The 288358-nt window shown below is 38.2% G+C and overlaps 1 long non-coding RNA gene across 1 annotated transcript; it reads left to right on the forward strand.

The window, feature by feature from the left end:
- The first annotated feature begins 155465 nt into the window (after positions 1-155465).
- LOC117679048 (uncharacterized) lies at positions 155466-159455 on the forward strand. The gene is made up of 2 exons (XR_004595238.3): positions 155466-155552; positions 156933-159455. It is a non-coding gene; the product is annotated as an uncharacterized LOC117679048 (long non-coding RNA).
- The last annotated feature ends 128903 nt before the right edge of the window (positions 159456-288358 follow it).

The following is a 288358-nucleotide window of genomic DNA, read 5'->3' on the forward strand; positions in this document are numbered from 1 at the left end:
AAAATGCACAGTAATGGATACAGCTCAGGGGTGGGTTCTACTTACCTTTACTACTGGTTCACAACAGAAGCTTGCGTGCGTGCGCAGTCTCTTCGCTCATGCATGCTTCTGCACATGCATTTCTGTGCATGCACAGATCACCCTTGATGATGTCAGGGTGGGTGGGTGGAGCCTCCCGCTGATTTTACTACTGGTTCTATAGAACCAGACAGAACCGGGAACAACCCACCACTGATACAGCTCAAACCACTGTATGGACTCTAGTTTTCAAATGTTACCACTCATGGTAGCTGGATTCACACATTTTATTATGCAATACATATTGACTTAGCATTATACATGGTCCAGGCCAATATGGTTTATCCAAGCAGACCATGGGCCAAATAAGCCTGGTTTATGAACTGATCCATAGGCAAGAGATCCACAGCTTTCACATATACAAGCATAAATTTCAGATTGAATATATCTCTACTGGACTGTACAGGGCAATCCAGTACAGATTCCCAAACTGCTTTTGCTGTCATAAATATAACTCCCTATCTTACTACCTCGTCACAGCTGTCATGGATCTCTAGAAAAAAACTGCACACCAGGAGCATCATCCCGTTTCTCCCTGCCTGTACACTGTCACATTCTTGACAGCCTGGTAATGAATATTTAGTACATTACAAGAATGCTATTTTAGAGAAGCTTTAGAGGAACATAGTTTGCCCATAAAATTATAATGGCAGGAACAATGGGAAAGACAAATTTAAACTGTCTTCCCAACTGCTTAGAAGGCTATTAAAAGAGCAATTTAATTGGAAAACATGGAACACAGGGAGAATTCATTCTTCATTCAGCCATACCCACCTTCCAGTTTGTACCTGTCTGTCAAAAGAGGCAATGGAACGTGAAGTGATACCAGCATGCAGAGGAATATGTAAATCAGTGTTTTTCAACCTTGGCAACTTCCCCAGGCTAGCTGGGGAATTCTGGGAGTTGAAGTCCACAGATCTTAAAGCAACTGAGGTTGAAAAATATTGGTACAAACCAGGGGTGGGTTCCACTTATCTTTACTACCAGTTCGCAATGGGAGTGTGCATGCGCACACACAGATCGCCCATGATGACGTTGGGTGAGTGGGCGGAGCCTTCCACCGGTTTTACTATCGGTTCTATAGAACCGGACTGAACAGGGAGCAACCACTGGTACAAACCTGTTGTCACTAGTAGCTGAATGTATTTTGTGCAGAAGGGTCAATGTGTTCAGAAGTGCCTAAGTCAATATGAGGAGAGATATACTTATCTAGATGTAAAGATAATTGTTTGAAAACCATATTTGGGGATTATTTATTTTATTCTGTGTTGTGGGCACAATTATTTATTAATGAGGGCAGGAATATTATCTGTCGGGATGGATGTGTTTGTATGTCTAGTGTTATGAATGGGGGAGGGAGGGAGGGAGAGGAATGTATGGTTTTTGTTGTTATGTATAATCAATGTTTTTTTCTTATGTTGATTTTAACTTGGAAAATTTAATAAAATTTATTTTTTTAAAAAAGAAGTGTGCAGAAGTATGTGCACTTGCAGCATTGTGCAAATGTGTTGAAGAAGGGAGACAAAGAACATTCAGTTGCTTGGATGTGGTTGCTATTACATACATACATGCATACATGTGTACATACATCACACATACATGTGTGTATGTGGCCTCTGATTCAGTGATGAAATTCAATTTTTTTTTTACTATTAGTTCTGTGGGCATGGCTTGGGGGTGTGGTGCGGCTTGGTGGGCATGGTAGGGGAAGGATACTGCAAAATCTCCATTCCCACCATACTCCAGGGGAAGGATGCTGCAAAATCCCCATTCCCTCCCCACTCCTGGGGGAAGGATATTGCAAAAACTCCATTCCCACCCCACTCTGGGGCCAGCCAGAGGCGGCATTTGCCAGTTCTCCGAACTACTCAAAATTTCTGCTACCAGTTCTCCAGAACCTGTCAGAACCTGCTGGATTTCATCCCAGCTCTGATTACCATTGTATTTGACCTTGGGAGAAAAACGATTAGCTGATGTGCAAAAGTAGACCTGTATATGAAATTATACAGATTATGCACAATTGCACACAATTTTCTTTCTAAAATAATCTTTCTGCCCTTGCAGTCAAATCTCTTTAGAGACAGAGCACACATTATTTCTCATTTTTGTTCTTGGCTATATAGCCTTATGCAAGACAATAAGCTAAATAAATCATGGGAGGGGGACAACATTCCTGCTGCTTTAATTTTTATCCGACTGTAAATTATTTTAACAACCAATTAAAAAAAAATCAGCCTTCCATAGTGTGTTTAACATCCATTATCCCCAGTCAAAATGTTACTGATTTGCATTATGGGAGATTATGCAAATTTGTAAATAATCAATCAAAATCATACTTCTGCCGTGCCCTTCATGCAGTATATCCCAAGGCACTAAAAGGGAGTCATAAAATTAGCAGCTGAGTAAATAAGACGGTCAAAAGAAAGGCGCCTTTAGACTGCAATTAAACAGTGAAAACATGGGTGACAGGGAACCGCAAGACTGAAGTGGTGTTTAGCAAAGACTGCATTAATTCAAAAGCACCACTTTAAATATTTTTTAATCAAGCAAATAAAACCAAGCCTTGGGGGAAAAGAAGAAATTACAATGACAGCAATGACCCGAACACAATAAGTGGCAATATAATTCAAGGTAAACAACTCAACAAGGTGTACATTCAAGACCTATTTTATTGCAGATGCCGCATCTTTTAGTGTGGCAATGGAAAAGCAAGGATTTCCACTTTTCGATGATTCATTAAAAGAGTCTCAATTTGGGAAGATTGTGTGTGTGTAAAGTTTGCATCTATGTGTTACATTGCTCAGTTTATTGATGGTATACCTTAGCTTTAGGGGTATTTTTGGATAAAGTATGAAAAAAATGCCCTTGAAGCAGTAGTTGGTTTCAAATCCCGGTGCTACCGGTTCGCTATTGATAGCGCACATGCTCGCTTTGTGAGCACACGGCGCTTCTGTCCATGCACGGAGCGTTTTTGATTATGTCTGGGCAGGTGGGTGGAGCCTCCCGCCACCACCACTGCTACCGGTTTGCCCAAAATGGTGGTAGAAACCCACCATTGCCTTGAATCCTCTCACTTATGATGTGCCTGAGAATCAGTTTGGTGTAATGGTTAAGGTACCAGGCTGGAAACTAGGAGCCTGTGAGTTCTAGTTCTACCTTAGGTATGAGGCCAGCTGGGCGATCTTGGACCAATCTCTCTCTCTTTCTCTCTCTCCCTCCCTCCCTCCCTCTCTCTCCCCTCTCTCCCTCCCTCTCTTCTTCCCCCTCCCCCCCTTCCTCCTCCCTCCCTCCCTCCCTCCCTCCCTCCCTCCCTCTCTCTCTCTCTCTCTCTGTCTCTCTCTGGAAGAAGACAAGGGCAAACCTCTTCAAAAATCTTGCCAAGTAGATTGCAGAGATTTGTTCAGGCAGTTACCAGGAATGAACAATGGCTCAAAGTTAAGGGGGGAAAAAACCCCTCCCTTCAGCAGGTAGCAAAGTTCCTTTGAACTGCCCATGTTTAATACAACTAATTAGTATCACTAATATGACTGATTATGCCATTGTAAACTCTTGTTTCATCTAAACATTATTAAATCTTAACAAAAGGATAAAAATGTGAATTAGAATCCAGATGATAAAGTCCAATTACGCTGTCTAGAATTAAGTAATTAAATAAGTAGGGACCACTTACTCTGTAGATAGTTATTACTTTGCATGATTCACAGTTCATTCACAACTGGATAAAAATTCTCTATTAAAATGATGAAAACGATGTTAAATGAATTGTGCCTTTATTTTATTTCTACTCAGAATAGAACCACACGCCAGCAAAGGACCTAGAGGGATTATAGCTAATAGAATGAAACATATGTGAAGTTCTGCTTGCACACTTGCTCTTCAAATAGTAAGGATAGCCACTTGAAGTTGTAGTAGTGATAACCCAAAAAGCCACCAAGTGATTTTAACAAACTTAACATGAATCTGATCTGTCATTAGAAAAAAGCAATTGCTTTATTTTATTATTTCATAATAGGAATAATGGAAGAGTCCAATATTCTCTTCTGGTGTGTAGTATTTTAGGCATAGCTGCACAAGTTTTTAGTTGCTTATTTTATTTATCTTTGAAGAAATTAACTGATATAACTGAGTTAGATTATGAGTTTTTTTAGTCCTCTATTCCAAATGACAAAGAATCTCCTAAATTTCAAGCAGAGGTTGCACTCTTTCCTGCCAGCGGAAGTCTTTTCATGAAGTTGAATACTAGACTACCCACACGCAAAAGACTTACTGTGCCAGGAAATTATGATTCTAAAAGATTTATCTGATGAATAAAAATATTTCTGTGTAAGAACACAACTAATCACAATTATGCCTATGTTCACTGTTTATCCATCTCATGATTCTTTGTGCTGTCACACTATAAAGGCAGGAAGCAAGAGACTTATGTTAAAGATGAGCTACTGGAAGTAACTGCAGCTGACAATCTGATCTATATATGAACAAATATGAATAGATTTACAAGAGGAACAATCAATGATGATGACCTCCAAATCTTTTGAATGATAATTTCCATATTTGAGTTTTACTTATGGAAGCTGGAAGCATCTGAAGCAGGGGTGAAATCCAGTAGGTTCTGACCGGTTCTGGAAAACCAGTAGCGGAAATTTTGAGTAGTTCGGAGAACTGGTAGCTGAAATTTTGAGCAGTTCAGAGCTGACAAATGCCACCTCTGGCTGGCCCCAGAATGGGGTGGGAATGGAGATTTTGCAGTATCCTTCCCCTGTCATGCCCACCAAGCCACACCACACCCACCAAGCCACGCCCACAGAACCAGTAGTAAAAAAAATTGGATTTCACCTTTGATCTTAAGTAAACACGGGCTTATCAGTTTTTAGAATAAGTGGATGAACAGGTGAGAGAGATGTTGAGGCTTACATTATCTGCCCAATCTTCAGGTGAGATTTGAGAGCCACAAATTGCAGCATTACCTGTAGTGAAGCTCTGTGAGTGAGGGGTTGTCCAGCATTGACAGCTAGTCTGGGAGATGAATCCAGGCAGGCTTTAATCAGCCTGCTTTAGGCTATCCCCATCTGTTCCTAGATGCACTTTTTGATTGTTGGCTCTCATTCTATAATTCATAAATATTTCAAGACAGAAAACTCACATTTCATTACCAAAGCAGCCTTCAAACTGAAGACGTTATTAAGAGGTGTTTACATCAAAAGATCAGTGTGGCATATTGAATTCATGGTAAACCACAGGGTCAAGAAAAACAAGACTTTTTTTTTCTTCAAATTATAGACTATGATGTTGAATGGAGCAGCTGAGGGAGACTTCCATCCTCCAGATGAATTCTCTCACTGGGTGGGGCCAAAACTCTCTCATAAACTACATTACTATCTCTTAACCTTTACCTTTCAAGAAAAGTTTGGACTGCCATTTGTCAGAAATGGTGTAGGACCTCCTGCTTGAACAGCAGGGTTGGATTAGATGACCTATAAGGTCCTTTCCAATTCTGTTAATCTGTTAGTACCTTCATATTTAGTCATATTCAAAGTAATTTGCTATTCAGTCAGGGACCATATCTGAGAGCTGACTGTGTTGCCTCTTTCAACATAAAGACTGTGGAGAATATTCTCAAAGAACAGAAGGAACAATAAGATAAGCATGGCTTGAGCCCAGAGCAACAAAAGGGTTTATAAACACATATCAGAACATTCCCCCACCCTTGGTAGAAAGCTAGGTACACACACACACACACACACACACACACACACACACACACACACACAAACCTTTGTATTATAATGTTAATATCAATGTTTTGATATTGCAGATGATGTATAGTATTTGGAATTCTAATACTATTCAGTCAAAGCAAGGTTTTAAACATTAGGAAGCATTCCTATGTTTTAAAACAATAAAATGGCCCTTAAGGAATATGCCTTTCTGATTGAAGTGCCTTCTATTACATTCAGATTTTTCCCCCTGCTTTTTTCTTAGGCTTAACTAAAGAGGAAGTCTACCTTTGTATAAGGTAAAATTATGTTATGAGAAACATTTTCAAGACTTCCATTCTGTGTCAGGATGATATGTAGAAACAAATCAAAGAACAATATTACAAGGTCACAAGAGAATACTGTGCGTTATTTTTAAGCTGGCTGAACAGAAAAGAATGGAAATTCTTAAATAAAAGAACTTCATAAAGTATAGCTTCAATGCCTTTCAGTTGGTATGTAAATAAGGACAGGGTGGAAGTAACTGATAACAGCAATATTTACGTCCCACAGAATCATAACAGACACATAAATATCCAAAAATGGAAGGTACTAGAATGAGAAATATTGAGTAACAAACGGTATCTCCAAATGTCTATCTTTTATCATTTCTTTCCTCAGTTTTTTCCCCACATTTTAAGGGTTAATCAAAAGAGGCTTTATTATATTGTTATTTCCTTACATATTTTGGGGAAAAAAGTATTTTTCAGCACCAATGTTAAATTCTTGTGTTTTTGCATTTGTTCAAGTTATCTTATCTCCATCCAATGCAATGTTATTCTTTCTTCTCCATCCCATTTTCAGGGAAAAAAAAATGAACTGATGCTTAGGTCCAAATCAAATGTTCATTAGACCCCACTGATAAGTGTTTGATCAAGTCCACAAGTGGATTCTAATTTCCATATGAGCTGTATCCTGTCAACCATTCCTGCTGTTCATACACATCTGTGAAAAACAATAATGGGTCATCTTCTAAGAAGCCTCTCTTATTTAATTATGCTCCTTACACATATACATATAAAACACACACATACACACCCACAAAGGGAGAGCTGGATGCACACTTCCATACATTGTGTTTCACAGTTTCAATTTCTTGTCCTTAGTATCACAGCTCTTGGCTGTGATTCAATTTAATTCAATTTATATGCCGCCCCTCTCCGAAGACTCAGGGCGGGTCTGGGTGATGAAACTTTTTAATAAAACTTGGGGACAAGAGGCTTACTGATAAAGCAGAAGGAAGAGAGTTTATTGAATATACTGCAGCCCATATATATCCCCTAGTATCCCATTTGCTGCCTCTCTACATGGTGAATGGGGCTGAAACCTAAGGACTCTCATTCAGAGAGTGCAGTACTGCAGGCTACTTGCTGACTGCTATCTGCAGTTCCTCAGTTAAAATCTCACCAGGCTCAAGGTTGACTCAGCCTTCCATCCTTCCGAGGTGGGTAAAATGAGGATTCAGATTGTTGGGGGCAATATACTGACTCTGTAAACCGCTTAGAGAGGGCTGTAAAGCACTATGAAGCAGTATATAAGTCTAAATCTATTGCTATTTGCTATCTTTGGAGAAATGTGGAAAAATTTTAACTGCAAAACTCTTATGCCTTGCATTCTTTAGCCACCCTGAATCTTCGGAGAAAGGTGGCATATAAGTTGAACAAACAAACAAACAAACAAACAAACAAACAAACAAACAAATAAATATTACCGTGATGTCTACAGTTGAGGGAGGGTCTTTAGTTTTTGGTATACAATAAAGCTTGTATTTATAAGGCTTCCAAATCAAAAGACTCAAAACTAAAAGTGTACAGAACTAAAAATGTAGAGATACAAAACCAGATGTCCATTATGGTGATATCACAAGGTAACCAGTTATACCCTCTTTAGCACACAAACAGGCCGACAAAGCAGAAAAATGCAATCTCATAACAAGACAATAGACAGAAGGAGCTAACGTGGGGACAGAAACAGCTTCACTTCGGCTTCCCTTGTATGACACAGCATATAATACATTCTGCCAAGTGTGGAAGTAGAGATTTATTTATAACAATTTCATTCAAAATGTAGTGCCTTCATTTATTCATTTTTTAAAAAACAATATTTAAAATATGTATATACAGTATCTGCCCATTTTATAACCAAATATAGGCAGCTTCCAATCAAAATTAAAATATCATGACAGCCATATTAAAATTATAACACTAAACAAATAAAAGTGTTGCACACCAGCTTAGTCTGGGAAAATGCTACTCTTCCAGAGTCAAAGATGAAGCATCAATTGGACATGGAGGACCAAAACTCTATAGACATTCTGCTTTGCCCAGGGTTGAATTGAAGCTGGTTCCCGGCCTCTGCCCCCACTCCCATTCAGACCCTGACAGCTCTCATTTATGAATGGGAATTTGGATAAAAGCAGATCCACAATTTTTTTTCTTCTTATTTGCTCGTTATGGGAAACGTTGGAATGAAAGGGGAGAAAAACAAGAAATCAGGAGTTTTCTTATGATTACTCTTACAACACTAACCCGTGCTGTAGTGTCATGTTTGAATCCGGCAATACTATATGCAAAGAGACAATATTGCTTAAAGAGAGAAGAGTCATCTAATTCTGTAACACTAAGAAAGCAAGGAGGTGTATGCCCATAATCTTTAAAGGCATTTAACTGTGGTTAAAACAGAACACCCTGGTTCATTAGCATATCATTTGCTCGTGAGATTCTCAAGTGTCATATTAATCAAGAACAAATTAGTCAAGGCTAAGGGCAGAAAAATGAATTAGATTCAAATTTAACTATCTGATGAAATTATGGAAAAGACATAAAAGATTAGCTAAGAAAGCATTCTTTTTGGCTTTGAAGAAATTTTCATTTTGCAAGCTGGGCGTATCTTAAAGATTTGATCTCAGGCTATGCAAAAAGTGGTAGACCATAATATTCATATTGCAGAACGCCCTATATTAACTTCCAAGTGGGAATTAAGACTGAGCTCTGTTCAATCCATAATGACTACTACCATATTGCTCGTGGATTTGAAACAGACTGCTCTCTACGTCTTTGACCATTGTAGTTTATTTTTTAAAAAAATAATGACTCCAGCTCAGAAAAACAAAGCAGACGTTATGATTTTGTGGCCATTCCTGTCTGTCTTTACAGGTACTTTTATTGCATTACATTTGGGGGAAATAAAAATAGAGGTGCTAGACAGCAATAATATATTTATAAGTTTAGATTAAATGTACAGTATAATCTATGCATTTAAAGTTCAGTGCTTTAGCCTTAGGCCACTAGCCTATGTATTTTTTAATTTCCTCTTATTTCTTTTCCAAATGCTGTACCTCCTTCTAGGTTAATGCCTGTCCTGTCCTGTCCTGTCCTGTCCTATCCTATCCTATCCTATCCTATCCTATCCTATCCTATCCTATCCTATCCTATCCTATCCTATCCCAACCCAACTCATCCTTCCCTCCTACTCTTTTACATAAACCATTATTTCAGGGAATCCATGGTGCTTTGTAGCAAAAGCACAAATATTCATGGTAAGAAAAAATAGCCATGGTAACAAGACTGAAGCACGTATAGTACGGCATTAAAGTGTCCATGATAGGTTCTGAAGCTTGAATACCATGGGCATTGACAAAGTCACCTGCAGTAAATGGCAATTTTACTTGAAACAACTTACATCCTGCAACAATACCTTTATCACCATGAAACAACAATATCTGCCTATCCCAGAGAAGGACTCAGTAGGTAGATAAAAATGCCAAATCCAGTCTAAAGGTCTAACTGAGTAGGGAATCAACCATAATAATGGTAGACATTATTCAACAAAAGCCATTCATTCTTAGAAAAGCAGTAACAGATTGTTGCCAATGGATATGTCAGAAGTGGCTACGTCACTAGGATAAATTTCACCTATAACAGTGATAAAGAGGAAAAGTGATAGCATTTGCTTATGTGTAGATTGTGTAGACAGCCAAAGAAGTCTATTGTGACTGAAAATAGTTATGTTTCAAGAGTTACTAGAGAGATGGGATGGGGGATAAGTTTTTTAACTTTGGTTTAGATAGCAAAGTCCATCAAGTTATGCCATGTGAAGCCTGCAGAAATCTTACAGAATATATTATTTAAGCAAGTTATTTTGGTTTTACAAGTGTCTCTTATGGGCATACATCAGCACTTAGTACTTTTCAAACAATAATGCCCATTATTCCAAAAATAAAAAAGAAGGGCAGCAAAATTCAAATGCTATAGTGCTGTTTGGGAGATTAGAAAAGGATCATGGAAATAATTTGAGGTCACTTTTGGATTTATTAAATCCACAGGGTTAAGACTTCATTTTAAAAAATGTAGCAGGAGGCAAATAGTACCTTGCTTTTAGGGGACATACAATTTCAATATATAGATTGAAATCTAATTCTGATCATGTAGCTGCAATTTTGGAAGAAAATTTCTCCAAGAGATATCCATCTGTTATGCTTTTTCTTTGCTTTGGTCTTTAGTCTTACATCTTGGTATGAAAAATGTATTCCACATTATGCATTTGTGTCCGAGCAAGTTATTAAGGGGAATTAAAATTTGGAAATGGACAATGGCTGCATATAAAAGTTTTGACACCTGACATGATATAACACACAAATTACCAGCAGAAATGTTGTGTAGAAGAAAGATATATATTAATTCCTTAGCATATGGACCTACCATATTAGTGGTTTCTTATTTTTTATAATATAAATGTTTTAAAAGTTTTTATGGTTATTATTGTGGTTGGATGCTCCAGATGATTTGGGATTGCATCCCAAATACCTCTAGCTACTGAATTCTTTTGCCACAGTCATTCTACTCCTATTTTTAATAGTTACTCCAATTCATCATATTGCTACTTGTCATGGAGTTGTTTGTAGTCAGTCTGTGCAATCTTCTTGCAGCAGCTAATCAGATTGTCCACTGTTTCTTCAGCTTCTTTGCAAAGGCAGCATTTCCTATCTATTGCTCCCTTAATATGCATTTGTTCTTAAAACTTGGTCTTCTGCAGCCAGAATTAGCCACTACAATGGAATTCTTTGACTCTCAAAACAATCTACACATAAGCAAATGTTATAATCTTTCCACTTTGTCACTGTTGTGGGTGAAATTTAGCCTAGTGATGCAGCCTGTTCTGTCACGCCCATTGGCAACAATCCGTTAAGTTCCTCAGATACTGCTTTTCTAAGAATGAATGGCTTTTGTTAAATAATAAATCCTGGTAAGATCACATCTGGAATACTGCATCCAGTTTTGGTCACCACATTACAAAAAATATGTTTAGACTTTGGAAAAAGTGCAGAGAAGAGCAAGTAAGATAATTAAAGGCTTGGAGACTAAAACATATGAAGAATGGTTGTAGGAATAGAGTATGGCTAGTCTAGAGGAAAGAAGGACTAGGGGTGACATTATAACAGTATTGAAGTATTTGACAGGCTTCCACAAAGAAAAGGGGATCAACTTATTTTCTAAAGCACAGAAGGCAAAACAAGAAAAAATGGATGGAAACTAATCAAGGAAAGAAGCAACCTGGAATTAAGGAAAAACTTCCTAACAGTGAGAACAAGTAACGAGTGGAACAGCTTGCCTTCAGAAATTGTAGGTGCTTCATCACGGGAAGGTTTTAAGAAAAAACTGGACAGCTGCCTCTCTAGAATAGTATAGGGTCTCCTGCTTGAGCAGGAAGTTGGACTAGAAGACCTCCAAGGTTCCTTCTAGCTCTATTCTGATTAACTGAATAGGTTCTTTTTTCAGTTAAAGACAACTTGCTGAGCACAACTTACCTTATTGTTATGCTGCTTTTCAATTTTTGATGTATCTGATATTTCCATTGCAGCAGTTTTTTTATAGGGGATGGCTTACTCATTTATCCAATCTTCTGGAGTATCCACTACTCATTTATCCAGTATCCTTCAGGTTAATGCAACACACACACACACACACACACACACACACACACACACACACACACACACACATATATATATATATATATATATATATATATATATATATATATATGCAAAAAATTAAAATCTCGGGTGTTTTCCCGCGTCATTATAAATAAGTTGGTTAAAATATTTTAACCAACTTATTTATAATGACGCGGGAAAACACCCGAGATTTTAATTTTTTGCACATGCACACCCGCGAAAACTTAAGAAGACATATATATATATAATTTCATAATAACAAGAATTCCACCATGTATATTATAAAATTCTACTGTTGTAGTGCATCACTTCAAGGCTACTTTTACAGATACATGGCCCTGCATTGGAATTTGATTTGTCAAATGACATACTAAATATAGACTGGGTTTGATAAATGGTACATCCCGAAAGTATATAGAAACTGACTGTGGCAATATAAAAACAGCTGATACAACATCAATTCCACCTCTTTTCATATCACCCCAGCTGCAACATTTATGCTGCTTATAATTTTCTCTGCAAAGGGAATAGTCACATCTGGTACTGCAGGTATAAGTACCTGCCAGTTAAATTGATTACTTCAAGACACTTTAACAAAATGTTTGATATTTTTTGCACTGTTTATCATAGTGCAGCCTCCTTTATAAATTGGCATAAGGAGAAGTGACCCACATTGAAAACAAACTCATCCCATTTCTTACCTTTGTTAAATCAATAGAGTTCCTTTTTCATCACAATTTTCATGTGATCTTGATATAAAACTTTCATGAGTAAGATTTGTAGGTTGTATTTCATTCTGTTTTCCAGCCTACCATGTTTATTTATTTATTTATTAGTTCAATTTATATGCCGCCCTTTTCTGGAGACTGAGCGCGGCTTACAATGCATTAAGGAATAGCCTTCATACTTTTGTATATACCTGCTTAGTAGGCCCCCCCAAGCAGTGTTCCTTTTTATACAAAGTCAGCTTATTGCCCCCACAATCCAGATCCTCATTTTACCTACCTCAAAAGGATGGAAGGCTGAGTCAACCTTGAGCCTGGTGAGATTTGAACTTGCAGTAATTGCAGGCAGCTGGCAGCTAAGTACTACTTTAACAGCACTTAGTCCACTGCGCTACCAAGTGTTTCCTGGAAAATAAGACCAAACAGAAAATAAGTCCTAGCATGATTTTTTCAGGATGCTTGTAATATAAGCCCTACCCCCAAAATAAGCCCCAGTAAAGATCATTAGCCAGACGGATGCATTTAGCATCGTATTTTCCAAAAAATAACACCTAACCAGAAAAATAAACCCTAATGTGTGTTTTGGAACAAAAATTAATATAAAACCCGGTCTTATTTTCAGGGAAACACAGTAACACTTGGTGTCTGCCCCAGCTGTTGTAATTTTGTTGCAGTTAGCATAACCTTCTCAAAAGTAAGTGCTGCCTCTAACAATAGGCATTTCCATATGCAAACATTATATATTTTCTCACACTATTAGTCTTTAATCATTATTCCAAAATTACATGGTCCCATCCAGTCTCTCAAGGCTGAAACATGCCTTTCTGTTTCTGTTGATAGAACTTATAACTTATAACAATTAGTTGCCAAATTTATTTAGTTTATTCATTTATTATCTATTTATTTATTCAATTTGTATAGCTGCCCATCTCAAGCCAGTGATTCTGCAGGGGCACATTTATTCTTGGCACATCTTTTTAAAGTCTGCCAATAGAGTTTCATATTTATTCTCTCAAAGGCAAGGAATGAATGAACATTTTTTTATTATGATTCTTGGCTAATCAAATACAAGGTATAAAGTACACATTTCTTTCTGTTCCCAAACAACAGAATAAAGCAAATTTTCCTGCTTGTGAAATCTCTTTACTGTTACCTGCCAGTAAGTAGTTCTTGGAATTGTTCTGAACAGAATAAACAATTAATGGTTCTCCTGGGATCTGAAAAAAAGGAGCAAGTAAATTCATTGAAATACAAGTCATCCTTCCTTCCTTGTCAATATGCTGCATCCTCAGACTATAATAATAAATATTTCACTCAACTATTTATTAAAAGTATTTTCCTTATTGTACATAATGTGCAATCCAACTTAAGTCCCTTTCATTTTAGCTACTTGCTTCTCACTGGCTTTCACTGGTGGCCCAGTTGTTAGCATGTAGTACTGCAGGCTAACTGATTGCTCACTCCAGGAGTTTGATTCTGAGTGGCTCAAGGTTGACTCAGCCTTCCATCCTTCTGAGGTTGGTAAAATGAGAACCCAAATTGTTGGGGGCAATATACTGACTTTGAAAAACTGCTCAGAGCGGGCTGTAAAGCACTGTGAAACAGTATATAAATCTAAGTGCTATTGCTAAGTGCTATTCCCTTCCAAACCCCTGATCTGGGCTAGGATTTCCTTATTATAGTAACTCATGTCTTAATCATCTATTACACTCTGCTCTACATGGAGCTTCTCTTGAAAACCATTTGGATTGAGCAATTGGTCTAAAATGTGGTCATATGACCAGTTATTTATCTGTGTAACATCTCCGCTATGTTAGGCACACTTTTTACCATTGAGATTGCTAATGCAATTGAAGGTGCTGGTTGCAATCATATAGGGATTGATTGTTGGAGATACTGCACTTCTCCAATTGTTTTTGCCCATGCAATAAGATCCAACAGAGTGGACATGGTCTGGGTCTCATCCTCAAAATAGTTACCTAAAGAGTCCTAGGAAGCATATTCTTTTTCCATCTGCCCTCCAAAATGGTTTAACTCCAGAGAATTGTGTTGCTCAAGTTTTCTATCCTTTAAGCAAGTCTTGAAGACCTGGCTGTTTTGCCCTGTGATGGGGCATGGCTTTCTTTGGTATATTTTATTATCAGGTTTTGTTCTTTGGGGGTTTAATTAGTGTCATCAGATCAGGTCACCTTACTGGGGAGTTTTTAACTTGTTTTTTTCTAAGTCACCCAGAATCAATTGAAATGGGTAGCTATATAAATTGGCTGTGAAAGTTGGACCATAAGAAAGGTCCAACTGAATGCCAAAGAATTGAGGCCTTTGAACTATGGTGCTGGAGAAGACTCCTGTGAGTCCCTTGGACTGCAAGGTGATCAAACTGGTCAATCCTAGAGGAGATCAACTCTGACTGCTCTTTAGAAGGCCAGATCCTGAAGATGAAACTCAGATACTTTGGCCACCTAATGAGAAGGAAGGACTCACTGGAGAAGAACCTAATGCTGGGAAAGATTGAGGGCCAAAGAAGGAGAGGACAACAGAGAATGAGGTGGCTGGATGGAGTCACTGAAGCAGTAGGCATGAGCTTAAATGGACTGCAGAGGATGGTAGAGAACAGGAAGGCCTGGAAGAACGTTGTCCATGGGGTCACGATGGATCAGACATTTTGTGAGTTTGCAACTAACAACAACAACAAAAGCTATATAAATTATAAGATTAGAACATGATTCACAGTTAAAACCCTAAAATTTTATTCTAGGCTGAAGAAAAACACATTATACAGCACACAGGATTACAAACTGAAGATAATCCTTCTTTTAAGGTTCAATTATAATTTGATGCTTTAATGCTTTTATACACACTTTTGAAAACAAGTTATAGTTTACTGTATATTGGAAGCCAATATTTTTTTTTAAATATTCTATGTTAGTTCAAGAGAAACCTGCATTTTTTATTTCTCTTAAAAATACTTCTTATTAAATATTTTTACAATATTACAAGATGAAAACAGAAATCAGAAAGAAAAAACAATGGAAAAGAAATGCAAAGTGCAAAAGAAAAGAACCGGAAGGGAAAGAAAGGGGAGGAGAGGAGAGGAGATGAGAGGAGAGGAGAGGAGAGGAGAGGAGAGGAGAGGAGAGGAGAGGAGAGGAGAGGAGAGGATATTTAAAGAAGAATCCTGATCTTCCTTGTAACATGTAACAAGTACTGGCAAGTTAATATTTCCCCAGCCTCTATGAAATTCCCATAACCATTATCTTTTCACAAATTCAAAAATCATTGTGATTTCTACTTAACTGTCAGGAAAAAGTACAGACAGCATTTCCAGAATTTTATTTAAAAAATCTTTCTCATTTCAATCCTGATGAAAGACTTTTTATTCCTTTCTTTTGCTTCTCACATTTTTAATCTTTAATGCATCACATTGCAGTCATAGGATTGAATTAACCATTACATTTTTTTTCCATCTCAAAAATTTCTTCAAGGTTTTATAAACCTTTGAAACACACGCCTCACCTCTGCAGCCGGTCCAAAAGGATATTGTCATCAACAGTAATGAAAGCCGCTTTCTGCACCCACCAGAGTCCCTGCAGCCCCAGTTAACCACTAATGCCCCGTCAACTCAGGAGAGTAATCAAAACCCAGCCTTCCAGATGCGACATAAGGCAGTCCTCTTGATAATAAGCCTTAGTTGGCCAGGCCATTGCTATGTCAGTTTCTCCATCTTCTTCAGCATCCACAGCACTCTACCTGATCTCAGATGGCATCAAGCAGCTGATTCATGGTATCCACAGCCCTGCTAATATTGCAGCACTCTGATCACAAACTGAGGTCTGCTGGCGCACCACACTCCTGCACAGCTGAAACTGCTGTAGGAACTTTGCCTCCTATGACTCAAGACTTTCTGGTCCTCCAACATCCACATCTCTGGAGGGTGTCCAGATGACTTCAATGGCCCTTAGGACTTCAGCCTAGCCTCTACTGAAGTGCCCACCTAGCACTACCAATGTGATCATGCCATCCTGCTACCATCGCTATGATCCATCCAGAGGTGGTATTCAGCCAGTTCGGACCGGTTTACCCAAACCGGTAGTGGAAATCGTGGGTGGGCCTGCCCTGGATGTATTCTATCCTATTTAGGCACATTTTTGAGGCTGGGTGCATGCCTGGAAGGTGCATGCACCAGCAAAGCATATGCGCAGAAGGCTGGGCGCATGCATGGATGGGGCGCATGTGCACATTTGCGAACCGGTAGGGAAAGTAAGTGAATACCACCCCTGGATCCATCACCCAACTCATAATCAGAAGTAAAAATACTCAAGAGTAGCTCTACAGCATTTTTTTTTTTTTTGCTTTAATTGTAAGACTCAGGGCAGCTTACAATGCGTTAAGCAATAGCCTCCATACTTTTGTATATTCATACAAAGTCATCTTATTGCCCCCACAATCTGGGTCCTCACTCCAAGGAGCTCCCAGGTACTATGTGCAGTTTCATAGCAACGGAGCAAATAAACATAATAGAGCAACTAAAACCATCATCCCCAATGACATTGGAGTAACACAATATATAAAACAGCCTAAAAAACAACACCTAAACCTCTAAAATATAATAAATGTAGCAAGCCCCTCCTGAACTTCCAGTCTACCATCTTACCATGTTACATGTGTGTAAGATAATAATAAGAATAAGATCCCTTCTAAAGACTTTACAGAAATATTTGCTCAGTGTCATAACTGATGACAACTAGCTTTAGACCTATGGCCAATTCTTGCCAGAGGCTCTGCCTGGGTAGGAAATGATATGGCAGTCAAGATGAAGCTTCTGAGAACCTCCAGAATAATTCCCAGGAGAACGAACAAAAACTTCTCATTTTTACTTAGTGATAGTGCCCGGTGAAATAAGAACAGAAAGACCAAAATACAGTTCTCCAATCCCCAGCTTTCTGAAATGCTCCGAAGGGATTCTGTGTTAAACAACAAGAAAAATGTTTATGAGCTGCAATAACATTTTATTTCTCTAGTCTATCTCCTAGTATAGGTCATTCTTCAGAATGGCCAAACCAGTTTGTAAATCCAGAATGAAAAGGATCAAGTTAAATTTTTACACTTAAGACCTCCTGGAACTGACATTTTATCTGCTCTGCTATGTGGTACTTAGTGTAGGTTCATTGTCAAAATTGGTCCTTCCCCTCCCTTCCTTTCCCTTCTCCTCCCTTCCCTTGCTTTCGGGAGATCTGTTGGTAACTTCAGCTATGGAGCAAATGGAATCAAGGTTAGAAGAGCTGAGAAGAAAAGCAGAATGGATTCAGATGCTCAGATTATTCTTGCTTCTGATTTATGAAATATCTTCCATCAAAGTGAGATTGGCTTCATCCTTATTTTCCAGACATCCCTCAAGACTTGGCTTTGGTTTCTCAGATCTGAGATCTTGAGATGTTCCATTGTAATCTCTTGTATGTCCTTTTTTTTTAAAAAAAAAAATGACTGTGCTTGTTTTTCTACTATTATTTCACGTATGCTTCCCTGAGTCACTTGTGAGACTGGTGGGCATAATAATCAATCAATCAATCAATCAATCAATCAATCAATCAATCTCTCCACAAGAATAGATATCAATGCAAAACATTCACAATTTACAACTGGAATATTCTTGTCTTTATTAGAAGCCAGGAAAAGAAGGAAAATAATCCATTAGCGCTCCTGTCTACTGGAAGATATGGCAGGTTGTTCAAAGTGAATTGGAGAGGAGATGAATTGGATCCTGCTAGATTATTTCCATGGAGATATTCAGTTGCCACCTTCAGGACCAGCTTCTGCACAGCAAATACCTGTACAAAGGTATTTAGAAAATCTAGAAAATCATTGGCATGCAACAGTATTTGCACATTCATCTGCCCCACAAAAAGATTTATAACATCACTGCACATATCCTTCTCATCATTCCTATTGCCTTCTCCCATTGGTATCTTATGATTGTATTACTTTGTTGTTTGCATGTACACTGAGAGCTTTTGCACTAGAGACAAATTCCTTGTGTGTCCAATCACACTTGGCCAATAAAGAATATTCTAGTCTATATTCATATTCCACATACCTTTTAATCTACAAACACATTAAACAACCAAGGGAACATCACACATTTAAATGTTTCACACTGCATAATATTCAACCACTTTACTAAGCATTCCATTTATTCTCACATGCTTTACTTCCATCCTATGCTTCTGTTATCACATTCAGCAACCAACCTGCACTCCCTATTCACACAAAACATTCCATAATTCAAACCTATTCAAGTTACAATATGCTTTAAACAACATATGCCCAATATAAAGTTTGCAATGCAATTTGAACCTAGGAAATGTAACCTGAATGAAATATTTATAATGAAACACACTAAGAATGTGTATGTTTGAACTTCCCATATTCATGCGTGTGTGTTTGTGTGTGTGTGTGTGTGTGTGTGTATGTGTGTGAGAGAGAGAGAGAGAGAGAGAGAGAGAGAGAGAGAGAGAGAGAGAGAGAGAGAGAGAGAGAGAGAATGAGGCAGATGTGTGAATATAGCATTATAGTTATTTCCAGCTGGAGCCTCCCATGCAGCCAGATGGCCACATACCACCCAATGCCCCATGGGAAGGATTCCACAAAAAAGAAGATGGCAAGCAAAGATGCCAAGACATCTCTTCTAATCATACACCCCCATCAGTTGTCTTGAGCAAAGGGTCTTGTCTCGATCACATTTATTTGTGGGACTTGTTTGGAAGCCAACATCTGTGCTGAAATATGGGTTGTAAATAATATAAATAAATAATAAATATGAAGGATTTAGAGACTGCCTTATGTGCAGTTTATCGTTCAAAAAAGTTAGGGGCACAGCTGGCCTGGTGATAGATGCCCATAAAGAATACTGTTCATGTGGTTAAAAGAGATATTCAGATTCATTTAAAAATGCAGAAAAATAACTATTTGGCTGTGTTTGGCTTCTTAGTGTAACATAATAGTATTGCTTGTCCTAATTCTCCATCTTATGCTATCTGCTTCTGGTTGTGAGATTATATTGTGCATGCAACTGTAACAGACCTCTATAAATGTCGTTAATCTACAAGAGCTATTTCCTGCAGTGATCTCTGCCTTTAGTAAAAAGCACTGTTTTCCATAAAGAAAGAAAAAGAAGATGAGTGACCAAAACAATACTTTCTTCATTTTTCCCCTGCTTGCAGTCATCCAAAACTCTGCAATATCAGACTAGTAAATTTCAGCAATTTTTTAAAAAAAATATTAAAAGGAGGGGACTATGGGTGACATGATAGCAGTGTTCCGATATCTCAGGTGGTTGCCACAAAGAAGAGGAACTCAAGCTATTATCCAAAACACTTGAGGGTAGGACAAGAAGCAATGGATGGAAACTAATCAAGGAGAGAAGCAACCTAGAACAGTTAGAACAACTAATCAGTGGCACAACTTGCCTCCAGAAGTTGTGAATGCTCCAACACTGGAAGTTTTTAAGAAGAGATTGAGAGCCTTGGTAGTACAGAGGTTTAAGGCACCCTGTTATTAAGCTGGTTATTAAGACCAGCTGCCTGCAATTACTGCAGGGTTCGAATCTCGCCAAGGCTCAAGGTTGACTCAGCCTTCCATCCTTTCTAAGGTAGGTGAAATGAGGACCCAGTTTGTGGGGGCAATAAGCTGACTTTGTATAAATATACAAAAGGATGAAGGCTATTGCTGAGCACATTGTAAGCCGCCCTGAGTCTTCGGAGAAGGGCGGCATATAAATCAAATTAAAAAAAAACAAACAATTTGTTTGAAATGGTATAGGGCAGTGATGGCTAACCTTTTTTTCCTTGCGTGCCGAAAGCGCATCTCGTGCATGCCCACACCTACAATGCAATGCCCCCCTATACGCCCCACCCCCGCGCATGCGCGTATGACCCTCCACTACTGCCCCCCCACACATGTGCGCACAATCCCCCTTGTGCCCTGTTTTGGGCCTAGCAGTCCTTTCTGAAGCCTCCAGAGGCCAGAAACGGCCCGTTTCTGGACTTCCGGTAGGTCCATTTTTCGCCCTCCTAGAGCCTCCACACAAACCCTGTACTTACCTGGCATCCAAAACAGGCCGCGTGGAGACTCCTGCAAGGGGAGCGGAGGCATGGGTGGGGCCAGCCCAAAATCAGCTGGCCGGTGCGCGCATACATGCCGGAGCTGACCTAGGGCAATGGCTCATGTGCCCGCAAATATGGCTCCCCATGCCACCTGTGGCACACGGTTCACAGTTATCGGGTTTTCTGCCTAAGCGGGGGTTGGACTAGAAGACCTATTCTATTCTATTCTATTCTGTTCTGTTCTGTTCTGTTCTGTTCTGTTCTGTTCTGTTCTATTCTATTCTATTCTATTCTATTCTATTCTATTCTATTCTATTCTATTCTATTCTATTCATTTATATTTCCATCAATTAATTGCTATTTTGAATTTCTAGTGTTACTAAGAATAGTCAAATCCTGAAAACTGTACTTTTCCACTACAGTTAGCAGCAATATCTTCTGAATCGCTGCACCTTTTTGATTTAGATCTTGATTTCATGATGGTCCAGTTGGATATAATTAGATATGGTTATATATCAAAAGAACAAATATTTTTAAATATGATACACAAATAAATAAAAATAAAAGAATGAACCTTGTATTAATAAATCTGCTCACTAAGATTCTGCAGGGGAAGGGGGAACCCAAAAGGCTGCACACCTCTTAACTTGGATAAGAAGTGGATATTAAAATTTATTACAAATTTTGAAAAAAAAATGATTCATGAAACAAGCTGTAAGCCTCATTTGTCATCAGTCTGGTGTTCCCAGATAGTTAAAAAAAATGAGTAGGTTAGAGACATTCAATATAGATATTAGAAATTTAAATGGGTTTTGCCAGAATACATTATGGCCATTAAAATAAATCACACTATTAAACAAGGAGGGGGAAAAAAAAGGCTGAGCCTAGAAAGGAATGTAATTCCATATAACTTCATGACAAAATCAATTATCATCTAACTAAAATTTGAAGCTCCTGCTATAAAACCCACAAAAGAGAGACAGCATTTCACTGAATATTTTGTCATTTGACAATATATGGAAAATAAATTCTGCACAAAAATTCACTTGCTCAAAAATTGTGCACATCAAGCATCTACTGGAGAATTGGGAAGTGGGGAAATTTTTTGTTTGTTTGTTTCTGTGGTCACTTCCAATTGATTGTAAAGGAGAGATTTAACAGCTAGAGATTACTCCCTTGCGATAAAGCCCCTATCAGATACTGTATGGCCAAATGTTCACCTTTAATACGAATTTTGGAGTACACTGGCTCAAGCTGTATTCTCAATATAAATGTTTTCAGTGTCTAACAGAAGCTTTATGTCCTTTTCTTCCTTTGCCTTTGTCTTTTCTAATTAAGATCTCACAAGTTGTGATGCAACACACAGCACATCCAAAGGCACGTGTGTCTTTTTGTTTTGTGTATTTTGTTAATACAGCAAAGCAATTAAAGCAAGCTTTTACTTTTACTTTGAGTCAGCATTTGTTTGCAAGTATCATTTACATCTAAATTTGCCCAAAGTCATTTTTTCTGGTCTTTCGCTGACTGATAATAGCAATAAACTGCAGCTAGAATTGGCAGCAACTGCCCAGACTTTTTTCTTTTCTTTCTTTCTTTCTTTCTTTTTTTTCTTTTGGGAAACAATTTTCCTCTATAGAACAAGAAATTAACCTAGTGGTGACCAAGCACTGCTAAGATTTTACTTCTCTATCGGAAAAATAAAAATTTAAATTAATAATTTATATTTTTATTTATTTATATAGTTAATGTATCTGCTAAGTACAAGGGTTACTACTTCTGTATCTAGATGTCCTTCTGACTTCAGATCTGGAGATAAACAAGGGACTAATTTCTCTGGCTGGCTTTCTTTCTTTCTTTTTCAGGCTGATGTTGGCTTTTCTTCAGTTAAATGAGTCCAGCCTCCTCTACAGAGACTTTATCTGCTAGGCAGATTTTATCCCACACTGCTTTTCTTTGATAAGCATTTTCTGATAAGACTTCTTTGATAAGGATTCTCTGACTCTTTCTCCTGCTGGAGGCTTCACACACACACAAACTAACAATCAAAAACGGTTCCAAAACTCTCCCATTCATTTTGATCTGTGACTTTAATTTCTTTCCTAAATTTAAGACGTTTACCAGCTGAAACTGTTTAGGCTCCATGTTTACTTCCCCCAATAGTTTTATAAGATAGCATGTGTGTGTGCACGTGCAAAATTTATATATATGCAAGTTTTGGTGTATTCAGGTCTTTTCCCATGTAAGATTGAGAGTATCTTGTCGATGTTTCGACGAGGTCTCACTCGTCATCTTCAGGCTGGTGTCTTCAGCTTCATGCTTGTGCGAGGAAAGCGTGATTGGAGCTGCCGTCTCTCTATAAATACTGGTGGGGAGGTGTGGGGTGCTGGCTTTGTTGCTGTGAGTGGGTTGGTTGCCTGTGTTGTTACATCTTGATTGGTTGATGGAGTTAATGTTTGCAAATTAGTCAGCTGTTTCATAACATCTGACTAATATAAATATATATATTATATATATATATATATATTATATTACAGAGATCTCTGTAATGGTAGTTTAATACCCTGACGATATCAGCAGATGGCTGATGAGAGCTTAGTAGAATAAAATTATTATTTTAGTTCCGAGCTCGCAGAATGTCTGTTACTTTCTTTACAAATATACCTGGAACTCGTATTTTTAGAATAGTTTGTAACACACACACACACACACACACACACACACACCGTGTGCACAATTATTAGGCAATTGAGTATTTCAACCATATCATCCTTTGTATGCATATTTTCCACCTCCAAGCTGTATAAACTTAAATGCTTAGTGGATATAAGCTGATCAGGTGATGTGCATTTGTGTCATGAGGGAGGGTGGGGCCTAAGGAGATCAACACGCTATCTCAAGGTATGCATAATTATTAGTTAGCTTCTTTACCTCAGACAAAATGGGCTAAAAAAGAGATTTAACTGTCTCTGAAAAGTCAAAAATTGTAAAAAGACTTTCAGAGGGATGCAGCACTCTTGAAATTCACCATGATTTTTATGCAGGACAATGCTCTATTGCATGCATCAAAGTACTCCATGGCATGGCTAGCCAGTAAAGGCCTTAAAGATGAAAGAATAATGACAAGGTCCCTGTTGCAATATTTTTAGGATCAGACTCAATAAGTTATAAGAGAGTTCAGAGTTCAAATATATTTTCTTTTATTTACATAAGGCATTCTATATTCACTGAATATTCACAGATAGAAGCAGAAAGAGAGAGTGTGCAGCTCCTTATATATACAATGGGTGGAGCTAGGTATGGGAGTGGTGAAGTATGAATACATTAAGAAGTGAAGAATAAACTAACCCCTGATATCCCTTTCATATACTATTTACACATTAGAGAATAAGGCATTTACTTGTGACAAATCCCCCTCTAAATGCCGATTCGATATGCTACATTTATTACATTCAGATTCAGAACAATATAATACATATAATTTGGAAGTCAAATATTTATGCTGTTTAGATGGCAAAGGCTTTGTCAATATGTCAGCTAACTGTTCTGATGTTTCACAATGCACCGCCTTAATAAATCCATCTTGAGATAATTGTCTCACATGTTTAAATTTTATGTCTATATGTCTAGATCTCTGTCCAATGGCGTCAGATCTAGATATTTCAATGGCTGCTTTATTGTCTTCGTGCATGACAAAAGGTAGGGCAGGTTTTTTCCAAACATCAGAAATTAGATCATTAAACCATACAAGGTTATTTGCTGCTTTAGATAAACAAACATATTCCGCTTCTGTTGTTGAAGTGGCCACTAAATCTTGTTTGCCAGTGTACCAGTAAACTGGACAATTGTTTAGGAGAAATAAGTAACCAGATGTACTTTTTCTGCATGAAGTGTCTCCAGCCCAATCTGCATCTGCGTAACATGTGAGTTTCGGTTCCTTGATATTATTAGGTTCTAACATTAAGCAAAAGTCTAATGTATTTTTTAAATATCTTAATATTCTTTTGACAGCTTCCCAGTGATACATAGTTGGTTTGCTGACATGTCTGGACAATAAATTGAGGGGTAAAGCGATGTCAGGTCTTGTCCAATTAGAAATGTAAAGAAGTGAACCTATGATTGATATATAGAACGTGTTATCTTTGAATTCAGGGGATGATTCATCAGCATTTCTTAGGAAATCAGTTTGCATTGGAGTGTCACAGGGTTTTGCATCATTTAGGTTACATTTGTTCAAAAGTTCTGTGATCTTATCTTTCTGAGAAAGCTTGAATCCCCTTTTAGTTTTACTAATTTGAACACCAAGATACTTATTTACTTTACCTAAGGATTTCAATGAGAAATGTTCATTTAACTTTGTTACAAATGTTTTTCTTCTTTCTGTGTGATTACCTATATATAAAATGTCGTCCACATAGATCAATACAAATTCTATGTAATCATTACCCTTTTTAACAAAGAAACAATTATCAGCAGTAGTAGCATTGAATTCCATAGTTCTAAGTACTTTTACTAAACAATCATACCATCGTTTACCAGATTGTTTTAGCCCATATAGACTTTTGTTTAATAACCAAATCTCATTCTTATTTGTATATTGACTGTGAGGTGCCCTTACATATATTTCCTTATCTAATTTTGCGTGTAAATACGCAGTCTGTATGTCATACTGGAATACATCGAGATTGAGTGCTGATGCTACAACTAGAGCCGTTTTTACACTTTCAGTTCTTACTGTGGGGGAGTAAGTGTCAGTATAGTTCTCTGGATATTTCTGTGCATAACCTTGTGCAACTAATCTAGCCTTGTATAGAGTATTACCTCCCTCTAAATTTTTAATTTTATATATCCACCTAGTGCCAATAATTGTTTTGTCCTTTGGTGCAATAGCAGGTGTAAATACATTTAATCCTTGTAAACTTTCCATCTCTTTTGTCATTGCTAATTCCCACTTTTCTTTTTCTTTAGGAGGAAGTTTTAACACTTCCTCATATGTGCTAGGTGTCATAGTTTCTCCATCCATATGCATTATATAATCTTTATATTTGTTTGGCATTTGGTTTCTAGTGTTTCTAATTGGCTTCTCGGGTTTACTATTATTGTCATGCAAATATCTTGCTTCCTTTTTTGTTAATGTATCTGTCTTTATTTTGTGTTGACTGTTTGTCCATGTTTTGGTTTTGTTTTTATATTTATTGTCATTTTGTTTTTCTATAGTTCTTTTCTCTTGGGATTTTGTATCTGTGTTGTTGTTTGGGAATATTTCATTAAGATGTATTCTAGACCAGTTGGCCTGTTCATGAAACACAGCTGTTCTGGAAACTATAAATTTGTTATTATTATCAATGAATCTGTATCCTTTTGTACCTGTCTCATATCCCATAAATCTAAGTCTTCTAGACACATTTTCTCCCTTTCTTCTTAATTGTTTAGGTATGTGTACGTCTGCGGTGACTCCAAAAATGTGCATGTGTGCTAGTTTTGGTTTTCTATTATACATCACTTCATATGGTGTCTTATTCACAATGCTGGACCAAGTTCTATTTTGTGTGTAATTGGAATATTGTAGGGCTTCTGACCAGAATTGCTTGCTTAAGCCAGCATCTTCCAATGTGCATCTAATCATGGTTTGTAATGTTGAGTTCTTCCTCTCTACAATTCCATTCTGGAACGCGGAAAATGGGCTAGATGTATAATGTAACATTCCTCTGTCCTTCAACCATTGGGAGAATTCCTTAGACATGAATTCACATCCCCTATCTGTCATTATTTGTTTTATTTTGATATTGTGTTGTGTTTCTACGCGTTTGTAAAACTCTTTAAATTTCTGAAAGGTTTCATCTTTGTGTTTTAATGTGTAAACAAATCCATAGCGACTATAGTCATCCACAATAGTTAAGAAGTAACGTTTTTTATAAACGATTGATGGGGTCAGTGGACCAACCAGGTCCATGTGTACTAAATCAAAAATCTTGTTAGTTGACCTTGTAGATTTTCTAGGCCTGGGGCTAGTTTTTAGTTTTGTAGATCTACATACTGAGCATTCCAAATAGTTTTCACAATTTTTTATTTTGACACCTTCTGCGTGTTCAGTCATTTTCTGTACTACAGGAAAACTGGCATGTCCTAACTTCCTATGTAAGACATGAGCACACTCATCATGAATTGGCTTACCTATTTTTGGTTTTTTCTCATTATGTGCATCCTTGTTATCATGAGCTATTTTACATTCATCATTGTCACTGTTGCTAATGTTTTCATTATCTGGTTCAATACAATCTTCCATATTTGAATCAATGTTGTGTAACCATTTCTCCTTAGTTATTAAATAAGGTAGGCCTCCTTTAATCATTACTGTACCTACATCTGTTTTATTTTTCTCCAAAGTTGCCTTTCCTTTTGAAAACACAATATTGATATCAGAATCTCTGCTTAATTTTATGGCACTTAATATGTTATGAGGTATCTCAGGTATCAGTAATACCCCCTCTATTTTTCCTATACCAGGCAAGGTTACATTTCCTCTTCCTAATACTTGGACCTTTTCTTGGTTGGCTACCTTTATTACAAATTTATCTTCTATAAATGAAGATAGTATGTTTTTATTATTAGTGGTATGATTGGTTGCTCCAGAATCAATAAGCCAATTATTATCCTCAGTTTGCTGTATGTTAGTATTGTCTTGCTTGTTTAGTCCATTTAGTGAACCAGATTTTCTGTCCTTTGAATTATCTCTACCCCCTCTATATTCTTTGTAATTAGGTGGGCTTCTATATCTATGTCTATCAATGGAAGACTGTCTATGGATGTATTTGTTTCTGTGTTCTGACCTATGTCTTTCTTTTGTAATCTTGGGACAATCTCTTCTATTGTGTTCCCTGGATCCACAATTGTGGCATCTGAATGTTTCATTATATCTTTCTTGGAAAACTACTTTTCTATATGGTTTGTGTTCTATGTGATTGTTAGAGCGGCTCTTCCTTGAATTGTCTTCAGCTATTAACTTATTGGATAGACTTTCTATGGACAAATAACCAAGATTGATTGTGTCTAAATGTGACATATAATTGTCCCATGATGGGTCAAGTGAGTTGATGATAACACTTTTCATTGTTTGGTCTGAAATCACCTCCCCCCTTAAATGCAGCTCAGCTCTTATTTTGTTTAAAGATATTAAATGTTCACTTATGGAAACCCCTGGTTTTATCCTAGAAGAAAAGAAATCTTTAGACATTCTTGTGGTGGTAGCTACGCTATCACTGTGAAACAAATTGAACATGCATTGAATAATTTCTGAGACAGTCAGATTTTGCTTAATACTGTGATACATGGCAGGAGACACACTAGAAATTAATAAGAAAAATGCTCTATGGTGTAAGCAGTCTAACTTTAAAGTCCAAGGTCTTTTTGGGGGATTAGTGATGAAAAATAGTAAGTTTTCTTTCATAAAGACCACCTGGAGCTGCTGATACCATTCTTGTAAATTAATGCCATCTATTCTCAGCTTTGGGAAGTCACTGGGCAAGTTTCCGACATTATTAGGTCCATTACTTACAACCGGAGGTAGTCCGTGGTCTTGTAGATGGTGAAAATTACAAAACGGCGTGGGAATGCTCGCGACGAGTTTGCAGGGTCCTTTCGGCAACTCATGTCTTCCCGGGCTGTCTGCGTAGTCTCGCGCATGCGCGTTGTTCATTTCGTTCCTGGAGCCGTCGTGAGAGGTTCTCGTTGTTGCGGCTCGCTCGTTCAGCTCCTCCTCAGATGAATCGGTCTCCGGCTCGATCTTAGGGGTTCTGACGATGGCGCTTGTTCTTTTTCTTCTCTTGAGAGCGTTGATGCTTTCATCGGTCTGCGGTGTGGGACGGTATTTGCAGGGCTCTCTTGGTTCAGGCGTCTGTGCTCTCGTCGTCAGGATGGGAGCGGGTAGATTTTGAGACGTTGGCTTGCTCGTTCGATTTCTGGTTGACTTTTTGTTAATTTTTAGTTTTGGTCCAAATGCAGCAAAAAGTGTCTTCATTGCTGACTTTATTTGAGTATCTGTTGAATCACCTTCACTTTCTGATTCTGATTCTTCTGAGGTGTTTGGTTTTTCTTTTTCGTTTTCGTTAACCAGTAGTGCCTTTCGCGCCAGAAATTTTGAATCAAGTTTTCTGATTGGCTCTGCTTCGCTCACTCTGGAGGTCTGTTGGAACCAAGATGGCTGCCATTCAAAATTTTGCACGGGATTACCGTTTTTCTTCTTTATAGCGTTCTTTTCTTTAGTCGTATCACTTACTATTTTGGAGTCTTGATTTCTCGGTGGTGATGTGCTTCTCTCTCGCTGCTCCGCTGTTTTTCAACATGTCTTGGAGGTTCGCGATGAGGCTTTCATCGTTTTTCTGGCTCTTTAACAGTTTTAATATTTCTGACCTGAGTTCGTTGTTTTCTATTTTAATTTCCTCTCGGTCATCATCTTCATCTATTATTTCTTTGTCTTCAGTCGTGTATTCTTCGGATTCTCTCGAAATTGCATTTGTGGGCTCATCTATTATTTCTTGATCCGTTTCCATTTCTTTGCTGTATGCCCTGGTGTTGGGCCTATCTCTCTTAGACATATTTAAGTTTTTATTGAGTCAATTCAACCATCCTCTGCTACCAGCTTGTTGCAATATTTTTAGGATCAGACTCAATAAGTTATAAGAGAGTTCAGAGTTCAAATATATTTTCTTTTATTTACATAAGGCATTCTATATTCACTGAATATTCACAGATAGAAGCAGAAAGAGAGAGTGTGCAGCTCCTTATATATACAATGGGTGGAGCTAGGTATGGGAGTGGTGAAGTATGAATACATTAAGAAGTGAAGAATAAATTAACCCCTGATATCCCTTTCATATACTATTTACACATTAGAGAATAAGGCATTTACTTGTGACAGTCCCCTTCCTCACCTCACCCTATTGAGAACTTGTGGGCCCTTCTTAAACGGGAGTTTTATGGTGGAGGAAAACATTACACCTCTCTGAACAGTGTCTGGGAGGCTGTGGTTGCTGCTGCACAAAAAGTTAATTGTCAGCAGATCAAGAAACTGACAGACTCCATGAATGGAAGGCTATATAAAAAAAAAGGATAGCTATATTGGTCACTGATTATTTTTTTTTGAACAATCAGAAATGTTTATTTGTAAATTTTGAGTTGTTTGTTTATTATTCTCACTTTAACAGATGAAAATAAATGAGTGAGATGGGAAAATTTTCATTTTTTATTTAGTTGCATAATAATTCTGCACACAAATAGTTGCCCAATAATTGTGCATACATAGATATTCTCCTAAAAAAGCCATAACCTCACTTACTTTCTTAAATATTCAGGTTTGAGGTTTATTAACATTCTGGATTGACCGAGAGCACTGTTGTTATTCAATAATAAAATTAATCCTCCAAAATATAGCTTGCCTAATAATTGTGCACACAGTGTATGTAGATAGATAGATAGATAGATAGATAGATAGATAGATAGATAGATAGATATACAGACACACACACACACACACAAAATATACATATGTAAAATGTATTTGCCACCCATCTCCTTTCGGAGTGACTCTGGGCAGTTTGCAGCATAAAAGCATTAACATCAAATATAAATATACAATCAATAAAATCACAATACAAGCAGAATAAAATCACTGACAAAAGATGGAGAAGGAGGGAGTTGGTTATATTGGGGAAAAGAGATGGGGTTAGTTCTTACTTAATCAACCAGCTCCAGTTTGAAGCTCCCTCATTGGGTCCCCAAGCCATCTGTCAGAGTCGGATCTTAAAGCTCTTGTGGAAAATCAGAAGAGTGGAAGCCAATCTCACCTCAAGGGGTAAAATATTCCAAGGGGCAGAAGCCATGGCAAAGAAGATTCTTCTCCTGGACACAGAAGAGGCTGAAATTCCTTAACTAATGGGATCTGCAGAATACGCCCTCTGCCGGCATGGGTTGGGTGCAGGGGTAGGTTCTAAATGTTTTTACTACCGGTTCTGTGGGCGTGGCTTATTTTGTGGGCATGGCTTATTTATTTATTTATTTGTTATATTTCTATACCGCCTTTCTCCCGTAGGACTCAAGGCGGTGTACAGTCAAGAAAAATATAGACACACAAACATCATAAAATTGCTAATTAAAATTATTACTTAGTTTGGTCAATTAAATAAAACCCAGAATTAGATAACATTTAAAAAATCATTCACATGTTCGTATGTTTAGCCCCGCCTGTTGGAACATCAGGGTCTTGAGGGCACGGCGGAAAGCACGGAGATCAGGGATATTCCGTATCTCCGGGGGCAGTTCATTCCAAAGGGTTGGAACCCCCACAGAGAAGGCCCTCCCCCTGGGAGTTGCCAGTCGACATAATTTGACTGATGGTACCCTGAGTAGTCCCTCCCTGTGAGAACGAACTGGTCGGTGGGAGGCTATTGGTGGCAAAAGACGGTCTCGTAGGCTTGATGGTCATGTTTAGGATTTAGCAGAGGTACTGGTCTACCAGGCTTTTAACTGGTTCGGTGATTTGATATCATTACCACTACTGGTTCGGCGGAACCAGACCGAACCGGGAGGAACCCACCACTGGTTGGGTGGGCCAGTCCCATTGGGGTGAGATGGTTCCTCAAGTAACCTGGACTCATGCCATGCACGGTGTTTTGTTTTGCTTTTTATAAAAGGTTTTTTTTAAAAAAACAAACAAACACATAATGCATCAATCCTTCCGTGTGTCTTCTTGGTGTTTCTTCCTTCTTTTTATTACTCCTCCTATCTTCAATTCTTCTTGATAATTTCCATTTCCCTGTTGCGATACTTTCCCCAAATTACAATACATTTAATTCTCCTTATTTAATTATCACAATCTTTATCTGTATCTCTTTTTTAACCAATCATAAAATTTCCCCCATATCTTATAATAGTTCGTATCTTCTCTCTCTTTAATCATCAAAGTTAATCTGTTCATTTCTGCACAATTTAATTTTTTTTTAATTACTTCCCCTTCCAAAGGGATTTTCTCTGCTTTACATCTTTGCGCAAATACTATCCTTGCTGCAGTTACTATATGTATAATCAAGTTTATATTTTCTTTACTAATTTTCTCTGGTAGTATACCCAATAGAAACAGCTCAGGTTTGAAATCAATATGTTGTTGGATCATTTCTTCTAATCATGTCTTAATTCTGCTCCAATAGTCTCTAGCTTCTGGGCATGTCCACCACATATAATAATAAGATCCTAGTATTTGATGGCATTTCCAACATTTAGCTAATTTGTCTTTAAACATTGTTGCCAATTTTTCTGGAGGCATATGCCATCTATAAAATCTTTTATATTGATTCTCTTTATATGCAGTGGAGCCATGCACGGTGTTAAAGATAATAACCAACAGCTTGAAATTGCACCCAGAAACAAATCAGCCACCAGCAACCAGGAGCAGTGGTGTAAGATGGACCACTCTAGGGGGCCTAAGAAATGCCCATGCTGTGCACTCTGTGTGATCTATAGCTTTCGAATGCTCTTCAATGGTAGACCCATGAAGAGTGCACTGCAGTAGTCTAAATGTGAGATGATTAAAGCTTGAATGACTATGTGCAGGGACTCTTGATCCAGAAAATGTGTTATTTAGCCTATTCTCTGTCTTGGAACCTTAACTTAAATAACAGTGTGTCTACTTAGACTTAGACTTGGTTATAAGCAAGATACTAAAGAGGCATGACCAATAGCAGACTGTCACATGCAGCAATACAGATTTTGCTGTCCTACTAATGAACTATGAATATGTTTAATATGACACACATCTGATTAAGGTAACATAAGAAAATTTCATAGATTTTACAAATGTCTTCAGTAAGAAATATGCATGTAAGACAACGGTTGGTTGGGTACAATTGATGGCTTGAAAGCCAAGATTAAATTTGCAGAGAGTCAAGGGTACAACATAGTAATAAATTCAGGTTATCCCTAATGCATAACATGCCAAGTAGTCTTTAGTTTATTGGCACACCTGTGATTGTTGTATAGCGAAGTACTTCAAGCCAATTCACCAATAGCTCTGATAATGAATGTTTGATCTCTGTGGAACAGTTGTACGAGCTAAGAATATAATTAATTTTAAAACTGTATTAAATTTATGAAGATATTACATCAGCAGTTTTAGTCTGAAGCTTCTGTTGCATCTTACTATGAAATTAGATGTTCAGATTGAATTTTCTCTCTAGCTATGAGATCTTTTCCATACATTTACAAGATTCCTAAAGAGAATGAAATTTATTTATTTATTTATTTATTTTATTTTATTTTATTTGTATACCGCCCTTCTCCAACAGGACTCAGGGTGGTGAACAGCCGAGATAAAACAGAGCATACAAAATTTAAAAAACAATTTAAAAGGTAATTAAATAATTTTGGCCCACAATTTAAAACAACCCAATTAAAACCAATTTCAAATTAAAACCGAAATGGATGGGATCAAGCCAGCCTGGCTAGGTGAAATAAATGAGTTTTCAGGGCCCAACGAAAAGTCCAGAGGTCTGGTATCGTGCGTATCTCTAGGGGGAGGTCGTTCCAGAGGGCGGGTGCCGCCACAGAGAAGGCTCTCACTCTGGGGGTCGCCAGCTAACATTGTCTGGCGGACGGCACCCTGAGGAGGCCCTCTCTGTGCGAACGTACTGGCCAGTGGGAGGCTATTTGCGGCAGAAGGTGGTCTCGTAGATACCCCGGCCCTAAATTATTTATTTATTGGACCTAAAAAAGTCTTTGGGCAGACTACAATATTTAAAATACAGGATTCAAAAAGGAAGGTGACCACTATTACAGAGGCTCTGGCTAGTTGCCAGAAAGAAAATCCTGAATACAAAACCCAACATTCCCTCCTCCTCTCCTACCACGCCAGTTACAACAGTCAGACAAACTGCTTGATGGGCTCCATATCAGCCTGGGATCTCCAAGCCCTCTGGCAAAACTATGTCTTCAGTGTGGGAGCCAATCTTATCTTTGTGGGGATGATGTTCCATAAGGAGAGAGTCACTAAGGAAAACACTACTTTTCTTTGTCTCACTAGGTCAGGGGTCAGCAACCTTAAACACTCAAAGAGCCATTTGGATCTGTTTCCCACAGAAAAGAAAACACCGGGAGCCACAAAACCCTTTTGAACATCTAAAATGAAGGTAACACTGCATATATCATTTTTTACATTTATGCTATGTAAAAAAAAAAAAAAACTATAGTGTGTTGCATTAATGAAATCAATGAACAGCTACAGAGAAAACATTTTTTTATTTCTGTATGCAACAAAAACATTTTGAACTCTGAAAAAAAAGATGGGTCAAAAAGATGGGTCTAAATCACGTGCCAGTGGGTGTCAGACATTGGTGGTTGTGATGCATATTTTGAGTGACAGGGACCTGCAGCAGAGGGATGAAAGAGCCACATGCGGCTCCAGAGCCACAGATTGCAAACCCCTGCACTAGGTGGACCTCCTTGATGGAGGGGACCTGTAACATAACCTACGTCTTGATCTGGTGGGTTGGGTAGATATAATTGAGAAAAAAGGTCTTTCATATAAATTGAGCCTAAGCAACTTAGGGCTTTAAAAGTGATAGCTAGCATCTGGAATTGGACGTGGAAGTCTAATGCTGCACCTGCAAAAGAAGTGACACCTGACAAGCAGCTGCATTTTTAACCAAATGAAATTTCCAGATACTTTTCAAAGGTAGCTCCATGCACAGCGTTTAACAGTGGTCAAGAGAGAAAGTAACTAGGGCATGGGTGTCTATGAGCAGAACCTGTTGGTCCACAAAAGGGTGTAATTAATGCACAACCTGCAGTTGTACAAAGGTCTTCCAAGCCACAACTACCACCTACTCTATCGAAATCACAAATCCAGATAAACCCACAGATTATGCACTGTGTTCATCTGAGGTAGTGCAACTCCATCAAAGGCTAGGGGTGGCAATCCTCCATGAACCAAAGAGCTCCAAACTCAGAGCCATTCCTTCTGGCCAGGATAAGAAACATAGAATTTCTTATACAATTGTAAGAGACAAAAAAAACAACAACAATCCTATATCACTCTAAAGCTGGTTTATGAAATAGCCTGAATAAAATTTCTCTCTCCCTTTAAAAGAGAAAAAATCCTTTGAGGAATCTCAAAACATAGGTTTATGGATCTGGTGGAAGTGGAACCTTAGCCAGATAAGGAATAAGATTTGAACTAAAGATTTTGAAATACAATGTTTATCTTCAGTGTTGGGTGACGCCTTAAATCTCCCAATACCACATCATTTGGGGCTTGTGAATGGGATGTGAAATGGAATAAGGGCTGTTTCAGGTTAGAAGCCTTGCAGACTAGATTTATGAGATTATATATGGGACTGGAGATTATATTCTAGGAGTTCATTATAAGCTATATTATGTAACTGTCCCTTGCCTGATGGTCTATCTGGAAAGAATCCAGAGCAGTCAGTCGTTCTTATTAAAATGGATGGTTTCATTTTTGATATGCAAATCATTCTCAAGTGCTTTTTAGTGTCAAGTGGCTGCACAGGTCAATTTTGTCTGCATTGCAGTTCTTTGTAAAAACATGCCTTCAGCCAACCTGAGCGGAGACCTACAATTTTGCTATGAATTACGTTGCCACTTAATGCAAGAGGGGTTTTCAGTTATCCTGGTAACAGTGCATTCCATTTCTTCCCTGAACAGCTTCCTGCTGTTTTCTAAACTCAAGCGGATGAGAGCAATGGTAGCAGCAGATTGAAAAGGGGGAAAGCACAGGAATGATAAATGAGGTTTAAGATGCTTAAGGTCTTTGTAAGGTTTAATGAAAGATTTCTCTCTAGAGGGAAATGTTCCTCTTTCATTTACTGAAGCAATAGTTTGATAAATTGCACTTTAAGATAATAACTAATAGCTAAGTACTTCTTTTTTTAAAAAAAAAGAAATCAAAACTAGGCCTAAAGAAAGAGATAATTATTTCAGAGAGAAGAGATCATAAGTATACCTGACTAGAACAGAGAAACAATAATTTAGCCTAACTTGAAGGCAAAGATGATCCTCAACTATTAGTCTCCAAGGTCTGGTGGTCAGAGAGATTCTTCATCCAAAGCAATCTTACATTTTGTAAGTATGCTTGCTTTAGTGAATCACTAAACCACTCATGCCCCACTGTGTCATAGTTTCAGCAATAGTTCCTTACCTAGACAGAGAAACAGAATGACCATGGGTGGGAAAAGAAAGGAAGGAAGGAAGGAAGGAAGGAAGGAAGGAAGGAAGGAAGGAAGGAAGGAAGGAAGGAAGACTTAAATAACTTTCCATTTTTAAGTTAGTCCATTTGAAGAACCTTGATCCAAAAATTATCACCCTACAAGGTAGTGTTTTGTCCAGTTGAAAGTCACAAATAGACAAACAGGACAGGTTTATGCAGTTTATGCACAGTGATGCAGTGGTTAGAATGTAGTACTGCAGGCTACTTCTGCTGACTGCCGGCTGACTGCCATTTGGCAGTTCGAATCTCATTAGGGTCAAGTTGACTCAGCCTTCCATTCTTCCAAGGTCAGTAAAATGAGGACCCAGATTGTTGGGGGAAATATGCTGTCTCTGCAATCTCTGCAATTAGAGAGGGCTGTAAAGCCCTGTGAAACAGTATATAAATCTAAGTGCTATTGCTATTTAGTGGTAAACTAGGTTATTTCCTGTCTAAATCATAGGATTTAGGCCTTTCTCTGCCTACAGAATGCATTGATGAAACCATTATCCAAAGTGTATTCAAAACTGGCACTCTACCTGCCAAGCCTTCCTCGAATGCAAGATGCCCTCTCCTTTCCCCAAAACAATTGGAGATATAGATGTTTGATTTCTTACGGACAAGAGAGGGAAGAATCAGGAGGTTAAAGAAGGAAGTAAGTTTTAAAGAGTCAAAGCATTTGTAATTATTTTAAGGCTAAAATGAACCAGTTGCAATTCCCAGTTGCAATGTATGGCTGTGAAAGGTGGACCATAAGAAAGGCTAAGTGCCAAAGAATTGAGGCTTTTGAACTATGGTGCTGGAGAAGACTCCTGCGAGTCCCTTGGACTGCAAGGTGATCAAACCGGTCAATCCTAGAGGAGATCAACCTGGACTGCTCTTTAGAAGGCCAGATTCTGAAGATGAAACTCAGATACTTTGGCCATCTAATGAAAAGGAAGGTCTCACTGGAGAAAAGTCTAATGCTGGAAAAGATTGAGGGCAAAAGAACAAAGGGACGACAGAGAATGAGGTGGCTGGATGGAGTCACTGAGGCAGTAGGCATGAGATTAAATGGACTCCAGAGGATGGTAGAGGACAGGAAGGCCTGGAGGAATGTTGTCCATGGGGTTGCGAAGGGTTGGACATGACTTTGCAACTAACAATAACAAAAATGAACCAATCAAACAATGGATATTGATTTCTTTTCATGTATCATTGTTTTCCTCCATATTTTGCCATATTTTGGCAAAAGTAAAATCTTACTGGATGCAAAGATGAGTTCACTTGACTATCTGGACATATCAATGTGTAGCCCCTGTATTAAAGCTAAGTTTTATCCTGAGCTTGGGAAATCATTTTGGGACAATTTCTAGTCCGTTTTAATTTTTCTTTTCTTTCCTCTAATTCTGCTACAATATACCTCTCTAGCATGTAATATTAAAAGTTGTCTATCCCCTCTTCCTTTTTAATCGAGATTTTTTTTTAAAGAAAGACTGGATTGTGAACAATTTTATTTCCACAATAATAATCAAACAACTATAAAAGTATACTGGTTATTAAACTTTACCCCATAAAAATAATATCAAATAACACTACTGAATCTACTAACTGATTTCCCTCTTGTCCTACAAAGATTTGTATTGGGAACTAGAAAATTGTATTCACTCTTACTCACTTATATATTCCAGGTCATTCCCTTCCCAGAGTTGCCTTAATATTTATAAAACAGACTGAACTCTGCTCCTCAACTGTAGAATAACCATTTGCCACTTGACTCATCTGTCTGGTTGAATCTCCTTTATACTGGTTCATATGGCGCAGTCTCTTTTTCTACTCCATACTCCTTTGGCTAGCCTTGAGTTCCACTTTGTGCAAACATGCCAGTTCTTTCTCCCTTTCGCTTCTTCAATCATCTGGGTATTGCTAAATGAAATGCTTATTTCCTTGCACTCCATGATAATTTTCTACAGGTGATGTCAGGGTCTTTATCTTTTAGAAAAAAAATCTAAATCAAAACTGGTCAGAGCATCCAGTCCAGTTTGGATTAGAAGGGAGTACAATTCTTTGTAGAATCCATACTTTATAACCATGATGGCAAACCTATGGCACATGTACCACAGGTGGCATGCGTAGCGATATCAGTGGGCATGTGAGCTCAGCTCCGGCATGCATGTGCGTGCCGGCCAGCTGATTTTCAGGCCTTCTGGGCCCACTGGAAGTAAGGAAACAGGCTGTTTCCTGCCTCCAGAAGGCCTCAGGGGGTGGTGGGAGGAGCCTCCCCAGGCTCCTAGAAAGGCTCTGTAGCTTGGGGAAGAGCAAAAAACAAGCCTTCCAGTCTCACCGGAAGTTGGCAAACGAGCCATTTCCGGCATCTGGAGGTCCTCCGGAGGGGTGGTGGGGAAGGCCCGTTTTTCTCTCCCCAGGCTCCTAGAAAAGCTCTGGAGCCTGGGGAGAGAGAAAACTGTGCCATTGCGTGCCAGGAGTGGGGGTGGGGGGAACGGGGTGGGGTGGGGCATGCATGTGCAAGGGCGGGGCGCATAGAATTATGGGTGTGCACACAACCCCCCCCCCCCGCTCCTGGCACACAGTGGCAAAGAGGTTAGCCATCACTGCTTTATAACAAAATCTTTTAAAGCTTCAATTTAACCAGAGGTATATGGGCATCTTCTGTGCATAAAGGGTATCTAGTTAAATCAATAAACCATAATTACCAAGGGTAGGGTATTGGAAAATATTGTAGAGAATACTCATGATGTACATGGAAAAGGGACAAAGCTAGTATTTTGATGCTGCTTTCATCTATGCTCTGTATGCTCTATCCTCTGTATTCTGCATTGATGCCATGGTGCCTTTCTATTGATTTTTATAGCTTAGTTTTATGACTTTATGAGGCTATCATTTCTACAGTTTTCAAAAAAATTTTCAAAGGAGGAATAGACGGTAGAGATCTTGGCACTATCTGAGCTTAGTTGTTTGCTCACAGACATTACCAACTAGATAATATCCTCAGTGCTAATGAATATGGGTTTGCTCCCCATTTATATACAGTAGCTCACCATGTATTAGATTCAGGGATGGGTTCTACTTACTTTTACTATCAGTTTGCATCGTGTCCGCCCGCGCACACAGTTGTTTCGCTCGCTCACTCGCACGCTCTTCTGCGCATGTGCAGATCACTTCTGATGACATCCGGGTCAGTGGGCAGAGCCTCCCGCCAGTTTTACTACGGTTCTATAGAACCGGTCCAAAGCGTGGGCAACCCACCACTGATTGGATTGATGTTTACTGGAATCTTTGTAAGAACACAGTTCTAAATTCTAGAAATTCTAAAGTCCTAGAAGGTCCAAATGGATGAACATTTGTCTTCTATTTTGTGCTTGTTTTTAATTATGGTGAAACAAGCCATATTTATATGGAGTCTGGGAGTGTTAATTCAGAAATAATCACAATCTTTTTCCTTATTGAAATTATTTCTAAAATATTTCCATAATTATTCAATTTAAAGGAATGAGCTGAAACTAGCTATATGTTCCCCCAATACATAATGAAGATTTCTGAGCATTTTCAACACTTCCCTCCCCATTGGTGGATGGTATAATGGAATGTGTACTTGTAGAATAGAATAGAATTTTATTGTTTGTTTGCAGTTGGTGAAAACTTCAGAAAGAATAGCACCAATGCTATTAAACTCTAATATATTAGACTTTAAAAGAGCCATGGTGGTGCAGTGGTTAGATTGCAGTACTGCAGACTGCTTCTGCTGATTACCGGCTCTCAGCAGCTTGCCAGATCGAATCTCACCAGGCTCAAGGTTGACTCAGCCTTCCATCCTTCCGAGGTTGGTAAAATGAGGACAAAATGAGAGCAATATGCCGACTCTGTAACACCGCTTAGAGAGAGCTGTGAAAAGCACTGTGAAGCGGTATATAAGTCTAAGTGCTATTGCTATGTTAAAAACAAAGTTAAAAACTTTGAGAAAAATTGTAGAGGCTTAGAAGCAGTTTGAATCAGTGGTGGGTTGCTCCCGGTTCAGTCCGGTTCTATAGACCTGGTAGTAAAACCGGTGGGAGGCTCCTCTCACCCACCATGACGTCATCACTGGTGATCTGCGCATGCACACTCCCATTGCAAACCGGTAGTGAAGGTAAGTAAGACCCACCCCTGGTTTGAATCTTTTTAGTAGGATCTGGTATATTAGTCATTTTGATTAATTTTTTTAAAATGGGTTTTTATTAAGAACTACTCTTTTGCATTTCAAAGCTGTGTGAATTTTGTATTCATGATATTTAACAAGGTTTCTAGTTTTGTTGCTGCCTTCTATAATATGGGGTATTTTCCCTTAGTCTTTTCTTATTGTTACTGTTTCTTTGGGGCCTCAAAAAGAATTGGAAAAATTTGACTCCTTCTAGGAAACGTCTTTTTTTTATATGCAGTGGGCTTCCAGGGTGTATAAAGGGAAGGATGAGATCTGCCTTCACTCTGAACCAGATAGTTAATTTCTCCTGATAAGGAATGTGACATTTTAAAAAAGATAAAGACAGTTCCCACTTTTTTGCCAATTAGAAAAGACAGCAGAAGCTCAGAGGTTGAATTATAGGTGTATGCAAAATGGATAGGCCTTTATGAGGAACAAGGTGGCCTGTGGGATTTGGTGAGATCACTACATTCTGCAAACACTGTAGTTTTATATACTTCGTGTAGTGCACTTTTAATTAGATGATTATGAAAAGGGCACACTGCTTTATGATGCATTAACCTTCTTGACAATTAGATACACGAGAGGAGCAAAGATCTCAAGGATAATCTTGATGAAGCCATGCCACTGCAGAGAGAAAGGAGGCAGTCATTAGTGCCATTCTGCCTTAAGCGAGCATTTATTGTCAGGCAGAAGATGAGTCAAGCATGGAGTCTTTAAAGCTAACAAACACATTTCAGCATATTTTATGTAGTCTCCGGAGTAATTTCACACCAAGTTTCTTCATGCTATATCTAAGTACCAGAAAAACAGTGGCATCAATTTAGTATTAAAAGAGAGAATATGAGCCACAACAGTTGCAGCATTTAACTAGTTCAGAGGAAGGTTAGCAGTGGGAAAATCCACACTCCAATGTTTCCATCTCAGCCTCATAATCGGATATTCCTACATTGTTCAGAGTTTGGAGAACTTCAGAAAATGTGTGCTTTGAGTCAGGGGCGAAATGCTCCTGCTTCGGACCGGATCGCTAGATCCGGTAGTGATGGCGGCGGGTGGTTCGGAGAACTGGTACCAAAAATCCCTGCCCCCCCCCATGCCCAGCTGAGCCGTGCAATCATCAGAGGCTTTTTTATTATTTTTAAAAGCATTTTTTCTACAACCTTTTTGGCGGAAAAAATGCTTTTAAAAGTAAAAAAAAAAAAGGTGGTCATGCCCACCCAGTCACATTACCCCCACCCCCACCCCCAAGCCATGGCCACAGAACCGGTAGTAACAAATTTTACATTTCACCACTGGTTTGAGTAGAAGCAGAAGTGGGTTTCACATATTTTTATCACTGGTTTACCCATGCACACACTTTCTGCACATGTGCCTGGCCTTCTGTGCATGCACTTTGCTTGTGCACATGCCTTCCGTGCATGTCCGGCCTCGAAAATGTGGCTACATAGGACAGCACAGTGCCAGGGCGGGTGGGCGGCCAAACCCGTGATTGCCGCTAACGGTTCGCCTGAACCTGTCCAAACTGGCTGAATAGCACCATTGAGTAGAACTCTATCATTAAGTAAAAAGGTAAGGAATTATCAAATTGAGCTTACTTCCTAATGAGTACATGGATATAACAAAAAAATTGTCTTATCAATAAATAAGTGGTTTGCCATTGCCTTCTTTGCTTTTCTTATTTTTAAAAAAATCCTTCTCTGTTAGTACTTACCAGGTCCAATCATATTTAATACTTCAAGATCAGCCAAGCTATTAAATAGTTGGATTTATTATAACTACTTTTGTTTGTTTGTGCTACTCTCATTAAGGAATCAGTGCTTTTTTCATACTTGTACACTGGAAATATATAATAAAGGAAGTTCATCCCTTTTTATATAAAAAGTATGATTTTATTAAATTTCAATAACATGAATTAAAAGTAAACAAGCAAGAAAAAAGAAACTCAAAAAAGAAAGATAAATGTGCAAAAAATGAGGGAAAGTATATAAATAAAAAATACAACCCACTCTCATTCTAAAATTAACAATAGTCTATATTACTTCTATAATCCCACATAATTCTAATCATCAAATCCCAAAATCAAAATATATTTCTCTTAGTTTCTTGCAAAAAAAAGCCCAAGTAGTTTCATTAACAGCTCATCAGTGTGCCTTAAAATAGAACATAATACCTCTCATTCCACACTTCATCCCATTTTCCAAAACCCCAACTTTAAATCTTCAAAAACAAATTTATTAATCAGCAAAGATCTAGTAAAAATTACCAAAATACCTAATCACATAAATACATAGACCCACTTCCATTTAGTCAATATTCCCTTCATCCTTCCTTTAACAATTAGACATTATAAAAAGAAATGAAAAACTATTAAACTTTACCAAAAATAATAATTCCTTATATAGATATCAAAAATTAATCCATTGCAGGTACTCTTTGACCAACGACCATAATTGACCCCATAATTATGATCATAAATCAGGATGGTAGTGAAGTGAATCATCACATAACCAGACCCAATTTTACAACCTGTTTTGTGATGGTCATTAAGTGAATGCAACAACTGTCAAGCAAGCCCATTGTTTGGTATCAATAGGTTTTTGCCCTGTACAGGTTCTTCACAAGAACCCTAAAAGATACATATAGTTGATTATGGTTAGCACAAAATCATCTGGCAGAGAAGACATTCAAATTTCTTCCAACTAAATCACCTGTTATACTACCCCAACCATATCATGATCAATGAATCAGATCAAAGAAAAAGCATAACCATGAAAGTAGAAGCAAATACAAACAGCCTTTGTAATGTAGATACAGTTTAATTGATTGATAACATGCCATCAAATTGGTGTCAACTCTTAGCAACCAAAAATTAGAAAGTATTTTTTTTTAATGCCTCATTTGGTCTGAATTTAATGAGGGCCTTAATGTGCATAAAAGTTCACTGAGTTTATTTAAGCCATAGGTGTCAAACTTGTGCCGTCACATGATGTTTTGTGATTTTTTTCCCCTTTGCGGAGCTGGAGTGGGTGTGGCCAGCGCATGATGTGTCCGGCGCACAGGCCACCAGTTTGACACCAGTTTGATTTAAGCTCACACAAACCTCCAAACGGAAGTATCATAGTTATTGGAGAGGTGGGGGCGGTCCCTCACTCAAATGAATTGCAATAGCCTGCACTTATTCTCATGTCTTGTTTCCTCTCTGAAAAATCCACATTTATTTTATTTTCCCTTCCATTTGGCTACGGTGGCACCTGAACTGAGATAAATGTATATAACTATCTTAGCATAAGCATAGTCAGAGGATAGAAAGATTTATGGGGATATAGAAATGAAAACCCGCCCTTTAATCAATTAAATTGACATCCATGTCTACATCAGTATTTAATAATAGGGTCGATATTCTGCTTAAGGTTGACAAAAGAAAGAAAATACAGAAAAGAGGGAAAGGGACAAATGACAGTTTAATTATTGCTATTTAAAACAGATTTGAACTTTCAAAGAGGAAAACCAGTCTTCAGCCATAATTTAGCTGGTAAACATGTCAAGTTGCAAATCATTTTGATAAAGGACAATAAGTAAATTATAGTAAAGACTTAAATCCTTTTTATTTGGCATTTGCTAGAAAACATGTAATTTCTGTGTAAATATATGCATGAATATGCTTTATGTGTGTATGTTTAGATCTATCTCTCTATCATACTTAAATAAAATCTGCGGTGAATAAAGACAAATATACATATAGAACAGGGGTGGGCAACTGTGGCCCTTTTACAACCTGTGGACATCAACTCCCAGAAAGCGCCCCTTTCTGAATCGGGATTCCTTATGCACAGTCACTCATGCTCTCATCACTTCTCGCCTGGACTACGCTAACGCTCTCTACATGGGGCTCCCCTTGAGGAGCACCCGGAGGCTCCAACTGGTCCAGAATGCAGCCGCGCAGGTGATCACGGGAGCGACATGGCGCTCCCATATAACACCTCTCCTGTGCGAGCTGCACTGGCTCCCGGTGGTCTTCCGGGTGCGCTTCAAGGTGTTGGTTCTCACCTTTAAAGCGCTCCATGGCTTAGGGCCAGGGTATTTACGAGACCGCCTGCTGCTACCGATAACCTCCCACCAGCCAATACACTCTCACAGAGAGGGCCTCCTCAGGGTGCCGTCGGTCAAGCAATGTCGGCTGGCGGCCCCCAGGGGGAGGGCCTTCTCTGTGGGAGCACCCACCCTCTGGAACGAGCTACCTCCCGGAATACGGCTGGTTCCGGATCTCCGCACTTTCCGTAAGGCCCTGAAGACGTTTTTATTTCAGCAAGCTGGCCTGGCCTGAATAGATTTCAGGGGTTTTTAATTGGGGCGGCCGTTTAATTTAATTTATTTTTAATTATTTTAACTTTTATATTGCTTGTTATTTTAATTCTCGGCTGTTCACCGCCCTGAGTCCCTTCGGGGAGAAGGGCGGGATATAAATTTAATAAATTAAATAAATAAATAAATAAATAAATAAATAAATAAATAAATTCCTAAGACAGCTTGGCTGTCTCAGGAATTCTGGGAGTTGATGTCCACAGGTTGTAAAAGGGCCACAGTTGCCCACCCCGATATAGAATAATGTTGCAGGATCCAATCCATGGGTGAAATTCACTTACCTTCGCTGCCGGTTCGCAAATGTGAGCACATGCCTCCTCCACACATACGCAGAGGGTCAAAAACGGGATGTGATGACGTCCGGGCGGGTGAGCAGAGCCTGTTCCTGCTCAGCCAACAATCTTAGTAGCTGCAAAATTGAATACATATCCTTGTTCATTACAATGTGAGACTATCGATGAGTTTAGGTCTCCTCATCTGACCACTCCCTTGTGTCTTGCAATCTGGTAGTTAACTTCCTCCCCATCTTTCCTATATAGACACAGGGACAATCCATGCAGGAGATTCGGCAAATTACATTACACCTCCATTCAGATTGGATCCTGAAATCTGCAGCACATATCACAGCATATTGTATCATATTTTCCAGAGTTTCTGGGAGTCAGGCAGCATATACATTTAATACATTATTATCATAAACACAACTATGTAAAATCACAGCTGCCATGTTTTTAGCTGATGATGGCCTTCATTTGCCAAATTCTCCCAAGAATCTAGAGTGTCATAAACTATGGGTGTAGTACAGTATATGTGTGTTCAAGCAGTTGTATAATTGACAGATGGAAATTTACATTATTATGGATAGTTGCAGTCAGGCAAATGTTTACATTGGATTTGGCATTTTTATCCATGTATAGAACCATTTTAAAATTATTTTCAAGCTTTAAAAAATCCCCAAACTCACCCTCAGCTTTAGGCAGTGTGGATAGTGAATTGAACATAGAATGTGCTGCCCATCCTGGTAAACAAATATCAGACTTGCTTATATCAAGCAGAGGGATTCAAATAGTATGGAAGTAATGTTTATTTACCGATTCCTACCTTGTGTGCTGTTTGTTTTTCTTAGGCAACCTAAAGTCCTTGGAAAGTTTATAAGTAATTTAGATAACTAACTTCAGCTTGAAGTTCTCCTAATCATAATTACTCTGCCCTCTGTTCAATTTAATTTGTGTTTCCAGTCCACAGGTGCATGAATCACGGTCAATAATCCTCCCAGCTGAGAGTGTTATTGCTATTTGCTAAATAAGAATGAAAACAAATAGCAAAGCTATAAATCAGAGCATAGCAATTCCATTGGCTTGTAGTAGAGCATAAGTGCAAAGGCAAATTTAATATATGTAAGTTTCACCCAACTCCATCTCTAGGAAAATAATGCATTGCTATTCAAATTATTTTAGAATTACCCAAATGCACATTAAGCCATGGGAGTTGTACCTTAGTGTAGTATTGTAGTCAGTTATTGTGGCTTTATTAGGATCAAAGAGTTTTTGTTCATTCCGGGTGACACGTTTATACATCCCAATCCAAATAATTCATACTTGAAAAGGATTTCTGTAGAATTCATAGTCTAAGGAAATCCATGGAGAATTGCAGGTACAGCTGGGTTTTCTGAATGGGCAATTCTATTTTCCAAGTTCCCAATTACAAAGAAAACTAAAGAACTAAGTACTTGGTTAAGTACTGCAATGATCATATATTTGGATTTTTTTATTAAGTTGGACTCTCTTATTGATATATAAATATGTTTTTTTTAAAAAATGAGTAATAGATTATGAAGAATTATAATTCATTAAAATAATATATTATAAAATCATGGAAGTCACTTCCTGGAATTCTGTAAAGTTGGGAGAGAAAAAGAGGGGTGGGCGAGAAAGGAGAGAGAGGGAGAGAAAGAGAGAGAGAAGGATGGATGATTAAAGTGGAAAAAAATAAGTGTTATTCTAAAAATTATCATAATTATATTTTTTTACTGACATTCACGATCAAGGAAAGTAAATGAAGATAAGTGTTCCAGGGTTTTCACATGTTCAACTTTGTCACATGTTCTAATGCATACTTCCAACCTCCAAGTGCATGTAAAGATTTCCTACGAGTAGAAAATGATACCTTTGTGAGTTGGAAAGCATAAAGAGCAAGTAATTGAGATGCTGCTACACTTCCCTTCCGAAGGCTTCACCCTGGTGCACTTGTAAAATGTACACAGCCCCAATCATACTTCCCAAAACATTTCAGCAATGGCTTAACCTTGAAAGTCAAGTTGAAAGATAATAAGGCTACCATATGAACAGTGGCAGTTCCAGTGACTTTCGCCTTGAATTATAGCAATTGCGTTATAATTGACCCTGTAAGAGAGCTAATACCTGCCCAATGTGATGAAAGGACAGCAATGTTTCACCTTGGCCCTTGTCGTCATCTAGCAGCAGGGAACACCATCAAGTTGCATGCAGCAGTGGGAGGAATGTGAAGGCAAGCTGTTCCATCAGTCTTGCCGTTTCATTAGGCTACCTGAATTGTTTCAATCGCAGCTATTTGTGATAAAAAAAAATCACCTGTAATTTAAAGAACTATATCTGAACTTGCTTCCCCCACATTTTGCCCATCATCATGACATTTCTTGTACATCATTCTGTTTTATTTTATAAGCCCTGGAGAGTTCCCATTTTTGCAGAGGACAGTAAGGTAACAATGCTTTGAATAAAAAGGAAAGAGAAAATAGTATGTATTTAAAGAAGAAATATTACTTTAAAATGGACCGAAGAATGCGTGCTTGGAAAGTGTTGATACTAAAAATCTAAAATCCAAATTTCCAGAGTGTCTCAGGTGTGCTCACTAAAAACAACTGTTGATTGTTTTGTTATGTTTTCTGGACATGCATAATTCTTCTTTTTCCTTGGTTCCCCACCCCCCCAACCCTTCAAATTAATTCTAAGCTACCCAGGGGTATCTGGAATTAAGTGGCTTCTAAAACTAAGTTTTAAAAAAAGTCTCTTTGAAGCTAGCAGGTTAACTGCTTCCCATAATTTTAACTTGTTAGATTAGTTATTTAAACAAAATGGAAACATAACATCTTACCAAAATAAACAAAAGAGAAACTACCAGATGAAGCATAATCTGCATTTCTAGAAATAACATTTAGACTTATATACCACGTCATAGTGCTTTTACAGCCCTCTCTAAGCAGTTTACAGAGTCAGCATATTGCCCCCAACAGTCTGGGTCCCCATTTTACCAACCTCAGAAGGATGGAAGGCTGAGTCAACCTTGAGCCTGGTGAGATTTGAACTGCTGAACTGCAGCTAGCAGTCAGCTGAAGTAGCCTGCAGTGCTGCTCTCTAACCAGTGGTGGGATTCAGCCAGTTCGCACCACTTTGGGGGAACCGGTTGTTAACTTTCTGAGCAGTTTGGTGAACTGGTTGTTGGACGAAATCATTAAGGCAGAGAACCGGTTGTTAAATTATTTGAATCCCACCACTGACTCTAACCACTGTGCCTCGGCTCTATTTCTACCACTGTTTATGGTCTCCATATAAGACCCCATGTAAGAAATTAATAAGCTGGTGAGCACAACCACATTTAGATATGTGCACACCTGTCCAGCATAAAGATGAGAGGGAATGGCCCACATGGTAGAGAGAAGCCTACATGGTAGACAGCAGTCTGGACCTCTAGGGGGCAATGGAGAACAACTTAATCTTTTGCCTCTGGTAAATAGCTATTCTGTGATAGGCCACAACTATCTCAGCTATCTTCCTCCAATATGCGCTCAAACATGGATATGTTGTGAATCCAAAGTAAGGAAGGCTGCTTTGGATACATTCTGTTTGGCTGATAAAGAGGATTATTCTCAGCTTGCCCATAAGAACAAGCAATTCCACCCACAAATTAGCCAAAAGTAATTGATCAGTGGTAGATTAGTTGTGTGTAACTGTAAAGCCAGGAGAGAAAGGAGATGTGTATAATAAATGTACACATCAAGGAAAGCCAAGCCAATTGTTTTATAGAAAAGAAAAATTGGCATAAGACTGTTTAAAACATGGACTGAGAAATAAGGCCCATGTCCTGTGATTGAAAATCCTTGCACTGGCCAGGATTTTCTAGTGCTCATACAAATGTCACTCTGCCTCAGATTTACATATAATAGGTTATCTATACAATAGTGGCCAAAATTGTGGAAACCGTTTGGGAAAAGTGTATTTTCTAAAACTAGTTAATAACATCACTTTTTTTTTTGAGTAGTACCATAAAATTATATATCAATGGAAAGATAATTTAATCAAGAATGTAATGCAATAACTTTTATGAAGGATTTGCTATTAGGATAGCAGTTACAGTATAAAGAAGAAAAGTGAAACACATAGAAAAAATGAGATATACAAAAATTATCACCATGTCAGTTAATACTTAATTTGGTAACCTTTAGCATGATTTATGTCCTTACAACATCTTCCCATGGAGTGAACCAAGTCTTTTAGTTCTGCAGCTGTTATAATGTGAAACCAAGATTGAATGATTGCTTTTATTAACTGAGTTATATTCCCAGGTCACTTCTGACTAACAAGTTTCTTTAGTTGGCTCCATAGATTTTCAATTGGGTTAAGGTCTGGGCTATTCCCAGGCCATTCCAGCAGTGGAATATGATTATCTTGAAACTCCAAAAAAAAAAAAGGTGGTATTATTAGCCATCAAATCTCAAAAATACACTTTTCCCAAAAGGTTTCCACAATTTTGGCCACTACTGTAGTTCAGGATTGCTATGTTATTGACTTTTTACTTAAGAGTATTCTTTAGAGGCTGCCATCCATATATATTCTTACAGGTGAAATCATAATACAGGTGGTCCTTGACATATAACAGTTCATTTACTGATTGTTCAAAGTTACGGTGGCACTGAAAAAAAGTGACTTATGACCATTTCTCACACTTACGGTGCAGCACTGTGATTTACATTCAGATGCTTGACAACTGGTTCATAATTATAATAGTTGCCGTGTCCCAGGCTCATGTGACCTTCTGACAAGCAAAGTCAATAGGGAAGCCAGATTCACTAAACAACGGTGTTACTAATTTAACAACTGCAGTGATTCACTTAATAACTGTGGTAAGAAAGGTCATAAAATGGGGCAAAACTCACTTAACAAATTTCTCACTTAGCAACATAACTTTTGGACTCAATTGTGGTTGTAAGTCGAGGACTACCTGTACTGGGAAAAGTTTTGAGCTTGAGTTTTATGTCAAACTAATTTGTGCTTTGCAATTTAACTACTTCAAATAATTTGAAATTCTAGCATTGTTTCTGATTAACTTTTTACTCTTTAATTTTGATGTCAGAAAACTAAGTAAAATTCATCTGAGTATATGAATAATACAGTAGTTTCAGATGGCAAACATAATATGTTACATTCAGACATGTTCTACAGCACATTCTTGCTTTTAAGTATGTATGATTTAATTTTTCATTGTAGTTGGGTCTGCTTTTCTACCAAAGATTTCCCTGCATTGTTTCCTTAGCAAAGGTGCAGAGGACGTAAATGGATCTACATTTAGATTTTCCCTTCTGAAAAAGCCAGTTTCAGCCAAGTATTGGTGAGAGGTCAAGGACTGTAAACAGGCAATTTGTATAATAGAATACAAAAATTATAAGTTTGTGAAATTCAGTGGAAGTCATAGAAAAACTGAAGGGCATAACATTATAGCTCCATTGGAAATCCTTGCTTTGAAAATAATCTGTCTCTGCATGTCTGTCTCTCCATCCATCCATCCATCCATCCATCCATCATCTCTCCCTCCCTTCCTCCCTCTCTCTTTCTCCCCCCCTCTCTCTTCCCACTCCTCTCTCAACAGATAGATCCTTCTTGTCTTCCTCCATAGGCATGGGATTTGAAAGACCTTCAGTTAGGGATCTGGATTGTGTATGAAGCCAAGAATGTCTTTCTGGATTCCTCCTTGGAGCACTTCTGCAAATTAATTTCTTTGGAGAATGCTGGGCTTTCAGAGTAGGAGTTGCTATTGTTACCTAACTTAGTAAAATTTCCAAACACAGTTTTTATTTCTTACATTAGCTTTACAAGAATGGTTTGTTCTTCTTCATATTTAAAGCTCTTGTCTCCAAGAATTTGGGGGCTCTTTCTTCATCAGTTTCAGACTCTGAATCCAATTTATATCTAGAACTGTTTTACTCTTTCTTTTCTTAGACTTCTGCGGTGGGAATTTCAGAGCAACTTTAAGGGGAGCAGAACTTTTATTGGGCCACTTACAGGAACATTTGCATCTTTTTCAGAGTTGTCTCCTGTTTCAGCACATCTTGAATCTCACTTTCTGAAAAACCACAGAAAGATTCTTCATCTGAATCCTCATAAAGTGTTTTAGCCATCCTCAATCTTTCTCCTCATCTAAGTGTCTCTATCTATTTATATATCTACCTATCAGTTTTCCTCTGCTATTCTACAAAGATTAAAGATAGTAGATTAAATAATCTACTCATAGATGGAAAAAGTTTATCTATTTCTTTTCCAGCCATTTATGGTATTCCATTTCTCATTGGACCACAGCAACCTATTTCTTTCCCCTTATGGGTAGGAAGGATGTGACTGTGGTACTATCAAACAAAACAAGCATTCAAATCACACAGTGAAGCTACTGCACTATGAAGTTTACCCAACATGAATCACAAATTGATTCATTCATAAATTTATACAGTCGAGCACTTTTGAAGGTATTTAATTTGAATGTCTTTTCTCTAAACCAATTAATTATGATTACATGCCATTGATAAGCAATCAAGTATTAATCAAAACTTCATTCACTAGCACTAATTTCTGTCTGACATATTCCAAGCTAGCAGGAAGCAGAAGATACAATTCTTGCATCCAGTTTAAAGTCTTATTTTCTCCTAGCAGTTGATCTTAGAGGCAATTCAATCCTTAAATATGATTATAGGTAACCCTCAACATATGACCATTTCTTCAGCAACTGTTTAAAGCATGGCTGTCCAACCTTTTGGCTTGCCTGGGCCACACTGGGAGAAGAGGCATTGTCTTGCCTCACAATCAGGAGGTTGTGAGTTCGGTCCTAGGTAGAGGCAGATGTAGGGTCTCCTGCTTGGGCACGGGGTTGGACTAGATGACCTCTAAGGTTCCTTCCAACTCTGTTAAACTTTTAGACTTGGGCCACATATAAAATATATATTGTAATATAGTTAATGCATATAAACAACAAACTTCCTTTATCTTTTTATATGTTTTATTATCTTGTGGGTCTGTATTACTAGCTGCCCAGAACTGCATGTGACCTATGAACTGTGACTTAGGACCCACACTCAAGATTATGACCCTTGCAATGGTCATGTGTTCAAACTTTGGATGCTTGTCAGCCTGCCTGCACTTATGACCACAGAGTGCAGCAGCAGCAACTCCACTTTTCTGTGGAGAATAAAATAATAACTTTACAACCTCAACTTTTTACTTTTACATACTTGATGTATGTAAAACACTAAACATACTAGACGTTTCTATGACAACATACTTATTATCAGTAAAACCCAAAGTCAAAGTTTCATCTTTTCAAGCACAAAATCCAAAAGTGGTTTCCAAGTACAAACAAAGTTAGATGTATTCTTTTCCTTAATTAGAGCTGTTAATTTGACATCTCTCCAATGCAGATGAGATTTATCTAGGAACAATAGTGATATGTTGAAGAGTGAAACTGAAACAAATGTGAAATATTAGTGCCCAAGAAAAAAAAACCCACCTTATGAAAAGAAAGTCATAAATGCTTTGAGAATGTTGAAAAATGCTAAGGCTGCAGATGTTCTGGATGGTGTTAACTCAAGAAATTTATATTAATTTTCCTGGTTTATGGCTTTGTGACTTGTTAGATGCAGGTGCACGACTGACTAATGGAAGAAAGCTATGATTGTCCCTCTGTGCAAAGTGAAACATAGTAAGAACCAGGGGTAAAATCCAGCAGGTTCTGACAGGTTCTGGAGAACCAGTAGTGGAAATTTTGAGTAGTTTGGAGAACCGGCAAATACCACCTCTGGCTAGTCCCAGAGTGGGGTGGGAATGGAGATTTTGCAATATCCTTCTCCTGCCACACCCACCAAGCCACACCACACCCACCAAGCCACACCCACAGAACTGGTAGTAAAAAAAAATGGATTTCACCACTGGTAAGAACATACTCCAAAACAAATTCATTTGTCAAGTGTACCTGGGAAAGTATTTGAAAGAATTCCAATTGAAAGTATACAAGAGTTAGAATTAGCAAAATCTGAAAAGTGTAAGACAGTTTTATGCCAGGAAATATCTAGAACAAATTTTGGCTTTCAGAAGATCATTGAGAAATGTACTAATATGGGAAAGGAAGTTGATGATTTGGAGAAAGCATATGATAAAGGGAATAAGCTAGAATTATGGAATATGTTATAGAGTTGAAGGTTTATTGTTGAATGCAATGTAAGTACTATAGGTAGTCCTTGATTTACAACAATTCCTTCAGTGTCTATTTGAAGTTACAGTGGCACTGAAAAAAGTGACTTATGACTAGTTTTTACATTTATGACCAATGCAACGTCCCCATGGTCATACGATTAATATTCAGTTGCTTGGCAACTGGCATATATTCATGACAATTGCACTGCCCTGGGGTCTTGGGGTCACTATTTGTAACCTACAAAACTGGCTTCTGACAAGCCAAAGTCAACAAGGAAGCCAGATTCACTTTACAAGCGCATGATTCGCTTAAGAACTGCAGTGATTCATTTAACAACTGTGGCAAAAAAGGTCATAAACTCACTGCCTTGCTTAGTAATGAAATTTGGGGTTCCATTATGGTCCTAAGTTGAGGACTACCTGTATATGCTGGAAGTAATGCATAAAATAAGTGGAATGCTCAGTATATGGTTCAATATTGAGCAGGAAGTAAAAAAAAAGTATGATATGCATATTTGGTTATCCAATGTATTTGGCTAGTTTCTGGCAAATAAATTTATTAGGAATGCTCGTGGTTTACATCCCTGACGAACACACTGGAGATGTGTTGGTCAGGGATGTAAACACACAATTACTTTTGTATATAGATGGTGTCACATTGTTGTCTGAGGACCCAAATAATATACAATGTATTACACAATGCAACAAGCAACTAGAATTTGAAAATTAAAGTCTCAAAGCACCAAGGTACCATGATTGATTGATTGATTGATTAAATGTATTTGCTACCCAACCCATCTCACTATCCAAATGATTTTGTTGTATTTCCAAAAAAAAGTAGAGTTAAGATTTAGTATCTGCTTTAATATTTATCTGTCTTTTTTATACAAATGGCAACAGAGAGGGAGAGAGAGAGAGAGCATGTAGAAGAATGGGTTTATCCTAAGAAAATAGATGTTGACATTTCAAGATCTGTAAAAGCTGGTTGAAAAGTCACAAGTACGTGTGATCTTTTGTCAGGAATAAATGTTTGCCAAAGTAAGTGAAAATAACTATGACAAAGAGCATGCTTATGTAGAAGCGAGAGATGATTATGGCAGGCACAATATGAAAGTAAGTTAATTGCCATTGTCAGGATTCCAAGTAACAGACCCAAACCAATCAAAACTCTGAGGCCTGGGGTTTTCTCAAAGTATGAATTTATTAGACATGTCATATTGGCACAGCTGGTGAAAAACCGACTCTGAAAGACCTGAAGTTTTCCCCACCCAAATCAAAACTCAAAGTTCTTTCCCCCTGTCCATACATCCGTCACATGGTCCAATTAGGTCACCATCCCAAATCCAGTTGGTTTCAGTCCACGCCTCCCCAGCACTTGGTGGGAATGTCCTTAGTTCACAGGAGAAAGATTTTTTTTCTGGCTACAAGTCTCCAGCTACCTCTAGTTCCCCCTCCCGTTCCCACAGCTCCAACCAGCCTCGCTGTGGCAGTAATGGAAGATGCTCCAATTTGGCTTTAGGGCTAACAGTGTGAGAAAGTGTAAATGTAAGGCATATGTATGGCAACCTAAGAGGAAATAGGCTCCTATTTCCTACCTAATAGGATAGGGAATGCAAAGCATTAACCAGTATAGAAAAAAAAAGTATTCTGAGCTGTTTGGTCACATAGAGAGAAGGAATGAGGATTGAGTGGCAAAATAAATAAAGGAAAAGTGGTAGGTCAAGAGCAAAGGGAAGATCAAGAAACATATGATTAGATGGAGGCAATGAAATTCTTAGACCGAGAAGGGAGTTAAATAAAGGCAAAAGTCAAACTATGAAGATGGATCTCAAAATGGACCATGTTGACATGGATCAATATGGATATCAATATCAATATTCAGAAAGAAGGAGAGCTACAGGGAACTGTGTTCCCTATAGATTTAGATTTAGCTGCATTTCCTTTTAAAGCAAAAACAAAACTCACTGCCTTTAATTTATTTGGCTTAGTATTTCATCTTTTCTTTCAGTGCTCTAATATGATGCTCATCCAAGAAGGAAATAGTGTGATAGGTATCCCATGTACATGTGTATCTATCTACTCATGGGAGTGTTAATTAAGATTATTGATATGGCTGAACACCTGAGTGGCTTCACTTTTTGGTAAGCTGTTGTAGCAGGTAATCTAATTCTTTTCAGCCATATGATTGTATGATAGAGCTCTTTTATATTATTCAAGCTTTGAGTGTTTTATTATCCCATAAATTGTGAAATGGTCCTATCTTGAGTTCGAATCGCTGAGTTAGGTGGCTCTATTTATCTTCCTTACTGAGCTCATTTCAGAGCGGAGTTCATTTCTGACAAGATTCATCTTTGAGCACTTTGAGAGTTATTTTGGGATTCTCCATTCATGATTTTGTGGTGATCAAAGGTGAAATGTGGATTAAATAAAAAGAAATACTGTTTCAATAATGGAGGAAGATCAGTGCTTAAATTAAGTTCAGAAGCCCGATTGGGAGTAATGGGCTTGACAGTAAGAAATACTACTGTCTGCCAGCTAGCTACCTTGCTTCTTCTGAATTCAAGGACAAATTTTAAGCTGTTCATCTCTGCATTATCATCATCAATCAAGAAAGATGGGACTTTTGTATCAGATGTTGCCAAGACTCGGCCATTTTGCTTCCTATTTCCTCTCTTCATCTTCATTACTCTGATGCTAAGGAGCTTTGATGTGCCCAGCATTGCATTATATAACTTGTTCTTAAGTATCTGATTTATTGAAATTGATAAAGCTCAGAGGTTGTGGATCTTGGATATAATTATAAAAAGCTATAGCAGTCATCTGTGAGTCCGTAATGAGAATACTCACAAAAGCCCTGCTATTATTTCTTTTTAATGTTAAATTAATCAAATTAAATTAATTTTACACATATAATCTAATTACTATCCAAATTTGATAATATGCTCAACAGAAATAATACACAGAATGGCTTACATTGCTGTCACTAGAGAGAAATATCCTCTGCCTGTCACGTGATCCACCTGTTGCATTGAGTGCTTCCAACTGCAATGTAAGAGTTGTTTCCATGTTAACATGTCGGACTTGGATAGCTTAACACAAGTCAGGTGTGTAACCTTACCAGGTGACTTTGGGTCAAACGTGTGGTTTCATCCACATCCATGACACAAGAAAAAAAAGGGAGAAACCCACCAGAAATAAAGCCGTCCATCTCTATTTGTATATTAGTATATGCTGCATCATCTTTAAATGAAATGTTTTATTGGAATTTATGTAAAAAGTGTGCATTTGATGCTTCAAAATATTAAATGTGGCCATAAGGCAGAAAAAAAGTGTTCCAGAGCATGTAAATATTTTATGGACTTCCAAAATTAGCTGGAGTATCATCTAGAGCGCAATATAATGGACATCACAGTAGTGGAAGAAATAGCAAGTTTTACTTGTTGATGCTGTTACATAAAATGACAGCTGAGTATCTCAGAAGGAAATAAATAAGATTGTAAAATGCTGGACCTTCACAATTGAAATACAGAGATTATGAACTAACATTGACCATTTTTTCTCATAATTATTGGGGTTTTAGGAGATAAAAAAATCAAATTGTCAAAACAGAAAAAAATGACCTCACAATATTTAATTTATAAAAAAAGAAACATTCCTTCAAATGGCTTAAATATTACCTTGGTATTTGGATAATTCTTAGTCTTTGGGATAAAGTTTAAATTGCCCTTATGTTATCAGTATTTTCTGTTTGTTGAGCTTTCTTCAGAAAATAATACATAACGGTAGTTTAATACTATTATTACTACTTGTAGTACTATAATGATCTCTGAAAACAACAGCAGTTGGCTGTTACCACATAGTCCATATAAACTTAAACTTAAACTTGGATCAATAGATGTGAACCAACACTTCTATAGCAAGACCTATGGAATAATTACTAAGTATAAGAGCCTGTTGTAAAAGTCTAGCAGTGCACAACCTTCAGCAGATTCAAAATATCCATTTCTTAACTATTCAAAAGTCTTACATTTCTAAAAAGTGTTACTCACCACATATTCCCCTGCTATGTGAGGGAAAAGAATTAGATATATCAACTAATTATATATAATGTAGAATATTTATTTATTTATTATATTTTTATTCCACCTTTACTACTTTATAAACTAGCTGGATACCCGTGTTTCGCTACAAAACTATGAGATGGGGTTTGATAAATCAACACTTACAGCTTGACAATTAATGAGTAGTTACAATTGGCCTCTCCTCTCCCCTTCTCTCCCTCAGCCTTGTCCCACAGAACCCTATCTTATCCTATCCCCTCTCTCCCTCAGCCTTGCCGCACAGAAGCCTTCCCTATCTTATCCCCTTCTCTCCCTCAAGCTTGCCCCACAGAAGGGTCCCCTATCCTATCCCCTTCTGTCCCTCAGACTTGCCCCACAGAAAAGTCCCCTATCCTATCCCATGGTTGTTGCTGTGAAAGTAAAACTGAAAGTGAAACTCCTCTCCTCTGCTTGCATTTGGAATAGCTTTCTTTTCAGGTGGGGAGGGGGAGTAGAACTCCTTAGTAACAGAGGGCTGTTTGGAAAGTGAAACAGTATTTGCTGTGTGAGCAAGAAGGAGACAGGAAGGAGCCTGGCCATGGCTTAGCTCAAGTGTTCTTTATTAAAGCTGCTTCCTGCTGTGAAAGTGAAACTGAAAGTGAAACTCCTCTCCTCTGCTTGGGTTTTGCATTTGGAACAGATTCTTTTCAGGTGGGGAGAGGGAGTAGAACTCCTTAGCATCAGAGAGCATTAATAATAATATAGGAAATACTAAAGCTCTGATGATCATTTCAAAAAATCCTTTCTTAGTGAGCACCTAGAAGGCAAGAGGAACATACATGGAAAATTTCAAGTTTGTAGGTTTTACAGTTCTGGAGATTTTGTGATTACAGTGTGAGTGGTTTTCGCTTATATATATTTAGATAAGTCAAGGCAGAGAACCTACCTTCCTCCTTCTCTTTTTTCTTTGTAACAACAACCTTGTGAAGTTGGTTGGGCTGAAAAACAGTGATTAAGTTACCCATTCAGTTTTCATGTTTTAGCTGGAACCAATGCTCACAGTTTCAAGGCCAGTCTCTAGGCTTAATAGCATAGCAATAGCATTTAGACTATTGCTTTACAGCCCTCTCTAAGCAGTTTACAGAGTCAGCATATTGCCCCCAACAATCTGGGTCCTCATTTTACCTACTTTGGAAGGATGCAAGGCTGAGTCAACCTTGAGCCTGGTAAGATTTGAACTGCCAAATTGCAGTCAGCAGAAGTAGCCTGCAGTACTGCATTCTAACCAGCTCTGCCACCACATCTCTTATTCACTATATCTGTATAATAAACTTTTGGTTCTCATAAAATGAAAGTTCATTTTTACATGTCTGCTGAAAAACTTTGTGAAAATCAACGCTTTGCATATTTTCACTTTAACGGGCCCATAAAAGAGAACATTTTGTGCATTTTCCACAAGTATATACCTTGCTATCAACCCCATTAAGAGTAGCCAAACAGGAAAATGTCCTGCTTGGATACAGCAGCTGAGCATGGCAGCTTTAAATCATACTCTATGAATTTCAGAGTAATATTTCATTTCAGAAATTTAATCAAGTAAGTGTCAAGGATGTTCTTCAATTAACATTTATTATACTTTTGGGGGGTAGTTGACAGTAGATTTTGAAATGGTACAATGATCTGTGATAAAGCTTTCAGGGTATTGTGTCAATTTCTCCAATCACTGCGTGTTGTTAGCTGTGCATAAGAGCTTTTTATTTTCAAACCAGAATACACAATATTTTTCTAACTATTGCTCACATAGTAGCCAGTATCTAGAAGTAAATTTACTACTACAGGTAATTTCCCCGAAGAGTTATGCATCTGTTAAGAATGATTGTAGCACACATTAAATAGAAAGTAGAAATGCTTATCGTTGAATTATCTCTGAAATGGAAGCTTGGGGAAAAAAGAACAGTTATTGAAAATTAAGACTATAAAAAATGAAACAGTAATTTCAAGGGGAAAAAAAATGATCTTTAAGAATTTCAGGAGCTGTCTACCAGGTTCTCTCCCCCTCCCCCCATGTAACAATACAATTTACAACACTTATTTTATTCACATTATAATATTTTAAAAGAATATAGCTATTTAAATAATATGTTGAGGGTAAATAAGTATGCATGTATTTGGGTAGTATAATTGCCCAAAGTGGAGATGGAGAGATGGATGTCAAGTGCCACATTGGAAAAGCAACAGCTGTTTTCCAGAGGATGAATAAAATCTGGCCTTTGTTGTCTATATCCCTGAAACTTAAATTCAATTTGCTCGCTTCTATAGTGATCCCAACAGCCATTTATGCCAATGCGACCTGAAAGGCACCAGTGAATATTAACAAGAGATTCGACACCTTCCAACAAAGATCCCTTTGCCAAATTGTAAATATTTCCTATTTTGACTGTGTTACTAATGAAGAAGTGATCCTTAAAGAGTTTCTCTTGCAAATAATATTGTCACACAGAGAAGGCTCCAACTTGCAGGTCATATTCTCTGTATGGAAAACAATTGAATCCCCAAGATGGCAATGAGATGCCCTGCCCATGCCAAATGACCAAAGAGATGTACTCAAAATACATGGCAAAGAATGTTCAAAGAAAGACTTAAAGATTTTAAACATCACATGAGAAGATGCTGAAGTACTTGCCCCAAGCCAAAAATATTTGAGATCCCTTGATCCCAATATGCTTTATAGCATGGAAGGATCTAATGTTAATAATGCTACGTACTGAGATATTTTGAGAGCTTTTAATTAGAAATGTTTGAACCAGTGGTGAAATCCAATTTTTTTTTACTACCGGTTCCATGGGTGTGGCTTGGTGGGCGTGGTGTGGCTTGGTGGGTGTGGCAGGGGAAGGATACTACAAAATCTCCGTTCCCACCCCACTCCAGGGGAAGGATACTGCAAAATCCCCATTCCCTCCCCACTCCTGGGGGAAGAATATTGCAAAATCCCCATTCCCTCTCCACTCTGGGGCCAGCCAGAGGTGGCAATCTCCGAACTACTCAAAATTTCCGCTACTGGTTCTCCAGAACCTGTCAGAACCTGTGAAATCCTGCTGGATTTCACCCCTGGTTTGAACAATGTAGAAGTAAAATGAAATTATAGGGAGGCAAAAGGAAAGTATCTGCCCTTCCAGGCAGGCCAAACAAGGAAATCAAAACCACAAACAAATAAACAAACCTTATTTTATTGAAATTGGCTATAAGAACACAATTGTGCAAGTCTGACTGGGGTGTTTCTCCTTGCCCTTCTTATATGCCTATGAATTAGGGAAGTGCCCCTCTGAAGCTCTTCTGAACATTATCAGTTATGGATGCAAAAATATGTTTTACCCCTTTTCATCAAGGTCATATTCCTTACCATCTACTAAAAGAGGAAGGGGAAGGGGAAGAACCAGCCACAACAATTCATATGAAAGCAGGATTGTAGTCTGACAACTTAGGCAACATGTGTAAGTTGCAAAGTCTGCTGAAAAGTATGTTTGTATTTATGAATGCAAGTATAACAATGTTGTACCTAAAGAAAAACAGCCATTGTTTCAAACATCTTAATCAGGGGTGGGTTTCACTTACCTTTACCACCAGTTTGCTGTGCGCATGCATGCTCGCTTTGCACACGTGCTTTCCCCGCATTCACCTGGCCTTCCGCGCATGTACTTCGCTTGCTTGTGTGTCTTACGCGCATGCGCCCGGCCTCGAAAACGTGCCTAAATACCACAACTTGGAGCCAGTAGCGAGCAATCGCCGCTACTGGTGTGAACTGGCTGAATACCACCTCTGATCCTAATCAGTTGATCCATAGTAAAAGCAATTTCTTCTGATTTTTTTTTCTCTCCCAAATGAGGGAAACGTTCAGTGACATCATCATGGATTGTTGCACTCTTGGACTTCCTTAGTTGCAAAGTATTTAAAGAATGTATCGGTGTGTTCTATTTATTTATTTTTTTATTTTACTTTAGATTTATATACCGCCCTTCTCCCTAGAGACTCAGGGCGGTGTACAGCCAAGTAAAAACACATAAATACATAATACTTAATACATAGATTAAGAACAGATTAAAAGGAAATATCTCAATTTGGCCCAAAATTTAAAAAGACAAACGAATTTAAAATCATTTAAAAGGATTTGTTAGGCCAGCCCGGCTTGTTGAAAAAGGAAAGTTTTAAGGGAACGGCGGAAGGCACGAAGGTCTTGAAAAAGGAAAGTTTTAAGGGAACGGCGAAAGGCACGAAGGTCTTGGATTCTCCTTATATCTGGGGACAATTGATTCCAGAGGGTGGGAGCCCCCACAGAGAAGGCCCTCTCCCCTTATCTTTCACTAAGCAATCATTTTCTCTAGGATTTGTAGCACTTCATTTAAATCCAGTAATAATTTCAGGGAATAACCCAGATAACAAGAATATAGGCAGTTAGAGAATTTACAGTGATGAAAAGTGGAAAATCCAATCTTTCAGTCATGTTTTGATGCTTTTTGATCACAAGTCCGAACATCTGTATGATCACTGAAGTGGATGTAACATAAAGAAATATATATTTTGTTTAAAAGACAACTTTGTGTTTGGCTCAGTGATAAGACATGAAACTAGGATTTACTCTACTCATTATACAAACAGGAAAGAATAACTCTTACAACTTTAAGGAAGGCATGTTAGAATCAGAGAGGATTCTGGGAAAAGGGAGTAATGGAGGAGTTGATGGTAAGCTCTGACTATGGCTGAAATGACCATATGCAACTTTAACAGCTAATAAAGTGAACTTCATTCTATTGATTTCTATCTAGGGTAAAGTTGACTGGTAAACCTAAGAGGGACTGAGCAATTTCCATTAATTAAGATTTTTTGGGATGCTGGATGTGGCTGAAAGAAAATTCACTCAAGTGTTTGGGGACACAATTTGGGGGAAGAGAACTGAAAAGAGGGAGCATCATCGGATGCCTGAAATGATGTTCCTATAATCTGAGGATGATGATGATGCAAGATCACAAAAGCAAAGGTTTGCCTGCCAGAGAGTAGTTAACCTTTACCTTCTCTTTACATGGATCATACAAATCCAATTAATTATGCAAGCCCTTTCCTTGATTCCAGAGTGGTAAATAGGAATAAGACCTGGGTAGATGCATATATATTAGGAACACATATATATTAGGTATGTATCATATTGTGTTAATTATGCTTGCTTAGAATGCTTTTGGGAGCAGAAACAGATAGAAAGGGAGAGGAAAAAGCAATAATTTGGTTTTTAACTTTAGGTAGAAACTTTCCCCTAAAGAATGTAAAAGATTAGAAATATTGTGGCTAGGAAAAAAAAAAGTGAGACCATTTATATCCTCTAATAAGGCATGGCTTATATCTGAACCGCTTATTTCTGTCTCTGTAAATTTGATTTAAAAAATAAGTCTGGAAACTCTAAGGTTTTGTCCTGTCTCCATCAGATCTTGAGCTCATGTGTGTTCATCCTAGTGATATCTGATAACGAACAAGAACAGTACTTTCTCCTACGTATCTCAGCAGTTTGGTAAAATTTCATTTCTTGTGTCACTTGTTATGCTTGCATTATCTTAACCGCATAGCCATCATACTGTTTCTTTTTGTCTTCTGGCTATTTTGAATATACCCAACAAAGCTCTTTTTTCGTTGTTTGTACCATTCTTAATTAGCCTTTCTTTATGACCTGTCCCTCTTACACATACCGTGGAACCATTATCCACTGGAATTATGGAGGAAAACAGATTGCATGCAGAAAGTCGACAACCCTTTCCCCCATTGCTGTTCCATGAAACCAAGTGACAAACACGCAACGACTTGTCAAATTCAGCAGAAAGTCTGAAAGGTCAACCTTATCAGAATGCCCTAGCTTAGCATGCTCATCTCAGACAGTTCTGCTTTTCGAATCGGAAGCTGTACATTTCCTGGCCTGAAGCTTTCATTCTGTGTAAAAGCATTACTTTAGAACTGATGCCCTTAAACTAGATCAAAGTTGTGATGCATCAGCAGATAAGCCAAAGATTTTCTTTTTTAAAAAAAAACCTTAGCTATCCAGCAGTGCCATCCTTCATGTCAAAATTAGTTAGAATTCTAATCAAATAAATGGCAAAATTTGATATCAAGAAGAGATAGTAATGATTATATGGCATACTTTATCAAAGCAGATGTGTGGTGGTCCAATACAAGCTTCTTTTTTGAATACAAAACGAATACAAGCTTCTTTTCCCCCTCCCCCCCTTTGGAGGGGGGAGGGGAAGGTAGAGAATAGAATGGATTTATGTATTTAGTAAAACTCTCACGTTATAATTCTTCTGAGACTGCACCAAGAAACTGCAAATATAGGTTTTTTAAAAAAATGTTTCTCCACATAATAAACTTTAAGGCAATACAATCATTTTCAGTGGTTTCTATATAGAGAGTGTGATTCTTGGAAGACTAGGTTTGCAAGGAATGATCCTTTCATAACAAGTTGGAGGGGAAAGGATAAATGCATTTGGATATGTACTAGTAATTTTAAAGGAGGCCGATGCTAGGAGGATTTTACTTGGAAAGGAGAAGAATTGCACATTCTACCCAGGACAAATGTTTTCTCATTTTCTTCAATAAAGTGGAGATTTTTAGAGTTGCTTGCTTGCTTATGTCTAGAACAGGGGTGGGCAACTGTGGCCCTTTTACAACCTGTGGACTTCAACTCCCAGAATTCCTGAGACAGCCAAGCTGGCTCAGGAATTCTGGAAGTTGAAGTCCACAGGTCATAAAGGGGCCTTATTTGCCCACCCCTGGTCTACAATACTCCTAGAAAAGTATGTAAACTTCTTGCTCTATTATAGTGTTTCTCCTCTTTGGCAATTTGAAGATGTGTGGACTTAACTCCCAGAGTTCTCCAGCTCAGAATAATCCTGCCAGTGGTATTCTTTATAGAAGCAAAAGTTGGGCTTTGAAGAAGCCAGATATTTTCTGCCTGTTTTATGTCATTCAGATCACATCTGCATTCCCTCCCCAGACACTCCTGATAGATACAGAAAGCACAATATGAAACTTTAAAAAACTCAGAGCATGAAACTTTGAACTACAATACACATCATACCCTGAAGACCCTGTTGTTCCGCCAGGCCGGACTATCAACACAATAGTTTTAAATTGGGGTATTTAAATTTATTGGGGTTTTAAATCTGAGCCAATTTATTTAATTATTTTAAATTTTATATTGTTGTTTTGTCTGTGTTTTTAAATAGGCTGTACACCGCCCTGAGTCCTTCAGGAGAAGGGCGGTATAGAAATAAAATTATTATTATTATTATTATTATTATTATTATTATTATTATTATTATTATTATTATTATTCTTGAACTGTGTAAGTATGCAAAGGAGAAATTAAACAATAAATCTTCTACTCGATATATGTGTGTTTAACATGTATGGGTTCTCTTTCTCCACCACTATTTCCCCACCACTTTACAAAAGTGCAGGAATTGGGTATGCCTACTTTAATGAAAAGAAGGACTAGGAGTGACATGATATCTAAGGCGTTGCCACAAAGAAGACCTAAGCTCCTGAAGGTAGTACAAGAAGCAATGGATGCAAACTAATCAAGGAGAGAACCAACCTAGAACTATGGAGAAAATTCCAGACAGAATAATTAATCAGTGGAATGACTTGTCTCCAGAAGTTGTGGATGCTCTAACAGGAGAGGTTTTAAAGAATATATTGGACAACTACCATATTTTTCAGAGTATAAGACGCACCTTTTTCCCCCCCTAAAAGGGGGTGAAAATTTAGGCGCGTCTTATACACCGAATGTAGCCCCACCCACCCACTGGCCCCCACCCTTTTGCCTCTGCCTTGCAGCAGTTACCTCCTTGCAAGCAAACAGCAAAAAAAAACAGCTCCTTTCTGCTTCAGCATAGCCTAATAACCACAAGTTGATTGGATCGGCCTCCCGACTCTTAGCTGATTTGTTCTCAGCTGTTTTGTGCAGGGCTCTGCTGTTTGCTGCAAAGAGGTAAATTGCTGGAGCATTTTTTTTTTCCTTGTGCTAATCAAGCTATGCTGAAAACGGAAATGAAAGTAAAGCAGGCTGTTTGCTGTTTGCTGCAACGAGGCAAAATTGCTCAGAGGCAGAGGCAGATTTCTTTTTCTTCCTCACCAAAAAAGATAGGTGCGTCTTATACTCTGATGTGTCTTATACTCTGAAAAATACGGTATTTGTCTGAAATGGTACAGGGTTTCCTACTTGAACAAGGAGTTGGATGAGAAGACCTCTAAGGCTCCTGCTGACTCTCTTATTCTATTCTAAAAATGTTATTCCTTCCTCCGCATCAATCTAAGAGTCATGGGAAACTAAGTACCTAAAGTGTTTTTCCTAGAAAAACACTTCCAAATTTTTCTACTTTATTTATTAGCATGATCTTTTAAAAGATTAAAATGATATTTTCCTAGGAGAAAAAAAAATGCTCTAATAAGGGGCATCATTAAGTATAGCAATTGTAGAGATTACTTTCCCTGATATTACTTTATACAATTTGCAAGTTAGCAGGAACTTTGAAAATTTCCTCCATGATGCCTGAAAATTTTCTCCACGATGCCTGAAAAGTACCATCATTCCATTCCATTATCCACCATGTTAAATGGTGGATAATTTTTTTTAAGGCTGAGCGAGAAAAGAATACACACGATCACAAAAAAAAAGTTCTATCCACAGTGAAAGCAGGAATGCTTGAGAGATTTAAATTTTTTTGTACATTCTGACCTGGATCAAGACACAGATGGGAATTTACCTTTCCATCAGATATTAAACATTCCGAAGGATAAGTGAAATTCTTGCCTTAATAGGTTTATTTATTTATAGGTTATGTAAGGAAAAGAAAACTTTGTAATTTCAGTCGCACGTTCCTCCGCCCCCTCTCCCCCCAAAAAATACCTTATTGGCAGGCTTCTGCAATTTTATACAATTTTTTAAATCAAATTTTAATTGTCATTGAGATTGAAGGGCAATTATTAAATATATTACTGCTGATTAATGATATTAATAACTATAGTTAAATTTAATGAAATGGAAATAGATATGCTATTACTTCAAGATTAGTGAATTCAAAGTTAGTAACTCAGTGATTACTGTCTCAGATAATTTTCCTCCAGGTTACTACAGCAAAATAAACTTCTGGTTTGTTCTGCCTTGTAGGAGGGCCTAGATATTATCTGTGACTAGACCAGTGGTGGGTTGCTACCGGTTCGCTCTGGATTGGGTGAACTGGTAGCAGTGGTGGCGGTAGGCTCCACCCACCCACCCGGATTCTCTGCACATGTGCAGAAGCATCGCATATGCGCAGAAGCATCACTCATGCGCACATCCACAAGCAAACCGGTAGCAAACAAAATTGAAACCCACTAATGGACTAGACCCTATTGATATGGCATGGAAGCCCTAAATTGCTCATAACAAGTTGACCCTAAATTGCTCATAACAAGTTGAATTTAGGCAGAGAGAATGGCAGTGAGAACGGCAGGACCCCACCCAAATTTTAATCCAATCCAATACAGGTAGTCCTCAATTTATGAGCACAATTGAACCCAATAGTTATATTGCTACGTGAGAAATTTGTTAAGGGAGTTTGCCCCATTTTACGACTTCTCTTGTCACCTTTGTTAAGTGAATCACTGAAGTCGTTAAATTAGTAACACGGTTGTTAAGTGAATCTGATTTCCTCATTGACTTTGCTTGTCAGAAAGTTGCAAAAGCTGATCGCATGACCCCGAGCAATCAATACAAACTCAAGGTAAACCACTCCAAACTCGATTGGAGAAAATACAACTTCAGCAACAGAGTGGTCAATTCTTGGAATGCTCTACCTGACTCTGTTGTTACAGCCTCAAACCCTCACAGCTTCAACCTCAAACTGTCTACCGTGGATCTCACCCCATTCCTAAGAAGTCCGTAAAGGGGGCATGCATAAGTGCGCCAGCGTGCCTACTGTCCCTGTCCTACTGTTCCCATTTATCTGTACTTACTTCCTATGCAGAGGTGGGTTTCAGCAGGTTCTGACCAGTTCTGGAGAACCCGTAGTGGAAATTTTGAATAGTTCGGAGAACTGGTAAATACCACCTCTGACTGACCCCGCCCCCATCTATTCTCTACGTCCCGAGTCCCAGTTGATGGGGAGGAAATGGAGATTTTACAGTATCCTTCCCCTGCCATGCCCACCAAGCCATGCCCACCAACCCACACCCAAAGAACTGGTAGTAAAAAAAATTGAAACCCACCACTGTTCCTATGTTTATGTTTATACCTATACCTGCTATCTTGTACATGTTTGACAAACAAACAAACAGATAGGATAGGATAGGATAGGATGGGATGGGATGGGATGGGATGGGATGGCATGGGATGAGATGAGAAGAGAAGAGAAGAGAAGAGAAGAGAAGAGAAGAGAAGAGAAGAGAAGAGAAGAGAAGAGAAGAGAAGAGAAGAGAAGAGAAGAGAAGAGAAGATATAAAGCATTGGTGGGAAAGAGTGGGGGAGTCAGTGAACATGATCTCTTGCCCTGTTCATTCTGTTGAAAAATCTTCTATGAATCAAAAAATATCCTGCAGCTTAAATAACCATTTCAGTCTACACTTTTGTTAAAATTAGTGCAATTTAACTTATTTTTTTGTATTATTAAATTGTCTATTCATTGTTTTAATTGCTCCCCCCACCCCATCATTTCTTGGCAGTCTATTTGGCTTTTTATCATCTTCAATCATTTAATTTTATGGGCAAACTTGGCATCCTCCCTTTTCCCTCCTCTGATTCCAGTTCTTTTATTGTTTTCTGCTTCCCTCCTTGAGTACTTAATTATGTTACGTGGCATTTAATTATACAAGAGGAAATGCATCCTAGATCTTTTCATACTTGAAATGAAACTGGAATTGAGTTTCTCATATTTATTTATTCATAACTTCTGCATGTGAATTCTAAATGTGATAATGGTAAACAACCGGCCTGGGCTAGTCATCTGGTTTGACAAGAGTAATTGTTCTACTTGAACACTGTAAAGTGATCTACACTGGGCTAATATTTTAGTATTTCTATATACATAAAGTGTAGCCATTCTTCTGAGTTCATTTTTTTTTTAGCAAAAATAAATATATCAACTGGATATAGATGGGTTTTTTTAAGGGTAATATTACGTACGTGCTATAATTTGAGCCATCTTTCACATTAACCATTTTAAACCAGCTTCTTGTAAAGTTAAATGTTTCCCTGTTTCTGCTAGAGCTTTTTAGAATACATTCTCCTAACTAGAAATAGTTTTCATTGCAGACAATTGGGCAGGTTGGATTTCAACGTTGATATCAAATATAGCAGATTCCTTTGTTCTTTTTTTGACTGTTGTTACTGATAGACAGGTTAATTTAATTAAATTCCAGACAGTTATACCACAGAGTGGAATATCTGACTGGCAGAAACAGTGATATAAATTGAATGTAAACAAATGGAGAAATAGGAACACAGACTGTATCTGAGGACACAAATAAACCTCCAAGTGCTTCAAGGACCCTCTAAAAGCATGCAAATGACCAGCTGTCTGCAAGGAATATAAATCCTTCCATTCCCCACTATCCTGTCAGAGCTGAAGAAGCTTCTTGGATGAGAAGTGAAACTTCTTCAAAAGAAAAAAACAAGAAAGTCCAGTTGCCTCCTCAAAAAGCACTATTGGGACATCTATGACCTGGATGACTGAGAATTTCTACAGACTTTCAAATGGAGAAATGCAAGTAGGAATTTTCTGAAATTTTACACCTGATATTTCTGTCCTTGCCAAAGAAATAATTAACGTATACTTGTTATTCCAGCCATGTAAGTTATGATTAGTAATAATTAGGATTGCGTGTGCTTCAAAAATGGCTTCAGAGTTTTCACAAGCACAGCATTTTCTGGAATTCATTAAAGTAGCCCCAATTTTTGTCCAGCTTTATCACAAACATAGAGGGAAAAAATGGTGTTGCTGCTTTACAGAATCCATTGTTAATCTTAAAATTATTTACAGTAATACATCCAGGTTTAAAAAAAAGATCTCCTTCAGTGAATAAGAGAAAAGTTTGTGCAAGTGCCTGGTGAAAAGTATTTTTTCTAAAATATGTTTTAGGTCTGTGGCCTGAGGTAATTATGAGAAGGTATCATCCTTGGGTCCCTCCATTTAAATTTTTATTTATAAAGAGCAAAGAACCCTTGCAGGGATTGAATATCCATAAAAATGATCTTATTTATTACGTAGACCATTTCTGCCTTTTATGTCCCAATCCAAAACACAGTTATAAAGAGTATCAATCTTATTGCTAGTATAAAATGGGAGGGGGGGAATGCAGATAGTTATTTCAGTCAGGAAAACAAGGGGAAAAGGTAGCAGAAATTTAATAAAGAAAAAATAATATGGACAAAATTTTTTACAGTACATTATTTTAAAGTTGCAGTTATTGGACAAATAATACATAGAAAGAAAGGTATTTGTATATTTTATAGGTATATAATGATCTATCAAGAAGATAAATTACCATATGTATCATAAAATTACCATATATATCAAATGGATTGTAGCATCAATCCATTTATATGGGGAAGTATTGTCCATATTTATATGGAAAAGCTTTATATGAAGAAGTATTGTCCCTATGGTTGGGTAAATCCAACCTTAGATAAAATAAATTCAACCTTGGGTGAAATTACTCTTTCCTCTTTCCCCTCTAGAACTTCCAATGTTTCTAAGGTCACCTCACAGGGCTCTAAACACATGGAAACTATATCATCAGCAAATGCCAGAGGAATCTGTTGTTCCTTATTCAACAACTCGTGGTTTCTTTACAATCCTTGGAAACTTGGAAGGAAAACAAGGATGCATGAGAAATTTTATACATAACTCCATAACAAAGTATAAATTTCTTGTAGGTAATTGAAACAAACCCTTCACCCTTTCCTTGCCCTTCCAAAAGGCTGAGGAGTAACATGCATCTCCTTGGAGAATCCCAGGAACAGACACAGAGTACATGGAGAACATCTCAGTAGCAACAGCAATAGCACTTAGACTTATATATTGCCCTGTGACACTTTACAGCATTCCCTGGATGCTATGCTTTACAATGTCAGCATATTGCTCCCAACAATCTAAACTCTCATTTGACACGCTGACCTTGGAAGGGTGGAAGGATGAGTCAGTCTTGAGCCAGGATCGAACGCCAGGCTGTGGGTAGAGTTAGTCTGCAATACTGCATTCTAACCATCAGGGCTCTTAACATCTCATCTTAATGTATCAGTGCTCCTTTCTCAGTTGGAAAGGATACTCTGCAAGAATTAACTGGATACTACTACCTTTGCTATTGTTATGTTACTGTTTTCTGCCTAAGGTAAGTTTATGGCGAGTTAGATGATATCAAGAACTGCTAGGAAAGAAATGATAACCTTACCATGTGTGGCAAAATATCTCAGGTTACACTGCAGCATAATCTTAGACTCATTTTACTGAAATCAGGATGCCTATCAATTCCTCTGGGAAAACAAAAAGTATAGGAATGTTTCCTTATCCAATCACATTTTGCCTGAAAAACATGTTGTTTTCTGAACATTGGTTCCTAATCTTTGTTGTTGCTTTTTGTTTTTTGTTCTCTTTTGACCTACCTGACAATTGCTCAATCTCACCTCCTGACTGGTCTTTAGTTCTGCCTCTGTTTCTTGTGGCTTTTCTGGCTTCTGGCTATATTGATAAATTGTTTGCTTATATATTATTTCTCTCTCTGCTTGCCCTGCAGGAAAGTAAGGAACTAGCAAAGTATATTGACAGCAAGTGGTTGAGATAAGCTCAAGAGACACTCTCTTTTCGATTATATAGAGCTGGCTCTGATGAAAGCCTAATGCATCTACTTGTGAGAAATTAATTGAATGATGTTCTAGTGCAAGATTTTTCTTCTTTTGGTTTTTACTTATTTTTATTATGATTAGATGTTGGGTCGATTCTATTATTAGACAGAGCTTTCATCTGAAATATTTGTTTATACAATACTGTGTATATTTTTCTGGTTAAATAAGGATGAGAAAGCTTATAATTATTTGTAGACCCATTATATAAGGGGAGAACATTTTTAAAATGTTCTTTCTAGATTCAGCCAGGGTGGATTTTTTTTTTAAGGTTCAATGTTAGACTTATTTGATGTTTGGATCATTTTTTTTTTGTACACATTTTTTTTTTGGTTACTATTAGATGTATGTTTTCCTGTATTCTCAGTTTTCCATTTTTTTTCCTGTTGATAAAACATATAGAATGTTTTTTCCCCCTGGTGATAAAACATTATACACACAAACACACCACGCTATTTGCATTTATACATTAACTTCTTACATGATTAAAGGCCATGGAATATGAAAGGAATGTGTGCGTGTATGTTCAGATATAGATCATTCTATTACATTTTGTTTTACTATTTTCTTGGATGAGAAAGGAAGTAACAGGCTACAAATTAGCTAAGTACCAAATGTACCAAATGTATTTTTCTACAGCTTATATGGGCCCATTAATTTCATTTTAAACCAGGAAATAATGGATAATCAAATGAATTGACACCTAACTTGTAATGAAATAAACTAAGCAGTACTTAAGATGACTTACTATAAATAAACATTAGTTTGAATTAATGGAAAGAGACTGAAAGTGTTTATTTATTGCATTTTTATTATATTTCATTCAAAAGGTGCTCCATCTTATAGGAAATCAGCCAGTTCTTTCTTTTTATTGCTTTCTCTTCTAATGGGATTGGATTAGCAAGAATCATGGAATATTTAGTCTACTGAGAGCTGCCATAATCACTAGTATACCATGAAAATGTCACCTTAAAGCCTGTTGAACTGATATTTGGGTCTGCCTTCCAAACTTTTCCTTCTGGAAGAGACTCAGCCATATCTGATGAAAGATTCATGCTCAGTGTAATGCATTGATCTTCGAAATGCATTATTAATACTTTAATGCAGTGCTGAGTGTTTAAATCTCTCTCTCTCTTTCTCTGCGGCTCCTGAAATTGGTCACAATTTGCTCTAAAGGTGGCAGTGAACTCTGTCATTTTAAAATAGAAGATTTTATAGTGATATAGCTTATTGTTTGTGATCTCAAAGCCATTTTTAGCCCTATTCCTTCCAAAATGCAAGACATTTGTCCGCTCTGTCAAGCACTGACAATCACTGTAAGTAGGTGCTTGTCTGGGGTATATTCGTGAAGCAGTAAACAGCTAGTGACGTTAGATTTACTCTAGCTTTTCTTAGGTAGACCTGTTGACCAAGGCCATTCTTAATTAATTTAGAATAATTATATGCTGTTCTAATATCTAATGTAATTAAAGAGATGAGTTAATCAAGGAATCTTGTAGATTTGAACTGAAGGTCATTCTTATCTACTGTCTTGGCACATTAGTGAAGGTATCATAAAAAGGCAGCTGCCCTTTGGAATGAAATTCCTCCAAAAATTTGAAGTGCTCTCCCTCTATTGAGACACTAGAAGACAGTGGTGGGATTCAAAAAATTTTACTACCGGTTCTGTGAGCGTGACTTGGTGGGTGTGGCATGGCTTGGTGGGTGTGACTTGGTGGGTGGGGCAGGGGAAGTATACTGTAAAATCTCCATTCCCTCCCCACTCCAGGGGAAGGTTACTGCAAAATCCCCATTTCCTCCCAATCAGCTGGGACTCAGGAGAATAGATGGAGATGGGGCTGGTCAGAGGTGGTATTTACCGGTTCTCCAAACTACTCAAAATTTCCACTACTGGTTCTCCAGAACTGATCAGAACCTCCTGAACACCATCTCTGCTAGAAGAGCTTTAAAGGCCTGGCTTTTTATCCAGTCTTTGAAGATGATGACCAATGTCCCTTTCTTCCCTTCTATTACTCTCTGCCATCATTGATCCTTCATCTTTTGTTGTTTTTATGTTTCCTGTATTGTTTTTGTTTGTTTGTTTGTTTGTTTGTTTTAAAGTATTTTAACAATTGTGAGCTGCCTGGAATTGCTGGAAGTTGAGCCTCATGTACATTTAATAAATTATTTTTAATTATTATTAAGATAAATTGAGATTGCTCTTTTCTCATTAATATTCCCTTAGTATTCCTTAGTAATAATCACTTCCTCCAGAGGGATTTACTTCTGCCATATGCCTTTTTTCCATAGGGAAACATTCATCAGAACAGCTTAAATGTGCCATCTAATCAATATAGATAGGTAGCCCACAATTCCACTTTTGATTCTAGTGTTTGGGAAGAGTAGTTCTTGCCAACTAGATTCCCAGGTTGTTGTTTTTGTTAATTTTTAATTAACTGTGTACCATCTTTGGATTGTATTCTTCAACATGACTCCCAAGTGAGGCTCATTTTTTTCCCTTTTTGAATAAATAGATAAATAGAGAGGTGGAATATATGCTCTTACAATTTTCACAGCGCTTATTCAGAAATATATCAGTGATCAAATAAAACTGGGAAAGGAAACGAAGGCTGTTGAGATACTTTAATGCCCTGCCATGCATTGTGATAATCATTGGCAGATTGCTTTATGTTCCTGATCCCTGCTCAGATAAAAGTCTAAGCCCAGTTATAGCTATCACTGATTTTTGATATTTGATGAAGTAAAGTCTATTTCATGCCATATATTGAGACTTTGCATCCTCTAAATCTAGGCCAGTCTTTCTGAAATGCTATTTGGCTACATTTCCTTCTTTGCTCAGTTGAACTCTTCCTTTCTCTCATTAACCCTAATATAAGCAACTTCCAAATACACTTTTAAAGAGCCATGAAGTTATTTTGTTTTATTATTTATTTATTAGTCATATTTCTATGCCGCCCACTCTCTGAGGACTCTGGGCGGCTTACACCAAAGACAGTATACTAAATAGCATATTGCCCCCTAACAATCTGAGTCCTCATTTTACCTACCTCGGAAGGATGGAAGGCTGAGTCAACCTTGAGCCGGTGAGATTTGATCCGCTGATCTGCTGAACTAGCAATCATTTGAAGTAGCTGCAGTACTACACTCTAACCACTGCACCACCTCGGCTTTTAGATCTTGCACTTAGCAATCCTTGGGTAAGCCCTTTAAATAGTGATAAATCTGCATCCTTTTTTGCAGAAAAAAAATGTTTGATTGATTTATAGCCTGCTTTACATATCAGTACTCAAGGTGGCCATTTTTCTAATATGTTTTGGAAATCGTTAAGTTACTACTGGAGAGTCAGTTTGGTGTAGTATTTAAGGCATCAGGCTAGAAAGCAGGAGACTGGGAATTCTAGTACTGCCTTACCACAAAGCCAGCTGGATGACTTTGAGCCAGTTTCTCTCTCCTATCCTGTGAAGCAAGCAAGAGCAACCCCCTTGCAAAAATGCTATAGCACGTTGTCATCTTTGTATATTTAAATGGAACAAGAAACAACAACAAGAAATGTATCTTGATCACCAAACTTATTGTCAACTTTGTATATTTAAATGGCAACAACAATGAGAAAAACAAAGGTTGTACCTTGATCACCACACTGTAAGAAGACTGATGAAACAGTCTGCCTTTTCCTAGGGTAGCATTTTTGCGTTGTGAATTATTCATGTGGGTTTTGAAGTAGAAACAAAAGTTTTATAAGGCACACTGCTGTAGATGATCACTCATAACCTTGCAAATGGCAGTAATGAAGCTGCAATCGTTTACCACATGTTGTGACATTGAAGAACAGTGTAAAGTCTGGCAAGTTTACAAAAGACATGCTAAGAGAAATTTGTATATGTGACAATATACCACATGTACCTCTTATTTGGTGGACAGGGACAACAATATATCCATAAATGTATCTGATCTTCAGGTAGGACTATGTACACAGAGTTGGAGATTTATCCCTTCTTTGGTTTTTATCTCTGTTGCTATATTGTGTTTCTATTGTTGTAAACTGCCCAGAGTGGTCATGTAGGCAGACAGTTTTAGAAATCAAATAGCTAACTAGATATTTGAGATGTGCCATCCCACATTATTCTGGTCAGAAGATGTGCGTACAAGAGTTTTGCTCTTCAGCAAATCATTGAAAAATTTATGAACATGAGAACATTTATTGTACATTTGTTGATTCAGAGAAGGCATATAATGAAATTAAGTTGTAATTATGGAATGTTTTGTGTGGGTATGGAGTTGATGATTGGTTGGTGAACACAACAAAAGCAGTAATTAGACAGCCTTATAAATCTTAGCAAATAGTTCAGCAATAAGCAGGGCATAAAGTAAGGACGTATGATGTCCTCTGGGTTGTTGAATGTATTTATAGATAGTGTAAATGTGGAAATTATTCCTGTGTTGATGTCAGTAGTGTGAGTATATCTGCATGCTGATGATGCTAGGTTGTGGGTTGAGAACCTGAACAATATGTGATGAATGGTTGATACATGTAAGATGATATGCAATGAGCAATAGGATTTCCACAATAGGATTTCCACAGGCCAGGAGGTTAGGCCAGCCTTTTTGCTGATGTATATATAAGATTTTGAAGGTGCCATTTACCTGGGTTATCATGAGTTGTTTCAATTGTTGGGTTTTAAATAATTGAAGTCTCTGTTTTTAGATAAATAATGTTTTTAGATACAATGGCTGTTGTATTTCAGAGGAAAATGGAGTCAGATATTACAAGTTGTAAAAAAGTGATGGAAAACCAGAACAAATATATGAAGATGTGAAAATGAACGGAGACATTTCAAGACATACCAACACTGGTAAAATGTCTGAGGTTGAATGTGATTGGTTGCAAGTAATGAACGTTTGACAAAAGAAACAAAAATTGTTGTGTATGAAAGTATCCTACCCTAAATTATAGGCAGAATTAAAACAGGTTAAAGGTTACTTCCAAGTAAAATAAATAAATAAATCAAAAGGCTAGAAGATTAAAGCAGGGGAAGTGTCTTTAGGCCACCAGCAATCCCAAGGCTACATCATACTTTTAGATCTCCATGCTAACTGGCATTTATGAAATACAAGTAATCCTCAATTTATGGCCACAATTGAGTCGAAAATTTATGTTGCTAAGTGAGAAATTTATTAAGTGAATTTTGCCCCATTTAACAACTTTTCTTGCTACCTTTATTAAGTGAATCACGGCAATTGTTAAATTAGTAACACAGTTGTTAAGTGAATCTGGCTTCCCCATTGACTTTGCTTGTCAGAAATTTGCAAAAGATGATCACATGACCCCGGGACCCTGCAACCGTCCTAAGTATGAACCAGCTGTCAAGCATCCAAATGTAAATTACGTGAACATTGGCATACTGCAATATAGTCATAAGTGTGAAAAAATAGTCATAAGTCACTTTTTTCAGAGCCATTGTAACTTTGAACCAGAGGTGGGTTTCAATAGGTTCTGACCAGTTCTGGAGAATCAGTAGTGTAAAAATTCTGACTGGCCCCACCCCCATCTATTCTCTGCCTCCCAAGTCCCAGCTGATCGGGAGGGAATGGAGATTTTGCAGTATCCTTCCCCTGGAGTGGGGTGGGAATAGAGATTTTACAGTATCCTTCCCCTGCCATGCCCACCAAACCACGCCCACCAAGCCATGCCACACCCACTAAGCCACACCCACAGAACCAGTAGTAAAACATTTTGAAACCCACCACTGCTTGGAACGGTCAGTAAGTGAACTGATGTAAGTCAAGGACTCCTGTATCTTTTTCACACTGTTATTGTGACCTACATATACATAAAATAAACACTGCAGGTTTGGTCAGGGGTCAGTGCATTGCTCTCTCAGCTTCAGATGGCAACCACCAAAAGCTTATGTAAGCATATAGGTTTTGCTTCTAGGTTCTACCTGTGATTCACTGTTGCTTTTTTGTGATTCCTTTGAGAACAAATATTAAATGAATAAGAGCTGTGGATAATTGCTCGCGTAACTAGCATTGATTGTATCCTTTCAGTTTAAATGATTAATAAGAAAGAAAGAAAGAAAACTGTTCTCCCTTTTACAGGCTTTGACAGTTACACACATTGTCCGACAGAAACATGTAGAGATGGGTGAGAATTTTAACTTGTTTATTTAATATGCGACCGAACCAAATTTAGTAAATGTCTTCATAAATCGTTGGGGAATTTTTTTTAAAAAAATAACAAGTGAATGCGGAAAGAAATTAAATGGATGGAGACAATTTTGAGTACTCAGCTGTCAAAAGCATGGGTTGTAAAACTAATCAATCTTTTTGTTTTGTTTTGTTTCTGCTGTGTTTGGCTTGCTGCAAGATCTTTTCTTCCCCTGAACACACTTTAAAATGATGTGGTGGACATCAGGAATATGGTCCTTTCCATGGCAGAGTAGATAAGAATGGAACTTGGTTTCTATTTGCACAAAAGGAATAAAAATATACCCTGTTTTCCCCAAAATAAGACATCCCCTGATAATAAGCCCAATCGGGCTTTTGAGCAGATGGCAATAAGGCCAAGCGCTTATTTCAGAGTTCAAAAAATATATAAGACAGGGTCTTGTTTTCGGGGAAACATGGTATCCATTTTGTCCTAAGCAGGATGGAAAGGGGATTGGATACCTACATGGACCACCGGCTGCCAAATGTTATTGGAACTGCAAGGAAGTGGCACTTATATATTTGTTCCCCCTGATAGAGTATCTGAATGAAAAACAAGGCCAAAGTGCTAGCATGACAAAGGAATTGTCTTCCTGAGTTCAGTCACTTCAGTTAAAGGGTTAGGAGGGCCAGTTGTATGATGAGGACTGATTCAGGTCAGCAATGTGAGGGGCACATGACATGGATTTTGTAACTTGTTAACAACTAACATAATAATTTTGTATTTTAATTTGACTTAGGTTCTCTCTTTTAAAATGATCTTCAGGCTCATTACAGACTAGAATGTAGGGATAGTTTTAACATTCCTAAACTGAAAAGATAAACTGGCTGGAGACTAGCTCCAGATAAGGAAAAAAAAATTGTTAGTACAAATTGGGGCCTAGTTTATCTCTTTTGTGAACTCTAAACAACCTTTTCCCCTACAATTTTACACCCCATTCTGATGTTAGACCTCATTTTAATGAACATGTGTGATATTATGGAATGCAAACATATAACATGATTGACTACATCATGTAACTAATTTCCTATGCAAAGGAAAAGTTACTTATATCCTGTCCAATCAACTTTCCTCTTACATTTTCTTTGTTGTATTAATTATAAAAAGGAATGTAAGATGGGTCTCTAGGTTCTCCCTTTTTATAGGGAGATCTTATTTTATCAGGGTACCCTAATAAATTCTTTTGAAATGATCTTCTGACTCGGTTGCTTATTGGGAAGGTAAACTGGGGCAGAACCAGGGGTGAAATGCTCCCGGTTTGGACCGGATCGCCTGATCCGGTAGCGATGGCGGTAGGTGGTTTGGAGAACCGGTAGCAAAAATCCCTGCAACCCCTCCCACACACACACACACACCATGCCCAGCTCAGCACAATTATCAAAGGCTTTTTCTTTTATTATTATTATTATTATTATTAATTAAATTTCTATACCGCCCTTCTCCAATAGGACTCAGGGCGGTGCACAGCCAAGATAAAAACAAAGCATTACAAAATTTAAGAACAGTATTAAAATAATTAAATATTTTGGCCGAAATTAAGATAACCCAATTTAAAATCAATTTAAAATTTAACTCAGGCCAGCCCAGCTTGTTGAAATAAATAGGTTTTCAGGGCCCGACGAAAAATCCGGAGGTCTGTTATTATACGTAACTCTGGGGGAAGGTTGTTCCAGAGGGTGGGCGCCGTCACAGAGAAGGCTCTCCCCCTGGGGGTCGCCAGCCGACATTGTCTGGCGGACGGCACCCTGAGGAGGCCCACTCTGTGCGAGCGTACTGGCCGGTGGGAGGCTATTGGTGGCAGAAGGTGGTCTCGTAAATACCCCGGCCCTAAGCCATGGAGCGCTTTAAAGGTGGTCACCAACACCTTGAAGCGCACCCGGAAGACCACTGGGAGCCAGTGCAGCTCGCGCAGGAGAGGTGTCACATGGGAGCGCCTCGTCGCCCCCATAATCCCCCGCGCGGCCGCGTTCTGGACCAGCTGGAGCCTCCGGGTGCACCCCAGGGGGAGCCCCATGTAGAGAGCGTTGCAGTAGTCCAGGCGGGAAATGACTAGTGCCTGAGTGACTGTGCGTAGGGAGTCCCGATCTAGAAAGGGGCGCAGCTGGCGTATCAGGCGAACCTGATAAAAAGCCCCCCTGGCCACGGCCGTCAAATGATCTTCTAAAGACAGCCGTGCGTCCAGGAGGACGCCCAAGTTGCGAGCCCTCTCCGTGGGGGCGAGTGATTCGCCCCCAATAGCCAGCGATGGCGTCAGCTGGCTATATCGGGACGCTGGAAGCCACAGCCACTCGGTCTTGGAGGGGTTGAGTCGGAGCCTGTTTCTCCCCATCCAGGCCCGCACGGCCTCCAGACACTGGGACATCACTTCAAGGGCATCGTTGGGGTGGCCTGGGGTGGAGATGTACAGCTGGGTGTCATCAGCGTACTGATGGAACTCCACCCCAAAGCCACGGATGATCTCACCCAGCGGCTTTACATAAATGTTGAACAGAAGGGGCGAGAGGACCGACCCTTGTGGCACCCCACAAGCAAGGTGCCTCGGGGTCGACCGCTGCCCCCCCGTCAACACAGATTGCGACCGGTCAGAGAGGTAGGAGGAGAACCACCGCAGAACGGTGCCCCCCACCCCCAACCCCGCCAACCGGTGCAACATGATACCATGGTCGATGGTATCAAAAGCCGCTGAGAGGTCTAACAGGACCAGGACAGAGGAGCAACCCCTATCCCGAGCCCTCCAGAGATCATCCACCAACGCGACCAATGCCGTTTCCGTGCTGTACCCAGGCCGGAAGCCGGACTGGAGCGGGTCTAGATAGACAGCTTCATCCAGGTACCGGGGAAGCTGTTGCGCCACCACACTCTCAACAACCTTCGCAACAAAGCGAAGGTTGGAGACTGGACGATAGTTAGCCAAAACAGCCGGATCCAGAGAGGGCTTCTTGAGGAGGGGCCTCACAACCGCTTCTTTCAAAGCGGCCGGCAGGACCCCCTCACTCAAAGAAGCGTTAACAATCTTCTGGAGCCAGCCTCGTGTCACCTCCCGGGAAGCCAGTACCAACCAGGAGGGACACGGGTCCAATAAACATGTGGTCGCGTTCAGCCGTCCCAGGACCCTGTCCATGTCCTCGGGAGCCACAGGATCGAACTCCCCCCAGATAACACTCTCAAGACCGGCCTCAGTCATCCCGTCCGGACATACCCAGTCAGAGGCCAGTCCTTCCCGAATCTGAGCGATTTTGTCATACAGATACTGCACAAAGTCCTCGGCTCGGCCCTGCAAGGGGTCATCCCGCGCTTCCAGATGGAGGAGGGAGCGGGTCACCCTAAACAGGGCGGCCGGGCGATTATCTGATGACGCGATAAGAGCGGCAAAATAACTAGATTTCGCCGCTTTTATCGCCACTAGGTAGGTCTTAATATGAGACCTCGCCAGTGTTCGGTCGGATTCGGAGCGACTGGTCCTCCAACTACTCTCCAGGCGTCTTTTCCGGCGCTTCATCTCCCTAAGCTCCTCGGAGAACCAAGGAGCTAGGTGAGTTCGGTGCCGGGTCAGAGGCCGCAAAGGCACGACACGGTCCAAGGCCCCGGCAGCCGCACTATCCCAGGCGGCCACCAGGTCCTCAGTCGAGTCGTGAGCCAGAGTCTCAGGAAATGGCCCAAGCTCCATCTGGAACCTATCAGGGTCCATCAGGCGCCTGGGGCGGAACCACCTGGTCGGTCCCGCCTCCCTGCGGCGGGGTGCGGCGGTTAGAAAGTCCAGTCGAAGGAGCGAGTGGTCAGACCATGACAAGGGTTCGATGACTATATCCCCTGTATCAAGGCCACTCAACCACTGACCAGAGACAAAAACTAAGTCCAGAGTGTGTCCACCCGTGTGAGTGGGGTCATGAATTAACTGAGTAAGGTCCATGGCCGTCATGGAAGCCATGAACTCTCGAGCCACCTCAGACGTTTCGCCGACAGATGGCAAGTTGAAATCCCCCATGACTAAAAGTCTGGGGGTACCAACCGCCACCTCAGCTATGACGTTGAGCAGCTCGAGCAGGGCCGTTGCCACGCGGCAGGGAGCCAGGTACGTGATCAACAAGCCCATCTGTACTCCATCTGATGTACCACCATGTTTCTCCATTCTTGCTGCCTTTTGAACAAGAAGAGAAAATTGACAAGTTCACTCAATTCAAAAGATGTCTTTTTGTGGTACTGGGCTGTACCTGACTTGCTTTGCTTGTGAGTGTTCACACGAAAATTGAGAATTCTGAAGCTAAATACATTTATCTATATATAAAACATATAAATTAATAAAAAAACTTGGTATCCCTGTTTTTCTTTATGGATGGAATTTGCTGCCAAAAAGTTGATACCATGAATGAACCATTCAATCATCCCATCTGGGATGGCTTTTTAGCTGCACAAGGAATGAAACAATGCATTCGAATTTGAATTTTAGGTAAACTGAGATTGTTTAATGATTCCTTGGCAGAATAAGTTGAGGATGTGCTGACATTCTACTCTTAAGCAATTCTGCCACCAGAAAAGCAGTGGGTAAAAGGGCTACACAAGAGAGAATCAGAGTGGAAGATATTGCTTGCTGATGCACAATACAGGATTCCCAAAAAATGCCTAGATGACCATTCAGACATCTAGATGTTCTGTAGACTAATAAGTCTAAACCTTTGGGTTATGTTCATGTTGTTATATCTAGTAGAAACCAAATACTACAATACTACAATAAAAACAGCATATCAACAATCAAAAATGGAGAGGGTAATGGTAGCCATTCATACTTGAAAAGCTTCAAAGGTTACTGAATTCAAATAGCACTGGAAAAACAGACTAATAAAGTTACATGTTGACTGATTACCCATTATAGGAAATGTTTGGTTGCTGTCCATGCAGCTAAAGATACTGGAAACAATTATTGAATGTAGCAATAGCACTTAGACGTATATACCACTTCCCAGTGTTTTGCAACCCTCTGTAAGTGGCTCACAGAGTCAGCATATTGCCCCTAACAATCTGAGTCCTCATTTTACTGACCTTGGAAGGTTGGAAGCTGAGTCAACCTTGAGCCGTTCAGAATCAAATTCCTAGAGTGAACAGTGAGTTAGCCTGCAATACAGCATTCTAACCACTGTGCCACCACGGCTCTGTAAGATGGTAATTCCTTTTCTTTCATAGGTATATTATATGTTGGGTGACTTTATTTATGAAGTAAATGAAGCAAATAAGAAACTTTGGTATAATTTGTTCTCTCTGACTTCCTTTATTTATCAGGAAGTCTTACATGAATCTACAGAAACATTCAGTGGCAAATGATACAAAGACATTTAGAAAATCCAAAAAGGGGCATATATTGCTTCATAGAATGGTAAATCTTCCATTGGATAGAGCTAAACTACAGAGACATACTTTAATTGGCTATGAATATCAAAACCTCATTATTGTTATAGTCTTATGATTATTAGATTCCCATGCCAAAATTAAGCAGCACATGTATTTATTTATTATTTATTTTATTTTATTAAATTTCTATACCGCCCTTCTCCTGAAGGACTCAGGGCGGTGAACAGCCACAAGATAAAACACATAAATACAAAACTTTAAAATAAAATAAAAATGAATTAAATAATTTGGCTGAACAAATTTAAAATACCCCATAATTTAAAAACAAATTAAAATTTACATTTAAAAAGGGGAGAAGATTTAGGCCAGGCCAGCTTGATGAAATAAAAAAGTCTTAAGCCTGCGATGGAAGGTGCGCAGATCTGGGATCCTCCGTATCTCCGGGGGGAGTTCGTTCCAGATCGTAGGTGCCCCCACAGAGAAGGCTCTCCCCCTAGGGGCCGCCAGTTGACATTGTTTGGCCGACGGCACCCGGAGGAGCCCCTCTCTATGGGAGCGTACTGGCCGGTGGGAGGCTATTGTAATAGCATGTAATAGATGAGGCAATCCATCATAAAGTGTAGATATCAATATTCTACAGTTCCTGGAGTTAAAAGATGGGGGAATTGGTTTTTTTAAAAAAAAAAATTAATCACACTATAGCCAACTTTGATTAAAACTATTTGCAAAATATTTGAAAGGAGTTTTCCTAATAAAGCCCTCTAATCATTCAGAAGGAACCTTCCTTCCTTCCTTCCTTCCTTCCTTCCTTCCTTCCTTCCTTCCTTCCTTCCTTCCTTCCTTCCTTCTCTCCCTCCCCCTTGCCTCCCTTTCTTGTTGGAATTTGAATTTGGCTAGCTAATTCAGATGATTACTTTTTATTATTCTTAGGGTGGTTCCAGAAAGACAAGTTCTTAGCTTTATTAATAAAAAGTAATTATGCAGTAATTCCATTTTAACTTTCTTAGATTATTCTATAAAAAAGATAAACTTCAAAGTTAAAATCAAATGATGATAAAACACAAGACAATGACAAATGAAGAACATTGTTTGTAAAATTCCCAATAAATAAAGCCAAAAGAAACAGTGGGTGGCTGATTAAATCTTATGGGCAAATCTGAGCAGTTTCTACTTAGAATTGCTGTGTTGAGATTTTGGGACTCAGTGACCTTCCACACTGAATAGGTCAACCTTAAACTGTGATCCAATATGTTCGAACACTGTAGTGAGTAACAGTGGGATATGTCATTTAGGAACATCTGATGAGTTACTGATTTCTCAGCTGATGTCTAGACATGAGGACTAACAAATCCAATAGTCTTTTTTCTAATGAGTGTACAGTGCACATCACTTCCTATTAAGTAATCATAGGCCTTGTTCATTCCAAAGTCTCAGGAAATAAACAAACAAACTTTCTCATTGCTTGTCATACACTCAATAATCTACTAATGACTTAGTAGAATGTTGTTGTTGTTTTTTCCTTTATCTTCACTCGTAAGTATTATTTGTTGTCCATTGGAAACACGGGAAAAAATACATAATGAAGGAGAGGTAGTATTCTAGTAACAGTACTCATTAAGACACCATTTTTTATTGTTTAAATATTTTTATATTATTTCAATCTTTTAAATAGGGCATCCCTAACCCTAACCCTAACCCTAACCCTAACCCTAACCCTCAACTTCTATTTTGACAGACAAATAGGACTGTTCAAGGAGTTTTCTCAGTGGGCCAGCTTAACATAGTTTCTAAATGATAAATAAACTAATATAATTTACATTGGAGTCTTTGATGCTCTCTTAGTTTAGTTGCTTTCCTGTAGATCGGTGGTTCCCAATGTGGGGCCCATGCCCCACAAGGGGACAATTTGATTTTTAATGGGGCCAATTGGAACCTTGTTTAAACCAAGTTAATGGCCTTTTAGGCTTCCTCCGCATGAGTAGGAGTCACTTTTTGAATAATAAGAATTATATGTCACAGGGGGAGGGCATCAGGATTTTAGAGATGCTTAGGTGGGTCATGGCCAAAAAAAGGTTGGGAATCACTGATGTAGATATTTTATTTAAGAGATTGGATAACCATTTGTCTGAAATGGTATAGGGTTTCCTGCCTATGCAGGGGCTTGGACTAAAAATCTCCAAGGTCCTTTCCAACTCTGTTATTCTATTCTATTACCCAACTAGGTAACATCATTGTCAGATGTAAATGCCTTATTCTCTAATGTGTAAATAGTGTACAGACAGGGTATCAGGGGTTAACTTATTCTTCACTTCTTAATGTATTCATAATTCACCACTCCCACGTATAGCTCCACCCATTGTATATATAAGGAGCTACCTACACCCTTTCCCTTGCTTCTATCTGTGAATATTCAGTGAATATAGAATGCCTAATGTAAATAAAAGAATATATAGTTAAATCTTTAACTCTTGCTATTCTTATTGAGTCTGATCCTGAAAATATTGCAACAAGCTGGTAGCAGAGGATGGTTAATTGACTCAATAAAAAACTTTAAAATGTCTAAGAAAGATAGGCCCAACACCAGGGCCTACAGCAAAGAAATGGAAACGGAACAAGAAATAATCAACGAATCCACGAACGCAATTTCGAGAGAATCCGAAGAATACACCACTGAAGACGAAGAAATAATTGATGACCAGGAGGAAATCGAAATAGAAAATAACGAACTCAGGTCAGAGATATTAAAACTATTAAAAAGCCAGAAGAATGATGAAAGCCTCATCGCGAACCTCCAAGATATGCTGAAGAACAGCGGAGCAGCGAGAGAGAAAAACATCACCAATGAAAAACCTAAAGATCCAAAAATAGTGAGTGATTTGACTGCGGAGAAAATCATTACAAAGAAGAAAAACGATGATCCCGCGCGAAAATTTGAATGGCGGCCATCTTGGTTTCAACCGGCCTCCAAGATGAACGAAGCAGAACCAATCAGCAAGCTCAATTCAAAATTTCTGGCGCGAAAAATGTTATCAGACAACGAAAACGAAAAGGAAGATTCAAACACCTCAGAAGAATCAGAACCAGAAAGTGAGGAAGATCCAACAAAACACCAAATAAAATCAGCGATGAAAACGCTCTTTGCTGCATTTGGGCCAAAACTGAAAATTACTAAAAAGACACCAAAAAAGCGAGCGAGCAAGCCAATGCCTCAAGACATGTCCGCTCCCATCCTGACTACTAGAGCGCTGACGCCAGAACCCAGAGAGCCCTGCCGATACCGCCCCACGCCGCAGACCGAAGCAAGCACCAACGCTCTCAATAGAAGAGGAAGAACAGCCACCGTCGTCAGAACCCACAAAGTCGAACCAGAGACCGACTCATCTGAAGAAGAGCAGAGCGAGCAAGCCGCAATGAGGAGAACCTTCCACCACGACGCCGAAGAAGAAATGAGCAACGCGCATGCGCGAAACTACGCTGACGATCCGGGAAGACATGAACTGGAGAGAAGATCATGCAGACTCGTAGCGAGCATCCCCACGCCGTTTTGCAATTTTCTGCATTTACGAGACCACGGACTACCTCAGGTTGTAAGTAATGGACCCAATAATGTCGGAAATTTACCCAGTGACTTCCCAAAACTAAGGGTTGATGGCATTAATTTACAAGAATGGTATCAACAGCTCCAGGTTGTCTTTATGAAGGAAAACTTACTGTTTTTTATCACTAGTCCCCCAAAAAGACCTTGGACACTAAAAATAGATTGTTTACACCATAGAGCTTTTTTCTTAATAATATCTAGTGTGTCTCCTGCAATGTATCACAGCATTAAGCCAAATTTGACTGTTTCAGAAATTATTCAATGCATGTTTAATTTGTTTCACAGTGACAGTGTAGCTACCACCACAAGGATATCTAAAGACTTCTTTTCATCTAGGATAAAACCAGGGGTTTCCATAAGTGAACATTTAATATCTTTGAACAAAATAAGAGCTGAACTGCATTTAAGGGGGGAGGTGATTTCAGACCAAACAATGAAAAGTGTTATTATCAACTCACTTGATCCATCATGGGACAATTTTATGTCACATTTAGACACAATCAATCTAGGGTATTTATCCATAGAAAGTCTATCTAACAAATTGATAACAGAAGATAATTCTAGAAGGAATCGTTCTAACAATCACACAGAACATAAACCATATAGGAAAGTAGCTTTCCAAGAAAAATATAGTGGAACATTTAAATGTCATAATTGTGGATCCAGGGAACACAATAGAAGAGATTGCCCAAAATTCTTAAAAGAAAGATATAGATCAGAATACAGAAACAAATACGATTATAGACAGCCTTCCATAGAAAGGCATAGATATAGGAGCCCACCAGATCACAGAGAGAATAGAGGGGGCAGAGACAATTCAAAGGATAGAAAGTCTGGTTCACTGAATGGATTAAATAAACAAGACAACACTAACACACAACAAAGTGAGAACAATAATTGGCTTATTGATTCTGGAGCAACTAATCACACCACTAATAACAAAAGTATATTGTCTTCATTTGCAGAAGATAAATTTGTAATTAAGGTAGCTAACCAAGAAAAGGTTCAAGTATTAGGTAGAGGAAATGTAACCTTGCCTGGTCTAGGAAAAATAGAGGGGGTATTACTAATACCTGAAATACCTCATAACATATTAAGTGCCATAAAACTAAGCAGAGACTCTGACATTAACATTGTCTTTTCAAAAGGAAAGGCAACTTTGGAAAAGAACAAAATAAATGTAGGCACTGTGGTGACTAAAGGAGGATTACCTTATCTGATAACAAAAGAAAAATGGTTACATAACATTGATTCAAATATGGAAGATTGTATTGAAATAGATGATGAGAATGTTAGCAACAGTGACAATGATGAATGTAAAATATCTCATGATCACACAGATGCACACAACGATAAGAAGCCAAAGATAGGTAAACCAATTCATGATGAGTGTGCTCACATATTGCATAGGAAGTTAGGACATGCCAGTTTTCCTGTAGTGCAAAAAATGACTGAACACGCAGAAGGTGTTAAAATAAAAAATTGTGAAAATTATCTGGAATGCTCAGTATGTAAATCTACAAAACTAAAAACTAGTCCCAGGCCAAGAAAATCTACCAGATCAACTAACAAAATTTTTGATTTAGTACACATGGACTTAGTTGGTCCATTAACTCCATCAATCACTTATAGGAAACGTTACTTCCTGACAATAGTGGACGATTATAGCCGCTATGGATTTGTTTATACATTAAAACACAAAGATGAAACATTTCAAAAATTTAAAGAATTTTACAAACGCATAGAAACACAACACAACATCAAAATAAAACAAATTATGACAGACAGAGGATGCGAATTCATGTCTAAAGAATTCTCACAATGGTTAAAAGACAAAGGAATGTTACATTACACATCTAGTCCATTTTCTGCGTTCCAAAACGGGATTGCAGAGAGAAAAAATTCCACATTACAAACCATGATTAGATGCACATTAGAAGATGCTGGCTTAAGCAAACAATTCTGGTCAGAAGCCTTACATTATTCAAATTACACACAAAATAGAACATGGTCCAGCATTGTAAATAAGACGCCATATGAAGTGATGTATAATAGAAAACCAAAATTAGCACACATGCATATATTTGGAGTCACAGCAGACGTACACATACCTAAACAATTAAGAAGAAAGGGAGAAAATGTGTCCAGGAGACTCAGATTTATGGGATATGAGACTGGCACTAAAGGATACAGATTCATTGATAGTAACAATAAATTTATAGTCTCCAGAACAGCTGTGTTCCATGAACAAGCTAACTGGTCTAAATTACATCTTAATGAGATATTCCCAAATAAACATGAAGATACAAAATCTAATGAGAAAGAGACTACAGAAAAGCAAAATATCAACAAATATAAAAACAAAACCAAAACTTGGACAAATAGCCAACTCAAAATAAAGACAGACACACTAACAAAAAAGGAAGCAAGATATTTGCATGATAACGATAGTAAACCCGAAAAAATCATTAGAAACACCAGAAATCAAATGCCAAATAAATACAAGGATTATGTAATGCACATGAATGGTGAACCAACAACACCTAATACATACGAGGAAGTGTTAAAACTTCCTCACGAAGAAAAGGAAAAATGGGAATTAGCAATGAAGAAAGAGATGGAAAGTTTACAAGGACTAAATGTATTTACGCCTGCAACCGCACCTAAAGATAAGACAATTATTGGTACCAGATGGATATATAAAATTAAGAATTTAGAGGGAGGAAATACTCTATACAAAGCTAGATTAGTTGCACAGGGTTATGCACAGAAATATCCGGAGGACTATACTGACACGTATTCCCCCACTGTAAGAACAGAGAGTGTCAAAACAGCTCTAGTGGTAGCATCAGCACTCAATCTCGATGTATTCCAATATGACATACAGACTGCGTACCTACACGCAAAATTAGATAAAGAAATATACGTGAGAGCACCTCATAGTCAATACACAAACAGAAATGAGACTTGGTTGTTAAACAAGAGTTTATACGGGCTAAAACAATCTGGTAAACGGTGGTATGATTGTTTAGTAAAAGTACTTAAGACCATGGACTTCATCGCTACCACTGCTGATAATTGTTTCTTTGTCAAGAGGGGTGATGATTACATTGAATTTGTATTGATTTATGTGGATGACATTTTATACATAGGAAAACATAAAGAAAGAAGAGAAACTTTTGTAACTAAACTAAATGAGCATTTCTCATTGAAATCTTTAGGCAAGGTAAACAAATACCTTGGTGTCCAAATTAATAAGACAAAAGGGGGATTCAAACTTACCCAGAGAGATAAGATCATAGAACTTTTAAATAAATACAACTTAAACAATGCCAAACCTTGTGATACTCCTATGCAAACTGACTTTCTAAGAAATTCTGATGAATCTTCTCCCGAGTTCAAGGACAATACATTCTATAGATCAATCATAGGTTCACTCCTTTACATATCTAATTGGACTAGACCAGATATCGCTTTACCACTCAATTTATTATCTAGGCATGTCAGCAAACCAACAATGTACCACTGGGAAGCTGTTAAAAGAATTTTAAGATATCTAAAAAGTACACTAGACTTTTGTTTAATGTTAGAGCCTAATGATATTAAAGAACCAAAGCTCACGTGTTATGCAGATGCAGATTGGGCTGGAGACACCTCATGCAGAAAAAGTACATCTGGTTATGTATTTCTCTTAAATGGCTGTCCAGTTTACTGGTACACTGGTAAACAAGAATTAGTGGCTACTTCAACGACAGAAGCGGAATATGTTTGTTTATCCAAAGCCGCAAATAATCTGGTATGGTTTAATGATTTAATTTCAGATGTCTGGAAAAAACCTGCTCTGCCCTTTGTTATGCATGAAGACAATAAAGCAGCCATTGAGATATCTAGATCTGATGCCATTGGACAAAGGTCCAGACATATAGATATAAAATTTAAACATGTGAGACAATTATCTCAGGATGGATTTATTAAAGCAGTACATTGCGACACTTCAGAACAATTAGCTGATATATTGACAAAGCCTTTACCTTCTAAACAGCATAAATATTTAACCTCTAAGTTGTATGTTTTGTATTGTCCTGAATCTGAATGTAACTGGTGTTGTATAACGAATCGGCATTTAGAGGGGGATTTGTCAGATGTAAATGCCTTATTCTCTAATGTGTAAATAGTGTACAGACAGGGTATCAGGGGTTAACTTATTCTTCACTTCTTAATGTATTCATAATTCACCACTCCCACATATAGCTCCACCCATTGTATATATAAGGAGCTACCTACACCCTTTCCCTTGCTTCTATCTGTGAATATTCAGTGAATATAGAATGCCTAATGTAAATAAAAGAATATATAGTTAAATCTTTAACTCTTGCTATTCTTATTGAGTCTGATCCTGAAAATATTGCAACAATCATCACTGCTACCCCTGAAATGTTTTCAAGAAAACAGCCAACTCAGAGAGTACCAAGAACTCCAAAGTTGCATTTGTATTCTGAACTACAAATATTTAATTCTTCTTGTAGAATTACTTTTTATAAACATGTTTATTTAATTTAAACTTACATATGTAGAACAAGTAACAGATTGGGATTAATTAATTGATCATTGCTTTTGCAATATGAATGAATAATTTAGTGGGTGTTTTTTATTCTAACTCCAGAGTGAACACATTCCCTTTGAAAATCGACATGCAAACCCTTTTGTATCATAGGAATAAATACTAGGTCGCTCTGAATCAGCACTAAACTGATTTAAATTGAAAATTCAATATTCCGAGGTGGTTTGATTCAATTCAATTTTGTGCTTCAAAATTCTGAGGCAAACCAATTTGTTTCAAACTGCTTTGAGACTCAAGATTGGATTTAAAAATGGCAAAAATGGCAAAAAAAAATCAGAATGCCTGCAGCAGCTACATGTTTTCATAGAATGAATAAAAAAGAGGGATAACTGATCATTTAGAGGATCCTAACCTTGCATAGTTTCATAGAAGACCATCAAAGGTAGCGTGGGATATTTTTTAAAGAAAATATTTCCTCTGTAGCTCTTTTAAAGCTGTAACAGTAGACTTGAAAAAAATAGCACAGCAATCTGGCTATCAGATGGCTTATGTATTAAAGAAACAAGGCTGAATCTACACAGAATGTGTCCTACTCCAACATAAAAACAAAACAGGAAAAAGAAATCTGGGAAAGCAATTAGGCTTCCTAATCTGAAATTTTACTTCATTACTAATTATCTCATTGTAGGTAGCTACCAGAACTGTTGGCATGCTGGGAGTTGCTAGGAGGCCTATAGTGCTCTAGGACTTTTTAGAACAGAAACCATGTGCAAACCATGTGTAAAACAAATACAGACAGAGAGGTGCTTATCAGAAGAGCAAGAAATGGCATGCACATCATTGTGTTGGACTGTTGATCTCAAAAGCCAGCTGGGTTGTCATAACACAGTGGCAGGCCAAAGAAAATCAGGCTGACATTGCTAGTATGACATTTGTAGTCTTGCTGCCTTTTAAACTGATAAATATTTGGGCCAAAGCTTATTATTAGGTTTGAGCCAATATAATCAGTACTGAGACCAAAACTGCCCTTAACAATTATTTTCTCAAAGCAAATGGAAAAAACAAACAAACAACAAAAAAAAAAGGTTTCTCAAAGGGACACACTAATTTGCAACTTCTGGGGAAGAAAGCAAAATGAAGATAGTTCTGCTCAGTGTTGAGCTGACGACCACAGCAGAAAGAGGAGCTGGTGAGTTGACAAGTTTTTTGGGATTCCTTTCTGGAAAAAGGTGAGGACTTAGGTGCTCCAGATGGTTGCTTCTCAAAAGGAGACCAAAAGAACAATCTCGGATGAGTTTAGAACTTTGGGAGATAAGCAGGGGTGAAATGCTACCAGTTCGGACCGGTTCACCCGAACACGTAGTAATAAAAGCTACTGGTTTGGGCAAACCGGTAGTAAAAAAAATGCTACCAGTGAACCAGTATTTTCAACAATCAGGAAATACCTGCTTTCTAGCAAATCTAAATCGTGCGGCACAGCTGTCCCCCCCCCACCGCTCGCTGTTCTATTTACCTAAGAAAAGGCTTCTTAATCCTCTTTTTTCAGCACTGCATGGTTTAAATGAAAATTTAAATACAAGTTTAAGGGCCTAAAATAAATCTTTTTTTCTTTTTTTTTTAAATAAATAGCAATAGGGTGATTAGAAGTTTTTTTTTAAAAAAAAGTTACAAATGGACAAAAGGTCCAGATAGATTTAAAATAAAAATTTGAAATTAATTACAAGAATCCTTCTTGTGGAAAAATACTGCTGTTTTTATTCTTTTTTAAAGAAATGATCAGATGGGACTTTGAAGTCCCATCTGATCATTTGGATACCAGAGGGAACCAAAAGGAACAAAAGTTTACAATTAAAAGAGAATAGCCCTCCCTCTACTAAATTTTACTGTGTTATGCTAGATTAATACAAAAAATTAAAGCATTAAAATAGCAATAGTTTGTATTTAAGAGACATCACTGTAGATTTTATTCTGCTGAGAAGAGTATTCAAGATTGCTTAGAAACATCTTCAGTTAAGGTGGTGTTGACACTTAACTTCAAACTTTCACATGTGGATTTTTTTTATTCAACTCATCAACATACATTCTGACTTTGTAGCTGATTATCTAACAAAGGAGAATATTTGTAGCTCAGGGCTGGAGTGAGGGGTCCTTGGTGCTCTCTGAGCGTTTTTGGGGGTTTTTTTTGCAGATGCTTTATTACCCAAACCAGGTAACATCATCAGTGCTATGGATTGGTGATGCATTGATGATGTTACCTAGTTTGGATAATGAAATGCAGCAAGAAAACAAGCAAGCTCAGAGAGCACCAAGGACGCCTCTGTTGATTATCTGTAAAAGAGGTATCTCAACTTATATTCCCCAGAATTTCTGGTATCTCAGGATATGATTGAGTACAGGCAAGGTGAAAAATTTACAGAGAATGGGAAGATACAAAACAAATCTTCTTACGTTTAATTTAAGTTTATATAGGGTCGTTATACATCAGTTTAGAATAATTTATTCAACCTAATTTATTTATTTTTTTGCTCCCTCAATCTTCAGACTTTTAATTAAGAGGCAAGTGTGGAATGATGAAAAGATTTCTTCATATAAGGGGAAGATTGAAGAATTGATTGAAGATTGTGTTCACAAGTCTGGAGGCCACACAAATGCCAGTTTTGTTTACAAATGTAAGAAAGCTTATATAAAAATTAACCAAATATAGATTTTTAAATTTTCGTATGGTTCCTACTTCTGGAAACTGCTTGGACTAGTTCCTGAAGTTTTCTTGAGAAGGATTTTTGGAAGAGGTAAGACAGAATAGGTGACATTGGTTGGTCATAGAGCCAGACAGATGTTTAGATTGGATTTGGCATTTTTGTCCACCTCTCATGTCCTACCCAAGGATCTGGGATAAGGAGATGATGTTGTCTGATAGTGTTTAAGATATTGATGCAGGATGTAAGCTGTTCCAAGTAAAGCTGCTTTTATTATTATTACTATTATTTAACCAGGGATCTGGAGAAAAAAAATGATCAGATTTTACTGAGCAATCTTATATAACAGCATATATATGCTCAGTTAGTTTTCAGTACAAACAGGACATTCACTTTAAAGCTACATTTTAAATAAGAAATTGTTTCGAAAGAAAATTAGAATTTATATTATTTTACTTGGGGTGAGCTCTGAATTGGTTTACCTTTGCAGAGGGCCAAAAGCTAAACACAACAAGAGTGGTGTGGTAGCCTAGAGGTGAAGATGCTCACCTCCCACTCGGAAGGTTGAGAGTTCAATCCTAGGCAGCAACAGATTTTCTCTGTCAGGGCACAAAGAGAAAATAGTTGCTATGAACTCCACATAGGTGTCAGGAAAGGCATCCAGCCGGTAAACACTCAGCTTTATTCTGTTGCCCCAACTCCTCCCTTTTTACAGGCTCATAAAAAAAATGATAAACACAAGAACAAATAATAAAAATAATTATCTTGAAACTGCATAAATGATTGTGATTGTGATTCATACTGGTGAATGTTCTATTTTCAGGTATACATGAATTGGATCTCAGCAGTACAAATTGCCTAAGGAATGTAGCTAAGACTCATGAAGAATAATTCAGTACAAACATTAACAGTTGGATGGTGTATATTAAAAACAACTATTATCTTAGAAGTCATAAAGAAATAGGGAATCAGTCCTCTTTAATGGTGAAGATATGATAAAAATATTAAACTTAATATACTTTTTGCCATTTGGGTGTGATATGATTGCTTGATTTTCTGTTGAAATCTTTACTTTGACCTTTATAAAGTAGAACATTTATGAAATTGTCAAATTTTATAGTTGATTAGGCAACATTAATCATTAAGAATGGCTACCTAAAATGCTGAGTGTTTAATTTTGCCACACTTGATATATTGAGAGATTGAGTTTTCTGCCTAAACTGCCAGCTGCCTTTATTTTCTACTTCCAATGCTTATTGTAATTACATGTGATTTTTTTTCTCCTTTTAAATAGTAGTAAAATTTGAATGAATTCCAAATTCTGCCACTGAATTTAAAAAAAACCCATTATGTGCGGTTGAATACATATAATTAATTGAATCAAGATTGCAAGTTGCAAGAAAAAAATCATGCATTTTATTTGCAAGCAGTAGAGAAACAGATGGATTCTTAACAACATACTTCTTCTTTTCAGTTTACATAAAAATAATTTTAAAATACTATATTTTCAACTGCTTGTTATTCTGGAAAAAAATGAAACAATCTCAGCAATAAAGTTTTCTGGTAAGTTTGCTTATCTATAATGATTCTTCTGGAATAGAATGCAGAAAAGAGCAGCACAGAGGCAAAACTGGATCAAACACATTGCAATATCTTCAGTTTAAGAATTCAAATTCAAAAGCATATGAGTTATGGGCTAAAATGATACTTTAAATAGAAAAATGTATTTCTAAGAAATGTTTGGGCTGATTCAGTGGTGAATTTCAATTTTTTTTTTACTATCGGTTCTGTGGGCGTGGTTTGATGGGTGTGGAATGGCTTGGTGGGTGTGGCTTGGTGGGCATGGCAGGGGAAGGATACTGTAAAATCTCCATTCCCTCCCCAATCCAGGGGAAGGTTACTGCAAAATCCCCATTTCCTCCCGATCAGCTGGGACTTGGGAGGCAGAGAATAGATGGGGGCGGGGCCAGTCAGAATTTTTATTACCGGTTCTCCGAACTACTCAAAATTTCTGCTACCGGTTCTCCAGAACTGGTCAGAACCTGCTGAAACCCACCTCTGGGCTGCTTGCTAACTTTGAATTTTACAAAGGAGTGATAGTATTACTATAAAGGACTGTCTTCATTACCTTATGAATCTCAGTAGTTTTCTGATTTCTGAGTAAAGTAGTTTTCTTCTAGCATTGGTTGCAAGGAAGGTAGCCAATTTTTCAGTGAACCACAAGAGGCTAATGGATGATATAATGACACCACCAAAAGTAGTAGTTTGGGGACCTTAAGGGAAACCTTGGAGATACCCATTGCTTTTTACTCACTTTTATACTCTCCCCACTCAAATCTCAATTGAAAAAAATATACTGGAGTGGGATTAGGGCTTTGGGATCAGGGTGGGAATGAAAAATATCAGAGAACCATCATGGTCTGATTTCAACTGGATTTATTTTTAATAAAAGCACCACTGAAATTTCACACATTTTGCCACCACACTTCAGGAGGGTAACTTTGGGGTCAGGATAGGAGTGGGACTAAGGTGGTTTGCAGGTCATGGACTGTCCTTTTGTTCTAGAATCTTCCTACCTTGGTATATGGATCCAGAAGACAAGAGATGAAATACATAAAAGAGACAAAGTGGATTACGTTATAATGGCAATGGAAGTAAAGTAAGTATATTCTTTGATATCATTGCATTAGTTCAGTCTATTAGCGAAGCACTTTTTTTTTAATACAGAGAGGCCCATTTCAAAAAGGCTGAGAAGATCAACTATTATTATCTTTAAGTGCCCCTATTATATTTCACAGATCAAATGGACCTTCTTTGGACATTCAGTCTCCAAAGTAAAACAACAGACAGCAATAAAAGTAATCAGAAATCCATCTCAAATATACCCTTGATTGACACAATACTTCCCGTGTTTGGACTTCACTATTTGCTTCAAAAACAAAACAATACATTCTACATATACACATAGACACACATGGCGGGGAGGACGGGGAGTTGTAGAAATGAATGTACATATTAATGCTGTGCCAAAATCTCTTTTGTGATTTCTCAAATGTTTTCTTCACCTGAAAAAGACAATTGTTATTGGCTATGTTTGAGAGTTTCTAGTTGAATCCTCTCAGTTAAGCTGTCCCAAAGTGCTTTTCCAAAAGGCAGCTGGATTTTTTTTTCTTTTTTGAAAATGCTTTGCTTCTCATTCAAAAAGAAGTGAGAAAGCTTCTTGGATAAGAAGTGAAATGTTTTCAAAGTTAAAAAAACAAACAAACAAGAAAGTCCAGTTGCCTTTTGGAAAAATATCTGTGGGTTACCATGACCTGGATGATTGAGAATCTCTATAAACTCTCAGTTAAGTTATACATAATTATTATATTTATTCATTATCATACTTAATTTTTATTAAGTAAGTTTTCAATAGTATAAAAACAATACCAATTTGATTTGAAAAGAAAAGAGAAAGGGAAAACTAATGAGTGAAAAGAAATAGAGTAAAAGGAACAGAAAAAAAAAGAAATAGTGTTATTACTTCTTTATTATTATTTTTTCAGTGACATTTTTGAGTTTACAGTACAACTACAATTCTTTGAATTTCTATTTAGTGTGTCTCAGATGCAAGATCAAATTTTACTACAGACTTTGTCCCCAAGGAATCCACTGTTTCTTAAGCAGTCTGTATATTTCATGTAATTTACATCATTGATAGCACTGATGGTATTTGCTTAATTGTGCAACTCCTTCGTGTGAATTGATTGCACAGATATGTAACCATGAAAACGATGTAAATCAATGCAAATTAATTTAAAATGTCACATAGGTATACAAAAAAAAAAAGCAAATTATGTGAAAACATCAGTAACATAATTACACAAATCATATCAATTAGGTAAATTTGGGTTTAATTAGCCTAAAAATTACACCCTTTCACCAAATGGCCTGTTAAACTTGGCCATAAATGGCCTGTTTTGTTATATGTTTTTGGAAATAACGGGGATGTCTTTGAAGTCTACCTCTAGAGTGTAGTATAGCCTCTTATAGTGATGAAATAAATAAACTGTGGTAAGGAGAATGTTGTCTTGCACAAGTCACTTGCCAGACATTCACATCTTAATACTGACACTTCATACAGTGCAGCAATATTGTTTTTCCTGTTCACTGAGCAGCTCAGCGACCTTCGGCAAGTCTCTAAGCTTCAAGCTCTTGATTAAAAATGAAATCTGTAGCTCTATTATTTGATGATTTTAAATCGGCTGCTTTCTTAAGAGTTAAAAGTTCATCAGTGCCTTAATACCAGGCATCTTATTACTGAAACTGCTTACCAATGCAAAGAAGTGGAGAAGCAAAGATTACGACTTCTACTCCTTTCGGTGGATTTTGATGAGTCAGTGACATCCTCTACAAAGGGTGTTACAATGAAAAAAAAAACTTTGTGATTGCTGTGATTCACCATGGCTGAAATTTCCATAATAAGAATTTGATGACACTGTATATATATATATATATATATATATATGGCCAATCAGACACACAGATATGGTCACATGTCATGGACTACTTTTCCCATAATGCAATCTCTCTCTACATCTCCCACAATGCAATCTCTTAAGGAGACAGCTCTTAATCCTTAAGGTAACTAATTCACTATGACTCAGTATCTGTAACAGCACACACTTCATTGTCTAATGATAAAGTTAGCTTTGAACTTCCTTTTCCAGTTGGTGGATTAATTATCCATATAGTATTAAGCATTTGTTTTCTAACTGTGCCAACTTACTATGAAAAAATATCACGAGTTATATTTATAGTTTTGAGAATTTAGGAGTGAAATATTCTAGGATGCAGAGGATATATATATATATATATATATATATATATATATATATATATATATATATATACACATATATACATATATATATATATACATATATATATATACATATACATACATATATATATACATATACATACATATATATATACATATATATATATACATATATATATACATATACATACATATATATATACATATATATATATATATATATATACATATATATATACATACATATATATATATACATATATATATATATATATATATATATATATATATATATATATATATATATATATCCTCTGCATCCTAGAATATTTCACTCCTAAATTCTCAAAACTATAAATATAACTCGTGATATTTTTTCATAGTAAGTTGGCACAGTTAGAAAACAAACGCTTAATACTATATGGATAATTAATCCACCAACTGGAAAAGGAAGTTCAAAGCTAACTTTATCATTAGACAATGAAGTGTGTGCTGTTACAGATACTGAGTCATAGTGAATTAGTTACCTTAAGGATTAAGAGCTGTCTCCTTAAGAGATTGCATTGTGGGAGATGTAGAGAGAGATTGCATTATGGGAAAAGTAGTCCATGACATGTGACCATATCTGTGTGTCTGATTGGCCACTGAGGCTCTCTGCCTGGGTGCAGAAAAAAGACCCGGCCATTTTGAATTACCACAGAAGGGAGAAGTGTGCTTTCTGAACAGGGGGACAGAACTACCATCATTTTACACTAGGAAATGGGATAGATTATGAAATATTTGGATGAACCTCACCTTGACTCACCATGATGGTGAGAAGGATACCCAAATAAATATAATCTGCATGAAAACCTGTTTACTAGAGTTTATCTGCCTGTTCCCAGTGGAGCCAGAGGCCTGGGAAACAGAACAAAGTGCCATCAAGTTAATCCTGGTTCCATGTATCCTGGCTTCTACAATGATTTGAAATGCCTCGAAAGAGATTCCAATCATGTCTAAATACATGCCAGTTGTCAAGCATCTGAATTTTGATCATGTGATCATGGGCATGCTGCAATGGTCTTAAGTGTGAAAAATGGTCATAAACCACTTTTTTCCATGCTGTTCTAAATTGAAAAGGACACTAAACGAATAGTTTTAAGTCGAAGATTAGCTGTATTTTGCAAGTCCTCATTACAATTTTGTAAGATATCAGAAATGTCCTCTCAGATGCCATAGGGTAAAATCAGTGGTGGGATTCAGCTGGTTTACACTGGTTCAAACAAACCAGTTGTTAAATTACCTCTCCACTTCACTATCAAAGTGGCTTCTGGTCGCTGTGCTGCAATAGAGAAACAGGCAATGGAGTGGCTGGCATGAGGGAAGGAGAAGGACGCTTTCCTTCTTTCTTCCCACTGCTCCTCCACCTTCCCTCGTGCCAGCCACTCCGTTACCCATTTCTCAATTGCAGTGCAGCACAGCATTCAGGATCCACTTTGATAGCAAGGGGTAGTGTAATTTAACAACCGGTTTACCCAGGGTCAGTTTGGGTCCCACCTCCCACGACAGCCAACCTGACCCTGGGCGAACCAGTTGTTAAATTATTTGAATCCCACCACTGGGTAAGATTGTTCACATAACATTGTTGGAGACAGACCTGAAGCCTAAATAGCAACAATATGAACTTATTCAAACAACATTTTCACAAAATCATTAATTATTGTAGCCATTCAGTGTTCTTAATTCTCATAATGCCGTTCCATACATGAACAAGCAGAAAGCAAGCGCACTGACTAAAAGAACAATGATCTGGAAATTACCTTGCAATACAATTTGTCCTTTTTTTATGCTTTGCTTAATAAAAGCAGGATTGCTACTTTTACTTTCTTAGCTGAGCACATCAGTTGCACTAAGATAGCGTGCTCCAGTCTGGTTGTGCTGCCAATGGAAATACACCAGTAAACTAAAGTGGAAATTTTGATGCGTGCCAATGTTCTTTCATCAGATTTAACAGATCAATCTAACAAAATTATTGGTTTAATTCTGTGATTTTAAAAATCTTTCCTCCAGCTTCTTTAGGCATAAAGAATCGATTTATACCACTGATATATGTTTGCTCTCTTATTAGCTAAATAATCCTATGTGCTAATTTTATATTATATATAGAACAATTGTCTATTTAGTCATAGTCATCTTGTCAAATTTAGAGTAGCCAACAAGACACAAGAGAGGACAGACAGGAAAAGTATAGGCACAATTATATTCAGCAGCAGCTGTTCTCTGTGAAGGCAGAGCTTCGGTGCCCTTTGACTTGGTTTCTTGTTTTCTTACTGAAATTTTTCAAAAGCCTATAATTCCACTGTGTTCTCAAAGGTCGACTTATTTTGATTATAGCTGTCAACAAGCCAGATTCACCATGTTATTGAATCTGGTCTCTTTGCTGCTTTTAGAAAAAGGTCATCCCCAAATAAATATATGTCTAATAGTTTGTTTCATTAGATCTGGCACATTTGGTCAGTTATTTTGCTTCTTATGCAGCATTTGGCCATAATTTCAGTGGACTTCTGAGTTCTCAAACAGAAAGTCACCGTCACTTAACACATGGTTGTCTATGATTGTAAGATTCTTCACTCTGAGACACGATTATGGCTTTTGTTAACAATATTAATAATTGACACCCAATCACTTGCATCCCACCACAGCCTTTCCTTCTATATATTAAATTGTAGTACAGTTGATCCAGTATTCTAGGCAAGGGCTACATATCCAAGATAAGAATAATTATGACACAAGTACTGTAATCTACAGACATTAGTAAGAATTTGTGATGGTGATAGGAACATTGATAAATGAGCACATTGTGATAAGTTGATGTAATTGCCTTCCAGAACATACAATAGAAGAGAAATGGGGAATGGAAATGAGTGTATTGGATGGACTGGATTGCAAATTAATTATAGCTTTAAGATCAAGGAATGTGACTTTCATTGAATTCTAAGAATAAGTCAATAGTCCATGTAGTTAAAAAGCATAGGAAACTTTAAATAAAAACCTTCTTTGCCTGTATTCCACATACCTTTGAAAATCTTGGCTTATAGATTATTTCTGAAATGATTGCGGATCAATTTATTAATTGTAATTTCTTGTTCAAACTCCCTGGGATCTTGTTTTCAAGACTATTCTTAATTGTGGGCATTGTTTGGAACTCATTTTATCAATAAGGCTGTTGCTTCTGTTGCTGTTTTTGTTTGTTCATTAGCCTTTTGGAGTTTATCCTTGGAAGGGAAAGGCTGGATATATTAAACAAACAAGCAAATCCTGCCCTCCCTTTAAATAAAAATTGGGTCTCAGCTGCAGCTACTGAGGCAGTTCATTAACTAAAATCACCACTGGCATCTTAATTTTTATAGAGCAACAGTGCAAAGTCTGCACTGCTGCTGCAAATGAATGGCTGTTGGCCAGTGGTGGGATTCAATTTTTTTTTACTACCGGTTCTGTGGGTGTGGCTTGGTGGGCATGGCATGGCTAAGTGGACATGGCAGGGGAAGGGGGAATACTGTAAAATCTCCATTCCCACCCCATTCCAGGGGAAGGATACTGTAAAATCGCCATTTCCTCCTGATCAGCTGGGACTTGGGATTCAGAGAATAGATGGGGGCGGGGCCAGTCAGAGGTGGTATTTACCAGTTCTACAAACTACTCAAAATTTCCGCTACCAGTTCTCCAGAACTGGTCAGAACCTACTGAAACTCACCTCTGCTGTTGACCAAATAAATAATTGTGGTTTAGAATGCTAATATCCTAGTAATCAAATAACACTTATACAATTCTGATTGGGATATCCTTACCATCTAAACCCTGATATATGTGAAACAGAGGTCATCCGGATTTTAGGATTGGAATTCCCCTTGCCATCTAATTTTTTTTTTTAATTTTCATGATTATCTAGTCTCAGGAGGATGCAGTTGAGTAAAAGCAAACTGAAATTAAATTGAGGCAAGATGGAGATTCTGTTGATAAAATTCAACCTGTTCTGGATAGCAATTGTACTCCTCTGAAATAGGAAATCCACAGATACTAGATTCAAAGCTGGCAGCTGTAATAAGTACATTCATGATTATTCTTGAATTATGGAGTTCTTTTACAACCAAGTTCAGAGAACACCAAAGACTGTATAGTTCAACCCTGAACTACACATAGTCTCTTCTATTCCTATTCTTAAATCAGTTGGATTTGGTAACACCTTGATTGCATACTTTACTATTATCATATACTTTATGTGGTGCTACCTATGAAAAATGTCTGGAAGTTACAGTTGGTGTAAATAAAAGCCATCAAGCTATTTCCATATGTACTATTCCATATGAAAGTACAGGAGTCTATATGGAAATACGTATATTGGCTGCCAACTTTTACTGTGAATGCCAACTACAACTCTTAAGCTCAATAAATGACTATCTGTGAGGCAGTGGTGAAATCCAATTTTTTTTACTACCAGTTCTGTGGGCATGGCTTGGTGGGTGTGGTGTGGCTTTGTGGGCGTGGCTTGGTGGGTATGGCAGGGGAAGGATACTGCAATATCTCCATTTCCATGCCACTCCAGGGGAAGGATATTGCAAAATCCCCATTCCCACCCCACTCTGGGACCAGCCAAAGGTGGTATTTGCCGGTTCTCCAAACTACTCAAAATTTCCACTACTGGTTCTCCGAACTACTCAAAATTTCCGCTACCGGTTCTCCAGAACCTGCTGGATTTTACCCCTGCTGAGAGGTATCCTTTCCTAAGCATTAAAACACACCTGGAGGAGCCTTCTGATGATGACCAGTTTGTCAAAAGCTTACTCACTAAGTATGCAGAAGATGGATTTTTCCTGCGTCTTTCCCAAGCCATGGAATACCTACTGTCAAGAGTTGCATCAAGTTCTCATACTGTCTTTGGAAGACCTGCAAATTGGCATCACTTTAGCTTGTCCTTTAATTGTTGGTTCATTTTAGCTTAGACTTTCTATATTTTTCCATTTCATATTTCTATCATTGTCATCCACTTTGAATATTCACTTGAGTAGAAAAACAGATTATTAAAAAAAAATCAAATCATCAAACCATTATGTCTTCATCATAATCTTTCAGGAATTTAGGCAGAGAACATCATTTTGTCAATCAAATTGCTTCAGTAATTGACACTGCCGCATATTTTTTTTTGCTTTAGTCATTGCCTTTCAACATGGCTGCCTGCTTACTTTCTCTTTTCTTGTTTGTCAAAGGCAATAAGGAACAGCTTTTTATTTTCACAGGTGTTTTTTATATTTTCCCAGACACAGTGTCAAAAGCTAAGCCCAAAACAGAACAATTTCCTGCTCCAGGAACCTTCAGCCTTGATAATAATTTGGCTTGTCCCAATCAAAAGAAGTGATTTGTTGGCTTTTATCTGTTTCTAAAGCTCCTCTGTGTTGAGTGAATAGTGCTAGTGAGTTCAGTGCTTTATCGAACAGACAAGAGAACAGGCAGGATTGGTAAATCTGTTACTCCTGTTGAAAACAGCTCCAGGCATGACTAGGAGACAATCTTGGATATATTTGATGAACATGGTTTCTAAGGAGAGATTCTATTTATGTCAAAAGATCTGAAACCTAGAGAAACATTGACCTGAAGAAATTATGTTGCCTACCTTTATGGTACCATAAAAGAGGATTTAGAAAAGATCTTCCAGTTTTTAAAGAGAAAGTTTCACCTTAGTCTTTAAGAGTGAAAATGGATGCGTTCTAACATCTGAATAGCTTACTGTCACTAATTAATATATAGGGAGAACTTCAAGTCTCCCTTCTAATTATGCATGTTTGCATGTATAACAGTGGTGAAGTTCACATTTTTTTACTACTGGTTCTGTGGGCGTGGCTTGCTGGGCATGATGTGGCTTGGTGGGCGTGGCAGGGGAAGGATACTGCAAAATCCCCATTCCCTCCCCACTCCTGGGGGAAGGATATTGCAAAATCTCCATTCCTACCCACTCTGGGGCCAGCCAGAGGTGGCATTTGCCAGTTCTCCAAACTACTCAAATTTTCTGCTACCGGATCTCCAGAACCTGTCAGAACCTGCTGGATTTCACCCCTGATGTGCAATGTATGTATAGCCCTTCAGATAGAGAACAGTCTTCTAAATCAGGGCTCCCCAACGCCTGGGCCTTGGCCCACTACTGGGCCACGACCTGTTTGAAACCTATGGGAGAAATGGGCAAGTGCATGTACATGAAACTCCACTTGTGCAAGCAATGGACAAGCACATGCTTGCACTTGAAGCTCCACTTTGAGCAAGTGGCGCACGCACACACACACCACTCACGCGAATGCAACTTCACATGTGAGCAAAGAGTGCTTGCGCTCATGTGTATGCAATTGCACCCATCCATGCAAATGGAGCTTCACAAGCGAGCACAAGCACCACCACCCCCAACTCATGCAGGACACATGTGAGTGCCACTCACACAAATGGAGCTGTGTGCACACATGTGCACCTGCCGCTAACACAAACTCCCCACGCCGGACAGGGCCACCAAGCTGGGAAGGTTGGGAACCGCTGTTCGAAATCCCAACGCAAGGCTATCCTAATATGAATTAACTAATCACTAGTTCAGTAACAATAATAAAACTTAGGAAAGATTCAATAGGTGGATATAAAAACCAAGTGCAATCTAAACATCTGGGTGACTGGACCAACTGTAACAACAACAACAGCAATACACTTTAAGAACAATTTAGTGCATGCAACCCTAAAACTTCAGAGTCTACATTTGTTATATGTAGGAAATATGGAAAATAAACGTGTTTTAATTTAGAAAATTATGTATATTTACATAATTTTTTGTCGATCCATGAAGAACTATCAGGTGCAAGAAACCGGGAGCAGGGATAGACTTGGAAAGTACGACATGTTTATTTCATGCTACCTATACACAAGAATCTGATCTACTAATGATGAAGGCAAATTGGTGCTAGATAAGAGTCAATGGAATTCACAGGGAGCTGGATTTAAGTCCGGATAGCAACTCCAAACTGATTTGACTCAGGAGTGAAATCCAGCAGGTTCTGACAGGTTCTGGAGACCCGGTAGTGGAAATTTTGAGCAGTTTGGTGAACCGGCAAATACCACCTCTGGCTGGCCTCAGAGTGGAGTGGGAATGGAGATTTTGCAATATCCTTTCCCTGGAGTGGGGTGGGAATGGAGATTTTGCAGTATCCTTCCCCTGCCACGCCCACCAAGCCACCCCATCTCCACCAAGCCATGCCCACAGAACTGGTAGTAAAAAAATTTGGATTTCACCACTGATTTGACCCCATCCTTGGGCTCAGCCTGGTCATCTCCTTCAAAAGACTAGAAAAAGCAGACCTATCTTTCAGAAATACACAGAAACAAATAGTCTGTACCTTTTAGATATGATTTTTATAGATACATGTTATCCATAATAACTTTAAATTGAAGTCCAATGGATATGAGGCATCACTGGCAAATCTGATAATTGTGGGAATAATTTTTATGGTAACAAATAGGTTCAGAAGCCATTTCTTCAAAGGCAAAAGAATTTCAAACGTTTGGTATCCTGAATAATAGATATTGTTCTCAACAATCCTTTTCAAACAGGAGAGTTTTTCATGCAACCATGTTGTCAAAAAAAAAAAAAAAAGCTTCTTGTATTATATGGTAAAAATCAGTGGCTGGAAAATTTCTCCATTTGCAGGTTAATTATCTGAATGTCAGTAAAACAAATGTTAAAATATTGAGTCTACTAGGATGCTACTATTTTTAACTTTGTAAGTTTATGGTATATAAGACATTATACATTAGAATAACAGTCAGTCAGTCATTTAACAAAAATCACTGATTTTGTTTTAAGACATTATGCTTACTTATAGACCATAACATTTTCCCCCTAATTTTTCCTGTTACTTCAGACAGTAGGAATGAACGAGGAAGGAAAGCAAAAATGTAGTGATAATAATCTCAGTCATCAAGAAAAATGGGAAATTTGTACCTGAGTAGACCTTTAAAGATTTAATGAATTTAGGGGGAAAAACCCTGCTTCCAGCATCAGGTGACCTTTTCTGAAAATGACAGGAGTCAGAGCATTCTTTAAATGAGATGAATGTGGAGATGTTTGGGAAATCCCTTTAATAGGCTTGGGTGCCAAACTGACTGAATTTGTCTGAACATTTGAGAGATTTAGTTTGCAACGGCTGACATTCTCAGGAGACAATGCCAGAGCTCTTCAAAAATATGAAAGGTTTCCCTGTCTTTTTTAATGGCTTAATTTATAGCTCAGCAACTGATGAATTTGACAGAATCCTTACCAGAATCCATATTTGATAAATAACTCAAGATGTAAATGAAGAGAGAGAGAGACTTCTAAATTGTTTCTGCCAATATAATGCAGAAAATCGAGCAAATTACCAAGGATAAATCATAATAAGAATGAAGTATTATGTATAGCGTATAGTCAAGGCTATGGTTTTCCCAGTTGCAATGTATGGTTGTGAAAGTTGGATCATAAGGAAGGCTGAGCATCAAAGAATTGAGGCCTTTGAACTATGGTGCTGGAGAAGACTCCTGCGAGTCCCTTGGACTGCAAGGCGATCAAACCAGTCAGTCCTAGAGGAGATCAACCCTGACTGCTCTTTAGAAGGCCAGATCCTGAAGATGAAACTCAAATACTTTGGCCACCTAATCAGAAGGAAGGATTCACTGGAGAAGAGCCTAATGCTGGGAATGATTGAGGACAAAAGAAGAAGGAGACAGCAAAGAATGAGTGGCTGGATGGAGTAACTGAAGCAATAGGTGTGAGCTTAAATGGACTCCAGAGGATGGTAGAGGACAGGAAGGCCTGGAGGAAAGTAGTCCATGGGGTCGCAATGGGTCAGACATGACTTCGCAACTAACAACAACATTATGTATAGATCTGAATTCATGCAGTTAGTAAGCCCCTTTCCCCAACAATTAGCACTATTTAAAAAAAAAAAAAAAACCTTTCCAGTTTACAAACCCTCCCAGTGGTCAAGAGGAAGATGGCAAAATTTCCTTTTTTTCCCAGAAATTTTGTTATGGGAAAGATAACAAAAGGAGTCTTATGGGAAAGCCTCTGAAGAGTCTTGTAATGGCAACAGCCCTAAAAAGGATTTCATTTATCCATTCTTATTTAATATTTAATTCCTCTACCATAGCTCTCTAAGAGGGTTACAATCATTTAAAAGACACAGTGTTAATAATAAGCAATATAAATTAGACAATCTTTTTTATAAAGGGAAAGAAGTAAGTTGCTGATTTGTTATTGTCTCTGCTCTATTATTATTGTCTCTGCTCTGTGAAGGAGTTAAAATTGAAAGAACAGGCTATGATTTGAATTCAGTAGCAATAGTGAACCCAGGTAATTGCTCAAATATGGGAGGACTGTCCATAACCATAACAACAGACAGGTATAAAGTGCCACTTCTACAGAGACATGAGTGGCTGTCATTCCTTTACGATGCAGACATGGTTGAAATAAATGTAAGAGTTGAGCCTTGGAATGTTGACAGTTTGCAGTTTGTGGTTTTCTGCTGTAATCATGGCTTTTCAGATATCTTTATAAAACTCATCAAAGGCCATGTCCTGGATTCTTTGCCCTCAAACCTTTTAAATCAAGTATCATTCTGGATGAAGCCTGACAGGTAAATAAGATATAACTAAAATTTCCTCTGTGCTATGTTCACACAACTTGAGTACTGAATTAATCTGAATCAATATTTTGAATCATATCCAAACAGCCTAGTATTATCCTTCAGGCTAAGATACAAAGTTAACATCACACTAGCAAAACTGAACACCGATGAAGCTAAGATTGTTAGGTAATGCAATTTATTAGTGATATGGTTAAGCATGTCATTTTGGATACTGCCTGGTTTATTTCGGATACTCACAAGGTTTATCACCCTTGGCATCATTAATATGGATGGAATTCTGGGAATTGAAGTCCACCCATCTTAAATTTTCCAAGATTGAGAGACACTGATATAGAGACATCTCAACATTGAACCACAATGGAAAGATGCCTACACTAGAGTTCAAATTATTTAGGAACCCACTTCTTTAAGGTATTACATTTCATTAAATACCACTTAAGAAATTAATTGATTCATTAGCACATAATAAAGACTTTGAAAATTAGCAATTTGTTTAAATTTTAAAATATTTTTAAAGGGCTGCCAAAATACAAAACAGATATCTCAATACTATATAAACCCCCCATATTTTGGCTGATGAAATCAATATAATAGCTCTAAAATAAATTATCTGCTTGATTATCTGCTTGAACAATACATTATCTGCTTGAACAATACATTCTTACAGAATGACACAGGAACTTTGAAATAGAAGACATCATGATTATCGGGACATAATGGGCAAAAATTTAGAAGGAACCCTAAGTAGGCACCTTCAATGTGAATTGATGAACTAAGATTTACCATTATAAAATTCAGTTTAAGTCCTGCACTCAGTGATTTGGAAAATGGTCTGGTTCATCCCAAATCAGTATGAATAGGCCTGGTAGCCAAAATCTGAATCTTGATTCAAAAACCCAAAAGAGCAGCTGTGCAATCTCAGGAATGGGACAGACACTTTAATAAATTGAAAACTGATGCTATATTCATCCTCTGGCCTTCAGATCCAAAGCTTTGCACAGCTCAAATGTAAAGTTGCGGAAATGGTATGTCAGAAAGACCCTGAGAGAAATGCTGCCTAGGGAAAAGTCAAACATGAGATGACATAGAGACAGCATAATAAAGAAATAATCTGGATATTTTTACTCTTTTTAATTATTTTAGTATGTTTTTAGTATTTTTAATTATAATGTATTTTTTAATTGTAAGCCGTGCAGAGTCATTGACTGAGATGGACAGCTATATAGAGAATGAATGAATGAATGAATGAGTAGCTATATAAAAACTGAATGAATGAATGAATGAATGAATGAATGAATGAATGAATGATCCACAGCTGGATAATGTGTGGAAAAAGAGGCTCAGAAGCAACCCCACTATCACCATGCTATATTCTTATGATATAAAGGAGATGGTGGGAGATTTCTAGTTTCAGGAAGATTTTGCAAGATTTTGTTAATATACCCTTATAACAAAATAGATTTCACCAATCTAAGCATGCTTCTTGTCTGGTCTACCTGGGAAGGCTGATATCAATTTTGCAACTTTTAAAGTACAAATGTCTCTCTGCTTCTTTTACAGCCTGAAAAGCTTCACCCCCATCTGTCAAGATCTTTCACTTTCTCACACATCATTAAATCTTCGTAGCTGCCATTGAAAATCAACAGATTATTCCCTCTTATTTGTGAAAAGGTTCAATAGAATTGAACGAACTCTGAATGTTTCAATGTTTGTTCTGTGGACATGAAGACTTGATGAACAGTAACAGACAGAGACGTATATTTCCCCACTATAGTTTGGTAGACTTCAAGCTCCTAAAGTTATCATGAGCCAGCCACTAGTGATTTAATGCTGATACTTTCTTGTGATTTTCTTATTTTCCTCTTTAGCAGTCATTTTTGCACTTGGAATATGCCTTATTCCAAGAAACTAGTTGAGATAGCCAATGGGAAAAGCAGCAAGTGGCTAGTTTTGTCATTGACGGATGGCCTGGTTGTGCTATCTATTCTCAGCGATGAGAATATCACTTTGTTTGCTCAGTTGCAACTACCAAGGCTCTGCTTTTACATCTCTTTTCCCCATTAGCAGAAGGCTACTTGATAATCTTAGTAAATCTTCTCACAGCCCTCTTTTCTCTTAAACTATGTTTTGTGTGCTCTCCTAACCTGCAAATAAATAAATAAATAAATAAATAAATAAATAAATAAATAAATAAATAAATACTGATGCATTATACAAGAATTCAAATGATGAAAATTCAAAATGTGATATTTATAGAATAAGAAAAAAAAAGTACTCCTTTGGTTGGTGCACTTTGGTGAGGAAAGGAATGTGTTTTGGATCTTTCTAATTCAAGAGATAAGCAAATGGAACACAAGGAACGATGAGAATATCGCTTTGTTTGCTCAGTTGCAACTACCAAGGCTCTGCTTTTACATCTCTTTTCCCCATTAGCAGAAGGCTACTTGATAATCTTAGTAAATCTTCTCACAGCCCTCTTTTCTCTTAAACTATGTTTTGTGTGCTCTCCTAACCTGCAAATAAATAAATAAATACTGATGCATTTTACAAGAATTCAAATGATGAAAATTCAAAATGTGATATTTATAGAATAAAAAAAAGTATTCCTTTGGTTGGTGCACTTTGGTGAGGAAAGGAATGTGTTTTGGATCTTTCTAATTCAGGAGATAAGCAAATGGAACACAAGGAACAATCTGTACACTTCAAAAACTCTTGTTAACATAACCTTATCTGGGTGAAATGGTGCATCATAGGACAATGATTTTTGAACCAAGGTACACAAATGGGCTAATAGCAGAATGCATCCAAAACCCAGTACCCATGACTGGGTACAAATTTGGAGAAGTTGAAGCTGCTTCAGTGCTACTGATCGCAGCTGTGTTGGTGCTATAGTCACATGGTCTCCATTTTCAACATTTTGTGACAGTTTCCCAGCCAGTTTCACAATCCCTTGACTCCCATTCACCTTCCTAACTGATGCAGCAAATTTTGTACACATTTACATACTATTTCTGTCCACCACCTTGGCACCCTGTTCCATCCTCCACCATCCAGCAACAAATACTTACCTGCCTGCTGGCTTGCAATTTCTTGCTTGCTTCTCCACTGACTTTCTCTCTGCAAGCTTCCCACAAGCAAAATACATGAAGAAACTGGCAATAATTCAGAAAAGGGGAAAGGGGAAAGGGGAAAGGGGAAAGGAAAGGAAAGGAAAGGAAAGGAAAGGAAAGGAAAGGAAAGGAAAGGAAAGGAAAGGAAAGGAAAGGAAAGGAAAGGGGCTCAGATGAAAAAACTTGAAGCAGGATATTTAATATAAACACCACCACTCCCCAAAAACATTTTATCTGTTGAAAGCTACCCACAGCTGTGTATTTGAAATAAATCAAACTTTTAAATAAACAGCTACGTTTTTTCCTCATAATTATTGAAAACTGATGCCTATTTCTGAGGTCACAGCACTTGCATGCTTGTGTTTCTCGCCAATTTCTCTCACCATTTCATCTTGGCATAGCAAACCCCAACTGAATTGTTGATGTGACAATGGATTGTATGTGGCATTCCCTGACTGAAAAGTTGGATTGCTGAGCCCGACCAATTAATCACTGGCTGAGTTGGAAAGCAGAAGGAGACAAAGGATTGTCAGCTGTGATGTTCCTTGAATATTTGTTTATTTATTGCTAGTGCAAAGTTCACAGTTACCTGTAAAAGAATTTGAAATCCATCTGGTTGATGCGGACATGTTAAGCATCTTGATTTATCTGACAAGGATTGTATTAGAAAACCAGAGCTGTAATATCTAGCAGACCTTTCCAGTTCAATATAGTACAGCTTGATAGGCAGGTGCAGAGCTTTACAATTTACCACGGGTGCAATCAATACTTATTGGCATACTATCAGTCCCCAAATTGTATGAATTAATTTAGATCATTTTATCTCATCTGAAACATTTGGACTTTACTTTGGACGTCCCATTTTAATCCCCACTTTGTGCTACTGCATTCATTAGTTTGCTTAGCTGCCTTCCAATTTGAATAAAGTATTAGTACTGTTGAAAGGTCATTGAGGTAATAAAAACTGGTTTTATCCAAGTGTACCCTAGTGAAATTCCTTTTTCTTTGACAGTATAAAGTGGCTGTTTCATTTTACTTCAAGCATCAAAGGAATAATGTACAGGTAACACTCACTTTACAACAGTTTGTTTACTGACCATTCAAAACAGCACTGGGGGAAAAAGTGATTTATGAGCATTTTTCACAGTTACAACCTTTGTAGCATCCCCAGGATTAAAATTCAGATACTTGGCAATTGGTCCTGTAGAAACTTAGCACCCACCCCTCTCCTAGAAGAATGAAATATTTTGAGGAATATTAAAAAGGCAGAATATTATATTTCCCTAGATCAGAAATGGAGAAACATGTTTTTTTTAGAGGCAGGAAGCAGCCCCAGTCTCCCTGCCCTCAAGCAGAAATTGAGGAGGCACTTTTTAGAAATGCAGATTTGGTAATCCATTCAAGACAGGATATTTTGAAACTCCCTGCAGCAAAGTCTGAACAAAGGCAGAATGGTAGGATTAGAAGCAGCTCACTCACTCAAGATCCGAAACAGGATGAAATCCATTAAGACACAATAGGAATTGCCCAACACCCTTTCAGAACACAAGCCCCTTCATTGCACCATTCCAGAGTAGTCCAAACTTCACCTGGGAGCTCAGATAAACAATAAACTAGAGGCCGGCCAGATTATCTCGGACAAACACCTAGGATTTGCATTTCCTCTTTTGTCTATAGAGCCAGCTATGAGCCTTATATAACTCCTACATGACCCCATAAGAATCTGACAACAGCCAATAGAATACATGTTCTTGCACAGGCAAGGAAGCTCAAGTGCAAAACCCAAAAGAAGATATAATACCCCCCCGCACTGTCAACTCCATTTTGTCAGCTGCACCAGAACCACAAACCCATCTGGTTCTGCTCCATCAATAAACCATCTTTCCAATCAGCCTCCATGTTACCAGTGTCTTTCTCCCAGCTTAGAACTGAACCAGGTGGGTATTTCTTCCCACAGTCCATACTTATGACCATAGCTGTGTCCCAAGGTCATCCCTTATGCAATCTTTTTGACAAGCAAAATCAATGGGGAAGCCAGATTCAGTTAACAGCTGGTTTACTAACTTACCAACTGCCGTGGTTCACTTAACAACCATGGCAAGAATGGGGCAAAACTCATTTAACAAACATCTCACTTAACAACATAAATGTTGGACTCAATTGTAGTTGTAAGTCAAGGAGTACTGTTACATCAATAATTTCTTACAGATGACACCACTGCTGAAGTAAGTTCTCCTTAGTTTGAAAGGTTTCTCAGGACATTAATACTTCATGATGTCTGACATTCAACTTTTATTCTCTATAAAATTATTTACAGTCCATATGTCACTTCCTAAGCTGTACAGTACCTTCACCTTACATCACTCCCAAACTCAAGTAAAAGGGAAGCACTCTTGTGAAATGGGAATTGTCCCAAATTCTACCCATAAAGGAAGCACCTTTCAAAGTGCACACTTCAGTATTTGATTATTATTTTTTATTCAAAACCATAAAGTGAACCCGTTAATGAATTATCCAGAACGTTTATTTTTGTAAATGTGATTCCTCTATATACGCTCATTTATTTTGACATTGACTTGGCAAAAACAAATAAAAACTCTAATAATGGAGATAAATAATTCCCTTGTGACAGGATACCGTGAGAAAAAAGTGTGCAGAGGACTTCTTCTCTAGACAATTCAGAGAACATCAGAAGACACACACACACACACACACACACACACACACACAAAACCACTTCTTTCACTGAGGTTTTAACTTTATTTGAATTTTCTAGCTAGTTTTTAAACCAGTTTTATAGTGTTCTGTAGTTTGCATCTTTTTTTTCCTCTGTCAGCCATTTTGAGAATCAAATAGATGGAGAGATGGGCATATATCTAAATGAATAAACATATTAAAACTTATTCTTCCTTCAGATACTGGTCTGAATATTCTTTTCTTCCTACATCTGGATCCTGTTTTGAGAGTTTGGCACTGAATCCAAATTTTATTTCTCCTAGTAAATTTCAATACTTTCACTCTTTCACTTTCACCTATACAGTGCCTATCTCTAAATATGAGATATTTTGTCCCTTCTTGATTTTCCCACTTCTGCAACCTGGCTATCCTTTGGAATGTTACATTCATGTGAATAGATTTTGAAACTCAAATTGCAAACGAACATTAAAAATATGTCCTAGGCCTGATGGAATTTAAGCTTCTTGCAAAAAAAAGTTTTTTAAATACAATTATGAAAAGACTTCCAAATTTGCCAATGTAAAAGTATCATGATATCTTACAACAACTGATATATTCATTTTTTTTCTTTTTACAACCCTGTAATCCATTTTTATTTAATCAGTTTGTCAGCAACCCTTTTGTTCCTTTGGTTCAGTAGTGAAATCCAAATTTTTTTTACTACCAGTTCTGTGGGCGTGGCTTGGTGGGCATTGTGTGGCTTGGTGGGCATGGCAGGGGAAGAAAAATTGCAAAATCCCCATTCCCACCCCACTCCAGGGGAAGGATACTGCAAAATCCCCATTCCCACCCCACTCCAGGGGAAGGATATTGCAAAATCTCCATTCCCACCCCACTCTAGGGCCAGCCAGAAGTAGTATTTGCCGAACTACTCAAAATTTCCGCTACCAGTTCTTCGAACTGCTCAAATTTTCCTCTACTGGTTCTCCAAAATCTGTCAGAACCTGCTGGATTTCACCCTTGCTTTGGTTGTTATGTTATGATGCTGTGTCACAATTTTTATATATTTTTTTCATTTTATATTTATCTGCTGTATATGTTTTAATGTTATGTAGGGTTTGGTGGATTGTTGTTTATTTTTTCCTGTACATCACTCAGAGTCACATAATTTGAATTGAACAACCTTAGAAATCTAGTTAATATATAATAAATAAAACAAATACATCAGTTGCAGGTTCTAGATAACATTATTTGATTTACTGATTAAATATAGTTATGCCACAAATAATGTTACTATTCTTTTCTTTAGTAGACTGTCATAAGTTGTCATGCAGAGGGAGTTTTTTTGCATCAAAACAGTTTTACTGTTCATTGGTACTTTATACCTGTCCAACTATTGATCTTAATAAAGTTGAAGTTTGTTTCAACTACTTTCAGCCCAATACACTTCCAACAAAAAGTAAAGCCAAGCAATCTAACAAAACTCATATAAAATGGAGCATTTTCTTAATAGTGAAGTGAGTTTCATGGATATGCAGATTGTTGAACTCTGCTTCAATATTTCTGCTTAATATTGTGTCTTGTAGCAATTGACAAAGCATCAAAATAATCACAGAAGCTCACCAAAATAAAGTTGACTTTAAATGCTTGCATGGCCATATGTACCAACTAGAACCCAGTAAGCAATTTGTTTAATATACCTCCGTCTAAATGTTTAAATTGAAGTATTGATTGCATAGTAATGCTCTTTTACCCATTTAGGCTAAAAGGAACTCTACTGATCAAAAGATGAAAATTGGTGGACCTGACTTTTATATATCATTTTTCATATCTAATAAAATTTCCCTACCATACTTTGGGTATTACTTTTCTATAGTTCATTATTATAAATATTAGTCCTTCTAAATTGTAATGCATTGCTAGGAATGTTTTACAAGATATCCATACAATATCTCATATGTGATTGTCTCCAATTTAAATTATTTCACTTTTGTCATATAATCATGTAGATCAAAGAGGTGATGCTTTGTCATGAACAGCCTACATGAAATAAAATGACATAGCAAATGATGGATAACTTCCCAAGATTCCGAACTAAGTTTGTTACAGAAAAACAGGGTAAAAGTTGAAGTTAAAATTTAACTTGTTCAAACATGTTCTCCTACAAGATTAATCAATTAGTTCCTTGTCGTATCAATCTGTTAAATATATTTTCACTGGATAAAATTAATGTCATTCTCTGCAGAAAAGCTAAAGAGGGAGCTATTGACTAAGAAAGATATGGTAATGTTGAGAATAAAGGCCTTCAGCAACACAGGATGAAAATACCTGAATATCTTACTGTTAGTGATCAATTAAGACTATTTACTTGGCTCTCTGCATGGCTGGAATTCAGCGAACAATGATGGCCAAAAGAGTGAAACTTTTGACATTAAACATTTTGCCTCCTTTAGGGAGTAACTTAATTTTTTAGCAGTGGAGGGAAGAACTCTTAAAATCCCACTGTTCCTTTGTTTACAGAAAAATTGTGGTTACAGGTTGTTGCTTAATCTTTTGAGGAAATTAAAAAAAATTGCTGGCCTTTGATCTACTTACTTGCTCATAGGTATCATGATTGAATGTTAGTAACCCTAAATGAGTGTTATGAATAAAATCTTGTGGTGCTCTTATACTTGAAAAAAGAAATGTTGGAACCGAATTTAATAACATTTAATTTTACCTCTATAAAACCTAAGTGAAATATAACCAGTTCTTGGAGATTTAAAATCACTCCTTAATCCATTTGGAACCTCCAGGGCTAAAGTGTCTATTTGTCAGTTTAGTTGTGGATATTGCTAGTATTAGAACAAGAAATGTGTGACCTTGCTTATTCTCTTGGACTTCTCAGTGCTTTTCACCACCATTGATAATGAGTTCTTTTTTATATATAAACTCAATGAGTCAGGGGATTTATGAAATGGTTGGACTATTTTTACCTGCAGAGTCATTTCCAGAATTTAATAGTCAAGGATTATTTCTCAGCACCTTAATACATGATGCATGAGAGCCTGCAGGTTCCTTTCTTAACTAGTTTTTAAAACTAACAAATGTATGAAAATACGAATAGGTTCTTAAGTTCAAAGTCTGCACTCTCCTCTTGAAGGTTTGAATAGAAAGTAGCATATAGCAGTTAATAAACAGTCAAAGGTCTAACCTAGGAGACCTCTCAAACAGAAAGAGAGGAAAATTCTTGGACGAAGAAGGAAGGGAGGGAGGGAGGGAGGGAGGGAGGAAGGAAGGAAGGAAGGAAGGATGGAAGGAAGGAACAAGGGAGGGAGGGAGGGAGAAAGGAAGGAAGGAACAGAGGGAGGGAGGGAGGGAGGGAGGGAGGAAGGAAGGAAGGAAGGAAGGAAGGAAGGAAGGAAGGAAGGAAGGAAGGAAGGAAGGAGGAAGTTTTCTTGTTTCTCTGTTCAGGTAAGGGAGGGAGGGAGAGATGGAGGAATAAGGTGGAAGGAACTGTTGCCCTCTCAGCCAGCATTGCCTCCCCAACCCTCCTTGATCCATGTCAGCTCCTGTGAAACTCTTGTGATCTGTACAACAACACCTCTTGCACAATCCCACCCACCCCACTTAGAACTGTATCTCCCCTTGGACTTTCTACAACCCATGAGATAGTATTGTACAGTCCTACACATCCTTTCTGTCCTGCACCATCCTGCTAGGCACCCTCCCTGACTCACACTTCTGCCTGAGCCCCCTCCCTGATGCTGCCCCCATATCACTATAGATGTTTAGGTTACAACTAATATGTGCCTTTATCTAACATAGTGTTCTAAAAATAATTCAAATGTGAAGGCAATTTTAGTTCATGTCACCATTTTTGGATAGAGATTTTCTTGGATCAAAACCACTCGATTCATTAAAGATCCTTACAGATAATCATATTGAAAAATAAAATTTATGTATAAATGACTATAACATAATTTAATATAAAATATAATCTAGTGCAAAAACACCAAATGTCATACATTATTAAATAATATGCTACATCAATATTTAATAGTATATTATTTTGCATGCTGTTAATTTTATATATCATTAGAGAATATAACAATATTCTCTAAATTGAGCAATGTTTTGTATAGGCTGTTTTGTATAATTTATCATACGGTGAATAATGTGCAATAATTATACTTTATTTCTTCAGATGTTTGCATATTTCTATATATAAATATGATGGAAAAAACCCTTTGTAGTTACTTGATTCAGAACACTGTTTAGCCTAGATCATAGGAAGATTCAGGTTTATTTGTTTTCAATTGTGACAGATAGAATGGAAGGAACATTTGTGGCTAATGGTGTCCTAACCAATTGCAGGGACACGATGTAACTTATCTATGTCATGAAGCAGAGAGATACATACTGTGCAATGACTTAAATCAGGTTGGGAGGTGGGGTTTTTTTGGGGGGGGGGTGTGACAGTATTATTGGACATACATCATATGTGGGTTGTTATCTTCACTCTTCTACAGTATTGGGTGTGGTCAAGTTGATAAACTCTATTAAAGTCCCCCCCACCCCAGGTATGATTACAAAGTGAGGCTCTGTACAAAAAATATATATAATATTTTTATTATAAATCTATTGGTTCATCAAGTTCTGGACATAATTGATGATTGAAGCAGATACCCCAAGTGGACAAATCATATTATGTTCTTTAGCCTTTGCGTTCAGCTATAACTTATTCTGATGTTACAATTAGTTTCTTAGGGAGACAAAGTTTACTATAGTAATCTGTGTACTACAGATAGTACTACCAATTACTATAGTATTACAATGAGTGTGATGAATTTCTATAATCAGAAAAGAAATTGAAGAACAGTGACCATAATATACTGTATGTAGTATGGAAAACTAAGCATTGTACTGAGAGATAAATCTCAGAAGAAAATAGCAAAAGAAGAATTAAGTTAAGGGAAAAATCTATTTAAGTAAAATAGTAAAGAAAAATCCTTTAAGTAAAGTTCAGCTATGGAGAAAAGTCTACTCAGTTGCCAAGATAAGAAAAAAGCTGTTTCATTTTGAGGAAGCATAAACTAGCCAAACATGAAGCTAATATGGGATTCTTTCTTTTTTCTTTTTTGCAATGTAGTGCAAAATCTAAAATTTGGGACAGTCTTTTTTTAAAAAATATCATTTTTCCTACTTAAAATATTTTAAGTAGGCTTCTTTTCATTTATATTCCTATAAATATGAAGCTATATTTATATTCCTATAATTATAGAAGCTATTTAGGCTTCTTTTCATTTATATTCCTATAAATATGAAATTTATTAGGCTTTAAGAAATACAGAAATTTCAAACAAGGAAAGTATTTTTGTTCCCTAGAATAAACTCAGAAAAGGTATTTCTGAAGATGAGAATTTATTTCTAAGGATAAATCTTAAATGAAAAGTATTTAGGATAGAATTTTGACCATTAATTTTATTCGTTTGAATTGTAAGTGCTTTAAATCTTTTCACACCTATATTATTTTTTTAATTCAAAACTTAACTGTAATAGACTGTTCTAGTATGTAAAATGATTCACGTGTAATTATAATTTTATTCCCATCTCTGGTAAGCATAGAAAGGCTGTAAGACATAATAAGCAAAAGAAATTAAAAACATGAGATGAACAAATGTAGCTAAAACTAATTTACACCAATATCATTCATTTTCTGTCTCCATAGTTCTGCATCCTTGCAAACCATCCTTCATACATTGCTTTTTCTTCAGAATTCTTACCTGCATCTTTCAAAAGATCTCATCAGCCCCATCCAACCCTGACTTTCCCTTTTTCTCAATTCATTCACTCTTCTTCAATTTTTTTAAACTTTAGTCCATGTTTGTGCTGCTTACTCATTTCTGTATTCAGGTGACATTAATTCAGCACCCATTTATTCTTGATTCCATATCTACTTGCCTTTACACACATGCTTCATAAGCAAATGCAAGACCTACATCAATCTATATTTCACCTGACATTCTCAACTCTTACTTCAATAAAAAATAATGCTTAGATAAACATGTCATTTCCACTCTCAAACAACATCTATTCCTTGAGATAATATCACATACTATTCATTACATTTTTTGCCAGCATTTGCACACTCTCATCTCATTTTCCCAACATTATTAAAAAATTCTACCTTAGCATATAAATTCATCCATTCTTTATTTTGCAACATATGTGTAACTTGCAATTGTTCAATCTATATTTCTTATGAAGTAAAAGTACCTTGGTCTTTGAAATACCAACTTGTAAATACTCACTTCTTGAATCATGTAATCTATATAAAGTTTATTAGAAGTTCTTTAGGTTCTTAGCCATCAATATAGTATTATTTATTTGATTCATTTATAATTTGTAACTTTAACAATTTATGATTAATTTCACATTTCTACCAACATTTGCACACCCTCATCTCATTTTTCCAATGTTATAAAAAATTCTACCTTAGCATATACATTCATCCATTATTTATTTTGCAATATATGTGTAACTTGCAATTATTCAATCTATATTTCTTAGGAAATAGAAGTATCTTGGTCTTTGAAATACTAACTTGTAAAAACTTCCTTAATCATGTAATCTAGATAAAATTTGTTGGAAGCTCTTTGGATTCTTAGCCAGCAATATAGTATCATCTGCATACTAAAGTTCATTTGTAATTCATGTCTCTAACCAACAAATTTACGATGTTGCTGCCCATATTTCTTACACATTTTTCCACAAATGCTTAACAAAACAAGAGGACATCATACATTATTTTCTTACTCTCTGCTCAAGATTGAACCATTTCGTAAGCATTCTATTGATTCCCTCACATGTTTTACTTTCACCATATACCACTTTTATGACATTCACCAACCAACCTTCAGATCAATAGACTTCCTTCTCAGATTTATACATTTCCACATATCTTCCTGAAGATAAATCTAGGCTACACCTACACAAAACCACCCTGCATGTCCCAAGTTTTGCACATTCCCATATCTTGTACCTCAGGCAGAATTCTGATAAACAATTTCACACTCAACAATCTAGTATCTCACAGAGCACAACATTGTGCTTATAATGATGCCCTGACTTTATAAAAGCTATTCAGTCTATGTTTCTGAAAGCCATAGTTTGTCTTCTTGCTCAAGTTTAAATGTCCTTGTTTGGCTAGAGAGAGTTTGGTTGTGTTTCTCTTGGGGTCTGCCTGAGACTTTCTCATTTCAGGTTTTGCCTGAAACAAATCCTTTGGATTCTTCTCTGGTTCACCACACTCTATTGAGGAAGTTTTCCTCTTCCCTAAGGAAATGAATTGATTCTTATCTGGCATATTGTAACCTCTCATGCCTGACAATATTGTCTCTCAGTCCAGATAAAGCTTTAATCAAACTTAAGCAGAGAAATTGGTATTTAGACCTTCGAAAAGGCAGGGTCAAAATTATCCATCTCTATTGTACTGCAATCAGATTAAGAATGTTGTACTCCCTCTCCCTCCTTCTGAAAACACAGCTCCAGTTCTTACATTGTTGTCATTCACTTGAATGACATGACATTCACTTGAATATAATGTCTCAGGTATAACTAACATCAACCTGTGGGTTCCTATATTCTAACAACCTAAATAACCCCAATTTATACTTCTGACATATATTTCAACCTTTAGTTCATAATTAAATCTATACTTTCACTTCCCTGCACTGAGCCATGGTGGTGCAGTGGTTAGAAAGCAGTATTGCAAATTAACTCTGCTCACTGCCAGGAGTTTGATCCTGACCAGCTCAAGATTGACTCAGCCTTCCATCCTTCTGAGGTCAGTAAAATGAGATCCCAAATTGTTGGGGGCAATATGCTGACACTGTAAACAGTTTAGAGAGGGCTGTAAAGCCATAGGAAGTGTATATTCTATATTATATTCTAAGTGCTATTGCTACCGATATTCATCAATTCTTCCCTACAAGATCACACCATTTTTATTCAGATTATTATTTTCCTCCTTTCTCATAGTTTCACCAAACTGCAACATCTCTATTTTTCCTCTTGCTTTCATTTCATTAATTCATCTACAATCTTTGCCATTTATTTTTCTTGTATTCCAAGTAGCAAATATTTGACATGTTGCTGTTAACACCAAATAACGCTGTAGATATTGACCTTTCTCATTCATCATGAATTGGTCAGTCTAGGCTTTATGTATAGGCTTTAATATAATTAAAATTATATAATTATCTATTAGTTAGATAATAAAAATTCAGGTTAGGCTACCAGATTTAGTTACAGTGTAGCACTCTTAGCAGTGGTCCAAAAGCAAAATGCCATAAAACAATAAAAGCCAAAACCTGGTGGTACAAACTTTGTCCTCCAATGCAGCCAACCTCAACTATCTTCAAGATCCAACTTCATCTTATCACAGTATTCAGGAAAAGAGCCAGTTCTTCTTGGATAATTGAGAGAATGGGGCCTGGTTAATCTCAAAGGTACAGATGTTCCATATTTTGGTCAGTAGAGTTAGTTAGTAACTCCCTTTAACTCTCTTTTTACAACACTGTATAACTGAACAATGTAACAAATATCACCAAAGCATAGCTTTCTGCTGCCACTAATCTGGAAATAATATAAACTATTTTCTGTAAACCAACCTCGTGTTGCCCATATTCCAGCAGAGATGTCCTAGAGCAGGGTTGTCAAACTCGATTTAACTGAGGGCTGCATCAGGGTTATGTTTGACCTTGGGGGACCAGAGTGGACATGGCCAGGGGGGCCGTGGCCAGTTCTGTGTCACTCGTATTGGGAGGTCTGGGATGGCTTGAGCACTCTGCCAGCAAAATCAGGCTCCCAAGCTCCTTTTTTGGCTATGGCTTCTTCCAACCCTCTGCCAACGAAAACAGAGCTCAGGAGGGCCGCATGCAGAATCCCGTCTCCCAGTTTCCCACAGTAGGAAATGTGGCAGGCCTGAAGGCCCAATGCAAAAGATGGCTTCCAGGCCTGACACCCGAGCTCCATTTTTACTGGCAGAGGCACCACAGGCTGGGCCTTTGCTGTTTCCAGGGCAGCCCCTTAGCCCAGATCTAAGCACCCCGTGGATCGGATCCAGCCCCCGGGCCTTGAGTTTGACACCACTGTCCTAGAGGGAGATGGGTATAGGAAGCCAAGATAACAGCACAAATTCCTATCCCTTTTGCATGTACATCAACATTGTATGCATATACAATTGTGCAATCACATTTCTACTCTTCAATTTCTTTTGGCATCCCTATATGCCAGGACAGTATAATAGTTGTTGTTGATTATAATTATTTGAAGTGATGAAATGTAAAATTTGTTATTACCGGTTCTGTGGGTGTGGGTTGGTGGGGGTGGGGGTAATGTGACTGGGTGGGCGTGGCCAACTCTTTTTTTTTTTTTACTTTTAAAAGAAAAAAAAGTCTCTGATGATCAGGCAACTCAGCTGGGATTGTCAGAACCTTTTAAAAGCATTTTGTCTACAACTTCTTCGGCCGAAGAGATTGTAAAAAAATGCTTTTAAAAGGCTTTGACACTCAGGCAATTCAGCTGGGATCGTCAGAGTCTTTTAAAAATATTTTTTTTTACAACCTCTGGCCGTTTTTTTGGTTTTGTTTTTACAACCTCTTCGTCTATCTTCTTTGGGTTTCTTTGTACAAATGATTTGTCTCATTCCAAGATACCTCATTGGGTTTCCCTTGTAAAGATAAAAAGAAGCAACATCCCAATTTATGGCCCCATGAGTTCTTGCAGGAAAAGCAACATATCAATCAATTAATTACCCAATCAAATAAAAAAAAATGAAATCTCACCACCTAAGAAGTGCATGCAGTCCACTGATATACACTAAGGATGCATGTAAAAAATTATGAAAGTGTCTCAGTAGGTTAAAGCTATCACACCTCTTAATAATATTGATGGATGGTAACATATTGCAATTGTCTCTTTTAACGAGACAGCTGCTAACCACATTAAAAAAAAGTGATCAATTTTTCCAGGTTTTTTTTTTTTTTAATTGTCTGGTTCAAAAAGCATTGATTGATTCTGCTCAGGAATAGGCTAGTATGAGTTATTATCACATGCTTTGCAGTCACTGTACAGTTTCACACTGTACAATATTTCTGTGTAATATAGATAATATACTGACTTCTCATTAAAGAAATTCATGGTTTTAAAAAAAAGATTTGTCATAAAATTACGAAAAAGAATGCTCAGTAGAAGTAATAAATTCAGAGCATGGACTTCTTCAGAAAAAAAGCTAAAGTTAGACTGGAAATTTAAAAGTACAGCTTCATGCTAATATAACAGAGGTGTTTTAGTTACAAGTGTAGCAAATATATAGTCGTCTGTAGATAACAACCAATCCTAATTTATACAACAATCTAATGTCTTCAACAATTTATGAATGTATTTAATATAGAAGATTCTAATTCAACAACCTATTTTGCATGTTTATAGTAGGTGTGCTGCAGAAAGGCATAATAAACAGATGGAGCTTCCAGTTTAATTAAAGCTATACTATCAGAACTTCAAAGATCAAAAATGACATGTGTGCATAGAGCTAGGTTTAGGTTTTGTGTATTTCTTTGCCGCCAATTAGTTGTTGTCTGGATTTTTGTATCTTAACATGATGCCCCTAAGTTTAATGAAATAGAGAAGTGGCTGATCTGCTTGCTTTTATATATGGATGCTAGTTTCCATCCATATGTAATGAGCTAAATTTCACATGAGCCAATGATCTTGTAATATGTAATTTAAGAATTGTGATTGTAATTGTACAATTGAATACAATCTAACATTCCTTCCATGTTGCAAATCAAATAACAGATACACAATAAGCCAACTGGGTTTACCTAATCTCCCAGCCCTAAAATCAAGTCTTTTAAAGCCTTATGGAAGGATATCAGCATTTGGACTATGCCACTCTACCATGCCAATAAAGAGACCTTGCCTTATATACACCATATTGCAGTAATCCAAACAGGAAATGATTAAGGTGTAAGTGTTCTTGAGGAAGGCCTCCCTTTGATAAATAGGCACAATTGGTATTTAAGATGAACTTGTGCAATGGATTTAGTCAAGGATACCACCTGCTGTTCGAACAGAGACTGTAAATCCAAGAGAGCCCAAAAATTATATACCAATTTTAGTTGGGTAAACTTAACCATTTCAAAGTTAAAGATAGAAAGTCTCACTTTGGGGAGGCCTCAAAGTCCATAGCCACTCAGTCTTGCTGGCACTGAACCAAAATTTCAACATCCAGACTTCTACAAGCTCTACCCACCGAGAAAGAGCCATAATTGCATCACTTGGCCAACTTGAAACAGAGATGTACAATTAGATATTATCAGTATACTCCTCATGAAGATGTTCAATAGAAGCAGAAAGAGAAGAACCCTCCAACACCACATTTTATTTATTTATTAGTCGCATTTCTATGCTGCCCAACTCCCTAGGGACTCTGGGTGGCTTACAGCAAAAAAAAAAAAAAAAAAAAAAATGCGAACAATATCCCGTAAATTTTTTTAAAAAGAAAACATTAAAAACCCATACACTCCATTCCGTGGCTGGGTCTCACAAGATTGCCATAGCGAGATCAACGGCCCCAGGCCTCCCAGAAAAGCCAGGTCTTCACCACTTTCCAGAAGGCCAATAGGGTGGGGACAGTCCAGACCTCAGGAGGTAATTGGTTCCAGAGAGCCAGGGCAGCCACAGAGAAGGCCCTCCCCTGCGGGCCCTCCAACCGACATTGTTTAGCTGATGGGACCCGGAGGAGACCAGTTCTGTGGGATCTTACCAGTCACTGGGAGCTGTGCGGTAGAAGGCGGTCTCGAAGATAGTCTGGCCCTGAGCCATGTAGGGCTTTAAAGGTAATAACCAACACCTTGAATTGCGTCCGGAGACCAATAGGGAGCCAGTGCAGCTCGCGGAGAATTGGTGTAATGTGGGTGAATCTAGATGCACCCATAATAACTCTCATGGTTGCATTCTGGACCAACTGTAGTCTCTGAACACTTTTCAAGGATAGCCCCATGTAGAGCGTGTTGCAATAATCCAACCGTGAGGTGACAAGGGCATGAGTGACTGTGAGGAGAGCCTCCTGATCCAAGTAGGGTCGCAATTGGTGCACCAGGTGAACCTATGCAAAAGTCCCCCTAGCCACAGCTGTCAGATGTTGTTCTAATCTTAGCTGTGAGTCTAGGAGGACGTTATGAGAGCCCGTTATGAGGGGGACAATTTCTCCCCTCCCAGGACCAAGGATGGACAATCGACATAGTCTTTAGGAGGCAATACCCACAGCCATTGGGTCTTGTCTGGGTTAAGTCTGAGCCTGTTGACTTCCATCCATGCCTTTACAGCTTCCAGGCACTGGCACATAAAGCCAAGAGCAGATCCATCCTCTCCCATCTACACTAACTGGAATCAATCCTGGAGAAAGGAGGAGAGAACCACTATAGCACACATCTCCCACATTTAATCCAGAGAATATCATGCTTGATGGTATCTAAAGATGCTAAAAAAATCAAACACAAAACAGGAATGTAGGCTTTTGCTTGGAAGTACTAGGAAATATAATGTGGTGTCTGCATTTGTCCCAACTCAAAGAGAAATGTAAAACAAGGTTGGGCAGTCCAAGGAAAAGCAAAAGGCATTGATGGTCTCCTCCTATCCTTGCCTACTTAAAGGGAAATACCATAGAGTTCTATGAATATATTTTCAGCTACAGTAACTGAATATAGGATTTCCATTTTAATATGGCTGAAATTGTTACGTAGGAGAGATACTTCATAGGTCTCTGAAATGAGAAATTTTGCATGCACTAAACATTGTTTAGATCTGATTCCATTTAAGAAATTCATTTAGTAATGATATAAGCTGCCCCCATCTGCCACACAAATGAGCAATTGTATTCGTTTTAATCCTCCTATTTGCTTTAATCATCACTTTTTAAACACTGCTTTGTTTTTATGAAACAGCTTCATGCTTCTCTTGCCATCTCAGATAGGCTTGAGGAAGAGACTTTGACTCAAATTAAGTCCTAAAGCCAGTGGTGGGATTCAGCCAGTTCGCACCACTTTGGGAGAACCGGTTGTTAACTTTCTGAGCAGTTTGGCAAACTGGTTGTTGGAAGAAATCATTAGGGCAGAGAACGGGTTGTTAAATTACTTGAATCCCACCACTGCCTAAAGCTAAATAGAACAAATCCATGTTATGTATCGGTGTCCATTTGTCTAAGATAGACAGACAGATGCAGAGAGACCTGGCAACACTTTTTGTGACAAGAGTGTCAGTGGCATGACAACCATCTTCTGCAAAGGAGACTTTTTCTTCTCCCATTCCAACTCCTAGCAGATTTTACATTTCTGGGAATAATTTACAGCTCTATGAAAAGCAGGATTTAACAAATAAATGCTCCGAAGACCACCACAGCTCTTAGAATTTTGCAGGGTGGCTATTATAGCATGAGGATGTTAATTTAGGAGGCATTTAAAAAAGCTTTAAAAATATAAGTAACTTTGCAATTTGCTCCTGGGGTACTTTCTTATGGTGTCAGCATTGACCCTGGGTCCAGAGACTGATTATCACAGATACCACTATTGATATACAGGACTAACAATATCTTTATGTTAGTGCTCTGAGGCTGTATCGAACAGCATAGCATTATAGTTAAAACCAGTGCCCTGACCCTTCAATGGCTTATTTATAACAGCCATTGCAAGATTTAAAGGAATAGCATTTGGAATTCAGGCTGCCCATCTGTATTCTGTGCCAAGTGTAGCTTTGTACTCTTGCACTGAATGAATGCAAACTCATGCCACATACACTGTTGGTTCAAGTCTCTGGAGTACTTAAGATGACCATAAGCCAAAGCCTGTTCTTCCATGGTTAGTTTCATTATTTCTATGGCTCAGCCTTTGCTTGTTCTCTATTTCCCCTTCCAGAAATTCTGGCTTCCAAAGCAAGAACGCAAAGCCACACATTAAGTTTTAATGTTGGCTACAATTTGTGATTTTGCTTCTGTGCCACATTTTTCTTTGTAACATTTTCTTTTCCCTTTTCCCTCATTGCTCTCGGGGAGTGTTAGTGGAAGATTGGCTGTGAACAGCAAAAGGAACTGTTCTTTAAGCAGCACTTTGCAAGAAATGCATTGCTATTTAAGCCAGGGGTGCATAGGTTTCTTGTGGCTAGGGCTGCTGTAAATATTCTCTTGGGAGCTTGCCTAATTCAATAACACAGCAGTTGCCTCCTTGGAAAATACGAGACTGTATTGTTTTCCAAATTGATCTATCTTTATTGGGCTTACAAACATTTAAGCTCACTGCTGTCTCAACATAATCTTAATTGATCTAGGTAATCTTTCTCTGGTCTTAGCATTTTGGTTTTCTGTTCTAAAAAAAAGTAGTTTGAAAGATGGAAGGAAATCACTCCAAGTGAAGTGGCATAAGAAAAGCAGAAACATTCACAGGGGAATCTACTCCCTGCAAAAATATAGTTGTGTGACCATGTGATTGAAAGCCTGCCACTGTTTATGTAATGGCACTATGACATATGTATATAACACACTTGCTTCAGAAGAAGGGGCATGTGGTGGACCTCATCAGTTAAGAAACTTTGGCTGGTGAGATCCAAGAGAAGAGCCTTTTCTGCTGTGGCTCCCATTCTCTGGAGCATTGTGCCACTTGACATGAGATCTGTCTCATTCTGTTTGCCTTTCAAAAAGGCCTTAAAACCTGCCTTTGCTGATTGAGCCTCAACAGGAGCATTTCACTCTCAAGATAGTGAGTGGACTAAGAAGACAATCCTACCTCCAGCCCATTTATGTATAGGTTCCTAGCTTACCCAGTTTTTTCTATTTCTATTTCTGTTTTAAAGATGCTGTAAGGCCCCAAGAGTTGAAAATAAAATGATTAGCATATAAATTTTAAAAAATAAATGAAATAAAATAAGATAAAATAAAATAAAATTGTGTGTGTGTATCTATCCATCTATCTATCTATCTATCTATCTATCTATCTATCTATCTATCTATCTACATATCTACATATCTATCTATCTCTATCTCAATATCTTGCTCTCTTGCTCTCTCTATCATCTACATCTACATCTACATCTACATCTATATCTATCTATATCTATATCTATATCTATATCTATATATCTATATCTATATCTATCTATATCTATCTATGGGAATGAAAATGGGAATGGGCTGGTCACATAGCAAAAAGAACTGATGGTAAGTGGACCAAGACAGTCATAGAATGGATCCCACTTGATAAAAAGCATCCATGAATACTTTTGACCTACAACAAGATGGATTGACAACATCAGCAATTATTGTGCCCCCAACTGGCAAAAGAAAATTCAGGACCATAATGGTTGGAAACATGCAGACTGGGCCTTCATATCCTGTAGTGGACAGACAATGGCTAAAATGATGGTGGTGGTGGTGGTAGTGTGTGTGTGTGTGTGTGTGTGTGTGTTGGCATGATCTGAAAGTAGAACCTGATCAAGGAGAAGAGCAGCATTTGATCATAAGCCATTCAGCCTGATTGTTCAGAGATTTCCTTCCCTTGAAGAGGCAACTCATGTGAGCCCGCTTTAAATCGTTCCCTTCTGTTTTTAGCACAGAGCAAATACATTATGCAGGCGATTAGAAAGCCAATTCTACTTAAACCACTGTTAAGAAAAAGTCAAAGCAAATCAAAATTATAAAGAACTCCAGTTAGTTTCAGCGCATTGATTAATGCTTATTTGACAACCTCTGATTTGACGGAGACCATTTCTACATGAATATGTATAATGTTTTCATTTATACATTTAAATGTGTGATAAACTGATGAAGAATTGAATACTGGCTCATTATTTGAAATTCATAAATAAATCCTGAATTATGGAAGGAATTTTTTTCCCCTTCATCTGTCATTTCAAAAAATGACAAGCAGCCAATAATGCATCCAGGGTATCTATGCCTCTCTGGTTCATGCCGTTTCCTATCAACACCCCTTAAATTATCATAGTTTAGTAATAATGTTTAGATTCTGTCAATCTTTTTTTATTGTAAAAATACAGGAGTCTGACTGTTTTCACACATGTGATTCTCTTCAGAGAAAGGACATCATAGAATGTACGTAATGTTGTCTGTTGAGCTTTAACATTTCTAATAAAATCATGATTTAAGTATCATTTCACTCAGAAAGTAGCTGAGTACACATACTGCACAGTACATCGGTCCTTTACTTATAACCATAATTGGAACCAGAATTTCTGTGGCTGAACTAAAGTTGGTAAGTGAGTTGTGCCAATTTTATGACCTAACAGTTGTTAGGTGAATGACACAAACATTCAGTGAATCCAGCTTTCTCCATTGACTTTACATGTCAGAAGCTGGCTAGGAAGGTCACATATGGCAATCACATGATCCCAGAAAGCTACAACTGTTATAAATACACATGGGTTGCCAAGCACCCAAATGTTTGTTTGTTTGTTTGTTTATCTGTTTGTTTGTTTGTTTGTTTATCTGTTTGTTTGTTTGTTTGTTTATCTGTTTGTTTGTTTGTTTGTTTATCTGTTTGTTTGTTTGTTTATAAATAACAGGGGTGTCAAACTCAAGGCCTGGGGGCCAGATCAGGCCTGCAAGGTGCTTAGATCTGGCCCATGGGGCTTTCCTAGAAACAATGAAGGACTGGCCCACGGTCCCTCTACCAGTGAAAATGAAGCTTGGAAGGGCTGCATGTGGCCATCCCAAGCTCCGTTTTCACTGGCAGAGAGTTGCAGGAAGCCATCACAGCCAAAAATGGAGCTCGGGAGCCCATTTTCACTGTCAGAATACTCATGCCACCACAGGTGCCCCCGACATGAGTGATGTTTGTTTGTTTGTTTGTTTGTTTGCTTGTTTGTTTGTTTGTTTGTTTATTGGTTCGATTTATATGCCGCCCTTCTCCGGAGACTCAGGGTGGCTTACAATGCATTAAGCAAAAACCTTCATACTTTTGTATATTCCTGCTTAGTAGGGCTTTCGCCCCCCCCCCAGCGGTGTTCTTTTTTATACAAAGTCAGTTTATTGCCCCCACAATCTGGGTCCTCGTTTTACCTACCTCAGAAGGATGGAAGGCTGAGACAACCTTGAACCTGGTGAGATTTGAACTCGCAGTAATTGCAGGCAGCTGGCAGCTAAATGCTACTTAACAGCACTTTAGTCCGCTGCTCCACCAAGGCTCTTTGTTGAGCTGACCATGCCCACCCTGGCCCCCCAAGGTCAAACACAACCTTGATGTGGCCCTCAATGAAATCGAGTTTGACACCCCTGATTTAGAAAATTTATATTGCCGCCTATTCGCACATGGTGACTCAAGGCAGCTTACACGAGTATATAAACATCATGCATAAAAAAAGAAAACGAATAGAAGAAAATAATCAGATAATACATTAGTAAAATAATATAAAGCCCCCCACTCCCCACCCCACCCCAGTGACAACACATCACATAAGCTATTTAATGGGCCCCAACCCACTCTGTGTTCCCCAGACCCGCTGACAGAACCAGGTCTTCGACCAGGTCTTTTGATCATATTATGGGGATGCTGTGATTATCATAAGTGTAAGGACTGGTTTTTAACTCAGGTTTTTTTCAATGCCATTGTAGCTTCAAATGGTTGTTAAACGAGTAGTTGAAAATTGAGGACTATCTTGAGGATGAAATCAATATTTTTAAACTAAGTTTTGTTGGAAAATCCTTGAAAGCTCAGCTGTCATATCATAATAAACTACGTCAAATTAATGTTCATATTGCACTAAATCATTCTTCGTGATCCAGAAATATAAGAGTGTCACCAAATGAGGTTATAGAGCAAGGATTCAAATGGTGCAGCTCCAACTATCTTCTGCTCACTGTATTGGCTACTACCTGGTGCTTATGGACCCCATGTAGGGAGAGAGCAAATGTGTTTAAGAAGAAGGAAGACTTCTACCAAGGTTGCCATCTTTATTTCTTTGACATCCCTTCCCTTAATAAACACCCTCAAATGCTCAGACTTTAAACTTGCAACATATTAAGCTGCAAAACATAGCAGCAGAAGACTTTGGATGGTATCTTTTATCAGTTGCTCATTCCTGCTTTTCAAATTACCTTTCCCTTCCTGAAGCTCATTTCCCCCACCACCCACTAAGAATTCTATTGAGTAGCCCTACAACTTCCTGTTTCAGGATCTCTACTGTGCTGAAATGGAGCGACTTTTCTTAGCAGATGAAAGCAAACTGCAACCATGTTTGAAGACCCCATCCCACTCATAACCTTTAATAGAAATGAAATATAGGATCCTGAAATCTCAGCATCATGATTCTGAATCCCATCAGAGTGTTATACGCATATTTCCTTTCTAATTGTTTTAACAGCTTTATATTAAGTATCATATTAAAGCATGGGCTAAAAAAACCCTCCAGCAATAAATTTTTCAGGCAAATCTCTTCCCCACTCTACTGCTCCGTTTCCAGTTTTTGTAAAGCCAGATTCCAATAAAAATTCTCTGCTAAGCTAAGCTTTCTTTCCCTTCCTTCCTTCCTTCCTTCTTTCCTTCATTTTACAGGACCACCTTCTACCACCGAATGCCTCTCACTGTCCGATATGCTCTCAAAGAGAGGGACTCCTCAGGGTGCCGTCAGCCAAGCAATGTCGGCTGGCGACCCCCGGGGGAGAGCCTTCTCTGTGGGGGCTCCTGCCCTATGGAATGAGCTGCCCCCAGATATAAGAAGGATCCCCGACCTCCATGCCTTCCGTCGTGCTCTGAAGACTCTATTGTTCAATCAAGCCAGCCTGACCGAATAAATTAATGTTAATGGGTTTTAAAGGGATTTTAGCTAAGGGTTTTAATAATGGCCAAATTGCTTTAATTTATTTTAACGGTTTTTAATTTTTGTGATCGGTTTGTTTTAATATGGCTGTACACCGCCCTGAGTCCTTCGGGAGAAGGGCGATATAGAAATGTAATAAAATAAATAAATAAGTAAATTTTATCCTTCCTTCCTTCCTTCCATTTCCCTCCCTCCCTCCCTTCCTTCATTTCATCCTTCCTTCCTTCCATTTCCCTCCCTCCCTCCCTCCCTTCTTTTCTTTCTTTCTTCCTTCCTTCCTTCCCTCCTCTCTCCCTCTTTCTTCTTCCTTTCTTTCTTTCTTTCTTTCTTTCTTTCTTTCTTTCTTTCTTTCTTTCTTTCTTTCTTTCTTTCTTTCTTTCTTTCTTTCTTTCTTTCTTTCTTTCTTTCTTTCTCTTTCTCATTATTGGGAGCATGTCTTGAAAAACAATCCATGTAGAAGTTTGGGAGTTTGTGTTGTCATACCGAAACATACTTTTTCTATCACTGATCCATGATCAGGTACACTTTTGCTCTCCAGCAGTAATTACTCTCCAAGAAAGAACATTAACATGCCAGGTTGTTTGCAGTAGCTGTAGCTTAAATGGCAATTAAGTATAGTAATTGGAACGGCAGGGCAGATTGAGTACGCTATAAAAGTCATTGTGTGGTCAACCAAGAAAGAGAACTCAGGCAGAACCGAATTAAGTCAATGCATCAAGTCGGAAAGGCTGCAGCCATCCTGCAAAGCAAACTTCACCACATGCCTTAAAGCCAGTATTGGCACCATAAGTGAAGATTAGCAATCAAAGCAGAATTTTAGACATAAACCAATCAATCCAGATTCGTTACCACCTTATTACCAGATTACTCCAAAACCAGAAATCTGCTTAGGAAACCTCTAAGCAAAGGCTGTTTTACATTTGGATGTTTGCAATAATCCCAGAATGAGGCTGGATGGATTGCAAGATGCCTCTGGCAGAGATTTCAGAACTTCACACATGGCTGACAATGAATTTATACCCTGATGCTAATTGCTCAAGAGTCTCAGTTTCTCCGATCCCTTTTGCAAACGGCAGCAGCTTTCACCATGAGCTCAAGTGAAACTGTCGTCTTGTTCTGAAGAAAAAAGAACAATTTTAAAATCCTGTCTACCTTTAGAGTTTTAAAACACTCTAATTCTATGCCTCCTCCCCCAGCAGTAATGCTGTATTGTGCCTAGATTATAGCTCAGCCTATAATCTGGGCACAATAATTCTTAGTGTTCAAAAATGGCGAAGATGGCAAAAGCTTCCAATAGAGTATCCATAGGCATGTGCTAGTTGCAACTCCCCTCCATATGCTAATCTTATTTGACTGGCAAAAAAGAGGTTTTCCTGAGGCTTCAGCCTTGATACCCACACATGCTATGGAGATGTTTATGAATACATGTCTGTGATTTCAGCAAATATGCAAATATGATTAATTACTTACCTAAGGTAAAGTATTGCAGCAATGATGTAATCAAAGGAAGAAGATGCCAGGTAATTAAATATTTTGGTCAGTCTGTCTATCATACCATAAAATGTAGATAAAAAATGCCATGACATGTTCTAAACCATTTTATCATTTCCAAAAAGATTATTCAAGGAAGCAACATTTGGGTAGAGTAATTTTATTTCTCTTTAAAGAAAGGTAAGAGAATATGGATGTATGAAGTTGTGTTGCCTTTCAAAACGTAGTAGAGAAATGTCTACAAAATGAAAAGTTTTCCTTTTACAATATGAAATACAAAAGTCCCTGGGTAAAGTCCATTCAGTCCTACTGCAGACAGGGCCGGATTTTCCTATAGGCTAACTAGGCTTCAGCCTAGGGCCTCAAGATCCAGGGGGCCTACACAGTGTGGGATTCTGGGGGTTCTAGGTGGCTAGGCCGAACCCTTTGTTAAATTGCTGGCTCCCCCGCCCCTCCGCACCACTATTTATTGCCAATAAATAGTGGTGGGCGAGGGGCGGGGGAGCCAGCAATTTAACAAAGGGTTCGGTGTTTTTTTTGTAATTTTATTGGCCTCCGGAGCTTCAGCAGAGGCTAATTGGCCTCCCGGCTCTCAGCTGATTTGTCTCCGCTGTTTTGCTTCCTTCCAAAGAGTGCTGATTTTTTTTTCCCCTAGCTATACTGAGAAACGAAAGTGAAACTGCTTTGCTGTTGCTGCAAGGTTGGAAAATTAGGCAGGCAGAATTCTTTTCTTTTTCCTCACCAAAAAAGGTACGTGCAAACAATGGGGAATTTAGGGAAAAAGAGAAGAGTTCAGGATTTTAAAACACAAAAGAAAAAAAAGCTGTATTTAACTAGGGAATTGTAATAATTGAGATACTATTAATTGTATATTTCTGAAAGCAGAAATGGTTAAGTTGTGGTTTGGAGGAATATATGGGGGAAATTATTTGGTTTATTATTATTGGTAAATATAATTAATGGATTTGTAAGAAATTGGATTGCATGGAAATAATTGGAATATTCATGTTCATATTGATTAATATACAAAAAAGGTAGTTATATAACTAATTGATTTATATTAAAATGTTGAATTTATATTAAACAACTAATATTACATAATTAACCAATGTGAGGATGGATATAAAAATAGATGACAATGGGAAGGGGTATAATATAGAATAGAAGGGAAAAATTGAATTTGATTAAGATTAGAGATGAGGATGAGGGTAATATTGGTTTTTTACAAAAATAGATGAGGAATAAATATGGCAAAAAGGAAATATAGAAATTGTAAATTTAATTGAAATGACTAAACACTGTTTAAATACTCTGTTCAAAGAAAATACATTGTATGTTTGTATGTGTGTTTCTAATTATTGTTATTTATTCATATTTGTTCTCTTTTATTCTTTAAAGTTTAACAATTCATTCTTTATCTTAATATCTTTATATTTGTTTGGGGTTGGCTTTCTTCCCTTTCATCTTTTTTACTGTATAGCAATCTTTCTCCTCAAACCTACCACCTTTCTTTTCTTTCCTTCTTACTTTCTGTTCCTCCCCCTCTTCTTCTCCTCCCTACTTCCTCTTCCTTTCTCCTTCTCCTCCTCTCTTCCTCCCTCTCTCTCCTACTCTAATTTCCCTTCCCTTCCTTCATCCCTCTCTATTGCTGTATCCTTTTATGCATATGGACTACTCAGAGGGCTGAAAAAGTTATTTCTGACTGGTCCTTGCACTTTTGACCAGTCCTCGAACTTACGACTGTCCTCACATTTTACGTTTTTGCCCTATCTTGTCACCATGGTGAAGAAAAGCAGTTGTGAAATGAGTGACATGGTTGTTAAGAAAGCTGCACGGGCATAAATGTGAGGATGGTCATAAGTGTGAGGACCGGTCAAAAGTGTGAGGCCCAGTCAGAAATGACTTTTTTCAGCCCTCTGGGTAGTCCTTTTGTGCATATGGACTACTCAGAGAGCTGAAAAAGTTATTTCTGACTGGTCCTCGCACTTTTGACCAGTCCTCGAACTTACGACTGTCCTCACATTTTACGTTTTTGCCCTATCTTGTCACCATGGTGAAGAAAAGCAGTTGTGAAATGAGTGACATGGTTGTTAAGAAAGCTGCACGGGCATAAATGTGAGGATGGTCATAAGTGTGAGGATCGGTCAAAAGTGCGAGGCCCAGTCAGAAATGACTTTTTTCAGCCCTCTGGGTAGTCCTTTTGTGCATATGGACTACTCAGAGAGCTGAAAAAGTTATTTCTGACTGGTCCTCGCACTTTTGACCAGTCCTCGAACTTACGACTGTCCTCACATTTTACGTTTTTGCCCTATCTTGTCACCATGGTGAAGAGAAGCAGTTGTGAAATGAGTGACATGGTTGTTAAGAAAGCTGCACGGGCATAAATGTGAGGATGGTCATAAGTGTGAGGACCGGTCAAAAGTGCGAGGCCCAGTCAGAAATGACTTTTTTCAGCCCTCTGAAAAAAGTCTATGCACATAGCCACGCCCACCCGGTCACATGACGAGCTACCCACGCCTACACAGTCACGTGACCAGCTAGCCACGCCCACCCGGTCACATGATTGCCAAGCCACACCCCCAACTAAGCCACGCCCACAGAACCTGTTGTTAAATATTGAATCCCACCACTGGTGAAAGGGCCTCATAAGTGGAATAGCCTAGGGCCTCTTTCAATCTAAATCCGGCCCTGACTGCAGATTATTAAGTAAGAGAAATAATACAAGAAAAGAAGTGTAGTATAGTATACTATAGTATAGTGTGATATGATAGGGTATGGTATGGTATGGTATCAGTGGTGAGTTGCTCCCAGTTCGCACCGGTTCTATAGAACTGGTAGTAAAACCGGTGGGAGGCTCCGCCCACCAACCCCAACATCATCAAAACGCTTCTGCGCATGCACAGAAGCAGGTGTGCATGGCCCCACTGCAAACCCATAGTAAAGGTAAGTAGAACCCACCCCGGTATGGTATGGTATGGTATGGTATGGTATGGTATGGTATGGTATGGTATGGTATATAGTATGGTGTTCTGTTCTATTCTGTTCTGTTCTGTTCTGTTCTATTCTATTCTACTCTCTTTATAATGGCAGTATTCTATTTTCTGTTCTCAGGAAAAGATGTCAGTCTTTCACAATATCTTCATCCATCAGAATAGGTAGTGTGACATTGATCCCTGTCTCATTTTTCATGTCTTCTCAGCTTTCTGACAATTTGATTCCGGAATAATGATCTGGAATTGAATGCCTGTTCTTCATTCTGGCATGACTTCTTATCTGAATCATGTTTTCAAATAAATGGTTTGCCCTGGCTTGTTTTTTTTTTTTGTTGTTGTTGTTGTTGTTTTGTTATGTTGTTCAATAGACACACATATTCATCCAGGTCACTTTTTACTCAAATATGGATGCTTATAGATTTGGGCAAGTTTTGTGTGTCCTTCTACAGCAGGGCTGTCAAACTCGCGGCCTGTAGGCCAGATGCATCATGCTGGCCACACCCATGCTTGGTTTAGCAAAGGGGAAAAAAGTCCCGATATGTCACATGATGCCGCTGTGATCATCTGAGTTTGATACCCCTGTTCTACAGCTTATCCATTTTGATAATTTAAGTACCATAGCAAAATTGTGTGCTGCATTTTTAAAAGGGGGTAGGACAAGAACAAAATTAAATTTGAAATAATTGAATTTAAAGAAGTGCAGTTAATATGATTACACTATAGAAATGTAATGACTTTATGTTATATTAAAAATACATCGGTTGAAATTTTTGAAAAGCTCTAGGAACCACACCTATGGCCTTGTTCCATAATATGTAAAACAAACCACTGACTCCATTTCACATACTTAATATCTAAACTACATCTAATATTACCATGAACAGATACCGAAGGCTCAAGAAATTAACCTAAGCTCAGCACACATGCTGCAAGAAAATTTGTTGCTTGAGTCAAATAATAATATGAAAGTAGATAAAGAAGATAATTGGATTTTCAATTGAATATTTCCTTTAGTGCTGATTATGGATTAGCGTCCATAGGAATGGGACGGGATGGGGTAAAATAAGAATAAAATAGAGTAGAATGTAATGGGATGGGATGGGATGGGATGGGATGGGATGGGATGGGATGGAATGGAATGGAATGGAATGGAATGGAATGGAATGGAATGGAATGGAATAGAATAGAATAGAATAGAATAGAATAGAATAGAATAGAATAGAATAGAATAGAATAGAATAGAATAGAATAGAATAGAATAGAATTCTTTACTGGGCCAAGTGTGATTGGACACACAAGGAATTTCTCTTTGGTGTACTAGCCTATTAGTAACCTTGACTATCATTAAGTGTTGTATCTTTTTATTCTTGATGAATGTATTTTGTTCTCCTTATGTACACTGAGAGCCAAATTCAAAGTTAGCAAGCAGCCCAGAGGTGGGTTTCAGCAGTTCTGGTGAACCGGTAGCGGAAATTTTGAGTAGTTCGGAGAACCGGTAATAAAAGTACTAATAAGCTATCAGATCGTACTAGAAAACAAATAAAAACAATATAAATTGAAAGATACAAGCAATATGGTTATAGTAATGTGGGAAGAGATAGATACCAGTAAAGAAGGAAGGAAGGAAGGAAGAAGAATAATAGTAATACAGTCTTAGTAAATTATTTTGACAGTTAGTTGTTAAGCAGAGTGGTGGCATTTAGGGGAAAATGTCCTTGTGTCTAGTTGTTCTGGTGTGCAGTGCCCTATAAACGTCATTTTGAGTGTAGAAGTTAAAACAATTTATGTCCAGGACGTGAGGGGTCTGTAAATATTTTCACAGCCCTCTTTTTGACTTGTGCAGTATACAGATCCTCAATGGAAGGCAGGTTGGTAGCAATTGTTTTTTCTGCAGTTCTAATTATAGAATAGAGTAGAGTAGAGTAGAGTAGAGTAGAGTAGAGTAGAGTAGAATAGAATAGAATAGAATAGAATAGAATAGAATAGAATAGAATAGAATAGAATAGAATAGAATTGTAATATGCTCATATTTGAATTAACTGAAACCTGCTGGTCAGAACTGAACACATTATTTTGCATAGGAGATTAAGAAGAGAAGAAACAAGCTAGTTAACTTAGTTCAAGACTAGGATGTTTGTTAAATGGCACCCTCCTTCCTCCCCAAATTTTTCAACTTTTTTTTCTCCTCAGCCTATTAAAGACAAAGTCCATGACTCAGAGCCCTATGTCTATCCAGATAATCCTTGAGCACATGAATGAATGTACAGGTAGTCCTCAACCTATGACCACAATTGAATCCCAAATTTCTGTTGCTAAGCAAGACAGTTGTGAAATTTGTCATATTTGATTATCTATCTTGCCACAGTTCTTAAGTTAGCAACAGGATTGTTAAGTGAATCTGGCTTCCCCATTGACTTTGCTATTAGAAGATCACAAAAAGTGATCAAATCAGAGGTGGGTTTCAGCAGGTTCTGACCAGTTCTGCAGAACCGGTAATGGAAATTTTGAGTAGTTTGGAGAACTGGTAGCATAAAAATTCTGACTGGCCCTGCCCCCATCTATTCTCTGCCTCCCAAGTCCCAGCTGATTGGGAGGAAATGGGGATTTTGCAGTATCCTTCCCCTGGAGTGGGGTGGGAATGGAGATTTTACAATATCCTTCCCCTGCCATGCCCACCAAGCCATGCCCACCAAGCCACGCCACATCCACCAAGCCACACCCACAGAACCGATAATAAAAAAATTTTGAAACCCACCACTGGATCAGATGACTCTGGAACACTGCAACTGTAATAAATACATGTAAATTGCCAAGTGTCCAACTTTTGATCACATGACCACAAGGATGCTGCAACACTCATGAGTGTGAAAAAATGGTCATAAGTCATTTTCAGTGCTGTTTTAATTTTCAATGGTCACTAAATGAATGGTTGTAAATTGAGGACTGCCTGTACTCTTCATTCTAGATCAGGAGTGATATTTGTTTGGTTTTCCCAAAACATTCCAAGTCTCATTTTTACCTAAACCTAGGGATCCAGACTCCAACATGGACGGTACAAATTACAGGCAATACATTGGAGATGCATAAATGTATTGGGTATGCTTCAGAATTAAAAAAACAACAACAACAATTCAACATATTTCACAAATCTTTAGGAATGCAGCACAGCTGAATTTAAAGCACTAATTAGTTTCTTTAGTCTCGGAACTGATTTATGGTTGCTGTATTTGTTCCAGAATTTAGTGTAATTCAGAAGGAAAAAAAAAAAAGCTTGATTCTGAGCTATCTTAACGAGGTAAGCAAATTAAGCCGTGTTAATAGGATCTCCATATATACTGTAGGCTCTTAGCTAATATAAAATCTGTGTATTCTAAGACAGGATTTAAACCCTTATAAACCTTTTCTGAAAGTAAGCCCCAGTGAATTTGGTGGGATTTGCTTTTGCCTAGACATGTATTGCATTGTCCCTGAACCAGTTTTTAAAATCAACTATAATTGGGTTTTACTGGGTTAAAAAAAAGAAGACAGAAAAAGTGAATTGATTTCTGGTCAACTGCTGATCTACATTAGTCTGAATAAAGTAGACTCAGAACAGTACCCAGACTATTAGCACAGGTTCCCCTTAGGGCTGTGTGCTTCCTCCATTGCTCTTCTCTCTATATATCAAAGACTGCATCTCTAGTGATCCCTCTGTTAAATTACTGAAATTTGCACACGATACAATAGTCATTGACCTCATTTGCGACAGTGATGAGTCTGCATGTAGACAGGAGGTTGAATTCTTTGAATCCAGGCCCTGTGATGCAGCTGGAACAATCCAGAGCTAAATATGCTTAAAACTGTAGAGATGACAGTGGACTTTAGGAGGAGCCCTTCTATTCTACCACTTCTTACTATATTCAACAGCACAGTATCAGAGGTAGAGTCCTTCAAGTTTGGGGTTCTATAATCTCTCAGAACTTTAAATGGATATCTAACATTAGAACCATCATTACAAAGGCACAACAAAGAATGTTCTTCCTGACCAACTCAGGAAGTTCAGACTGCCCCAGGATCTGCTGATACAGTTTTACAGAGGAATTATTGAGTCTATCATTTGTATTTTTATAACTATCTGGTTTGATAAAACAACCAAATAGGACAGGTACAGACTCCAATAGATAGTTAAGACTGCGAAAAAATTATTATACCCAGCCTGCTTTCCATAGAAGACCTGTGTATTGCATAGGTTGGAAGGAGGACTGAGAAGATATCTATAGATCCCTCACATCCTGGACATAAACAGTTTCAACTCCTCCTCTCAGGTTAGCACTATTGGACATTGCATGCCAAAACAACTAAACACAGGGACAGTTTTTTTCCCTTGTGCCTTCACTCTGCTGACCACCTAATTCTCATACTGATGCATAATGTCTATGTATATTTACTTGTGTAATATGATTGTAGTATTATTGTTTATCTTTCTTTTTTTAAAAAATTTTTATTAAGCATTTTTACCTTTAAAAATGGGAAAAAAGGACAAAAACACAGTAAAAAATAAGACAAACATAACAATATATACTATTTTTACAGCCTTCTGCTTCGGCATGTATATTCTGCTTTAATATTCGACTCTTCTACTTTATCTTTCTATCTTTTATAACAACTTTGATAACTCTTACTAGATACATATCTTTACATTAGTAAAGATACATTAGTAGCTCTTGGTTTTTATTTAATCGATGTTAAATTAAATTTCCTATTTCTTATTTTGGTTTCTGTTTCCTAGCCACTTGTACATTTTACTCCACACTTTATAGTAATCCAAATCTTCTCTTTCCTTTATTTCCATAGTCATTTTATCCATTTCTGCACATTCAATAATTTTTCTAATCACTATTTCCTCTGATGGTATGTTAATCTGTTTTCACCATTGTGCAAGGGTAATCCTAGCCACCATTAATATGTGCAGTATTATGTATTGCAAAATTTTCTCTATTTTGGAGTCTGTTATTCCTAATAGGAACAGCTCTGGTTTAAATTCTATCTTTTATAGTATAATTTCTTCCAACTATCTTTTAATTTTACACCAGAATTTTTTTACATTGTGGCACATCCACCACATGTGGTAGTATGTTCCTAATTTATGACCACATCTCCAACATTTGGGTGATAAATTTGGAAACATTTTGGCCAATCTCGCTGGAGCCAAATGCCTTCTATAAAACATTTTGTAAAGATTTTCTTTGTATGCTACCACCTTTATAAATTTGTAATTTCTTTCCCACAGTTTATCCCATTTTTCTAATTCTATATTGTGTCCGAAATTTCTAGCCCAACTAATCATCGTTTCTTTTACTGTTTCCTCTTCCATTCTATATCTTAAAAGAAAATTGTAAATTTTTGTAATCATTTTTTTTCCTATTGTTTATCTTTCTTATTATCTCATTTACTATTCCATTTATTGGGATGATGATGATAATGATGATTATTATTATTCAGTTGCTTTGCATGTACACTGAAAGGTTGCACAAATTGCACACATTCCTTATGTGTCTAAGCACACTTGAACAAATAAAGTATAAAGTATTCAATATATTGTGAAAAATAAAGTGAAATTAAGAATATATTTCAATACTCCTGAATGAGAAATAACATCATAACTACTTAGTACGATGGACTTGCAGGGCCAGCACAATGTGTAACATATTCACACTGGTGCAATAGGACTGGGTGTTTTGTTAATATGATTTATTGGGTTAGGGATTTTCTGTCTTCACTGTGAGCTGTATTGTGTTGAAGGGGGTGCACTGAAGGAGCTCAACCAATCTCATTGGACATATGTTGTGCACTGACAATAAAGATTTGAAATTGAAATATATTCAGTATTGATTAAGTGATTAAGGCACCAGGCTAGAAACTCGGAGACCATGAGTTTTAGTCCCGCTTTAATCCCAAAACAGCTGGGTAACCTTGGGCCAGTCACTATATCTCAGCTCTAGGAAAGAGGCAATGGAAGCTACTTCTGAAAAAAAAAATCTACCAAGAAAACAGCAGTGATTAGTTCGGGCAATCGCCAGCAGTCAAGCCTGACTTAAAAGCACACAAACACACACACACACAAATGTCAACTCAGTCTGTTATGACTTAGATTGTGCTAAATGTGTTGTGCTGAAGTTCTGTAATTGACAAGTAGATTTGTTTGTATACCTTCACCCAACATACATTCCATCTTATTTTAAGGACTATTCTGTTGGCAATTGATCAGTTTTAAAATGGCATGACAAGAACTTTAAACAATATCTAGATGCAAAATAATAATATGATATTTCCCACCACTCACTCTTACAAACATCTGCCTTTTTGGCAGCTTTTGAAGAGCCCTAAATGACCAATTCTAAAATTTAAAAACACTATACTCCAAAGAGGCACAATATGAAATTCCTAAAGGTATTTTATATAGTGATGCTTTATTTTAATTGATTAGTCAAGTCAAAGGAAAGGTTGATAACAAAATAACCAGATACCTTTTTGCCCAAAAGGGTCAATTTGCTATCTTATCATTTGAAAAGCAGGCTAACAGCTCTTCATTCAAGAGACTTGAGAGAACTACATTGAGATAAATGTATCTTTCAAAACACACAATCAAAAAGCTGGGAGATAGTTTATCAGAAAAACAAAATAGCAGTGACTTTCTACCTACAAGGCTAAAAATCAAACTAAAAGTTAATATTAGGAATACACTTTTTTTTCCTTATCTTTTTTTTCTCCCTCTAAAAATCTCCCTGTGCCAATCCATATATTCATTTCAGAGAGGTATTGCAATAGCACAGATATATTTTAGCTCTAACAAAAGAAAAGCAAAAGCTTAAAATTGTTGGTAGTTAGGTCTCCATGAATTCAGAGAGCAAATAGACATCACTCCCAGATTGTGTTTAGGAGGGCACTAACTTTTTCAGCCCACCTTAACTACATTTCCTGGTAAAATACAATGGAAAATCTCATTGGAGGAGAAACCCACTTAGGGTTAGGTCTTGATGAATTCAGAGAGCAAAATGGAAATCACCAAAGAATTCATAGTGCATAGCAGTGGTGGGATTCAAAAAATTTTACTACTAAAAATTTTCTGTGGGTGAGGCTTGGTGGGCATGGCATGGCTTGGTGGGTGTGGCAGGGGAAGGATACTGTAAAATCTCCATTCCCTCCCCACTCCAGGGGAAGGATACTGCAAACCCCCATTTCCTCCTGATCAGCTGGGACTCTGGAGGCAGAGAATAGATGGTTGCAGGGCCAGTCAGAGGTGGTATTTATCAGTTCTCTGAACTACTCAAAATTTCCACTACCAGTTCTCCAGAACTGGTCAGAACCTGCTGAAACCCACCTCTGGTGCATAGGTATGCTTGGGTTTTTTGTTTTTTGTTTTGTTTTGTTTTGTTTTTTGACTTTGTGAACCTGCCTTAACTAGTTTTATGGTTAAAAACATGGGAAAATCCCATGGTGGGCGGGGGGGGTGAAGCACACTTCAGCTTAGGGCTAGTTGTCTGAATTCAGAGAGCAAAATGGATATCATTAATGGATTTGTAGTGCATTGGTATGCTTAAGAGGGCACTGAATTTTCAAGCCTTCCTTAACTATGTTTCCTGGAAAAATAAGTGTACATGGCAAAATCCCATTGGAGAGGAGAAACCCACTCAGTTTTGGGGTTAATTCTGTCTGAATTCAGAGAACAGAATGGACATTTCCAACAGGTTTATAGCGCATCAGTACGTTTACTTGGATAGTAACTTCTTGAGCCTGACTTAACTATGTTTCCTGGTAAAATACATGAGAAAATCCCATTGAGGGATAATTCCATTTAGGTTTAGGGATAGTTCTCCTTGAATTCAGAGAGCAAAATGGATATTGATAACATATTTTTAGTGCATCAGTATGCTTAGGAGGGCACTGACTTTTGCCAACTTTCTTATCTACGTTTTCTGGTAAAATCCCATTGGTGGAGAAACACACTTAGGGTTAGGGTTAAGTCTCCATGAAGTGGAGCAAAATGGATATTGTCAATGTATTCATAATGCTTCAGTATGCCTAGGAGGGCATTGCATTTGAAGCCTGCCTAATCTACTTTTCCTGGTAAAACACATGAGAAAATCCCATTGAGTGAAAACCCATTTATGGTTATTGTTAGGTCTCCTTGAATTCAGAGAGCAAAATGGATATCGCCAAGGATTCATAGCATATCAGTATGCTTTGGAAGCCCCTGACTTTTCAAGCAAAATTGGAAATGGAAAAAGCCTCATATATATTAAGATTCCAGAATACACCCAAAGACAAGGAGGAAGATCTAACAGAACTGGTTACAAACCTTCTGGCGAAAGCACTGGAAACTGAGAAAGACAAGATAGAAGAAGCAATCGATCAAATTTACAAACTCAATTCAAGTTATGCAAGAAGATACAAAGTGCCCATGTTAGATTTGTGAAGACAACAATAAGAGATGAAATATTGAAAAGAGTGAGGGAAGAACCACTGCAATATAGAAAAAAGGCAATTACGGTCTTGAAACAGATTCCATGGAAGATAAGAGATCTAAGAAAACAATATCAATTCTTGACTACAAAACTAAATGAAAAAGGAATAAATTTTAGATGGCTGGTTCTGGGGGAGATCCTAATTAATTGGAGCTCTAGAAAATATAGATTGGATTCTACCTTTAAGGCAGCAGATTTCTACGAGAGACATGGAAGCATATTCGAAGGAAAAACACAAGGTGCACAAGCAGACAAGGAATTTAAAAAACATGAAGAAATAGTGATAGAAGAGACAGTGACACAAAGTGAAGAAGAAGATAAAGAAAAAGAAAATACAGACCAAGAAGAAGAGGGACCAATAAAAGAACAAAGACAGAAAAGAATTATTAGGAAACTAAACCCTAAATATAATTATTAGGTATAGCAACAGAAAAAATTGATAAACAATATATATATTTAATATGTATTAACAGCAACAAGGATTATATTTGCACAATATTGGAAAAATTAAGCAATATCACGAGATGAAGAGATAACTGGAAGATTGTGCAGAAATGGACAGATTTATATTGAAAGAAGATACAGAATATTATCAAACATGGAACTTATTCTACAAGTGATTGGAAAAAAAGGGGTGGAGATTAAGAATGTAATCTGTACTGCTAAGCAAATAAAAGAACCCAGACATGAACTAAATGGTAGGAAGATCTTGTTAAAGTGGATGTTTTTCTGAATTGACATTGTTTCCTGCTGGCCAATAGGGCAAGAATAGGACACAATTGTGTCATGATTAAACAAAACATGATTGGAGCCAAATATTTTGGGGGAAATGGGCACAGGTCTATTGCTGAAAATACGTAGCATTAAAAATCATGCCATGTGATGCCATCAGCATCGAAATTTACCCATCTCCAGAAATAGAGTCAGTAAAGTAGACTAACATAGGGAATGACTTGTATGTTTTACTTTTTCAAGCTGCTTTGAAGAAAGACAATGGTGGGGTATTCATTCCAGGATTAATTCAATAGACAGTCAATTAATAAATACATTCTCTCTGAGTGTGTATATGCATGTGTGTGTGCAGATTTGTGCTGTGTGACCATGTGAGACAGAGAGCAAGAGAAAGAAAAGAATTGCATTTTTTTTTCTGCAGGATTATATAGTATAGGAATCACACAGTTAAGAACTGTGTCTGACACACCAGGCATTCGGGTGTGGAAAATAAGGTAGCATATGGATGCCTAATAACATCTCTGAAAAGTCACATTCACAGTCCTAGTCAGCAGATTAACATTTTAACAAGTTGCTACTCCCAATGGGATTATATCCTTCCAATGGCTGAGAAAACACTTCAAGATGTGATAAGCAATAAGAAAACCAGGAATTGAAATCTTTCCATGTTAGATCCTTTAATACCAAAAGGTCCATTGCACTTTATTTGAGAGCAATACTCATCATGCAAAATATCATTTATGAGAAAGATGGCATGTGGAGATAGGGATGAGGGGAGGGATGGAGAAGGAACAGCAGAGTTTGGAACATACCCATTGTTAGCTATTCAGAAATAAAGAAGATAATGTTTGCTATTACCAAAATGATTTCATTTTATATCTTAAACAGTGGTGGGATTCAGCCGGTTTGGGCCAGTTTGGGTGCACCAGTTGTTAAATTTCTGGCTGGCCCAACCCCACCCTTTCCCACCTCACCCCTTCCAGGAGTCCCCATGGACCCTGATTTGGCTCCCAGGTAAGTGCAGGGAGGCCTACTAGGCTCAAAATGGGGCATGGGGGGTGCAGTGCTGCCTCCTCATGGCCCGTTTGTGCTCCCAGGGGGATGCAGGAGGCCGAGTGCTGCTTGTCACACCCCCTGGCCACACCCACCATGGCCACACCCATCCAGCCGATCATTAGGGCAGAGTACTAGTTGTTAAATTATTTGAATCCCACCACTGATCTTAAGGTAAAACTCCACATATGATTTGGATCAGTGGTGGGTTGCCCCCGGTTCGGACCGGTTTGCAAGAACCAGTAATAAAACCGGAGGGAGGCCCCACCCACTGCCCCGGATGTCATCATCGGCGATCTGTGCATGCACAGAAGCAAGGCACACACAATCCCATTGTGAACCGATAGTAAAGGTAAGTACAACCCACCCCTGATCTGGATATGTAAGAGCCAGTTTAGTGTAGCAGTTATGGCACCAGGCTAGAAAAAGGGAGATCATGAGTTTTATATATGAAGCCATCTAATGGCCCTGTCATACTATCTGAGTCCTAGGAAGTAGGTAATGGCACACCACTTCCAAAACCTTGTCAAGAAAATTGCAGGGACTTTTCCAGGCAGTCACCAGGCGACAACACTGACTCAAAGGGACAAAATAAATAAATTCAAATCAATAAATATTCCTGTCTTTTTAGAAGTTTTTAGAGAACTTGAATCTGGAATCCTTAAAATGTTAGTCTCTGTACCATAATAGTAAGGCAGAAAACATTAGTAGAAGTAGACACTAACAGAAGAATTTAATAAAAGGGGGCAATCCTCACACTGAATGGGCGGATAGGGAGGAAAGGCCAGAATTCCCAAATATTTTTAAATTTACCCTATGAACATCTAAAATCTTCTTAGTGTATCTGTAGCTATTATGAAAATAAAGATGAAGGTTTTTGTTATCCTTTCTCCCTGTTGCCTGAAGGTCTTCTAAGAGTTCTTCCTGGATCACTATCACAATAGCCACCAAATTAGTAAGGAGTTGATAAAGGGATGCAGTGGCTCAGTGGCTAAGATGCTGAGTTTGTCGATCGAAAGGTTGGCAGTTCAGCGGTTCGAATCCCTAGTGCCGCTTAACGGGGTGAGCTCCCGTTACTTGTCCCAGCTTCTGCCAACCTAGCAGTTCGAAAGCACGTAAAAAATGCAAGTAGAAAAATAGGGATCACCTTTGTGGGAAGGTAACAGCATTCTGTGTGCCTTTGGTGTTTAGTCATGCCAGCCACATGACCACGGAGACATCTTCGGACAGCGCTGACTCTTCGGCTTTGAAACGGAGATGAGCACCACCCCCTAGAGTCGGGAACGACTAGCACATATGTGCGAGGGGAACCTTTACTTTTACCTTAAGGAGTTGATAACTGAAGTTGAGGAAGAGGGAAAGTCTTTGATAGGATTGCTTGATCTGGGCTGCAAAAATCCAGACGACAAAGAGAAGTTAGAAGAGGAAGAATTTCTTGTTGCTCTTTGTTGTTATTTGATGATTGTCTAGATTGTTACAGAGAACTCTGGCCACCTTAGTTGTTGGTTCAAATTAGAAACAAACTTAATCAGTATTCCCAGTCGGTACTCTAGATAAAATTCTGACTATTAGCAGCAAAATATGATGAGCGATATAACTTGGTCTTATGAGCATTTATGGGAAAAGTTTATGTGGTTCCGACAGTCACTTCCTTAATTATAAAATTACACTGGGCAGGTGTATCATATTTGCCAGCATTTCATATGGGAGCCCACTGAAATTTTTACCTTCCATTTCAATAGTTTAACTCAATACAAATCCACCTTTATTATTTTAACTACTTCATGCTGTTCCTTATATCGAAAGCAATCTCTCTATCTAAAGATCAAATCACTTTTCTGACCTCCTTCAGCATTTTAGGAGTGAAGCCTTGCTTGCCCTGCATGACTTTTTATCAAAGATGACCTCTTATAATTCATTAAGGTAACTTGAAGGTCTTCTGTAGAAACTGTGTGTGTCCACTCAATAGAATATCTCTACTCTGGTGCTGGGCTTTATTACCCTTTGCCTACCAAAAATTCACTTTTATCTCAATCCTTAGAAGATTTACTAAGAAATCCTGGGTGATTTTACGGAGACATGAAACCTCACCTGTGGATGTCTCATGTCAAACCTGAATTGTGCCATTTTATAGCAAAAAAAAGAAAAAAAGAAAAAAAGAAAAAGAAAGAAAGAAAGAAATGTAAGCCTTCTAAAACTAAAGAAAAGCTTCTAATTTCATTTTATGTATGTTAATCCAAGGCTTGGTTTTGCAATCTGAAAATGATACATCTTTTCTCACCCGTGGTGAGGCTGAAAGAAAAGCAATTCATTAATATATTCTTCTTCTCAAGGGCTCAATATATAATCTGAAATGTGTTATCTGATTATATGAACAGCTACATATGAACTCAAGGCTAATAATGTTTTAAAGTCTAATAACCTTGTTGTAGGATGTTCTGTTGTCTGCTTATTTATTAGATGAATCTAAAAACACTTGCCAATTATAGAACAAATAAGAATAAAGAACAGACCACTGTAATCTTCAATGGAAAATAAAAGGAAACCATTTTTAAAGAGTACTATTATTTCATATTTATGGGAGGGGAAAAAAAGCACTTACATATACAATTTTAAATAAAGATGTTAATAAACCTCAATGCAGTTGCGCAAGAAATTATTCATTCATTTGGAGATTTTTTTTAAAAAAACAGATTGATGTTTGAAAAAAACAATATTTCTTAAATTTTCAGGAAAATGATATTGATCCTTTAGCATAAGATTTACAGATTGCTGAGACAATGGAGTATCTTAAAGAGAGAAAATGGAGGAAAAGAAATGCATCCAAAAGGATTATAATTTTGATTGCCACATCACAGAGATAGCAGAGAAATCTTTGTTTAATTTTGAGACGACATCCATCCTTATCAATATTCCTGAATGTGTCAGTGTTCAGGAATCTAAGATTTTCGTGATGGTGAAGCATGTAAGACACAGTTATGAAGGTAACTCAAAAATTGCTGTCCTATTGACAAAGACGTTCCCGGAAGTATCATATTCTTAGAAACATAGAAAACTGACAGCAGGAAAAAAAAAAAAAAACTAGTTGATTGAGTCTGTTTTTTGATATGTTTTTGTTGTTGTTTTTGTTTTTTGCTGTTTTCTTTATTATTTCTAATTATTACTATTTATTTACTTTTTTTAAAAAAATTGCCGAATGAGGGACATGTTCTTTCCCCTTAGTTTAACTGTTTAAACTCAATAACTGTTGATTGCCCCCACTACCTTTGATGGAAGTTGTTTCCAAGCTTCCACTATTCTTTATTTGAAGTAATACTTTCTAACATTATCTTTGAACTTTTTTCTTAAGGTTATGCCCCCGTTTCTTGATTTTTGCTTAATATTGAAAGTACTGCAATCAAGTGGTGGAATTCAATTTTTTTTATACTACCGGTTCTGTGGGTGTGGCTTGATGGGCATGGCTTGGTGGGCCTGGCAGGGGAAGGATACTGCAAATCTCCATTCCCACCCCACTCCAGGGGAAGGATACTGCAAAATCCCCATTCCCTTCCCACTCCTGGAGGAAGGATATTGCAAAATCTCCATTCCCACCCCACTCTGGGGCCACCCAGAGGTGGTATTTGCGGGTTCTCCAAACTACTCAAAATTTCCACTACTGGTTCTCCAGAACCAGTCAGAACCTGCTAAATAGCACCCCTGCTGCAATCTACAATCTTATTCACAGCCTTAATACTGTATATTCAAAGGTTTCAATCATGTCCTTCCCTTTCTCTTCTTTCCTCCAGGTTGAACATATTCAGGTTTTCCAATCTCTCCTGATATATTTTTTCCCTCAGACCTTGCACCATTTTTGTTGCCCCTCTCTGGACTAGCTCAATCTTAACAATATCTTTATTTAAGTGAGGTCTCCAGAACTGTACACAGTATTCCAAATAGGGCCTGACTTAAGTCCTATATAGTGGGACCCCATTTTCTTGCTGGTGATCCTTCTAGCGAGACATCCCAGAATTTTCTTTGCCTTCATAGGTGCCTGGCCACACTGTTTACTCATTTTATAGTCATCTTCTATGAGGACACCTAAATCATTTTCTTCTTTTGTTGTGTCTAATACTGTACCTCCCAGAGGATTCTTTTTTCCCAAGATCTTCCATGATATAGACATGTTCATTCTATGGCTGAATTCTGCTTTTCTAAAGCTCATGTTTGCCTTAAATATTCAAAGCTCTTTCTACAGCATAATCATGTTGTAGCTCACAAAGACTTCACCTCTAATAATATACATTGACAACACTGAATGTATATTTAATGTACAGGTAATGTTCATTTAGCGAATGCCTCAGATAGCAACCGTTCATGGTTACGATAGTGATGGAAAAGAAACTTTGCAACCACTGCTCGCATCACAATCTTCGTAGTCTCTCTCCTCACCTCTCTCTTTCTCTCCCTCTCTTTCTCCTTCCCTCCCTTTCTCCCTCCCTCTCTCCCTCTGTATTCACAGCTACAATCACTAAGTATCCATTGTCCTGACCTATCTTTATTCTTCTCCTCTTGTAGAACAGAGGGATTGCCTTAACAAGCAATCTCTTCCTGAGCTGTTTTTTCTCCACAGTATAGAGAATCCCTAAAAACTGCTAACTGCAAGTTAACAAGCTCAGCTCTGTGACCTTAATTAGCCACCTCAGAGTTGCTACTTGAAATTCCATACTGAAGGCTTTCAACTGCTTCCTAAGCAGCTCATGGCTCATAACTGCGAGTGTGCTAGGCCAGCGCATGGCTTTCATTGCTTTCATTACATACCCACTTATTCTCTTGTCATCCCTTTTTCTCCAATGAACCACTTTTTATGAGCTAGGCAGCTATATTCATTTGATTAATGAATAAAAATAAAGTAAATGAATGTAAATGTAAATACAAACATCAATTATGATCTTGCCAATTATCACAGCCCTGAGATCAGCATTATAAAAGGTGAAGGGCCGGGGAAAAAGGTCTATAAAATTTGTCATTTTACTCCTTGCTCCTTTTTTGCCATTTGGAGTGCTTGGGGGTCATATCCTTCTAACACTATAAAGCAAAGGAAAGCCCAGATAAAATTATAGGCACAGACATGGTCATGTGATGTTTCACTTAGTGACTGCTTTGCTTAATGACCAAGTTGTCTGTTCCAATTATGGTTGCTAAATGAGATGAGAACTACCTGTATAATATTCAGGAGTGCCCACCAGACAGAACTAGTTACTTAGAATGATAAAAAAGTTGTGGCATGTGACATCATCTACCCCCTTACATGTGTGTGTGTGTATGCACACACACACACACACACACACACACACACACACCTATACCTATACCTATACCTATACCTATACCTATACCTATACCTAGTAAAGAAAGAAGAAGACATTCTGCGAGCTCTGGAATTTAAAATTTTAAAAGCTTAGTAAAATATATATTTTTAATTATTTTAAAATTTTAAGTAGGGACAGGGGAAAGAGAGAGACACCTTGGATGGCCGAGAGGAACGGGCAAATTCCCTCTGAGTCAGTGGCGGGGATGCGGCAGCCATGGCGGCTGCCTCAAAGCTGGGGCAAACCGGAGAAGCGTTTTGCAAGAGAAGATTGGAGAAAAAAGAGCGAAGCGTTTGGAAACTGGGTGAGTGATATTAATCCAGGCGGGAACAGCGCTCAAAAAATGGACTTTTACAAGTGAGCTCTTAGCCTTAATTAGCAGCTACTGATTATTGGGGCAAGAAGACTTAGTAAGATAATTTGCAGGAGGAAGAGACCCATCAAGGAGTTACTTTTATTATGGACTGATTTGGAATGACTGTGTGTTGGAAAGTTACAAAACTTTGAAATCTCTTTAAATTGGAATGGACTACTCTTGGAGAGAGAAAGAGGGGAGAGGCGATAAGCAGGAATCTTTAAAAACTAAGGGGAAAGGACAAGTGGACAATTATATAATGGACAAAATGGAGGATTGCTGCGACAAAGTGAAAGTGTAAATTCTGGATTGCTTTTGAAAGGGAAACAATGTGTCTTGCTACCTAAACTGGATTACTTTGAACAACCAAGGAGATTTGACTCTGGGGATTCCCAATCTGTCTATTGGTGGTTTTATTGATGGAAAGAAAGAAGAAATAAAATGGAACAATTAAAATTGAACTAGTAGGCAACAAAAGAAGAGACAATGATACTATATATGGAATAGATGTTACAAAAGAGCTAAACTTTACAGAGTTTTTTTAATTTTGATAATATTGAATTTGAAAAGGAACAGTTTTGGACAGATGGGAAAAGGAAGAAATAGAATATAGCTGGTTGTGAGATAAGAAAAATAAAACAGCTTGATTAAAAACGGAAATGTAATGTTTAAATTTTTGAATGAAGCTTGAATATTAATAGGAGGTGGGTTTTTTTCCTTCTTTTCTTTTTCTTTTCTTTTTTTCTTTTCCTTTTCATTCCCTTTTTCTTTCTTCTCTTTCTTTTTATCTCTTTCTTTTTTACTTTTTATTTCCATTCCTTTTAAATTTGACTACATATATATATATATATATATATATATATATATATATATATACACACATACATACATACACACATATATCAATCTGGTCATGAAACAAGAATATAAATGATTAAATGAGAATAGGATGTTTTAAATATTTAAATGAATTCTGAATATTAACAGGAGTTATTTATAGATTTAATAATTAGAGAAAATTGATTTTAAGGCAGATAAAAATGTTGCCTTTACAGAAAAATAAGAATAAATATGAAATGGGATGAATTTAAGGAAAATTTATAATCCAGGAGAGAATATGTGAGAAGATATTTGTTGTAACACATTTCTATTTTAAATTGGCAGGAGATATGGAGGAGAATATGTTGAAAAAGCAATCTATGTAATATCCTGTGAATTAGCTAAAATAAAACAGCTAAAATAATAGATGTAGGAGTGGAGAAAAGCATGCTGGCAATCAGCAACAATATTTTATTTTATTTATTTATTTTATTTTATTTATATACTGCCCTTCTCCCGAAGGACTCAGGGCGGTGAACAGCCATAATAAAAACAATGTACAAAAATAGAATTTAAGAGCAGATTAAAATAATTAAATCATAGGCCGAATTTAAAACTCTCATTTTAAAACCAATTTTAAGTTGCCACCACACTCTCGCCACCACACTCTCGACAACCTTCACCGCGAAGTGAAGGTTGGAGACAGGACGATAATTAGCTAAAACAGCCAGGTCCAGGGAAGGCTTCTTGAGGAGGGGCCTCACCACTGCCTCTTTCAGGGCGGCTGGGAAGACACCCTCACCGAGCGAAGCATTGGTAATCTCCTGAAACCAGACTCGTGTAACCTCCCGGGAGGCCAGCACCAACCAGGAGGGACATGGGTCCAGTAAACCTGTGGTAGCATTAAGCCTCTCCAAAATCCTGTCCATGTCCTCAGGAGTCACAGGGTCAAACTCCTCCCAGATAACAGTCTCAAGACTTGCCTCTGTCATCCCGTCCGAAACTATCCAATCAGAGTCCAGGCTGTGCCGAATCTGAGCGATTTTATCATGCAGATACTGCCCAAAATCCTCAATTCTACCCTGAAAGGGGTCCTCCCTCGCTCCCACCTGGAGTAGGGAGCAGGTCACCCTGAACAGGGCTGCTGGGCGGTTCTCTGCAGATGTAATAAGAGTGGAAAAATAGTTAGATTTCGCCACTCTTATTGCCACTAGGTAGGTCTTGATATAAGACCTCATCAATGTCCGGTCTGATTCGGCACGGCTGGTCCTCCAATCGCTCTCTAGGCGTCTTTTCTGGCACTTCATCTCTCTCAGCTCCTCGGAGAACCAAGGAACCAATTGAGAGCAGCACTGGGTCAGAGGCCGCGAAGGCGCAACGCGGTCCAAGGCTACGGCGGCCGCCCTATCCCAGGTGGCTGCCAGCTCCTCAGCCGAGCCTGAGTCAGAGCCTCTGGGAATGGCCCAAGCTCCGTCAGGAACTTCTCGGGGTCCATCAGGTGCCTGGGACGGAACCACCTGGTCAATTCCATCTCCCTGTGGCGAGGGGGAGTGGTACAAAAGTCCAGCTGAAGGAGCGAATAATCTGTCCATGACAAGGGCTTGATGACTAGATCCCCTATTGTGAGATCATTCAGCCACTGACCAGAGACAAAAATCAAGTCTAGCGTGTGTCCCCCTATGTGGGTAGGGTCATGAACTAACTGGGTCAGGTCCATGCCGTCATGGAAGCCATGAACTCCCGAGCCGCTTCCGACATTTCACCAATGGATGGCAGGTTGAAATCCCCCATGACCATAAGCCTGGGGGTATCCACAATAGACCTTGAAGTGGAGGAGATTATGCTGGTAATCAGCAGAAAGAGTGGAGGATATTATGCTGGAGAACAGCTAAAACAAAATGCTGTGAACCAGCCAAACAAGTAGAGTTAGGAGTGGAGGAAAGCATGCTGGTAATCAGTGACAATAGATTTAGGAGTGGAGGAGATTATGCTGGTAATCAGTGGATGGAGTGGAGGATACTATGCTGGAGAACAGCTAAACTAAAATGCTGTGAACCAGCCAAATAACAGATTTAGGAGTGGAGGAGATTATGCTGGCAATCAGTGGGAGGAATGGAGGAGATTATGCTGGAAAACAGCTTGCTGTGAACCAGCTAAATAATAGATTTAGGAGTGGAGGAGAATATGCTGGGAATCAGCGAGAGGAGTTGAGGAGAATATGCTGGAAAACAACTAATTTAGTTGTGAAATAGCTAAATAATAGATCTAGGAGTAATGGACAATACGCTGGAAATTAGCCAAAATAAAGTAGATTGGGAACTAGATAAAATTATGGATGGAAACGTGGAATGAATGATAATGTGAACTGATTCTGAAGTGATTTTATGTATAACGAGAAGAGTATTTCATGACAAGATTAAGGAAATTAGATGTAAATCAATAGAGGTTAAAATATAGATTTGATGAAATGGATTTTAAGATTAAGGAATATATATGGAATTCTGATTGACAAAATGATAAAAATTTAGAATGGTGTTTATTTGGAAATGAAAGATTGTATACAAAAAGGAGCTGTGTTTATTTGTGACTTAAGATTTATGGTGATACAACAGAATGCAAAGTGTTTAGAATAAGATGTTAGAATGTATGATAAAAAATTGGTGATTTGAAGTCTTTTTTCTTTTTAAAGATATAAATGGATGAAATTTGGAATCAAATTGGTTAAAGAAGTGTGGGCAATTGTACTTATCTAATAATGGACCAAACTTTTGCTCTTAAAAGATGTATTTTATGACTAAGACATTGAAAAATAAATAAAATATTTTTTAAAAAATAGATACAAATAAGGAAACATTAGGACAGGGACAGTAGGCACACTGGTGCTCTTATTCATGCCCCTTACAGACCTCCTTCATTACAGATATCCTTCCATTTCCCCATCATCCAGTGAGAGCTGAAGAAGCTTCTTGGATGAGAAGCAAAACGTCTTCAAGGAAAAATCAAAAAGTCCAGTTGCCTCTTGAAAAAAAGCACCTTTGGGACAATAATGATCTGGATGCCTGAAAATCTCCACAGGCATTAGTAAAGGAAGTAGCATGAAGAGGGATTGGGAAGTCGTAGGAGTTGTCCTTGATTAATCAGGGAAAGTTAGACAGGAGATAAAGGGGAGAATCCTTTTCCAGTTTCTGTTCTTCATTCTTTTTTTCTGTTCTTCATTCTTATGCAGGCAGCAGGCAGCTACCCTCTTTGTGTGAAAGTAGCACCTCTAAAGACTTGTTCCTGCGGCCTAGTAAGTGGAACAATGTGGAGGGATTGCTTCTCCGATTGACTGATTTTCCTGCCATCTCAAGGATGAGAGAAAAGCAGATTGACAGAATGCGTAGATGAGACCCAACAACCACTGCAAATCATTTGGGTTCTCAACCAACAACCTAACATCCTCTGCATACAAAAGTATGTGACCAATCAAAAACAAAAAGGAAGCCGAATCACGTGCCGCTGGGTCAGCCCTGGCTCCTTTTATAGCCTGAATGTGCCATGCAGTTAATTCTAAAACTTGTAATTGAGAAATCGAGGGATTTATGTTTCCCTGTGTGACTTGTCATCTCACGAACTAAACGTCCCAGAGTCCCTTGTTATGCATATGGAGGGAGGAGAAGGACAAGGAACATATTATAGGCTGCAGCACATTCTAGTCTTTCTCACTTGTTCACAATGACTGGCTGTAAATACAAATCAGGCAGTCAGGAATACAAGGAGACAAAACAAAAGGTAATCAGAGAAGTTGGAGGACAATAAATGCTTCAGTTTCAAGGCCTTTCAGCAGCGTTTAGGCAAATCATAAGTAGTGGAGAAACAAAGACAAGATGGAAATGATTTTAATAACATCTTTGACAAATGTAAAAAAAAAAACTACTATCATTTAACTCTGATTCTTCAAGTCGTGATTAGATAACATGATCATCACTACTAGCATTAGTACTCTCAAAAGCCTTGTCAAAAAAATGCAAATCTATTCCTCTCTCTGATTCAGGCTTTTTCAAAGTTGTTTAAAATGGTAATAGAATCCAGCAATATTGTTCTATCTCATGTGATTTTTTTTATTTAAAAAAAATGCAGAATCTAGCAACAAGGGCAATTACAAAAATGTTGGTAGGCATACATTTCCTTATTTTTTCCTCCCTGTTAAACATTATTCCCAATACAAAGGACACTTTGGAAGACTTCTATAAAATAGTCGATGATGTCTGTCAATCTGGAAAGGTTATTGGTGGAAACCAAAGACTGTATTCTGCAATCAGAACTTATACCATCTGTGAAGCATGGAAAGTGTCATGGTTTGGGAAGACATCGCTGCCTCAGGACCTGGATGACTTACCATCATTGAAGGAATCACTAATTGTACTTTGTGTCAAAGAATTCTACAGGAGAATATCAGCCATCCGTCCATCAGCTGAAGCTGAGCTATAAATGTGCAATAAGATAATGTTCTCAAATATATAAGCAAGTCCACAAGAACGGATGAAAGAAAAATTCCAATTTTTAAAGCAAACTGTTCATGCTAGAAAAACCTTAAATATTTTGGCTGAAGCAATTTCCCATGGAGAAACGAGCACAAATTCTATACATCAATGTGACACCAATTCTGTATATCTATCTGATACATCACCAATTAGGGGAAATGTTTCCTTGCAGATATTGCAGTTAAAGGTTGTACATTCAGTTATCAAATCTAAAGAGTGATTATTTTTTCACACTTGTGCACTCCACGTGGGATGAATTGTTCATGAAATAAATGAAGGAAGCACTGTCACCCTCATCATCTTTATAAATCAGCAAGATCCACATAAAATTTTGATTGATTGGGAGTTATATGGAAAAAGTCAGAAAATCTGAGAGGAGTTGATTACTTTTTGACAAAAGTGTATGGTAACTTGAATGATGGAATCTTTATGAGAAAATAGAATCGAGAGCTGGTTCCTGAAAGTGATAAGAGCAGCATATGATGAAGGTAAAGTATCTTATATGATGCAATTAGGAGCACGGATCTGAAATTTAATGATTCAGTGGCAGTAAATTCAGTAATGGTTGCAGTAATTCATAGATTGGAAAATAAATAAGTAAAGCAAGTAGATGATTTTTGGCACTCAACTTACTTAGACTAACTTTATTGTCACTTTGAATGTACACTAATTGGCATAAATTAAAATGAAATTTTGAAATTTTGTTGTATACAGCTCTCAAAGGGTCACTACCTCCAATATACACTACATAAACATGACTGACTAACTAACTAAATAAATAAATACAAAAGTATGCATATACCCACATATTATGTGACACAGAGAAACAATACAGTCTAGTTCAGATGTATATATATACATGGCGAGAAAAACAAATTTTGTGAGTTTACCAGACAGATGGCATAGGGAACAAAGCTATTACAGAATCTGGTAGTCTTGCTAGAAATACTTCAAAATCTCCTCCCAGAGAGGAGCAACAGAAACAGACTGTGAAGTGGGTGTGTGGAGTCTCTAACAATGCTTGGAGTTCTAAGCACATAGTGCTTATATGCAATATCCTGAATAACAGGAAGTGAGCTTCCTATAATCTTCTCTGCTGTCCTTACCACTCTCTGTATGGACTTTCTATCTGAGGCACTGCTGCCACCAAACAAACAGAGATACAGTTTGTTAAAACACTCTCAATCGTGCCTCTGTAAAAAGTGGCCAGGAGAGAAGTAGAAAAATGAAGAAAGAAAGTAGATGTTTATTAACTTGTAAAATGGATGGAGAAATTTTAAGACAGGCAAGCACTGCTAGAAAAGTTAGTGACAGCATATGCTTTATTACTAAAAGTGAATATTTGTTAAAGGAAATAAATGGGTTGTATATAAGTGTGCTTCTACTTACTTTGTTATATGGAAGTGAGATTTGGATATCTTCGGACAAACCAAAGTTGAATGCAATAAAAATACAATATTCAACTAAATTTGTACATTAAACCAAGAAGAGATAGAACTGATAATGAATAGCTGATGAATGAATGTGGGCTGAATTCTAAAGTGAAGGGTCAAAATAAAATAAATATATTGTGATGGCCTGTCCATATACTGTAGAGATCCTGAATGAGAATCACAGTGAAAATTAAAAATAGGATGTTCCGCAAGTCAGGCCCCATAGACAATATATTATCTAACAAGAGAAGGAAATGAAAGAAAATCCTCCTTGTAGATTTTGGTGATCCTTCAGTACACCAATTTTCTTATGAGGTAACCCAGGGGCATGTGTACAAACTTCACTCCAGTATCCTGCAGTCTCTTTAAATATCAAATAAAGGCATTGTGAAGAAGCTCTACTTATTGGGGCTTTATTTAGATGGACAGTATAAGCTAGATTTCAAAGTGATGGAATGATAGCTATAGAAAGCCTCAACAATAGAGTAAGTTCAAAAACCTCGCCAAAAGTTTTAAAAAATTCTCAAGTACCCTGGAAATATACTAGAACCATGATGGTGAACATATGGCATGCGTGCCAGAGGTGGCACACAACGTCCTCTCTGTGGGCACGCGAGCTGTTCCTCCAGTTCAGGTCTTCCATGCATGCGCACATGCCTCCTGCCATCCAGCTGGTCTTCGGGTCTCTGCTGCGCATGTGCGGGGGCAAGGTGCGTGCGGGGGGGGTGCACGCATGCACGAGGGCCCAGTGTGCATGTGGGGGGCCACGTGTGCATGTGGGAGGGCATGTGTGGGACATGCGTGTATGCACATGGGGACGAGGCATGTGTGGGGGGCCATGCACTCATTGTATTTTGGGGATTCGGGGAGCATGTGCATTCATGCACATGCGCACACTTTGGGCACTCAGTCCGGAAAAGGTTAGCTATCACTGTACTAGAAGATCAAAAGTTTCTTTCACTGTGAAAACAGTCTCTATCTTAGGGAAAAGGCAAATATGTTTCTGGTAGAGTATTATTCAACTGCTTTTGGATCCATGTCCTTGCCTTACATGTTAGATTTCCTTTCTAGTGATTTTGTATTCTTTGTGATTAAATTCTATTCCTCAAAATTTAGCATTATATCAGGTTTGGTAAATGCCTTAATAGAGATAAGCATCTCATCCATATATGTCTTGGTGATCATATGGAACTTCTTCAGAAGTTCTAATTTATTGTTTTAATTTATTTCAAGGCAGTACATTGGAGGTCTTCCTTTATTTCTATTTTTAAATTAACACAGGCAAATCAGGTCAAATAGTATAATTTAAAATGTAGAACATTTTAAGCTCAATGAAATTTGCATGAAGATCAAATAAAATAGTACTCTTATAAAATAAGTACAACTTATTTATCACATTTGTAAAATACCATTTTATGGAGGCATAATTACCAGAGCAATATTTGATATTTATTATTAACCAGAAGCTACATAAATCTAGTTTTTATCATGCATTCCCTAAAGAGAAGAAAAGTCTTATAATTTACCATTATCCAGTTTTCATGTTGACAGATATTTAGCAGAATATGTATTGTATAATATAACTCATTCCGAGTTCATATTTCTTTAGGCATTTGAAAGCTCTAGCTGATTCATTACCTTCCCTTGTCTCATCCGTTTGTCCTTATAATGCCCCAATGAAAAACAGACACATTTCCAGGGGGGAAATATAATACTGTAAAATAGCTTTAAAGAAAATGAAACATAAATGAAAGCACATCATTACTGTTAGAATAATTTTAGAAAAAGTTTCTAGAGAGAATTTTACTGCTTATCTTCATTTCAGCTTAATTAGAATCAAATTTTTCAATCTTTCCCTGGAGATTTCCCTGGAGATTTATTTTTGTTTTTTTAAAGGCTGTTTGTTTGTTTGTTTGTTTGTTTGTTTGTTTGTTTGTTATGAAATTTATTTTGCCACCCATCTCATATCCAGTGACTGGGCAGCTTACAGTATCAAAACTTTAAAGCATTAAAAAATATTAAAATCAACACTCACAGAACACAGCAGATAAAAATAATTAACAATAGCTTAAGCAAACTTGATAATTTCCATGTCTGGCAAAGAAAAAGCTCCTATTTTTGGTAAGTGAATGCACAAGGATGTGTGTGTGTGTGTGTGTGTGTGTGTGTGTGTTATACACACACATATATATATTTACTCCTTCTACTATTGATTGAGAACCAAAAAAACTTCCATAATAATTTGTTCAGTATTTCTTCAAGAAGAACTGAGTATTATCCTATAGAGAAGAGATTTAAGAGTCTCTGTCATTAACTCTCTATCTTCTCTCTATATACCCAAGGATATATATATATATATATATATATATATTGAAAGAGAAAAGAAGATAAAATGGCTACAAGCAGAAAGTTCTGATTCAGTACTTATCACTCACAGATTTGAGATAGAAAGATCCCCCACACTGTTCCTCACAATCATTTGGTGTTCAATACTACAAGTCAGCCTCTTGCTGGCTATTCTACATTCATTGTTTGATTGGTTCCTCAGAATAGTGTATTGTGAGCTGGATGTATGAGCTGATTGCCAGTCAGATTGTGTCAGCTCTGCTTGGTAGACCAGACCAGGAAATCAACTCCACAGAAGATTAAATTATTTAATTGAGATTAGCTATAAAGACATAGTATTGCAAATATGATTATGCTGTCCTTCTGCCTCCTTTTTACAGTTATTACTTCACTCAGAAACTATATGTTCAGGCTTGATAAATTGACACTTACAGCCTGAAACTTAATGTAGAATGTGTAACTCAGTAGCATCAGAGTGTATTAATATAATGCAACTGGCAGTTGGAACAGAGGGGGAGGGGGAGTAGAATGTCCCAGCCTGCAGCATCCATCGGTATTCATCTGGCTAGCATCCTGTCGGTGTGTGAGAGAGTTGAGGGGTGTTTGGAAACTCAAACAGTATTTGCTGTGTGAGCAAGAAGGAGGCTGGAAGGAGGCTGGGTGTTGCTTACCTCAACTGTAACTGTAGTAAAGCTGTTTGCTGCTGTGAAAGTAAAACTGAAAATGAAACTCCTCTCCTCTGCTTGTGTTTTGCATTTGGAACAGATATCTTTTGAGGTGGGGAGGGGGAGTAGAACTCCTTAGCATCAGAGCGTATTAATAATAATATAGGAAATACTAATGCCCTGATGGTGATTTCAAAAAATCCTAGGTGAGCACCTAGAAGCCAAGAGGAACATACATGGCAAATTTCAAGTTTGTAGGCTTTACTGTTCTGGAGATTTCATGATTACTGCATGAGTGGTTTTTGCTTTTATATATATAGATAGGTGTGTGTGTGTGTGTGTGTGTGTGTGTGTGTGTCCCCATCAAGGTCATCTTCCTTACTCTATACTCACTGGCTAGTAGTAGTAGTAGTAGTAGTAGTAGTAGTAGTAATATATTAAATTTAACTGTTGATCAACTGCCAATTCTAGCACTAGAGTTGATCCTCAAGGAGAGAAGAGTTCTAATTCTGGTTTAATTACACCATGTAATTAAATAATCCTCCTAGATTTTCACATGGATTATCATATGGAAAATCCATCCATTTCAAGGGAGCCATTGCATCTTTATTAAACTCACAAATGTTTTCTTCTAATCTATCAAGTCCTAAAACTATTGCACTATTGAGCTGAGGTGGTGCAGTGGTTAGGGTGCAGTACTGCAACTACTTCAGCTGACTGCTAGTTCAGCAAATCAGCGGATCAAATCTTACCGGCTCAAGGTTGACTCGCCTTCCATCCTTCCGAGGTAGTGAGGACAAAGAAACCAGATTCTCATTTTTTTAAATAGAAGGGCTGCTATCTTTTACTGACAAATATCTGAAGAAGAACCATTTGCCATATCCATCATTTGTTTCCATCTTCAGAAACCCTGCTGTGAAATCTAATGCCAAGAGACCTATCTAAGATTTGATCTTTTTAGTGGCTGTTTTCACTTCAAAGGAAGTTAGATTGGGCATTTGAGAGAGGATAATTTTAAAAGAGCAATTAATATTCTTTGTTCTACTAAGCTTCTGATTACTTTTAACTGTTTGCTCTTTAAACCAATTAACTGTTTCTTAACTTTGTTTCATTGGTTTATTCTTGAGTGATTGTTGTTTTAACTGTATTACAATATATAAATGATTGAATAAGTAAATAAATAAGCAAACAAATTGCATGAGTTTAGGGGGTCAGTCAAAGCTGAGTTTGCCATGTACCTTATGAATACTTTGTTAATGAAACCCATCAGTCTCTCACCCTCTGAACCGCTCCTTGGACTTGTGTATAAAGAAAGGGTTTAAGCTGCACAGAAAATGGAGCAATCAATATACTAAAAAGAATATCATTCTTTCCCTAGGATATTTGGCAGATAGATTTTGACTCTTCGATTTGCTGCACTATTCAAATGTTGAGTTTCTGGTTTTATTTTGTTTTGTTTTGAAGGGTGGAAGGTCGCCATAATTAGTTTATAATACTCTGGGTTCTAGGCATCCTAAAACCTTCTGCAAATATTTTGTCTAATCGAAAGAGAACTCTCACATATTGTTAAAATGTTAACAGAGTGCAGAAAAGCTAAGAAAAGAAAGGGCTATAACTATTTACTACCTGTGTTGTCAAGTACTGAAGGTTCCAGTTAAGCCAAATCAGGAAACAAGTCACAAAGATTACAGTATTGATGTAAAATATTATAACATGAAATTCTGGCATAGTTTTCTTGTATACAACTTTCCTCCCCCTCTCCCCATTAAACCAAAGAGAATCAAGGCAAAGTAATCTTGAGTTTATTTCTCACTTACTTCTCTTTTTCAGGGCTGAGTTAATGTTAATTTAATGTATTCATGAAGTCTGGTGAAAAAGTCATATTTGTAATATGATTGCAAATATTTCTTTCTTGTCCAACCAGATGATTATTTTAACATACTTTTAATTCATTGATATATTAAAGATCAAACCGAAGATTGAGATTGATTTTCCTTATATTTCACCCTTCTAATAATATATCATCATCTTATACAAATTAAAAATTTCTAACCCATAGGCTTATAATAAATAACATAAAAGGTAAAGTAATATTTGTATAAAGTATTAATAGATCCAGTTCAGAGGTGGTATTCAGCTGGTTCGGACCAGTTCGTGCGAACCAGTAGCGAAAATCATCGGTGGGCCCACCCACCCATCCCAGCTCTATGCTGTCATATTTAGACACATTTTTGAGGCCAGGCACATGCACAGAAGACGGGTGCACGAGGAAAGCACATGCACAGAAGACCATGCACATGCGCAGAAGTGGTGCTTGCATTTGCAAACCAGTAGGGAAAGTACTGTAAGTGAATACAAGGGGTGAAATGCTCCCGGTTTGGAACAGATCGCTCAATCTGGTAGCAATGGTGGCGGGTGGTTTGGAGAACCAGTAGCAAAAATCCCTGCCCACATTTTTTGGAAAAAAGCATTTTTTCTATAACCCCTTTGGCCGAAGAGGTTGTAGAAAAAAAAAATGCTTTTAAAAGGCTCTGACAATCCCAGCTGAGTTGCCTGATCATCAGAGGCTTTTTTTTTCTTTTAAAAGCAAAGAAAAAAAAATACTGAAGAAGTTGTAGAAAAAATGCTTTTAAATGTTAAAAAAAAATTGGCTGTGCCCACCCAGTCACATTACCCTCCCCCCACCAAGCCACGCCCACAGAACCGGTAGTAACAAATTTTACATTTCACCACTGGTGAATACCACCCCTGATCCAGTTTGGTGTAAAAATTGAGGCACCCAGCTAGAAACCAGAAGACCAAGTGACTTTAGACATGAGGTCACCTGGGTGACTTTGGGTTAGTTGCTCTCTTTCAACCCTAGGAAGTAGGCAACGGCAAATCACTTCCTGAAAACCTTGGGAAGAATATGGAAGAAACCTGATCGGAGCTAAAAAAGAAAGAGATATCCCAAATAATCAAGTTACTAAAGTAAATGTATGGATCATGATTTTTACTGTATTAAAAATAATGCTGAAATAAATACAACCACAAGACTATAAAAAGAAATTCTAAAACAACAGAAGGAGAAAAACAAACCAAGCAGAAGCCTTGTGTGTAGAAAACCTTTTCAAGGAGAAAAGCAAAAATGAGCATCCAAACCCAACATTTCTCTTCAGAAAGATATTTATTGATCAAGTTAATCTATTGGGGGGAAATGATCTATACTAAGAAATGGTATAGCCAATTCTTCATGATTTTTAATTTAGAAAAGTGGTGAGTAAGAAGGAGCACCCATATTACATGTCTATAATATGGAAAAAATAAATAGTGATCAGTTATATTTCCTCTCCATTCTTACTAAACCCTCCTGTTCATTTGGTGAACATACAGTAAATGGTAGGGCAGTCAAGGGAGAAACAATGAAATACAGTGTTAATGTATAGAATTTACATCGGTACGCTTGACTTTAAAAAGATTAGGGAACTAAATGGTGGATAAGACTAGATATGATGCCTATGTATTATGTTCTGTATCATAGATGGGATGCCACTCACTATCATGGAGGATGTTTGGGAGGATGCCATTGTCTTCAGGTTTGGGAGGATACTGCTGTGTTTGTATCCTTTTTGTGGACAAGAAGATAGATTTTTGTCTTATCCACCAGGTCTCCTTCAGCAAATACAATTAGTAATAATCCAGTTTTCCTTAATCACCTCCTTAGTGAGAAGTGGGCTCTGTTTTCATCCCTTGGAAATTATTCTGTTTTTTGTTTTGTGTTTACATTCTATTTTAGTTAAATGAATGGATTATGTTGTTGTTGGGTATATTTCCTGTTTTTCAGGATTTTTTAAAAGTGAAATTATAAATTATCTATTCTACCTATCCATTATCCCTTTTTTTCCTAAGTATATGCCTAACAGATTTATATCGGGTATTTCACACTGCAGTAGTTTGAGTTTTAAGAAAAAGGGGGAAAGAAAACAGAGACAGGCAGAAGAAATAGAGAATGTATTGTAATATGTTTGAGTTGTTAGTGGTATTAGTCTTTATCAATATTAGTCCACATCAGGGGTGAGTTCTACTTACCTTTACTACTGGTTCACAGTGGGGCCATGTACGTGCACGAGCGAAGTGAGCGCGCACACACACTCTTCTGTGCAGAAGCATTTTGATGATGTCGGGGTCGGTGGGCAGAGCTTCCCACTGGTTTTACTACCAGTTCTATAGAACTGGTGTCAATCGGGGGCAATCCACCACTGGTCCACATCATTCTTGCAGATCTGGTAGCTATAAGGATCTCATAGCCTTATGACATCATAAGAAAGTTACCTAACGCATTGGTACCCTGTACAAGCCACAAGCTGTGATAATGTCATGGCGTATATGGCATCACTTACCCCCTGCCCCTGCTGCAAATAAATGCAAACATTTATCAATGTTTAATAAAGTTTGTCTTTAAAAAAAAGAAAAACAGTGACAAGAAACCACGTAGTATTCCTCACTCTTCTCTCAAAATAGGCAAGAAATTTCAAAAGAACAGCCAACGTTTGTCTTTCTAATCATTAAGAAGGCCAAAATAAGAACTGCAGTACCAGGGGACGTTGCTGCAATTCTTTCTGTCTTGATCTTGCAGCATCAAATGACCAACCAATGTTTCCCTGGAGAATAGCAGCTAGGAGAAAATGAATCTGACTACTGAAGGAAACAATGTAATTATGTCCTCTGTGTATTAATGCTCCTCCATCCCACACAGTGTGAGGCATCTCTATTCTCATCTTCATCTTAAATTGTGAAGGAAGCTTCTTCTTTGGCTTTCTATCACCTCTGTGTTGCTCTTACAGTAAGGCCTGGTGACAGCATAATAACAAGACTACAGGCAGGAGGGCTCAGCCAGGAACAAAGCCAGCCATAGACAGGAGAAGGATCCTGCCTACAAAACTGTGAAATGTGTTCCAAGGAAGCAAGGCCTAATTTGTACAAACAGAATGATGCAGAAGGAGAAATATGTTAGCATAGTGGTTGTATTTTATTAGAAGTAGTGTGCGGAAATGAAAAAAAGGTACAATTATTTCTGGCTGCCCAGAAGCATCTTACAGAAGCATCTCAAAAATGCTTTTGCATTAATGTTAGAGCTGGACTATACTTACCACTGGACTTTTAAAAATTTGGTTAAATTAAGTATTTTGTTGTTTTTTTTATTATTATTATGGTTTGTCACACAGCCAGTAAGATGTTCAGAATGACTGGGCATTTTTGTCTGTCTATCCAGTTGTTCCCAAGGACCTGGAATAGAGAGGTGTGGATGTTTGATGGTTTTACAGATATCATCACAGAATGTAAGCTGTTCCAAGCAAAGTTGCCTTTTGCAATTGACTGATGGTGATTTTGTCAATGCCAATGGTGTTCAAGTAGTCTCCAATTGTTTTGGGATTGCGCCAAGGCATCCATTACTATTGGTACTACCTTTGCTTTCTTTTGCCACAGTTGTTCTATTTCTATTTGTAGGACTTTGCATGTTGTTATCTTCTCCAGTTCTTTCTTATTGACAATTGTTAGGCCTTTATAATAAAAGGTTGGAAAGCAATATAAAGAGGTACTTGTTTGGCAAGCTCATTTCAAGACATTCAGCAAAACTCAGTTCAGGACTCGTGTCTTTTATGGATTCACTTTGCCCATTTTTCTTGTTGTCCCTATGAAGTTCACTTCTATTTGTCTCTGTTAGAAACTTCTAGAATGGCATAGAGCGATTCCATTTCTCCTGTGTGGTAATTTCTGCATGTAAGTACACATATACAATAGGTCCTCACATTTATGTGCATCTATGGGAAGGTAAGGGAGCAAAAGATGACACAGGCATGTTGGGTTTATCACACAGATGCCACAACTTAAATCTATTTGAATCAGATATCCCAATGCAAAATTGTGACATTTGCATTTAGGTTTCGCCTGTGGTGGTCATTTTGGTACCATCACAGTTTGCTGTGAAGTCTACTGCTCAGAATCCCAATCCATCCTTGCCATATTTTCATTCAAAATGGGGAATAGGCATCTCCACTGCTTTTCAAGAAAAAAAAAATCCAACAATTTATAAGCCTATATAGTATATAAGCAAGCAAATGAGATCTCATGTAAAAGTGCCATTGATAAGATTCATTTTCTATGTGAGCTTGGACATGTTTTAAACTTGACAGGCACTATTATCACACACACCAAGTTCAAGAAAACCAATGAACTGCTCTTCCAGAAGGCCATCATCAATTAAAATTCCTCCTATAGGAAGGATATGGCTCATATGGAGTCTGTATCATGATTTCTGGCCATATGATATGAAGTTGTTACTTTTCAAATGTTTCAGCCTTCTAGTATCATGGAGAATTTGAGATGTTTAGAATTGGTTGACATATCTTATAAGCCTACAGAATCAGCCAATAAGCTTAAGTAAATAAAATAAATAATAGTGCTTGCTGCTGAGGCAGTATGGATAGCTTTGTATGAATAGCATGAATAGCATGCATAGCTTTCAATTTGATCATAAAATTACCCTTGTGCATACTCAACTAGCTGTTGTGACTAACATAGATATTTGCTAAACAAGAAGGATGATAAAGGCACATTATCCAAATCCAAGATAAAGTAAAACCTCTGTGAAATCTTTCATTCTTGCAGCAGCATACCACACACCCGCTGCGCCCCCACCCCTGACAAAGTGATTTAAAGAATACTTCCCCATAATCTCAAAGTAGATCATTCTCTTCCTCTCATCAGGCATGTAATTTTCATGAGAAAAGAACTGAAATCTCCTAGCCAGGAGGCATAAAACTCAAGCTCTTACAAGCAGTTGTGCCTTGCCTGAACAGTTTCTGACCCTTCTGCAAATATATGCATTTTATAACATTTATGTGAAGAGATTCCACATCTTTATTTTTCCTCCTTTCTTAATGGGTTCATTCTCGTTCTTTAGGGGGTCATAAAAAAAGAGTATTTTCATTGTTTGTAAGCTCCTAGATTTTAGAGAGTGATTGATGGTGGAAGCCATATAGGTCAGAGCTATTGACTATGGGATTCCTTAAGTAGTTGCAGAGACATGCACATTTTAAGATTGATACAATCCTTGGAAAGCAAAATTATATGCTGGTTGCCTCTGATGAGAGAGTTTAGATTATTTCATTTTGCTTATTACATTTCCTACCAAGAGTTTAAAATAGCATAGTTAATAGGCTGCATTCTCATAATCCCTGATGGTTGGCCAAGGCAAATCAGAATTTGTCTTAGCCAAGAAAGCAAGGACCATGCATATATCATTTCTTGTATGACATTTTTATATTTGTGGCCAGGGGTGGGTTCTCCTTATCTTTATTACCTGTTCGCAGCCGGGCCACGCATGCGCACTTGCTTCGCTCGCGTGCATGCACAAAAGCATTTTGATGAATAATTGTGATATAAATGGATGTTGAAACTTTTGGAAATAAGCTAGCATGTTTAGTGATAAATTGAAGAGAAGAGAAGCACAAAAATGCCACCAACTGATACACTGTCTATAATTGTATGGAATGATAATGTTTTTATGTTTTGTTTTGTTTGTGTTTTTGAAAATAAAAAAAAATATTGGGGAAAAAAAAAGCATTTTGATGACATCGGGGTCAGTGGGAGGAGCCTCCCGCCAGTTTTACTACCGGTTCTATAGAACCGGTGCGAACCAGGGGCAACCCACCACTTTTTGTGGCTGAATGTTACCTTTCCACTTCACATTCTACGTCTATCTAGATATGTGCAACTTAAGGATCCCATTACAACATTTCCTATACATAAGAGAAATGATTTTGTTCACTTCATTTCCTGGTCTCTACCACTAAGGTTGGCTGTTGCACTTCTTCCAAAATGTGTGTTTGCTGCTTATTTATATTCCAAGGAGCTGGTGCAAAACTTTATTAAAAGATTCACATACCAAAAGCACATTAAAACACTAAATCTCTGCCAGTATGCAAATAGCAACATTTAAGAGATGCACCTTAATGTCTTTTCTAAAATCTCATTCATTGGGGACCAGTTTTAGTTCTGAATGAAAAGTGCTGGGAGATATATGTAAGAGCAAGACCCAGAGCTGTGTACAGGCGTCTCAGAAGAGTTTCTCCTGCACACTTTAATGAGACAGATGTGTAGTCAGAGAGCTGATCCCTCAATCAGTCTTAGAAGCATAGACCAATTCCGGCAACTGAATCTAAGAAACGCATAACATTTGATGGTGGTCTTTCAATACTGGAGTAATATAATTCCAATAATATTAGCAATCTGATTTCTATGTCTTATACCAATTGAAGCTTCTGATCAAGTAACATTTGAAATGTAGTCCTCATATACAGAATATGAGAAAAGCCTGACTGGACATGATGACAATGTTCAGTCATAATGTGTTTATCTATAAAGAACAAGAGATTTTTTTAAAAAAATGGAAATAATTTGGGAGGAAGCTTCACAGTTCATAAAGTAACATTTGTACTGTTCTCTAGGCAAATTATCATCCATACATTCTGAAGTATAGCAGCTTTTGTATTAATTAATTATTTGTTTGCTTGTTTACTGCCTGTCTTGTGTCCAGCTAATATTTCTGTTCACTATCATACCCTTCTACTCACTCTGTCTTCAAAATAAGGTATATGAGATAGAACTAGATTGCACATTTTCATTCTGCATGTCTTTTCCTAGACCAACTTTCCCCAGTCTAGATAGTATTCAAAAGTATGGACTCCAACTCCTAGAATTATCAGCAATAGCTATGCTGGCTGAGAAATTCTGAAGTTTGCTTCACACATCTGGAGGGTGAGCAGCTTGGGGAAAGTTGAGCTAGCATAAAATCCAAAGATTGCTGAACCAAAAGAGTGGCCCAGATATCCTACATTTGTCAGTTTTATCCTCAAATCAACCCTGGGGCTAAATTTGTCTGAACGATAATGAACCAGTGAGAATTTGAACCTAGGCCACCATAATCATAATGGATTATGCACTCTAATATCCCAAGAGACAGAATTTTGCAATCTAAAATTCAATGAAACTGAGAAATAGCAACAGCAATAGCACTTAGACTTATATACTGCTTCATAGTGCTTTACAGCCCTCTCTAAGAGGTTTACAGAGTCAGCATGTTGCCCCCAACAATTTGGGCCCTCATTTTACCCACCTCAGAAAGATGGAAGGCTGAGTCAACCTTGAGCCGGTGAGATTCGATCTGCTGAACTGCAGCTAGCAGTCAACTGAAGTAGCCTGCAGTACTGCACTCTAACCACTATGCCATCATAGCTCTTTGACAGTTTTATGTTTGGTCCATTTAAAGTAGGAGTAGATTGTATGATACTTTCTAGAATTGCTGAAAAGGAGAAGCAGCTCCTACAGAGAATTCCACTGTCTCACCTCAGCTCTAAATGAGATAAGAAGTGGACCTAATGGACAAACTGCGAGGTAATATTCAAAATATTTTGAATAAAACTATCACTAAAAACAATAAGAGGTAAATTAACAGGAAAGTGTATACTACAAGGAGTGTACTACATCTTTAGATATCTAAAATAATTAAAGTTATAACAGAGGTGAATTAGGATATAATGGGAAAAAGATGAAGGGGTAAAAGAGAAAGATGGCAAGAGTTCCAACAAACTGGGGGGATTTACTCAGTGCCAGGAACTGCAGTATTATAATTCACTTCCAGATCAAAAGCAAATCAGCTTTTAGCTTCATATAGAAAGGCTGATTTGTGATTTGTTCCTAAGATCTGAGTCCAATTCAAGGGTCCTTCAGTATGCCCGTGAGAAAGTAGATCATTGTCATCATCATCATCATCATCATCACCACCACCACCACCACAGTGACAACATGGATTGCCATAATGCACAGTGAATGCTTTAAGCGAGGCAAACTGCAGAGTAACCCAGAGCAACAAAGTCCCTTCTCCCTTTTCAGCAAACTTCAGCCAACTCGAAGCCGAGAGGCTTGTCACATCATATCTACCCATTCCACCAAGAGCACTCAAGAAGTGTCCTTCTGCCATGTTGATTTCAAAGAAAGTACATAAACAGTAGTTTATTAATAATACTGAAGAGAGAGGGCAAAGGCCACTTTGCTTCTGCAGGGAAGCTTTCCTGGAGTATTCTTGAGTCAGCTATGCTATTCACACAAATGAGCTCCATATCCAATACAATTTTTGCCAATAAAGAAGCTTGCACTTGATGTGCATTTATGCTTTTCCTCCAAACACCATTCCATCTGTGCACTCAAACCTGTATTATTATTTTTTTGTTCCGCTCCCCCAGGCATTCAACATCTTCCTTTTTTTTTCCTTTTCACTGATCAGCTTCCTGCATTCAAGGATACAGTTTTTATGTGTTTGCTTCTGAAATATTGCATGGAGTATTCAAATTTACCAACAACTAGAGGAAGAAAAATAGGGTATACTTCCTTGCAGATTTCTCTGTTCAACTGTTCAAAGAAAGGAGTGTTATTTATTTATCATATTTCTGCCTTGCTGCAATCTGATCCCTATTCACTAATTTATTACATAAAATGTAAAACAATCTAAAATATCTATGGTCAGGTTAAAAGCTCAAAGGGCTCTCCACAACAATGTAAAAAACAGAAAATAAAAAAATAGAAGCAAACCAAAAAAAAGGGAGAAAATAATAAAATAAAGCATTTGCATCCTATAACTACCCAAGAGATTGCCTTCTTTAAAAGGTTGGTCTTTAACAAATTATTTAAAAAAAAACATTTTGAGGGGACCAGCCTGATCTCAATTGAAAGAATGCTCCAAAGCACCACCACTATCATAAAATAGTGCCACCTTCTAGTTTCATCCTCTGAAGTGTGAGATCAGTTTGTTCCTAGTTGTTCTAACAACTGGTTGGATTAGGCATCTTGAAGATATTGAGCCATGGTGACACAGTGGTTAGAATAAGGTATTACAGGCAAACTTTGCCCACTGCCTGGAGTTCGATCCTGACAGACTCAAGGTTGACTCAGCCTTCCATCCTTCCAAAGTTGATAAAATGAGGATCCAGATTGTTGGGGCATTATGCTGACTCTGTAAACTGCTTAGAGAGGGCTGTAAAGCACTATGAAGCACTATGAAGCGGTATATAAGTGCTATTGCTATTGAAAGCAAGCCAGAAAAGACTTTATAGGTTAAAATAAACATCTTAAGTTGTACCCAGAAACCCATCAGCAATCAGTGCAGATTTTGCAAAATTGGTGTGTGTTCTCTACATTAAGAACAAGTAAATATGTCTCCACTCACCTTTTGGAACAGTTGTAGTTTCCAGATACTCTTTGATAGCAGTCTCAAAGTACATTATAATAGTCTACCCAGGTAGTCATGAGAGCATAAGCTGCTGCAGTCAGGTTCTCCTGCATCAGATAGGCTGCAACTGGCATAGCTTGGTTAGAACGTTTATTGATTCTTTGCTGTTTGCCCTAGGACAGTGATGGCTAACCTTTTTGCTGTCATGTGCCAAAAGTGGGGAAAGGTTGCATGCATGGGTGCCCACACCCATAATTCAACGTGCCCCCCCTGCATGCGACTCCTCCTGCTCCCCCGGATTTTGGCAAGCGATGGCACAGTGGGCCCGGTAGGCCTGTTTTTCGGTCTCCCCAGAAATGGCCACCATGGTGGGACCAGAAGTCGGGAAATGACCAGAAGTCGGGAAATGTTTCTGACCACCAGAGATCCTCCGGGGGGGAGGATGTTTTTGTCCTCCCCAGACTTCTAGAAAGCCTCTGGAGCCTGGGGAGACCGAAAAACAGGCCTTCCCCACCCCCACCCCCCGGAGGCCCTCCAGAGGCCAGAAACAGCCAACTTTTGGTGGGCTTGGAAGGCCTGAAAATCAGCTGGCCGGCGTGTGCATGCGTGCCGAAACTAAGCTAGGGCAACACTCGCGTGCCCACTGATATGGCTTGATGTGCCACCTGTGGCACGTGTGCCATAGGTTCGCCATCACGGCCCTAGGAAAATAAAGAATATCCTCTAGATCAGGGGTGTCAAATTCAAGGCCTGGAGGCCAGATTTGGCTTGGCTTAGATCTGGTCCGTGGAGCCACCCTGGAAACAGTGAAAGACTGGCTTGCGGTGTTTCTGCCAGTGAAAACAGGCTCCCGAGCTCCGTTTTTGACTGCCATGGCCTTCTGTGACCCTCTGCCAGTGAAAAGGGAGCTCAGGAGGTCCAGAGCTCCATTTTCATTAGCCGAGGGTCACAGAAGGCCCTGGCAGCTGAAAACAGAACTTAGGAGCCTGCTTTTGCTGGAAGAATGTTCGGGCTGCCACAGGCGCCTCCGATAGGAGTGATGTCGAACTGGCCACACCCACCCTGGCCCCTCCACTGTGGCCCCCCTGAGGTCAAACACAACCCTGATGCAACCCTCAATGAAATCAAGTTTGACACCCCTGCTCTAGATAGTCCATCAGTTCATAATCATTGCCTAACTTGGTAATGTTTGGACTGTTGATATAAATTAATATTTTAATTCAAGAGATTCTTGCAACTAGGGAATATCTTTGAAGATATTTTGGATGTCCTTCCATTTTTGTTTGATTTTCTTTGAATCTGTTGCTACCTGTTCATTGACATTTTTGAGCATTCCAATTCAAGGTTGAGCCCAAAGGTTTTTTGAATTACTTTCCTTCAGTGTCTTTACAGATATCTTTTTAACACTGCTTTTTGTCTCTTCTAATAGCTCTCAGAAAATTGTTAACTAAGTTTGTTCCTGAGATCTTTGTCTTTCTTGGCTTTGCTTTCTCTTCTTGGTAATTTCTGTAATTAGTTCTGACTTCCAGTTTGTTTTCTTCTGTTTCTCTACCTTTGCCAGTTTCTTTTCATATCCATCTTTTGCTATATCTGTAATACATGTCACAGTTCTAATTTCCACACAACAAAGTTAAGGATTTGAAACTGATTCCTAATATTATTCTTGAAAATAATGGCTTTATGTTCAAGATTATATAATAGAAATTGACTGGTTTTATTCTACTTTAACATGGAACTTGCACATGAGAAGTTTGTGATAGGTTCCATAGTCAACTTCTTGCCACACCACCTCCTGTTACCACTAATACAATCAATTTGATTTCTCATTGTTCTGTATGGTGATGTCCATTTTTACAAAGTCATGTTCATTGTTCAAAGATTGTGTTAGTAATGAAGAAACCAATGGGCAAAAAAAACCAAAAACCTCATTTTCCCATTTCATTCAATTTCCTAAATTGTACATTGCAATTACATTTTCTTCATTAATATTTACAATTTTGGCATTCTAGTCTCCAACCACAAGCAGCATATCTTGCTTGTATGTTTGAAATAAATTGAACTTTATTTTAAAAAACACCCCATAAACCTTTTTTTCTTCTGCATCAGTGGTCAGAGCATAAAGTTGGATAATTGTCCTATTAAAGGACTGTCCTTTAAATTAATTGATATTATTCATTCATTGATTGTACCATAGTCAAGTATTGTTCTAGCTATATTCTTTTTAACTATAAAAGCAATACCATTTCTTCTTTGTTTTTTTCATTCCTTGGATAAAAAATATTGTTATCCAGACAAAAGTGTCTAATTCCAGCTATTTTAATCTAACTGGTGCCTAATATGTAAGGTGTAGTTTATTATTGCTATTTTTCAAGGGTGGGTTCTACTTACCTTTACTACCGGTTTGCAATGGGGCCGCACATGCGCACTTCAGGTCGGTGGATGGAGCTTCCTGCCGATTTTACTACCGGTTCTATATAACCGGTCCGAACCGGGAGCAACCCACCACTGCTATTTTTTCACTACATAAAAGTTTCCTATGATCATGCTTCTTGAGTTCCATGTTCTCATTCTAATTCTGTTTTTGCAGCTTTGAAATTTATTTTCCTCTATGGTAAAATCAGCAACTAGGCATCCTGAAGACTTTCTTCTCACTGACGATATATCTACCATTAGTATCTCAAACGAATCTTCCTCAGTATTTTGTTCAATGCCATCAATCTGAGGGGGCTATTCTTCAGCACTATATTGTATTGTCTTTCCTTATGGCTTTCATGGTTTTCAGAAGTGGTTTCCTGTTGCCTTCTGCCATACAATATAAAATAACGCTTTTGCTATTGTCACTAAAGTGATCATTCACCTTCAGCATCTCCTACAGTACTACTGTATTTAACCTTTATTTTATTTTTTTAATATGGTCATAAGACTAATCAGTAAACTCTCTCTCCCTCTCTCTCATCTATCTGTCTGTCTATGTATGTATCTTCTATGTATGTACCTATCTATGTATCTATCTATCTATTGTAGGAAGTTAGCACCCTCCCCTCTCCTAGGAAAATAAGATATTTTAGGAAATATTAAAAGGGCAGAATATTTCCCCTAAAAGGGAGGCAAAAGCTCAGCCCCCGCCCGACCTTTCTCAATGGGCCATTAAGGCCTGGGCCAACCTATTTTACATAACAAAGATCTACTTCCTTCAAGCAGAGTCATAATAGGAATCCCAAAGCCCTTTCATTACATCATCACCCAGCAAGAGTCAACTAAACTTGGGACTCAAAAACACAACCTACAAAATTATCCCTGCATGGCCCCATGGGAGTCTGACAACCAATCAGAATACAAGCTCAAATTCAAAAGCCCAGAGAAGGTATAAAACTCAGGCACTCTCAGCATCTCTTCCCTTTTTTTTTTCTCTCTTCACCCAAGATCTTCAAGGTATGTGATCCTGTCCACCATTAAAACCAACTTTCCAAGCAGCCACCATGTTTCCAGTGTCTTTTTCCCCACTTGGAACTGAACCCAGAAGGATTTTTCTTCCAACACTATCTATCTATCTATCTATCTATCTATCTATCTATCTATCTATCTATCTATCTATCTATCATCTATCTATCATCTATATCTATCTATCTATCTATCTATCTATCTATCTATCTATCTATCTATCTATCTATCTATCATCTATCTATCATCTAATCTATCTATCTATCATCTAATCTATCTATCTATCTATCTATCTATCTATCTATCTATCTATCTATCTATCATCTACCCTGTTTTCCCCAAAATAAGACATCCCCTGATAATAAGCCCAATCGGGCTTTTGAGTGCATGACAATAAGGCCAAGCGCTTATTTCAGGTTCAAGAAAATATAAGATAGAGCCTTATTTTTGGGGAAACACAGTATCTATCTATCTATCTATCTATCTATCTATCTATCTATCTATCTATCTATCATTTCTATCAACTATTATTGTTTTGTCATATGGTCAGCCAGATGTTCAGACCTATTGAGTCCTTCCTAAGGACCTGGGATAGGAAAATGTGGATGTGTGATGATATTAGAGCTGTTGCTGCAGGATGTAATCTGTTCGAGGTAAAGCTGCCTTTTGCAGGTGACTGATGGTGAATTTGTTGATGGTGTTAAAATGGTGGTCCAGTTGTTTTCGGATTGTGCCCAGGGCTTTCTTTTGGCAAAGTCATTATATTTCTATTTGCAGTTCTTAGTATTTTGTAGTATTTGATCTTCCCCAGTTCTTTGCTTTTTATTCTCTCTCACCAAGTACTGCTACATTCACTATCCAGACCTTTTTTCTTTCTGATTGACAATTGTTAAGTCTGGAGTTTTATGTGGCAGGTGCCTGTGTATTTGAAATCTAAACTTCCAGAGCACTTTAACTTCTTTATTTTCTATGACTTTCTCTATTTTATGGTCCCATCAGTTCTTGCTTTTAGGAAAATGGTATTCCATGCAGATCTTCCAATGCACAATTGTTGCTACTTTGTCAAGCCATTGTTTCTTGTTGTTATTATTATTGTCTAATATTGCTGCTTGTTTACTTTCTATGGATAGTAAACAGATCTTCATGACTTGGGTAACACTTTGGATTATATGCTTTTGGTATCTACTCTGGATACTTTTCATTCATATCTTCCAGGAACACCCCACCACTACCTGCACAATGAGGCCACACAGCAAAGACCTCAAGGGGTACAAATTGTTACATGTTACAAATTATTGTGCTAAAATATCACGAGTTTCAGATGTGTTCGTTAAGAATTCATAGATAAGTATCTCTGGAATTGAGAATGAATTTATTATCAATGTAGCAGTAATATCTATAGCTTAATTGATTGTCACTGTTAGATGTCTTATTTAAATAGATTCCATTCCAATAACTTTAATGTAGAGAGATATATTTGCATATTTGCACAAAAAACAGATATATAGTCTTAATTTAGTTTCTCTTTAATCTTTCTTTTGAATACTCATTTGTCTTCCTAATCCAGTGGTTGATACCTGCTCTAGCTGGTTTCCAGCTCATGCATTTTATCTAACTTCTTACAGTATTCTGAATATTATTAATAATAAATATTTCTGATTATTATTATTTTTTTGCAAGCTTTTGTTTTCCTTTGCAAAACCACAAGGAGATGGTATTTAATGTTATGGTTGGCCATTGTTTAGCTTTTCATTAAAGTTTGGAATCTAATCATGGATCTAATGTGTCACTCAACCTTAAGTTTAGTGATTCATTTATACTGAATCCCTAAAAATGGTTTCTATTGTAGGATTTGGATTTTTTTCCCCAGTTCTATTGTTTTAAGGCTGCCCACCTATCATTTCTTGAGTCAGATCAACCCACAAGCCATCTAGAGTAGATTGCCAGGGTTTCAACATTCAGTGAATGTTCTACTTAACTGCTTGCCTAATACTTATTTTCCATGTGTTTTGTAGCTCAGATTTTTGACCCTGCATAGTCTTTTTGCTTTGTTTTGTTTTCCCTATGCAAAATTACATCACATTAAAAATGTACCCATTTTCTTCAATATTCTGTTCTGTATCAAATCATATTATTGTTGTTTTGAATTCGTTTTGTTTTTAAAGTAGTGTCTTACTTACTTCCACAAATACAACATTCATGTTTGTATTAACATGTCAAAAATGTTCATTTTCAAAGTGCCAAAGAAGGCACTAGTTCCTCACCTCTGCCCGTTACTGTGATAAATAAAAATGTTTCTTATAGTTTTGAAATTGAAAACTTCCAAATATAAGAAACATAGTTTCTAAGTGCATAAAGGTAAAGGTAAAGGTAAAGATTCCCCTTGCACATACACAAACAAGAAGCAATAGGTGGAAATTAATCAAGGAGAGAAGCAACTTAGAACTAAGGAGAAATTTCCTGACAGTTAGAACAATTAATAAGTGGAACAACTTGCCTGCAGAAGCTGTGAATGGTCCAACACTGGAAATTTTTAAGAAGATGTTGGATAACCATTTATCTGAAGTGGTGTAGGGTTTCCTGCCTAGGCAGGAGGTTGGACTAGAAGACCTCCAAGGTCCCTTCCAACTCTGTTATTCTATTTCTATTTCTATATGTGCTAGACATTTCCAACTCTAGGGGCAGTGCTCATCTCCATTTCAAAGCCGAAGAGCCAATGCTGTCTGAAGACGTCTCTATGGTCATGTGGCCGGCATGACTAAATGCCAAAGGTGCATGGAACACTGTTTTTCTACTTGCATTTTTTACATGCTTTCTAACTGCTAGGTTGACAGAAGCTGGGACAAGTAACGGGAGCTCACCCGTTATGCGGCACTAGGGATTCGAACCGCTGAACTTCAGACCTTTCGATTGACAAGCTCAGCATCTTACCCACTGAACCACGGTATACTTGAACACAAAGTACACATTTAGAGAAAAAAAAACATGTTTTCCATGAGTATAGGAGCAATTGAAGGTCCAAATATGATGGATAGTATTTCTTTAAAAAAGTGGGCACAATTCAAATTATGCATTTGAAAATTCATTCAAAGAAAATTCTCTCTCAAACTGTAATTAATTTACTAATTTATTGAAACTGAAATGTTATTTCCAGTGATTTGCTGAGGACCACACATCAAAGAGCCTTGGTACTACAGTGGTTTAAAGCACCCTGTTATTAACACAGCTGCCTGCAATTTACTGCTGGTTCGAATCTCTTCAAGGCTCAAGGTTGACTCAGCCTTCCATCCTTTCTAAGGTAGGTTAAATGAGGACCCAATTTGTGGGGGCAATAAGCTGACTTTGTATAAATATACAAAAGTATGAAGGCTATTGCTTAACGCACTGTAAGCCGCCCTGAGTCTCCGGAGAAGGGCGGCATATAAATCAAATTAAAAAAAAAAAAATGTGTAAAAGATATGGACAGCTGTAAAAAAAGTTATGTTAGTTAAGAAGAAGAAGAGCAATTAATTGGATTTATAGATTTTAGAAGAAGCCATACATGGAAAGACTATTTTTGCCATGTGTCTGATATGGAAATAGACCTATACAAAAGTCTGCTTGTCAATCAAACCACATGAAATTGAATTCATATCCTGAGGGCCGGTGGTGCAGATCCTGTTGTCTCCAGATCTTGAAATTTATATTGGGAAAAGCCTAAAGAAAATCATCCATTCCTCAAGATCCTCATGAACTAATGATTCTCTTTTATAATGTGTGCACAGTGATATGAATGACTGAATGAAACAGATGGAGTACAAGGTAACAATGCAGCAATATCAGGCAGCATGACGGCTGAAAGCAGAATAGGTGGTCCCCATTGATTCTGCCTGTTAACTGCGTTGAAACAGATTGTAGGGCATTTATTCCAAATAATTAATTTCATTAGCTTCTAGGGACCACTTCATAAAACAACATTATTTTTGCAAAATCTGACTCTAAAAGGTACTGGTTGTGATCCAGAAGAACCATGTAAGGAAATCCCCAAATGCTTTGTCAAAACTCTTAGCAAAAATCCCCAGCTGTAAAGCTTTGCAGATTTTGGAGGAAGGCTGCAATTTCAATTAGAGAGCTGCTATAAGGAAAGTGAAGAAACAAGTCCCAAGTATCAAGAGATGCTCAAAGCTCTTTGATACATTCCGAGAGATTCAAATTTATCTCTGTCATAAATTTCAAAGCCACTCCTTTGTAATTTCTTAAGTCTACAATCAAACTGGAATGTCCTTTCTAGCAGTATCACAGAACTCTGTCTATTACCATCTGCCCACCACTGGAATAACCATTTAGAATAGCCAGAAGCTCTGCATATGTTCTGATTGATTTGCTGTATAATCTCCTACAAGGAAAAAATATAACAGTACCCAGTCAGATACATAAGTGTGGGGATATAGGCTATGTCTAAAACTTGGCACAGCATAACATACCTGTGGTAATTCCATTTCTATGTTTCAGCAGCTCTGCTGGAGGATAGTTTTAATATAGGTGTTTGGGATGCAGATTGCTAAGAATGTTCTGCTGTTTTCACGATGCAAATTGCTAATACCGTTTTATGTCTATGATTACTGCTAGTTAGGAAACTTCAATAAACACTCCTTCTAGTCTTTTCTCCCTGAATGGGCATATAATTGAATGCTTCAGCATTCATTCATATGAGGAGGAAAAAAGGGGGAAACAGTTACAATGTAGGCCATCTTGTTCTTCTGCGATCTCATAAGCAGTTTTATTTTATTTTATTTATCAAATAAATAAAGAAGAGTCAAACTGCATAGATCAGGAGTGTCAAACTCGTGGTCCGTGGGCTGGATGTGTCACACACTGGTCACGCCCATCCCCATTTTAGTGAAGGAGAAAAAAGTCACATGATGACAATGTGACGGTGCGAGTTTGACACCCCTGGCATAGATGATATATACTGTATGATATCTGCCCTCCTATTTTTATCTATGTTAGGATAGAAGGAAGGAATGAGGGTTGAGAATTCTTGTGTGGTATACAAGTATCCATCACATTCCAAAAATTCCAAATATGTTTCAATTGTAAATACATATACAAGCATAATTTTCTCTTAATTGGATTTGGTTCTGGCTACAAAGGATTTGCCCACCTGGTACCTTTCACATGTGTTAGATTACAGTTCCCAGAACTATGAGCATCTCTAGAAAAGGCTAGACTTGCCACTCGGAGGACCATACTAAGTGTAGTCTAATGTATAGACTTCGCTTCTTCAACAAAGCCTGTTTTCATATTTCTAGAAATTATTCAAAAGGCTGTGTTTCTTGCCAGCCAGATATGTTTCATTATTGATGTTTTATGGGGATTATTAGTTTCATAAGAATACAAAAGCTGGCATAGACTTAGATTCAGGCTATTTGCAAATACAGGGAATAGAATCAGGTTTAGATGTTGCAGTATTGTGTTGCAACCAGTCAATTCAGTTCTTTCTGTGTGCAAGAAATAGATTTATGTGACTCTTTCTTGAGATGTGATAGTATTCATGCCATAGATGAAGATGCAGATGCTTCTCTTACCTTTTTCATAGATACTTTCTTTTTCTGCATTTTTTTTTATTTTGTTAAAGAAGAAGAAAAAGAAGAAAACCATTCCAGTCATAGAGCCTAGTAATTTGAAATTTCTTTTTCCACAGATGAAACCACGACCATTATGCCTGGCTGCAGTTAAAATAGCAATAATGAACTTGGATAGAGCCCATTTTTTTTTTGTCTACAGCCTGCTCATTTCCAATGGATTTTCAAATTATTTTAGACTCTGTGGGGAAAAAAGAAGAGGCATTAACAACTTTGTGAAGTACAGGGAGGTTAAACTCAGCTCCTTGAATAAATGGCATCAAATGAAAATGAGACTGCCATAATAATAATAAAAAGAACCCTCAAGAGTGAGGAAAGGAGAGATAAATGTGTGGTACGGAAAAAGACACATTAAAATTAAATGCCTATCATGGGTGGGTGAACCACAACACAGGCAGAAGTGGTTTCAGATTGAAAGATTTTTATCTGTGTGGAATTGGCTGATGAGAATTCTAGTGCAGTATCCCACAGACCATTACAGAAGAACATGTCTGATTTTAGGAGGTTACTATCCTAATGTGACCCCTTGGAGAATGATTGTCAAGCTATATACTTGCCAGTGTACATAATTAATCACTGGATTTCCTCCCCCCACTTTCCTCTTATATATCTCTCATTTATGCATAGGCATAATGTTTGAAAGCCATCTGCAGCGGAAGCCAAAAGCAATAGCAAAACAGACTCAAGGTTATGGTGGTGAGTCAGAGATAGGCTGCGGGGAAAGTCTGAGAATGTTGCTTCAATTTATTTTTATCCTGAAGTACTGTACTATATCTAGATTTAAGAGAAACCCATATTTCTTATCAAAGAGAAGAGCTAGACACATCTGGAATATAGCCTTTGTATCTTTTACACAGAACATATGCTGTTTACACCCTTATGCGGCAGAACATCCCTTTTAAAGAAGTTTCCTACATGAATTGAGCACATGTACTTGTGTTAGGTATGGATTTGCTCCCTGTTTAACATCCAAAACCCAAATAAACAGGGATTAACACCAGACAAATAATCAAGCAGAAAACAATGCCTTAATAAAGGAATTACCAAGGAGAAAACCACAGCCTTACCAAAGCCCTCAGATAGATGATGATAAATAGATAGAGATAGAGATAGAGATAGAGATAGAGATAGAGATGTATGTATGTATGTATGTATGTATGTATGTATGTATGTATGTATGTATGTATGTATTCTCTTCTATTGAATGTCCTGCAGGGTCAAAATATAGCACTGAGGACCCAGCCAAGGAAGTGACAGAAAAAAATTATTTGTGTTTTATACACTGAAAACAAATCATAACATCAAAAATAAATCAGCAACAATCATTGATTAAAAGATAATTGGAAAGACTTATAAATATGTGATGTTAAATTATTTTTGAAAAAAATATCAAAAGGCTTGTCATTTTGGCTTTAATGGAAGGAAGTAGAAGAGAAACAAAATAGGACCTACAGTATGTGAATGTCACTGCACTACTATACATATCACTGTGGCATTTTTTTTTTTACTTCCTAATAATATAAAAAAAGTGATCATTAAATCATTCAAGTATACATTATTCGTGACAATAAAGTAATTCGAATTTTTACCCTTTTCCCCCCAAAATAAGACAACCCCTGATAATAAGCCCAATCGGGCTTTTGAGCGCATGGCAATAAGGCCAAGCACTTATTTCAGGGTTCAAAAAAATATAAGACAGGGTCTTATTTTCAGGGAAACACAGTAGCTGCTCACATATTTTATTTTATCTCAGTAGTTTCCATAAAATCTTTTTAGGAGCATGAAAAGCATGACAATACTACATTCCAATTTGCTTCCTTTTTTAATGACTCCTTTTATTTCATTTATTTCATATTCTATCCATTAAAAGAAATATGAAGTGTGAAGTAACAGTGATCAGAATCTGCAACATGTTTTGGGGGCCTTACGCAGTTCTTCTGTATTATGTTAAATAATGTTCTTTCAAACCTCATTTATTTATTTAATTTCTTTTTTAAAAAAAATCTTGGTTGCCTAAGTTTCTATCTTTTTGAGTTGAATTGTTCTGAGTTTATTATGATTAATTCCTGATTGGTAGCTGGTTCAATTATTAACATTAGTGGCACGATAGGTGCCACCAAAGCAAAACAAAGAAATTCTTCTTAGAATCTAAACTTCTAAGAATGTAGTTCTTGTATAGAATAGAATAGAATAGAATAGAATAGAATAGAATAGAATAGAATAGAATAGAATAGAATAGAATAGAATAGAATAGAATAGAATTTTTTATTGGCCAAGTGAAAGAGGCCGCTGCCTTGAAAGAGGCGGTGGTGAGGCCTCTCCTCAAGAAGCCGTCCCTGGATCCGGCAATATTGGCCAACTACCGTCCTGTCTCCAACCTTCGCTTCATGGCGAAGGTTGTTGAGAGTGTGGTCGCGCGACAGTTTCCACAATTCCTGGAGGAAACATCTTATCTAGATCTGTTCCAGTCGGGTTTTAGGTCTGGGCACAGCACGGAAATGGCATTGGTCGCATTGGTTGATGATCTCTGGAGGGCTCGGGACAGGGGTTGTTCCTCTGTTCTGGTCCTGTTAGATCTCTCAGCGGCTTTTGATACCATCAACCATGGTATCATGCTGCACCGGCTGGAAGAGTTGGGGGTGGGAGGCACCGTGTTGCGGTGGTTCTACTCCTTTCTCTCCGACCGGTTGCAGTTTGTGTTGGCAGGGGGACAGAGGTCGACCTCGAGGCCTCTCATCTGTGGAGTGCCACAGGGATCGGTCCTCTTGCCCCTTCTGTTCAACATTTATGTGAAGCCGCTGGGCGAGATCATCCGTGGCTTCGGGGTGAGATACCATCAGTACGCTGATGACACCCAGCTGTACATCTCCACCCCAGGCCACCCCAACGATGCCCTTGAAGTGATGTCCCAGTGCCTGGAGGCTGTGCGGATCTGGATGGGGGGGAACAGGCTCAACTCAACCCTTCCAAGACTGAGTGGCTGTGGCTCCCGGCATCCTGATATAGTCAGTTGACTCCATCACTGACTATTGGGGGCGAGTCTTTGGCCCCCACTGAGAGGGCTCGCAATCTGGGAGTCCTCCTGGATATGCAGCTGTCCTTGGAGGAACATCTGACGGCTGTAACCAGGGGGACCTTTTGTCAGGTTCGCCTGATTCACCAGTTGCGGCCCTTTCTTGATCGGGATTCCCTGTGCACAGTCACTCGTGCCCTCTCGCCTTGACTACTGCAACACTCTCTACATGGGGCTCCCCTTGAGGAGCACCCGGAGGCTCCAACGGGTCCAGAATGCAGCAGCGCGGGTAGTGATGGGAGCAGCATGGCGCTCCCATGTAACACCTGCGCGAGCTGCACTGGCTCCCGGTGGACTTCCGGGTGCGCTTCAAGGTGTTGGTCATCACCTTTAAAGCGCTCCATGGCATAGGGCCTAGCTATCTTCGAGACTGCCTGCTGCTACCGACGACCTTCCATCGACCCGTGCGCTCCCACAGAGAGGGCCTCCTCAGGGTGCCATCAGCCAAACAATGTAGGCTGGTGACCCCCAGGGGGAGGTCCTTCTCTGTGGGGGCACCTGCCATCTGGAATCAGTTGCCCCCAGAGATAAGGAGAATCCAAGACCTCAGTGCCTTCTGCCGTACCCTTAAAACCCATTTTTTCCAGCAAGCCGGGCTGGCTTAAGAAGAAATTTTTAAATGTTTTAATTGGTTTATGATTTTTAATTTTGGGGTCAAATTTATATATATTTTAATTGTTTTTTAATATTTGTATTTCATGTTCTTAATTCTGGCTGTACACCGCCCTGAGTCCTCAGGGAGAAGGGCGGTATATAAATTGGAAATAAATAAATAAATAAATAAATAAATAAATAAATAAATAAATAGGTGTGATAGGACACACAAGGAATTTGTCTTGGTGCATGTGCTCTCAGTGTACATAAAAGAAAAGATACATTCATCAAGAATCATAAGGCACAACACTTAATGATAGTCATAGGGTACAAATAAGCAATCAGGAAACAATATCAATACAAATTGTAAGGATACAAGCAACAAAATTACAGTCATTCAGTCATAAGTGGAAGGAGATGGGTGGTATGTGTCTATGTAGTCCCCTCTGCCAGTTTTAACTTCTAATGATACTTCAGTTTAAAATGATATGGTTAAAATACAAATTTGTGCAGCTTACAAAGTTCTATTTATTAATGAAGCAGTGCGGTGCAGACTTTTGAAGATTTTTGGTGAACCATTACATTTATTTGCAGAAGAAAGTCATTTACATTTGAACTCTCTCTTCTTCCCTACACCTGAAAGGATAAATTGAGAAAGTTCTAATTGCTGCTTTGATTACCATTCCTTTAAAGGACTTCTTCACATCAAAGACTCTATTGCAAATGCTTCCTTTCCAGGGAACATAACATCCAGGCAAAATAACTGGCTCTCTGGGAGAGTCTTGTAGATGCCACCTCCACAGGGGATCATGTAAAAAAATCTTACGCTCATTACCAAGACTCTCTTTATTCAAGTATTTGAAGTGGGGAGAAAAATGGAACTTAAAAAAATCACAAAAAATCTTTAGTATTCCATGGTATGTTATGCCCAGATTTGTACATCTCAGCAGGATACAGGGCAAAAAAAATACCTAGTGTCTGCAGGTAGTTTTTATTTCAGATGTCTCATCCTATTGCACTGATTCTTTGAAATGTAACCCCATTTGTATTCATACCAAACAAGGTTTCAAGCTATTAAACCATGGCCAGAAGCCAGCATGTTTTGCTTATTTCAAAGTTCTGAAGATTCAAGATCTGCTTGCTTATACGAAATTGTAACCTTTTCAGCATGAAACATATACTTCAGCCCTAGAGTTGTGGTTTTATGAATGTTCCAATATTGCCAGCATATACGTATTAGGAATTTGCATACTTGAAAAATAATTTGGAAGTGCTTTGGAGTTTGCATGAATTTGGCATCTGCCTATGGTTCATTAAAGCAGCCTCGTTTTTGCATAAACATGAAAAAAGATGTGACTGCTTGATGAATCAAATACTTAAAAAAAAAAAAAACCCTGCATCTTTAATATGACTTACAATGCAGTAAGTGAGTTTTCAAACTCAGGCAGATGCCTGAAAAAAGTCAGGGTGCCTTAATGAATAGCAGAGAGGTCCATATATATATTTTTTTTCCTAAATCATTTTCTAAGAATGCACAGTCCCAAGCATCCTTGGTAAATCTAATACTTTTCCTTATTATCTAAATTGCTGAGACCAAATATCCTAATAATTTATCAACATCAGCCTCCACCATTTTTAAGAGTAATATAATTCAATTATTATTTGGCTGTTCTCCAGGTTCAACTGACATAGCAGTCTTAACATCAGCAAACCAACGTGCCTTCCATTGAGGACCTGTATTCTGCACGAGTCAAAAAGAGGGCTGTAAAAATATTCACAGACCTCTCACATCCTGGACATAAACTGTTTCAACTCCTACCCTCAAAATGATGCTATAGAGCACTGCACACCAGAACAATTAGACACAAGAACAGTTTTTTCCCTGAACACCATCACTCTGCTAAACAAATAATTCCCTCAACACTGTCAAACTATTTACTAAATCTGCACTACTATTAATCTTCTCATCCCACTCATGACTGTATGACTGTAACCTTGTTGCTGGTATCCTTAAGATTTGCATTGACTGTTTCCCTATCACTATCATTAAGTGTTGTACCTTATGATTCTTGATGAACATATATTTTCTTTTGTGTACACCGAGAGCACATGCAGACAAATTCCTTATGTGTCCAATCACACTTGGCCAATAAAGAATTCTATTCTATTCTATTCTATTCTATTCTATTCTATTCTATTCTATTCTATTCTATTCTATTCTATTCTAGTCTAGTCTAGTCTAGTCTAGTCTAGTCTAGTCTAGTCTATTATTTTTTGGCAGACAAAAAGATAGAAGCATGAAAGAGTAAGGCAGGAGCTATTCCTTCATCCTCCTGTCCTATCTATAGAATAGGCTGCTTCAAACAGTTGTCCCTAGCTTCCATTTTATTTGTTTTTAAAAGGCAGCAAAAACAAACAAAAAACAAAAAAATTGAGTGAAGGTCCACTTTTGGGGACTTCATGGATGTGTGTGAATGCCTAGTAGAGAGGTCCCCAAACTTTAAGACCACGAGTCTTAAAGCTGCCAAAGTCTTAAAGCTGCCAAGTTTGGGGACCTAACTGGCCTAGTATATACAACCACAAATATATATGCTTGTACAGGTACATGTGCCTGTGCATAAAAAGCAGAACCTATGTTTGCAGCCACAAACAGGGGCCACCAGTTCACCAGCTCCTTCAACCCTCTCTGGACAAAGAGAGCATATGAAATCACCCAAGCAGTTCCCTAATGTTGCTCTTCACTATGAGAACATAGGACAGCAGTCTGTCAATTTCGAACTGAACCTGGCAGCAGCCATCTTTCTGTTCCTCAGTTGACACACAGAGGGGGAAGGGGGGGGAAGGAGGTTGGAATGCATTTTAGACACAACAAAGAGCTTTCTCCTGAGAATCTCTCTCTACTGGTCTACAGTCATCTCTACTGGCAACAGTAAGGTTGGGGAAGGAAGTGCCTGAAGAGCCCACCAACTGGCCCAGTTGGCCAGCATGACTTGTGTCACTTGGATATGGGGTTATTTCCTAGTTTAATTATATGGCAACCACAAGAAAGATTTAGATTTGGTTTTTCATTGAAGCTGCACCGATATGATACTCATTAAAGAAGACCTTTGAGAAGGAGCCAAGTCTCAGAGTTCTGATTTGCTTGACTTTGTTAGTTGGAGCCATGACACAGTCCTTGGAAGTAGGAGAATTGGGAGATAAGAGGATTTGCCATAATTGCTTCAGTCACAAATGGAAACTCTTTCAAGGATACTAAGTTTGTATTTCCTTTATTAACCACTTACACAAATTGTCCATTAACTGGGACAAAACTGCCCATTCAGAGAAACCAAACACCTTTAAAATGACAAGACTGCAAACACCAGGTGAGTAAAGATATATATTTTATAATCTTTAAGAATTTAAAATAAATAGCAAAAAGGAAGTAATGGTTTTGCCTATAGAAAATTTTAAATAGATTAAGCAATTCTGGGAAGCTTATAACAATCATAAAGGCAATAATAAAACAAAAAATAAAACAAAAATCTGTGCTGTCATTGTCCCCCTTAGGATGCCCCACTGGAGGGTTAGCTATCCTCCTTCCATGCCTTCTACTCATATAATCCCAATGCCTCAGTAAAAAACCAAAAGGCTAGAAGAATGGTGGCCTGTTGAATTACTAGCAGAAGGGTGGAGAGAAATGGAGGAAGTAAAAAAAAAAAGGCATGCTTCTAAGGTCCTGTTAAATGGAAAAATTTCAGGAAGACATCCTGGTGTGTGCCTATCCTATGTGATCTAGTGGGATATGCAAATATTCTTAGGGAAAGGTGGCCCTACAAATAACTAAGTCCTGTGCCATTTTCAGCTTTTAAGGTGAAACCTGAATTGCACCAAGAAAGAAACCTGGAAGCTAGTGATTGAAACAAAGGTGTAACATGGGTGAACCTGATGACACCATAACTCATACTATCAGATGTATTCACTTAGCTGATGTTAAACATGAAAGCTGAAAGACTTGAGCGCTGTGAAGAATCCCACATTACAGAGGCCTAAAGCTTGACCTCTTGTCTCTTACCAATACTGACTGAAACTATGTACAGAGGAAGGAGAACCACTGTTCTGTCCCCGTCTCACACACGCACACAAACAGATATCCAGGGGTTAAATAAAACTGGCAGACAACAAATTCTTTCAATAAGAGGATTGGCAGCAACCCAGTAGCTGCTTGCCAAGAACTTTACTCATAAGGGGAGGGGTTGTTCCTCTGACAGATAAACCCAAACAAGATACACACAGTTCAAGAATTGTCAAGTCCAGTCTGTATTAAATCCAAGGCAGATAACGCTGTTTCAAAGATACAATGTGACTCGCTAGTAGTTAGTTTTGTCCGTCACAGAGTCTGAATGGCCACCTCACCCCCTTATATCCCCAGTGGGGTGTGGTCCAGTGACTCAGCTTAATCTCTGGCATGCCTCCTTTTCTGCTGCGTGCGCTTGTCTCTCCGATGCTGGCATGGATCCAGCCAAGATTTATCTCCGTCACTGTGAGGAGATACCTGGCTCCTGACCAATCTCTTCTCCTTCGGGAGACACCTGAGGCATTGCCAGAGAGGAGGGTCCTGGAGGGGGAGGCCTGGCCAACTCCTCTCCTTCATGTTCGGAGCCTTCTCCCTCCGATAAGTCGGCCTCGGGGGTAGGAGTCACAACAACCACTGAAAAAAAGTACTGTTTTTTTCAGAGTATAAGATGCACCTTTCCCCCCCCAAAAAAGGGGGTGAAATTTTAGGTGCATCTTATACACCCCACCCTTTGGCCTCTGCCTCCCAGCAGTTACCTCCTTGCAACAAGCAGCAAGAAGAAACAGCTTCTTTCAGCTTCAGCACAGCCTAATTAGCACAAGTTGATTGGATCGACCTCCCAACTCTCAGTTGTCTTGCTCTCTTTCATGGGCCTCTGCTGCTTGCTGCAAGGAGGTAAATTGCTGGAGCAGATTTTTTTTTTCTTGTGGTAATCAAGCTATGCTGAAAACGAAAATGAAAGTAAAGCAGGCTGTTTGCTGTTTGCTGCAACGAGGCAAAATTGCTGGGAGGCAGAGGCAGATTTCTTTTTCTTGTTTTCCTCACCAAAAAAGGTAGGTGTGTCTTATACTCCAACAAATACGGTACTGCTCCCAATCCCTAGAGCTGGTCCAGATGGATTCCATGCTTGAGAGCATATCAAAAGCTGCTAAGAGATCCAAGAAAGCCAGGACAGTTGCACCATCGCAGGCCTACCAAAGGTCATCACTGAACACGTCCAATGCAAGGGTGAAGTGCTCTCAGTTCGGACCGGCTTGGGCGAGTAGGTAGCGATGGCAGTGGGCAGTTCGGAGAACGGTAGCAAAAATCCCTGCCCCTGCCGCCCATGCCTAGCTGAGCCGCGCGATCATCAGAGCCTTTTTTTTCTTTTAAATGGCTTTGATGAGCCAAGCTCTGATGATCCCAGCTGAGTTGCCTGCCGATCAGGCTACTCAGCTGGGATTGTCAGAGCCTTTTGAAAGCATTTTTTTACATGTAAAAAATGGTTTTAAAAGTAAAAAAAAAATTGGCCACACCCACCCAGTCACATTACCACCCCCCCACCAAGCCACGCCCACAGAACTGGTAGTAACAAATTTTAGATTTCACCCCTGGTCCAATGCCATCTCAGTGATGTACCCCAGCCTGAATTCAGACTGAAAAGATTCCAGATAATGTGCTTCATCCAGGGCCCTCTGCTGTTACATGCCAGCCACCCTCTGTCACTTACTCTAGAAACAAGGGATATTTGTGAACATTTTTTTTAATAAAGGAGAAATGGTCTCTCTTTGTCATGTTAAATTTTAGGTTTTTGTTTACACTAGGATACCAGGACCACTTTATGCCCTTAAATATGGTTTTGCTTAAAGTTAAGAGTTGATACGTGGAATATTGACTTTTATATTCCACATTTATGTACCTTTATGTTAATTGATGCTTTTATTGTAAATTTTGTTTACAATAAAACAAAATTTTATTTGGAAATTTTGCAGACACTTGGTATGTGAAGATGTTATTTGTTGGATTTGCTTATAGTAAAGAGATGAGTTAGGAGATGAAGAGCTTTATATTGTTAAGAGGAGATGAAAAGATTATAAAATTGCTTTTACTTATGTTGAGAGTGGAAAGTTGTTTTCTTAAGGTTTTTTCCTTTATATTTTCTTTTTTCTTTCACTTTTTTGCAACTTTTTTTCTTTTTGTTTTCTTTTTTTACTTTGTATTATCTTTTATTGCTGTAACTAGAACTTTTCATAAAAAAATATTAAAAACTCCACACAAATAGACTTTTATTGCCAGCCTTCCTGATCATTCCAGAAATGGATTATACAAACAGGATATACATTGAATAAATAAGTAAACAACCTAAACCCCATGATATTTGAAAAGCAATGTATCATTTTAAGAACGTACTGGTTATTTCTCATCCAGTCCTTTACAATAAAACAATGTTGCTTTGAGAAAATATATTCATTTTATCTGCATTTAAATTTGTCCTTTTCTTCCTTATGCAAACATCTGTGGCAATATCCTGTGACTGAGACATCAGTGTGAAACATCAATGTCCTATTTTCACATAAAATTAGGAGGACTGATTGTCAGCAAAGGGGAATGAATTTTCACTGCCTGAACATGTCAAGAACGAATTTATGACAGGCATAAAAAGCTTTTCTTTGTAAATGTGCAAATTTGATTTCTTCTTATAAGAGTCTTCAATTTGTCCATCCTGCTGCTCTTTTTTTTTTTTAAATTGAGCCAATATTTCCAACTTCTTTGTGCTCAATATAATTTCTGCAGTTGAAATGAAAATTCAATCCTCCCCCACACCTTGTTTTGGTTGCAAATATATCTTACTAACCACTGAAATGTTTTGTCAAGATCTAAACGGACCTCAAAACAATAAATGTAGGACTTCTGTTACATTACAGAAATAATCTTTTGAATGAAAATAGAGTCATATTTTTTCTCACCAGAGAAAGAGAAAACAATTTTAGTTTTGAGAAACAATTTTAGTTTTGAGATAATTCCAGAAAACCTTTTGCTTCCCCTATGCTCTTCATTTTCTTTTTATTAACAAAGTATACAATAATGCAAACAGGAGCTCTACCTCTGTTATGAAACACTAGGCAGAATAACAAGCAGACTTGGTTCCGTGAAGTATGATGTTCTCTTCCTTTGGCACTGATTAAATATGAAATACAGACAGCATTATAGAGGCAAAGAAATCTATGGGTAAAACGCATCTCATCAGTACTCAGTTCAGTCTTTAAAATCCCCCCCTCCCAGAATACTGAAATGTTACTGTTGCCTTCCTATAAAATGTCAGCTTTTAAGCCTTCATCTCAAATTTTAAAAAATGGCAAACTAAACTAGCGTTCTAACCTAGGTCTTTTGAGATGACAGTTTGACAGGCATCTACCTGGGATCAAACCCCTCGCTTTGCAGTGGGACTCATGGTTCACTAAAACTGCACCAGCTTGTGCAATAAACAGCATAAATCACCATAGCACTAATTTAATTAATAGGTCCCCGCTAATTTAGAAGAGCTAATTATCTCACTCTCCTAGAATGTGTATTATTCTCAACAAAAACCTTAATGAAGACATTTGCTCATCCCCATTGCCATGTTACTTCTTGTATACATGGCTCCCTTCTACCTATCACTTGAATATTTAATAATTTCTAATTGTCCTGCTTCTTCATTAGCAAGAAAATGGGAAAATAAAACCATCTTTTACATGTTAGTATGGATTCTACATAGAGAAAAAAAATTCTTCAATATTATTAGCCTTCTAATGAGGAAAAATGGATATTATTCCAAATGGGTGGCTTTCTATCTTGCAAATTACATGCTGAGTAATTTGTTTTTACTACTGCAGGATGCCCAGGCATAATATCAGGAACATATCTCTCTCTTCTCTTCCTTTGTTATTTCAGTTTATTGTGCAGCTTCCCTCTCAGAAGAAAAGGAACTGCTTCATTATCTGTATTATGAATCTATTCATATTTATAAACCATGATAAAATCCTGACATATTTCTTGTTATGTATTCAGGTACATATTGATTTTTAGTCTATTTTTCTTATACTAGAAACGTGTGATCTATTTTTTCCTCCAACAGCATTGTTTTTAGTAAGAAACCAAGCCAATTAACACAAACACTGATTCAAAGCCCAAGGGGGTTGATTCTGAGTCACCCATAGGTATAATTTCTTGGGAAATGGAGCCATTAAAAATGCAATTTCAGCTTCTGAAATCCTGGAGTTGGGCCATCCGGTGGGGCACTGTAAATGCTCATTTGGGGAGTATTGAAAAAGCACACTTTTGCATTTGACAACATGACTGAGGTCACCTTTTTGTGGTAATCCAATGAAGATAAATTTTTGAACTGGGAAGACAGCTCATTTGTACTCATGCCTAAGAGTCCATTTTTTTGAAAAGGGTTTAATATCTAATTAATTAGGAGTAGCCACAAAGGACTGCTCTAAAAACACTGATGCATACTTCTGAGCTGTTAGCCCTTTGAGGTAGGGCAGGCTATGACACAGACTGCAAAGAAACACCAGAACTCTACTTTATGGATGACAGAATCGTGAAAGCCTGACAGATTTCTCTCTTCCCTCTTATACAATTAGAATTGATCACCCCAACTTATTTGTGTTTTTAGAGGAGTCCTTTGGGGCTCCTTCTAATTAATTAGGTATTGAAACCTTTCCCCCCCAAAAAAATGGGTTCTGAGGCATGAGTACAAAAGGAGCATCTTCCCAATTCAACAATTTATCCATTTAATTTTTTTTATTATTAAAATCTTCTTCCTTTCCAAGAATTTATGCTCTGCCAACAGCCACATTTCTCCTCCAAGGTCATCTCTGGTTCTCCACATCAGTTCAGTAGAAATTTTGAGGATGTGGCTTGGATATATGGGTAATTTATTATTATTATTATTATTATTATTATTATTATTATTATTATTATTATTATTATTTATTAAATTTGTATACCACCCTACTCCCAAAGGACTCAGGGCGGTGAACAGCCAAAAGATAAAATACATATAATACAAATGTTAAAAAACCAATTAAAATACAATTATATAATTTGGCCCAGAAAACAAAATTTAAAACACCCCAAATTTATAAGATAAATTTAAAATTTAAAAAATTTAAAAACAGTTTGAAAAAGACATTAGGCCAGGCTGGCCTGCTGGAATAGGAATGTTTTGAGGGCACGGTGGAAAGCGCGCAGGTCTGTAATCCTCCGTATCTCCGGGGGGAGCTCATTCCAGATGGCAGGTGCTCCCACAGAGAAGGCTCTTCCCCTGGGGGCCACCAGTCGACACTGTTTGACCGACCGCACCCTAAGAAGCCCCTCTCTATGGGAGCGTACTGGTCGGTGAGAAGCTACTGGTGGCAGAAGGCGGTCTCGTAGATACCCCGGTCCTAGGCCATGGAGCGCTCTAAAGGTGGTAACCAAAACCTTGAAGTGCACCCGGAAGACCACCGGGAGCCAGTGTAGCTCATGCAGGAGGGGGGTCAATTTACCAACTTATCAAACAGACTAATTACAATAAAACTCTACTACTATGGAAGTTAATATTCTCTCTCTCTCTCTCTCCCTCTCTCTCTCTCTCTCTCTCTCTCTCTCTCTCTCTCTCTCTCTCTCTCTCCCTCTCTCTCTCTCTCTCTCTCTCCTATCTATCCTTCTATCTTTTTCTCCTTCTATCTGTCTATCATCTATCTGTCTATCATCTGTCTGTCTATCTATCTGTCTATCTATCTATCTATCTATCTATCTATCTATCTATCTATCTATCTATCTATTTTCTATCCACCTATCCTCTATCTACTTAATTATAATTTAATTATATTAAATGTGTTAATCTCTCTCTCTCTCTCTCTCTCTCTCTCTCTCTCTCTCTCTCTCTTTCTCTCTTTTATTTGTTGCTGCTTGCTGCCGTTTTCTCATGTAGGCCTGGTGATGGACTCTCAAAGTCTTTTCTAATGTATAGGACTCTTACTTCTCACCTAATTAGTTCCATTTTTTACAGAATTAATGTATGATATACCAGCAAAATGTATAGCCTTCAAAAATCTGTTTCCAAAGACCCAATGAGTTTTGAATTGTAAAATGTTGAACATACACACCACACTTTCTTACAGAGCTGAAGATATGCCCTCAGCTTACAGCCAGTCACAATGTGATTTACAGTTTGACACGGGACCCTGCAATCACACTGAGGGGAGAATATCATGCCCAATTTATACAGAGAGTCCAACAGTCACCATGTGAGGCATGAATCCTGTTCTGGATTATTCATTGCTGGCATGGTAGTTCAAAGCCTGACACTTTTTTTGTGGGGTCATTTAAATGTCTTTATATAACTGGGTGTTCAGCGACCCATTATTTTTTCCATTGAGAATTGATGTTAAAGTTGTTGGGCAGATGTTGTGCGAGTGCCAGTGGGGGGCTTCCTGGATTTGAATCTTCCTGCTGATAAATGAGGAAGATCGGCATGCACCGATAGGAGTGAGTTGTTCATAATTGTCCTGTATTCTATCACTAGTGCATCTTGTCTTCATAAAGCAGGCGGTGCTATATGGCTCAGAACAGGAAGCCAGCAAGTTGGAGTGATCAGTGTTCTTGTTCAGTTTCTGCATATTACACAGCCATCTGGTGATATTTTTATACTATGGAAATAAGCAATAGTACCACTACTATCTGCATACTGAGATACTATTAAAATTCAGCTCAAAAGTTAATTAAGAAACTAGTATGTGGTGGAAGGGATGGTGATAGTGGTAATGGAGAATGTGATGATGGGGGAGGAGCGGGAGGAGGACAAATAGAAAAGTTATCTCAAAAAAAAATGTATGCAGGATTTATCTTTTTTTTTTATTCCAACGTATTGAAAATGTTTAACGTGACCTTGAGACTCTCTCTTAAAAGACACATTGCAACTCTTTCAAAAGCAATTGTTAAAAAGTACAACAAGCATGATTTCCCAGCTTTGCTCCACTAGCCACAAAGAGGTTTCAGTGGCAGCCAACATCACTCTCCTCCTTATGGCTTATGTGCAAAGCAAAAATTATATATGAGCTTTTCGGAACATTCCAAACTAGTGCCTGGGAATGCGTAGAACATTAGCGCCTTGCTGCTATTTAATTTTCAGCCTCAAAGAACTTGGGCATTCTCTTCTAGGCTCAGGCGAGAGCAGGAATCCAAGGCCTAAACACAGTTGGCTATTTTCTTAGCCTCGGAGATTTGTCTCAGCATTCTTAATGGGAAGTAAAGTGTTTGTGTGTGTGTGTATATGCGTACATGCGTGTGTGTGTGTGGAGGAACTCTGCCATTCTTTTGCATAAAAGAGGGATTGTCATCCTGTCTATGTGCCATGACATTTCTATTATTATTCAGTGAAGAATATGGCACATTTACATTGCTGAATATAAGCAAGCGGGTTATAGTATCGTGACAACTAATCTGCTTTTCACTAAACCTACCGTATTCTTTATTGCCTTTGTGTTTGTCATTGTTTGAGAAGTGGCAGGCTTTGCTGCCTACGGACGAGCAGTAGCTAATGGAACAAATCCAAGCATAGTAGAATGAATGGAGGGAGCAAACAATAGGAAGTGCCATTAGGTCAGGAAGGCATTTTTGGGTGGCTGGGAAAGAAAAATCACCAATTAAGGCAGCTACTTTTTCTGCACCCTTTGGTCTGATGAAGGCTTCGTGATCCTTCCAGCTGCAAGCAAGCAGGAGTTCAGTTGGTTGATTATTTCTCTATTCTCAGTACATTTTAAGGAAAGACATCTGTACCGGCTGAATTTGTTTCTATCATACAGCTACTGAAGACAATAAAATAGGTCAGCATACCATGGAATAGATCCTAGAGTATACCACTGGGATGCACAGTGAGGGAGAGAAATGCCTTAAAACTACATCTGATATAGACAGATAGAAGCAGAGATGGATAGTTTGAAAAATGGATTATAAAAGAGAGTTATATGCATGGATATTAACATGCATAGTATTTATTGGATAAAAGCATAGTGGTCTGAAAGTTTTCATATCCTTTCTCTTGTCACGGTCTTCTCATTGAGATTTCGATCTACAATATTTCTCAGGTCTGTAAGGATGAGAAGGTCTATTAGGATGATCTAGTCCCAGAGATTCATAAATTCCTGAAGACTCTGGAGGATTTTCTGTCTCTGAATTCTAGAATTGGTCAGAAAAATTCAATGATGACCAGGGTGATTCATCTAATTGCTCCTGGATGATTCCTGTAGAGACTGAACAGCTCCCTCAGAACCTGCTTTGAAAAGAAGAGTTTCAGAATAACTGAAAGAATAGACCAACAAGACTGTGATTTATCAGAGATACATATACTATATTATTCTGAAATGTGTTTGAATATTAGTATCAAACCAACAGCCTAACTATATTATTCTATACTTCCATGTAGGAAGCATCAAAGTGCTTCCATGGTGAAAGCTGCTTCCTGTCTATTAGAAAGCTTATGATCCACTTACAAGTGTGGTAACTGATTTAGTTTAGTTAGAAGGATATCTGGAATGATGGTATTGAATGCCGAGCTGAAGTCTACAAAAAGAACCCTTGCATAGGTCTTTGGATATTCAAGATGTTGTAGGGTGTAGTGCAGAGCCATATTAATAGCATCATCTGCTGATCTATTTGCTCAGTAGGCAAATTGCAAGGGGTCTAACAACAGATCTGTGATGGTTTTCAAGTAGCCCAGCACTAATCTTTCAAAGATTTTCATAACTACGGACATCACTATTGCCCAGGAGACAACAGCCCAGTTGGGGGCTTCTTTCATGTCCCATTAATGTGCCCACCAGATGTGCCATCTATTTATCTACTCATGTTTGCACTACTAGGTGGACCGAAGCTGGCGTAAATGACGGGTGCTCACCCTGCCACACAGTAGCACTTGGGCTTCGAACGTAGGCTTGCAAATTGTCAACTCAACATCTTAACTGTGTGAGCCACTGTACTTCCTTAATGAGACGTACCTATATATGTATGTATTTTTTTTTTCAATTTAAGTGCTACATGACTCCAAATTGACACTGGGTAGCTCATAATACAAGCACTGTAAAAAAATAACAATCTACATCAGTGCTTCCCAACCTTTCTGGCTTTGTGGATTGGTGGTGGCAGGGGAGGGGGAAGGAGATGGTTTGTGCACCACTTGCACAAATGCAGCTTCATACATTCGCATGCTTGCCCACTGCTTGCATGGCCTGGTTCCCAACTGCATAGACCAGGGGTTGGGAACCCCTGACCTCCATAACAGTAAACAGATTGAAAATCTGCTCAGCACATAAAACAATATCATACACTAACACCGGGGTCTGCAACCTTAAACACTCAAAGAGCCATTTGGACCTGTTTCCCACAGAAAAGAAAACACCAGGAGCCACAAAACCTTGGTGGGTGTGGCCAAGTTGACATCACTCACTTTCACCAGTTATATGACCCCCCCCAGCCACGCCTACCCAGCTGGTCATTAGGGCAGAGAACCGGTTGTTAAAAAACAATGGGAACCACAAAACCCTTTTGCCATCTCTCTCTCTCTCTCCCTCCGTCCCCCCCTCTCTCCCCACCTCTCTGCATCTCTCTGTCTCTGCCCCGGCCACTTCTCCATCCCCTGCCGTTGCCCTTACTTTCTCAGGCCAGGTGAGGAGTGACTGGGAGGGGAGGGCGAGGGTGGGGTCATCCAACAGGGAGCTACAGCAGAGGATCCAAAGAGCCACATGCAGCTCTGGAGCCGCAGGTTGCAGACACCTGCACTAACAGATGTTACAACCAGGGATGAAATCCAAACTTTTTTCCCTACAAGTTCTGTGGGTGTGGCTTGGTGGGCATGGCAGGGGAAGGATATTGCAAAAATCTCCATTCCCACCCCACTCCAGGGAAAGGATACTGCAAAATCTCCATTCTGTCCCCACTCCTGGGGGAAGGATATTGCAAAATCTCCATTCTCACCCCACTCTGGGGCCAGCCAGAGGTGGTATTGGGCGGTTCTCCGAACTACTCAAAATTTCCGCTACTGGTTCTCCAGAACCTGTTAGAACCTGCTGGAGTTCACCCCTGATTACAACCCCTACCTAAAGAATTGGAGAAGAACCCTCTAGAATGCCATTTGAGTAGACACTGCCCAGATTTCATGAGGAATCTCATTCCAAAGGGCAGTTTCCACCATATAGAAGTTATGCTTCCTGGGTCCTAAAAGATGACACAGTTTAATTAAGGGGACCCAGACAAACTCACCTTGTCGATCTGAATTGGACAAGCAGATACTACTGAAGACAGACGATACCTCAAATAGCCATGTAAGAAAGGTGCAACTGGTGCATCAGGTAAAATTGTGCAAAGGTCCTCCTGGGCAAAGTTACCACCTAGTTATGCTCAACTCTGAACTGATAAATAGTCTCACTCAGTAGTTGATAAGTACTAGTATGTTCTTTTGCTTCTCTCAAATCCCCAGCAAGGAAGAAGGCATTGTTACATTTCAGAGTGCTCCTTTTAGTTTTATCATTGTATCTTTCAGCTTTTAATATTCAGTATCTTTATATACAGGTAGTCCTCAATTTACCAGTTTGTTTAATGACCATTTGAAGTTACAATGGCACTGTAAAATGTTCCACTTAATATCAGTTTCCCATATTGCTTCTTATTCATTTTATTCCTTATTTGTTTGAGCGTTTACTGAAAAAAATGAAGCGTTGGAAATGAGATAAGGACAAATGTATAGACAGAAGGATTAGGAAAACAAAGACATTTGAAGTAAATAAAAGTTCCTATTCTTCTATATACAAAAGATATGTGTAAGTTTTGCCTGGCTGAATCAGTCATATTTTTCATCCTTCAATTTTTTTTTAATCTTTCTCTCTTTTCATGGATAATAAAATGAATAAAAAATTAGCAAATATCTTGGCAGAAACAACTGGACTTTTGTCTCCAAAGGTCTTGTGCACTGTGCAGAGCATGAAAAATCCATGGAAGCCAAGTAAATTTGTCAAAATTTAAGGCAGATCCCTTAAATTGGCAAAGCAGTTTTGTCCTCTGTGTTGCAGTATAAAAATAAGACAATGCCCTCTAAAGAGCCAAGAGGAGCTGAAGCTACAAGAGAAGCCATCTAAATGGTAGGAGACAACTTGACCATGAACATAAGCTAAAATAGCACCATCTTAAATAACTTACTGGAAGGTGAGCTGCCTTTGACCTGTTACTTCTGTCAAACATCATTAATCACAAACTGGCCCTAGACGGGCTTGAAATAAGTAAACTAAACTAGTACATCTACTTTTCTAAATGTATATTTGACACAGAACTCAGACACCCTCATGATCAGTGGTGGGTTCCTCCCAGTTCGGCCTGGTTCTGCCGAGCCAGTAGAGGTGACAATATGATGTTACCGAACCGGTTCTTTTTGTTCGGGAGCTGGGCCCTCCCGCCTCCCCCCTGCGTTATTCTTACCTTTTATTTGGCCCCACCCCCAATCTATTCGCTGCCTCCCGAGTCCCAGCTGATTGGCTAGAAAGAAAAAAACTGTTTAAACTCTTGCCGTGGGGCTTCAAAGGGCCGCCCTACAGCTGATCAGTGTTAAAAGGCAGTGTGGTGGTAGACCAGTGCGCTCAAAAAACAAATAGGTAGACCGGAATGCTCCAAGAACAAATGGGTAGACCGGTACAGCTATGCAAGCAGTTAAAAGCCCGGTAAACCAGCACCTCTGCTAAATCCTAAAGAATTGTCACATGACCATCAAACCACGCCCACAAAATAAGCCACGCCCACAGAACCAGTAGTAAAAAATTTTACAACCCACCCCTGCTCATGATCTAATGATTTAGTAATGTGCATGCTCACAAATATTATAATAATGCTGATAAATGAAGCATAAAGTTTTCTATCAAGCTGAAGAGCACTTGGATTTGTTTGAGTTTTACTGTCAAAGTTTGTAACACACCATTGTTCCTTCAGGTAAAGTCAAAAGAGTGAAGTTTCCACGATTTCTTTGATTGTCTTGCTTTGCTGTTGTTGTTGTTGTGATCTCTGGATTGGATCCGTCTTCTTTATTGGGATAGTTGCTATACCTGCAATCTGAGTAACTTTGAATTTAACTAAATGGCAGATTCGAACAAAGATGTCCCCAGAGAAGCTTGAAAAGTCAAGATGGCAGGCCTGACTCCATCAACGTCCTATCACTTTTAATATATGAGGCATGAAATACTGTAAACAAGAGATAGGACTTTGATCATCTGCTCATGCCCGCCATCTTGAATTGTCTGACACCCCTCTCCTTACAGACATTTCTGAACTCAGTGCATTTTATTGCATTTCAGTTCTTGGATTTTTTTTACTATCAGTGTTCCAAGTTAATAATAATAATAATAAAGAGGGTGAATAAACATTCCAAAATAGCCAGGACCATTTATGTCATCTTTTTTGGAGGAAAGAGTGGGTTGCTTTTATTTGAATAAATTTAAAATTTTTATTGCAATGAATGTTTCATAAACAGATTATTTGAGGGGGTGGGGAGAGCTCAGGCCCAAGGCTCCTGTATTACAAGGCTGTTCCAGGATTAAAATAAGTTAAAAGACAAGTTAATTGCATGGTTCCCTTCTTCTGAGAAAGAAATGACTGTGGGTTTCTATGACAACTACTTGCAATGTGGCCTATTAATGCAGAAACAAATAATGAGACAGATCCCTTTGAGATAAAATATACAAGTAGGCTTTTAAAAGATATATTGTGTGCTTGACTTTTTACATGAAGTCTGATCTCATGATGAAAAGAAAACTCCTGCTGGGTTTTCTTCTGAAGGAAGCAGAAAGCAAAGAAATATTAAAATCAGTATTAATATCATATACTCATTCAGCTTGTCTTTACTTGTGCTCATTTCCTTATGTTGCATACATAGATATGTTTCCTTAAGCAAACCAGTTTCTTATGAGATTGGAAGCTTTCTTAATGGGAACTGTAACTAACATAGAAAGAAGTAAGGAAGTAAGGAAGAGGTTTCTTTGGCTCTGTTTAGATACATAGTAAAACAGTTGTCCTTGGAGCTATAAAATAAATTTTGAATTGAAGTTATTTTGGGGGTACAATTATTATTGCAGTATTCTCATGTTGGATTATTTTAGTAACTTTACAATTACAGCCAATAAACAGAATGATATTTTCTTAACCTTCTCCCTTATGACTGAATTAATGGTGAGTAAAGTTGAGGACATCAACCCTGACTGCTCTTTAGGTCCTGAAGATGAAACTCAAATACTTTGGCCATCTAATAAGAAGGAAGGACTCACTGGAGAAGAGCCTAATGCTGGGAAAGATTGAAGGTAAAAGAAGAATGGGATGACAGAGAATGAGGTGGCTGGATGGAGAAACCGAAGCAGTAGGTGTGAGCTTAAATGGACTCCAGAGGATGGTAGAGGTCAGGATGGCCTGGAGGAATGTTGTCCATGGGGTTATGATGGGTGAGACACAACTTCACAACTAACAACAACAATAATGAAGTTGAATAATTTGCTTCTTCCCATTGCCAGTCCTCTTTGCTGGCTTCTAGTAAGAGAATAATGTCCTCATTTGGTGGCTCTACGTTGAGTAGGAAATCAGTAGTTGGTGGTGCTCCATAGGGGCAGTGTTAGTCAATATTTTTTATTACACATTTTTTTTCCTGTGTAATGCAGAAGGCTGAATTAGACATTTTTTAGGTGTACATTCAAACCATACAGTTCTATGACTCTCTAGGTAGATCTGTGCCCTGATATCTTGAAGGTAAGGAGGAAATGCTGACCTGAATCAGGCTCCCACACTCCCCAGCCAAAATGCCTCTGGAAGACTGTCCAGGAATCAGAAGGCTGAGTATGCCAATATCAGCTTAGGATGTAGACAGTTCCATTCCCTACAGCCAACCGACAGCCACTATGAACAAAATGGTGAAGTATATCAGATTCTACAGAAAAGCTATCACATTTTGTTATGTTTTTATGGGGGAAACACTACTATAAAACCTGAATAGCTATGAGTGCCTTAAGATTGTATTCTTTTGTGGATGTAATGAAGATGGAATAGAAAATTGGGGTCAAGTCAAAAAGCCCCTTACCCAAACACATCATCCAGAGAAAATAAAGCATTAGCTCAGCTATAAATCCATTAGACGCAAGGAATGCTCAGGCTAAGGGATGTTGCAATAGTGAATAAGTTAACCACAAAAAATATTAATGAGGGCAAAGCTAAGGAAAAAACAAATAGCTGTGGAAACTCAAGGCTTTTAGATAGCTAGAGAAATGCTTAGGTATGTTTTTCAACTCTTTGTTTTAGCTCAAGGGTCCTCTTGTCCTCAGAACCATTATCTAGCCTTCCTCAGCTCATTACCATACACATTGACACGCATATTCTACAACCCAATCAATGAACCAGAAGCTAATTATATTATATTCTGCATACATCTCTAAAGAGAAACCGTAACCCATCTCCTCTTTAGGTTTTTCATTGCCTCTGGTACTGATCAAGAAACCAGTTTGTGCTTCAGTGAAAGTGTGCTGATCTCTGGTTTAAATGAACTCCAAAATCCTCCCACAAGGACAATATGAAAAACACAGTGGAAAAAAAGGGCTTGCTGATTATGGGAGGAAGGGAAGAAACATGGCATGGACAATACATGCCCTCATCTCCTGCTTCCCTTTTATACTGTATGGCCCACTGTTACTTGGAGGATGTTACTGTGGATTAAACAGTGGCATGGAATTTGTTAGGTGTGCTGCAGAAGAGGACAAAAGGGGAGAGTGAACGACCAGAGGTTGAGATGTGGGCAGCTGTGTCATAGAGTGAGACAGGATAAAGAGATTGTCAGAGGAAGAAAAGATGCAGCAGCAGTGTCCCCTATCAGCAACCAACAAGGTTGCCATTAGCAGAACTTGGCCAACAGAGATTATTGTCGTCAATAGTGAGTCTTCGGAGAGGGGCGGCATATAAATTGAATTAATTAAATTTAATTAAATTAAATAGTAAGGAATAACATTATAATAAAGCTGGCCAGGCCAAGCAACACCAATCTCTCAGGACCAAAAGAGGCAGGACCATCTGAGCGAATGGCCAAAGCATCAAGTCAAGAGGTGACTCCACAGCTCAGCAGGTACCAGGACCTGCAGCAGCAAGAAGTCCAGTGGAAGCATTGTAGGAGGTATTGAGAATGGTCCTGGAAAACAGCAAGAAGAGCCTCCATCAAGATAACCCAAAGCAATTAAGAACCAATGTCCTATAAGTCAGATAAGCAGAGTGAGAGTCTACATCAAGACAACTTGAAAAAACATCTCAGACAAGCCTTTTCCTAATTCACCCAAAGATAAAGGAATGGGTGTAAAAGCACAATCAAACCTGCAATAGTCTATTAATAAAATGCAATCAAATTAAAACAAAAGTGGTTCTGACTTAAATTGCATTAGTTCCTTAGTTTGGTCTAACCTGTAGGACTGACCTCAATTTTGCGAGTCTTTAAATTCTCATAAAAATAAATAAAATAAAATAAAAAGGAAGCTAGCGTAATCTTTATTGCGATTGCAGTGAATATGTGAAGCCCGGAATTGACATTGTTGCAATTCTCCATGCTTTGTTTCAGGATTGCAGTTGTTTAATTATCTGCCTTATCTGTAACATCATCAGTGCAGGAATGTTTGGTAGGTTTTATACATCCTTCGGTCTTGCCTGATCTATGCTTATGTTTGAATGGGGTGGATGTTGTTTTGCAACTAACCGATTCATTGTTGGGAAATCATTAATTTGACTGAAAAGGTCAAAGTTAAGAGATCATCTCTCCCTGGAAGTTTCTATCCATTCAATGTAGTCTAGCAGGATAGGCATGCTTCTGGTCTGGTGGCTAAGGAATGGTAGTTGGCAGGACCCTTTTCTGCAATAATAGCAATAGCAATAGCACTTAGACTTATATACCGCTTCATAGTGCTTTTACAGCCCTCTCTAAGTGGCTTTATAGAATCAGCATCTTGCCCCCAACAATCTGGGTCCTCATTTTACCAATCTCGGAAGGATGAAAGGCTGAGTCAACCTTTGAGCCGGTGAGATTTGAACTGCCGAACTGCAGCTAGCAGTTAGCTGAAGTAGCCTGCAGTACTGCACTCTAACCACTGCGCTACCTCTGCTCTGCCATTGTGCCTGTCATATGAAATATTCTCCTTCCAGAGATCATGATGTCCCCAACCCTGCTGCCCCGCCCCTTTTTTGGTTTTGTTTTCCATTTATTTTTAAAACTTGTTTATTTTTAAAACAGTTGTAGATGCCTGCTACTTATATTAACTCTTGAAATGAATAGATAGAACAAGATCACAATGAGTATAACAATGCAGTACTTCCTAAGTAATGCAAACATACCTAAATGCATCCTGAAATATTCTGGTTAGGGCAGAAATCATGCACAATGCATGTATACACACAGCCTGGTCAGACAAAGTTAATGGAGAGAAAGAGGGAGAGGGAGAAACTTACTAAGCAATCCCAAATAGGGTCTACATGTTGTTGTTAGTTAGTTGCGAAGTCATGTCCGACCCATCATGACCCCATGGACAACTTTCCTCCAGGCCTTTCTGTCCTCTACCATTCCCCGGAGACGATTTAAGCTCAGGGTCTACATACATCCAAGCTATTCCCTTTTGGAAACATTATGCAGAGCTAAAAACCCTGCTGGCCTTTCTTAAGGCCCTAAAGATTCTCTGCTCATGCCCACAAGGACCCTCTCCTGCCTGTGTTGACAACTGATGATTATATTTTACTCAGCTGCCCTGTATTTTAATTTTTGTACGTGTCATTGTAATTGTTTTTACTTGTACTTTTAATACAGTTCACAACCCAGAGTCACTTGTTGAAATGGACAGCTGTGCAAAAGGAAGGGAGGGAGGGAGGGAGGGAGGAAGTAGGTAATGGTGGTGGTGTTTGGGTGTTATTTTTGTGTTGGTTGCTTCCTGTGAAATTGGTGAAGTTGATAGCTACATGAAGGCTCAATAGGACAGTGTTGTCCTTTTCTTGTGACTTTTGAACTCTCCTTGGTTTTTGTTGTTGTTATTGTTGTTAGATTAGTAATAAGATTCTTTTAATTTACCTAGGTGTTAATAGATAGCTACGTGATGGGGAAAATGTATGTTGGGCTGATGTCTTCTTTGGTTATGTTATGTCTTCTAACAAATCTAGAAATACTGTAAATGGGGTGATGGTCACACCATCTTTTTGCTTTCTGGTAAGTATATATTTTATCATTAGCTACACTCACCAAGCCAATCATTTTATGAGTGGTCATAATATGCTCCCCAATCTCAGCACCCATTCATTGTTCCCAAAAGTTGAAGGGCCCCACTAAACTCTGTTCTTCTTAGAGACCGTGACATAAAATTCTGTAAGTAACCCTGTTGTTTTTTTATTCTACTATAGGAAGAATGAAGGACGGGAAGTTTCATAGTCAGCAATGGGATGCCTAAAGTCATACAATCACCAGCATGGTTTCATCTGGCCTTCGGTTGTATTTATTTGCTTATTTCAATTCTGTTTGGAAAGAAAAACAGAACTCAGAAACCTTTGTAGAGATCAATTTAGATTTCTAATATGAAATAGCTGACCCTTTATCTGTAATTTACTGCTTGAAAGGGAGAGAAAAAGGCATTTAGAAAAAAGAATGTCAGAAAAATGAATGTATATTTACATTCACTTTTGGTTCAGCCTTACTCAACACTGGTTCTCCAGCATATTATCCATATTACCCATCTAATCCTTGTGAGAATACAGCTGTCCACATTCTTATGCTCCATTCCCAATAATCCTCATTCTGCATTAGCAAACTTCAAATCCAAAATATATCTGCAAATTAAACATATCTGCGGAAATTTCCCTGTTTGGGGCAGTATATGCTGTATTGTGTTTGCTAATTGTGCAGTTACTGATGCTTTCAATAGTCACTTTGAAAGGGAAATGACACATGCCACAAGTAAGCTTTACCTGGGGTTTGCTGCCAGAAAAGTAAAATATTGCCATCTGATTTTCCTTTACTTTTGAAACCCCTTATCATGTGATACTAAGTCTTAAAATCTGAGATAATGGCTTGAAGATATATATGCTGCCACTAAAATGCACTGGATCTTGATATGTAGACAGGAATTTGACCAGAGATGGATGTTTCTTTGGGTTGCATAGAAGACAGACAGTTTTAATCATTTTTTTAACAGTATGTTCACAAAATTGAATTATGTTGGCAATACCACATATTGTATCTTTGCTCACATAACCCAGATGTCCACATATCCCTCTGTATAATTCTGACGCCTATCTTAAGAATTTTGTTTCTCTATATAAAGCAAGCATATTTTTAAATAAACCTTATAGTGCTCTTCAGTTCAGTGATGGAAATCAAACATCAAGGTAATCAAAATGTTGCTTCTCATTCACTGTGCAATATTCAAATTCACCCCATATGTTAAAATGATTTTATTATTATTATCATCATCATCATCATCATCATCATCATCATCATCATCATTATTATTATTATTATTATTATTATTATTATTTAAATTTATATGCTGCTCCTCTCCAGAGACTCAGGGCAGCTCACAATACATTTTTTTAAAAAAAACATTCTAAAAACATTTAAAAGATTAAAAAACATTAAAAACCTTAGAACGCTTTCACACCATTCATGGCTGGATCTCGCCAGATCACAAAGCGAGATCAACAGCCCCAGGCCTGCCGGAAAAGCCAGGTCTTCACAGCTTTTCGGAAGGCCAGTAGGGTGGGGATGGTCCGGACCTCAGGAGGTAACTGGTTCCAGAGAGCTGGGGCAGCCACAGAGAAGGCCCTCCCCTGCGGGCCCGCCAGCTGGCATTGTTTAGCTGACGGGACCCGGAGGAGACCAACTCTGTGGGATCTTACCGGTCGCTGGGAGCTTACTGGTCGCTGGGAGCTATTCACAAATATGAATTTGTGGCATGGGTTATTTTTTTAAAAGATGAGAATGTTGAATTGGGCATGTGAATAGTCATGTTTCCAAGGGTACCTATTTCATACTTTTATTTGGTGCCAAATGCTTCATCAAACTTCTAAACATGAACAGGAGGATTTTCCCTGCATTTTTTTATTTTTATATATTCATTTGGCCAATTTATATGGCTGCCCAATCAGTGAGACTGAGCAGAGTGCAATAAAACCAAATTTTAAAACATTTCCCAAACCCATTATATAATATACTTTATGCTTTGTGGAAACATCAGCAGTAGTTTGGTCACTGGTGGTACTTACTGGCTGCTAACTTCATATTTAGTGTTTTTTTATAAGAAGAGTATATGAAAAGAGATTTGTTTCAGTCTGACCACATGCTATAGAACAGTGATGGTGAACCTTTTCGGCATTTTGTGTGTGCTCGTAAGGACCGCAACCAGGAAGAGGAGCTGCCCAGGGGGCATGCGCATGCCGGATAAGGTACTTCCGGTTTCCGGCACATGCACGCACACTGGCCAACAAGTATTCCAGTTTCTGGCATGCATGCGCATGCACCGATCAGCTGACTGGCATGCATGCGCACACCGGAAAATGGAAGACCAGCTCTTCTGTTTTCTGGCACTGCTGCATGCACAAAGGCCAGCTGATCATTGCATGTGCATGTGCACCAGAAACCCGGAAGAGGGACAGGTGATGCCGCACGTGCCAGGCGACCTGGCTCCATGTGCCACTTTGGGCACGTGGGCCATAGGTTTGCCATCACAGCTATAGAATAAACTGGTAATGTCCCATAAATCCATTACAGATCTGAAATGAAATACCTAATCAGGTATCACTATTTATTCAGTTGAATCTCCCCTTATGCTAACAATCTGTTGGCCTCTGCCTCTTCTCCTATTCTCTCTCTCTCTCTGTGAGTTTGTGTGAAAAATAAAAATCTCTAAGGACTGAAGAAATTGTTGAGATATATTTTCACTTCAGCCTTTCAGCTGCAACATTCATTGTCTGGAGGTATTCTTCAATCAATCTTAACTCCTACCAAAAAAAAAATGTCATTCAATCAACTTCAGTGCTAATTATATCATCGCTTGATTTAATAAAATAAAATTCATGCTTTCCGTCTCTTGGGTGCTGGAAGGATGAATACTTTTCTGAGATCAGGATGCGGTAGCATGCCACAGCCTGTCTTTTCTCTTGGTTCCACATAATTGCCTTTCCCATATAGAAAGTAAAATAAATCAGATATATGCCTTTTCTAAGAACATTCAAACTTTATTTGTTATACTTTCTGATAAATAGAAGTGCACGCAGAACCTAGTCTAGTCAATATGAAGTTAATGTTTGGAGACAAATTGTCGTTCCCTTGATGTTGAAGAACTGCAAGTCCCAGCATCCTCACCAAGATGATTAATGATGAGGAATGTTGGGAGTTACACTGTGACACCGGAGGGACATAGGTTAGCCTGTGTCTAAGCGTGGAAGTATTTCTGGATGCTGCCCTTGACCTCTTTGTCAATGTCTCTGTGTAGAAGATTTACAGAAGTATTATGGCGGTATGCAAACGAATTCCTATGCTACCATAATAGATCTACAAAGCTGATAATACAGGGCTGTGTACTGATTCTTACAACCCGAATGTAATCAAGCCACATTATCAAGGCGTTATTTTGGGGATTTGGATCACATTTCAGAAACAACAGCCAGACAATCACCTCCATTTCCATTCCTATTTTGTTCTCAACTCAAGTTTGTAGCAATTAGAATGCCAGCCCTCTGGTTACAGGGAAGATCATAGCTCAGGAGCAAAGAACATGCTCTGGTTACAAAAGCTGCTAGTTTTAACCTCTGGCACTTGCATCGTTGGAAATGTGAACATTCTTACTCTGTTTGTGAGTGTCCCTGGGAGCATGAAAACAGGAATTTGATCATGGCAGTGATTAGTGAAACAACTTTCATTATATAACAGAAATAAGTTTTATTTACAAGGATATATATTATAAAGGCAGGGGTGGGCTGCTGGGGGTTTGCAGGGATTCAGGAGAACCTCTAGCTAAGATTCTGTGCAGTTTGGAGAACCCCCAAATCCCACTCCAGGCTGACCCTGCCCACCCCACCCCATCTCTCCCAGGATTCCTCATGCGGCCCATTTTGGATGCAGGTAAGTGCAGGACGCTCATGGAGGCTGAGGGAGGGCAAGCACACCCCCCCCCACCATGGTGCAGGAGGCCAACTAGGCCACGCCCACAATGGCCATGCCCACCCAGCGACTGGGCAGACAACCCCTTGCTAAATTTTTTGAAGCCCACTGCTGTATAAAGGTATTTACTCTAAGATGTATTTTAGCAAGGGAGGGAGGGAGGGAAGAAGGAAGGAAGGAAGGAAGGAAGGAAGGAAGGAAGGAAGGAAGGAAGGAAGGAAGGAAGGAAGGAAGGAAGGAAGGAGCAAAAGTGCAAACAATTTTAAAAAATAGAAGAAGCTCCTGATTTCTTTTGCAGCAAATATGAGAAGGGGGTTGTATTAGAAGCCCTCCAAGCCTCTTCCAACCCTTCATACTGTGTTTGTGAGTGTTCCTGGGAGCATGAAAACAGGAATCTGAGCAGAGCAGTGATTAGTGAAGCAGCTTTCATAATATAACAGAAATACGTTTTATTTACAAGGAAATATATTATAAAGGTATTTACCCTAAGATGTATTTTAGCAAGCAGGCAGCTGTCGTATTTACTTTATAAAATAAATCAGCAAAGAAACTGTACAGCTGCTTCTGCTACGCTTTATTTTTTAGGAAAGATTAGTTTGTTTGCAATAGTAAGGAAAAAATTTAAATCTTAGTTGAAAGATCTGGGCCACTTATATAGGAGATGGTGTGGTGAAGAACGTGCTCTTAGGAAATGGCAATATATAGACTGAAATGGTCATGAAGAAGAGGTGCATAAAAATGATTATTTTTTTTAAAAAAAAGCCTAAAACTGTCAAAATAAAGATATCAATTTAGACTGTTGTGTTATATATTGGAGAAGAATCAGGTCTACGTGACCTGAAGTCAGAGAACAGAAAATGACAAACCATTTTGAAAATAACCAAATAACCTTACCCCTTGTTTTAAATAATGATCTAATGCATAATTTGAAGAAATTAGTTTTATTTATATTTTTATATCATTTTATCAACATTTTATGAAAACATAAAACTAACACAAACTAATAAAAGAAGGAAGGGAGGAAGGAGAGAGGGAAGGAGGAGAAAAAGTGCAAAAAGAATTTTAAAAAATAGAAAGAAGTTCCTGATTTCTTTTGCAGCAAATACGAGAAGGGGGTTGTATTAAAAGGCCTCCAAGGTGCCTCCTAACACTATTATTCTATGTTCTATAAATACATTAACAAAATTCTCTCACATATTATGATTACAAACTCACTTTTTTCTACTATCCAATTTTCTTTTCTCAGCATTAAAGCCACAAGTCATGTGCATTTTTTTTTCTGTTTCATGTCCATAAGACAACCATAAATGTAGATATTATTTTTCCCTAGTCAAAGAGGTTAATTTAGTCATTGCTGCAAGTTCCATCATCTTCACCAACTGCATTGTAGATAATGTTAAACCTTTCACTTTTCAACATATAATAGTCTCACTGCAGTTGTTGTATATACTGTAAAAGCAAAGTTCAATGACTTTTTTCCCACTTGCTTGTCCATTAGTTGCAAAAGAAAAGTCTCTTGTTAAAGTTGTAATTTAACCTTTAAAATCTTCTAAATTAAAGCAAGTATTTGTATCCAAAATGTTTTGGCTTTTTTACGGGTCTACCAAACATAATGAAATGTTCCTTCATGTTGTCCACATTTCTAGCAAAGATTCAAAGTACTTTAAAATATTCTAGACGATTTCTCTGCTGGCAAATGCCACATCATACATCCTCTTGTAAAAATTCTCTTTAAGATTAGAATATAATGTAAATTTCCATACTTTCAACCACATATTTTCCCATTGGACCAAATGTATATTATAAGCCAATTTTTTAAGCTCATTTTGATCAATTGTTTTTTTCAATTGTTCTTCTTCAACCTCATATCCTTCTGTTATTGACTCTTCCATTGATTTCATTTTACAAAACTCTTGAGAAAAATATTATTGATTGTTTGGAAAAATGGAAGCTATAGTTTAATTTTACAATAAGGGTTGAATTTGAGTTTTCACAATATCTTCTGCAAGACAGGTCAGAAGTCACCTTTTTTTTTACATTTTTGTTTCTTTCTATAGTTTTTTTACTTTTTTGTACTCCTATCTCTTTTTCTATCTCTCGCTTATATATTTACCTCTCTGGCCATTTGTTTTTATTAGTTTTTATCTTTATGTTATATTGAAAATATTCTAGTGTATCTCGGTAGGTTAACCATTTATGTTTACTTATCATTTCTCATCTACCGAATACAATATGCTTATAAAAACAACAAAAGTGGACTTGAGCAAAACATGTATTAATACTTATTCCATACTCTAAGAATAGCCATTCTAGCAGAATGATTTTAAAAGTCTACAGTCACCTTAACTTTTTCATGCCATAAGTATTCGTGCCATCCATATCTCAAATCATGACCTTCTAAATCCAATAACCTTCTATTTCACATTAACTTTATTTATAGAGACTTCCTTTGGTTGCTGCCACTAAATGGATTGGAGATAATGTCAGAAGTCATGCTGTATATGCTTCCACTACTTTTTTTTATAATACAGCCACCCTATTAAACTAGGATTTAAAACTTGGAAACTGGGTTTTGCAAGAACCCCAATGAATTCTTCCCAGTTGCTTTCTTCTTTAAATAAATGTGATAGATATCGCAAGAGAGTTGATAGAGTTAGAGAGAGAGAGGAGATAGATAGATGAGAGATAGATAGATAGATGAGAGAGAGAGATTATATATGATAGAGATAGAGATGTAGAGAGAGAGATGAGAGAGAGAGTTAAAGATAGAGAGAGAGAGAAGATAGACAGATAGATAGATAGATAGATAGATAGATAGATAGATAGATAGATAGAGAGATGATATATATATATATATATATATATATATATATATATATATATATATATGTAGGTCTTTGGTTATTCGGGTCTTCTCCCACGTAAAATTGGAAGTGTCTTGGCGACGTTTCGACGAAGTCTCATTCGTCATCTTCAGGCTGGTGTTCTCGGCTTCGTGCTTCCAGGAGCAATGTGAGATCGCAGCTGTCTCTTCCTTTTAACTGCTAGTGGAGGTGTGAGCTGATTGGGTGGGAACTTGGCTGTGTTCTGATTGGGTGGAGGTGTGTTCTGATTGGTTAGGGGCTTGGCTGTGCTCTGATTGGCTGGGGGTGTGAACACCAGCCTGAAGATGACGAATGAGACTTCGTCGAAACGTCGCCAAGACACTTCCAATTTTACGTGGGAGAAGACCCGAATAACCAAAGACCTACATACAAACACCCGCGAAAACCTGAGAAAACATATATATATATATATATATATATATATATATATATATATATATATATATATATATATATATAAAGATATATATGATAGAAATAGAGATGTAGAGAGAGACAGAGAGAGAGTTAGAGATAAAGTTAGAGAGAGAGAAAAAATAGATAGATAATAGAAAGATAGATAGATAGATAGAAGGGGTGGGTTCTACTTAACTTTACTACTGGTTCGCAGTGGAGCTGTGCGCGTGTGCTTGCTTCGCTTGCGCATAAGCATGCTCTTCTGTGCATGTACAGAAGCATTTTGATGATGTCGGGGTTGGTGGGTGGAGCCTCCCGCCGGTTTTACTACTGGTTCTATAGAACCGGTGTGAACTGGAGGCAACCCACCACAGAGAGAGAGAGAGAGAGAGAGAGAGAGAGAGAGAGAGAGACATAAAGGTATATATGATAGAGATAGAGATGTAGAGAGAGACAGAGATGAGAGAGAAAGTTAAAGTTAGAGATAGAGGGATGATAGCGAGAGAGAGAGAGAGAGAGAGAGAGAGAGACAAAGACAGAGATAGAAATAGAGATAGATGAGAGGGAGAGAGATATACAGACATACATATTCATTCATTAATTCATTCATTCATTCCTATTTCAGATTGGAGGCTTTAATTGATCAGTTCCTAAAGCTCTCCAATAAATATAATAGAAAAGTTACTTTAATTTACTATTAATATTATGCATGCTGCTTTATCAAAATTAATGATTAATGCAGAAAAACACTTTTAGCATGGACATGGAATAAATGATTAAAGAAGACAAAAATCCATTAGTATTCAGTTTCTTGTCTCTAAAGCAGGTGCCTGTACATTTAGTATTCATCTTCTTTCTCTGTACATGTATTCACTCACACACACCATTACACAGAGTGCACATCAGCCTCTTTCCAGAGATGCCTTTGAAACCAGTATCTCTGCTGCAGGCTTGCAGACCAACCCAAATTTCTTCTTTTTCTGTCTGATCTATTTTTTCTCAGCATTTTCTCCTTCCTTGCTCTGATCTCCTTCTGTTTCCTTGTTTCCAGTGGTTCTTTCAGCTCCTCGGGCCTCAGTTCCTGCTGCTTCTTCCAGCGGCTTTTGGGGTGTTCTGTTTGCTGCATTAAAGAAAAATTCAGCTCCTTTTGGATCCTGGGTGGTTCTTCTTTTCCTTCGGTATACTCTGGTACTTTTTAGTTCACTCTTCTCTCCTCCTTCACCTAGCATTTTTTTTCTCTGTTTAATTCTATTTCTGAGGTATGCATCTTCCCCACTGGAACAAGAGCTTTTAAGGGCATTTCTTTTTTATTTTGTTTTGTTTTGTTTTGTTTTGCTTTGCTTTGTTTAGTTAAGATAACAGATATAAGTATAAACATGATTATGAATACAGGATAAGGATACGAATAAATGGGGACAGTAGGACAGGCACAGTAGGCACGTTGGTGCGCTTAAGCACGCCCCTTACAGACCTCTTAGGAATGAGGTGAGGTCAATAGACAGTCTAAGGTTAAAGTTATGGGGGTTTGGGGAAGGAACCACAGAGTCAGGTAGTGTATTCCAGGCATTGGTCACTCTATTGCTGAAGTCGTATTTTCTGCAATTGAGTTTGGAGCGGTTTACCTTAAATTTGTATCTATTGTGTGCTCATGTATTGTTGTGGTTGAAGCTGAAGTAGTCATTGATTGGTAGGACGTTGTAGCAGATAATTTTGTGTACTACGCTTAAGTCAGACCGAAGGTGGCATAGTTCTAAGTTGTCTAAGCCCAAAATTTCAAGCCTGGTGGCATAAGGTATTCTGTTGTGAGCAGAGGAGTGAAGTCTTTGTTCTGCTTGCAGTAACAGTCTAAGTCTTCCTCTGTTCAATCTCAGAGTCCTAAGCCCCCTAATTTCCTCAACAATTGCAACTTTCTATGCTCCTGCTTTTGTGAAATATATCACTCTTTGTTCAAGTTCTTGCTTCTCAAAAGCTCAGAAGATTGATAGATATCTGGTTAAGTGCAGGTACTGTGATGGAATGTAGCAAGGAAGTGGTTTTCCAAGAAGGAGGGGCACATACCACAGGAAGAAGAAGATATTATGTGTTAGAGAAAGAGGTTGAAGACAGTCCCACTCTAATAGTTCCCAATACTATAGATGCAGACAGTAGAGTCCTCAGTCTGGCAAGATTTTGTCTATAGGAGTGGAACAATATAGAACTCATCTTGGAAGAATCACCACATGTCATTCATAATTTGGGGCCTGGCAGATATAGAAATTGAGTACCCAGTAGAGTGACAGAACCATCCCCCAAAGCAGGGGTGAAATCCAGCAGGTTCTGACAGGTTTTGGAGAACCAGTAGTGGAAATTTTGAGCAGTTCGGAAAACCAGTAGCAGAAATTTTGAGTAGTTTGGAGAACCGGCAATTACCATCTCTGGCTGATCCCAGAGTGGGGTGGGAATGGAGATTTGCAGTATTCTTTCCCTGCCACGCCCACCAAGAGCCTTGGTAGTACAGTGGACTAAAGCACTGTTATTAACATTTGCTGCTTGCAATTACTGCAAGTTCAAATCTCACCAGGCTCAAGGTTGACTCAGCCTTCCATCCTTTCAAAGCTAGGTAAAATGAGGAACCAGATTGTGGGGGCAATAAGATGACTTTGTATAAATATACAAAAGTATGAAGGCTATTGCTTAACGCATTGTAAGCCACCTTGAGTCTCCGGAGAAGGGTGGCATATAAATTAAAGGGAAAAAAAAGCCACGCCCACTAAGCCACACTACATCCATCAAGCCACGCCTAAAGAACTGGTAGTAAAAAAAATGTGGATTTCACCACTGCCCCAAAGCTTTCTTACCTTTCAGTTCCAGAACAGGGAGATTCATTTGAATGCACATGATAGTGCATATGGAGTTGGGTTGTTCTGGAACATTGACAGCATGTGCATGTGCCACACAATTGCCACTTAGCATGTAGAAGTTAATTCGAGTGGTGTGGTGGCCTAGAAATAGAGCTCTCGCCTCAGAATCAGGAGGCTGTGAGTTCGATCCTAGGTAGAGATAGATATTTCTCTCTCTGGGCACACTGAGAATATATCTGCTGAACAAAACTCCTCATTGGCAACAGGAAGGGCATCCAGCCAGTACACAGTCAGTTCCATTCAGTAGCCCAGACTCCACCCCGCAAGGGATTATGGGGTCATTAAAAGAAGATGATGATGATGTAGAAGTTAATTAGAATACATTATTGCAGACTAATTCTGTTGTCTGCCAGGAGTTTGATCCTGACGGGCTCAAAGTTGACTCAGCCTTCCATGCTTCCAAGGTCAGTAAAACAAGGACCCAGATTGTTGGGGGCAATATACTGACTCTGTAAACTGCTTAGACTGTGCTGCAATATATGTATAAGTCTAAGTGCTATTGTTATTGCTAAAGTTCCCGAATATATGGAAAAATATTCTTTTATCTTTATCTTTATCTTTTATTTGATTTGTATACCGCCCTACTCCTGAAGGACTCAGGGCGGTGAACAGCCAACAATAAAATACATACATACAAAATTTAAAAAACAGAAATAAAATCGAATTAAATAGTTTGGCCCAGACAGATTAAAACCCCAATCAATTTAAAACAGATTTAAACTTTGAAGATTAAAAGATATTAGAAATATTAAAATATTAAAATTGTTAAAAAGAGGGAGAAAGTTAGAAAGTTATTATTTCCTTTTATGCTAGTCAAGAACAGCTCCCTCCTCCACAGATATCAACATGGGTTACAGGATCATCACAGATGGACCCCCTGAAGTTAAGCTAACATAGACTAATATGTCTGTCATTTTATATATCTATCCATATATATTACAATTCACAACATACCTTCTAAATGTGCATATTTCTTATTCAATGACAGAATCACTTTCATATTTAATGACAGAATCACTTGCATCCCCAAAGAACTAGGGAAGATCCAGACTCAGATTTTTGTTCAAATTACATATCTGCAAGTGATTTATGTTCCACATGAGCAACTTCTGACCACATTCAGCCTCTGTAATGGGCTGAGAGAATAACCCTGAGGAAGAAGATCTGCAGCCAATACAAAGGTCAGAGAAGAGCAATCTCAGCCCAAAGCAGAAGTGTAATTTTAGAAAAAAAATCTCAGACTGGACCTTCTCTTAGTTCTCTTTAGGATAAAGGCAGCAGGAGGGAAGACACATTCAGAGTTGAAGGATTCTGTTACTATAACTCTATAATAAAAGCAGTTTTAGAAGTCATGGCTTTAGTGTTCAAGTCTGGTCTGCCTCATAGGGCTGACAGCCTCTGGCCATGATTTTACTTTTATAAATATGTTCTTCTATTTTTTATTCCAATAATGTGGTCAACTTTATTCTGCATACTCCATCTGGTCATTTTCATGTAATTAGATGTAATTTGGGTTGTTGAAAGACTGTATTAGCAATGAAGAAATCATTGGACTGGCAGAAATTAATACGTGATTTTCCTGCTTCATTTCAGTTTCCTAAATCATACAATCCTATTTCCAACTTTGACATTCCAGTCTCCAATTACAAGCAGCACATCTTACTTACGTGTTCTGTCCATTTCAAACTGAATTGGACTATAAAACTCATCCTCTTCTTTTGTGATAATGGTTGGAGCATAAATTTAAACAATTGTCATATTAAATAAATGAAGTCCATGAAGTCTATTTTTTTTTTAATTTGATTTATATGCCACCCTTCTCCGGAGACTCAGGGCGGCTTACAAAGTGTTAAGCAACAGCCTTCATCCTTTTGTATATTTATACAAAGTCAGCTTATTGCCCCCACAAACTGGGTCCTCAATTTACCTACCTTAGAAAGGATGGAAGGCTGAGTCAACCTTGAGCCTTGGCGAGATTCGAACCTGCAGTAATTGCAGGCAGCTGGTCTTAATAACAGGGTGCTTTAGACCACTGTACTACTATTTGAAATGATTTCATCACAGATTGTCTTGTATCCGGATGTAATCTTTATTGAATTCTTCCTAACTATGAAAGCAACACTGCTTCCTCTATGCTTGCCTGTGGTCCTACATAATGAACAGTGTGATCTAAATAAATGTGTCCAATTCTGTTTCAATTCACCTCAGATGTCAATCTATAGTAATTTAATTTCATCCTTCACTCACTTTCGCTATTTGCTCATGTTGCACACGGAAAAAGAAAATGAAACTGCAAAGACAGAATTACTGTGGAACATGAAATGTAAGAAGCATGTGTATGGAAATGCTCAACACTGTGATTAGGGCTATGGAGCCTAAAACATGATGAACGGTTGCAGGAATTGGGTATATCTAATCTAACAAAGAGAAGGATTAGGGATGACATAATAGCTGTCTTCCAATATTGGAAAGGCTGTGACAAAGAAGAGGGGGACAACCTATTCTACAACCACTTGCAGACAAGACAAGAAGTAATGGATGGAAACTTATCAAAGAGAGATCCAACCTAGAATTAAGGAGAAATTTCCTGATAGTGAGAACAATTAATCAGTGGAACGGATTGCCTTCAGAAGTTGTGGCTGCTCCATCACTGGAGATTTTAAGAAGAGATTGGACAGCCATTTGTCTGAAATGGTATAGGGTCTTCTGCTTGGGCCAGGCATTGGATTAGAAGACCTTCAAGGTCTTTTGTATACTGTAGGTCCAAAGACATTAGAACTTCAGTTCATCCCTTCTTCAATAGAATGTTCAGAGCTGAGATCCTTTATCCATCCATCCATCATCCCTCCATTCATGTTTATTCCACTTTTATTACTGTTATAAATAATCCAAGGTGTCAAAGTTATCTAATACTTGTCTATGGAGATTCTCAGTCACCCAGGTCATAATTGTATAGTTACATAATTAATTGAAGCTACTTGGATGACAAGCAAAACATCTTCAAAGAAAAGCAAGAAAGTCCAGTTGCCTCTTGAAAAAGCACTTTAAAATGTACATTAAGGATGATATATTTATAACCAGCAAAATAGAAAAGAAATTGAAAGGAAAATGTGGGTAAATATAAGATCGGGGTTGCTCGAACACCATCTTGACAAAATATTGAATTGAAAATGGACACAACAACGGAGAGGGAAGGGAGAGAGGAGTGGAGGGACAGGTAGGAAGGAGAGAGGAGAAGGGAGGAAAAGAGAGAGAGAGAAGAAAGAGAAAAGGAGAGGAAGAAAGGGAGGGGAAAAAGAGTAGGAGGGAGGGTTAGAAAGAGAAGAGAAGGGAAGGAGTGGGGGAAAGGAAGGGAAAGAAGAGGAGGGAAAGGAGAGGAGGAAAGAAGAAAGCTGAAAAGAATAGAAGAAGGGAGGGAAGGGTAAATGGGGAGAAGGAGAGGAATAGTTGTTGTGGAAGAAGGGAGATATGGAATGGTAGAAGAGCAACTCCGAACATATTTTAAAGTTTTAAGATGAAGAATGAACCAATATGGAAACCAAAATATAATATGTGTGATAAAAATGGTTAAAGAGATTGTACATTTATACATGTTTTATGAGAAATAAAAAAACTTTTATAAAAAAAAAAAGAAAAAGAAAAAGCACCTTTGGGCCAATTATCTAATACTCCTTCCTCCTCCTATTTTTCCCACAACAGCAACCTTTTGAGGTAGTTTGGGCTCAGAGAAAGAGAGACTGGCCAAACGTCTACATGCTTGGCATTCTGGTAGCACTCTTTGCTCATCCTTCCCAGGAATGCCACCATCACCATCACTACCATCACTCAATAAGGTAGCATAGCTGGAATATTAAGAGATGAATAGGTATAACTTTCAATTTTTAGTATATGAAATAAAAAATATGAAAAACTGTGCCAAATTAAATGTGAAGATGCACTGTCTCCTCTGGTCAGCATTTTATGTCCTGAGTACGAGGTCAAAAATACTTATTGATTTAATTAATTGATTAAAAATCAATTTACCCTTTGCCCTGTTTTTCTTTGGTTATGTATAATAATTGTGTCTCCCACTTTAGCAACAGGAAGATAAAACAGTCCATGAATTTGCAAGTTTTTTTTTTTTCATTTCTATATTTGCCTAAGATAGAGACTCAAGCTTATCTCCTAACGTGAACTTTTCTATGTAGAGGTATTCCACTGCATTTTTTACTTCATAATCCAACCTATGGGATTTTTTAATGGGCACTGAAGTACTAAGTACTTCCAATCTTACTTAATTCTTTCAGGAACAATCAGTGTTGCCTAGAAGCAGTTATTTTAAAATTTTTAGGAAGAGAAATTTGCACTTTCAGTTTTCCTTTTTTGTTTTATTTTAATTTAATTTAGTTTTGATGTATTTCAAAAACAGATTCAAGTATGTATATTGATTTGTCCTCTATACTCAAAGAATGTGGAATATATCTTACTTGTTTGCTGGCCTCCAGGAATGAAGAACAATGTTCAAAATTAGATATTTGATGTCTTAAATTCCAACAAATAATGTCAGAGTTATACTCTCATGTTAGTCCTCCTGGAAAGTTTACATGGTATCTTCCTTTCTTGCCAAAATCAATTATGTCTAATAATGTCATTACTTTGGAAATTAGACAGTAATCTGAAATGCCTTTGTTTACAATCAATAAATCAGGGTTATATTACTAGAAAGTGAATACTTTTTTTTCCATCTCATGCTTTGCACGTGATAGAAACAGTAGTCGCACAAAGCTAATTCTAAATTGTTTCTTTTTTTTATCAGCCTCTTTATTGCAGAAAAAAAGGTCTCCTTGCTGCAATTTAGACATGATGGCCTAAGGCTATTAGACACTGTTTTGTAATTTCCTATCCCACACCACTCCAGTCCCAAAGGAAAGATCAAACACTACTGTTACAATTTGTCATCCTCTGTAATTCTATGAAAACCACAGCATCTTTCACAAGACTTTTGTTTAGAAAGAAAGCCATGTTGGCTCAACTCATGGTGGGGAATAGACCCTTCTTAAATAACTCAAAGTGTTGTCAAATTACTACCTATTAATTGAAACTGTACTAACAGGCATTCCCAAGGAAAGAATCAAGAGTAGACTATTTCTGGACTGCGATGTTTTTATTAGCCCATTCATTTCCATTGGATATCTCTGTTTCTATTTTTAAAAGTGTGTGTGTGTGAATGCACATGAGATATTCAAAGCTTTTTCAACTCTACTATAACACCAACAGTCAAGTGACTCAGTACCCATCGAGACATTCATTTAAGCAAATACTGTAAACCAATGTTTCTAATAGCCCAGTCTTAAAAGAGCTTAGACTGAAAAGGTTTATTAACAGAATAAGTAGATGTACATGACATATAGAATTTGAATAGACCATTGATGCTCAACCTGAAAAAAAATGCTAATTTAACCTTTAGCATATCAGGCCAGTGTAAATCAGTGGCAGGGAGGATTTCTGTGGAATAAAGTAATCCATAGCAATCCGATTGTAAGCAGTCTGATTGTATTCACTTTCTATGAGATGGACAGCATACAACAACAACAACAACAACAACAACAACAACAACAACAACAACAACAACATAAAAACCAGACAGGCACCTGTCACATAACACCCCAGACTTATCAATTGTTGATAAGAAAGACTAAAAAGTCTGGATAGTGGATGTGGCAGTGCCTGGAAATATCAGAATAGAAGAGAAAGAACTGGAGAAGATAACAAAAAACAGAGATCTATCAATAGTAATAAGTACCTTGGGTGCAATCCCAAAACAACTGGAGCGCCATCTGAACACCATTGGCATTGACAAATTTGCCATCAGTCAATTGCAGAAGGCAGCTTTACTTTGGAACAGCCCCCATCCCGTTACAATATCTGTAACACCATCAAACATCCAGATCTGCCTATCCCAGGTCCTTGGGAAGGACTCAATAGGTAGACAAAAATGTCAAACCCAGTCTGAACATCTGTCTGACTGTGCAATGATCAATAATGATAATAATAATAAACAAAATAAGCTCTTCTGTGGGGAGAGTGCAAAAGGACCATGGGAGGAGGATCAGAAAACCCAACAAGTATCCCATGTAGTATGCATGCGCAATGCATGCCTCCCAATACCTACAGTATGAAATGAGCTACCTTGAGAGAAATTGTGTTTCTGAGACAGCAGAAACTATTGTTATCTTCTGTCTTGAAATAATGTTTGCCCACTAAATTCAAATTATGTGAGTTTAGCACAAAAGAGCTGTGATGGCACAGTGGTAGAATGCAATACTGCAAGCTACTTCTGCTGACTGCTGATTGCTAGCAGTTCAGCAATTCTATTCCCACCGGCTCAAGGTTGAATCAGCATTCCATCCTTCTGAGGTCGGTAAAATGAGGACCCAAATTGTTGAGGACAATATGCTGAATCTGTAGATGCTTAGAGCGGGCTGTAAAGCACGTTGAAGTGATATATAAGTCTAAGTGCTATTGCTATTGGTATTACTATCATGCAGCTCTTAGTGCTTTTTGAAGAAAAAAGAAAGAAACTTTGTTATACAACTGTAACCTGAATCCTCAATAAAATAGAATGGAGAGGACGGTGAAAAAAGAGTAGTAAACAGCACTGATGAGAGCAACTGCAGGAACAATATTTGCTTATGTTAAACATCTTTCCCTGCCTTTATATAATCATGAATCTCCTTCTGCAAATGATGCTGAAGCCTTTTATTGATGGTGCTTCAGAGTCACTGGCAGCGAGTCATCAGTTTACAACTTCACAGAAGCACTCCTGAGAGAGAGGAAGGTGTTCTTAAGAAAAACACTCAATATTTGGAAGGTTTCTTTCATCCAGACAAATAAGCAAAAAGGCACAGAGGCACCCTTCTTCTTCCCATTGCCAAGCAGTCATTGTCCAGTGACAAAAGGAAGAAAAATATCATTATATTTCAAGAAAATAATGGGGGTGGGAGTGGAGGAAGGATCGATGGAGAACAAGATCAAGTTGAGCTCATGGTTGTAAGATTAGAAAAAAGGAACAGCGAATATCACCAATTCATAAAATATGACATTTTAATCAAGCCTCAAGCTGTTTTCTAATTGCATTTGACTGCACTTAAAAGGAAAACGAGGTGTCAGGTTAGTGTAGAAACAAGCAGAAAATTGTCCTTTGTACATCATTGATTATTATGAATATGATGGTGTCAAATTAACCAGAAAAAGATATGATGGTAAAACCTTCTAAAAGTCCTATTTCCAATTTTCTTTTCGATTTCATCATGAAGTGACTTTGGCCACTAATTTATTGGAAGCTTTTCCACTGCATTTTCTTTCTTTCTTTCTTTCTTTCTTTCTTTCTTTCTTTCTTTCTTTCTTTCTTTCTTTCTTTCTTTCTTTCTTTCTTTCCTTCCTTCCTTCCTTCCTTCTTTCTTTCTTTCTTTCCTTCTTTCTTTCACTCTTTCTCTCTTTCTATCTCTTCCTCTCTCCCTTTCCTTCTCCCTCTCTCCCCTTTCTTTCCCTCTCTCTCTCACACTCTCTGTACACACACACACACACACATATTCATTCTACTAAAAACATCAGAGACCATTAAATTACTGAAGCATGAAATCAACTCGAAATTATTATTTTAATTCTAGGTGCTTATGCATAACAATAGAAGCACAGTGCCAAATAAACATTTATCAGAGTATTAGCAAGTATGCAATGCATTAATGCAACATTTTTTTTTCCAGTTTGTAAGCACAACTGAATAATATTGCCCAAGATACACACTCAGAAGCAAATAATTCCTAATCCTAACAGAGAGATATAAGGGGATTGGGGAAGTAGTGAAAGTGATGTTCAGTATAGTTACCATTTCTTTATCCTACATTATAGAGCCCTCTTAAAAATGAAGTTGGGCACAAAAGGTAGCTGTGCACTCTATAATTTTCCAAGGTGGTCCCTTCTCATGTGATGAACCAAGGAGCTTATCATTCTAAAGAAGTCTGGCTATCAAGAAATGACACCAAGATACAGCCAATTTCTAGATTCTCCTATAACTTTTTTCTTATAAACAATGTTTAAAACATGAGTTTTAAACTGGGGGGGGGAGAGGTTATGGAAAAACCTGTACAGATTTCCTTCCTCTCTGTTTGTATCCCATTATTTGTATATGCACCACTTTCCATTCCCCCTCAATTATAGTCCTTCAAACAAGATGGAGGGGCTGGGTCAGACCTGCCCCAAATCTAACTCTAGAAAAGAACAACCCTAGACTCTTTTTGGTTGAAGCAATTGGTACTTTTACTAAAGTAGAATGGTTGCAAGGCAAGTAAGGCAGGAACTGAGAAATTCCCATGCAAAGCAACCAATATTTCCTTCCCTTCTAGTCCACCCCCCCTTGAGCCAGCCACCAGTTTTCAATAGCAAGGCGTTTGGATGTATTTGTAACCATTTGATGGTGGGCAGACCATCCGCTCATTCTCAGGCTGGTTGTCCTACTCTCACCCCTGTCATTTCCCCCTCTTCCTCCTGGCTCTTTTCTTCCATTCTCAGCCTGGCTCTAACTCATATTCCTTAGCCGCCGCTGCCCCCCCCCGTCCTTTGATGTCAGGATGCCAACAGAAGATCAGTCCGAGGTGCTGTCAGGTGCAGACCTGACAGGCTGTTGAATAGGGTTGGGGTTCAGTTTGCTCTGAACAGGACTTCATCCTTCCTAAAAGAGTGGGAAGGTTAGTGGAAAGGAGAGGAAAGGGGTTTGGTGTTTCCTTGATCAAGAAGCTGCTGAGGGTAGCACAAAGAATACATTTGCACAATTACAGCTTGTTCTTCATCTGTTATCCATGCTTTAATGGACAGCTTGACTATGGTGGGATATCTAAGAGGGGCTGCCCTTGACCAGTGCCAGAAGCTTCAACTGGTACTAAATAAGGTAACCAGGTAAATCAGTACCTATAGCAGAGAAGTTGAAAGATCTGCACTGGGTACAAATTGTTTTCTGGGGACAGTTTAAAGTATTGAGTTTGATCCTTAAAGCTCTAATTGGCTTTAGGAACATATACTTCAATATGTACTTGTTTGGACATTCAAGTAGGCAGGAAATTTTTCACTTTTCCAGACTCTTTTTCTTTTACTCCCAAGCTAAGGAATAAGATTCCTAATCAATGAAATGCATTCTGTTGGGAAATCTACTCTCTCTGCTCTTACCAAAGGTGTCTTGACCTTCCTGGTTTATTCTAAAACTGAGAGCACCCACAACTCTCTCTTAAAAGTCTTAATTATTTTTATAATTGTTGCCTTCTCCCACTTTGATATTGCTATTTTCCCTTTTTAGATCCTTCAAGCTATTTATCTTCAGAGAAATGTAATACCCACTAATTTTAATATAGACAGCTGTGCCTCCATTTCTTATTTTCCTGTATCTGCTTTAATTGAAATTATCTTTGGTAGACAAACCCATTCTCTAAAATATATTTTGTAATTGTTATTAATATTTTGGGCTCTCTCTTTACTGTATTTTTATTTATAACCATATTATTGTACTTAATTTGTGAGCTGTCAAAAGTCTATTTATAATTGAGGCAGAATTTAAATATGATTAAAATAATAATTTATTTTAAGATTATTACTAATTTATTTTAAAACATTTTAACCTGCTGTTTATAGACAAAATGCTTCTAAAGCTGTATTGCATTAGATTTCCAATACTTGTATTGCATTTGTATCCTTGCCCATAGGAAATAAAATGTTGTAGAGATGAAAACATCACGCACAATCAAGCCAATCAATTCATTCAGCATTTAGGAAGCATCTGACCAGACAAACAATTCTGGCCAATAAAATCGGGATGCTATGTTGAAATCAAAACTTAACTCTAGAGATTTTCTTTGATCAAGCAACTCATTTGGAACTGTAATTACTCTAAATGAAAGGTTGCAAGTAATTGGTTGCAAAGATGGAATGAAATGAAGACTTGGAAGCTTCTCTCTTCTGCATAGATTAGGGCACAGCAAAAGTACCATGTCTGCTATTATGATTTATGTAGTGCCATAAATATACTGTCTTGGACTCTATGATCATTTAAACCTCTTCATTAACTGCACAGTCATGTTCTCGAAAGGTTTTGAGTATCCCCTAGACCAGCTGATTAATTGCCCTACATTCTAATAACTAAATATTATAAATCATATTCTCTCTCTCTCCCTCCTGCTCCCTCCTTTAGTGAGTATGTGTGTATATATAATCAGTTTTTCAAGGTAAGATAGGATAATATTTGGACTCTTCACTAGATGTCCTGGAAGTTTAGTGGGGTTTTTTTTTGTTTGTTTTGTTTGTTTTTTGCCTGTAGTCTACAACAACTCTCATATTCCTTTTTATAGTAAAAAGGCCTAGTATGAGAATAAAATATTCTTCTGTGTTAAAATAGATAGCAACAATTCGACTCCTTAGAGAGGAAATGCACAGGGTGAAAAGGAAAGAGGAGAGATGGGGAAGCAATCAAGAGATTAAGATTTCAAACAACTCTCTATCATTTCATATATATCATCAAACAAGGCAGAACATCTGCTGCTATTTCCGAATTAATATGATTTATATATTGTTTTTCCTCATCTTTTTTTTCCCAGCTGTACTTGATTGTTACCATGAAATTTCAAGCAAGGACAATTTTTGTTTTCTTAGTCTGTGGAATCTATTTGGCATTGTTTATCGCACCATATAAAATACTCAACAAAAATGCTGGTGTATTGTGAAAAAATAAATTTCCCTTTAATAAATCCTTCTCTTTGTAGTCTGTAGGCCCATGCCTTTCTTTTCTTTCCCTCCTCCCCTCCCCTCTTTTTTACCTTACCTAAAGTTTATGTCAGAGTCAAAATAATGCCGTCCAATATTAGATTAGCTTCACCTTTATTTGAACGTCAATCTGTGATCCCAGAAGAACATGTTCAACTTGAGGGTGACTCACCAATTACCTCAGAGCAGTTGGTAAAGAGAACACTTCCCACTCTATCAGCCAGCATGTGGTGACATCATTTAATGGCCTAGCAAGTCACCATCCTTGACAAAACTAACAACCTGCCTCTGTGCACTTTTTGCAGCTCTTTAGAACAAATGAGGTTACAATGTAATCATGCCAAATACTCCTGACTTGATCTCCACTACTGACAAGGTGTTCCAGTATGTTATTTTCTTCTTCCATGGCTTGCAGTTATTATCTTCTCTTTCTCAACTTTTTTTTCTTTTTTGTTTCCTACTAGCTTCCTTGTTATAAAGGTCTTTCGGGAATTAAGGAACCCACTTCAAATTTTAATGAGATCTGGAGCACTTGCCTCCCTCAGGGTACTTAAACAGTTCAGTCATTATATACTCTGAACTACTGCAGACTTTGGCTACTTTTCCAGATTGTTTAAACTGGTAGTGTTGTATCAGCTTCAATAGAGCCTTTAAAAAAATCTATTTTAGGAAAGTGGGGTGGCATTATGTTTTAGCAAGTCTCTTAAAAAAGTGATTAAATTCATAGATAAGATGTAAGATCCAAGACTGTGGAAAGCAGAAATTTTGAGAAAAGAGGCAGAAAAAGCACTATCCAACTTTGTAAAACAAAAGCACTTTTAAGAATGTGTTATATTTATGAGAATATCTATAATAAAGTTATTAATATAGGAGATATCCTTGTTAAACAGGGACATGATGGCTCAGTGGCTAAGACACAGAGCTTGTCAATCAAAAGGTCGGTAGTTCAGCAGTTCGAATCCTTAGTGTCACATAATGGGGTGAGCTCCCATTACTTGTCCCAGCTTCTGCCAATCTAGCAGTTCAAAAGCACATAAAAAATGCAAGTAGAAAAATAGGGACCACCTTTGGTGGGAAGGTAATAGCGTTCTATGCGCCTTTGGCATTTAGTCATGCCGGCCACATGACCACGGAGATATCTTCGGACAGCGCTGGCTTTTTGGTTTTGAAACGGAGATGAATACCACCCCCCTACAGTTGGGAACGACTAGCACATATGTGCGAGGGGAACCTTTACTTTTATCCTTGTTAAAAACACCTGGAAGAAAGGTACATCCATCTTTGGTATGCACATCTAATACATTGGCCCACTTAATTGCTTCTAAAAGTAAACAATTGTCAAGTCTAAGAAATTTGCTCTCAATAAATAATCATGTATGATCTCATCTGGAATAAGATGAAGGCAGAATTCAGTAGAACAGTTTAAAGGGCATCTATAGTGATCAACTCTTCTGCTATTAATAATATCACTTGGAGCTAAAGCTTATTTTTCACGTTCTGTCCCAGCTTCTTGGATGTTCTTGTCATTAATCTATGCCCTTGTCATTTTGCCAGTGAATTTTAAATAGTTTGCTTAAGTAATAAGATTCTTACATTATTTTGTCAGTGAAGTCTCAATTAGGAAGTCTACAGAATAGAGACTAAATGACACTGAAGATTATGATGAAGTAGACGGACAGACAAGAAAAAGCAAATTAATGACAAGTATTGGTAAGAGAAGAATGAGCGGCCTGGTGGCCTAAAGATGGAGACACTCACCCCCCACTAGGAAGGTTGAAAGTTCAATCCTAGGCAGCAACAGAGGTTTCTTTATCCAGTTAAATCCAAATGTATATGTACCCAAGGAAACCAACACTAAAACAAAGAGGCGGCTAACTAAGGCAGCTGTTGAAAACTCCTTTTCACATCTACTATGCGTCTATTTAGATGTAAGATCTTTTGCATTAAATACATGTACCTTGAAAAAATAAATTGAATAATTCCAACAATTCCAAATTGTGATTGATCTTGCAACTTTTACATGAAGAACATTATAGGAGCAACCATGTTAGGTACCGGAAATTATATGCTCTATTAATGAGAGCAATTGTGACTGACAGAACAAGAAGCAACTTTTCCCCTTCTGGTGTGACTCCTGCCACAGGTCATCAATGTTTTGCTTCAGAAGTTCTCCATCCACCTGAGCAGATGCTGAATGCATGTAAGGGATTGGGGGAAATTGCCTGAAATCTTTTCCATCATTGACATCTGGATTTCCCTTTTATGTTCGCATGAACACCATATTTCAGTACTTTTTTTTAATGCTGGTTTGAAATGGACATTTAGAAATCCCACATGGTTGTCAAAATATGTATTTAAACGATCAACAGTTTAGGATGAACAAAGTAATGTTCAGTATTGACTTGAGGACAATTTTTACACATTTGAGTTATTTTTATACCGGCTTTGTATACTAGCAAGTTAAATATTTATGCTGAAGTTTTAGTACAATCTAAATAAATAGGATCATGGGGCCATTTTACTGGAACAAAAGTCTTGAAGCAGTTTGTCTTCCTAAACCTTTGATTGAGCCTAAGAAGACATGGCATTAAAAAAAAAACCAAAAAACAGAGGGGGGTTGCATTTCAAAGGAAAAATACACGAAAGCATCTAGCCAAATCTGAAAGATGTCAATCCAGACATTCTCTTAAATGCAAGATTGGAAAGTAAAGGTTGGTGGTGGTTTGGCCTCAGAGCTTGTTGTCTAGTTTCCGAATGTTTCATCACCTGGCTAGGTAACATCATCAGCAGAACTTGGGTTGAAGTGTCTTGTTTCGGTTCTCTTCTGCAACAAGCTTGAAGAACAAACCACCACCAACATCTGCCTGAGTTACAAATATTTTCCACCATTTCTAATAAGAAAGTAATGTGAAGCTGGCCTATAATTTTGGTTTCAAAGTTTTCAAGCATTATTAGTTTAAACATTGGAACAAGCAAATGAAAATTCTAGAGATTTGAAAATTATGATGGATAAGAAGCAAGTGTTTTTTTAAAAAAAAGCCTAAACAAAGACATGTGGCCAGGATGTCATTACATCATACCAAGAACTTTGTTGTTTAATTGCAAGACTTTTCACAGCACCTTCAGTAACTGGACTCAATTGAATCAAAAAACAATATCACTGTTTCTTCCTGAGAAATAAAGGTGAGCTTGAGATAAGGACTATTGTCTGGAATAATGTTAATAAATAATAATAACAACAACAAAAATAACAACAGTGACAATACAAGAGCTATAGTTTTACTTCACAATTATTCTATAGTTTCTCATTATTTAATTAGTTTCCATTTAAGATTTGCTAATATGGCTTAACCGTAATTTTCACTCTTATCTTATAAATACGACAACTGAGAGATGCAGTGATGTGCTTTCCAAAATGCAGATTGCATTTGAATGATTGGCTACACTGCATCTTCTCCAGTTAGTGGTACATTAGATATCATTAAATATTTTCTAATGAAAGAGAGTAAGTAGAATCAACTTACATTTTCTTTAATTAACTATTTATACCTTCACTATTCATTTTAGAATTTGTTTCTTTTTTTTTTTGTCTTTATATTTCTTGATTTCTAAAGCACTATCACTAATTATAAAAGGTAAAGGTTCCCCTCGCACATATGTACTAGTCATTCCCGACTCTAGGGGTCAGTGCTCATCTCTTTTTCAAAGCTAAAGAGCCAGCACTGTCCGAAGACGTCTCCATGGTCATGTGGCCTGCATGACTAAATGCCAAAGGCTCACAGAATACTGTTACCTTTCCAACAAAGGTGATTCCTATTTTTCTACTTGCATTTTTTACGTGTTTTCGAACTGCTAGGTTGGCAGAAGCTGGGACAAGTAATAGGAGTTCATCCCATTATTCTGCACTAGAGATTTGAACCACTGAACTGCTGACCTTTCAATTGACAAGCTCAGCATCTTAGCCACTGAGCCACCACATCCCATTTTTAATTATAGAAAATTAACTAATTATAAAAAACTACAAAAATGTCTATTCAGTCATTTACCAAAGGCATATAAAAGAGCAACATTGTATTGGACCATGAAACACTCAAGGGTATTATTTCAGTAGAGAACCCTTCCATTAATATTCTTAAACCAAAGGTAAAGAACCTAAAGAACCTACCAGATAACTTAGTTCAGCCATTTTGTTGAAGCCCATGTGTCCTGTTTGTTATCTGCCGTTCTTGAGTAGAGTAAGTCCTACCAAGCCTTTTTCCAACAGCAAAGTAGATTAAGAAAGAATATATTCAACACAGAAGGGTGGAAATACTATATCTGTGTCAGTTCCTCTCTCTATATATACTGTATATATCTTACCTCCTCTTCATATCTTCCAAAGGATTAAGGGACACTGGGAAATGTGGCAGGAAAGAGAAGATGGTGCTGAACTTGCAGATGAAGAGCGGGTGAACAAAGATTGCTTTATAACTCAAAAACAAACCACTCTTAGTTGCTCCTAGTAATGGAAAATGGGTTGTATCAATCCCACTACTCATCAGTGCTTCTTTCTTGTAAGACTGTAAATATACTTTTATGTACTATGAAAACTATTTCATACACTTTCTTTATTTCAATTTTGACATCATTAATTTTCTTTTAAATACAATGCCTTCCTCCTTCCTTCCTTCCTTCCTTCCTTCCTTCCTTCCTTCCTTCCTTCCTTCCTTCCTTCCTTCCTTCCTTTTGGAGTTTCTTCATAGTTCTATAATCATTTTGCATCATTCTACTTTTTTGATCTGAGTATGAAAAAGACATTTGCAGCAGGGGTGGGTTCTACTTACCTTTACTACTGGTTCGCATTGCGCCCGCATGCGCAGTTCACCTATGATGATGTCCGGGTCAGTGGGCAGAGCCTCCTGCCGGTTTTATTACTGGTTCTTGCAAACCGGTCCGAACCGGGGGCAACTCACCACTGATTTGCAGGTAGAAAAATGTTGCTTTGACTTTGTTTTCTTCTGCTCAACATTTGGTCAACATGAAGTGGGTGGATAATTTTCACTGCAGTTCTTATTTCTGATTCTGTACTCTTCCGCAGTTGTGATGTACATGCGGTAAGAAGTTCTTCCCTTTTTTTCCCCCCCTTTCTTTTTTTAAGGAACCTGACATGGTCTATGTGGTTTGCTGTTACAGCTACTGCAGCATTGGAATACTTGAACATGCTTCTGCTCTGAAGGGAAAAGATAAAATATGTAACCTTTTCACCTTCTACTACATAATTGGAGATTGGTAGGCCACTTGAATGGATTATAAATGTAACAGATATTGCATAGTCTCCCTTAACGGATCACTGTGGAACCACAATTACATTGAAAGAAATCATCAATGCATGGCAGCACATTGGAAATGAAAGGGACAGCAGTGCTGTCTTTATGAAGGTTAGAAATACAGCACTATGTAGGTTAGAATACAGAGCCTTATTTTCTGAAAACCTGAAAAGCTTCCCCTTACTGCTGTTACCTTTCAGGCCAGAATCCTTCTCTGCTTGATGTCTCTTCCTACAGTTACCATTCTTATTTGCTACATAAAGCTGATTGGGTTTAATTGGCCCTCTTGTGCCATGTTTCCTTGCAAGGCACTTGGTGGTTCACTTAGGCAGTTTTCACTATAATCTCCTTGAGTTGCTGTGCGCATTATATTTGTGGCAAGGCAATATAAATGCTATAAAATGGAAATGTAACTTGTTACACTGCCAACGTAATTGGCATTTTGGAACATTTTTCTTGCAATTTAGATTTCTTGCACTGCTATCAAAACAGTGGGTAACAGAAGGGGGAAAAAAACATTTAGTGGACAATATTTATTTGATCTGCACTGATTGATCCATTATAAACAGCTTACATCAATTGTATCTATGATTACCCAAGATAAGAACCCTGAAATTGTCAGACAAATAAATGGAAACACTTTATTGCATTTCTTTTCTTCTTCATATTCTCAGAATAACAATGCTCTACATACCAATTACAGGATGAAAAATATAAGACTTGTGATTGAGTGAAATATTCATGGTTGGTTCATGGTTCATGGGTTTTTTTTTCCTTCATTTCCCAGCACATTTTTCCCCCCAGCTCTATATTAAAGAGTTGCCATAATATCTTACTCTTAAGTGCTTCTAGACTGATATAATAATTTAGCTACACAGCCCCTCGTGAGTTTAATAGCTCTGCAGTGCCAATTGTCAGTTTGGATGCAAACAAGCTACAAAGGGAAAGCAGACCTAATATTATAATTTCTAGAAAAGGCTGCCTGACATTGGATTTTTCTTGTCTATCCCAATTTTATAACCAATTTACTCTGCAATGCTGATTAGCATACTAATAGCATTCTTGGTAGCTCCTAGAAATAATTCCCGAGATTATCCATTAAACATAAAGTGTTAAACTTATAGCTATTTGTATTAGGGAAGTATTAGCCTATTAAAAGTTCCTTTATCTTTCAAGATGAGCCCAATCACAAACTTCAATTGTTTTACTTTATTTTCCTAAATGTTTTCAATGTAACAGTTGGTGGGTTGGTTGGTTGGTTTAATTGCAGAAATACTACTACTTCCACATGGATAAGAATGAGAAATGATTTTTATTATTATAATCTGTTCACACCAATGTGGAGCCATAACGGACAGTTCTTTACCTGGTATTAGCCTTCATATACATCAAGTTCTTCCCAAGAATCTCGGATGTCATAATGGATCAGCGTAATATATGTGTGGATCCAAGCACTGAGACCTTTTGCAATTGACAGATGGCATTTTTGCCAATAAGCAAATTTTCTAATTGCTTTCTAAGATTTCTTGGTAGGTGAATCATTGTGCTGATAACTACTGGGACCATCTCGGCCAGTTTATGCCATAATTTTTCAATTTAGATTTTCAGATTGTGATACTTTGTGATTTTCTTTTATTCAATTATAACACTTCAATTTTCCTCTTTTCAACCACAGTTATAACTGGTGTATTATGAGTCAAAACTTTATCAGTCTGTATTGAGAAATCCCTCAAAATTTTAACCTGCTTATTTTAATAGCAAGTCATAATGGTGCAATTTTCAAAGACAATATACTTAATAAAATAACAGAATAACAGAGTTGGAAGGGACCTTGGAGGTCTTCTAGTCCAATCCTCTGCTCAGGCAAGAAACCCTGTATCATTTCAGACAAATGGTTGTCCAATCTCTTCTTTAAAACTTCCAGTGTTGGTTAGACATATAAAAGAGAAAGGCCCAATGCATATTAAGAGGGTTTATATTTTGTTAGAAAGAGATTCGGAAAATGAATTGGTTAAAGATTGCATGATAAAGTGGGTGCAAAATTTTGCAGAACCAGTGATGTTGGAAACATGGGAAAAAATATGGGTCCAGAATGTCAAATTTACACAGTCGCAGAATTTGAGGGAAAATTTTTATAAAATGTTTTATAGGTGGCATTTAGATCCTAAGAAACTGTCATGCATGTATCCTAATGTCCAACCAAAATGCTGGAGATGTGATTGTTTAGATGCTACATATTATCATATTTGGTGGACTTGCAAGAAAGTGAAGGCTTTTTGGATAAAAATTTGGTGGGTTATGCAAAATGTTTTGAAGAAAAAAATTCAATTTTCTCCTCAATTGTTTCTACTGGGTATAGTTAAGGGCTTTACAGTGGGTGAAATAAAATTGATATTGTATATGGTGACAGCAGCTAGGTTACTGATTGGTCAATATTGGAAAAGGGATATTATGCCTACAATTCAAGAATGGACTTTGAAGATGGCCAGTTTTGCAGAGATGGCGAAGATATCAGCATATCTAAAAGATCGGACTCAAGACACTTATGCAGGGGAGTGGAAGAAGTGGATAGATTATGTACAGAATAAATATCAAACTAGGAAATATCAGATAGCTTTTAGCTGAATGTATTATATAGGGATAGAATAACTGAATGTTATTTACGAAGAAATGAATAGTACACAGGGGGTGGAATAGTTAGGGGTTATAGTATTATAAAATGTGATTTGGATTTGGATTTCATCTTGAGGAAGTCTTGGGGGGAGGGGAGGGCTAGGGAGGGTTGGGGGGGGAACCGGGGGGGGGAATGTATTTGTAAAACTTTTTAAATTAAAAAAAAAAAAAAAACCTTCCAGTGTTGAAGCGTTCACAACTTCTGGAGGCAAGTTGTTCCGCTAGTTAATTGTTCTAACTGTCAGGAAATTTCTCCTTAGTTCTAGGTTGCTTCTCTCCTTGAATAGTTTCCATCCATTGCTTTCCTGTCCTAACTTCAGGTGCTTTGGAGAATAGCCTGACTCCCTCTTCTTTGTGGCAACCCCTGAGATATTGGAACACTGCTATCATGCCACCCATAGTCCTTCTTTTCATTAAACTAGACACACCCAATTCCAGCAACCATTCTATATATGTTTTCGCCTCCAGTCCCTTAATCATCTTTGTTGCACTTCTCTGCACTCTTTCTGAAGTTTCAACATTTTTTTTTTTTTTACATCATGGCAACCAAAACTGGATGCACTATTCCATGTGTGGTCTTACTTGTTGTATCTGTAGTTGTTGTTCTTCAAATAATCTATAGAACTAGATTCTGGTTGTCTAGTCACATTTCTCCTGAGTCCCATTGACCACTTATCAACAGATGTCCAGGAACTCTAATATCTGAAATGGTCCTTATTGACTTGAATGACAACCAATCCAATATAGATTTTTTTTTTCTGTTTCCTCACCATATTAAGTGGTTTGGTGGATACATTTAGTCTGGTTATTCCACTAAAACCTGTCTGGCATGGATGACCCTTCTGCTAGAATACACTATTGTCAGCATAGCTCTCAGACTCATCAGAGCATTGCAAGCCCCTCTTCCATGACAGGTAATATTATTATGGAGTCAAACTTACCTTCTGCTGCAATTATTACTCATGTGTTCACCTCTACTTGATTGCTCATCTTTTCCCTCCATGACAAGTTTTGTCTCCCCTTTTTCTAACATTCCACTTGGATAAGGTTCTGATACAGTACTTAATGATTTGAGTTTACAGTCCATTATTCTCAGTTGCATTTTTTTCTGAATAAACATGTAATTGGTTTCAGTTAAATCTCATTTTTCAATGCTGCTGGGAAATAAATAGTTCTGTTTGATAGTAAAATTTATCATTGCAATATTGTTTCTCTATAATATAATCTGAATTACAGCACATGAATATTTTTACATTGACATAAAATAAACATGAATGCTTACACAGAGATTATTCAGCAAAATTAGGATCATTCCACGTAACTAGTCCTTCCATTGTGTTTTTATTCCCTAATGCAGGGGTGTCATTTTCAAGGCCCGTGGGCTGCATCTGGCTCACAATGTGGTTGGATCTGGCTTGTGGGACTGTCCTGGAAAATGTAAGGGGCCAGCCCATGTTGCTTCAGCCCGGTCTACCCATGTCTCTTCGGCCCGGCCTACCCAATGCAAAGAGGAAACACCAGGCCAGCATGGCTTCGGCCCAGTCTACTCAGTGAGAAAAGGAAACATACCAGCAGTTTGGGGAGTAGTGACAAGCTGGCCATATCCACCCAGTTGGCCACACTCACCCAGTCAGCCATGCACACCCGGCCACCCAAGGTCAACCACAGTCCTGATGTGGCCCTCAATGAAATTGAGTTTGATACCCATGCCCTAATGTGTCTACTTGTTGAACTTGCTCGTGAGTCTCAGTACCTCTATCTGAATCACTTACCTTTCTCATATACAGATTTAATTATTCATAAAATGGCTTCTGTTTACAATAATAGCCTGAATTCCTTGGAGGAAGGATAAGTTATAAATAATTTTAAAAGAAATATTCAATGAAACATAAGCTAATTTAAAAAAATAGATACAATAGCTACAAAAAAAATTCCATGAACTGAATTAAGGAACTATGCAATGACTGAGTTCAAACATGGTTTCAAGCCACAATTGTCAATACAACATAATAAGTCAAAATCAAATTATATATGGGTTGGTATATAGTAGGTGAAGGTTTCCAATAGAGCAACCTTTACTGTTTTTTTGTTTTTTTTTTAGTTAAAATGCTACTGGATTGGGTTCAACTTCTAGGGACAGTATGGACAAATAATCACCATCTTCACTTGTCTTATAGCTTTTCCAAGAACTTCCAAGAATTATCTTGACCTCATTCATTGACTTCTTTTTTGTTTCCTATAATTTTAAAGGTACAATAAGTTTCCCAAATTCATCCACTAGATTATATGTCTAAAGATGTATATTTCTGGGTACATATTTTTATTTTGCCAATTTAAAGTCATAAGAAAATTATATGATTTAATAACTATAAAGAAAACTATTATTCAGTTAACCACTTACAATACTAAGTGGTTAACTTACAACGAGCCAGATAAAAACAATTCTCTTACATTTATTCCTGTAGCCATATTTTTGATGAGATTACTTTAGATTTTAGAACACATAGTATTGATAGACTGTATTTAGATAACATTGTTTCCCTAAGAAATGCCAGACAGCTACATAGCTGCACAGAAACATTAAGTGTAATCCAATATTGCGCAAATGTTACAGCAATTGCATTTATGACATATACAACTAATATTTTGTCTTGGCTACTCATTCCTCATATTCTTGATCCTGGAAGTTTTAACACATGGGGGGAAAAGGGGGGGAAAGCTTTATCATCAAAAAGAAACTATGGGTGAGGGCCACTGAATTTGCTTCTCCTTGCTTTACTTCTCTGGGGGTTATTTCTTCAACATTTTTTTTTCTGCTAATAGCTGAAATAGCACTAAGCCTGGCTGGAAAGAAAGATATTTGAAGCAATGAAGCATAAGAATGAAAAGCTGGCAGTCGGAGAATTCACTTCCTCTTATTCAGTTCACCTTGTGATACACCTTAAAATAGAGCACACCACTGTCTTGTGACTACTTGGATAAAAATGTATAGCAGAAACAAACAATGTGGGAAAATAATTTGTACATATGTAGAGGATGCTTTTAAAATCCATTTTGCTTTTGCTTGGTTAGTGTAAGTAGCATATAAAGCATGCATATAAAATAGCTGTTTAGTGTTATTCTAATCTAGTTCTCACTAGTACCCTTTTGAGGGTACTAGGTGTTTGAGAAACTGATTAAACTTTGAATGGAAGGGAGCTATTTAGTGTTATGCGGAGGATTGATTTTCTCTGAAGGGATCATTTATTTTTCAAATAAGAGTCAGATTATTTCTTATGAATCAAATGATTTATTTTTTATTTATTTTATTTATTTTGTCAAGCATGTGTAAGATAACAGATATAAGTATAAACATGATTATGAATACAGGAAATGGATACAAATAAATGGGGACAGTAGGACAGGGGCGGGAGGCACGCTGGTGTGCTTATGCATGCCCTTACAGACCTCTTAGGTATGGGGTGAGGTCAACAGTAGACAGTCTAAGGTTAAAGTTATGGGGGTTTGGGGATGAAACCACAGAGTCAGGTAATGCATTCCAGGCATTGACCACTCTATTACTGAAGTCATGTTTTCTGCAATTGAGTTTGGAGCGGTTTACCTTGAGTTTGTATCTATTATTTGCTCGTGTATTGTTGTGGTTGAAGCTGAAGTAGTCATTGACAGGAAGGACATTGTGGCAGATAATTTTATGTACTATGCTTAGGTCATACTGAAGTCGGCGTAGTTCTAAATTGTCTAAGCCCAAAATTTGGAGTCTGGTGGCAGTTTACCTTAAGTTTGTATCTATTGTCTGCTCGTGTATTGTTGCGGTTGAAGCTGATGTTTATATATTTATATGTTTATATTTATATGTTTATATATGATGTTTATAGACATGTAGCAATTAAAAAAAACTAACAGACATGGAAGGTTTTTGTTTGTTTGTTCGTTGTAAAAAAAACCAGCATCCTTGAAACTATCTTAACAAATGTTTCACCAATGACAAACATATTAATTCAAAGAGACAAATCACCAGTTCCATGTAGGATAAACCAATTATGCACAGTAGTTGAAGTGAACAGACAACACTTCTGAATTACTAAAGAAAAAGAGGAATCTGCCACATATTATAATTAGTAGTCCCACTACAATGAGGCTTAATGCTGGTAACTGTATAGCCCTAGCAAAAGATATTACATTATTGGAGCAGCAACAGGAACAGCTGGACAGAATCATCTTCAGAAGGTAGATAGGAAAAGTATCTGGACATTCCTTAAATTCTCCTGAATACAAGAGGGAAGAATTGAGAAATATCCCCTTTCATTGTCAAGTTACATTGGGTAATATTTAAGAATATTGTCTCATCTACTTTATTAAATGACAAATGAACATAAGGGCTATGTAATATATAGATTTTAACTATTTTGATATATCTTCTTATATATTATGTTTGAATTTAGTCAATAGAGCATATGCTAGAATGTCATGTTAACAATTAAGCTTCTTATCATCAATAGCATATGTTTTAAATAGGCTTGTATGCTAATGTTCCACTTTTGATCTGGAATAACCTTAACATTTTGTCTTCAGTTCTCTTTCTTTGGGAAAATCAGTGCACAATAGATGGAAAAGCTTAACTTTTCTGCACGGTTGCAATCCAGATTATACCCACAGATATATAAAATGAATTTAAGAAAGTGATATGCTCATTTCATTCTTTCCATTCTTTAGTTTATTCAATATAAAGTATAAGTATAAATTATGGAAATTCACATTTTAAATATGAACTTAGCTTACCTCTTCTTATTTCTATATTCAAATCTTTGAAGCTGCCAATTCTCTCACACCACTAAAATCACATTGACGTATTCCTATATAAACATGTTTGGAATCACATCACAAAGTGTGTTCATCCAAAGCTTTTCTGGATAAATGTTGGAGAAACTGTAGTCTCAATACTTCTGGAAAGTCCAAGTTCAGCAAAGGTGAATTACAAATTAATGTAGTGGCTTATCTATTCCACCTATTTAAAGTTGTATTATAATGCTTTGATTATGAAAATTTAAAAAGCATTTGGAATTAACAAGATAGCCCATCTGAATTAAATGGTTGAAATAATGATTTTTAATATTATTAATGTCTTTTGTGGAAAAAAAGATGACCTGATTTTTTCTCTCAAGATCAATTAATCTAGAATGAATACAGTATGACCCAGTACATGACTCTTAATTAGAATTTGGTACCTTAATACTGTTCATAGAATTTCAGGTCTTTAATGTTTAATCTTACTTTTGTAAGATTTACTTGAGTAAAATTCAAGCCTTTCTGAGATCTGTAAGAGCTTAGTTATCAATTGCAATAGATTTGGGAAATCTACTTTCTTACTTCTCTGAGTCACATAAATGTTATCAATGCTTGCAATTCAACAACCCACTTCACAGTTTTTGCAGTCCGATTTCCTAATCCATATACAAGAGAATTGTTTGGCTGAAATACCCACATTAGATGTCAAGGCTAAAATGGGAATAATCCACTTGTAATTAAAAGTGCTAGATACTTTCAAGTCAAAGACTGGTTGGCTCATTACTTTTCTTGGTCTCAAGTAATTTACTAATTTATCTTGCCATGAAAAGAATGAGACCCACAATATTTGATTTGTCTTGGGAAACCACATTTGTTTAAAGAAAAATAACCACATGGGGAAAATATATAATAGAATATCTTCACCTTATTGTTCTGGAGAAAATGTCATAATTTCTCCTGAATGCCTTGAAGGGAAATCTGCCTTTTTCCCTCATACTTAGGCATATCTGTAGGCGAAAACTACTAATAGGTGTTTTAAGCGAGTAAGATCTTCTGGGAGAAAAAATGAAAAGAAAGCATATTTTAATAACATAGAGGTCAATCTAGCCATTGCAGAAGTCCATTTTCACTACCAATTCCCAGAAACAATTTGTGGTATATTATAATTATACACAGGGTTCTCTTGAAAGTGATAGAGTTTGTCTTTATCTGCACCTGATATATAAGCATTCCCTGATTATCTCTTTTTCATATCATGTCCTCATGAGATGTAGTCCCCAGCCCATACTAGAAAGCAGGCTTAAGTTATCTTTAGTTGTTCCTTTTTAGCTAATGTCTTTTCTTTTATCCTTGCATAAGTTTCAGCAAACAGACATGTGGACTTCTACAGATTGAAATTAGCTCATCTCCTTTTGGGGAGAATCTCCTCCTGACCTTGGACAGCAAGATAATTGTTTCAGGCAAGGCTTTCACTCTGTACCCATCTGAGAGGCTTTGATCACCCACAATACACAGTAGTAATGGTGGTGAGAAGTGTTCCTTTTGCTGCCACTTCATGGTGGACTCCTCTTGATATCTGTCAACTGTTGTTTGGGATCCTTTTGAATTTAGGAGTAGTGTTATATGATTTCTTTGAGTGGTGCAGTGGTCTAGAGGTGGAACTCTCGCCTCACAATCAGGAGGCTGTGAGTTCAATCCTAGGTAGAGGCAGATATTTCTCTCTCTGGGCACACTGAGAATATATCTGCTGAACAAAATTCCGCATTGGCGAAAGGAGGGCATCTGGCCATTAAAATACTCTGCTAACTCCGTTCAGTTGCCCAGACTCCACCCCACAAGAGATTATGGGGTCGTTAAAAGAAGATGATGATGTTATATGATTTCTTCATGGGGAACCACTATATGGAACAAAGTTGTGGGTGGTGATAGTTCCTTCCTTGATCTGAAGATGAGTTTGGAGGAGCCTATCCATTCATCAGCACTTCCTTTTGCTGTGTGCATCAGCTCCAGTTTTAAGGAGCTGTCTTCAGTTCACCATTCCTTCCTCAGAAGTCAAATCAGACACTGTTGGTCCATTTGTGTTCTTTTGTATACCAATTCAAGATTGGAATTTCTTTTAAATTCAGTAGACTTTCAGACTTTTTTCCTCAATTTTCCATGTCTGTTAGATGCCTTTACAGACTATGCTGTAATGCTGCTACTTGTCTCCTATAAAAGCTCTCTCATGTAAAATACTCTATTAAGTTGCTCCCTGAGATCTTTGTCCTTTTGGTTTTGGCTTCTCTTTTTGGCAATTTCCACATTTTGTTTTGACATCCAACTTTCTTCTTTTTAAATTGTTTTTAGAAATCTCTTTCCACACACATCCTTAGCAACTTTTATTTGTTTCATTCCACAGTTGCTCTGGTTTCTAAGCAATAGGATTCAAGATCTCAAATGAATTCCTAATGTTCTCCTTGAAAATGGTGGATTTATACTTAATATCATATTGTGGAAGCTGGTTGGCTTTTTTTCTTCCACTTTTGCTTAATTTGGACTTGCAACTTGTACAATTCATTTTCTGTCCCACAATCAGCTCCTAGCCACATGACTGAGCTCCTATACTTCTTTGTACCAATTTATTTATAATAACTTCACAATAATAACTATGAAGCTTAACAATGGTGAATGGAATTGGAATTTCCACCACTAAGTGATGCTGTCATATAGCACATCATCACATGACCACACACTAAGCAACAGTAGTCCCAGAAGTCCCCAGTCATTAAGCAAGAACTTCATGTGACTGCAACTTTTGACTTCCTGCTAGTTTCCCTATTGATTTTATTTGTGGGAAGTTGGCAGGGAAGTTTGAAAATTATTATTACATGACCATGGGACTATGTAATGGTCAAAAATCTGGGCCTGTTGCTGAGTGTCCAGATCATGATCATGTGATAGCCAGAAGTTCCAGGACTGGTCAAAAGTATCACTTGTTCAGTGTCATCATAAGCTGAATGGTCACTAAACAAGTGGTCATTAACCAAGGACTATCTGTAGTCAATTTATTTTCTCTGTATTCCATTGGGTAATGTTCATGTTTTTGGACATTATCCAATGGAATTATTGGATAATAAGGCATTATTTTGGTAGCTTGATGTTGTTTTAGCAATGAATAAGTCATTGAATTGGCAGAAATGGATAAGGTATCCTTTTCTTTCATTTTGGTTTCCTATTCCACATATTCCAACTACATTTTCCCCTCTATACATCCAATATTGGCATTCCAGTCTCCAACCACAAGCAGCATATCTTGCTTGCATGTTCTGTCCTTTCACCTTGAACTTGATCATAAAACTAATCAACCTCCTCTTCTTATGCATGAGTGGTTGGAACATAACTTTGGATGATCATCATATTAAAGGGATGTCTATGATTCTAATTGATATCATTCAGTCATTTATTGCATTGTAGTCAAGTACTGTCCTTGCTGTATCCTTTCTGACTATAAACCCATCATTTATCTTGTGTGTCCTGAGTAGTAAATGATCTGTTTTTTGACTGAAATTGTCTAATTCAAGTGCATTTCAATTTCCTGGTGCCTAAGATGTCAGTGTTTAGTTGATTCAATTCATCATTCACTGCATTAAGTTTTCCCACATCCATGCCTCTGACATTTCATGTTCCAGCTGTAACTCTTGTCTTTGCAGTTTCAGATTTTCTTTTTCTGCTTGACAACGTCATCAGAAGCCTTAATCTAGCCATGTCATGAACACCATTAATATTCCAAAATATCCTCAGTTCTTCCTCAATAATTTGTTGAATGGCATTCAACCTGAGGGATCCATCATCCAGAACTATATAATCAATCATTTTGTATTTCCTGTCAATGTGGTTTTCTTGGTAAAAATTCAGGATAGATTGCCATTGCCTTCTCCTCTGCAGTATGAACTGGTAGTTTTGCCATCCTCAGTAAAAGTAATAATCCACTTCCAGCATCTTCCTATAATGTGGCTGTCCAGTATAGGTGGCTGCTTGCTTTAGATGCACAATGGGATACTCTTCACACTTTCAGTTGTCTTGCTGGCAATATGTTGTTCTTCCCTCATCCCTCCCACAAACCAACCTCTCTGTCAACAGCATAGCAGGACGTAGGGGGAAAGTTTGTTCTGCATGTCCTTTAATGAAGTTTCTGACTTCTAAATTTCCATCCAAGTAAACTCCTCCAAACCTATGTTTCCATGGTGATGAAGGTAGTGTTGCATTATGCAGCCATCAATGTCATATGTTGGGGTTGAAGCCTATGTAAATTGTTGAGAAAGGGGCAGGATGTGGCAAGACAAAAGACCTTCACAAAGCTCAAAAGTCAGGATTCAAGAGAAGGGATCAGTCCAGTCTAAAAGGCAAGTTGCCATAGTAACAGGACTTGCACCTATTGTTTTTGTGTTTGTGTTGGTTTGTGTTGTCATTGCAGCAATATGTCCCATGGGGGAAAAAAAAACATGTTGATTTCTTGGCAGTTTTTAAGTCAATGTCCAGAAGGATGGTTAGTCAAGGCTTATTGTAAACATAGGTTTACCTGTCACTTCTGAATGAACATATCAGTTACTAAAGGTGTTACACTTGCATTCATGTCCTCCTGCTCCAGATGCATATTCAAAGATATTGCAAAGCCTATTCTGGAATACTGTTATGTCTAAGAATCCAAAGATATAGCAGGTATTTTACCAAGAGAATTGAATGTGGTCAAAGGAAACAGATTTCTGACCCATTTCCTCCTGCCTGGGTAAAGCTGAAAATTACTGCAATGCCTAATATAAAAATATAAATAGATTTACCTAAATATTGTATTCATATATTGTATTAGTGCCCGATAGCTATACTGCAATCAAAACATATTTCCAATCTTTTCTGGTCTGGAAAATAGATGTAGATTTTTTTTGTCCCTTCACTCTTCAAACTTCCTAGAGGTAAAAAAAGGAAGGAAGGAAGGAAGGAAGGAAGGAAGGAAGGAAGGAAGGAAGGAAGGAAGGGACACATATATGCAGCAATAAAAATGCTACTTTTTAGTTCTGAACTGCAAAATAAATAGATAAAAATCTAGAAGCTTCACAATAAAATGAGCAACCGTAGACCTGAAGTTTCATGCAATGATGATTTCCCCTACTTGAATACCTAGGAGCCTATTGGGCAGTAACCTGTCCATGTAATTTATTTCTATTTTGAGATAGCATTCATGAAAATCTGACTTTCTACCTAGCACCAGGTATTTTTTCAAAACGATTCATTTTTGTTCTATATCTTTAAATAGGACAAGCAAGCAAGAGTTTAAAAATAAGTAGAATGATGAAATAGTAGCTTCTCCATCTTAAGCCAAAAACTTCAGACAACAAATTTTAATGAAGTTAGAAAGTCAGTTGCATGGAGCTAGATTATCTGTATACCTGCTGCTTCTGATGAATTTTGTTTGGGGACCAAATTCCTACCTCAGAAATGGAATGAACATCCACATAGATTGTAGATTACTCACAAAAGGGAGCCCTGCTTCCTTTAAAAATGCATTATTGTACACACCACAATTGGCTTCATTTTTATGACATACTGAGCCAGAAACCATGTCTTACAATGAAATAGCTAGACTCATTCAACACAAACTAATACATTTCCATGAATTGTGAGATTCCTGTCTTGTAAATCCTTTTGCTGCCCTCTTTCTCTTTGAGAAAAACCGCTGCATATCTTCTAAAGAATACACCCACTGGCTTTGCTATAAAGCAAGGATGTGGGTATACTATTATCATTCACTGCAGCATATATTATCTGAACTAAAATTGACCTTGTGTGAGCTCTTCACTCTATATTCTTCTGCTTTAATTCTTTTCCCCACAGTCTGGCTCTGGCAACCAATGTGAGTCAGCTGGAAGAAAAATAATGGTCTTCCAGTAACTAAATATGAAGAGATAAGGCAGATGTTATCATTCCCTTGCTATGTTCAGGGATAAAAAGGTGTGATCCCAACATCTGTCCTAAGCAGTCTTTATTGTGCATACATAGATCTCCGGTTTGATTTCTTTGGTCTTTGAATCAGCCACACATGATCTTCTCATCTATTTTCCTGCACTGTTTCTTGTATTTTCTGCAACATCCACTCATCTACTTCTGCCTCTTTCTATTGTGAGCCAAATTGTTGCTGATCAGAGAGATAGAAATTTGTAGATTATGAAACAAAATACTTTCTTTTTCTTTGAGGGTTCCCTGTGGAAAGAACATAATGCCTGAATTGCAGGCACTGGTTACTTCTTTAAAGGGAATATTATGTACAAATATTCTGTGTACCTGGAGCGAGTTTGATTTTAGTTTTGGAAAGCATGTATTTATCTTTTCACCTGCATGCAGCAAGGAACAGTTGGGGAGGAATGAAAATATATTGGTCTAACTTCAGGGTGCCAAACAATAGCTGTCAGTCCCTTTTCAGGGGAAAAAAAATCTAAAGGGTTATAATGTTCATGAACTTTGATTTACAACACCTTGTCATCCCAATTTTATCTGCCGTCAGAGTGACTTTTGTCTAATAATCTAAAAGTCAGTGCCAATATGAGCAGACAAATGGAACTGGATCGACTTCTGTAAGGCAACCTCCTAACTCAATAGCTGGATACACAAACTGTTTTAAGTTGGTTCCAAAACATTTGCTGTAGGTTTAGCTCACATTTTATTCCTGAGATTTCGTTAGGCCCCATTCTCTAAACTTTTAATTGTTAAAGATCTCTAATAAAGGGGCATATTTTATATATATAACTGCAATAAAATATCTTATGCCACCAGACTCCAAATTTTGGGCTTATACAATTTAGAACTACGCCGACTTCAGTCTGACCTAAGAATAATACATAAAATTATCTGCCACAATGTCCTTCCTGTCAACGACTACTTCAGCGTCAACCACAACAATACACGAGCAAATAAGAGATACAAACTCAAAGTAAACTGCTCCAAACTCGATTGCAGAAAACATGACTTCAGTAACAGAGTGATCAATGCCTGGAATGCACTACCTGTTCTGCCCCAGCTTCGGATTCCCAGAGAATGTGACACACACCAAGCTCCGCAAACACTGTTTAATTCCAAACAAACCCCTTTCAAGAATGCAGGCTTCCCGTGCAAAGGGTCCTTATCAAAGCCACTACTGTATAGATTGAGCTAACCATAGTTTCAATTGGTAAAATGTGACCATCCCAGCCCAAGCCAAGTCCAAAAATGCCAGGGAATTTTTAGAAGACTGGCACTCTGACAAATCAGCCATCAATATACACATAGAGATTAACAACATCTACAAACTATGCAAGAGATTATCATCCAGCCCAAAAGGCAACAAAAAGACTCAAGCACCTCTCCACCAGTAATCAGCACCCAGATCAGCATAGATTAACTCCAAGGTTAACATCAGACCAGCAGTCAAGTAAACAATAACCCCAATCAAGAAACTGCCCAAGAGCCAACAATAAACATCCCAATCAAAGAATCTCTAAGGCCACTCCCACCCACACAGACAAGCAAGTCACCAGAATATAAACTGACAGCAAACTGTACTCCATACTAGCACTGATGATGCTGTTACCTAGTTTGGTTAATGAAACATCTGCAAGAAATCAAGCAAGGCCAGAGAGCATCAAGGACCTCTCATATTAGTCTCTGTTTTATTTAATATGATGTTTTAAACCATTTATTTCAGGGGTGGGTTCTACTTACCTTTACTACCGGTTTGCAGCGGGGCCGCATGCATGCTCAGAAGCTTCTGCACATGTGCAGAAGCATTTTGATGACATCAGGGTCAGTGGGCAGCGCCTCCCGCTGGTTTTACTACCGGTTCTATAGAACTGGTGCGAACTGGGGGCAACCCACCACTGATTTATTCTCTTAGAATAAAATCCTAGTCACACTAAATACTCATTAAAATGTCAAGGTGGTGTATAAGTCAAAGAAATAAATAATAAAAAATGATTTTTAAGGCATCAGTATTTTTCTAGTGTAATCTAGTTAATTGCACAAATGTTGAGAAATAGATAAAGAGATTAAATGTTGATGCAAATGTACAAGATTTTGCTAAACGTACTAAGGATTTGAGGGCTAAGAGTCCAGCTGCATATATTTCTTACTGAAAGTAGTCACAAGTGAAAAGTATAGGATCCCCAGTGATCCTGAGGAAAAGGTAGAGATTAAGGGAAAGTGATTCTTATTGGATAAGGAAAAGGTTCTTATTAGACAGCTTGGAATCTATAGGGAAATTGGAACTGGGGAGAGAATCTGTACCTGAAGAGCTGAGAATCAAAGATGTAATTCAGAAGAAATATGAAACGCATTAAAAATAATAGAGCTGTTGGTTTATAGGTAGACATATTGGGGAAGAGTGAAAAGATATGAGAAAGGTCAACTAGAGTATTTATCCAAAGAAATAAATGACAAGCTTTAAGGGAGAGAAAAATATTATTTTGCAGCACTTGGCCCAACTGGATTCTATCCATGCAGTTAATAAGGGTGGCAAAGGTTTCCAGGAATTATCAGCTAGTGCTTGGCCAGTAAGAACATACAGAGGCTGGCAGTTTGGTCAGTAAGCAAGTCATCCAGTTAGTCAGTTGGGAAGGGAGGAGGATCCTGTCTTCAAGAACAGACAAGGAATGGTAGACTAGAAGAAAAGTTGAGTGGAAGTTGAGTGAAAGGAGGGGATTTAGTAGCTAGGAACAGAGAGAAAGAAGCTGAGGTTTTTTGTTTTTTTTGAGACTTCCACCAAAACAGCTTTTACCATGGGTCTTGCCAGGGGTGGGAGAAAACTTAGTTTATTCACTGTGCTTTTGCCCAGTACTTCTTTAAGGAAAATGTCCAATCAGTTATACATGAACTGCCAGCAATCAGAAAACTTCTCTAAAGAACATATGGAGATTAATTTCATTGAGTTCAGTGGCTCAATCTTGTTTAAAGTAATTCTTGTCTTCAAACATACCAGAGTACAAACATGCAAACAACATATGGCTGCTGTTGTTTTTTCTAATGCAAGTAGCAACTGTTTGTTGTTTGCTCAAAACCTAAATTTGGGTATATTTTCTCCTGGATTTCTTTGGATTTTTTTCAGGGGGGGAGCAGAGAGAGAGAGTGTGGGAATGACCACATAGAGCTATTCCTCATTGGTTAAAGGAAATTGTCTCAGAGTTGTGGGGAATCCTGCTTGGGAAGTCACTAAGAGAATCAGCTCTGAGACAGCCCCTCCCCAGCAGTTCGGCTTTAAAATAGGGGTTTACATTATGTTTCCATATATACATTGTATTTATACCTTGTTGGGGTCCACCAGCAGTCTGCAGAACTGGCAGCAGAGTCGGACAGTGAGGAGGCTGGAGAGGAACATGGGCCAGTCCTGGAGTCTGGGGAAGGCTCGGACAAGGGCTCTGCATCGGAGGCAGAGAAAGGGCCATCTGGAAAGTACGTGCTGCCTCCGGAACCTCCAGAGTCAGATCTTAGCAAGGCAGAGAAACAGGGGGAGCCTGTTCCCAGTGTGCTCATGTGCAGAGCTGCCAGAAGCCTAGAACAGTTAAAACAAAAGAGACAAGTCAGGAGTAGGGCTTGGAGATGATTGGCCCCTCCCATAAGACTTAAAAGAGGAGCAAAGGCACATGAGTCTTTGCAGGAAGCAATGTTCTTAATTCTGTGCAGTTTAAAGTCTGAAGCTCTGTTTGATTCTGGACTCCATGTGGCTTTGCCACTTAGGTCTTTGGCAGCGTGTCAAGGGAGATAAAGATGGGTGATTATCAGCCTTGTCCCGAAAGACTCTTTACAACTATTTGGGACTCATCTGTGAATGAACAGAATTCACAGCTGTTAAAATGAAACAGGTTTTTGGGACTACTTGTGTGTTTTACTCACTCAGGAAGCCTAGGTCAGAACATACCTTTAAGCATACAGTGCATAGAAGCATGCAGAATCTCTTGGCACTGAGATAGATAGCATATGAATTTAATAAAATAAACCAATTCAATAAGTTGCTCCAAATTCACAGGGAGAGGAAGAATCTAGACCAACAGTAAAGTGTCAACACTTTAACCTATCAAAATTCTGTGCAAATTCAACACAAAGTGTGACAGAATTCCCACACCCCCACACACTTATTTTTCATATGGAGGAACAGCTTTATCTGGTGGGACTACAAATAACTTTCTTTTACAGGTCAGGTCTGCAAGGAGTGACAGGAAAGAAACCTCACTTGACCCTCTCTTTTTTAAAAAAGTAATTTTAGACAGTTTTCAATAATCTTGTAATTTCATAACAACACAGACTTCAAAAATAGCTGCGGTGAGATATAAATATGTCAGTCAGATGTCACTTAAAGACTCAGTTCACTGAATTTCATTCAGAGCGTTTTAGATATGATCGTATCAAAAAAATCACTTATTTCTTTATACATGAGAGGGAACAGGAGACTTTTAATAAGCAAATGATGAAGAAAGCAAAACTGACAGCTGCAAAAAAAGTAGAGTTGATTTGAATCTTTCATGCTGATTGCATAATTTTCTTTCAGCAAAATTAAGAAATTAAAGATAAGGTCGTAAATAAATCATGTATACCTGTAGTCCCATTTTACAAAGTCATTTTATATAAATAACACATGTGATAGAATATACAGTAGTGGCCAAAATTGTGGAAACCTTTTCGGGAAAGTGTATTTTTGAGGTTTGATGGCTAATAACAACACTTTTTTTTTTTTTTGGAGTTTCAAGATAATCATATTCCACTGCTGGAATGGCCTGGGAATAGCCCAGACCTTAACCCAATTGAAAATCTATGGAGCCGACTAAAGAAACTTGTTAGTCAGGAGTGACCCAGCAATAAAACCCAGTTAATAGAAGCAAACATTCAATCTTGGTTTCACTTTGTAACAGCTGCAGAACTAAAAGACTTGGTTCACTCCATGGGAAGATGTAAGGATGTAAATCATGCTAAAGGTTACCAAATTAAGTATTAACTGACATGGTGATAATTTTTGTATATCTCATCTTTTCTATGGTGATAATTTTTGTATATCTCATTTTTTCTATGTGTTGCACTTTTCTTCTTTGTAGTGTAACTGCTATTCTAATAGCAAATCCTTTATAAAACTTATTGCATTACATTCTTGATTAAATTATCTTTCCATTGATATATAATTTTATGGTACTACTCCCCCCAAAAAAAGTGGTGTTTCCCAAAAGGTTTCCACAATTTTGTCCACCACTATAGTATCAATTCCCAGGAGGGAGGAAGTGCATTTCAGAGGAGTAAGAGGCAACTTAGTTCAGATAGTTTGTGTGGGAAGAAGAGAGCGAAGAGACTCCCTCCTTAATGTTTCCCAGAGTGTATAGTTCATGTAGGTAGTAGTTTGCTACCTTAATGGCACAATGGTTAGAATGCAGTATTGCAGGCTAATTCTGCCTACTGCCAGCAGTTCGATCCTTGCTGGCTCAAGGTTGACTCAGCCTTCCATGCTTCTGAGGTCAGTAAAATGAGAATCCAGATTGTTGGGGGCAATATGCTGGCTCTGTAAACTGCTTAGAGAGTGCTGTGAAGCACTATGAAGCAGTATGTATGTCTAAGGGCTATTGCTATTTGACAGGACCATGTATGAAGACTAAGCAAAACAAGGAATGTCACTTGGGGTCAATGTTCTGTTTATGGAGCTTTCCGGTTATTATTAAGCTATCATATTATTATTATTATTATTATTAAGATGAGACCTTGTGTGATAAAGAATGTTAGTAATAAAGAAGATGAGAGGGAAAAATGAGAAGCAAAAGAATCCTGACAAAGATGTCCCAGATTGTACAGAAGCAAAATGACCTCCCCTCCCCCACAAAAGTGATGGAATTCCTGATCAACTGAAAGTCTGATAATGAGAAATTTTGAAAGTTCAGACAAGGACATTTTTGGAAGCTTCCTTTTCATAATCATCAATCTTCATTGACTGAGAGAAATAAAGTTCTCATCCCCCTGTGGATTTGAGGTTTATGTTAATTATTATTATGTGCTTCTGTAGAAAAGGAAGAAGCTCCTATAATCTTTACCATGTGCACTTAACACAATGTAAACATTGAGATGTATATTCTCATCCACTAGGGGAAGAAAAATCAAAATTCTATTAACAAGCTGTGCCATTGTGATGATGAAAAGTGTCATCTGTTTTACAACAGATGGTATTGTTCTTGGGGGTATGATTCATCATGTGCTATTTTCTGCATCGTATAATATAGAGAAGCGGTAGAGTGTCAGCAGGATTTGCAAACTTGATCTTTTTCAGTTTGTTCTGAATCTGGCTATTCTCATATTTCAACATAAATCCCTGAACAAGAGAAAGCAATATCCAGATAGCACTGCACAGAAAAAGGAGGGGCCAGAGATGAAGTAGGAAAATCAATGCCATCTATTGCAGAGCAGGGAAAAAAGCAAAAGAAAAAAGTCTGTCCCAGCTAGAGAATGGTACCAATAGAATTTATAGAAGATTTTACCACCAATAAGGGTCAAAAAAAAAAAAAAAAACAACCCTTGAAAGAAAATATTTTTCTCATTATTTGTGAGAAAAATAAAAAAGACCAGAATACATAGGGAAAATAGCAGGTTGGGATAAAGAGCTTACCATACTATAAGGAGAGAGAAAGGATATGAAATTTTGGAGAACTATTGGATCACATACACCATAGGTGTACTTTGAAAGTCCTTCTCATAGTGGCATTGTGAAATTTTATTATTGGAATGTACAATGTGAGTCCAATGCCTTTGGTATAAGATACTGAGAAGATCTGATATAATGGACCTCACTTACACAGCTTTGATTATTTTAAAATAACTCTCTCCTCATCGTATGGAGCTTTGGGGATTTTTATGGTTTTTGCTCAATTTATTTGTTAATGTTATAGGGGTGGGGTTGGACTGCTTATCTGTTGACACTGTTAGCTACGCAAAGCTTTTAGGAATGAGCAACAGGCAAACAAAGTGAATAAAGAAATACATAAATCAACAACCAAGTTAGTGGCAGCTTGACTGGATGGGGTGCTAGACAACTTGGACAAAGTGGAAGCCATAGAAACAACTTCTCCTTTACCAAATGCTTATTGGAAACTTTAGAACTGTTGATGAAACAAAATGCCTTATGCCCATTAATGGAATTCTGAATTATCTAGAGTTGCTCTTGAAGTGTAATTAATCTGTCCTATTAATTTCCATTGCCCATTATGTACAGATGTAATGGTATGTGGGAATGACCTTGGCAGACAGGGGGAAGAAATACTTCCTAGGAAACAATCAGATCATTGGCCCCCACGGCTCGCAACTTGGGCATCCTCCTGGATTCACGGCTGTCTTTAGAAGAGCACTTGACAGCCGTGACCGGGAGGATTTTTCATCAGGTTTGCCTGATCCACCAGTTGCATCCCTTTCTAGATCGGGATTCTCTACATACAGTCACTCATGCCCTCATCACCTCTCGCCTGGACTATTGTAACACTCTCTACATGGAGCTCCCCTTGAGGTGCACTCGGAGGCTCCAACTGGCATAGAGTGCGGCCGCGCAGGTGGTTATGGGAGCCACGTGGAGTTCCCATGTAACACATCTCCTGCACGAGCTGCACTGGCTCCCGGTGGTCTTCCGAGTGCGCTTCAAGGTTCTGATTATCACCTTTAAAGCGCTCCATGGCTTAGGACCTGGTTATTTATGGGACCGCCTGCTACCACCAATAGCCTCCCACCGGCCAGTATGCTCCCATAGAGAGGGACTCCTCCGGGTGCCGTCAGCCAAACAATGTCGACAGGTGGCCCCTAAGGGGAGAGCCTTCTCTGTGGGGGCACCTACGATCTGGAACGAGCTCCCCCCGGAGATACGGAGGATCCCGGATCTGCTCACCTTCCGTCGCGCGCTTAAGACTTTTTTATTTCATCAAGTTAGCCTGGCCTAAATCTTCTCCCCTTTTTAAATGTAAATTTTAATTTGTTTTTAAATTATGGGGTATTTTAAATTCAGCCAAATTATTTAATTCATTTTTAATTTATTTTAAATTTTTGTATTACGTGTTTTATCTTGTGGCTGTTCACCACCCTGAGTCCTTCGGGAGAAGGGCAGTATAGAAATTTAATAATAAAAAAATTTCAGATAAGGGAGGAGAGGAACCTACAGCTGCATAACAGGCAGAGAAAGTTTCCAATTTCATTCTCTATTCCCATTCGAGTAATGGAGTTCTGTAAACTAGCCCATTTGAAATACCTTGGGTGAAAAGTTTTTGCTAAATTATGCACTGCTTCATCCAGTTAAATGTTACAGAAATAAGAATTTTAGTAGTATATAGTTTATTCTAGTTTTAGTGTGATGTTCTGATAATATTATTATACACATAGCTGTACTGACATTCTTTTTGTATAGTATGATACTTTGCAAGATCCAATCTGTGTCAGTGTCCAGGTCCACAGTTTTAATCTTCTGAGCTCTCGGACTCATGCTGGAGCTCATCCTCAGGGAAGTTCTCTCTGCTGGAATATGTGCTTTGGGCTATTCTATGTGTCAAATCGATGTGATGCCTTCCTATTAGTTGATTGGTGTGTTGATGGCTAGTGATTGGCTGTTGTTTCTTTGTGCTGCCAAGTCCTCTACTACTAAGTACTTGATAAACTGGTGGTAAATCAGCTTATCAAGCAGTCCCGGAACCAGCAAAATTTGGGGGCTGGGCAGGGGGCAGAATGTATCTGCCCTGAGTGTGGAAGGTATTGCCACTGTCGAATTGGCCTTTTTAATCACACCAGATGCTGTTTTAGGACCTCTTTCCAGAGCACGATACCATAGTCTTTTGAGACTATGGTATTTTGAGACTGCCAATGAATGAATAGTAAATCAGCAGTCCTGAAAAATAAATCTTGAGCATTCATTAACAACTAGTCTCAGGTTCTCTCTATATGAAGAAAAACAGCTCCTGCTTTCCATGTAAGATGAGGCAGAAAATAAACCTTCCCTTTGCCTGCATAGAAAAAGGTAATATAAAATAATGTATACTCAATTCCTGTCCTGATCTCTATTTAGAAGTTAACCCCAAATAGACTTCTGGAAATGATCTGATCAACTGGAGATGGCTTTGCAAAAGAATTACTGACCAGCGCAGCTGAGGTTCCAAGGAGCCAGAAAGTATATTATGTCAGCTTTGGAAGCCATATTAACACCAGATGCTTCCCCGCTGCCAACTTCTTGCACTTGGGAAAGTGGGAGGGGGGATTTAGAGGGGTGATTGTAGTTAGACATAATAGCATTCATCCCTTCGGTCAAGGTCATGGTGTTTATGCATCTATAGGAGGAGCGGTTGCAGGGATGGCTCAAGTTGGGACTATGGTGATTGGGCCATGTGACAGACTGATGGGTACAGGGGCTGGATTTGGGGTTTTGATTTACTGAGGGAAAACCAGAACTCTCAGATTCAGGTTTTCCCAGAGGTGCCAGTTTACCTTCTCTAATAAATGGAACTTTGAGAAATGTCTGCCTCGGAGTTTTTACTTGGAGTTGGGAACTTTCTAGAATGCTGACTTAGTAGTTCCTTGGAACCTCTCCAGATAAAGAGAGGATGGGAGAATACTCACATGTGCTCCAGATGGCTGTTCCTCATGAGAAAACTATAGAGATTTTTTAAAAAATATATCCTGCTTTTATTATTTTTATAAACAACTCAAGGTAGAAAACAGAACTATGAGACAAGATTAGTCATTTTTCCAACCACAGCAGAGACTTTTAAAGGACATTAAGTTCACAAGCCTCACTTTCTAATCACTTTTGGAAATTGCTCATTAACTACTTCGAAGCTATTACAGACCTTAGAATAAGAAGTTTGAAAACACCGGGCGAGTCTGCCTTTAATCCTGAATGAAAGAATATTTTAATTATAAGCTTAGGAATTTAAAGAATGTGAAATAAATAGCAAAAAGCTAGATAAGGTTTTGATCTTTGAAAGTTATAAATAAAATTAGACTACTGAAAGTTTTGCAATAAGAGTCTCCAGTTTCTCAGGGAAAATAGATCCTGCTTTGGTTTTTTACAAGACACAAAACATATAAATAATTTTATGATTTCAAAAACTGGACACTAGAGGGATCTTAAGATTTTAGGTAGAGGGAAGATATACAGGCCTGCAAGATGGTTATGACAATAAAGTAATATCAAAGGAGACTTTGAAGAATAAAATCAGAAAATAGTAGCCATGATATCAGTATGTCTACTTCTATGGATAAACTATGTCCAAAAACTGTTACTGAAGAAATGTCAGATATAGAACAATGTTTTTCTGACAAGATACAGATGGCATTGAAAGTGGATTTACAACCAACAGGTCAAGAGAATGATTTACAAAAGGATGTTGTTTCACAGGTGCTACCAAAAAAAAAAAAAGCCAACTGTCTGAGGATTTAAAATTTAAAAAGGAAATGACAAACCAAGAGAGTGACCTGAACAAACATTTTTCTACTTGATTTGCAAAAAGGTTTTCATGGAGCCTGAAGAACTCTGCAATGGGAAAAAGAAGAAATGAAGAGAAATCAAATGTTTTGACAAACTATCTAAATATTAAGAGTGTTAGAAGTAAAAAAGAAGAGATGTAAAGTTGATTTATTTGATCAAGATTAAAATAACATATGCTATTACTTCTGGATATCATTTATGGACTTTCTGCTGATACCAAGAATGAAAAGATGGTTTTTTATGTATTTGTCTAAAGATAAGGTGTGGGATATAAGATGAAGAGATAAATTATTGTAACTTTAGAAAGGATTTATGTCTTATGGGAGGGGCCAATCATCTCCAAGCCCTACTCCTGAGTTGTCCCTTTTGTTTTAACTGTTCTTGCCTTCTGGCAGCTCTGTGCATGCGCACACTGGGAACAGGCTCCCCCTGTTCCTCTGCCTTGCTGAGGTCCAACTCTGGAGGCTCCGGAGTCCGCGCATAACTCCCAGATGGCTTTGGCCCCATCTCTGCCTCCGATGCAGAGCCCTCATCCGAGCCTTCCCCAGACTTCAGGATTGGCCCATGTTCCTCCCCAGCCTCCTCACTGTCTGACTCTGCTGCCAGCTCCTCAGGCCGCCGGCGGACCACAACATTTCTTTCTTTTTCCTTGGACTTTTTTTTCCTTTTCTCTATTCCCTTTTCTTTCTTTAAATTGATATTAGAGTTTACTATTATAATTAACATTCTTTAACTATATATACTGCATACGTATGTATGCATGTATGCATGTATGCATTTAATGTACAACAAGATCCTAGAATTGCATGTCCTGGCTCCATGTCTAATTTTATAGCCACATTCCAGTGTAATTTATTTATTGTTTGTTTCACATCTTTATTATTTTTACAAATAGCTCAAGGTTCAGAACAAATCCAACATACCTTCCTCTTCTTATTTTTCCCTCAACAACAACCCTATAAGGTAAGTTGGGCTGAGAGAGAGAGTGTCAAAATCAAAATCACCCAGCTGGCTTTCCTTGCTAAAACTCACAGTCTCCTACTTCCTAGTCATGATGCCTTACCTATGAGAAACCAAACTGAAAAAATGGTACTGTCTACCTATACTCTGAGAGAGCAGGGATGAACACATTATATGTTTTTAAGGTTCTTATGTGGCTTATGTTGTTAGCCACAAAGTTGTATCTGACCCATCGTCACTCCATCGGGGTCCTCCAGGCATTCCTGTCCTCTACCATCCTCCAGAGTCCATTTAAGCTCACACAGACTGCTTCAGTGACTCTATCCAGCCACCTCATTCTCTATCCAGCCTTCCCCTTCCTCTTTTGCCCTCAGTCTTTCCCAGCATTAGTCTCTTCTCCAGTGAGTCCTTCCTTCTCATTAGGTGGCCAAAGTATTTGAGTTTCATCTTCAGGATTTGGCCTTCTAAAGAGCAGTCAGGGTTGATCTCCTCACATTTGCGAACTGGTAGTGAAGGCAAGCGAATACCACCCCTGCTCTGAACCCAATATTTCTGTTTTGTTAACTCAAATTTAGATTTCAGTGTTTTAAGCCACTCTACTCCCATACTAGCCAGCCTGTGTTGTATGATAATCAATAAGGCAGCTTTTGCAGATCCTGCTATGGATACATTTTACATCTACTTTTGTTTTTTCCATGACAGAAATCCTGTTGTAAAAACAAATATGGAGTTATTCTGCTCTAATCCTCACTTACCAACTGCCTTATTTAATGACCATTCAAAGTTACACTAGTGTTTAAAAAATAGCTTTGCAACCAATCCTTACTTTTTTGACCATCACAGCAGCCTCCCATGTCACATGATTGCCATTTGTGTGCTTCGTAAATGGCTTGCGACAAAGACAGGTTATAGAGAAGAATTAAATGAGTCATAGTTCACATGATGTTTTACTTAACAACTGCAGCGATTTGCTTAACAACCAAAGGGGAAGTGGTGTCCACAAGCCTGTCTAGTAAACATGGCTCTTAGTGACAGAGTTGCTGGTCCCAATTGTGATTGCTAAGTGAGTACTTTCTTACAGTTTAGGAGAGAACTTCAAATATGCCTATTTACATAAATTATTTAGGGGTATTTTTAACACATTCAACATCTTAATTGCTTTTAAATTAATTCTTTTATTAATTAACAATAGTTTGTTTTAGTTGAATGTCTGCTGTTTTACTGTATTCTTAGAAGCTGCAGTGGTGGGTTGCCCTCGGTTTGGACCGGTTCATAAGAACCGGTAGTAAAACTGGCAGGAGGCTCCGCCCACCGCCCCGGATGTCATCATAGGTGATCTGCACATGCGCAGGTGTGCACGTGAGCGAAGCGAGTGCATGTACGCGATACCACTGCGAACCGGTAGTAAAGGTAAGTAGAACCCACCCCTGAGAAGCTGCTAAGAGTAGTTAAGGAGATGAATAGCCTATAATACTCTTAGTAAAAGAAGACCCTGGGAAATAGCACCTGGAGAGCTTTAATGGTTAAGAAGACTCTTGTAGATAGTCATCCTCTATATAAGGACGCTGATGCAAAGAGAATTTAGTAATTCACTTTTCCTAGAGAACTGTAATCCAACAATTAACTGTCCCCAATATAAGAAATATCAACCCTGCTCAGTTCCTCCAATTCAATTATAAACAAATCAAAATGCAAAAAAGTGGGATAAATTGCTATCAGTGTACCCATATGGATTAGTTCCATAATACTTTTACTTCAAAACTATATTCTTAGTGTTTCCATTTATTATTTCTTTTTATGTAGAACTGCTTGATATCATCAGAAATCACTTCTTAGAATTAATGCCTTGAATATGTCAAGTTTCATTACTATATTATGCACTTTGGAACCCAGAGACTCTGTATATGCAATTATTTGTCAGATATCTCACTTTTACATTTGATATAGGTTGTATTACTAATTTGCCTTGCACATCTACTTCTGGGAGAAGATTCATCCCACTTGACAAGGTGATGACACAGGTAACCAGTGTGTGTAGTTACATAGACACCTTCGAAAGTGATATGTAGTATTTTCCTTGTGAATGTCAAGTGCTTTTGTGAGATATGGCAGAATTTAATGACACCCTGCAAATAGTACCTGCTAATGATGCCTTCTTTCAATTCTCTTACAGAAAACGGACTAGTGAATTTGGAAAATCATAGGATTTAACTCCGCATGACTGAAATGCAGATTAAATATGATGTGCTTAAAAGTATGTCACGAATTAATGTCTGTCACATGACCAGCCTGCAACAAGCTAATCACCATGAATTAATTGACCATTTGACATAATGGTTTGTGCTCATTGTCTGAAACATATCCTTTAAAAAATGTTGAATTTTTTATGAAAAAGAAATATTTTCAGCTGTACAGGTAATACTTTACTTACAACAATTCATTTAATTTAATTTAATTTAATTTAATTTAATTTAATTTCCAATTTATATACCGCTCTTCTCCCTGAGGACTCAGGGCGGTGTACAGCCAAGATAAAAAACATAGAATACAAATATTAAAACATTTAAAAATATATATAAATTTTGGCCCGAAAGTTAAGAATCACAGACTAATTAAAAGAATTTAAAAATTTTAAAAATTTCTTCTTAAACCAACCCGGCTTGTTGAAAAAGATAGGTTTTCAGGGAACGACGGAAGGCATTGAGGTCCTGGATTCTTCTTATCTCCAGGGGCAACTGATTCCAGAGGGTGGGAGCCCCCACAGAGAAGGCCCTCCCCCTGGGGGCCACCAGCCTACATTGTTTGGCTGATGGCACCCTGAGGAGGCCCTCTCTGTGGGAGCGCACGGGTCGATGGGAGGACATCGGTAGCAGCAGGCGGTCTCGGAGATAGCTAGGCCCTATGCCATGGAGCGCTTTAAAGGTGATAACCAACACCTTGAAGCGCACCCGGAAGACCACCGGGAGCCAGTGCAGCTCGCGCAGGAGTGGTGTTACATGGGAGCGCCATGTTGCTCCCATCACTACCCGCGCTGCTGCATTCTGGACCAGCTTGAGCCTCCGGGTGCTCTTCAAGGGGAGCCCCATGTAGAGAGCATTGCAGTAGTCAAGGCGAGAGGTGACGAGGGCGTGAGTGACTGTGCACAAGGAATCCCGATCAAGAAAGGGCCGCAACTGGCGAATCAGGCGAACCTGATAAAAGGTCCCCCTGGTAACAGCCGTCAGATGTTCCTCCAAAGACAGCTGCCTATCCAGGAGGACTCCCAGATTGCGAGCCCTCTCTGTGGGGGCCAAAGACTCGCCCCCAATAGTCAGTGATGGAGTCAACTGACTATATCGGGATGCCGGGAGCCACAGCCACTCAGTCTTGGAAGGGTTGAGCCTGAGCCTGTTCCTCCCCATCCAGATCCGCACAGCCTCCAGGCACTGGGACATCACTTCAAGGGCATCGTTGGGGTGGCCTGGGGTGGAGATGTACAGCTGGGTGTCATCAGCGTACTGGTGGTATCTCACCCCAAAGCCACGGATGATCTCGCCCAGCGGCTTCACATAAATGTTGAACAGAAGGGGCGAGAGGACCGATCCCTGCGGCACTCCACAAATGAGAGGCCTCAAGGTCGACCTCTGCCCCCCTGCCAACACGAACTGCGACCGGTCGGAGAGAAAGGAGGAGAACCACCGCAACACAGTGCCTCCCACCCCCAACTCTTCCAGCCGGTGCAGCATGATACCATGGTCGATGGTATCAAAAGCCGCTGAGAGATCTAATAGGACCAGAACAGAGGAATAACCCCTGTCCCGAGTCCTCCAGAGATCATCAACCAACGCGACCAATGCCGTTTCCGTGCTGTGCCCAGACCTGAAACCCGACTGGAATGGATCTAGATAGGATGTTTCCTCCAGGAATTGTGGAAACTGTTGCGCGACCACACTCTCAACAACCTTCGCAATGAAGCGAAGGTTGGAGACAGGACGATAGTTAGCCAATATTGCTGGGTCCAGGGACGGCTTCTTGAGGAGAGGCCTCACCACCGCCTCTTTCAGGGCAGCGGGGAAGTGACCCTCACTCAACGAAGCATTAATGACGCCCTGGAGCCAGCCTCGTGTAACCTCCCGGGAAGCCAGTACCAACCAGGAGGGACACGGGTCCAGTAAACATGTGGCCGCACTAAGTCTCCCCAAAATCCTGTCCACATCATCGGGAGTCACAGCATCAAACTCCTCCCAGATAACATTCTCAAGACTGTTCCTCGTCACCCTGCCCTGATCTACCCAGTCAGAGTCCAAATCCCCCCGGATCTGAGCAATTTTGTCATACAGGTATTGTCCGAAATCCTCCGCCCTGCCTTCTAAGGGATCCTCCCGCACTCCCAGATGGAGCAGGGCGCGGGTCACCCTAAACAGGGCGGCCGGACGATTCCCTGATGACGCAATAGAGGCGGAAAAGTAGTTAGACTTTGCCGTCTTTATCGCCACTAGGTAGGCCTTAATATGCGACCTTACCAGTGTTCGATCAGATTCAACGAGACTGGCCCTCCAACCGCTCTCCAGGCGTCTTTTCCGGCGCTTCATTTCCCTCAGCTCCTCAGTAAACCAAGGAGCCGCCCGGGATCGGCATTGGGTCAGAGGCCGCAAAGGCACAACTCGGTCCAAGGCCCCACCAGCCGCCTGATCCCAGGCAGCTACCAGGTCCTCGGCCGAGTCATGTGCTAGATCCTCAGGAAATGGCCCAAGCTCCATCTGGAACCTATCAGGATCCATCAGGCGCCTGGGGCGGATCCATCTAGTTGGGTCCGCATCCCTGCGGCGAGGGGTCGCAGTTCGAAGATCTAGGCGAAGGAGTGAGTGGTCAGTCCATGACAAGGGTTCCATGTCTATATCCCCTATAACAAGACCACTCAACCACTGGCCAGAGACAAAAATCAAATCCAGAGTGTGACCTCCCCTGTGAGTAGGGCCATGAACTAACTGGGTCAGGTCCATGGCCATCATGGAAGCCATGAACTCCCGAGCCACCTCAGACGTTTCACCGACGGATGGCAAGTTGAAATCACCCATGACTAAAAGCCTGGGTGTATCTACTGCCACCGTGGCTATCACGTCGAGTAGCTCAGGTAGGGCTGTTGCCACGCGGCAGGGAGCCAGGTATGTAAGCAACAAGCCCATCTGAACCCCACGGCCCCACCTCACAAGGCTCGGCTCTGACCCTGGTGGATTTCCCCCCCCATCCCCCAGAGTCTTCTTCCCAATTTCTCTAGAAAGATCATTACAAACCCCCCTCCCAGAACCCCTTAAAATCTTAAAAAATTTCCCTAAAAAACCCCACAAATTCTTCCTTGCTCCATGCCATCTCTCTGGACTCCAAAGTCCGTCATCGAGATAGGCCCTCGATAATGTGGAGGGCCACACCTGCGAGAGGGGAGAATCTCGCAGGGCAAGGAGTTCCGACACCGAATACATATAATCATCAGGGGAGACAAAGTCCAAGGGAAGGGAGTACCGCTGATGTTACAGACATAGGGAAAATTCTAGTCCATGGTTAGGCCATCAAGCCCATTGTCCTCTCACGGCAATGGCCAAGGAGGTGCATATCCTTCGACCCCGGAGGTTTCCAGGGCAGCCATGCTCTCACCTAGGCCACCCATGGAAACTCTGATGGAAATCCGGGCGTGAGGATAGCCATAGTCCGCCTCCCACTGGCCTTACGTCCATAGAACCAGTATCCCTCCTGGGATTAGTAGCATCCGGGAGACCAAGTATCCTGCTCAGAAGGAGGGTTAAGTTCGTAAATTCACGTCGAAGAGATTTTACATGGCAGGGAGTTCAGACAGGCTAGATGTAAAAGGGGGAAAATTCGGAATAATTCCGCAGGCCAAAGTAGATGGGTAGCTGTAACCGTAGTAAGGCCCATAGGCCTAAACTCGGTCCAAAGGATGGAAGAGGGAGGGGAAATTCAAGCCGCATAGGTTTGTAGTTCTTTTCCGGCCCCTGCAAATCCCTCAACCATTATCTGATGGATAATGCTGCCCAATTTCGTTTCCCCCCCCATCCAGCTCGTCCTGGGGGGGGTGTCTCTGGGTCTCCATGGAGGTAGCCCTTCCCCCAAGGGTCCAACACTCTCCAATCTCCCAGAGCTCAGTCTAAGGCTGCTGCTGAAGAATCCTATGCTGTAGTTCAGGTCTGCAAGCCGCTGGGAGCCGCCCCGACATCAGCTGCCATCACCGCCGCCGCGGCTGCCGCCGCCACCATCGTTGCCATCGGCCTCCCCACGGACGCTCCCAGTCGCCCCCTGCCTCTAGATCTTCCTCGAGGCATCCAGGGACGTGGGGAACTCCGTAGGGGCCTCAAACGTCGCCGTCGTCAGGGGGCCGCCCCCGCTGCCGCCGTGACCGCCCGTAGCTGCCAGTGCTAGTGCCGCCCCCGCAGGCCGCATCCTGCACGCCCTCACCCGCCGGCGCTTCAACGTCGTCCTCCTCGGAGCTAGGGTGGTCCGGAGAGCTAACAAAGCTCTCAATGGGATCCCCAGGTGCTCTTCTTCCCAAACGGGGGTCATAGCTGTTCAAAATGACCCCCCCGAAGTCCCCCCAAGCCGAGGCATCGCCCCCCAAGGATCCGGAATTCAGCGCCGGGACGCCATCTTAGGCATGCGCAGTGAATGCGCATAGTGACTGTTTGACATTACAGTGGCACTGAAAACAAATGACATACAATTGGTCCTTGCACTTACAACCACTGTAGCATCCTCACAGTCATGTGATCAAAATTCAGGTACTTGGCAACTGGCATGTATCTGTATTTACAAAAATTGCAGTGCCTTGAGGTCACATGATCACCATTGGTGACCTTCCCAGCAAGCTTCTGATAAGAAAAATCTATGAGGAAGCCAAACTTGCTTAACAATTGCGTGATTCACTTAACTGTAGTCATATGCTTAACAAACAAGGCGGGGTGAAATGTAAAATGTGTTACTACCGGTTCTGTGGGTGTGGCTTGGTGGGGGGGTAATGTGATTGGGTGGGCGTGGCCAACTTTAAAAAAAAAAAAACTTTTCAAAGCATTTTTTCTAATACTTTGAAAAGCCTCTGGCGATCAGGGAACTCAGCTGGGATCGTCAGAGAAGCATTTTAAAAAATGCTTTGAAAAGCCTCTCTGACGATCAGGCAACTCAGCTGGGATCCTCAGAGACTTTTCAAAGCATTTTTTTAAACCACCTCTTCGGCCAAGAGGTTGCAGAAAAAAATGCTTTGAAAAGCCTCTGAGGATCCCAGCTGAGCCGCACAATCATCAGAGGTTTTTTTTTTTTTACTTTTAAAAGCATTTTTTCGTCAGAAGAGGTTGTAGAAAAAATGCTTTTAAAAGTAAAAATAAAAAAAGCTCTGATGTTTGTGCAACTCATCTGAGCATGGGGGGTGGGCAGGAATTTTTGCTACCAGTTCTCCGAACCACCCACCGCCATCGCTACTGGATCGGGCGATCCAGTCTGAACCAGGACCATTTCACCCCTGAAACAAGGCAAAAAAGTTTATAAAACTGGGTGTGACTCAACAACCTCCTAGCTTAGCAATGGAGATTCTGATCCCAATTGTGATCATAAGTCTAGGATTACCCATATAGCGTTATTGGAGAGCAAATTAACTCAACCAGGTATGAAGAAAACATAAGCTATGCTATACTCAAACGGTTGGTCTCAATTTATGAGAGAATACAGAATCTATTGTGCATAAAGGTGGCTTGTGGATGTTGGATCTGCTCATTTCACAGTTGTGAAATGATTGTCTTGTCATTAGCTTTCCTTCTCAGCAAAATCAGTGAGGTTCTTCACAGAGAATGGAATGTTTTTTTCATGGATTAGAATTTATCTCATGGTGGATGTCTTCATTTTAACAGAGAGAGGGGTGGTAAGAAAAGAGAGCTATGCGGTCTATATGAAAAAGTCACCTTTCCAAGCCTCACAACAAATCCTGCGAAATGTAGAGATTGTTAATAATAATATATCGTCCCATGATCTTTGCTCAGAAAACATTCCTACTAAAATAGCAACAACCCAGAACTTAAAAGTCTGTCACTGTTCTGCCCCAGGTAGGGACCCCAAAGAATGCAACACACACAAAGTCTGTACAAACCTTAGTTTACTAAATTAAATCAGTCTTTTTCAAACAAAGGCTGTTAATTAACTTTCTTAACAGCCTACAAGAATCCAAAGAATAAATAATCGTAATCTTACTAGGATTGGTAGAAAGCCCAGAAGCAATTTGCAGGAAACTGATAATAGAACTAAGATCAAGAACGAAGGAGAGTGAACAAAGTTGTTCCCTGCAAATTGCCTCAGTTGTCGTCCTTCCTTAAATAGGCTAAGGGAGTGGCCAATTAGCTCCAAGCCTTACTCTTGAGGAGACCTCCTCCTGAGGAACCACTCCTGCCTTTTGGCAGGTGTGCGGACCCGTGCATCGAGAAGAGGCTCCTCCTCTTCTTCCTCTTCACTTATGGGAGCTTCTGGAGGTTAAAAAACTCTTTAAAAAATTAAGAGTTTTAGAGACACAGAGTCAATTCAAAAAGTGCTGTAAGCCATCAGCAGTAAACGAACAAGCAGTCAAGAAATATGTCACAGATTAGTACTTGGTAGATCAACCTTGAAGGCATTGGAAAAGATATTCAAATGCCATAATGTTCTATACAAGAAAGATCAGAAATGTGCAAGCCAGTGTATTCCCTGTTACATTCTTCAATGTAAGTTAGACATTGAAGAAGAAGGATAGGAAGAGTACTGACACATTTGAACTTCAGTGTTAGAGAAGACTCCTGAGAATAGTGTAGATACTCAAGAAAACAAGCCAGTAGAAATCAGTCTAGATTTGTCACTCAAGGTACAAATTACCAGGTTCAAATCTTCTTACTTCAAACACATTCCACAAGAGTATTCTGTAGAAGACTAATGCTGGGAAATGTGGAAGGAAAGGAAAGGAAAGAAAATGTGAGAATAACCAGCAGCAAGATGGATGGATTTAGTTACAGTCGTGATTGATCAATCAATCAATCAATCAATTCAGCTGAAACCTCTTCTTCTGCTTTATATTCTGTCCTAATTCTGAAATGAATAAACTTAATTAATCACAAGAAACTATATTAATCTGGACTTTTCTCAATTTTTCAGTCTCAAATTTAAAATTTGTAACATCATAAAAGAGTCAAATGTTCATTTTGAAAATAATAAAGAGAAGAAAAAAATATTAACAATACAACTGTTATATCTTTTGAGTTGTCCTGTTATTCAACTGCTAGAGAGCAAAAAGTTCTGAGTATGTGTTTGTGCATGTGCGTGTGTGTGTGGGGGGGTGCTTTTGCATAAAGCTATTTCAGGGACACAAGCTTTAATCATAGCTCTGAAAGCCATTGTTTGTTTCCTCTCCTATCTTCCCTCTTTCCTATCAGATTATTAGCTTGTTCTTAAGAAGGCCTCAGGGATCGACTACTCCTTGTCTCCCATGAATATTAATAACTCTGTTTATCCTAAGGGTGTGCTTTGTATTCACTTCAAAAGAAAACTCATAAAGGACAAGTCCTCTTCCCCAAAGAGGCTGTAATGTATATGATGCACAAAACAAATGGGGGAGATGAGTGCATACTTTCAGAAGGAGTCTGACTGAGAAGGTTGAATGGCTGTGACCTCTTACACAATGCCAATCTCAGCCAGTACCATCTGGGAAAGATAAAGAATAAGGTCATATCAGTTTTCTCCATAATATTCAATTCAGCATCCAGTAAAAGGTAAGACTGGGCATAGGTAGCATTGTGATATCTAGGGAATAATTAGTTTCTCAATTTCTTCTTTGGGACCATTTTTTTTCTTTAATAAGAGGACTCATTACAAGAAGTGAGAGAAAGTTCAGCTCTTCTTAATTAAAAATGAATGATGATTATGATTCTTGTTCATCTATGTGAAACAATGAAAAAAAATTGGTATTCTGGAGGGGGCAAAATAGCACTTCACTGAATGTAAGTAGAAATATTTGGAAAAATTTTTTCTTTTCTTTTCAGTTCCCTTTAGTAATGTAGCCAATTGTCTTTCATTTTCTATTTATAGTAGAAAATATATTCTATTTAATTATTTTAATCCATCCCATTTAGATTTAATTTTAAAGTTCATCTTACCTTCCTTGAATAACATGTTAAAATTATGAAGAAATGGAAGTTAAGAATATTACTTTGGGCATTATAAACCAACATATCTGGAGATTAGTCACAATTAATATTTCTATGTAGTATTTGTATTATAGTCTTCCAAAATGGTATCAGAAAGTACCAAAGTGAAACTAGCTTTTTTCCAGTTTTTTGTTTTTTTGTTTTTTTCTTGAAACTATAGAGAGGTACAGTACATGGTTTCCTTTCTGGTTGATTAATTGAACAGGTAACATGAGGTTGCTCTCACCTCCTACCAACTACATAGATAAATTATGTTCAGAATAAATTTTCTTCAACCAAATCTGTCTTTCCTTTTTAAGCGATATAAAAATGATGTTTTTGGGAAGTTCATTAAACACTATGAATATTGGCGGAGGAAGTGCTAAATGCACATTTGATCATATAAAGGATATTTAACTTTTCCAACTAAATAATATTTTAATCAGGGGTGGTTCTACTTACCTTTACTACCGGTTTGCATGAGGGCCGCATGCAAGCGCATGATGACGTTGGGGTCGGTGGGTGGAGCCTCCCACCGGTACTACCGGTACTTGCGAACCAGTCCAAACAGGGAGCAACCCACCACTGATTCTAATGCATATGTTATTCACCTAGTTGAGAATCTTCTACCTGCCTGATATTAGGATTCACATATGTTATGCGGTTATGAAAGAGGCTCAGGTTCCAGTATCTTGGACTGAGGCTTATATTTCTATTATCCCAAAAGAAGGAACTGATCTATCTCTTATTAAGAGGATTCACATATGCTTAACAACTAATCCATGTTTTTCATGTCAAAGAATTCAAAAGCAGACAATACAATAAAAACAGCCAGGTTTTTCTTTTTTAACGTTACATAGAACTTTCAATAGTATTAAGTATAGTATATTCTATATACTATAGTATATAGTACAATAGTATTAAGTATAAATAGAGTCTCCATGTTCAAAAACAATATGCATAGGTATAATAATTATTAATCTCAATTAGCACAGAATATTAACTGACATAGCCAAGTGGAAACACATTTTAGCAATTGCCTGTTTGTTTCCAATTCAAAATATTTTGCTTAGTTTTAAAATTCTAGGTATCAGGTTCCATTTTTTAGAAAACATGTTCCTTCCTATTTCAGTCTATCCTTGTCTTATAGCTTCAGGGAAGGTTCTTTGCTCACAGCCTTCTTATGGGTATTTTGCTTTGCAGCACTAAGAATATCTTCTCAGTAGGGCACCCCTGCTTTGGAGTTGATTCATATTCTTTGACAGGACATAAAACCTGGCTGTGTGTAGCCTTGCAAGGGGGATACAGGGGCCCACAAACCCTAGGAGCTGGTTGAACTCCCCCCACTCCACCCCCCACCTGTATTAACAATTCCTAGTCTCTCCACCTTGGAACTCTTGCTTTTTTTTTTTTTTTTGTAATTTTATGATGCTGTTTTACATTTTTAAAATTTTTAATCTTAAATTATTTGGTTTTTAATGTTTTATTATATTAATTAAATGGTACACTGCCCAGAGCCTTTCTATGAGGGAGAACGGTGGTTAAGAAATTTGATAAACAAACAAACAAATAAGTAAAACAGAAGGGACAAGAAATCTGTACTAATATGAAAACAGCTGTAATAATACCAAAATTTCAGCTGTGTAAGAGCTGAATCAATTTATTTCTGGCTTTGTTGAATTACGTATCTGAAGCTACGGTAAAATTATATTTTATTATTATTATTTAATGTTGTAAATCTACCTGGTTTATGAGTGATCTGTTCCCCCTTTTTCAGCAACTCTTGTCTCAACCTACCTTCTGGCTCCCAGAGCTTAGCTGTTTTAACAGGTTGTAAAGGGAAAATTTCCCCCCTGGTTTTGCAGCTGCATCTATTGGAACTTTTCCCTCCTTTTTCTCCTCCACCAGACAGATGCACATAACATGAAAGAAAGCTGTATATGTGATTGCGGTCTATACATAATTTTCCTTTTGCACAGAATGGGAAGGAGGTGAACATTTATTAGTTCATGACTTGCAGTGTTCAGCAAGAAATTAAATGAAGTTCTTGTTCTCAGCATTGCAAAACTAGTGAAAGAGAAGGTAATTGCAGAACAGGTGCAACCTGCTTTGGAAGGATTTGAAAGTATCAATACAGATAATGTGGAACTGCTTCTATTGATCATTTCTCCAGACATCTTAAAGTTGGAAAGTTATTATTTAGCCTGCTTTCTTTTATTTTTAGCTGTCTCGGTATTGTTGCGGGAAGACACTTTAAATGTATTGTGATGACTACAATACTCATCTGGTTTGGCACATAACAACCTGATGCTGAAGATGACAATTAATAAAAAGAATGAGCAACAGAAGGTGGCTATTGGTTTCATGACCTGCTTGAAAGTTTTCCAAGTATTAGAAAATGAAAATATGTAACTTCGAAATAATAATAAAATATTAAAAGTTAGGTGTGTTCAATATGCTTGCCACCTTGAGTTATTTGTAAAAATAATCAAGGTGGGCAATTAATAAGAAGAAAGGAAGGAAGGAAGGAAGGAAGGAAGGAAGGAAGGAAGGAAGGAAGGAAGGGTTTTTTTAGATATTAATAGAACATGCTTCATATAGTGCAAAAGTGATGTCCCAGTGCCTGGAAGCTGTACGGATCTGGAGGGGGAGGTTACAAGCTCAGATTTAACCCTTCTAAGACCGAGTGGCTGTGGTTTCCAGCATCCCGTCATAGTCAGTTGACTCCATCACTGACTATTGGGGGTGATATCTTGACCCCCTCAGCGAGGGCTCGCAACTTGGGTGTCCTCCTGGACTCACAGCTGTCCCTGGAAGACCATCTGACGGCTGTGGCCAGGGGGGCTTTTTATCAGGTTCGCCTGATTTACCAGTTGCGTCCCTTTCTGTCCTTATGCACAGTCACTCACGCCCTTGTCACTTTCCGTCTGGACTATTGTAACACTCTCTACATGGAGCTCCCCTTGAAGAGCACCCGGAGGCTCCAACTGGTCCAGAATGAGGCCGCGCGGGTAATTATGGGAGCGACCCGATGCTCCCATGTAACACCGCTCCTGCATGAGCTGCACTGGCTCCCGGTGGTCTTCTGGGTGCGATTCAAGGTGTTGGTTGCCACCTTTAAAGCGCTCCATGGCATGGACCGCCTTCTGCCACCGATAGCCTCCCATTGACCGATACACTCCCACAGAGAGGGGCTCCTCCAGGTGCCATCAGCTAGACAATGCCAGCTGATGACCCCCAGGGGGACAGCATTTTCTGTGGGGGCCCCTACCCTCTGGAATGAGCTGCCCCCAGAGATTCATAGGATTACCGACCTGCATACCTTTCGCCGTGCCCTAAAAAAATTACTATTCCAACAAGCAGGGCTGGCCTAAATAATAATAATATTTTTTCTATTTTAATGGGTTGTTTTATTAGAATTTTCAGCCAATTGATTTGGCTGAATTTAATTTTTCTATTGTCATGGTTTTATTTCTGGCTGTACACCGCCCTGAGTCCTTCAGGAGAAGGGCGGTATAGAAATTTAATAAAATAAATAAATAAAATAAATAAAATAAAAACACACAAATAAATTAAAATGAATAGCAGAACCAGTCTTTAATAAACAACTAACAGAATTAGCATTAGCAATAGCACTTAGATCTATATACCACTTCATACTGCTTCATAGTGCTGTATAGCACTCTCTAAGCAATAGCACTCAGACTTATATGCCACTTCATAGTGCTTTACAGCACTCTCTAAGTAGTTTACAGAGTAAGCATATTACACAAACAATATTTTACCTCAGTTTATCGACACTGGAAGAATGGAATGGAGTCAACTTTAAGTCAGTCAGGATCAAACTCCTGGCAGTGGGCAGAATCAGCCTGCAATATTGCATTCTAACCACTATGCCACCACGGCTCAGTTATTAATCTAATTGGTCACAGGAGAGCTTGAGGGACAGATTTGCATATGTGTTTTCAGTGAAAACAGCATGAGCAGAAAATTGGAATCTCAGTAACTGTAGCTTTACAAAGGTAAAAATCTGTTTCACATCACTTCATATCTACAGTATAGTGGAAGAAGGAATGCACACACCATATTCCCTGTGTGTATATGTTTATCCTTCACTGTAGATATGAAGTGGTATGAAATAAAATTCTACCATTTCATTTTAAAAGTACTGTCAAGTGAGCTCAGCTCCTAGTGACTACAGTCCATGCAATTTTCTTAGCCAAATTATGGGAATGTTTTCTGACTTCCTAGTCTAATTAACTGTCAGAGAATTAATTTGGCATGGATTGCCTATTTAAAACCCTATAAGATTTTCTTGTAAGGAAAAAAAACATAGCAAGAAAAAAAAAGCTTTAAAACATTTTTCCAAACTTAAAAATTGCTTGAAGATTGACTGACTGATTGACTCTCTTTTTCAATTTTTACTATCTTTTTACAACTACATGGCCTACAAAATTTTGGGTGTGAACCCTGAGAGCTCCAATTTTTTTATACATATACAAATTGTATTTGTTGATGTAACAGAAGCAACAATGATTAAATACATTACTGGAAAACGAACATACTATCTTTATTTATTTTTAATTAAATGTAAATGAAGTGAAATAATATTTAGTTCATTTACTACTATTTGAATATTAACAATCCCCAATGCTATGCAAGGTTCAAAGGCAACCCTCAACTTCAACAAAGCTGTTTTGCAATTCTGATAAGTATGCAGTTTGTTCAGTTTACAGAATAAGAGACTATTTAAATGTTCTTCCCTGTGAAATCATAATCATGCAGAAGAAAAAAGATCCCAATTTATTGACTTCATTTTTACAGTCCTCTTTCTGCCAGCCTATGTTTCAAGGTTTGCCTTAAACAGAAGGCCAGACATAACAGAATAGACATGATGGTGCCCACTGAAATCTGATCCCTTGAATGAAATTATTTAAAGTATATAATTATAGAAATGGTGGACCAACACATTTTTGTCTTTCCTTCTCCATTGTATCCATCACTGTCATTTCCCCAAGCTTAAAGAGAATGTTTGCACAGATCTCCAATGTTTCAGTTATGTAGGGCAGTCTATAATAATAGAGACATAAACAATGACATTCTGACCTTTTCCTCACACAATTGCCTGAATAAGAATAGATGTATGGTCCATGCCTTCACAATTCAACTATGTATTTCCCTTGACGAAAAAAAATGTTTTACTTAAAGAGTATAGCAGCATTAATGTTTAATCTCTCTCCCTCCCTCTCCCTCTCCCTCTCCCCCCCTCTCTCTTTCTGATGACCAGGGCATGGCACAAAGGCAACACAGCCAGAAAATAATTTATTAGCTCCAAACTTTGCCCCCAATGTCCCTTTACTCTTGGGTCTGGAGAAAAACCCTTGCACAAACTTGTAAGCAGACAAAACTTCCAACCATAAATCCAACAGGGCAAGATAAGGTAATTAATCTGGCAGGGCAAGCAAGATAAGGAATTCCAGAATTGAAGTAGCATGGCCGTAAATTAAACCAGTTGGGAGGATGCCAGGAACTCAGATAAAGCAGTCAACACGAACTTAACCCCTCTCATTTGCCTCTACTTTTATTAAACTCCATCTCCAGGTGTATCTTATGAAGGGGATCAGGGCCCTTTCCTCGCTTGTAAGCCACACAACCCAGATTGCTTTCTTCTCTGTTCTTCCCTGCATGCCCAAGGATGAGGAGGGTGGGCTTTGGTCTTCATCAGAACCCCCTCTCCCTTGCTCTAACTGTCCCCTGACTTTGCCCTTCCCCAGTTTCCTCCACAGCCAATGGAACCACTCTCTTGCTCTCTGTCAGCTGTTCCTCTTCCATCTCAGAGTCAGATTCCGACAGGAGCATGACACTAGATAGATAGATAGATAGATAGATAGATAGATAGATAGATAGATAGATAGATAATATAGAGATATGGATATGGATATGGATATGGATATGGAAATGGATATGGATATGGATATAGATGATATAGATATAGATATATAGAGAGAAATAGCAATAGCAATAGCATTTACACTTATATACTACTTCATAGAACAATTAATAAGTGGAACAACTTGCCTGCAGAAGTTGTGGATGTTCCAACACTAGACATTTCTAAGAAGATGTTGGATAACTATTTGTCTGAAGTGGTGTAGGGTTTCCTGCCTGGGCAGGGGGTTGGACTAGAAGACCTCCAAGGTCCCTTCCAACTCTGTTATTCTATTCTATTCATAGTGCTTTACATCAAGCTCTAAGCAGTTTAGAGTGTCAGCATATTGCCCCCAACAGTCTGGGTCCTCATTTTACCAACCTCAGAAGGTTGGAATGTTGAGTTAACCTTGAGCCAGGGTCAAAGGAATTGAGCTCTCAATAGAGATAGATAGATAGATAGATAGATAGATAGATAGATAGATAGATAGATAGATGATAGACGATAGATGATAGACGATAGACGATAGACGATAGACGATAGACGATAGACGATAGATGGATGGATTGAAGATAGATAGGTAGATGGATGAGGGGAGAAAGAGATGAGAAAAAGAATCTTCATGTGCTCAATCATTGCACAGTTGATAACTAAGACTTGTCTGATGCTACAGGAGAGAGAAAACCAGGACAAATAAAAGGATAAATTAAGAGGTACACCAGACCATTCTCTGAAATCTGTATGGATTTTTGATGGGAATATTATCCTGAAGTAGGATACCGTTGATTGCATAAACGTTGAAGCAAAAAGTTTTGCATGGATACAATAGGGAATACCATTGTGTTCAAATCCCATTCCTGGGACTTTCTTACCAATGTTTATAACAAGTGAAATTACCTTTATGTTGAATGTCAAAATCAACTTTTGTTTCTGTAAGGATTACTGGAGATATTATGCATTTTAAGCATAATCCTTCTCTCTCAACTTCAAGGTTAACAATTTGAGCTACTAACTTTATTTAGTTATTAATTTGCAGACTAAATAACTGGAGTAAAGAAATAACTATCCTTATTCTAGTGTCCATAGCTGATTGCTTGAAAAGCATCAAGATCAGATTAGCAGCCTCTTTAACTGAATGCACAATAGGGCCTGGAAGACAGCATGCTATGCTGTCCCAGGAATACTTAGATTAAGGACATAAAATTGATCCTTTCCTCCCAATGAATTTTATTTCTTAGCCTTATTGCTCATACTGTTGCTCTCTGATAGCAAGATTCATCAGCCTTGAGCTGCTGTCCATCACTTACTACGGCAGAAGTGGCTGAAGACTCTTCCTCTGTGCAAGCCACTTCTTCACTTTTAGTAAAACGAATAAGATGTCACGTTGCCAATCCTGAACTTTGAAATAATTCTTTATGTAGAATGGAAATCATGCTTGATTTATAACTGAGACAAGTCCTTTACTTTCTTGCTATATATGTGCCACGTGTCTCTCTATAGGATATTTTAATTTAATTTAATTATTTAATAGTTTAATTGAATTTATTTTGTTAAAGTAACCCACTCCAAAAGACTCTGGACAGCTTACAAAATAAAATAATAGTAAAACCAATTTTAAAAAATCAATCCCCTAATAAATTTAGCAGCTGAGTAAAACAGCTAGAACAACAAACAGTACAAAAATAAATACAACGAGCCAAACCAATATATAACATGGGACCAGAAACAAGTGTAAATGGCTTTCTGGAACCCCAGGAGAGTAAGTACAACCATATTTCTGAGCTTATGCTACTCTTTTGGGTGTGAAGATGGTCCAGGAAAGTCATTAAGGGGAAAAGATAGAGGTTTATTTTCCTGTTCCTGGATAGCCTTTACAATTACTTCTTTTTACAATTACAAAATCCTTCATTCAAAATTCAGAATACATGCCACTGCATTAAGTCAATCTAGTGCTACCTATTATTAATGCTGATGGCTGGTATAGTTTGAAGGAAAGAGGAAGGAAATTTTGTACTATTTTTAAAAAGAAGTGGCAGTTTCTCCACTTTTTGTGAACAGGATCTGGAATGACTCTTTGTTGTAATATTATGCTGTAAAACTGCAGACAAATGGAGGAAAAGAACATAATTTCATTTATTTTTTTACAAGAGAGAGAGAAACTTTGCTTGCCTGATTATGTAGTATTAAGTTGGTGTTAATTCTTAGCAACCACATACCATATTTTTCGGAGTATAAGACGCTCCAGACTATAAGACACACCTAACTTTTTGGTGAGCTAAACAAGAAAAAGAAATCTGCCTCTGCCTCCAAGCAATTTTGCCTCATTGCAGCAAACAGCAAATAGCCTGCTTTACTTTCATTTTCGTTTTCAGCATAACTTGATTAGCACATGAAAAAAATCCTGCTCCCAGCAATTTACCTCCTTGCAGCAAGCAGCAGAGGCCCATGCAAAACAGCTGAGAGTCGGGAGGCCGATCCAACGGACAATCAACTTGTGCTAATTAGGCTGTGAAGCTGAAACGAGCTGTTTCTTCTTGCTGCTTGCTGCAAGGAGGTAAACAGCTGGGAGGCAGAGGCCAAAGGGTGGGGACCAGTGGGTGTGGCTACATTCGGTGTATAAGATGCACCTAAATTTTCACTTTTAGTAGGGGGGGAGGTGCATCTTATACGCTGAAAAGGTAGATAGATTTTGTCCAGGATGATTTATCCCAGTCTGGTCCTTCAGATCTTCCAATGGTAGTTATCATCATTGTAATTGAATCCATTGGCCAAACAGTGTCGACTGGCAGCCCCCAGGGGGAGAGCCTTCTCTGTGGGGGCACCTACCATCTGGAACGAGCTCCCCCCAGAGATACGGAGGATCCCAGACCTGCGCATGTTTCGTCGTGCTCTCAAAACTTTTTTATTTCAGCAGGCTGGCCTGGCCTAACTCTCCTCTTTTAAAATTTTAATTCGTTTGATTTTATAAATTCGGTGTTTTAATCTGTGTTTTGGCCAAAATATTTAATAATTTTAAGGGATTTTTTAATATTTGTATTATCTGTATTTTATCTTGGCTGTTCATCGCCCTGAGTCCTCCGGGAGTAGGGCGGTATAGAAATTTGATTAATAAATAATAATAATAAATAAATAAATCCTTCCACATTGCTGCTATTTATCCTCTTCTCAAGACAGCTAAGTCTTTGCATAATGTGCCTAAAATATGATTATTTTTGGCCTGGTTATTTGTGCGTGACTTTGAAAGCAATAATGTTCTGAGTTTATTTTTCATGTCCTGAGTAATTTACTCAGTAGTAAACTGAGAAGTAAAAAGTGATATTCTTCTGACTTAATGTGTTCCATTCCAGTCCATTTTGATGCCTAAATGCCTATGTGTCCTCTGTTGGTCTTTCCCATATTTATGCTTATGTTCCCTGCTTTCAGGCAAAATCAGTCTTTACAACATCATATATTTTTTTTCTTTTATGGCAACATCAGCAATTATACATCCCAAAGGCTTTAATTTAGCCATGTCATAAAGACCAATAGTACTCCAAAAACTCTTTATCCTTCAGCTGCAAAAGAACAACAGAGGATGGGCTTATTCAAAGGCAATGAGGACAAGCTATAGAGGCTAGAGAAGTGGGAGAAGTTTTCATTATCAAAATTAGGAATGAAGATGATCAGAGTCATTCCAACCTTGTGATTTGATCAATTGTCTCAAATTTAACAAAATCTGAGAATTCTAAGACTGTGACCTTCATTTTGACATAGGATTGTTCAATATTTGCTATCTTTCAAGCATTTCCTCATAGGAGTAAATGAATTTATCTTTTCTGGGAGACAAATTAAGTAAGCTGCAAAGTGTTAAAGAAATAAGAATAATAATGATGATGGTATACAAGACAACATGCCTTATAGCAATATACTTCATGTGTAATCTACGTTTATTTTTCTTCCACTCGTTCCTTGCCTCCTATTTCTCTCACTTTTTTAAAGCAATGCCAGCAAATCATTTCAAATCTGTTTGAGGCCATGACCTTCTTCTCCCTGTAATTGTTAACAAAGCCACTGAGCAGTCCCATAAAAGATTACACAGAACCTAGCAGCATTTCCACTTTTATTCTTCCCCTTTCCTGAAAAGAAAATAGATCCAAGTTGTGTTGTGCTAGATGTCATCCAATAATGAAAAGCAAGTAAAGGCCACGAGTTTCAAATTACCAACCTTAAAGTTGGAAATTGACAATTATTTTTAAAGTTCTAATTTGTAGCTGCAACACAGCATTTCCTCCTCCTTTTTAAAATGTTCCTAATACTAAGAAAGTATATGGGTGAGAGACTAAATGTTGTAGTTCATATATATTGTATAACAGCCATCAAATCAGTCTTCTCTTTGAAAGGCACACTAGGGAACTGAAGCCTGGGAGAGAGGAGAGGAGAGGAGAGGAGAGGAGAGGAGAGGAGGGAAGGGAAGGGAAGGGAAGGGAAGGGAAGGGAAGGGAAGGGAAGGGAAGAGAAGAGAAGAGAAGAGAAGAGAAGAGAAGAGAAGAGAAGAGAAGAGAAGAGAAGAGAAGAGAAGAGAAGAGAAGAGAAGAGAAGAGAAGAGAAGTTCTGCAAATTGGGATATGAGCCACCCACAAGTTTATCAGACAGCAATATTCCAGAAAGAAGGCGAGAAGGTCTTAAATGTCATGGGATCATGAAGGTCTGATTCATGTTTTGAACTCTGTACAAATAGTCCTTGACATACAACAGTTCATTTAGTGACCATTCAAAGTTACAACAGCATTGAAAAATGTGACCTTATGACCGTTTTCCACAGTTACCACCTTTGCGGCATCCCCGTGATCATGTGATCAAAATCCCGATGCTTGGCAACTGGTTCCTATTTATGACCGTTGCTGTGTCCCAGGATCACCTTTTTGCAACCTTCTGACAAGCAAAGTCAATGGGGAAGCCAGATTCACTTAACAACCAGGTTATTAATTTATCAGATGCAGGGATTCACTTAACAGCTATGGCAAGAAAAATGGGACAAAACTTAACAACAACAACAAAAATGGACCAAAAATTGTGGTCGTAAGTCAAGGACTACCTATACAGTGTTCTTGTATGTTATATGACCCATTTTTGAAAGACTGGAAATGGCAGTTGAAAGGTGAGATGACAATTACTGTTTGGTACCTTCAAGTCACTGTTGACTCCTGGTGGCCGCCTGGACTAATCTCTGCAGTTTTCTTGGCAAGATTTTAGAATCGCTTTGCCATTCCATACTCCTTCCTATGGCTAAGAGAGAACAACTTGCCCAAAGTTATCCAACTTGGCTTACTGGACAAGATGGGGCTAGAACTCCTGGTCATCTAGCCTGATTGCTTAACCATTACACCAACTCCTTAGATGACAGTACACATATGGTATTTTTACCACTACAAATCAAACTATCCAGAAGGATGTATCTGTGTTTATGTGATCTAAAAGAGCTGAGTGCCAAGATCTTAATGGAAAAGCAGGCTAGAATAAGAATAGAAAACATCTCCAGAATCTATCAGTAAGGTTTGTAGAACTGCAGCATTTTAAATACTGCCTTTACAGTGGAGTTAAATGCACCTCGACTGAGCTAAAATGAATTGGCTTAACTTCTAACCATAGCCAACAACATAGGATCAAAGAAATTTAGTAGTAGTTTCCAAGTAATACCAGTCTATTTTGAAAAATGAAACAAATCGTATTCTTATTTGAAGGGCTTTAAAATATGTGTTTTGAGCAGATCTATCATGCATTCACAACCAAGGCCTCTGGGGCAAAGATCCACTTTGACAAAGCTCTCATTTGAGCAAGTTGAATGATTTAAATACCTTGGCTCGGTTGTCCAAGAAGAGAAAATAGTCACTGCAGCCAATATCAACAGTCAAATTGGCCAAGCTTCCTCAGTCATCAAAGCCATGGTGCCTCCAGCAAAAAAAAAAACAAAAAAAAACCAGCATAAGTGCTCTTCCCCAAATGCATATCCATCACTCATTAACACTACCAAGTTGCTGTATGGTGTAGAATCTCAATCTTACTTTAGAAAGTTTTGAAAAAAATTGAAGTTTTCAAAACTCATTGCCTAGGCTACATATTAAATCTATTAAATCTACATCAAAATACAAAATGAAACAATTAAAGAAGGTGCTACCATGGTAGCTGATGACATTCAGAAGCAAGGAATAGGGAGGTTTGGACATATCGCCTGCATGGACCCATGCTGATTTCCTTATCAATTGTGCTCCATGGAAAGTATAGAAAACTTGACTGACGAAAAAAGGTTTAGTGAAATTTAGGGTCATCTTGAAAGAAGCAGAACAAATGTCCCAGAAAAAGCTAAAATGGAAGGATATGCTGTAGGACATTAGCAGACACATGGCATGTATAGTCTTTAGCTTGCTTATTATGCATATTATACATATGTATGGCTGTGAAAGTTGGACCATAAGGAAGACTGAGCGCCAAAGAATTGAGTCCTTTGAACTATGGTGCTGGAGAAAACTCCTGTGAGTCCCTTGGACTGAAGAGATCAACCCTGACTGCTCTTTAGAAGGCCAGATCCTGAAGATGAAACTCAAATACTTTGGCCACCTAATGAGAAGGAAGGACTCACTGGAGAACAGCCTAATGCTGGAAAGATTGAGGGCAAAAGAAGAACGGGACGACAGAGAATGAGATCACTGAAGCAGGCAGCATGAGCTTAAATGGACTCCAGAGGATGGTAGAGAACAGGAAGGCCTGGAGGAATGTTGTCCATGGGGTTGTGATGGGTCAGACACGACTTCGCTACTAACAACAACAACATTATAGATATGCAAACTAAAGATTTCAAGTTCAATCATGTTGAACTTGCTGACTTTGCTGAAAAATAAAAACTTTTGCTTTACCTAATATAATCTATTTGCATTTAGGGGAGGGTTTTAAACTCAGATCCAAACTTCAGATTATGTTATTAACAGTATACTGATGATACAAACTGTACTTTGCTAACTTGGGCTCTGCTGGAGATACTGCTATAAACTCTGATTTTCATATCTGAGGATATCAGAACCTGAATAGGACGAAATGGGATGAAGTTATCCTAAGAAAGGCAGAGTTGAGGTTTGTGCACTGAGGCTCTCTGTTGATCCCAACATTGTCTCGTGATGGGAAACACCCTCTAACTTGGGGGTTTGTCCTGTGAAAAGAATTCTGCTACAAATTGAGTAGTTAGATATCATACTTGGAGAATATGCCTTTGGCCAGCTGAATTTGTGAACCAATTGTGGGTTTGTCTGGAATGGGAAATGTTGCCACAATATTTCACATCCTTGACATGACTACTCATCTGGATTATTTCAGTGAGCTCTACATGGAGATGATGTTGAAGAGCACCCAGAAGGCATCTATTGGTACAAAATCCAGATGTCCACATTTTATATGGCACATTAAACCTTGCTTTGGGCCCTGCATTGGCTTCCAGTAGGTTTCTGAGTAAAATTCAAAGGTTTAGACTTACAGTTTAAATCACTGGTGTTTGACTGAATTTAGCTGGTTTAAATCAATGAAGTTCCATCTAATCGACATCTTCTTACTTTAAGAACTACATTGTCATTGATGTCCTGGGAAATATAGCTGGTTTCTCCCCAGTTGGAAGTTGCTATGGTGTTCTGGGTGGCAGTTCTGCACTTTGGAAAAACCTTCCAGTCAAAATCAGATTTGAACCCCAACTTGATTTCATTTCATTTCATATGGACTGACTGAATGCCATTCAGTGTAGTGTTCTTAAGATATCTTTTGTTTGAGTTAACTACTTTAATGGGAAAAAATGATTGCATAGTGAAAGATGGAATAAAAACATTCTGTACTCTTCCTTTGAAAATTTCATTGAATTTTCTGCTCTTTTGGGAGTGGGGGGTAGGGAATTGAAAGCAATTGCTTTCCTTTTAAATGGACCATGGCTAGAATTAATCAGTGGAGACATGTGGATTTGGCCCTTTAGCAAACCTATTGCTCTTCAGGGGTGAGATTGAGCCAATTAGCCTTTATCTCTCTCTGAAAAAAGGGCCTTCTACCTAAGCTAGTGACAGTAGCTAGCAAAGGCCACTTGTGACCGGCAACCACAAGACATAGCATTTCCCCAAGCACATCCCTCCTCCAAATCATTATTAGGGCTGTACATGTTTCAAAAAACCGATTCAGAAGAAATGCTCGCTAGCATTCAGAGAAGCAGCCCAACTTGTGAACAGAAGGAAAGAAGCTGCCCCTCTAAGGAATCAGCTTGTTAAAGTTAATGCAACTCTTTTAAAGCAATAGCATCCCCCCCACCAAGAGTGGTGTGAAAACCTGAAAAAAAAACCCTGAGCTGCTTTAATGAATAAGATAGGTACTGTGTTCATGATCATGTAAGCACTTCGTCCAAATCATTTATGAAGTGTGAACAATGCTAATCATTACCAAGTCCCCAGAAGAGGGCCTCTGCAGACATTTTATTCTTGGGTGGGGGGCTTTACAGGCACAGTCCATCATGCTTTCTGATAAAATGAGCAAACAGCTCAAAGGAGAGTAAAATGAGATAGCTATTGGATTTTAGGAAAGTTCTATACTCATGCCTTGTTTTGGTTTTCCCATGGTGAAACAGATGCTTGCTTAATTAATCCAAGGGAGTGAAATAGATAGACAAACTACAGTGGCTGCAATGATTAATGGGAAAACTGTTATGTGTGTGGGTACATCCCGATTAACAAAGATTTATTTATCTAGGAGGCAAACATCACTAATTTAAAAGGCATATAGATCCTCTGCAGATCTACCTTTCACTTTAACTCTGTTTGGACTCTGGTTAAAATTTGTCAGAGTGACAGACTTCCTTAAGGAATTTTTTTAAAGGCAATTACTTACTTTGAATTTGAACACTGTAAATAAGCAATGAATTGTTCATATTGACTTTCCTTTATCGTACATCCCAGTATTGATGTGGCTTGTCCCTTCTCCATGCCACTATATTTTTTTTAAATGCATTCCTGATTTTATATTGCCTACTCATTTTATTTGGTTTACTAGTGGATACTTACTGAAAGTTTAATATATGTGTGTGAGAAGTACATGCATTAGAATATTTAGTTACATTAATTAATATTGAGACCCAAAATAGGCTAGATAGAGTGTGTGTTTTTCTCAAAAAAAAAATGATGATAACACAAATAAGGCAAGACAAGAAACAATGGATGGAAATTAATCAAGGAGAAAATCAACCTAGAACTAAGGAGAAATTTCCTAACTGGAGGCTTACAAGAAGAGACTGGACAGTCATTTGTCTGCAATGGTATAAGGTCTCCTGCTCGAGCAGGAGCTTTAGCTAGATGACCTTCAAGATCAATTCCAACTCTGTTATTCAATGTTCTATGATATTAATGAGGGGCCAGCCAGTGAAGTTGACTGCAAAAAGATTTAAAGCGGACAGAAGGAAGCATTTGTTCAATGGGACAAAATTAACTTGAGGAATCCATTCTTTGAAGATGTCCTGTTAGCCAGAAACCTCTGGGAAAGGCATGTGTATTGGCAGAAGATCATTATATTTTTAGCAGCCAGGGACATATTTTGATTTTCTTTTCAAATTAGAAAACATATATAATGTTATAACCTTTCTGAATCTGCTTATTTTTTTTCTTTCACTTTTGCTAAAAAAAAAAAAAGAAGAAGGGGAGGTTAGTCACACAGCTGTTGAGCCTTTCAGTATCACACTTTGTTCCTACTAGAGTTATCTAACTAAGGTCAGGTATGACATTCTTGTGATCACGAAAGCAAGGCCATGAAATTTTGGGCCACATTTCAATAAAAGTACTGAAAATTGCTCATTGAGATGGAGCTTCTGCACAGGCATGAGCATTTAGTGCTATGCACCAAGGGCCTTGTGTATCTCTGCTGCTTAAAATAGAGCTACCAGCAGCTGATGGAAGAGCATCTTGCTTGTAATATTGTGCTTTCTTGGGTTTCTGTTTAAATTTCTGTTTAAGATCATTTAAATATTTCTTTGCTTTTTCTTTACCTTGCTTTCTTCCTTTTTTTCCCCCTTTCCTTGTGCTTTCTCTATTACAGAAGTGTCAAACTCAAGGCCCGCAGGTTGGATCCAGCCCATAGACTGCTTAGATCTGGCCCATGCCCTGGAAACAGCAAAGGACCAATGCCTCTGCCAGTGAAAACAATGCTGCATGCAACCGTCCTGAGCTTCATTTTCTCTGGCAGATGGTTGCAGGATGCCATTGCAACAGAAAACAGCTCGGGAGCCCGTATTCACTGACAGAGTGCTCTGGTCATCACAGGTGCCCCAACCTGAATTACATCAAGCTGGCCATGCCCCCCTGGCCATGCCACCCGTCTCCCCGTCCCCGAGATCAAACACACCCTGATGTGGCCCTCAATAAAATTGAGTTTGACACCCCTGCTCTATTACAATTAAAATTACTAAAATATTTTAAAACATTTGAGTATATGGATAAATGTATATTGAGACCTAAAATTTAGAGTGCATGTTTTTTCTCAGACAAGAAAGATGACAACTCAAATAACAAGAGATTGTTGTCCACTAATATAGATTACTTTGAAAGGAGATTTGAAAAAATTGTTAAGGATAGGTCTATCAAGGCATAGTGATTTTGAACACCCAATATTACTACCAAATTTTTAGTAGTAAACTTCTAGATTACAGTTGCTGGGGAACAATATCTGAAGTAGAGTATTGCTCTATTGTGACAGCCCAGTGGTGATGAAATTTCAATATGTTCAGAAAAGATCTCACAAGATTGTGATATTCTTTAAGGAGTTTAAATGAAATCTTCATTAAGGAACCTTGTAAAATAGAATGAGGTTAGAAAAATTTGAAGTTAGGAAGCCAACTCTTCTGCAACATGACATCATGTGATAAGGGTGCCAAAACCACACTAGTGACCTGCTATGTATCCTGATGAATTGTGCATTCTGAGTCACAAGTTCAACTAATCTGTATCAGGACTTCCACTGTCACACTTTAAATCAGTATACAAGAATGTGACCTTAATAGTCATAATGTCAACTCTGAAGCAAACCTGGCTGGGGCCCTTTTGGAGGCTTCATGGTTGCCACAATGCGAAGAAAGGATAAGGAGGGGGAAATATAGCTGGATGCGGGGTTTGGTAGCCAAAACAAAATGGTTTCCTGTGGGAACCAAGGACATTCCAACAGGTGGCTGGAGGAAGGCGGTGTGAAGTAACCAGGCAACCAGCCTGCACCTTGATTGGACAATATGACTGATTGTTTGGGAGAAAGGGGAAACTTTCACTTTTAATCAGGTGAAAATTGACTCTGAAAGTTCCCTTGGCTTTCATCTGATTATGCCAATCTCATATCTCCAATAAACTCTTCTTTGAGGAATTTGTCTTCCTCAGAGTTCTGCTTTCTGTGGGGCTATTACCTGGAACCCTGACATATAATTTCTTCATTAGTATTAAAACTATAGAGATCAACATTTAGCATAAGATTTCAAAGCTCTAGGGTTTAATGTTAATCACCTGTCAACCATTGGTGGATTGCTCCCAGTTCTGTCCGGTTCTATATAACCAGTAGTAAAACCGGCAAGAGGCTCCACCCACCCAGCACAACGTCATCATTGGTGATCTGCGCATGCGCGATCCTGCTGTGATCCTGCTGCGAACCGGTAGTAAAGGTAAGTGGAACCCACCCCTGCTGTCAACCAATTTTACTTGGAGTTGTGCCCAAAAGTAGGATTTCAAAACTAGCATTTAATCCTCAGAAGCGTCAACTATTACAATTTTTTTACCAGGCAGATACACTGCCTGGATTATATACACTAAGAGAGACAAATAAAATGGCTCCTATTAAGGAAATGCATCACTCTTGCTAACATACACCGTAGGGTGAAGCAGTGATGACTGGAACTGGTGTGTGATCTATTCATTGAAATAATGCCCACTGAGCCATATGATTTGCATTCATTGGAATCCTCTGCTCTGTGTAGTTCAATGGAACAGCCTGGTCTACTGAAAACCATTCAGTAAAAACAGCAAAGCCACAGTAATTTCCAGGACTAAAAGGACATTTTGAACATTTTCTTTACTGTGCCATTTTTTATTTACTACTTCATAAGCTAGAGACTCCTACTGCTGGCACCTCTTCTCTTCTTACCGCTTGCACTGAATGAAATTGAATTGGGTTCTTAAAATTTAATAAGAAATTTCTACAGTGCTTCACACACATTTGCTAGTTGTGTCAACCTTTACATCAGCTCTTATTATCCCCAAACTACAGATGTGATAGAGAAAATGGTCAGTGAGCTTAAACAGCAAAGAACTTTGCCCATGGGTAATTAATAAAGCAGCAGTTTGCTTAAGACTAACAAGTAAAGTTCATAATGGAGGCATGGTTTGAATTGGGCCTTTCTTGATTTTTCCATATCATATCAGTGGTGGGTTGCTCCCAGTTTGGTCCGGTTCTATAGAACCGGTAGTAAAACCAGTGGGAGACTCCACCCACCTGCCACAACATCATCATGGGTGATCTGTGCATGCGCAGAAGCTTCTGTGCATGTGCAGAAGAGTGCACGTGATCCCACTGCGAACCGGTAGTAAAGGTAAGTAGAACCCACCCCATTAGCACATATACATAGCAATAGCACTTAGACTTATATACTGCTTCACAGTGCTTTACAGCCCTCTCTAAGCAGTTTACAGAGACAGTATATTGGCCCCAACAATCTGGATCCTCATTTTACCCACCTCAGAAGGATGGAAGGCTGAGTCAACCTTGAGCCAGTCAGAATCGAACTCCTTCTTTTCATTTGGAGCTAAATTCACCTAAAGCTTGGATTGCTTTGCTCCAGAGCAGCTGGTGATCTCTCTCAGGTGAAGGGCCAGTTTTGATTTCTCTGCCTTCTTGATGTTAGTCCCATGATAACTCAAGTGCATTCTTGGTCAGAAATTTAAGTATGAGCTTGGCAATAAAGCAATCAAGACATTTTTTACTTAGCTCAGGAACAATGAAAGCTAAAATATATAAAGAAGGGTTGCAGGAATTGGGTATTTCTAGTTTAATGAAAAGAAAAAACTAGGGTGATATAATAGCAGCGTTCTAATATTTGAGGACTGTTACAAAGAAGAGAGGGTTAACCTATTCTCCAAAACACT

This window comes from Pantherophis guttatus, chromosome 2, assembly GCF_059756535.1.
Source record: "Pantherophis guttatus breed Tessera chromosome 2, ASM5975653v1, whole genome shotgun sequence".
Taxonomy (NCBI): Eukaryota; Metazoa; Chordata; class Lepidosauria; order Squamata; family Colubridae; genus Pantherophis; species Pantherophis guttatus.